Raw genomic sequence first — 253,858 nt, 5'->3', positions numbered from 1 at the left:
ACCCTCCATTCCTCCTTCTCCCTTAGCCTGTGTTGTCAAAGACTTAATACCTCTTCAAGTCACACCTGACCTAAAACCTAAACACCTTATTTTCTTCTGCAATGCCACTTGACCCCAATACAAACTCGACAGTGGTTCCAAATAGCCAGAACACGTTCGATTTTTCCATCCTACAAGATCTAAATAATTCTTGTCATAAAATGGGCAAACGGTCTGAGGTGCCTGATGTCCAGGCATTCTTTTACACATCAGTCCCTCCCTAGTCTCTGTTTCCAATGCAGCTCATCCCAAATCTTCCTTCTTTCCCTCCTGCCTGTCCCCTCGTCCCAACCCCAAGCATCACTGAGTCTTTCCTCTTTCCAATCTTCCTTTTCTACAGACCCATCTGACCGCTCCCCTCCTCCCCAGGCTGCTCCTTGCCAGGCCGAGCTAGGTCAGAGCCTCCGCTCCCCTACCCTATAATCCTTTTATCACAGCCCCTCCTCACACCTGGTCGGACTTACAGTTTTGTTCCACGACTAGTCCTCCCCCACCTGCCCAGCAGTTTCCTCTTAAAAAGGTGGCTAGAGTTAAAGGCGTAGTCAAGGTTAATGCTCCTTTATCTTAATCCCAAATCAGATAGCTTTTAGGCTCTTTTTCATCAGATAAAAAATGCAGCCCAGTTCATGGCTTGTTTGGCAGCAATGCTGAGACAGCCCTAGACCCTAAAAGGTCAAAAGGCCGTCTTATTCTCAATATACATTTTATTACCCAGTCCACTCCCGACATTAAATAAAACTCCAAAAATTAAATTCCAGCCCTCAAACCCCACAACAGGACTTAATTAACCTCGCCTTCAAGGTGTACAACAATAAACTAGAGGCAGCCAAGTAGCAATGTATTTCTGAGTTGCAATTCCTTGCCTCCACTGTGAGACAAACCCCAGCCACATCTCCAGCACAGAAAAACTACAAACGCCTGAACCGCAGCTGCCAGGGGTTCCTCCAGAACCTCCTCCCCCAAGAGCTTGCTACAAGTGCTGGAAATCTGGCCACTGAGCCAAGGAATGCCCACAGCCCAGGATTCCTCCGAAGCCATGTCCCATCTTTGCAGGACCCCACTGAAAATTGGACTGTTCAACTCACCCGGCAGCCACTCCCAGAGCCCCTGGAACTCTGGCCCAAGGCTCTCTGACTGACTCCTTCCCCAATCTTCTCAGCTTACCAACTGAAGATTGATGCTGCCTGATCGCCTCGGAAGCCCCCTAGACTATCACAGATGCCGATCTTTAGGTAACTCTCACAGTGGAGGGTAAGTCTGACCCCTTCTTAATCAACACGGAGGCTACCCACTCCATATTACCTTCTTTTCAAGGGCCTGTTTCCCTTGCCTCCATAACTGTTGTGGGTATTGACAGCCAGGCTTCTAAACCTCTTAAAACTCCCCAACTCTGGTGCCAACTTAGACAATACTCTTTTAAGCACTCCTTTTGGTTATCCCCACCTGCCCAGTTCCCTTATTAGGCCGAGATATTTTAACTAAATTATCTGCTTCCCTGACTATTCCTGGGCTACAGCCACACCTCATTGCCACCTTTTCCCCCAGTTCAAAGCCTCCTTCACATCCTCCCCTTGTATCTCCCCACCTTAGCCCACAAGTATAGGACACCTCTACTCCCTCCTTGGCGACCGATCATGCACCCCTTACCATCTCACTAAAACCTAATCACCCTTACCTCGCTCAACGCCAATATCCCATCCCACAGCACACTTTAAAAGGATTAAAGCCTGTTATCACTCACCTGCTACAGCATGGCCTTTTAAAGCCTATAAACTCTCCTTACAATTTCCCCATTTTACCTGTCCTAAAACCAGACAAGCCTTACAGGTTAGTTCAGGATCTGCGCCTTATCAACCAAATTGTTTTGCCTATCCACCCGATGGTGCCAAACCCATATACTCTCCTATCCTCAATAACTCCCTCTACAACCCACTATTTTGTTCTAGATCTCAAACATGCTTTCTTTACTATTCCTTTGCACCCTTCATCCCAGCCTCTCTTTGCTTTCACTTGGACTGACCCTGACACCCATTAGGCTCAGCAAATTACCTGGGCTGTACTGCCTCAAGACTTCACAGACAGCCCCCATTACTTCAGTCAGCCCAAATTTTTTCCTCATATTTTACCTATCTCGACATAATCTCATAAAAACACATGTGCTCTCCCTGCTGATCGTGTCCGACTCATCTCCCAAACCCCAATCCCTTCTACAAAACAACAACTCCTTTCCTTCCTAGGGATGGTTAGTGTGGTCAGAATTCTTACACAAGAGCCAGGACCACGCCCTGTAGCCTTTCTGTCCAAACAACTTGACCTTACTGTTTTAGCCTAGCCCTCGTGTCTGCGTGCAGTGGCTGCCGCTGCCTTAATACTTTTAGAGGCCCTTAAAATCACAAATTATGCTCAACTCACTCTCTACAGTTCTCATAACTTCCAAAATCTATTTTCTTCCTCACACCTGATGCATATACTTTCTGCTCCCCGCCTCCTTCAGCTGTACTCACTCTTTGTTGAGTCTCCCACAATTACCATTGTTTCTGGCCCGACTTCAATCCGGCCTCCCACATTATTCTGGATACCACACCTGACCCTCATGACTGTATCGCTCTGATCCACCTGACATTCACCCCATTTCCCCATATTTCCTTCTTCCCTATTCCTCACCCTGATCACATTTGGTTTATTGATAGTAGTTCCACCAGGCCTAATCACCACACACCAGCAAAGGCAGGCTATGCTATAATGCAAGCCACCAGCCCGCTTTTTAGAACCTCTCATTTCCTTTCCATTGTGGGAATCTATCCTCAAGGAAATAACTTCTCAGTGTTCCATCTGCTATTCTACTACTCCTCAGGGATTATTCAGGCCCCCTCCCTTCCCTACACATCAAGCTCGAGGATTTGCCCACCCACCCCCCTCCCAGGACTGGCAACTCTTAACTCCCTCTTAAAGTGGATAGATGATCTTTGCTGGCAGGGGACCCTCCAATACTTTCACCCTGATGAAGTTCTATTCCTTACTTTTATACTCACTCTTATTCTCATTCCGATTCTTATGCCACCCTCTACCTCTCCCCAGCTATCTCCACTACACTATCGACCTTACTATTCTCTCCTAGCCATTTCTAATCCTTCCTTAGCTAACAACCGCTGGCTTTGCATTTCCCTTTCTTCCAGCGCCTACACAGCTGTCCCCACTTACATGCAGACTAGGCAACATCTCCTGTCTCCCTACACCTCTGAACTTCCTTTAACAGCCCTCACCTTTACCCTCCTGAAGAACTCATTTACTTTCTAGACGGGTCCAGCAAGAGCTCCCCAGACATTTCACATCAGCAAGCTGCCGCCCTCCTCCGCACTTACTTAAAAAAACCTTTCTCCTCATATCAACTCTACTCCCCCCATATTTGGACCTCTCACAACACAAACTACTATTCCTGTGGCCACTGGAATTCCCCTGGGTAACCTTTCACCTTCTCGGTGTTCCTTTCCTCTTCATCTCCAAAGCCCTCTTCTTGTTTACTTATACCCAGCCCTGTAAATAACCGTGAAAGGTTGCTCGTAGATACTCAACGTTTTCTCATACACCATGAAAATCGAACCTCCTCCTCTGTGCAGTTACCTCATCAGTCCCCATTACAACCTCTGACGGCTGCCGCCCTAGCTGGATCCCTAGGAGTCTGGGTACAAGACACCCCTTTCAGCACTCCTTCTCATCTTTTTACTTTGCATCTCCAGTTTTGCCTCGCACAAGGTGTCTTCTTCCTCTGTGTATCCTCTACCTACATGTGTCTACCTGCTAATTGGACAGGCACATGCACACTAGTTTTCCTTACTCCCAAAATTCAATTTGCAAATAGGACCGAAGAGCTCCCTGTTCCCCTCATGACACTGACACGACAAAAAAGAGTTATTCCATTAATTCCCTTGCTTGTCAGTTTAAGACTTTCTGCCTTCACTATTGCTCTCGGTACTGGAATAGCAGGCATTTCAACCTCTGTCACGACCTTCCGTAGCCTGTCTCATGACTTCTCTGCTAGCATCACAGACATATCACAACTTTATCAGTCCTCCAGGCCCAAGTTGACTCTTCAGCTGCAGTTGTCCTCCAAAACCGCCAAGGCCTTGACTTACTACTGAAAAAGGAGGACTCTGTATATTCTTAAATGAAGAGTGTTCTTTTTACCTAAATCAATCTGGCCTGGTGTATGACAACATAAAAAACTCAAGGATAGAGCCCAAAAGCTTGCCAACCAAGCAAGTAATTACGCTGCACCCCCTTGGGCACTCTCTAATTAGATGTCCTAGGTCCTCCCAATTCTTAGTCCTTTAATACCTGTTTTTCTCCTTCTCTTATTCCATTTAGTTTTTCAATTCATACAAAACCGTATCCAGGCTATCACCAATAATTCTACACAACAAATGTTTCTTCTAACAACCCCACAGTATCACCCCTTACCACAAAATCTTCCTTCAGCTTAATCTCTCCCACTCTAGGTTCCCACGCCGCCCATAATCCCTCTCAAAGCAGCCCTGAGAAACATCGCCCATTATCTCTCCATACCACCCCCCAAAATTTTTGCTGCCCCAACACTTCAACACTATTTTGTTTTATTTTTCTTATTAATATAAGAAGACAGGAATGTCAGGCCTCTGAGCCCAAGCTAAGCCATCATATAGCCCCTGTGACCTGCACGTACACATCCAGATGGCCCGTTCCTTCCTTAACTGACGACATTCCACCACAAAAGACATGAAAATGGCATATTCCTGCCTTAACTGATGACATTACCTTGTGAAATTCCTTCTCCTGGCTCATCCTGGCTCAAAAGCTCCCTTACTAAGATCTTGTGACCCCCCCACCCCTGCCCGCCAGAGAACAACCCCCTTTTTTCCTTTACCTACCCAAATCTTATAAAACGGTCCCACCCCTATCTCCCTTCGCTGACTCTCTTTTCGGACTCAGCCCGCCTGCACCCAGGTGAAATAAACAGCCTTGTTGCTCACACAAAGCCTGTTTGGTGATCTCTTCACACGGATGCGCATGAAATACACAATATGTTAGATCAGGAATCTGAGTGAAAAATAACTGTTAAACGAGGCTTTATTTTATTTTATTTTAAAAAAATCTTAGGTTAGTGCAAACCTACTCTAAAAATAACTCCTAATTTTTCTGGAGCTATTTAATTTCTACTCTCTTTTATTCCACAGTCATTCACAAATGCTGACTTTGTATAATACCTATTTAAAAATGATTTTGTGGCCTTAGACTTAACAGTACAAGTCTGTTTTCTGGAATATCAAGCCATTATTGACTTCTGAGACCAAGCTAATGCATCATAAGAACCGTGAACCATGTTCTCTTACGTTCATTAATTCAGTTTACAATATTTAAGCTCAGCTTAGCTACAAAGTGCCAGATAGTGATGAATTTGCAATTATTTGTTTTCAAACACCATTGAGTATAAAAAACTACAATATATAACATAATCATTTGTGGCCATGGTTTTTAATTCATGCTGATCACACATTTCTTTGGGGATAATTTCTAAGATGAACCCAAAATATTATTTCACAGAATGTTAAGCATGGGTCTTTCTCAGTACTTATTCAAGCTTCACAAAGCAGTATTGAATTCAGGTGCCCTACATTTTCTGCTGCTGCACATCTGAAATTTTGTTGCACTATACCTTTGGTGTTATTCTTTGGTACTTCTTTTCTCTCGCTAGCCAATCACCAATTCTACCCCTAAATGTATCTTATATTTATCCACTTTTCTCAGTTTCTACTCCCATTACCCTAGTTCCAGCCATCATCATCTCGCTGGGATTACTGCAATAGCTTCCTAACCAGTCATCTGATTCTCTTCTGCCCTAATTCTACACATATCAGGCAAAGTGATCCTCGCTTGCTTTTATTAAAGTCTTGCCATAGCTTCACACTTAACTTAGTGTAAAATCCCATGTACTTACTGTGGTATTGCAGTTTGGGTTCCTCAAGAAGTCTTTGAGAGGTTGATTAGGGCCATGAAAGGCAAAGAGGACAGCTGAAGGAAGTCAGCAGGCAGCACCACTAGCAGCTGGGAGAATAAATGCTTCAGTTCTGTGGGGAAATCTGGGTGGTGCATCACAGGATCACATGTGGCCCAAAACAGTGGGCCCTGCCCACTTCTCAAGCACCTTCCCTCACTCACACTTCAGGCATACTGGCCTTCTGTATGTCAGTTCCTAGGAAACTCAAATCCTTTACTGCCACAGGATCTTTGCACTGTCTGTCCTGTGCCTGGAATGCTCTTCCCCAGCTCTTTATTTGGCTGGCACTCTGTCTCTGAGTCTTCAGGTCTCTGCTTAAATATTGCTTCCTCCAAAAATATGTCCTTGCTTCCTTAATTGTGGGTCAGCACTGTTATTTATTTATTGCAACACTGCATTTACTTCCTACATGTCAATCATCAGTCTTTATCTTTCAAATCATTATTATATGACTTCTTCACAAGGATATAAGGTCCATGAAAAAAGGGAAACCTGTTTTACTGACACTTGTCCTTCTGATGTCTAATATAGTTCTGGCACAGAGTAGATGCTTGATAAGTCTATATTGAATGAAGTAATAAAAATCTTCACTGTGCTTTTGCATTATGGGAGCTTCATGATCACCCAGTTCAGATAGATCAGGTTGATTATGCATTGGTCATACTGTGGCAATTACATAATTAATACTAATACATAACTAAGATGAATAATGTATCAAAGCAAGCTTAATGTAGTTATTAAAAGGACAGTAATTGTTACAGCAACTGTCTTACTGGAAAAGCACAACATTATTACCTTTAATATAATAATAATAAGTAAATCAAAAACAGGTACCAATGTGTTGCTCAGGGACAAGAATAGAAAAACAACAAAAAAAATGGATTACAAAGAAAGTCTAAGTGTGTGGTTATTGGAAAGGGTATCTGGTTGAAGTAAATTTAAATGATAATCACCTTAGAAGGTCACCTCACACAATTATACAAGGCCCATAACATAAATTTCATTAGCAAACTTCGCCAGAAGGTTATTGATGACACAAATCAACACTCCATTAAGACTAAATGTGTCCTGGCCAAGCTGGAAGTTAATTAATAAAGTAGATTATCATGAGATAAAACTGAGCAAGCAAAAAGCCTCAAGACCTTAAAATAAAAAAGTTTCCAAATGTTGTGCGATTATGTATTCCAATTAAACTACCATTGAACAAAGCTGCCTCTTGCTGACTAAGACCTGATATTATGGCAATTCCTTGCTGTATCTACACATAGCATATAAAAGAGAAAAATGAGTTAGCAATAATGCGTATGATTCATAACTAACCAATATAGGTCATTTTTACTTGTCATTGTAGTTCCAGGAATTCAAAGGCTACTCTTTGTCTTTTCATTTTTTTTACAAGTAATATTTGGGTTTTTTGCTTATCATTGGGAGAAGTGTGGGTAAAAACTTGAATATAATTTCCTTTCAGTATATGAGCCTTTTGAATTCCTTTTGTTTTAAGATGCAGGAATGTAAATCCTGTAAAGACAAAAACTGTGTTGCTTATCATTGTATTCTCAGTTAAGCATAGAAGGTCCTTAATGCATATTTTTTGACTGAATAGTGAATGTCACAGAGATTTGAGAATGGAATTAGATCAGAATTCTTCTATAACAGTAGAGGATAATTTCATTAAAGAATTTTATCTACTTTGTTTATTTTTAGTGCTACTAATCAACAGAAACTCAAGTGCAAGGAATTATTTTCTTCTTATGTATACTATAATTGTTTACTGAACTCTACCAGGAATGAATGCCTATTCTTCTAGTACATGTATTGAAAAAAAAATACTGCAAAGTTTTTAATCACCTTTCTTTTTATAAGATTTAGGCATAGCCATTTCAATAAGTATTGTTGGTTTATTGAGTATAAGACACAAAACTGTAGTTTCATTCATTCATTCTTCTGCTTGTAGAAGACACTTAAAATGTCAAAATGATGTTGAACATAATTCCTCTCCTATTCTGACCGTCGTTTGAGTGCCTCTAAATGTTCTTACCATTTAACATGGCCTCTTTTCAGAGGAATGCATCTTCTGAGCTGATGCTTTTCCTAGGCATAAAGACTCAATTGGTGTCTCTCTCCACTACTTTATTGACTTCCTCTCTTTCCTGACCCCAACATCAAGTGACTTTTGTGCCAGATTCCCATTGACTTCAATAGGGATAGCACTGTGTTTGAGAGGCTGAAAAAGAAACCCAGAGTCAGTGAATGAGATGTAGGGTTTATTGAAGGGATTTACACACAGGTTGGACCAGTGGGGGCAGGCTGGACAGGAGAAGTGCAGCCACTTGTGAAAAGCATGCGATTTTTACAGCATTTTCACCCATCACCCTCTCTTTAGCAGTCTCCTCCTGGCAACCTTCATTCAACACAAAACAAAAGGCCTCCATCTCCTGTACAGCCCGCACTCCATGGAATGGGCCAGGGATTCAAATGTTCTTCATAGATAAGACACAAGAGTTCTTACCTCAGACCATAGGGTCATTCTCAGGGTATGCTTAACTTATTGCTGTCAGATGCATCTGTCACACAGTGATTAATCTGATTGACAAGTCTTTGGAGAACAACATGGATATGCTCACCTCAGCTTCTCCATTTCATATTTTCTCTTGTAGGAGCTAGATTCTTATCAGGAAGGAGCATTCTCTGCTGTTTCTGCAGGAACAAACATTTCTGTGCCTTCCGGAGCAATCTGCTTCAGTCCAGCATTGCCTGCGACTGGGGGATACATGTCCCAACTTTTTTTTTCTTTTTTTGAGATGGAATTTCACTCTTGTTGCCCAGGCTGGAGTGCAGTGGCTTGATCTCGGCTCACTGCTACCTCTGCCTCCTGGGTTCAAGCAATTCTCTTGCCTCAGCCTCCCAAGTAGCTGGAATTACAGGTGCCTGCTACCACACCAGGCTAATTTTTTTGTATTTTTAGTAGACAGGGTTTCACCATGTTGGCCAGGCTGGTCTTGAACTACTGACTTCAGGTGATCCACCTGCCTTGGCCTCCCAAAGTGCTGGGATTACAGGCATAAGCCACTGTGCCTGGCCTTCCCAATTATATAATAAACGTAGGAGTCAAATGGATGGTATTCTTCACCCTAGCATATATTAGTAATAAAGGTGATATTTTGATTCTCATCTTATTTGCCTTCTTTCTGTGGGAGTGTCAAGGTGTTATTTATTCAGTTCCCTCAGAACATCACCATTTTGTTACATTGGCCAGGCTCACTGAGAAATACGTTATAAAGAACAAAACTCCATGTGGAGTGATTAATGCCTGGGCTTCAGGCTTAGACTTTCATGTGAGCAGGGCATGTTGACCTGGTGCTGGGGCTGACTTAATCTGTAGTCACAGTAGGCGTAATGCCGAAGGCCCATTACAAAGGACACTTTCAGGGGCCCACAAAAAGGTTTTCATGTCTTTAAACTCTGAAGAAAAGAAATACATATAATCCAGCTTGGGTGTGTTCTTTATACCAATGCAAATGTAAAACGTAACTTTTAATATTTTTAAATAGCTTCTTAGAATTTTTCATGAAAGGAGCTTTGAAAGGCAAAAGTGCACAGGGCCCACAAAAGTCATACTTGCATTCCTGCTTGATGCCCTGTGGAGGCTTTTATTAGTCTGGTCAGCCATTTACCGTGGTGCAGTCGGCTTTTAACTGCTCTGACCTTAGTAAAGTGGTTCACGTGGATGTTGGTCTGATGGGTGCATGCACCTTATGGGCACTCTGCTGTGTCCATGGGTGAGTGGCCGCTGCTAATGAAGGTTGAATTACAAGCGTGAGAAGCTCTAAGCGAACAGCACGTGTACAGCATCTCTCTGAAACAGAGCTGTAAGGATATCAGCAAGGTTGCTCAGGGCACAGGTTGCTACAGCTTCCCCTTAGGGTACACTTGGCAAACATTTCCAGAGCGAAGGGCCTCAATAGGTGCTAGTGTGACACAAGAGGGAACGAGGAATTCATTATAGGGGAAGGTCTTTCTGTATACAGACCTTTTAGATGTTAGGACACAGAATGTATCTGCTGCTTTTACAGGACAGGATAGCTGACAGCTTTGTTCCTACCAAACAATAGCAAAATAAGATTCCACACTTAAAATTGGGATGCCCCAGATTCTGCACTGAGGTGCAAGATGCACTGTGGAACAATAACCTTGAATTCATGTGGCTGATCTGTGGGATCAAATATAAAAATACTGGAAGAATCAATAGATAAACTGTGAAGTGACATAGAGGGAATGAACCAAGCTGCTGGTCAAACTTGCACCACCCAGATTGAAGGAACATCCTTCAGATGATTGTAGAATTCAAAAGTGGTGAAAAGATAGTAGCTGGAGAAATTTACACCGGCCTCCCCAGGGCTCTCAGGGAGCAGGCATTAAAATTCCCCAATGCAGCTTCAGTTCAGGAGTTTGTTGAGGGCAATTTTCTAGGTGAACCAAAGGCGGAGAACTTGGTGAACACTTCCTCTCAATACTAGTTTCTTAAACCTAAGCAGTTCCGTAAGAAAAGACAGTGGCAGGAACTTCTGAGGCACAAGACTAAAAATGATTGGTTACCAGATTCTCAGGAGGCCATATTACCTTCTAGAGCTCACACATAAAGCTTTAGTATCAGAAATAGAGGTTCAAAAGGGAAATAGAAATTATGATGTTTTACTGGTTGGGAAGTAAAATATTTAGAAGGGCATGGGGCTCATGCCTGTAATCCCAAGACAGGGAGGATCGCTTGAGCCCAGGAGTCCAAGACCAGCCTGGCCAACATAGGGAGGCCTCGTCTTTGCAAAAAATGCAAAGATTAGCCAGGCATGGTGGTGCATGCCTGTAGTCCTAGCTACTGAGGAGACTGAATTGGGAGGATTACTGGCACCCAGGAGGTCAAGACAGCAGTGAGCTGTGTTTGGGCCACTGCCACTCCAGCCTGGGTGACACAGCAAGACCTTATCAAGCAAGCAAGCAAGAAAGAAAGAAGAGAAAGAAAGGAAAGAAAGGAAGAGAAAAGAAAGAGGAAAGAAAAAGAAGGAAGGTAGGGGAAGGGGGAAGGGAAGGGGAAGGGAGGGAGGAAGGAAGGAAGGAACTTTAAACAAGACTGGTGACTGGAACTGTCTTCATTGCATTCAAATCTCTGCAAAAAGACTTTAGTCACAAACACCACTCTCTGAAAGGGAAAGATTATGTACAGGTGGGCTTTCTTTTCCAGATATGGTAAATTTATAGTACTCGAATTAAGCTCTTGCTGAGAAATTTCTTCCCTTTAAGTTCACAATTGTAGATGCTGTACAATTTGGCATCTTTTGACAGACAATCTGGTGAAGATACAACCCAGATTTTGTTTTTTGTGTATCCACCCTCCTACACTTGATACTACTGAGTTTCTGCCTTGGCTTTTGGCAACACTGATACTGGGTGGTAGGAATGTAATTTTTCCTGGGATAATTGCCATCAGCAGAGGATTGGCTTGTTTTCTGCATTTGTTGGGTATGGGGCCAGGGCTGCTGATAATCTTATATGTCCTGTATCTCTTTGGACACTTTGATAAATGAGGAACACAAGAGACCTGGCATTGAGTGAATGCAGCTTTTGATGCCCTAATGGTATTACAGTCATTCAAATGAGAACAAGGATGGGAAGGCTGCAGGAATTCCAACTCTTTCCATTTCCTGAGAATCCCTCAGATGGAACCTGAGCAGAAAAAGAAATTAGGAAAATCATATTTGGATCTTAATTTAGCTTAAGATTTATTTGACTCTGGTAACTCACAAGATCAAGTGAATTTCATTTTGGACTCTAACTCCTTTATATGTTAACATGCTAAGGGATTCATCCCCTTTAAGAAATTTTGAAAGTTAACAATATATTGAAATATGCACAAAACAAGTATATATCTTAGCAAATTATTATAAAGTGATCATTCAAGTTTAAGAAATAGGGCATGGCCCCCTCCCTGTCATACCTCCTGACCTCCAAAGATAATCACTAACCTGGTAAACACTAGAATGGTTTTTAGCACCAAAATATGTATCCCTAAACACAATGGTTCACTTTTACCTTTATTGAACTTTATAAATGAAATTCTATGGTATTCTTTTTTGGTATGAGGAAACCATTTTCTTAACATGATGTTTGTAAAAGTCATATTTGTGTAGCTATAGTTTATTTTCATAATCAACTAAGTGCCTGGGCCTGGTTCACTGACAGTTTGGCTAAACACAAACCATATGGCATCCGTTGGGCTGCCTGGGCTGTTCAGCCTCAGTGCCAATGGTGCAAAACAGAAAATGAACGTGGTTACTCCATTCGATGGGTATAATTCAGTTCCATTCTCATAACTCTGGCCAGGACAGGATGGCCCTCCCCTGGATGAAGCTATTTTTACTGATTCTTGAGCTGTTGCCAATAGCCTAGCTGTTTGGTCTGCCCCTTGGAAAACTGCATACTGGCAAATTAAAGATACTCATTTAGGGGCCACAAACTATGGAAACAAATCACAAATAACAAATGAACCATCTGGGTCACTCATGGGCCTGTAAGGGCCCATCCTGATGAGACCAGTAAGATGAAACCAACTCAAGCTGCTGACTGAATCTGCACCACTCAGTTTTCCTTGATTCATTATCACACTGAACATGGCAACATTAGACTGCTGCCATCAGAGAATGGGGACTGTGATGCAGAGGCTACCACTGCCTCATACGTGGGACTCCTATCAGAAGGTGTCTAATTTGTCTCCCATAAGTAAGGCTGCATGGTGTGGGGCATGGCCCTACATACTCTTGGCAGACTATGTCAGAGCTTTGACCCTCTCCTGGAGCTATCAGTGGTGCCTCACCACCATTAACATTTTCTATTTGTGAAATGTTTTTTCCAATCTATCTTAGTCCATTGCCCATTTTTGCTATTACAACAGAATACCACAAACTGGGTAATTTATAATGAACAGAAATGTATATCTCACAGTTCTAGGGGCTGGGCAGTTCAAGACCAAGGCATTGGCAAGTTTGGAGTCTGGTGAAGGCCCCATTTCTATTTCCAAGATTGTGTCTTGAACACTGTGTCCTCCAGAGGGGAGAAATGCTACTTCTCATGTGGCAGAAGGTAGAAGGACCAAGAGAGGGAGCCCACTCCTGAAAGCTTTTATATTAAGGTGTTAAACCCACCAATGACGGGGAGCTCTTGGAGCCTAATCACCTTTGAAAGGCCTCACCTCCCAACCTCATTACATTGGCAATTAAATTTCAACATGAGTTTTGGGAGGGACAAACATTCAAACCATAGCACAATCCAGTCAGCTAACCATTGTGGCCCTTGAAGCTAATCTATGCCCTGTGTTCAGCTTTCTGGATTATTTTCAGTCTGACAGTGGTGTGCTTTTTATCAAAGCTCCTCAGCAGTGCATGGATAGTCAAGGCACTTGACAGACCTTCCATGCTTCCACGCGTCGGATATTGTTGAGCTTTGGAACAGCTCCCTCAAAAAATAAAAATAAAAGTAAAAAAAGACTTCTGACTTTATCTCCCTCCTCTCCTCCTGATCCACTGTGGTATGGCAGATTGGTCACTGAATGTGGCTATTTCCAAAAAAGGGACATCCACATCTGCCTCCTGGGTAATGATCAGAATGAAAGGGGTGGGGAGTGACATAGATGTGTTTTGAAAGCTGGGGATTCTGCCCTGAGCATTTCTGGGCATAATGCACCTTTCTTTTCCCATAATAGCAATCCAGGCCAACCTGGTAAGTACACCTTTCTGCTGGCAGCCAAGTCAAAAAGGGCTCCTGGTGATTTAAATTTAAGCCACATGGGTTAATTTTGGGGAGGATTGGCATGTTCAAAAATCATGAGGAATCCTGTAATTTGGACTTTTGTCCCCTCCAAACCTCATGTGGAAACTGATCCCCAATGTTGGAGGTGGAGCCTAACGAGGTATTTGGGTCATAGGCTGGATTCCTTATGAATGGATTAATGCCTTCCCGGTTGCAGGGAGTGTGGGGAAAGGGGTGAGTGAGTTCTCAATCTAATAGTTCCCAGGAAAGCTCGTTGTTAAAAAGAGTCTGGCATCTCACACCCTTTCTTGCCTCCTCTCTTCTCTGCCATGAGTGGAAGCAGCCTGAGGCCCTCAGCAGAAGCAGATGCTCATGCCAGCTTCTTGCACAGTCTGTAGAACATGAACCAAATAAATCTCTTTTCTTTATAAATTACCTAGATATTCTATTATAGCAACACAATCAGACTATGACAAGAATAATGATGACTCTTTGTGAACACTGCTTGTCAAGTCCCACTACAATGGCCCACAGAGGCTAAACTTGAAGATATAATGGGTCTTCCTGTTTTATAAAAATCCCTTTCTATCTATTGCATCAGACCCTTCTGGACAAAAGGTCTGAGTGTATGTAGTGGATAATTGGAAAAAAGGTAAAGATTGAGCTATTGGAATAGCTGCAACCTGGAAACATGAAGAGTGAACACCTTAGACCCTGGGAGGTATAGGAAGAGAGAGACATTAATGATCTTTCCCCTTCAGATCTGCCCTGAGTGCCTTCCTTATGAAGGAAAGGCCTGTTGCAGAAGAAAAAGAAAAATGGCCTGTTGCAGACTTTTCAAACCGTAGTAGGCAGCTTTCAGTTTAATAGGTCTGGCATCTCCAGCCTAAGGGCTCTAACCACAATTTGACCACCATTCTCCTTAACCATATCATAAATTCTGTTGGAAACAGCAGGAGATGGCTCAGTTCCTGCCTCCTTGTCAATGTCTCCAGATGTCTTCTGCACTCCCCACACTGAGCCATCAAGCAGTTTTTCCATGGAGTGGGCAAATGTCACCAGCTATGGTATGGATAAACTGGACAAGTTGCACTGACTGCTCTCAGGCAGTCCCTTCCAAAATAAGGACTAGATTCAATTATAAAATTAAACTGGGAAGCCTAACGCCACTAGGAAGCCACATTAGAGGCACTGTCAACCTGTGTTCCTCCATCCCCATATAATGTACCTATCACTTAGAGTGGCCCAACAGTTCGAACAATACTTTCTGAGGACACCATGAGAATTCATGGGGTTGCACAGTTTGTGTGGAAGCCATTCATAACCTTGCCTTCCTCCTGAAAACTAAGAGGATTGTACCTAAAGAATGATTTAGAAAAATACCACCAATAGATCATGTATCCCTCAGATGACTGCAAAGATCTCTCCAAAATGAAGCTATTCTTGATTACCTGAAATTTCTCCCCAGAGCAATTTTGCATACTCCGAGGGTAATTTTTCTCATTATTTATGCATATCTGAGGGTAACTATTTCTACAATGAGAGTCCTCCAATTAGAAAGGGTGATGCAAAATTTGCCCCGAACTTTAGCTAAAGTGATCAATGAAACCTCAGCACTGGAAGGCAGGTTTGTGGGAATTTGTTTGTGGGAATTGTTCAGCTGATGGGGTCCAGAACTCTGGGAGGAATGGTTAAAATCAATACTCTAGGCTGTCCTCATCCTATTGCTTGGAGTCCTGTTAACAGTAGTCTTCATTATGTTCTGTAGAAAACAAATTGAATATATTTGATCTTAGCTTCTGTTGATCAGATTAGTCACAAAAGTTGATACATCAGTGGACATAATGGGAAAATTTATTACAAGCCAAGATGGTGTAAAAAGGAGTGAATAAGATTGGCAGACAGTTCTCCATGGGTCTCGTATGCCTGTGCTTTTTTTTTTTTTTTGTGAAAGGGGGCTTGCTGCCTTTTTTATATAGGCTTATCCTTTCAAGGATATTTGTATAGCATATAGCTTGGAAGATGGAGGTAAATGTCTTTGGATCAGAGGGTGGGCTTGTTTTGTTTACCATTCAGTATAATAAGCGTAGTGATCTTCCTCCAGGGTAAAGTGTAGGTAAGCTTACTGCCCACTATAAAAGATCTGGGTTCCTAAATCTTGGAGTTCCTGAACCATGACATGAAACTACTGCATGCATGGCACATACAATAGTTTCATCCCTTTGTTGTTGCCCTGTGGGCAAGAGGAACTGATGCAAACACTATACTCTTGCTGCTTGCTGTGCCATGAATAATAAAGTCCTGTGACTTGAAATAAAGTGGCTGACCTAGCAGGCTAATGTGTTTTGTTAACAGCCACAAAATTATGGCAGCCTAACTTACTAGATTACAAATAGTGTAAAGTCTCACATTCTTCACAGTTCTTGACAAGGAAGATTTTTATTGTTTATTTTTATTTTTTCTTTATTTCTTCTAAAAAAAAAAAAGGGATCCATGTGCAGAGCGTGCAGGTTTGTTACATAGGTATACGTGTGACATGGTGGTTTGCTGTACCCATTGACCTGTCCTCTGAGTTCCCTCCCCTCACCCCCCCACCCCCTAACAGGCCCTGGTGTGTGTTGTTTCCCACTCTGTGTTCATGTGTTCTCAATGTTCAACTCCCACTTGTGAGTGAGAACATGTGGTGTTTGGTTTTCTGTTCCTGTGTTACTTTGCTGAGGATGATCACTTCCAGCTTCATCCATGTCTCTGTAATGGACGTAATTTCATTCCTTTTTATGGCTGCATAGTATTCCATGGTGTATATGTACCACATTTTCTTTATCCAGGCTATCATTGATGGGTATTTGGGTTGGAGTGGATCACCTGTGGTCAGGAGTTCAAGAACAGCCTGACCAACATGGTGAAACCCCGTCTCTACAAATACAAAAAATTAGCTGGGTGTGGTGGCAGGCACCTGTAATCCCAGCTATTTGGGAGGATGGTGCAGGAGAATCACTTGAACCCTAACCTTCTCTCCATGGGTCATGCCAGCCTTCTAGTCAATTTTGATGAGAGAACCTGGATACCTTGGTTGCCAGGGAAGGCTTCACACACTTATTATGCCTTTTTTTTTTTTTTCTGTAGGAGCCCCCCACAGCCTCTGCTTCTAGTTGGCCATCTTGGCCCCGCCTCCTCAGCATATGTCAGATTTTTATTTTTTATTTATTTATTTATTTTTGAGACGGAGTCTTGCTCTGTCACCCAGGCTACAGTGCAGTGGCACTGTCTTGACTCACTGCAACCTCTGCCTCCCAGGTTCAAGCGATTCCCCTGACTCAGCCTCCCGGGTAGCTGGGATTACAGGCACCCACCACTGTGCCTGGCTAATTTTTGTATTTTTAGTAGAGATAGCATTTCACCATCTTGGCCAGGCTGGTTTCGAACTCCTGACCTCGTGATCCACCCGCCTCAGCCTCCCAAAGTGCTGGGATTACAGGCGTGAGCCACTGCCCCCAACCCAGATTTTTATTTTTATTTATTTTTATTTATTTATTTTTGAGATACAGTCTCGCTCTTTCACCAGGCTGGAGTGCAGTGGCACGATCTCAACTCGCTGCAACCTCTGCCTTCTGGATTCACGTGATTCTTCTGCCTCAAACTCCGGAGTAGCTCCAACTACAGGTAAGCACCACCATGCCCAGCTAATTTTTGTATTTTTTTTTTTTAGTAGAGAAGGGGTTTCACCATGTTGGCCAGAAAGGTCTCAATCTCTTGACCTCATGATCCACCCGCCTCGGCCTCCCAAAATGCTGGGATTACAGGCCTGAGCCACCACGCCTGGCCCAGATTTTTATTTTTAATTAGCTTGCTTGGGAGTCACTGGGCTTCTTCAATGTGTGGATTGATACCTTTCATTAGATTTGCAAAATTCTCAGCCATTACATTAGCAAATTTTGCTGTTGGCCATTTTTTAAATCTATGACCTCTATTAAATATAAGTTAGGTTTTCTAATTATATCCTCAATTCCTCCTGTTCTTGCTTCCGTCTCTTTCATCTTGGGTAGTTTCTCCTGACATCTTCAGAGGTGCTAACTATGAGTTACATCTATCTGCTGATGATACACCCAACCATTGAGTTACTAATTTTAGATACTATGTTTTCTAGTTCTAGGGTTTCTCTTTTTCTTTTCATTTTCATTTTTTTCTTTTGCTTTAAATCTGTGATGTTCTTTATAAAGATTCCACTTTTCTGCTGAAATGTTAAAATTTGACCTCTATCTTTGTCAGCTTAATAAAATACTCAATACATTTATCTTCACTATCTGAAATACCTATGGGTCTATATCTGTTTGTGCTAGTTCTCATTCATATTGATATGTCTTTCTGTGTGTTTCCTTATTATTTTTGAATGAATCCTAACCCTGTTTGAAAAATATGTATAGAAAAATTTAGGCCCTAGAACATTACCTTCCTCCAGAGAGCATTGTTTCTTTTTGTTAGGTGCCTATGGGCACTAGCAATCTTGAATCACCTTAATCCAATTTCAGGGATTAAAATTTTATTGCCCATGCAGACATTGAAGGGGCTCATGTACTTCTGGCTTACTCATTCTTACTGCTAGATTTCAGCTCTTCTGGATGTCAAGTCTAAGTGTTCAGCATTCCATTTGCTATGGTCCTCAATCTTGGTAGGCCTGTTTCTTCAACTTTTATTTCCGCTTTCCTGAAGAGACTGTATGAGGATTGCTTTATCTCCCTGCCATCTCTTCCTCATAGCAAATGTTCCTGGAGCAAAAGTGGTCTCAGCAAAAACAAGCAATGGGAAAAGGATTCCCTATTTAATAAACGGTGCTGGGAAAACTGGCTAGCCATATGCAGAAAACTGAAATTGGACCCCTTCCTTACACCTTATACAAAAATTAACTTGAGATGGATTAAAGACTTAAATGTAAAGCCCAAAACCATAAAAACCCTAGAAGAAAACCTAGGCAATACCATTCAGGACATGGGCATGGGCAAAGACTTCATGACAAAAATGCCAAAAGCAATTGCAACAAAAGCCAAAATTGACAAATGGGATCTAATTAGAATAAAGAGCTTCTGCACAGCAAAAGAAACTATCATCAAAGTGAACAGGCAACCTACAGAAAGGGGGAAAATTTTTGCAATCTACTCATCTGACAAAGGTCTAGTATCCAGAATTTACAAGGAACTTAAACATATTCACAGGAAAAAAACAACCCCATCAAAAAGGAGGCAAGGGATATGAACAGACATTTCTCAAAAGAAGACATTTATGCGGCCAACAAACATATGAAAAAAGTTCAACATCACTGATCATTAGAGAAATACAAATCAAAACCACAATGAGATACCATCTCACACTAGTCAGAATGGTGATTATTAAAAAGTCAAGAAATAATAGATGCTGGTGAGGCTGCGGAGAAATAGGAACACTTTTACACTTTTGGTGGAAATTTAAATTAGTTCAACCATTGTGGAAGACAGTGTGGTGATTCCTCAAGGATCTAGGACCAGAAATACCATTTGACCCAGCAATCCCATTACTGGGTATATACCCAAAGGAATATAAATCATTCTACTATAAAGAACATGCACATGGATGTTTATTGCAGCACTATTTACAATAGCAAAGACTTGGAACCAACCCAAATGCCCATCAATGATAGACTGGATAAGGAAAATGTGGTACATAAACACCATGGAATACTATACAGCCATAAAAAGGAATGAGATAATGTCCTTTGCAGGGCCATGGTTGAAGCTGGAAGCATCATCCTCAGCAAATGAACACAGGAACAGAAAACCAAACACCTCATGTTCTCACTCATAAGTGGGAGTTGAACAATGTGAACACATGGACACAGGGAGGGGAATATCACACACCGGGGCCAGTGGGGGGTTGGAGGGTGAGGGAACGAGAGCATTAGGACAAATAGCTAATGCATGTGGGACCTAAAACCTAGATGATGGGTTGATAGGTGCAGCAAACCACAATGGCACACGTATACTTATGTAAAAGAAACCTACACGTTCTACACTTGTATCCCAGAACTTAAAATAAAATAAATAATAATAATAAAAATAAAAAAGTAATATAAAAAGGCACCTGAAAAAAAAAAGTGGTCCCAGAGTCCATGCTCTCCTCTTCGGATTTTCTATTTGTCCTGGATTCTTGGTCTGACGCTTTCTCATTTTCTTTATAGCTTTTAGATGCAACTAGAAGCATGGTTTAATGTTTCATCTAGAAATCATTGTCTCCAATGGGAGGTTTGTTCTGAATTAACTAGCCTGCCATTACCAGAACTGAAGATTTATTTATCTTTGCAATATAGTTTTTATTTAATTGCAGTATAATTTACACAGTGTAGAATTGCACACATCTTAAATAAAAATTTGTTGAGGGTTTTTTCCCCCAAATGTGTATTCCCATGTTACCATCACTGAAAGACAGATGATGTTCCAATATTCCTGGAAAGTTACCACATTTCCTCTTCTAGTCAAATCTCCAACTCATCCTACCCCCTGCAGCAATGTCCTTTAATTTCAATAGTCATATATTTATGTTGTTGACTTTAAACTTCATATAAAATAAATCATATAACGTAGTCTTGCTCAAAGTAAGTTTTTGAGATTCATCTACATTTTGCACATATTCGTAGCTTATTCCTTTTATTGTTCTACTGTATTATGTTATGTAAATGTACCAGAGTTAGTTTGTTTCCTCTTGATGAAAATTTGAGTTGTTTTCAGTTTTGGTTAATATGAATATATCTTTTATAAACATGCTCAGGATTCCTTTGAATTTTAATTTCTTGTGGGTAATGAGAGGCCATTCATATTTAAACTTAGGATATAGCTATGTTATTGGAGTTTCTTACACCAAGCTACGTACCAGGCTTCATCTTCCAACTTGGTCTTCAACAGTTGGTTTTACTTGTCATATATTTTGTTATTTCAAAACTTATTTATTTAACAAATTTTTATAAAGCACTTAGTATGTGCTAGACATTATTCCAAATACTTTTAAGTACTGACATATTTAATATTTAATCATTCTGACAACCTATTGAGATAGTTATTATTAGTATTCGCATTTTACGAATTATGAAATGGAGGCATAGAAAGGTTAATTAACTTCCCGAGGTCACAGGAGGAAAAGTGGGAGAGTTAAGATTCAAACCAAGGTGCTCCTCCTCCAGAGGCAATGCTGCCTTTCTAGAGATGTTCATATGTGGCAAGGAATGCCTCCAACATAATATCATATAACCTTAGAATAAATGACCAGGCCCCTTTCATATGCTGCAAATGTTCTTTATAGTAAACCATTGCACAAAAATTAGGTACATATAAAATGTGCTCATTTGAGTAGCAAGGTTGGTAAACTGAAGAGACTCTCCACAAGTCAAATATGGGCAAAGCGTGCTTACCTGTTGACCCCATTCGGTTCCTCACGAATGTTTCCTCACTTGTTCGGGGAGCGAGTTTTCATTCTCTCCGTGTATGAGTTGCCAAATTCATGTGATAAATATGCAAGAGGCTGAAGAGTTCAGTCCCTTCAGTGTTCTTGTGCAGTCTGCCTTCCCTTGCCATTCACAAAAAAAATCTGATCTTGGTTTCATGGACCTCAGTGTAATGATGTTCATCTTTGTTGGTCTTTGCAAAACACTGCCAAAGCCCACTACTGCCTTTGGTGATATTACAGACAGAGGCCAGGCGGGGGAGCTCCCCAAAGGACTCTACATAGAAAGTGTGACCAAGCCAAGCTCGGAGGCAATTACCATTAAAAAAAAAAAAATGAAGCCAGAATGTAACTGGAAAGCAAAATAGAGGCTTGAGAATTGTCCAAGTGAGAAAGACAAGGAGAGAATATAAACATTAAACTAATGCTGAGGTCGGTGGACAAATAAAGGCTTCACTCGACTTTTTATTGATTTGACATTCTGGTACTAGATAAAGGAAAGAGCAAAACAAAGTGCAGGATCGAGAGAAAATCGATTGCTTGAAAGACTGGGTATTTTACTTGCTGCAAGTCCCGACTGTGTCAGCTGATGAGTTTAACACTATGAGAGCACAGTCCTCACCTGCCTGCTCGCTGCTGCAATCCCCACACTGCTGTGTGCCCTATAGCACCTGGCACACGGGAACCGCTCGAGAGATGTGTGTGAATGAAGGAGCCACATCTTGACTTGCGACGCAGAGCAGTAAGCTGCAGTTATTTGGTAGCGGTAAGCTGGAGTTTGAAAAATTACTCTGGGGCAGGTTTGTTTACTGTTTTTGAAAAGGATAAAATCAGGGGCTCACCAGTTGCGGGGCTGCCTTTAAAAGGAAATTAAAAACGCAGTGCATATTCTCATACACCCTTCCAATGGGCCTGTAATATAACTATTTTCCTGTTTTCATAGTTGAGAAAACAGGGTCAGAGGGATTAAGGAACTTGCCCGAGTTCACACGGCTCATAACTAGAGCAACTAGTTCTTCTGAAGACCTTGCCCTGCCTGCCTACCACTTTCTGCTGACTTATCCTGATTTTCCTGGGACATACAGCATGTCAGCTGCTAGATGCTCATCAGAGCAAATGTCGAGGCTTTAAGGTGGCCGTGTAGTTTTTGTTGTCTTCATTTCCCTACTGGTACAACTTCAGTTAATTCACGGGTTGCGTTAGGGTTACAGTAATATACAACAAGATGTATTTGCTGTTACTATTCTTATTATCATTGCCACGATCACATCTTCAGGTAAGAGTTCCCAGTTCCAGAGCCTTGATTTCTTAAATCAGGAGCCATGGATGCCAGTGTGGGATATGTTTTATTTCTAAAACCCAAAATATCTGCTGTCTTCCCAGGATATATCAAACCATTGAGTGACTTTGTTATGGAGCCTGGGAAGATGAAATTACTCAGAATATTTGTGATGTCTACATTTCTTAAGAAGTTACAGCTATCTTTCATACCATGGAGAAAAAATACATCATTTGTTTTATATATAATATTGGTTATGAATTCTGATTATAGAAATGGACATATTTCCTAACACCAGAGGGGGGCTGATTGATTTCCTTTATATAGCTACATGTCTACAGTAGGCAGTGAGTATAGTACTATTGGAAGTTGGACATTTCACTAGACAAGCACACAGTAAAATTTCAGTGCCTGGCATGCAACAGATTCTAATTTAACTTAAATAACAAAGTAATAGTAATAATTACAATGTAGCTAATATTTGTTGAGCTCTTACAGTGCAGGCGAGTGTGTGCTTCATATGAATTATTGCATTTAAACCTCCCAACATGTGAAGTAGATACTTTTATCATGGAACTCTTTACAGGTAAGGAAGTGGAGGTGCAGAGAGGGTTACCAGATCGTCCAAGATTACACATCTATGGTAGAGGCAATACTTGAACTTAGTTTATGTTTTACTACACTGGGTAAGATATTTGAAATTAGAGCAAGGTTGAATATGTAGTATCCTTTTCACATATTATTTTATCCCATTAAGCTTAACAAGGAAAAGATGAAGCCCAGCTCATTTTCTGTCTTCTGTACACAGGTGGAAGAATAAATTCTACCTCCTGCTTGCCTCGCTGCAGTGGGCATGAGGGAGAGGGGACTCAGCCAGATGCTGAATTCCCTGGAGAGCTGACAGGTTCCCAATTTCCAGGTTTGTATTATTGCCTGCAAGTATGAAGATGGGAATATTACCAGCTAGTGCATGACTAGTGCTTATCTTCCTTCCTCCAGGATAGAAGCACCAGAGGCTAGCAGGGACTAGCCCGAGGCTGAGTGGTGGTCACCAGAGTGACTCCTGCAGCCCCAGCAGACATGTGCTGAGGCTCCCCTTTGCTCATATTCTATGGGATCGTAGGGAGCTGGGAGATGGAAGCATGAAGAGTACTAAGTTGACTGTGTAAACTGCTGGAGAAAGGTGAACTATGTACTAGTATTGCTCATGTTATATAAAAAGTATTAAATTTATAAGTCTAATAAGAACATGTTTAAAATATAATTTTTTTCTCTAAAATTCATAACTGCAGTTAAAATAGATTTGAAATGCATGCACACAAGGCAGTACTTATGTTGTTAAAGAAACTGTAATCTTAGAATCCTAAACAGGGTCCTCCTAGACCCCAATTTTATTAGCCAATTGGCCATGTTCCAGGGTAAATGATATATTTTACCTCAAGAAATGATCATTATTAATTCATACACGTGTATAAGAATGCTGATGAAATTGCTATGCAGGGCCTGATGCGGAGGCTTATGCCTGTAATCCCAGCACTTTGGGAGGCCGAGACGGGCGGATCACCTGAGGTCAGGAGTTCGAGACCAGCCTGGCCAACATGGTGAAACCCTGTCTCTATTAAAAAATACAAAATTAGCCAGGCATGGTGGCATGCGCCTGTAATCCCAGCTACTCAGGAGGCTGAGGCAGGAGAATCGCTTGAACCTGGGAGGTGGAGACTGCAGTGAGCCCAGATAGTGCCACTGCACTCCAGCCTGGGCGACAGAGTAAGACTCCATCTCAAAAAAAAAAAAAAAAAAAAAAATTGCTATGCTGGAAGTACTGGAAAGATCACTGTGGCATCATTTCACTTCTAATGTGGTCCCACGCTTTGGATCTTCAAAATGATGTCATTGAAAGTTTTCCCTTTCAATAGTCTTTTAAATATGTGGTTAGTTAAAATGAGATGGTTAGAACAAATTCTTAATCATAGAAGATTTGGGTGAGGCACATCAGCTTTGGCCCAGTGACATACTCCACTATTTAGCCAAAGGCTATTTATAACCTACACAGGGCACAAATGTACACTGTAGATCACAGGGTGTGGCTACCTCAGAGGACAGTGGTTAAACCAGGCAATTATCCATGTTTCAACACTAACATCTGAATAATAACCTGAGAGGCACTGCAGGGCAAAAAACCTGGGTGGGAATCTCAGTACTTCCACTTCAAGATGTATAATCTTGTGCAAATTCCTTACCTTCCTTCAGTCTCTGTTTCTTCATCTGTTGTACAGAAGGGATAATGATACCCGCTTCATAATTTCTCTTTACAAGGACTCCAGAAAATATAAATATATCAGGGGTTTTTTTTTCCGTACAAGTGAGAGAAGCCCTCAATTCAAATTGATTTGATTAACAACAGCAAAAATGACTTTATTACTTCATATTACTGTCAAATCTATATTACTGTCAGATCAGCTACTTCAGGTGCAACTAACTAGATCCAGGTGCTCCAATGAAGGTACCGTGATGCTGCCTTTTCAAATCTCAGCTGTGCGTTTCTTTTTATTGGCTGAATTCCTAGGCGAGCTATTTCTTTACTGTCAGTTATACCTCCAGCATCTTTAAGCTTAGATCTTGCTATCTTAGCCTCCCCCTGCAGAGGAAGAGCACTTTTTCCAAAACTCCAGCAGAAGTCCCAGAAATATCTTTCTTGGTTAGTTTTGGTCAAGTAACCTTCTCGAGAGCCGGGAGATAAGTACATGGACTTAGGTTGGGCAAGATATGATCCATTAAAGAAATGCTGGGCTTATAAGAAAACAAAAAACCAATTTCCTAACATTTCATTCTAATAAACTGTGTAGAAAATTTCTTGGCATATAGTAAGAATTTTAATGATTTTAAGAAATCTATTTTTTAAACTCTTATATATGCAGAACTACCAGCTTTCAGCCAAGTTTTTCTGGACAACATATATATATGAATAGAGCTCATTTAACCTAAAGCAATTTCTAGTTAGGGCAGATCTCAATATGTGATGTTTGATGTAACTCAATTTTTAGGATAAAGGCTGTTCTGTGTTCTGGGGAAAGCTAGTGATCTTCTCCAAAGAACCTGGATGCAATCTAAGTTAATGACCCTTTTTGTGGCTAAATATCTTTTTGATGGATTATCACAATGCTAGCAGAAATTACTCTTTTGTTCCATCATACTAGTAGTATGGCAAGAGACCAAATGAACATCTAAGGACTTCATTTGCCTTTATTTTTTTTTCTCACGAGATTTCACAAAACAAAAAAAAATGAGGATTATGTTTTCAGTAGTGTTTTAAATGCAATAGTGAATATATTACCGTGACAACTTGCATACTTTTCTCTCTTTCCCTTTATCAGCCATCATTGGCCTTCAAATTTATGGGTATATGACTTTTCTTAGTTTGTATTCACTGTATACAAATTCCCCCCTAGTAGGATAGTCCAACAAAATAGCTCTCACCCAAACTTTCCCCAGCCAATACTATAAATAATAATTATGTGATAATTACAATCTCTAAGCGAGCTTATCCTTCATCAATAATTATGGATCTCTCATAGAAACCTGAGACATGAGTGCCTGTGATTCTGCTGTGAATATATTAATTGTCTATGACAGAAGCATTATGTCATAATATCTAAGTTTGCATCAGGAGTTATGAAAATGTGTTTTGCCTTTATAAAGTATCCATTTCCATTAGTGCAGCTTGGGGGTAAGTGAAGATAAACAGGATCTACTGAATGGAGATAAGGCTAAATTCGGTTTTTCTTTCCCTCTAAAGAATTTAACTTGAAGTGTAAACACTGCTGTTTTTATTTCAAATTCCCATGTATTCTGAACATCTAAGGGCTTCATTTGCCTTTATTTTTTTTCTCATGAGATTTCACAAAACAAAAAAAATGAGGATTATGTTTTCAGTAGTGTTTTAAATGCAATAGTGAATATATTACCTTGACAACTTGCATAATTTTTTCTCTTTCCTTTTATCAGCCATCATTGGCCTTCAAATTTCTGGGTAAATGACTTTTCTTAGTTTGTGTTCACTGTATACAAATAATCCTCAACAACCCTGTTCTAGGGCTAGGAACATGTCACCATTATGCTGAACATTGGCAACCTTGCTGTTTGAATGTATCCCTGTGGTTTTGTTTTTTGGAATATTAGGAATAAAAAAAGTCAATTAGAGCCTTTAGATGTCTACCAGACATTTTTTTAAAGGGCTGGGCACAGTGGCTCATGCCTGTAGTCCCAGCTACTACAGTGGCTGAGGTGGGAGGACTGCTTGAGCCTGGGAGGTCGAGGCTGCAGTGAGCTGTCATCATGACACTGCACTCTCCAGCCTGGGTGACAGAGCAAGACCCTGTCTCAAGAAAAAAAAAAAAAAAAGGTCATCGAAGGTGGGTCACTATATTTCCCTCCTGTTAAGATTTAGCAACTGGAAAGCACTAGAAACACGCAATTTTTATTATATCCCATTGATATTTTCAATCTAATAGCTTGGATCAATACTGTAGCTAAGTCAAAATAGTTTAGCCCCATAATCTCTAGATGCAAAATTCCCTCTTTTATGAGAATTTAAAGGCTAATCTGGTTATATTTGAAAGTCATTTTCCTATTCAACTTCTGAGTGACATGAAGCGAAGTCCCTAAAACACAGCAACAATTCGTGTAGTACTCTGGGACACTGAAGGAGAAGAGTGAGCAAGAGACTCGAAAGGAGGAAGGTGGGGAGTCCTAGGGGTCGGCTGTACAGTCTGTCCTCTGATACCTGCATGGAGGTGAGAAAAAGAGGCAGTTCCTAGAAAGGTGACAGCAGGAGGAAAGCCAGGGAGCCTTTCTTCTTCAGGAGCTGCTGTGAGGATCATCCCCTGAACACTGATGTCCTGATTCCCACTCCATTATTTTATTAAAATACTGAGTTGAAGGTCATCAGTGAACTTCTTCTGGCCAGACTCAACATCCTTTCCTTTATCCTCATCCTTTTGTTAGGTTGGTGAAAAAATAACTGCGATTTTTGCCATTAAAAGCAGTTGCAAAAACCGCAATTACTTTTACACCAACCTAATAGTTCTTAATCATTGGACCCTACCTTGAACGCTCAATGTTTTTTAATGTACTAACTCTCAAGTACCTTACTTGGCTTTCTGTTGTTTTAGTGGAAACCACTCACCAACACTTAGCTTTGAATAGTCCAACGGTATTAGCCCCTCTTTCTTTATTCCCACTTAGTAAGCGCACATAAAGTTCCATCTTATTTAATCATCGTAGCATGTATGCAGCTTACTGGAGTAATTTAGGTTCCTGATTACATATAATCTTGTATGATCTCTTCTGTGTGTGTCGTGGGTGGGGGCAGTATGTGTATGTGTCTGTGAATCTGTGTGACTCTGTCTCAATCTCTGTATGTATGAGTCGTATTTGCTCAATCAGATTGTAAGTGCTTAAAAATAGAAAATTTTAGAGGCAACTTGAGCATGTATTTTAGTTAGAACTATGTTCAAATAGTGTTGTTCTTTATAATTAACTTTTATAGGTCTCTAAAGCTCTCTGAGCCCAACTTTTCTCATTTTTAAAATGTGAATAATAATATTCACCCCCTAAGATGAAATAAATTCATAAATAAATAAATATATGCATGTAGCATCCAATGTACCCTCAATAAATGATTTTTCCTATGTTTTAACTTTTCTCACATCATTCATTCTAGTACTACAATGTTGAGTTCAGTTTCAACACTTTAGTTTGACTGATTGATCGAAGCTAACAAAATTAGGAAAGTTGAGATATACTGAGCTAATCAACTAGACCTTGCTACCACAGTCTCTCAACATGGTATATTATAAAAACATTTATCTCAGTAAGTCACTTCAATGACTAATCAATATTTTATTTTCCTGACGAAATGAACATGCCAGGAAAATAGATGCACAATACTTTTAATGTGGTTATGTGTCTTTTAAGTATTAACAGAGTTGTTCATAGTGTTATTTGGAAGCGTTTATAATATGAAAAATACAGCATCTAATTTCCACTTGAAGAATTCATATGCTATGAGTCATTTTATTTGGGCTTAATTTTTATTTAGTAATTAACAGACTCAGAGATGGTGAAATTTGCTGAGGGAAAGTATACCAACAGAACATACAAATGGGAATCAAGTAATTCATAAAAACAAAACCTGATATCTTGACATAAAATCCTAAATATTATACTGTAGTTTTTTGTATTAGTAAAACTAGAAGGATTTAAACTTAATGCACCGATGATTCCAGCCTTAGTGAAATGAAAATGTTTCTTAACCCCAAAGAATCCAGGCTCCTGATTAGCTCATGCGAAGACAATTATTTATGATAGCACTTACTGGTAAAGAGAAAGGACTGAAACCTTAGATGGGCACTTAGACGTGACTAAGGCGGGTTTTATTTCTGATCCCGAAGCACTGAAGGGGAAGTCTGCAGTGACTCAGAGCACTGTGATGGCCCAGCTGTCCACGGGCATACCTCTCTAGTGTGGAGTCAGGCATCATCATGCCAGAGGGAAGACTCACCATAGAAGAATCAGCATGTATTGACTCAACTGACACAGTCTTACCAGTAGTGAAAGAGAGGAACATTTTTTTAATCTTCTATTTGAAGTTAATTTTCACTGACTCCCAAAGCACATATGAAATGGCACACTGGGTCTAATTAATGTCTGCCTAGCCAGTATTCTGCCTCTGAAAATGATACCAGGGGCCATTTTCATAAGAAGCTTGGTAATTTCTTTCTAATATATAGATCTAACTATTATTATTATTATTTTCTGAGAGCCATTCATTCATTGGGGAAAGAAGCAGCCTGCTTTATTTGACATATTTATTTTACAGCCATTTCTCCTGTGTTGGAATGTGTCAGGTAAATCTGTCCAGTCAGTTAAGATACTCAGCATAAAATGGATACACCGAGGGAGAGAAGCACACAACACTTACTAGTATGACCAGTCATGGGTATGCTCCTTATTCCAAGAATGGCCACTTCTATTTTCTTATGTTTGTTTTTTGTTATTTTGGAACTTCTCAAATGAATTAGGAAGCAAGTACCACAATCAACAGGCCCCAAACCCAGTCATAGAAATATGTAACTAAGCTCCCTGTAAGAAATGATATTTTGTATTTTGGCATATCATTTTTGGCTTAAATGCCAAAATATTGCTGCTGTATGTCATTTTCTTAATAATTTATTCTATTTCTCTTTTAAAATATAAGTTGCCTAAGGATACCTATATACAGATGCATTTCATTAATGAATAAAACATATTTGGGTTAACAAAGATTATAGGCCTAAAATGTATATTGTTTTCCTTGGTTTTGGACAGTCTTGATGAAATGCATATGTTTACTTGATAATTCTTTTGGATATGTCTTTTCTGACACCTCCCTCCCAGGTTTACATGCTTCCTCTTTGTGCTCCCTTAATACCTGTTTTTACCTTCTTTATATTTACCTGATTTCTTTTCCATTTCCTCCACTAGACTCTAAGTTCCTTGTGGCAGGGACCATTCTACTTGTCTTTGTCACTTCAAAATCTAGCAAAGGGTTTGACACATACCAAGTTCTTAAAAAGTGTCCATTGGATGAAGGAACCATGTTAAGTTATTAATCTGTGATGTTCCAGTGTAACGACTTGTAAGAAAAATGTTTTTTTCTTAATCAGTAAAAATAACATAATTGGTTAATTTGATGGGTAGTCATTAAAATACAAGCCATGGACTGTGTACTGATTTAGCTCATGGTCTACAAATAGTACAGTGCCATTTTAAAGCCTTAAATGATAGACAACTTTACTTGATATGAATATCATTTACATTAACAATGGGAACCCCATACACTGTCTTCAAATTGTTCTTGATAACTAAATATATAAAATGGAAAGGATATGCATATATATTTCAATATCTGGATTTTGAAATTTGGAGCACAGAGGTGGAGTGTCATTTTATATTGAGAATGGAAAGTCAGGAGACTTGCGACACGTGATGCAATTGCTTCCATGGAATATTTTCAGACCAATAGGAGTTTGCGAAGAACTTTTATGGAGTGTATAAATATTTTGAGCTGTAGGCATCACTACCAGCTGATATTTTCTTTCCTCAGGACCAGCTGTTCAGGAGCATCCCGGACGAGAGCCAGGCACATTTGAGACTTGGATCCAACTAAAGACCGCCGCAGATTCTTCTGCAGCAATGTCGGTGTTAGAAGAAAATCGGCCGTTTGCTCAACAATTATCCAATGTCTACTTTACAATACTTTCGCTGTTCTGTTTTAAGCTTTTTGTGAAAATCAGCCTTGCCATCCTCAGTCATTTCTACATAGTGAAAGGCAACCGCAAGGAAGCGGCAAGGATAGCAGCTGAATTTTATGGAGTAACCCAAGGACAAGGTATGTTTATGATAATCCTCTCTTGTTTCAAGTGGAGTTTAACTTTCATCTGATCCACAATTACATGTTTTCTTTTTAGACTGCTTCAAGGTAAATATTTTATAAACTTTTGTTAAGGGAAATACTTGTAACTCACTTCGTGGCTTTATAAAAAGGAAAATTACTTTTTTAATGTAAATGTTTGGGTTAAAATCAAGGTATCACTGCAAAAGAGATTAAGGAAGGCATACTATATATATAATAGGAATATATATATGCAATAGAAATATATCTATTCCTATTGAGAAACATTTTAAAAAGTTAAACATTTGATCTGCCAAGTCATAGTATTAGAGATTAGTTTTAGAAGTAATTGACTGCACTTCAGTCATCCTCTAATGTGTACCTGGATTGTATAATTTTAAATTAAATCTTTAGTTATGTGTAAAATAATTGTTATTAAAAAGAGGGGATTTCAAGATTTGGTTTCTCACAACTTTAATAAGATAACCGTTTGACTCTAAAATAAAGCACACACACAAAGAAGATTGACGGCATGTGTTTTTCTGATGGAATTGTTACTGCTCAGCTCAGTTTGTAAAAAATTGGTTATAAAAGGATAGAAACATAATTAATACATTTTATATGTGTGCAGCCAAGTGCATCCATGTTCTTTAGAAGAAATTGTGGTATGAAACCAAATGAGAAACAATATTACCCATAGACTTCAGAAGGTTGTAAAACCATTTAGGTTCTATTGGGTCGGTACTCTAAAAAATAAAAATGACTCATATGGCAGGCTTTAAAGTGCCATTTTTAAATTCTCATAGTCTTCAGATTCATTTCTGATTTGAAAATCAACAGGCATGCATGAATATTTATAGCCCAAATACCTCCAAAACAACTTAAATTGTCAGCATTGAAATTTACTATCACACAATTTAAACATGTAAACTTGAAAGAAAAGTCTCTTAGAGTAGAAAGCTTGCCTTCTTAAAATCCATGTTCCTACATTTTTCAATGTGGGATGCGACTCATTTTAAAATCTAGGTTACTCTATTAGTACATGGAAAGTTGAGTGAAGGTGGAAAATCTTTTTTAGTGTGTGAGGTAGATAGTGAGTACATGTTTCCTGAGGAAGACTGCAATTTGCAACATGAGGAATTGATGTTCTTATTCAAAATGAGGAAAATTTAAATGTTCATAAGAATCTCTTTAGGGAAAGATAAAATCTCAAGTAAATAGGCTGTATTTAACCCTTTACCTACCACCTCTGCCTTAGAACAGAGAGAACTATATTTTATACATTTATGGAGACTGGGGCTAACATTATCGCCCAGGCTGGAGTGTAGTGGAGTGTAGTGGCTCAATTCTCACTGCATCCTTGAACTCCTAGGCTCAAGGGATCATCCTGCCTTAGCCTTCTAAGTAGCTAGGACACACAACCATGCCTGACTAATTTTATTCTTTGTAGAGACAGAGTCTCAACACTGTCCGCCTAAGGTGGTCTCAAACTCCTGGGCTCAAGGGATCCTCCTGCCTCAGCCTCTGAAAGCTCTGGAATTACAGGTGTGAGCCTCCGTGCCAGGCCTGAACTATATCAAAATGTGACATATACACTATGTGATTAATCTGTACATAAAAAATTTAGTTGGCAAATGGAATATTTGTGTACAAAACAGCAAACATAGAAAACTAAATTTTAAAACAAAAGCCATATTTGCAGATACACGAGTAAACAGCTTACATGATCATAAAGTGGTAAAATTTACCCTCATGGGCGGCCTGTAGCACATTACTTCATAATCAGATCTTGTCTATGTATTATGAGAATTTCTCTACATTAACACATGAAATATTGCCTAAACAGAAGAAACTTTTTTGTGGGTTGAAAAGAGTTTTAGAGGAGGCCATGGAAGCTCCTTTTTGTACATATTTTCAAATAAAAAGAAACACTCATCCCCTCATTAGACTGATCTTAGTGTGCTTATGCTGGGAAATCATGGGAATATATGCAATGGTTTCCACATTCCCATATACTTTTAGGATTCTGTTTTAAATTAAATTAGAATTCTAGGATTTTTTGTCTCAAGAAGGAAAGAAAAAAGGAAATCAATATCAATAGGAAACACTTTTCCTGGAAATATAAAATGGAAACAAAGTTTTTACAAATTTTGTTTTGTGTTATTTTTAATGTTAGATGTATTTAACAAAAATTTCCCCTCTAATATCATGCATTAATCTGTATATGAAACAATAGAATATAGTATTATAATTTTAATTCAATATAAGCATAATTTGTTTCTAATTTTATTTTAACATTAAGAGAGCAAATCAGGTACCTTATAAAACTCTTTCTTAATCTTCTAAGCATTCATTCTTTCTTGCCCAGGAAAATTATTACTTTCTACATTTTAACATAGCTTTTTCTTTTATTTACTATAAGTAAACTATTTTTTATTTTGTTTGTGTCTTTATAAGTCACTAATTAGGCTTAATTATCTCTGTTTAATCCAGCAATTTCCTCCTTCCTGGGAGAGATTATCACCTTCATTCCACTTTGAATTGGGTTTCTCATTCCTACTTTCAAGGCTTAGCCAGACTGCTCCCCAACATTTCTGATGTGGAGTTGCCAAATTCCATGAAATAAGAGATGGCGTGTATTATTTTCATGTCTTTCATAATCACCGAAGACCCTGTTGACAACATGCTGGATGCCCTCCCCATGAGCAGTAGTACTTTGGTGTGAAATAAAAGCAACTGTTAATTTTCTTAGATATTATTGCAAATCAGCTGATTGTATTAGACAAATATCTGGTGTTTTTTTTTTAAAGCTCTTTCCTATCAGACTTGAGACCAAGGTATGATTACCCATGAGAATGCTGAAAAGCTAAATGGTATCTAAAAATAGCTTAAGATATTTCCTTCTGGATCCTTTTGCTATTTCATTAAACTTTACAAATCTATCTTTTCATCTCTAAAGACTTTTATCACCCTCATCATCATACTGCAGGGGCCTATTCTTTGCTTTGCTTTTTTGTATAACTACCTCCTGTATCATCCTTCCTGCTAAGTGTCCTGATTACAATCTTTATGTATCAGAGGCCTAGTCTATTCTTGAAGCTAGCTCTTTACTTTGAAACCAACAGGGAGACTACCAGGCTTTCAAGACTACACTGAAATATTACACAGTATACAGAGAGAATGAGGATGTGGAGAAATGTGTTAATTTGGTGAAATCATACCAAAGGCCTAGAAGAAGCCATAAACTTCTTGACTCCCAAAGATACTTCAAGAGGCAGCTCTTCTCTTCTGTTAAGGGCAACACTTTTTAAGTTCTGTGTTAGACTCTGAAGAAGTTTAGCAGTTTTTGCTACAAATGGACAAGACAAGTTCTAAGCATTGATTTTTTTGAGCACCCATGATATCAAGACACTGAGGATATGGTATACATAAAAGACAAAATGTATTATTGTTCTCATCCTTAAGTTTACATTCTAATTGAGGAGATAGGCTATCTACAGATAATAGTCACTTTCCAGAACACTCACTGCCAAATGACTCTAAAGAATGAATGGGTCATTTTCTAATCTGTACTTTTAGAGATACCTTCAAAGAGGAAGCAGAGCTTGAGGTGACTCCAGGAATGAGCAAGGCATGGATTTATGGGCGCACATGGACTGTTGGGAGTCAGTAGATTTGGCTGGAGTGGAGAGTTCATGCAGTAGAAAAGTAACAATAAGTTGGGCCCAGATGTGAAGGAATTTGAATGCCATGCTAAACAATTCAGACTTAACTTTGAAGGCAGTAGGAGTCATTGAAAGTTTTTGGTATGAAAGAAGGTGGGAAAATAAAAAAGGGTATGTATTAAACCATAATTTAAAGTAGATTTATATAGTAATATTCTGTGGAGTTGGACGAGAGAGATTTGAAATAAGTTGACCAGTTACGACCTTGCCATGAGGAGATGAGGACCTAGACTAGTTTGGTAATAGTGGTACGGACAGAAAACATAGAATGACAACAAAAAATAAAGGCAAAGAAAAGAAAGAAAGAAAGAATCTGATGATGCCTGTAAATAGCATTCAAATAGCCTTTAAATTGGCAGAAAGAGAAAATGTTACCTTAGAGTAACATTTTCACATATTACTTTTTTCATTTTAACATAGCTTTTTCTCCCAGAGTTAGATACTAACATGTCAATCAGAAGACTGATAAGCCACACAGGTCAAGTCTGCAGGCAGCCTCCAGCCAAGGCCACCCCTTGAAAGTGGACCCTTAGAGCTTGGTGAGTCTGGTAGGTTACATACCTATCCCTACTGGGAAATATCAAAGTAAATCAGGAAGTAATGGAGTTAGAATCTGAATTCTAGTCTTGCATTTGATTTATTTAATGTATTCTTTTCATTCCAATTTATATTTTTAAACACCAAGGCTTCTGATTGTGACTTGGCTCCCATCTTGATCTTCCCACAGAAAGAAAATGTGCCAGCTTGCCCTCAGGACTGTTTTAGTCCATCTGGCATTTATAGGTCTTATTGCAAATTAATATATTTGCATCTTGATATCAATCAACAGTATTTTGTGTTCGTTGAGTTGTAAGTCCACTTCTGAGATGTAAATTTACTCCAGCTTTGCTGACAGATTTCTGAGCCTGCAAGGCCATGGACCAAATTTTGGATTGTGGAAAATTCATCAGGATAACGTGTCTCTGTGAGGCTGCTTGAGAAACAATCTGGTGACACTCAAGCTCTTCAGGCACTCCTTTCACGGTTGAGATTTTATGTAGAATACACAATGTATGTAGAATCATCATATAGAATATTTATGCTTGTGATTTCATAAGTTTTGTTTTAGGGTTGCCATTAATCATGCAATTTTTTTTTGTCAAGTCTGTGGTAGACACTTGGAAATACGACATAGTATAAATGTGTGACCTTAAGCTGAATGGCAGGTGAACTTGGCATTTTGGAGAATAGTGTAACCTGGATAGGAAAAGCGGTAAGAATTTGATGTAATATCTTTTTTTTCTCCATTAATAAACTCCATCCTAGGTTTAAAAGCAACTTTAGGAATTTAGCTTTACAGCAAATGCTAGCAATAGAAGCAGTAGTATTCTTTATACCTGTTTCTGAGGAGCAACTTGTTTCCTGTGACTTTTGGTGCTGCTGGTTACCTCTGCATGAGATTAGTTATCTTAGGGACATTCTGAGAATCTCAGCAAAGAATCTGTAGCAAATCTGTAGGATGACTTCTTAATAATATATTTATTATATAAAGGTAAATATTCTCAATATGTGGAAGTTTTTGGACCATTTTCTATACGTAGGTGGAACAACTCCACAGAAGAATAACTGGAATCGATAGAACTGCTCTTGTATGACAAAATACATGACATTATACTCAAAAGTGCTACTATTTTTTTTTCAAGGAGGTTTTAATTTTGTCCAAGCTCTACTTTTTCAGAAATGCCTAAACACTTTTGTGGAAGAAACCATTATAATCCTGCAAATCAAAAATGAAATCTGGGAACAAACTTACAAGTTTAGAAAAGACTCTGTCAAATTTTAATGTATTAATGCTTTTCCTCTCCTTCTGTTTCTTATTCATTTTGTGTTACTATAAAGGAATAGCTGAGGCTGGGGAAAGAAAACAGGTTTATTTAGCTCATGATTCTGGTGCCTGCTGAGGGCCTCAGGCTGTTTCCACTCATGACTAAAGGGAAGGGGAGCCAGCATGTGCAGAGATCACATGGTAAGACTCAAGAGAGTGGGGGCAGGTGTGTGTGCTTTTCAACAACCAGAACTCTCCGAAACTAATAGAGTGAGAACTCACTCAGCATCAAGGGAGGGAGGGCAAGCATTAATCTATCCATGAGAGATCCATCCCCATAACCCAAACATCTTCCATTAGACTATACACCTCCAACATTGAGCATCAAATTTCCACATGAGGTTTGGAGGGGACAAATATCAAAACCATAGCACTTAATAACTTTAGATTTGGAGAAATGCATAAATTTTTTAAGTTAAAAAATTGACATAGGTGGTGATAGTTTAGGAGGGATCAGTTTTCCTAGGAATATTCTTATATCTTTTGTTCATCTCTTCCTTCCTTTAATCATTCAGTTAGTTGCTCATTTATTACTTACAACATAATGTACTTGCCCAACACTTATTTATGTATCTACCAGGTCAAAGGCATTGTGCTAGGCCCTAAGGATAAACTATAGAAACTAACCACTGTCTTTCCCAACAGTGTACACAGTTTAGTGGAAGAAAGATGGATAGGCAAGTAATTTTAAAACATGGAAATTGCTATTTTACAAGATTAAAGAAGGTGCTATGGGAAGGTGCTATACAGAGAAATGTATGTAGAGCTAAGAATGGTTCTGCCTAGGATATGCCAGTTACACAGAAGCCATACTAACAATACACACATTCTCTCACACAACTAAGCATGCATCCTTATTCACAATGCTCAAAAACTTGCCAAGTCCCCACCTTCACTTCCTACCAACTTTTTCACTTCTCAATTTGTTATTTCTGACTCATATATATCTTACCTAAAGCTTTATCTTAGGCTCAGAGTTCTGTTGTTAAAAAAATTTATTTTTAGGAAGGACACAAGTATGCTTTGTGAAAAATGAAAAATATTTTGATGAAAAAATTTCAAAATGGATTTTGTGTACTTTGATAGGGGACGTTGATATTGTCAACGTTTTAAAATTTTTTACATAGTAAAGATAGAAAAGGAATGAAAACTAGGTCTTAACTTTCTGCTTCTCAATTTACTATCTCTTTTAGAAGACAGTGAATTATTAAAATAAGCTATTTTTCTTATTCATTGCCATAACTGCTATAGCTTTGAATGTAGCTTAGTTGAATAAATACTGGGATATCTACTCTCTTCCCGGCACAATGTTGTGTACTACATGCACATATACCAACATATCTATAATATATATAGTATTTAATAACTATAATATGTAATACATAACTAATATATAACATAAAATGCATACTATATCATGTATATAATTTCTGTATTATATATATGTATATGTTTGCCATGTGTGATATATGAGTAAAAGCAGAAGACTTGGATGAGCGGAGCCAAACATTGCAGAAGTAAGACAACCTAAACAGCAAGGAGGTAGAAAACCATATGGCGCTAAAAGGAAAACAGTCAAGTTTTGCAATTGATGTTCTCCTCTAAGTCAGAAAGGGAAGAGATTGAGGTCATCTGAGACTGTAAGCACTTCATAAATAAAGCAGAGCTTAAGGCAGAAATCCAAAGGCAGAACATATTTGGTTATGTAGATGTGGAGATGAAACCAAGCTAAATATAAAGAAAAAAAGAGGAAAAGTTTAGAATGTGGAGCCAAACAAGGCTGTCTCATCTGGAGCAAAGGTGGAAGTATAAATGTCAGGGATGAAGAAACGTAAGTTGAGTGGTTGATGCTAATGGGAAAAATAAACACACATTTCGAAGCATATATCTAAAAGTCAGAAGTTCTGTTAAGAACTTTCTAATACCTTTACAGGATTCAGCATATGAAAAAGGGTCGCTAGCTAATGACGGAAATAATTACCACCATAAATATTTTACAAAATACTTGGTATAATGATTTAATATGTCATTATGTGTGTTTCATGAAGTACATCTCAGAGAAGATGGAATACCTCCCCAACACTGACTCAGCACTGCGCATCCTCAGAGTGGTTCCATGGTAATTCTGTGGACTTGGGCAACAATTTTAGCAATTAAGCCCATTTTCTAAACTGCAGAGGAGAGAAGAACAATTATCCCCAGTGACAGATAAACCATGCCATTAAAAGCAGGTGAAGTATTTGGAACACCTCTTCCTCCAAAGCCACCCTCAAATAATTTTTAAAAATTAAAAAGACAGAAAGCATTTGCTTACTAGTGATGTAGAACTTTTCGCATTTCTTGCCGACGTGGTGGCTCACGCCTGTAACCCCAGCACTTTGGGAGGCTGAGGTAGGTGGATCACGAGGTCGGGAGATTGAGACCATCTTGGCCAGCAAGGTGAAACCCCATCTCTACTAAAAATACAAGAATTAGCTGGGTGTTGCAGCACGTGCCTGTAATCCCAGCTACTCGGGAGGCTGAGGAAGGAGAATCCTTGAACCTGGGAGGCGGAAGTTGCAGTGAGCCGAGATTGCGCCACTGAACTCTAGCCTGGCAACAGAGCTAGACTCCGTCTCAAAAAAACAAAACAAACAAACAAAAACAAACAACAGCAACAACAAAACAAAACATTATCAGCTGCATAGGGAACAAGTCATTTATTCTTTCCAGCCTTCCCTCAGCAATGCTACAAAGCAGACCACTGGCTTTTTAGACTGGAAATGCCCAAAGAATATCATGTCAGGGAGGGAGAGGCTTAAGGAGTATCATAAATTGTTAAATGAATACTGAAAGAATCTTCCAGGTAGTCTGTGATTAAACAAGTCCACTCTGTGAAATTTAGGTTAAAGGTGAACATATATTAGATGATTTTTTTCTCAATCCTCATTCTACAATTCCTCATTGGTTACCATGGAAAAGGATTTTAAAAATCTGTCTTATAGATTTAAGATAGATTAATATCCCATATTTAAGGTAGATTTAAGATTTTTCTAGAAGGCCGTCAGGGGCTCAGAAGCTAGGGTGGTGTGAGGGGGCAAGGTCCCCATGGGTCCCCTTCCCCCTTTTGAACAGAACAACTCTACTTTCATAAATCTTCATAAGTTGGGCTTTAAAATAGTAATAATTTTTTCTTCAAAGAAAGGGATAAAATAATATTTAAAACTAGACTGTCCCAGTTTATGGAAAATATTATTTGTTACACATATCTTTACAGAACCTAACCATCTGATAATATGAGTCATAGCTGAATATCCTTTGGAAATTCTTTCCTAGGGATTAGATGAGCAGCAAATATTTGAGGCCTGTCAGGCATGTACATAACTATGTGAAATGTCAGGAAGGCATCCTCTCTCTATCAGGGCAGCTAAAATTTCCATGCCACCAGTACCCACTGAGTAAAATAGAAACCTTCAGAAATACACATACTCTTTCCAGAAGGCTTATAGTCTTAAACTACGGGTAGAGTACAAACAAACTGAAATTTAACACCAAAATGCCATTCATGTTTTTAAATAGAAGCACTGGCTCACCTCAACTGTCAAGTGTGCAGTGTGATTTAAATGAAAGCTGACAATGATAAAATTTAAGTGAAGGCCCATCCATTGGAAATCTGCTCTTCACCATCATAATGCCGCAAAGTCCCTTGTGAATTGAATCAGGTAAGGCTGTCAAAGTGAGAAAGGAAGCAATCCTTCTTCTAAAGCAGTCTCAAGACTTCTTCTAAAGCAGACTCAATGCACTACAAGAGCTGTTAAATAATGACCATGGAAACAGCGGTGACTTTGGTAGTGACTCAACCCCTCACTAGCAACCAAATACATCTTTGATTAGCCACTGAGGAGATTTATGTGCACTTATGTTTTCCAAATTCTACTTCATTCACTAGAGAAATGGTGTTTCCATCATTCATCAAGTAAAAGTAATAGTTCATTTTTAGAATGAAATGATGCACCTAATGAATTCTTGAATTTGGAAGTTTTGTGTCTTACTTCTATCTTGACCTGTGATCTAGAATCATGAATTTGGAAAAGGAAAAAGTGCTAATTCTTTAGAGCTCAAATACACAGGTCGCAGATCTGTTGCATCCAGGAAAGAATAAATACTTCATTGTAACTCCAAGAACTAAAAGAAAAGGAGTAAAATGAAACTGTAAGCATCTCTCTCCTTCTCTCTCTCTCCTACCCACCATAGTTATGATGAAAATGCCCAAGTAGAATCTAGTATAGGGGCTAAGTTTTCTGGCTACTTACCATTACTCAGATAAACCAACAAAACAAGACTGGCTCTGGTTGGAGAAAAAAAACCTTTACTGAACATTAAGTCCCAAAACAATAGTTGCATATCTAATTGGTGTGACATTCCAAGAATGTGAAAAGAAATCTGTTTAAGTAAGCTTAGTATTTGGAGTCTACTGAAACTGATGATACTATTTTTTTGAAAAAGCATTTTTATTTTTATTTATGAAACTTAATTGAATTCAGTGATCGAGATTTTGTAGGTTTAAAGCTCCATTTTAGAAAGCATGTACAAAATGACTACAAACCTGGTTCTATAGCATTATAATGAATATTCCATTACTTTTGAAAGACAATGTTTTTAAGTAGAAGAAAAAAAACTATGTACTTTATAATTAACCTAAGGCTCATGAGACAAACCTGTGATTCTTGCCAAATACTTGACTAGAGACTGAATTTTAACGGGCTACAAGAAAAGTAGATCAGTCAAAACTGCTTTTATTATGGAGAAGAAAATTTCAATTTCCTAGACCAAAGTCACTTGGTCCTTGAAATAACTCTCAATGGCATGCAGGAAAAACACTGCTTTGGATATTGAAGAAAGTCAGCAAATGGTTGTAGAATGAATAAAAGACCTTAAAAAAAGAGAAAATGGAGGTTAAAAACCCCTTGCATATTGCACAATGTTTGACCCAGACATAAATTGTTCTGTCATGGTTGTAGCGTTTTCTAGCTGTGTGATCTCAGGAAAGTTGCTTAACATCTGTAGATCTCAGTTTAATGGAGGTATTGATACTACTTGAGCGGATTCATAGAAATCTTACATGAAATATAATTTATTACCTTAATCACTTGCCACAGTGTCTGGCGTAAAGTCAACACTCTATAGATGTTAGCTTTCTATATCATACTTTTTTTAAAAATTCAAAAACAGGATAGAATTGCCTATAATTTAGTAACACAGGAAAGCATCAGTAGGAAAAGATAGTAACATTAACATTCTAATAAATTAACTATGTTTGCCAAACGGTTACTACAAGCACATAATATAATACCAGGACCTGTCTACTAAGCAGGTGTTCTACCCCAGGATCATATTAGCTCTTTGGTTAGATCGTTTCAGAGGTCAGCTTGATTTATCTGCCAATGTAACAATTCACTGAAGCTCTATAGAGCATAGTAAGTTGTCAGTTTTTTCGGGTAGTAACTAACTAGAAGAAGCAGAATTCCAACCCAGATTCCTCTTCCACTCCACGGTCTTTCTCACCGAATAAACACGGGGTGAGTGGCAAAATCAAAGCCTCGTGTGCATGAGGTCTCTGTGCCATCCATGCGCCTTGTCGACTGGCCCTTTCTATATAAAAGGAAAGATATTGGAGAACTATAACTATTTTAAAAGACAGAAAATACAAAGCTTGCCAAAAATAAGCCATTTATTTTATGCCTTTAAGACTCAAGGTATGTTTTTGCAGGTACTCCCTCTGATACAAAGGAAAGTAAGACATTCTGAGCTGTTCCATAGGATTGGAGCAAAGTAATGCAGAGTTTGGCTAGTGTGACCAGGACCTAGGCAGAATGTTAAGGTTGGGAATGCTAGTTCAGAGTTGGGAGTTTTAAAATTACTTGCAGAAATTTCTTCTACAATCTTATTCTGTCCAAGAAACTTTTCTTGACAGAAATTCTTCAAACAGAAATGTTTTCCTGGGCGCATTTGGTCAAATACCTGGTCATGGTTGTGCTGTGGGAAAGCCTGGGTTGCTCTGAAAGAACTCTTTGATGAGTTACATAACAGCATGTAACAATGGCAAGTCTTGGCAAATTCTTGGCTCTCCATTATAGTCAGTGCCACAGAAAGAGTCAAAGCTGCTTAACCTCCAGCACACAACAAAGCACCAGATAGTAACGTCCTTTGCCAAACCATCCTTCTTAAAAGCCTCTTGTCCTTTTATTTTATTTTCTTATAATCTCTGGCAGCTGATAGCGAAAGACAAAATCTAATGACAACATTCACAACAAAGAACTGAGTCAGCTAGTTCAGGGATTTGGCTTTTTTCCTTTATTTTCTCTGCTCCTTTCTGCCAGCTGGTCTCTTCAGGAAGTGACCAAAACATAGTTTTTCTTTTCTTTTTTTCTTGGAGTGCAGTGGTGCGATATTGGCTCACTGCAACCTCTGCCTCAGGCTCAAGCAATCCTCCCGCCTCGGCCCCCCATGTAGCTGGGACTACAGGTGCAAGCAACCATGCCCAGCTACTTTTTGTAATTTTTGTAGAGACGGGGTTTCACCATGTTGCCCAGGCTGGTCTCAGACTCCCGAGGTCAAGCCTTCCACCTGCTTTGGCCTCCCTAAGAGCTAGGATTACAGGCATGAGCCACCATGCCTGGCAAAACATAGTTTTCCTTGTCATATCTTACAGAAAGTTTTTTTCCTTATGAGAAAAAAGAAAAACAAACCATTTAAAAATAAGCAGAGTATATTTGGAAATGAAGATATGGAATTATCTCATAGAATCATTGAAAGACCTCAAACTTGAATTCATATTTTGAATTATCTGGAGCCTTATGCACAGGTTTAGAAAGTATCGATCCTAAAACTGAGCTTTCCAGGAACCCTTGCCCCTTTACCAGGCCACTGCAAAGCCTGTCTGAAGGTGGCTAAGCCTCCAATGAGAAAATAATAAAACGCAAAGAATGATTTTTGTATTCTTTCTTTGCTATGAGACCATTATACCATAAATGTTAACAATAGGGAACAAAATTATAATAAAAACAGTGGGAAAATTAATGCTCTTAGTTGCAAGATCTGAGATGCTAGCTTTCTCCTATGTGATGTAGGCAGGTGTGAATCTCAGCCTCAAGTCAGAAATGAGTTTTTACTACTCAAAGCTTGGCAGGAATATGATGAAGGACAAAGAACTCTCTCAAAATGGAATATCTTATGGTGAACTGCAAACTTGAGAGTAACGTTTTTGAATAACACAGCCATATATGACAGCCCCTAAAAGTTTCAGGACATAGCTCAGTCTTGCTAGTCTCTAATAGACTTTTAAGGAATAATGCTAATAATACAATAATGACCTTTTGTTCTCTGAGATTATAGAAATCCAGTTCTGTGTGATAATACCAGAATAGTAGTATTGTAACATAATTGCTATTTTTCTTTCTTTTTAAAAATAATTTCAACCTTTATTTTAGATTCAGGGGATACAGGTTTGTTACCTGGGTATGTTGTATGATGCTGAGGTTTGGGTTACAATTGATCTCATCACCCAGGTACTGAGCATAATACCCAGTAGTTAGTTTTTCAACCCGTACCCCCATCTCTGCCTCCCTCTCTAGTAGTCCCCTGTGTCTACTGCTGCCATCTTTATGTCCATGAGTACACATTGTTTAGCTCCCACTTATAAGTGACAACACGCAGCATTTAGTTTTCTGTTCCTACATTAAGTTGCTTAGGATAATGGCTTCCAGCTGCATCCACGTTGCTGCAAAGGACATGATTTTGTTCTTTTATGGCTGTGTAGTATTCCATGGTGTGTATATACCATATACTCTTTATCCAATCCACTGTTGATGAGCATCTAGGTTGAATCCACATATTTACTCTTGTGAATAGTGCTGTGATGAATATACAAGTGCATGTGCCTTTTTGTTAGAACAGTTTCTTTTAGGTATATACCCAGTAATGGGATTGCTAGTTTGAATGGTAGTTCAACTCTTAGTTCCTTGAGAAATCTCCAAACTGCTTTCCACAGCAGTTGAATTAATTTACATTCCCACCAATGTTGTATGACCATTCCCATTTCTCCGCAGCTTCCCCAGCATCTGTTGTTTTTTCTTTTTAATAACAACTGTTCTGACCAATGTGAGATGGTATCTCATTGTGGTTTTTTGTTTGTTTGTTTGTTTGTTTGAAGACGGAGTCTTGCTCTGCCACCCAGGCTGGAGTGCAGTGGCATGATCTTGGCTCACTGCAACCTCCACCTTCCGGGTTCAAGTGATTCTCCTGCCTCAGCCTCCTGAGTAGCTGGGATTACAGGCACGCGCCACCATGCCTGGCTAATTTTTGTATTTTTAGTAGAGATGGGGTTTCACCATGTTGGTCAGGCTGGTCTCAAACGCCTGACCTCGTGATCCACTCGCCTCGGCCTCCCAAAGTGCTGGGATTACAGGCATGAGCCACCGCACCTGGCCCTCATTGTGGTTTTGATTTGCATTTCTCCAGTGATTAGTGATGTAGAGCATTTTTTCATATATTTGTTGGTCACTTGTATGTCTTCTTTTGAGAAGTGTCTTTTCATGTCTTTTGCCCATTTTCTAATGGGGTTGTTTTTTGCTTGTTGAATTAAGTTCCTTATAGATTCTGGACATTAGGCCTTTTTGTTAGATGCAAAGTTTGTGAATATCTTCTTCCATTCTGTAGGTCACTTGTTTACTCTGTTAATAGTTTCTTCTGCTGTGCAAAACTTTAATTAGGTTCCATTTGTCATTTTTTTTTTTTTTTTTTTTGCAATTGCTTTTGAGGGCTTAGTCATAAAGTCTTTCATAAGGCTGATGTCCAGAATGGTGTTTCCTAGGTTTTATTCTAGGATTCTTATAGTTTGAGGATCTACATTTAAATATTTAATCTATTTTGAATTAATTTTTGTATGTGGTGTAAGGAAGGGGTCCAGTTTCATTTTCTGCATATAGCTAGCCAGCTATTCCAGAATCATTTATTGAATGGGGAGTCCTTTCCCCACTGTTATTTTTGTCAACTTTGTTGAAGATCAGGGGGCCGTAGGTCTGCAGCATTTCTGCACTCTCTATTCTGTTCCATTGGTCTATGTATTTGTTTTTGCACCACTACCACGCTGTTCCAGTTACTGTAGCCTTAGAGTATAGTTTGGATTCTGGTAATGTGATGCCTCTGGCTTTGTTCTGTTTGCTTAGGATTGTTGTGGCTCTTCAGGCTCTTTTTTGGTTCCATAGTTCCATCTTACTTTTATAATAGGTTTTTCTAGTTCTGTGAAAAATGATGTTCCTGGTTTGGCAGAAGTAACACTGAATCTGTAAACTTCTATGGGCAGTATGGCCATTTTAACGATACTGATTTTTCGAATCCACGAGCATGGAATTTTTTTGTTTGGATCATCTATGATGACTTTTACACTGTTTTGTGGTTCTCCTCATAGAGATATTTCACCCTCTGGGTTAGATACATTCATAGGTATTTTGTTGTTGTTGTTGCAGCTATTGTAAATGTAAAATGCAAGCTATTGTAAATCAAGATTGTGTTCTTGATTGGGCTATCAGCTTCAGTGTTATTGGTGTATAGAAATGCTGATGATTTTTGTACATTAATTTTGTATCCTGAAACTTTACTGAAGGTGTTTATCAGTTCCAGGAGACCTTTGCTAGAGTTCTTAGAGTTTTCTAAGTAAAGAATCACATCATCAGCAAAAAGAGATAGTTCAATGATTTCTATTTGGATGCTTTTTATTTCTTTCTCTTGCCTGATTGCTCTGGCAAGGACTTTCAATATTATAGGAACAGGAGTAATGAGAGTGGGCATCATTGTCTTGTTCCAGTTCTCAGCAGGAATGCTTCCAGTTTTTGCCTGTTTAGTATGAACTATTTTTCAAAATAGCTAAATCCTAGGTTCTTTAAAAGCTATGTTTGAAACTTGGTAAAATACCAGTCAAAAAGTTTACCAGAATGTGTGCACTGTTGTGCTTTATAAATTGTGTATAAAAGAACTTTTAGTAAATCACTGAATTTTGTCCTTTGGAAATAAACAATCTGTTTTATAAATGTACATTTTTTAGACTACATTTTTAAAAATTGAGGTATATCTGTGAGTTGTTTTTCCAGTATATATTATGTGATTAATATTTGAAGACAGGAGACAATGAGAAATGGAAAAAAGTAAACATCCTCTTCAACATAAAGTAAGTCTCATGTTTCTCAAAGTTTTGTAATTGGACTTAGTACATGTGTATAGTCAGTCTCTTTTGACGTTTTCTTTTCCTAGGCTTTGACCTGAACATGCCCTACCTCACACTTTAATGTAATGATAATACATTATATTTTTGTTATAATTCACAAACTTTCACGCATGCCATAATCCTCATAACTGTGCCCTCATAAGGTAATGGTATTATGTTATGCTTCCTTTGTAGAGAAGAAAAAAGGCTTTAAACTGCAGAGGCATTTGCTCAAGGTTATTGATCTTAGAGGAAAGTAAAAATGTGAGCCCTAGTCTTCTGACATTGCTTCTGACATCATGCATTCTTACCATTTGTGAGATTTTGTTTCTTTATATTATGAAACAGGCAGTGTCCTTTGTCTAGAGCTAATATCTGTATTGGATTGCAATCTGTCTTTCAGAGTCTTTGTACCAACCCCAGCAAGACATGGATTATCTTAATATTTTCCGTGTGACTTTTTCCCCATCTTCATGACAGCCTAAACAAACTCAATACTGACCATCTCATCAAGTCAATATCATTACTAGCTTGTATGCCATATGAAGACAGATTCACTTCATCTTCGGAATTTAGACAAATGCCAGCACATGGCAGGTTCTTAATGAATATTCATGGAAGGAAGAAAGGGAAAGAGGAAGGGAGAAAGTGAGGGGACTCAAACTTAAGTGAATGGAATTTGTTACCCTTTTCAATGCAGGATGGTACCTGTTCTAACTGTCCCTAGCTGAATGTTGTGGGTGCATGTGCACTGAATACGTGTTAATGGATATTGATTCTGGAAGTTAATTTTCAAACAACAAGTGAAGACAGAAAATCAATACTGTCCGAAGTTGAATCTATAAGTAATGCCTTCCATTCCTTCTTCTTAATCAGACATATTGTCCCTTTTCCCGATTTCTTTTAACCTCAAAAAGTGGCATTAGAAAAGCACCCCTGCACACTCCGCCAAATAAAAATATTTTATATGCGTGTCTTTTTCTTTTCTTTTTTTTTTTTTTTTTGAGACAAGGTCTTGCTCTGTCACCCAGACTGGAGTACAGTGCTGTGATCATAGCTCACTGCAGCCTCAAGCTCCTGGACTCAATCCATCCTCCTGCCTCAACCTCCTGAGTAGCTGGGTCTACAGGTGTGTACCACCATGCCTGGCTAATTTTTGTATTTTTTGTGGAGATGGGGTCTAGCCATGTTGCTTGCCCAGGGTGGTCTCGAACTCCTGGGCTTAAGTGATCCTCCCGCCTCCGCCTAATGCTGGGTTTATAGGCGTGAGCAATCATGCTGGTCCTATGTGTTTCTCTTTAACTAGAATCAGTTAATGGCTGCTAATGTATTCAAGTATTTTTTCATGTCTTATTAACTCAAAGATCGTTTTCCTTTAAGTAAAGAACACTGCTTGTTCACCTTTTGATTCTCCATTTTTAATTGAATACATTTTTATTCTTAATCTTTTAAGCTTTCTGAGCCAATCTTGAAACAATTTTTTTTTTTTTTTTTAATGAGACAGAGTCTCACTGTGTTGCCCAGGCTGGAGTGCAGTGGCGCGATCCTGGTTCACTGCAACCTCTGCCTCCTGGGTTCAAGCGATTCTCCTGCCTCAACCTCCTGAGTAGCTGGGATTACAGGCACGCGCCACCGTGCCCGGCTAATTTTTTGTATTTTTAGTAGAGCTGGGGTTTCCCCATGTTGGCCAGGCTGGTTTCAAACTCCTGACCTCAAGTGATCTGTCTGCCTCAGCCTCCCAAAATGCTGGGATTACAGGCATGACCCACTGCAACCGGCCGGAACATTATTAAACATTGTTTGTGTATTTAAGATTGAATGCTCAATATGGTACTTCAAAGTGTGTGTGGCAAAGAGAAAACATCACAGACACCAGGTATGGGAACTATAACTGACAAGGAGATTACTCGCTTTTTTCTCTCAAGCAGACCAGAAAATTATCAAGTGTTAGATGGTGTCACAGGAAGGGCTACGGTTGATATAAAACTGAGAATCGGTACCTGCTAAAAACAGCCACTCTGGACTTTAGATCTTCACCCTTCCAGGTACTCTGCATTGATGCTTGTGTCCTAAATCCTTTTGTATCTGTTTTAGTTAACAAAGGTAAGAATGATTAAACAAACAAGAAATAGAAATCTTACTTTTGCGCATGCACACAACTGGCTTATTCATACATAGGCTGCTAGAAGATTCCGATGGGAGGGATGATCTGTCTCCAGCGATGGGAAATCTATTTTCCTGCAGTCACTGTAAAGCAAGGGAAAGAGAAGGAAGCAGCTCCCATAGTGAGCGAGGTCTCCTGTTTGGAGATAGTTGGACAAAGGCACAGTATCTGCAGGACACCCGCTGTCCTGCCAGCATGGACAGGATGCCACCTTGGCATGTAAAACTGGAGTTGAGACCAGCACATCTGCGACTCCTGACTTTCTGTGCTTTCTGCTCTTAAGATACACTTCTGCAAATACGTTTGATTTTCATTAAAAGTATCAACATAAAACGTCCCAACTGCTGTCAGAAGCTAAACCTCCCATGAGCCCATGGTTAAGCGGTGATAAAACTGTCTGTGGCTAGAGCCATGGGGAGGAGAAGGTTTATGTGTAAAATGGTTCTTACATGAAGTCCTTGTCCATGGTGCAGATCAGATTTTCTCCTCGGCAGCTGTTGAGCTCAGACTAGAGAACACAGATTGTTGATTTTATTCCTTGTATGGATTTGCGACCCTTTGAAAATTTCAAGCTGGCAGTTGGTAGATAAAACAGTGTGTGAACAAAGTGGGTAAAAAGAATGAAAGGACCAGAAAAGTGTCATTTTATAAGAATGGTAAATGCCCAGTTCTTATGTACATGCCAGGAACTGCTCTAAACAAGTACCATTATAAACGCGTTTAATCTTTATGAAAACCTTATGATGTAGGTGCTGGTGATGAGAGATCTGTTTCTGTCTTCCTTGTTTTATATTCACTGGTTTAGATTTGTTCGCACGTGGCGTTAACTAGCAATCTAGTACATTGGAAAGAGTCCAAGTCAGAAGCAGACGATCTCTGTTCCTGTCTTGTTTTGCTGACAGCCCTATGAGCCGCTTTGAGAATACCACCTCGCCTCTCTCGACCTGTTTCTTTATCTGCAAAATGAAGGAGTTAGACGGGATCACTGGTTTTTGAATCTTTTCTAAAGCCATTGGGCCTTTCTTTTGTGATCTGGAAGGTCATTTTGTAAAGCTGAGAGTGGAAGCTACCCTGATGGGAGACAGCCCACACTTTGCCAGCACACTCTGAGGTACTTTATTGAACTCCTCGGGCTCTTTGAAGCCATTTGTAAATGGCTAAAGAAAATGATTTCTACGTCCACTTTTAGCTCTGAATGCTAAATAATGCTATGCACATTTATTTTGACTTTTGGTGAATCAGTTTCCTGGCCAGAGAAACTTTTAGCACAAAGAACCCAAGCTACCTTTTGTGAATTTATCACGCCCGTGACCTCAGCCACCCTATTCCAGAACGTAAATGTACTTGACCGAACGCAGAACAGCTGCACTGAGTCACCAAATAATCTGTAATCATCATTATTTTAGGACACTCCCTGTGGCCTTGCAGGTGATATTTCACTTAACTCACTTTTTTTTTTTTTTTTTTGAGACGGAGTCTCGCTCTGTCGCCCAGGCTGGAGTGCAGTGGCGCGATCTCGGCTCACTGCAAGCTCCACCTCCCGGGTTCACGCCATTCTCCTGCCTCAGCCTCCCGAGTAGCTGGGACTACAGGTGCCCGCCACCACGCCCGGCTAATTTTTGTATTTTTAGTAGAGACGGGGTTTCACTGTGTTAGCCAGGATGGTCTCCATCTCCTGACCTCGTGATTCGCCCGCCTCGGCCTCCCAAAGTGCGGGGATTACAGGCGTGAGCCACCGCGCCCGGCCAACTCACTTTCTTTAAGGATCGCCTAAGGTCACTTAAAGAATGCTGTTGGAAATTTTGCTTCCCAGCCCTCTGGAGCACTCGTCTAACTCCATGTTTTCTCATCCTCTCCACCAAGCACAGTTTCATATGAGGAGAAATTTCCTAGGTCTTCTCGGATGCCCTGTTACTTCTCAGCACCAATGGGAGAAGAACTGAAGTCTCTTATTACCCTCAGTGGTAGAGCAGACATTCAGCAGATCTGCTCTCCCAATCAGGGAGAGCAGAGAGTCCCACTAAGACTGCAGGTTGGAATAAAGAACAGCAGGGTAAGAAGAGCCAAGTGTTTACTCTTCTCTTCTCATATTGGGAGTGTCGCATTTTCTGTTAACCTCTGCCTCTATTTTAAAATCTTTTTACCTGGGATCTTTTTGTTAATTAGTATTTTCTTGATCATAAAATATGCCGCAACTGGGAAAAATGGTCAGAACTTTGTTTACAGAGTTTAATACAAGATTTTGAAACACAAAACTGTATAGGCCAGATGCGGTGGCTCACGCCTGTAATCCCAACACTTTGGGAGGCTGCGGCGGGCAGATTACTTGAAGTCAGAAGTTCAAGACCAGCCTGGCCAAGATGGCGAAACCCTGTCTCTACTAAAAATACAAAAATTAGTCGGGTGTGGTGGCCCACGCCTGTCATCCCAGCTACTCGGTAGGCTGAGGCAGGAGAATCGTTGGAACCCGGGAAGCAGAGGTTTCAGGGAGCCAAGATCACACCACTGTACTCTAGCCTGGGCGACAGAACAAGACTCTGTCTCAAGAAAGCAAAACAAAACAAACAAAATGTAAATCTGTATAACCACCATTCAAGTCATGAAATAGAACCCCAGAAGCCTTCATGTATCTCTTTTCAAACACAATACCTTCTCCTTCTCCCATCAAGACCGAGTGACTAGTTTTTATAGTAATCATTTTCTTGCCTTTCTTTAGTTTCAGCTCCTATGCATACATCTCATATTGATATGGTTTAACCTATTTTTGAACCCTATATTAATTGAATCATTCTCTAAATATTCTTTTGTTATTTACTTTTACAATGAACAGTATGATATAATTGCCTACATATATCTAGGTTCATTCATTTTCAATAATGTAAATTCCATTACCAATTTGGGGCAATTATGAACAATATTTCTATAAACATCTAGTATAAATAAGTTTTTATAGCTCTAGAAGTGAAATTTCCAGGTCATAGGGCCTGTGTATCTCCAGTTTCTAAGACAGTATTGCCCTGTTTTCCAATGTGGCTGTATCTGTGGTGAAACCCCAGCAGGTTATGAGAATTCACATATTGTCAGTACTCTTAATATTTGCCAATGTGGGCTGGGTACAGTGGCTCACACCTGTAATCCTAGCTCTTTGGTAGGTCGAGGTGGGTGGATCACTTGAGCTCAGGAGACCAGCTTGGGCAATGTGGCAAAACCCCATCTGTACAAAAAATACAAAAGTTAGCCAGGCATGGTGGTGTGCACCTGTAGACCCAGTTACTTAAGAGGCTGAGGAGGGAGACCCACCAGAGCCTGGGGAGGGTGAGGCTGCAGTGAGCCATGATCGTGCTGCTGCACTCCAGCCTGCATGACAGAGTGACTCAATCTCAAAAAAATGAAAAGATAAAAAATAAAAAATTGCTAATATGGTGGGCATGTGGGAGTATATTATGGTTTAATTTTCATTTCCCTGACTAATAATGCCATTTTGATTTTTGTTGACCATTTGTACTTCTTCCTTTGCAATGTGCTTGCCAAATATTTTGCCTTCTATTCTATCAGGCCATCTGTCTTCCCCCTTTTTAAAATTGAGTTTTAGAAGTTATTTTGTATCCTAAAATTGTTAAGAAAATGAAAACATTTAGAAGAACTATTTACAAATATCTTCTGTGGCTTGACTTTTCACTTTTTATTGGTGTTTCTACTGGTGAACAGAAACTCTTAATTTAAAAATAGTCAAATTTACAAATCTTTTCCACTTTGATTAAGACTTTTTGTGGAATTCATCTTAAAAATCTTTTGGCACTTCAAGGTAATGGAAGTATTTCTTCCATATACTTAAAGCATTCCTTTGAAATTCATCCACTTGAATTTAATTTTTTGTATGGTGTAAGTCCATTTTTCACCAAATGCATGGTCAATTATATTCACACCATGTATTGGAAAGTGGGTTCTATATTTCATAATCTATAGTCACTACAGTGCCCAGTTTGTGTAAGTCTAGTGTTTATTCATGCATGAGTCTGCTTACGGGCTCTTATCAATTACATTGCTCTGGACCTATACTACACTAAACTGATTTCTGTAGCTTTAGAATAGGTCTTCATAGACAGAACAAGATCTCCCACATTCTTCTATTTTTTCATAGTTTTGGCTATTCTTGGTAATTTGAAATTCTATGTATCAATTTTAGAAGTAATTTCTGTGGTTCGCTCAATACTTGTTGCATTTTTGTTGGAATTCATTGAACCTATAAATCATTTATTTGAAGGAGAATCTACAACTTTGTAATACTTGGCTTTTCAATCATAAATGTAATATAGTTTCTCATTTATATAGGTTTTATTGAATATCTCCCAATAATGTTTTATTATCATCTCCTGGGGAGATCTTACATATATTTGTTGAATTTATTCATAGGTAACAAATTGTTTTATGCTACCATAAATAATATCTTAATAAATTTTTACATTTTCAACCTGTTTGTCAAGGGCAGAGAGAAATACATTAATTTTTGTATATTAATTTCATACCAAAGAACTTTTCTAAGCTCTCTTATTAATTCTAATAGGAATCTATGGGTTCTATAGGGATTTTTTATGTGAAAAGTTATATTATTTGTGAATAATGAGAGTTTTGTTTCCTTTCTAAATGTTGTACCATTTTTATTTCTTCTTCTTTCTTTATTCTATGGATTAAACCTCTTGTATGATGTTGAATAGATTGGTGGTAGGGAGTGTTCATTTTTGTTTTTCAATTGAGAGGGAAAGCCTTCAACATTCTGTCATTAACCATCACGTCTTCTGAAGGTTTTCTGTTTTGTTTTTGTAGCTACCCCTTACCATTCTTAAGGAAGTATCTCACTTTGAGCTGTGTACACATCTAGACATTCAGTATACTGAGGAGAGTTTGCTTCTGCAAATGCATTTTTAAAAAAGCATTCCCCATATCATTATTGGTGTAGTTCATGTTTCAGCTTTAATATCTGGAGAAACAGTTCACAGCACCTGAACTCACTAAATAAGCAACTGCACTGTGGTGTGGACTGTCTACACTCATACTCTGTGGTCATGGCTAGTGCTGTGATACTGGTTTAAGTGAAATTATCTTTCAGAGTCCATTCCTTATATCCTGAATACATGTACTGCATGTATCTGATAGATGGTCTGAAAGGTTCTTCTTTTTCTTAAGATAAGATTTTAAAAAAACTTTATAGAAGATTGCCTCAGAAAAATCTCATCGAATACCATCATTCTTCCTTTTTCCCTATTATCTCTTGACCCATAAATAGTCTTATAGTAGCTGTAAAAGCCTTCCTCCTTATGGTTAAAATTAAATACAGTAAAACATTTTCCCCCACTTCTTCCAATTCTGATATTTTAACAGCAACACAGCAAGTTCTAATTAGCCTAAGTTAAATAACCATTACTAATTTTACACCAAGATCAATATGGGGGATTTCTTTTTTTTTATCTGTGTAATTTTTTTTATATACTTTAAGTTCTAGGGTACATGTGCACAACATGTAGGTTTGTTACATATGTATACAAGTGCCATGTTGGTTTGCTGCACCCATTAACTCATCATTTACATTAGGTATTTCTCCTAATGTTATCCCTCCCCCAGTCCCCACCCCACGACAGGCCCCAGTGTGTGATGTTCCTCGCCCTGTATTCAAGTGTTCTCATTGTTCAATTCCCACCTAAGAATAAGAATATGCAGTGTTTGGTTTTTCTGTCTTTGTGATAGTTTGCTCAGAATGATGGTTTCCAGCTTCATCCATGTCGCTACAAAGGACATGAACTCATCCTTTTTTATGGCCGCATAGTATTCCATGGTGTATATGTGCCACATTTTCTTAATCCAGTCTATCATTGATGGACATTTGGGTTGGTTCCAAGTCTTTGCTATTGTGAATAGTGCCACAATAAACATACGTATGCATGTGTCTTTATAGTAGCATGATTTATAATCCTTTGGGTATATACCCAGTAATGAGATGGCTGCGTCAAACGGTATATCTAGTTCTAGATCCTTGAGGAATCGCCACACTGTCTTCCACAATGGTTGAACTAGTTTACACTCCCACCAACAGTGTAAAAACATTCCTATTTCTCCACATCCTCTCCAGCATCTGTTGTTTCCTGACTTTTTAATGATCGCCATTCTAACTGGTGTGAGATGATACCTCACTGTGGTTTTGATTTGCATTTCTCTGATGACCAGTGATGATGAACATTTTTTCATGTGTCTGTTGGCTGCATAAATGTCTTCTTTTGAAAAGTGTCTGTTCATATCCTCTCCCCACTTTTTGATGGGGTTGTTTGATTTTTTCTCATAAATTTGTTTAAGTTCTTTGTAGATTCTGGATATTAGCCCTTTGTCAATATGGGGGGATTTCTTTGTGTTTCATTATGTTTGCATAGCTTCATAACGTATCTCATCACTTCCTGGTAATGAATAATTAAGTTTATCTGGAAACTCCTGAAGAGCTGGCTTTAGGGGACAGCTTATAAAGAGGGTGGTGACTGAAGTGAGGCCTGGGTCATCTTTTTTGTTATTGTTGCTGTTGTTGTTGAGATAGGATCTCTGTTGCCCAGGTGAGAGCACAGTGGTGCAATCATAGCTCACTGCAGCCTTGAACTCCTGGGCTCAAGTGATCCTCCCCACTTGAACCTGTAGTGTGCCTGTAGTCCCAGCTACTCAGGATAAGCCCCGACATCCTGAGTATCTGGGGTTATAGGCACATGTCACCATGCCCAGCTAATTTTTAAACTATTTTTTTGTAGAGATGGGGGTCTTGCTATGTTGCCCAGGCTGATCTCAAACTACTGGCCCCAAGCAATTTTCCCACCTCCTCGGTCTCCAAAAGTGTTAGGATTATAGGTGTGAACCACCAGGCCCAACCCCTGGGTCAACTTAACTCAAGTGACTGTTTACAGTTTGGCTATTTTCACTTGGTCGTAGGATAAAATTGAGATTTATCAAAGAGATAGCCACTGTTAGAGGAAGAGTCAGTGCCTCCCTGTACTAGATGTGAGGTCGTGTTTTTAAACAGCTGTTCCAGATTTAAATCATACATAGCAATTGAAGTAGTAATTGGCCTATTAAAAACAGCAGTATTTTTATTCAGTGCTATAGGTGTATGTAGCTGTGGATGTAAATGCGGTTTATGTGGTATGCCCTGTACATCAATGAATTTGTGCTTTGGTGTATGAAGCATGTATCACCCCAAACTTATACTTGAAAGATGTCACTTCTGTAGACAAGATTATGGCTATAATTTTATTCTAGCTCTCCTTAATGCTTGAGTCTGAATAAAATTTTAGGCACAGTGTTTTAAAAATCATAAATATAATATATACCATTCAGAGTAGAAGCGAGAAATATGGGATTATAAAAAAATTTAAAAGAACAAAAGAAAGTGAGCAAAGAAACATAGAAATGGTGAGTCAAATACAAAGCACCAAACTAATGTGGGAAAAATAAATCCAAATACATCGGCGATTAAATAGCTATAAATTGAATGGTTTTTCCAGTTAAAAGATTACAATGTTCAGACTGAATTTTTGTAATATCCAGCAATATATTTTTAGAAATGTCCTGTCTAAAACATAAGGATTCAGAAAGGTTGAAAATAAAAGGATCAAGAAAGATGTGCCCAAGGGAAATACTAACTAAAAGTGCTGTTGCTATATTAATATGAGAAAAATAAGACTTTAAGGGAAAAAATTGCCTGCGTAGTGGCTCATGCCTGTAATACCAGCATTTTGGGAGGCCAAGGCAGGCAGATTGCTTGAGCTCAGCGGTTCGAGACCAGCCTGGGCAACATGGTGAAACCCCGTTTCTACCAAAAATACAAAAAATTAGCCAGGCATAGTGGCGCATGCCTGTAATCCCAGCTACTCAGGAGGCTGAGGTGGGAGGATCATTTGAACCTGGGAGACGGAGGTTGCAGTGAGCCAAGATTGTGCCATCACACTCCAGCCTGGGCAACAGAGTAAGACCTGTCTCCAAAAAAATAAAAAATAAAAATAAAGGAAAAAACCTACTAGATGCCACTATATAATAAGAGGTTGAATTTACTAAAAAGCTGTAATAATTCTTATTCACATAATAAAATTGCTTTACAATATAAAATTCAAAAATTTACCTAATTTTTAAGGAGAAAAATTTTAATCAAATTATCTTAGTAATTGATTAGTTATGCAGACAAACATCTTCATTATATAAACATGTAGAAGAATTTAAAAAGATAGACCTAATTGATATATGGAACTTCACATCCACATTCTTTTCATGGACATTTTGAACATTTATAAGAACTAAGTATACACAGGACTGTAAAGTATGTCTCAGTAAATTTTAAATGACTAATATTATAAAGTCCAGAGGTTGGCAAACTTTTCCTGTAAAAGATTAAAGAGTAAATATTTTAGTCTCCTGGGTCAATTTTGTTGGACTAGTTGAGTACAGTTTCAACTTTGATGTTATGTAAAAGAAAATATAGATAATATATAAACAATTGAGTTTAGTTCTGTTACAATAAAACTTTATTTACAAAAACAGATGATAGGCTAAATTTGGCCTATGAGCCATAGTTGGCTGACCTCTGATAGGGAACGTATAACTGGCCTCAGTAATTTTAATGTAGAAATCATTAACAAAATGTAATTAGAAAAAAAATTATTTGGAAGTTAAGAAAAAATATTTTAAAGTAACTCATAGGTCAAGAAATCAAAATTATGTAAAGAATAAAACACTCACTTTCCACAAATTGATGAAGAAAATAAGAAAGCTGCAAGCAGAAATTAATAAAGTGAAAAATGAAGACAGGAAGAATCAACAAAGCCAAAAGCTGGTTCTTTGGACAGACAACCTCTGTCCAAACTTGTCGTTGTTACAGAGGTGCAAATAAACAACAGCTGGATTGAGGAAGAGACTATAATAGCAGATACCGCTGACATTTTTACCATAAGTGGTTATTATATAACAACATAATGCCAATAATTTTGAATATTAAGACAAAATGGACAATTTTCTAAATAACACAACTGATCTAAGCTGAGTTTAGAAGAGAGAACTTAAATAGTTGTAAATTCAAATATGTATATGTATAAGTAGTTTTTAAAATTCCTCAGAAGAACTCCAATAGCAGATAATTTTACTAGTGACTTCTACCAAGCATTACAGGTGGAAATATTTCTAGTATGTGAACCACAATAATAGAGAAAACAAGAGACTAGTCCCAAACTCCTGTCATGAAGTCAAGTATAAGTAACCTTGTCATCTGTGGTGGCTCCGTGTTGTGTCAGCTTGGTTATGTTGGATCTGTTTCCCTTTTTTGTGTTGTTCCAAGTGAGATTGGAAGAAAAGATAATGTAAGAGTTGGATGGCAGTGTGAGGAAGCTGCAGCTGGGATTCTGAATTTTGCTGTAGGGTACCAGGTGCCGTGGGTGTTTGCACACGTCACTGGTCATTTAGCAACATGCGGAGGTAAAGCTTGTCCTCCTGTCACCGGATCTTCCCCTTTGACCCTTCCGCGTCCCAGGTGTATGTGCAGTTTGTGGTGAAGGCCACCCTTTTCTCCTTAGGTCATCTACGTCATTGAGGACAAAGATGGTGATAGACAGACACGTTCATGATTTTTTTCCCCATAGCTTCCAGATCACCACTCCATTCTCTCCTATAGGAGAGGAGATATCACTCACCACAAGATTGACGTCTGTAGTTTCCCAGCAACCTTTATACAATAAATGAATGACCTTTGGAACAAAGGTTAACTGTTGGATAACAACTACTCAATTTTTTTTCCAAGATGCTTATGTCAGGCTTACTCTCAGACCTCATCTGCCCTCACTCACTATCACTAGGCCAACAGATTTAGGTACTCATGTTTAAGTAAAGTAGAATAAAAAATAAAATGGAGCAAGAACTGGGCTCAGATATGACTCCTAAAGGTTGTATGAGGGCATGGCCTTGTAAAGAAACCCAAAGCAGCACAGCCTCTGAGAACTGAATAATGGCCCCTTCCAGATGCCTCTTTGCAATGGTGGAAATTTGGCAGTAACAGGTAAAAGAAAACCTTAGGATTTCTCTGTGATGATTTAAGGAGGTTTTATTTTTTTACTTAGTGAGCCCTTAATAGTAATTTTGGAGTAAACATTCATTTTGTTTCTAAGGATGGGAAACTTACACTTTTAAAAAGACGTTCAGAAATAAAAAGATTATCACAGACTTTTGTCCTGAGATAAAGGACTTAAAAGTTATATCAACTTAAGTATCATTATTGAAGGCAGTTTGTGAACTGAGCTGCTTTTCAGAAAATAAAAATTATCAACCTGTGTTTGTTAATATTATAGTATTGCTGTTTTTGCGATTATGATATTGCGGTTATAATTATAAAGAATACTCATCGTTTGGAGATAATACTAAAATATTTATGGATGAAATTATATACTGAGATTGGCTTCAAAATAATCCTAGGAGTTTTTGTGGGAAAGTGGGTGAGTTATAGTTGAAACAAGACTAACCGTAAGTTGATAATTGTTGACACTGTGCGTGGACGTGCATATATGTTTGAAATTTTTGTAGTAAAAAATGGGGAAAACTGCCAAGCCAGATCCAAGTAGGAATATATTTATCCTGATGTTCTTTTTCTGACAATGGAGGAACAATTACTTTGAAGTCCCCAAACTCAGGAATATACCCTCAAAAATCCATATCTGTGGATCACTCATTTGTTAATTTATCTAAATACCACTTCTTGGAAGCAGTGAGCTCTTTAAGTTTGTAATTGGTTGTGTAAGCCAAAAAAGCTAAATTTGTGTCCCCAAGTTTTTAGCTTTAAAAATTGTCAGAAGGTGATCTTGCTTTCTCATTTTTCAGAATTTCTTGAAAATGTTTACTCACTCTTAACTATGCCTTTCATAATTATGTAGCTCTCTGTCATAATGCCTCTTACATTTCAACCTTCCAGTTTGAAACATCTATAAGTATTAAGATTTCCCTGCTGCAGAAGTGTCTTCATGTCTTTGATGGTTTCCAGTGCCCTTCTTTGAAACTTTCCAGCTTTAACATCACTTTCCCACTGAGGATTAGTGACCAAACCAGACACAGGTCCCCATGTTTTCAGGGACATTAGCACTGGTTAAAATGGAAATACAATAGTTCCTGGAGATAGAATTGCCTTTGTTTCATATCCTATAAGGTTTAACATTTTATTTTAGTCCCTGTCGGTAGTAACGTTAGGCCATCATTCATCTATGGTATATCTTAGATGCTTTTTCTGAGCCATAATGATTCAGAGTCCATTATCTTCTATAGATTATAATTTTTATTATTTTCCTAGTGTTTTATCTGATACTGGCTCTCTTTAAAACTTCTGCCCACTCATATGGCTTAATGTTCTTCTAGATATCTCGAGATTTCACAGTGCTGTCTTACAGGTACAGTCACAGATATCTAGCATTTAAACAATTCTGTCCCTAACGCGTTCACTCACTGTGCATTTCTTTTTGTGAATCCATACAGCTGAGCACACAGAACGTACACTGAGCACACTCAATCTATTCACTCTTCTGTTCTTTATTTTCTAGTGAATTAACCGTATCATTTTCCTCCAATTCCATGGAGTCATTTTTAAAAATTATTTTTGCTTTTGATCCATTTTAAATTTTTAAAAGAATTAAGTATTGATAGGTTCTCCTTAGTTCACCTTCAGTGCAGCACATCTCCCAGTTCAGTAAGTGTGAGTTATACTCAAATCCAATGGCTTCTTTTTTCCCCACTGCCCTGGAAATTTGTTTACTACCATCGAGGACTACAGAAAGCCTTCTTAAAGCATTCTAGGAAATTCCATATTCAAATTACTCTTTAACAACTCTTTTAGTGCCCACGGCTTAAGAGGTCCAGTACTTAGACCTGTGCAATAACAGCTGTATAGACTCAGTCTCTGCGATCAGAGTGCACAACTAAGTAGGGGAGACACAGAGAAATAGATCATTATAATATACGGTGTCTAAAATTGTTTTCAGAACAAAAATTGTCACAGTACTTATGATAAAACAAAAATTGTCACAACACTTACGATAAAACTTCCTACATTTATTCTGTAGGAATATTATTGTGCATTATTATGCATTCTGTAGGAATATGCATTATTCAAAAGCATAAGCTTTTGTTGTTACAAAATAATAAATATAAGCTTAAAATTGAAATTTCTTTTAATTAATTTAATTTTAAACAAAAATTAAAATTTACTTTTGCTGTATGGTTTGTGTAGATTACCGTACTCCCCTTATGAGTACAAACCAGGCGACAAAGAGCCAGTGGTGAATGACAATTGCTTCATGTAAATATGCTGGACTGAATAGGCCCCTTCAGTCTTTTCTAACTTCACCTAGGAATGTGCCACCCATACAGATAGCCTGGGCCAAGCTGGCTCTGAGTTTCAGTTTCATTAGGAATATCTAGCCTCTTCTGTGCTAATATAATATGTCTACAGCTCACGCACTCTCTTACCCTTTGTGTGTTAGTCATAGAATCTGGTCTTATCCAAGCTCCTCATTTTATAGAGAAGGAAACTATGGTGTCATTAAGCTACTCGCTCCAGGTCACACAAACAGCTGGTAGGATTAGAATTTAATTCAAGATAAGGAAAAGATATGTGTGGTATTCATTAGTGATAACTTGAGGTAAACACTGGCAATGTAATATGGCAGCAAATGTCCACAGGGTAGTGCATAGGACAGAATTATAGTCATAATTTTTTTTTCCTCTTACTTGGCTTGTTACATGAAGACAATAACCCCAGTAATTTTTTTTTCCTTTTATATACTAGCAGAAGGTAGAGCCTTAAAAATACTGATGAAAAAAAGATAGATAACAGAATCTGTCACCATATTTCAGCAAGACAGATTTCAGTATGTTAATACTCTGTAACGTGATCACCAGCTCACTTAATCCTTGGAGTCCTATCATAGTTCGGTCGCTGCTCTTGATTCCATCATAGACTCTGTGCCTTTTTCAACTTTATAGGCCAGCAAAAAATACCAGGCACATGTTTGGTTTTTCCTCTCATCCTGCCAACTACCCTTTCCTCTGCCTTTTAGGGTGAAAAATCTCAGCTGTACTTAAATTGACTGCTGACGTCTTTTGATTTAGAGATGACCTCTAGAAAAATCACAATAGTGAGCTGTGCCTATATAAATAAGAGGACTGTGATTTTGTATTGAAGCCAATTCTAAACTTAGATCCTTGCAAAATGAAAACATGAGCTGGCTACCAGCTGACCGTAATGCACTTTTTTTTTTTGAGACGGAGTCTCCTTCTGTCGCCCAGGCTGGAGTGCAGTGGTACAATCTCTGCCTCCCGGGTTCAAGTGATTCTCCCGCCTCAGCCTTCTGAGTAGCTGGGACTACAGGCGCCCCGTCCCTATGTCCAGCTAATTTTTGTATTTTTAGTAGAGACGGGGTTTCACCACGTTGGCCAGGCTGGTCTCTAACCCCTGACCTCAGGTGATCTGCCTGCCTCGGCCTCCCAAGGTGCTGGGATTACAGGCGTGAGCCACCACGCCCAGTCCTAAGGCACATCTCATACTTACTCCTGAGGATGAAGGAGAAAGGCTAACCTAGTCTCTGATCACGACTGAGCTTTCTGGCTGCAATATTCTGTCTGCAGTCATTATCAACAGGCAATTTTACATTTGATTGATTTGTAGGTTCTTTAAATAGGCTTTTATCTTGTAACGATAGAGCTCATTTCTATTCGTTTCGACTAGGAAAAGCAATTATACCCACTTTTTACTTTCTATATCACACAAATAGTTAAAGACTTCCGGCTGCAGCATGTCTCTGCTTTAAAAATAGAAAATGCTCCAGCATTTCTGGCCCATCCTCCACATTGCACCTACCAGCCCTGATCCAAGTGTTTCTGAATAGAGTTCAATGTTGAAGACATTCTCAAGTTAGCACACAGGAACCTTTGTGAAAGTCTGAAGGGAAGGAAAAAATAGTTAGAAATCCAGACGCTGATATTTCTTCTTGCTAGAGAATTTGCACTTATGACACCTGGTTGTCACAGACAAAAAACGTCAACCAAACTATGTCCGCAGATATTGCTGTTGAAATGAACTGCATTAAGCAGGTCCTCACGAAAAGAGGGCTAGCAAGTATACAGGAATGTTCTTCTAAACAAAAAGCTAGCTGGGGTATTCTGACCAGTCAAGGTTAGTATAGCAGCCATTTCAAATATGTCGGTGTCCTGAAATAAACCATATTGGCCTGTTTTTGCAAATACTAACTTTAAACTGCGGGTGCTTTCCAGAATGCGGATTGAAATGTACATGTATGGCATGGCAAAGGACTGCTCTGTATTCTTGCCTTTTCGTGTATGGAAACTGCATCGGCTGACTCATTTTTGTGACTGTATATTAAACATGACTGCAAACTCTTAGACTCTGGTTTGTTTACCTTTCTGTTTCAGCAGGTGTTTCTAAGTTGGTATGGAAACAAGGAAAGATGCTATTAAGCAGGAAAAGACTGTTTACAGGCAATATGGAAATTTTAAATCATGTAAATTAGACATCAAGTAGGAGGATGATTTAGGCAAGAAAATGAGTAGAGCAACTTCCTAAAAGTGTTCTGACACGAAGTCATTAATTATAATGATAGAAAACTATGAAAGATAGAAAGGAGAATGAGCACAGTACCAAAGAGGAGGAATTATTTTTAAAAAGGAATATCCATACATTTGCATAAGTTTTAGTAGAACACCAGTATGATAGATGATAAATTTAAGTGTCGAAAATGCAGATTCAGAGATAAAACGTCTCTTGCCCCCCAAGATTGTAAGAGTTATATTTACTATGTAATAGCTGGAGCTTGAAGAATGTTATTATAAATGATTATGTTTTTCAAACATACAAAGCATATTTTCAAATAGGTTAAAACACTGTAATTTCTTTCAAAGTTTGAGAAAGCAACTGGATCCCTACTCCCCACCCCAATACACATTTCCTTTTTATTACTTTTTAACAACATAATTAACAACAAAATTGAGAAATATACCAGCAAGGAAAAAAGTGGTTGACTACAAAGAAGACAATTCAACAATTCAACAAATGCCTATCCAGTGTTAACTGTGTGCTAGACACTGTGCTAGAGGTGGGGAGCAGCAATAAGTAGTCTCATCATTTCATGGTCCTTAAAGTCCAGAAGGAATGCAATTATTAAAGAAATAAAGACAATCCTGTCATTTCTTAAATGAAGGGTAAGTTACCTAACTATGCACTAAACCGCAGGCATTAGCAACATAATAGAACTGTGTCAATGGCAAAAATTAAAAAAAAAATTAAGTAAACTAATTCACCTGGATGAGTCTCACATATCTTCAATGCAGATAGAGACTCTAAAGGAAGTTGAAAATAAGCTATCGTTTTATGTTAAAAATCTAATTTTCTATACAATTTTTTTTTCGACATGCCTTAAATATACTGAAAATATAGAGCCAGGCCCAGTGGCACATACCTGTTATTCCAGTGACTCAGAAGGCTGAGGCAGGAGGATTGCTTGAGCCTGATTTGAAGGCTGCAGTGAGCGATGCATCACTGCCCTCCAGTCTGGATGACAGAGCAAGATTCTGTCTCTGAAAAAAAAGGAGAAGAAAAAATATATAATAAAAAAAATGCCCCCATGCTATGATTTAAAATAAAAAAAAAAGACAAGTCTTAGCAAACTTTCACTAGATTTAGCTTTACATTTTCCCAGTGCTGTTAATGAGAATGTAAATAGGATCAGTCTTGCTGGAGGTAATTTGATGGTATGTGTCAAAATTTTAGGAATTTACCCTAAGCAGATAATTATTCACAAAGGTAAGTAATAATATTTGATTTCCCAAAACTAAAAGCCACCTAAACATCATTTGATAGATAATTAAATAAATAAATACACACATAATGCTCTAGCTATATGATTAAATACATATCAATATATCATAATCACTTGTGGTAGAACTATATTTTTTCACATAGAACAATGACCATGAGATATCTTAAATGAAAACAAATCAGTTAAAAACCTTACAAACACTATGATTGTATCTTGATTAAAAAATGTGTGTTTCTAGAAAAAAGTTGGAAAGATACACCCTAAAATGTTTATAATGGTTGTATTTAGAAATAAGCACTATGATTTCTTGTGTATGTCAAATTTCACTTATTTAATGTACAACTTTTATAATCAATAAGGTATTACAGTTAATAGTACTGTATTGCTGTGTTTTGCTACTATTTCAAATATACTATTATTATATGAAAATGTAGAAAACACAATTCCACAATTCTTCCTTTTATTGAAGTAACTCTTCACTTGTCTAGTCTGTTAGTTATATTTATTATGGACTCATTATGGAATAACAGTCCACCAAGTGCCCTATGAGTTCTAGGGTTGAAAAGAATATTGTACCCTAAAATTTCAACTGGACATTCAAAAGAACGGAGTTTGCTTCCTGGCTTTGTCAGTTATTGTTTATAACTTGAGGCAAGTTATTTAATTCCCCTAAGTCCTAATGCAATGGAAATCATAACATTGACTTTCTTAAGAACACACTTTGTGTTGGACACTTCTCATGTCCATGTAACCCTTAGAACAACTAGAATATGTAAGTATGATTGCCCCCATTTTATAGTGAGGAAACTGAAACTTAGCAATGTGAAAAACAGAGTGAGCCAATACGTGATAGAGTCAGGAGTCCAATTCGGATATGCCTCCTTTCACAGCCCTTGATTTTAACCCCATTACAAAGCTCCATACGGCCGCTCAGACAAGGTTCTAATGAAGCTGGGTGTGATCATGTGACTTTGAGCACTCATTCATGCAACAAACATTCACTGATGTGCTAGGTATTGAGGATATGGTAATGAATGAAATCAACTGAGTCTCGCTTTCTAAGGTCTAACATTCTAGTAATAAGTGCTGAGAAGAAAAGTAGAGCAGGGAAAGGAGACAAAGCATGAATGTTGGGGAAGGGACAGGGAGGATTTTTTAATAGAAGGTTGTCAAGAAGGCCTCTCTGATAAGGTGATATTTCAGAGAGCACTAAACTCAGAGAACAAGTGATGTGGGTCTCAGAAAGGAGTACTTCAGAAAGAGCAAACAGAAGGTTGTGTAAGGAAAAGTAAGGAGGCCAGTATGGCTGGATGAAGATGATGGGCCTAGGAAAAAGTGGGTAGAACCCGAGATCAGAGCCTGGAGAGTTCATAGGTCATGACAAAGACTTTGGATTTTATTCCAGGTGAGAAGGGAAGCCATGGGATTCTTTCTAACTTCCAAAGGATTGCTTTGGCTCCCATGTTTAGTACAGACTACTGGAAGGGCATGGGCAGAAACACACTGACTAGTTAGGAGACTTTTGCAATACATCAGATGAGAATAATGGTGGCTTGGACTAGGGTATAGTGGTGGAGGTTGAGATACAAAGTTTGGATACATTTAAATGATAGAGGCAAAATGACTTCCTGGTGTGGGCCTGGTGGGTGTGAGAAACAGAAACTAAGGATTATGCAGAGGGTTTTGGCCTTGAAGCACCTGAATGAGTGCAGTTGCCATTTGCGGATCGGGAGAAGTTAGGAGTAAGGAATCAAGGGTTCAGTTTGGGACATGTTAAGTTGTATTACCTATTTAGATATTCAAGTGGAGAAGTTGAATAGCCAAACCTAAAATTGGGGTAATCAATATGTGGATAATATTTATGTTCATGGCACTAGAAGGGAGCTCCTGAAGAGTTAATGTAGATAGAGGCAAAGACTGAGCTTGGATGATGAGGACTCAAGGTGGGAAAAGAAACTACAACAACAGTGGAAAAAAACACTGGGCCAAAAACAACTGACTCCTTTCAAAGAAGCACACGAAACACTCAATATATAAAGTTTCCTTGACAATTATTGCGGTTAAATTTGAGACCATATTATTATTACCAGGTGATGGAGGGAAATGGTAACACTGTTTAAACCAATAGAGAAATGAAAAAAGAATAGCTAATCTTAAGAGAAAGATGTTGGCTTTTAGAAATGTATTGAGATGCCAGGAAAATATCTAGGTGAATCCCCAGAAGTAAATTTTAACATGTGGCACTGAAATTTGTGGGAGAGATCAGCGTGGGAGCTATGTAGATTAGAGTAATCCATATGCATGTAATAATTGTTACTAAATTTTGACAATATCTATTTTTATCTCCTACAGATATATAGCCAAGAGGAATAAGATGAGATAAAGCATCTTTATCTTAAATAAGTTATCCTTCCTTCTGTTTAGAAGATGTAGTTAAAAGCTGATGGGGAAGATATATGAAAGTAATTGTTTAAAATGAAATTTGGGTTGTATTTGTGATGTTTCAAATGCATTTAGTACTGTGCTAAGTACTTTACATTCATTACAATTCAGTGAGGCAGGTAGACTCATCCTTGTTTTTACAGTTGAGAAAACTGGGTTTCAAGATGTTAACTTCCAAAGGTTACATAACTAGTAAATATCTATGCTGGAATTTGAACTCAGGTCTATCTTATAGTTAAATCCAGCATGCTCTATCCATGACCAGTGATCAGTAATAGTTAACTGAGATAGCTGATAGCTTGAAAATTATTGTGCTTAAATTTGAGACCATATGATTATTACCAGGTGATGGAGGGAAATGGTAACACTGTTTAAACCAATAGAGAAGTGAAAAAGGAATAGCTAGTCTTAAGAGAAAGATGTTGGCTTTTAGAAATGCATTGAGATGCCAGACATTATTTCCCTTGAAACCATGTTTCAAGGATTTCTGTGGCTCTGTGGTTGTCTGAAAGTATACAATAAAGGCTAGTAAATGCCTGGTGATTTTTAATTTGCTTATAAACTTGTGAGTAGAGATGGGATACATGTTGTCAAGTCTGAAGCTTATACTGTATACACTTTGGGGGCTCCTTTAAGAAAAGTAACATGAAATTAGGGACAGAGTCTTAGAAGGGGAGTCTGTGCAGGTTAAGGGTTTCACTGGCTTCATGGTAAATCCACCTCCATTGTGAAGACGATTGTTGGTTTAATATTTTACAGGGGCCAGGCTCGGTGGCTCACATCTATTCCAGCACTTTGGGAGGCCGAGGCGGGTGGATCATCTGAGGTCAGGAGTTTGAGACCAGCCTGACTAACATGGTGAAACCCCCATCTTTACTAAAAATACAAAAATCAGATGGGTGTGTTGGCACATGTCTGTAATCCTAGCTACTTGGGTGGCTGAGGCAGGGGAATCACTGGAACCTGGGAGGTGGAGGTTGCAGTGAGCCGAGATCGCACCATTGCACTCCAGCCTGGGTGACAAGAGCAAAACTCCAACTCAAAAAAAAAAAAAATATATATATATATATATATTATATATATATATATATATATATATAAAAAATAGGTAAGAGATCTGAAAAATGTATTGCCATTTTTTACTGAAATGAACATGTTATATGAAATGTCATTGCTTATTCCCTCTCCTTATAATTAATTCCCTAATTTTCCTATTTTGAGAACACTGAGGAAGAGCAGGTGTGGCTAAACTCTGCACCATTGCTAAGCTAGCTCTCTATTGAGTCCACATCCTGCTTCTGCTGATGGGATGTTCTAAGATTGGGAGCAGGTAAAGACTTTTTTGTTTATTTGTTTTGTTTTGTTTTGAGACAGAGTCTCACTCTGTTGCCCAAGCTGGAGTGCAGTATTGGGAACACAGCTCACTGCAGCCTCAAACTCGGGCTCTAGCAATCTTCTCATCTCAGGACTTCCCTAGTAGCTGGCATTTACAGGGACATGCCACCATGCCCAGATAATTTTTTTTAATTTACATTTTTTTTTTTTTTTTGCAGAGACAAGTTCTCACTATGTTGCCCAGGCTGATCTCAAACTCCTGGGCTCAAATGATCCTTCAGCCTCAGCCTCCAGAGCAGCTGGGGTTACAGGCATAAGCCACCCACCCCCAGCCACAAAGACATTTATAACAATAATATGGTTTTTCCATGGCCATGGACAGAGGTCTAATTGTAGTGCTTTTATTTCAATTCAGGGCACATACTGTAAGGAGAAAAAATAAGTTAGGACCAGCAGTTTCTCAAATAAAGAGGAGTGATCAATAAGAAAAAGCAATTTTGGAAATAAATCCCCTTTTCAAAAGCTGTTTTTCTTTTTGGAGGCCGACGGTCATATTACAAGGAGCTTGGAGCTCCTTAAAATGGCCGAACAGAACTGGCAAATGACAAGTGATTTTTTCTTTTCTTGCTGATTAAAAAAAAAAAAATTATGAGTCGGATTTACCTCGACAGTGGCTGGTGTGAAGTGCCGTGGGGAGATGGTGATTTAGGTATGGTATCAAACCTTACAAAATCGCATAGATATAAAAATGTGAGTGTTTTTCTCTAGCAATGTGGTGTTTACAAAACAGGGCAGGCTCTCTCCCTGTAAATTATATACCAGATGTCTGGGAACAAGAGTTGCTTCTAAATATAGGCAGAGCCACCTCCTGTGTAGCTACAGAGAGAGAATAACTAGGAATTTGATTAGCATGGTGAAAGTTACAGACACTTTGTAAAACAATTTCACACTGAATAATTTATCCTAAAGAGTTAAATTACACATTTTTTAAAGTAAGGGTTGCATTGCTTTTATCTTAGACACTCAATGAAAGTCTAACACAATTATAAAATTACTAAGTAGTTGCACATAAAGATATTTATATCTTGTTTGGTCTTGAGGTGGCTCATAAATCTCTCTGATATAAAGCATATTGATATTGTAAGATAAGATATTTATTATTAAATATGTTTGAATAGAAATACGTAGTGGCTAAATTTCGGATTTTGAAGGGGAAGAACAAGGTGTGAAAACTTAGTTCATACAGAAATTGGAATGTGATATACATTGTAGTATCCTTTGATTCTCATATGTTATTAGATTAATTACATAAATTCTTCTAAGGGATTACAAGAAAATAAATAACAGGGACATAAATACAGAGTTCAAAACAAATAAAAAGATTCTTTTTCATTGAGTGGTATACATGTTCTAGAAATTACTTCTTTAATAGATTGATATAGCTTCATTTCTTATTTCAGAAAGAAAAAATATAACAGCAGTTGTTGGTTGCTGGCTTATATATATTTATAAATCACACAATTGTTTTATGTCATTTAATTAAGGTGACAGCACACAAAAATATTTTAGTCAATAAATGATGTTGTTTATTACTTTAGTTTCCCTATCTTGGGGGAAAAGATTGTTCCCTAAAACTCATCTTAAAATCTCCCCCATTTACCAGCTTATGTTTAGCCAATAATGCTAGTTATTATTTATTGTGCATTTAGAGAGCAGGCACTTAACATTCTCATTTCTAATCCTCCCTCAATCCTGCTTCATGGATTGTGCTTTTCTCATTTGATGAGGAAACAAAACCTCAGGGAGGTTAGAGGACTTTATAAAGGCCACTGTCCTGAGCTGGGGTGCCAATCCAGGCCTTTCCAGCCCCTCAGCTTTTTTCCTACACCCAATCCCATTTCTCACTTCCTCCTGCTCTCTATTTTCTTCTCCTCCTTCTGCTCTCCACTCCCACCCCCTTCTTCAAGGAATAGTGAGAGATTGCAAGGCCCTTTGCAGGCAAGCAGAGCTCAGTTCATGAAATGATAGCATGTGCCTTGTTCCTGCAAGATGGGCCAAGGGCTCCCTCATCCAACATTCAAAACTCATTTCTGAGAATGACAATGACATTAAACTTTTTCATGCCAAAGTAGGTCCTATTAATAGAAATAATAGCAAGTGCACATACGTAATATCTGGCTTCAGTTTTTTTTTTCCTGTCCCCATCTTGATGGACTTAAGTTTGGATGATAAAGAAAATGGCAGTGGGGACAGAAAGCTAAGCGACAGCCTGGGAGGAAACAGGGGGATGGGATTTGGATACTTATGTTTCTTTGTTTTGTCCCTTATGTGGCCTGCTTTCTAAATAATCCTGTCCTTCTCTCTCTCTCTCAACCCTAGCAAGTAATGCTGAAATTGTTCAGAAGACTAATACAATCATTTTGATGAACAAACACATTAGTATGCAAGGGAGAAGAGCTGGCTGGAAGGAATATCAAGTACCCTTCAGCTACAAATATTGTTAGCTTTACTTCCCCTTAAAGGTCATCATAGTATACTAGAAAGGAATGAGTCCAGAATGAATCCCAAAGGCCACGTCTCTAGGCCTTTACCATTCCCAACAATATCTGGTTAATTGTCCTGTTAACTAGTGACAATGGAAAAATAGGCAGGGATAATGGGTCGGCATCATATAATTCAGCACCTGTGTTTAAGAGATAAATTAAGGATAATGAAATATACTATTATACAAGAGGGAAACTGATCATTATAAATATTATAAGTGGTTATTTAAATTTAAACACATTTAGGCATTGATTACTAAAATTTTTATTAATTTATTATTGCTTTGCTGATTGAACTGAACAAAGTGGCTTCACATATGCAATCTGTTTGCAAAGTTAGTATTATAATTTTCATATTTTCTTAAATATTTAAGTATTCACAAAAAATTGATATATGTTCTGAAGTTCTGCAGAATTTCATTCTGCAATCATGTTGTTTAATGATCATACAAACAGATGCCTGTGATTTTTAAAGCATCAGATTTCATCTTAGAAGCTGGAACTGGCAAAATGCTTTCCCCAAAAGAACATTATTTATGATGATAACATTTGCATATTACCTAATGATAACACAATGTTCCAATTTCCTATAAGTTATGACCTTGCCACCAATTTTTGTCCTACCAAAAAATATTTGTTGGTGTGCATTATTGCAATTCTGCCTTGAATATATAATAGAACTGTCTGTCACACACAGTAGAAAGAAGTAATACATAAAAGCTAATCACAGTAACTTGTTGCAAATGAAAACTCAAAAGAATTATGTGTCTGGCTTACTAATTTTTCTAGATAAGCAAGAAATAACACTAGATGGAAACTTATATCTGTTATTGAGAGAGAAAGCATACATTAGTCTTCTTTTGGGAGTTGTAATGTCTTTAATTGTAAACCTCAATTATCGTTATTCTGTAATTCAAGATAAACACCCATGCAAGAAACTGGCTGGGAGTTCTATCATTTCAGGGACGTATTCAAGGAATTGCTTTTCTTCTTATAACTATGTGATAAGACTTAATTGTCATTGTCTTTTTTTCTCTTGAAATCAGGGAGCAGAAGAAATTTGCTGAAAGGGAATCAGAATGAAACAGACTATATATTAAAATAGTAAGAGATGATTAATAAAGACTGTGTAGACAATAGAAATTCCCTGACTATCTAAGAAACAGAACCCAATATGAGAAAAGTACTTTTAATTTTCATCCCACTAAATTAAAAAGATCTTGCTAAAACTTAGAATCATAGTTAGCCTTTGCCTCCCTAATTTGTTTACTTACAATTTAGCATGGATTACAACATTCCTGCACTATTGCTATAGTATCTTGTTGCAGTAAACTTTATCTTGTCAAGCAACAGCCTACTTTTGCCGAGAATAAAATGAAATAAAACTTCTCTTTAGACTGAAGGGTTTTATTTTGGAGGGGGTGTTAGAAGGAAAAATATAGTAATGAAATCAATGACAGGAACAAAATGTCCCAGAGAGATGTATGCTGTTACCACTGGCTAAAATGTTTCACAGACTCTGTGCGTGAGAGAGAGTGTGTGTGTATTGAGAGATAGGATTGCTATCTCTCAACAAGTGAAAAGTGTTGTCACTGCAGGTAGGAGGCTGCAGTTTGAATTTTACATCCACCCCTTTCTAGCTGTGTGACCTTAGGCAAGTTATTTAACTTCTGCATGTCTCAGTTTCCTCACCTGGAAAACAGAGATAATAATAGCGCCAACCTCAAAGGATCAGGGTGAGGATAAAACAAGTAAATTTATGCCCAGCAACCAGGGCAGGACGTGGCATATGGTGAGGACTGTGTAAGCGTTCTCTGCTTTTATTTAGGCAATCAGGTTATCATTAAATAAGTTGGTTTTTCTCAATGTTAAGATTGTTGTTACTCCAGCCTGGTGCAGAGGGCAGAAGTCATTTACCAGTCATCAATCCCTTTGTATCTGGTAATATTACAGAATTTTCTCAGAAATACAAATCCTAAGGGAAAGCAGGCAGAGTCTCTCTTCTCTCTGTTGACTTACAAGTAATGGTAATAGCAGGTAATGTTGAATGGTGTTTACTATGTGTGTACACTAGTCTAAGCACAATGTATACTATCTGATTTAGTTTCTCATATCTCCTTGAGGTATATACAATTATTATTTCCATCCTCAACTAGAGGAAATGAAATCTAGATGAAATGTAATGATTTAGAGAGTCATATGGTCTAACTCCAGAGCTGATGCTCCTAGCCCTGACTGCCATGACCACTCATTGTCTTCTTTGTTTTGCCTTTTGGTTTATGCAGAGTGATTTTACTGCAGGGGAGATAACTAGCTGTCTTGGAAGTCTTTCCTTACCACAATGGTGATACCCGTTTTATAGCAACAGGCAATAGAATGCTTAAGCACTAGGACACTGTTGAGAGTCATTCAGGAGAGCTTGGGTGCAGAAGCAGGGCTCATGCTTCACTTCAGACGCGGGGCTCAGCTACTTGCCCTCCATGGCAACATGTTGCAGCCCCTACACCGCAGAGCCCAGGCAAGCTGGGGTGGGGGGACCACAGGAAATAGCAGAAGGAGCTGGGATTGTGGCGAGGTGGGCATTCAAGCTGCTATTCCTGCTAAAGGGACAAAACAAAATTGAGAGGAGGGGTTCAATGTGAAAAAACATGAAACATAACTTTTTTGTGGCTGATCTGGTGACCTTAATTCTCTTTTTCTCTGTCAGGTGTATTAGTCAGGGTTCTCCAGAGAGACAGAACCAACAGCTGATAGATGAGCTATATGAGAGGAGATTAGGGGAATTGGCTCACATGACTATGGAGGCTGAGAAGTCCCTCAACAGGCTGTCTGCAAGCTGGAGACCCTGGGATGAGGTAGCGTGGCTCAGTCCAACTACAAAAGCCTCAGAACCAGGAAAGCCAATATAATTCTCAGTCAGAGGTCAAAGGCCTGAGAATCCAGGGGGCCACTGAAGTCCTAGAGTCTCAAGGTCAGAGAAAGCCTGGAGTTCTGATGTCCAAGGGCAGGAGGTGGAGAGTGTCCCAACTCGAGGAGAGTGTTCCAACACCAGGAGAGGTTTTTTTGTTCTCTCCAGGCCCCCAGCCATATGGTGCCCATCCATACTGCAAGCAGCTCTCTCTACTCAGCCACCTACTCACAAGACAATCTCCTCTGGAAACACCCTCACAGACACACTCATAAGCAATGCTTTACCCGTTCTCTAGGTGTTCTTTAATTCAGTCAGGTTGACACCTGAAATTTACCATCACTAATCCACCCCTTGTCAACGTGGCACCTATATGCATCTTCTTAAGCTATACTTAATCTCCAAAATAAATGCAGCAACAAGGTAATGGTTGGAAGAAATATGTTGCTAGTGAGTCACTAGGGGTAATAGTGAGTGCAGATAATTCAAAAGGCATAGTAAGCCGGGGGCGGTGGCTCACGCCTGTAATCCCAGCACTTTGGGAGACCGAGGCAGGTGGATCACTTGAGGTCAGGACTTCAAGACCAGCCTGGCCAACATGGTGAAACCCTGTCTCTACTAAAAATACAAAAATGATCCGGGCGTGGTGGTGTGTGCCTGTAGTCCCTGCTACTCGAGAAACTGAGGTGGGATAATCTCTTGACATGGGAGACAGGTTGTACTGAGCTGAGATCACGCCACTGCACTCCAGCCTGGGCAACAGGGCGAGACTCCATCTATTAAATAAAATTAAAAAATTTAAAAAGGCACGGTAAGTCTGGGGTGGGTCAATTCCAGAGCATGCATCATGGCTCATGTTCGGAACTGCCTATCTGGTTCCTGCAATAAGAGTCAAATTTCCTAATATACAGTATAAGTATCTGGCTCACCCTGTTGAACACTGAGTGTGAATAATTTATGTGATCTTGGTATTGACTGTGTCTACTGGGATTCACTTTGACTCTTGGATTTTTGTTTTCTTTTCTTTCTTTTTTTCTTTTTTGACAGGTTCCTGGGCAGATCGATCACCACTACATGAAGCAGCAAGTCAAGGTCGCCTTCTTGCTCTGAGAACATTATTATCACAGGTAATATATTACATATAGTTTAAAATATACCCCCTTTCCATGTGCACAGAACATGGTCAAAACCAATCAATCCAAATATGATAAAACCACTTACATTTTACTTCTGCCCTTTTATTTTAACTCATGTCAGAGAAGTCAATAGTTTCTCACTTATCTTTGAAACTTCTTTTATAAATATTTTGATATAATTGTATGTCTTAGTATTTCAGATTTCTCAGACAGCATATTTGTTCATCGATAGACATTTAAAGAAGTAATGATTGGATTTATGTGTTATTGATTGAGCTTTCTAAATATGCTTAACTCTGCACAATATGTGCAGCTAATTACAGACTTACTTCAATAATAACATATCCAAAAAGAAGTCACCAGTTCAGATGCCAAAGCAATCTTTTTTAACATTGTGGTGATCTGTAATATGCTATGGGCAATTGCCTAACAAAGCTACAGGACAATCATTTCTATATTTGCCTGTTCATCAGACTCACCAGAGGAAAAATAAAAAACACAAATCCTTATTGAAACAGAAAACACTCTGGCTTGGGTATTTTTTTAAAAACTTCTGATATAATTCAAATGCACAGCTAGGCTGGCACAATGGCTCACGCCTGTGATTCCAGCACTTTGGGAGGCGGAGGCAGGTGGATCACCTGAGGTCAGGAGTTCGAGACCAGCCTGGCCAACATGGTGAAACTCCATCTCTACTACAAATTAAAACAAAATTAGCTGGGCACAGTGGCTCACGCCTGTAATTCCAACACTTTGGGAGGCGGAGGCATGTGGATCACCTGAGGTCAGGAGTTTGAGACCAGCCTGGCCAACGTGGTGAAACCCCATCTCTACTAAAACTACAAAAATGATCCGGGCATGGTGGCTTGCACCTGTAGTCCCAGCTACTTGGGAGGCTGAGGCAGGAGAATCAGTTGAACCTGGGAGGCAGAGGTTGCCGTGAGCCAAGTTCACGCCATTGCACTCCAGCCTAGGCGACAGAGCAAGTGAGACTCCGTCTCAAAAAAAAAAAAAAAAAAAAATCAAATGCACATCCAGATCTGGAAGTCATGCTCTAGTGTTTCCCAGTCTCAAGGAGAAAGAACATTCTCAGATGGCTACAGAGAAAGGAAAGGTCATGTTGCCCAATTTAAAAAGCATTGCCTGGGTCTCAAGACCTGGATCCTAGGCTGGCACTTGAGGTGAATCACAACCTACCTGAGCCTCCTTTTCTCATCTGTAGAGTGAGACACTTCCTTAGGGCCTTCCAGTTCTGTGATAACCATGTGACTGTTTTGTTTTGTTCATCACTTGATGGGAGGAAAATAAACACTAAAAAGGGGTCAACAATTTCTAAAGGGTAATTCCTCAGAAAGGGCCGTGTGGTTCTTTGAAGAAGAGCAGTCTTAGGACATTTTTCAGTGTGTGTCTCTAATCCACTGACAGTTCAGCCAAGAATCACGAGAGGCTGTCCCCAGAGCCCGATGTGAAAGGGAGTCTTGGCCTTCTCAGGTGCTTCTGACATCCGGTCCCTCTGGTGTGTGGCAGTGTGGGATTAGCTTCCCAGGTCTGACTGCTGGCTAGCCAACTCGAAGTCTTTGAAAGGATTATGTTTTCTTGCCTTCATTTAAAAATTCTTCATGTCTATATTGGTGTTACAGATTTTGGTGATCTGTAATATGTTATGAAGATTTGGCTTTGAGGTTCTTCCTGTTACAGTGCTTAGTATGATTGTCAATAGACAATGAAATACCAAAGATATCAAGAAGGCAAACAATCTCACATCCTAATAGTATTTAATTATTTTAGTGTGATATTTTGAGTTTGATTGGAATACAGTGAAAAAGTGTTTACTTAGTTTTGATTGAATAATTACAATAAAATGATGTCTTCATATGCTGGGCATTATAATGATAATTGCTTAACATGCATAATCTCATTTAATTGTCATGATAATCTTCAAATTTAGAGGTTAAGGTATTTGTCCAAATTAAAACTATTCGTGATGGAGCCACACTTCAAACCCAAGTCTAATTGATTTTATAGTCACAGTTCTTAATCACTAGCGCACAACTTCATCATACCTATTTAGGGACAAAAGTTCACAAAACTGTTTACTATAGTTTAGAGTATTTTTCTCCCATTCTTGGCTGACTTATAATTTTATAGCCTCAATCAAAACAAGTTGGCCGGGCGCAGTGGCTCACACCTGTAATTCCAGCACTTTGGGAGGCCGAGGTGGGTGGATCACGAGGTCAGGAGATCAAGACCATCCTGGCTAACACAGTGCAACCCCGTGTCTACTAAAAATACAAAAAAATTAGCCCGGCCTTGTGGTGGGCGCCTGTAGTCCCAGCTACTCGGGAGGCTGAGGCAGGAGAATGGCGTGAACCCGGGAGGTGGAGCTTGCAGTGAGCCGAGATTGCTCCACTGCACTCCAGCTTGGGTGACAGAGTGAGGCTCCATCTCAAAACAAAAACAAAAACAAAACAACAAGTCTTTAGTTCTACAAAACGAGTGTTTAGTTCTACAGAACAAAGTACAAAATAAGGACAAAAAAATATTAAGAAAGCAACATTTAAAGAAAATGTGCCAGAATCTATTGAACCAAATACTTAAGGCATTATTGGGTCCAGACATGAGGGTGCCACAGTAATAGGGCTAAGGAGTCTGGACAACGGACTGACCCTATGGAATTTGAACTGGCCTATCCTGCTAAACTGGAAACTCGTTTGCCTGAGATTCTTTGATCTCTAAAATATATCACTCTCTAGTGACATCCATATAGATGATTTTTTAAGTATATAACTCTTTGCTCACCTTTCAAAATTATGCCACATTTAGGGTTATAATGTAAATGCAGTAACCTTAGACCATGTCACCCCATTGCACGAAGCCTGCCTTGGAGATCACGTGGCATGTGCCAGAACTCTGCTGGAAGCAGGAGCTAATGTAAGTACCTTTCAAAACATTAATCATTTAACATCTACTGACGGAGAGAATCCAACAGAGTTCTCATTTTACTTTTCTTTCCTTCATTCTCGGTAGTTTTCAAAAATAGCAGAATAAAAATAAAGCTCTTGAATTCCTTAGTCTTCTTATTGCACTCTAAAAAGGATTTCCAATCATTGCATAAATGGGTAGCATGCTGCATCATAATATAGACTATTCTTTAGGTTATTTCCTGCGTTCATGACTGTAAATAGCAATCGATGAACATCTTTAGGTCTATAACGTTTGCCCATCTTTTGGATGATTTTCCTTAAATAAAGTCTCAGAAATAGAATTACCAATTTTACCACTTTAAACTAGCAATGTGGCTTCATTACAACTTCATCATCATTACACTTTTTTCTTCATTTTTACTCTTACTGAAAAGTATCTAATCATTGAATTAGATCTTATTTGCCATTTGAGCATGCATTTTTTTCATGATTTCCACTAGTTTTATGCCCATTCCAATGAATTATCTGCCATATCATATTTCTGTCTGTTTTACAGCTTTTCTTGTTAATGCATAAGAGCAAAGTATACTTTGTCATATTTACTGTGCACATTTTCCTACGTATTTCTGTTAGCAAATCACATACCTTTTGACAATGCCTAAGTCGGTTACTCGTGTATGACTTATGAATCTTATTTTTGGATATTTTGGTTTGGTTTAGGTAAATGCAATCACGATAGATGGCGTGACTCCGTTATTCAACGCATGCTCCCAAGGCAGTCCAAGCTGTGCAGAGCTGCTTCTGGAGTATGGTGCGAAAGCCCAGCTGGAGTCATGTCTTCCATCCCCAACGCATGAGGCCGCCAGTAAAGGTAACTTAGTTCTGGGATTAAGTGACAAGGGGAGAAAGTTTCTTTAGCAACCTGCAGTGCTCTGTTGATCTTTCAATGAATGACACCACAAGGGAAGCCTGGGGTGAGGTGTGTGGGATGGATGGGCATTAAGTTAAACTCCTCTACTTTGTGTTGGCAGGTCACCATGAATGTCTTGACATCCTGATATCCTGGGGCATAGATGTTGACCAAGAAATTCCTCATTTGGGAACTCCTCTCTATGTAGCTTGTATGTCACAGCAATTCCATTGCATCTGGAAGCTTCTTTATGCTGGTATTTTCCTTTAAAACATCTTCCATTCTGTCCATACACACAAGCAGTTATTTATTTCTCTAAATGAGCATCTTTAAAAATTAGATCTCATTGCTAAAAAATGTTCTTATTTTAAGCATTTTCACACATGAATAGAGAACCAATAAAAAAGAACCTCATTCTTGATAAGCAATAAAAAAGAACCTCGTTCTTGATAAGTCAGCTTCCTAGCTCACAGATAGATACATAATCTCTATATTTTGCATGCACTGCATTAGCAGACATTTGAGTATGTAATGGATTCTGAAAGCTCTACTTTTATCATAAAATTAGGATCCTCAAGATTGAATATGATGTTGCCAAGTATGTATATGTCTTGGAACAAATCCATCAAAAGAAATTTTCAGGATAGTAACTGCTTGGACAACCTCGTCTTCTGCTAACCTTAAAAACTCATGCACTTTTCTAGACTTTGTACTTTCTGTCCTGCTTACTTGAAAAGACTTACTGCCCTTTTCCACTTACTTGAAACAAATCAATTCCTCAAGGTTTGTTTCAAGTAAATTCAGCTTTAGTCCCCTGAAAAACATTCCTAACCCACTGAGACCATAGTGGTCCCACTTACCATAGGACTCAGAGTCTCCTTACGATTTGGATCATACCTTTTTTTCCCATCCCTCTTTTCTCTAGCATCGTTCCTCTCTCTCATCCTCTCATCTGATAGATGTTTAGAATATAAATAAAATGAGTAAATGGAGTTCTATGCTATTTATTGTTTATGACAATCATTTGATCCCTGATAAATGCTGACCTTTATTTTTAGTAGCCCTTTTATGCACTACTCACGTTATCTTAGCTAGCTGAGAAACTTCTTGCAAGCAGGGTCTACATCTACTATTTCATTCTCATTACACCTACTCAGTCTTAGACATGATTCTGTTAATAGTCATTGACAGATTGTTATTTTTTGGCTATGTTCTCCCTCCCATGAATTTTGTATGATCAATAGAGTTTATGCTTTCTAGCAAGCTTGTCCAACCTGCGGCCTGTGGGCCCCATGCGGCCCAGGATGGCTTTGAATGCAGCCCAATCAAAATTCATAAACTTTCTTAAAACATTATAAGTTGTTTTTTTTTTTTTTTAGCTCATCAGCTATCATTAGTGTTAGTGTATTATATGTGTGGCCCAAGACAATTCTTCTTCTTCCAGTGTGGCCAAGGGAAACCAAACGATTGGACACCCCTGCTTTAGAGCCTTTCATTCCTTTGCTAGGAATATTATTCTTTCCACCAAACATTTTATACTGGGTTTTTAAATATATGGGCCTGTAATCCCAGCACTTTGGAAGGCCTAGGCAAGTGGATCACTTGAGGTCAGGAGTTTGAGACCAGCCTGGCCAACATAGTGAAACCCTGTCTCTACTAAAAATACAAAAATTAGCTAGGCATGGTGGCAGGTGCCAGTAGTCCCAGCTACTCGAGAGGCTGAGGCAACTTGAACCCGGGAGGTGGAGGTAACAGTGAGCCAAGATCATGCCACTGTACTCCAGCCTATATATATATATATATATATATATATATATATTTATATATATATATTTATATATATATATTTATATATATATATTTATATATATATATTTATATATATACAAATATATATATTTATATATCATACAAATATATATATTTATATATCATACATATATTTATATATCATACAAATATATATATTTATATATCATATATAAATATATATATTTATATATCATACATAAATATATATATTTATATATCATATATAAATATATATATTTATGTATCATATATAAATATATATTTATATATCATATATAAATATATATATTTATATATGATACATAAATATATATATTTATATATGATACATAAATATATATATTTATATATCATACATAAATATATATATTTATATATCATACAAATATATATATTTATATATCATACAAATATATATATTTATATATCATACAAATATATATATTTATATATCATACAAATATATATATTTATATATCATACAAATATATATATTTATATATCATACAAATATATATATTTATATATCATACAAATATATATATTTATATATCATACAAATATATATATTTATATATCATACAAATATATATATTTATATATCATACAAATATATATATATATATATATAAAGTACTGTTAGTAATTGTTGATCGATTGTTATTTTCAGACCCTTTTCTTCCATAAAATTGACATAACCAACAAAGTTTATGCTTTCTCTATGGAAATTTTGTTATGGAATATAATTTTTTCACGAAACATTTTATATTTGTTTTAAGAATATTGAAAATGATTACATTTATTGAAATTTGAAAGGAGCAGAAGGGCCATAAAGGGACACTTAAACTGTACTGCTTCATTAAGACATCATTAGTTTTAAAGATAGTATCAGAAAACAGAGTTGAAAAGAACTTATGCATTTTTATTGGTAGACATTTCTGGTGTTGTAACCGTTTATGTACCAGAAAATGGGATGGTTATTTTTAACAGTACTAAACAGCATTTATTTATTGCAAATGCATTTAATGACCAGCATGTGCCAGGCTTTGCACTGGGATAAAGTAAGTATGCAGTAGGTAATTTAGCATGTACGCTGTATTTTAATGTAAGCATTTTTAAAAGCTTTCCTTTCATGCAGATATCATCAATGTGCCTTTTGATTTAAAAGGCTCAATATCTTTATATACTTACTGACTTAAACTACATAAGTGAGAAATGGCAGGAAAATCTATATACATTTTACCTAAATAGCTCACATATTCATGAGTTTCCCAAGAAAACCAAAGAGCTTCATTGCCTTAAATAGATGAAAAGAATAATAGAAATAAGCAGCTGAAAAATTCTAAAAGCTATCAACCATGATGAAAATAAAAATGAGTGAACTTAATTGTGCACTCTTTATAATAGTAGTTAATATGGTTACTTTTGGAATCATTTAAAAGTTAAAAAGAATTTTATTATGATAGTTCAAGCATACAGAAAAGTATCAGAGAGTCGCATAACAAATGTATGTACCCTCTGCTATTCAGATGTGCCCAGTTTATATATATGTATATGTACATATGAGACATATATGTGTATGTAGATACTGTATATATATAAAGAAATAACTCATAATAACAAATAGAGTTGAAGTCCCCTTCGTAACCTTCCTCTATTGCCTTTCCTTTTCTATCCCCACTGAGGCAGCTGGCTTATTTAACAATTTTTATTTATATTTATCTTCACTTTGTATTACATGTAGGTGCTGATGTACAGAAAGGCAAATATTGGGATACTCCATTACATGCTGCTGCTCAACAATCCAGCACAGAAATTGTAAACTTACTGCTAGAATTTGGAGCAGATATCAATGCCAAAAATACAGAGCTTCTGCGACCTATAGATGTAGCTACATCTAGCAGTATGGTGGAAAGAATATTGCTTCAACATGAAGGTAAGAAAAATACATGTGGAAACTTACAAAAACAAAATATATTTGCCTAAAATAGATGAAAGTGAGAGAGTTTTTGTTGGCATGGAAAGTAACAATGGCATAAAATGTGGAACATTATTTTTGAAAGTAGATGATTTTTAACTTAGGTTTTATCTATAAAGAAGATATCAGCCGAGTGTGGTGGCTCACACCTGTAATCCCAGCACTTTGGGAGGCCAAGGCGGGTGGATCACAAGGTCAAGAGATCAAGGCCATCCTGGCCAACATGGTGACACCCTGTCTCTACTAAAAACACAAAAATTAGCTGGGCGTGGTGGTGCGTGCCTGTAATCTCAGCTACTCAGGAGGCTGAGGAAGGAGAATCACTTGAACCCGGGAGGCGGAGGTTGCAGTGAGCCAGGATTACGCCACTGCACTCCAACCTGGCAACAGAGTGAGACTCCATCTAAAAAAAAGAAAAAAAATGATAATTTTAATTTTCTCTTTCATCTTACCTAAACCCTCATATATTTTTGGTTAAATATATTCAATTAGTTTCAGTAATGCATTATATGCACTTCTGGTATAATATCTGCTGATTTATATTTGGAGCATGCCCCATTTTATAAGGACATGAACCTTCTATAACATATTATAGAAATAAAATTAGTAAATATTTTTACATTTGAGACTTTTGTTCTAAAATAGGATTTCTTAATCCTAGTCCAGGGACTATAATATTTCTTTTAGGGTAAATATTAAACTTAATTTAAAAATTTCCCCTTTTAGTGCATAATACTTCTCAGGACTTTTGATTTATATCTCCTTCAAAAAGCAGACTTTGTTTCTGAGGCTTTAAATTCAACAATTATTTCCTAAGCCTGAGGATTATAATGTTTTAAGGAATGTATATGGAATATATCTCAATTATAATAAGATCTTATAAATAAAAGCAATATAACTGCTTACATAAATTTCCCTAGTATAGTGGTCATACTATCCTAGGTTTACTACAAAGCATTGTAGTTTTTATGGTTTTATGTTATGTACCTTACAACATAAAAAATTCATTTCTATTTTAATTAACAAATAGATTCATGTCTTCTTGTAGCTACCCCAAGCTCTCTTTACCAACTTTGCCGACTCTGTATCCGAAGCTACATAGGAAAACCAAGATTGCACCTTATCCCACAACTCCAGCTGCCAACGTTACTGAAGAATTTCTTACAGTATCGATAAAACAGTAAAGTAATTCTAAATACCTTTAAAATCAAAATTTCTATTTCTTTTGCTTAAGGAATAGTTCATATAAAAATATGCTAAAGATAGGGTAAAAGTGAGTGTGAGATCACCCAGGGAAGCAGTAAAATATCAATTTTCATTTTAAGTGTATTAGTACAATTGTTTTATCATTTATGCTGTCTTTGGATTATAGCATATTTATAATATCTATTTTTTGTTTTTTCAATATACCCTCTTGTTTATTCAGGAAAAAATAATAAAGTCACTATCTTATGTTTTCTTTTGGATTGGAAATAAATAAAGCTCTTAGTAAAGTTATTCATATTATATTTAAAAAGGTCTATGTTCTTCAACTAATGGGTTAACTTTTTAATTTTGGCTATTGTAATTGGCTAACTTGTTATTGATATTGACATTAAATATGAATATGCTTAGCAAAGAGCAACTAATATGCTTTCTGAAACCAAGATGATGCTCATTCAGGAAATCCACTATGTTGAACGTCCACTGGTCATTAGAATGACCACTTCATAAAGATAAATTGCCCCCCCGCTTACCCCTGGCAAAGGAATCACAAGTCACTTCTCTTCTCCATAATACATGGACTTGTTACAGAAAAGTGATAGGATGAAAGGTCAATACTGCCCTCTCACCCTGAGATATTTAGAACATTACACACCTTCTAAGGCTATTTTAAGACTGCCTCTTTCTCAGGAGTAGCCCCTGATGATCTCTTATCAAGGCGGTTATATGCATATTACTCCAGCCTTCTTCCATTTCAGAAATTGTCAATAGCTAGTGATACTTGGACTTAAGAAAATGAACTATATATCTAATTAACGAACAGACCCTGGATCATATTCCAGAGATCATCAAATCAGTCCAAGGATATAAAAAAAATGGAAGATTAAAAACTCAAATTGCAGAGTTTTTAAAGAGTGGGTGCCACTTAACACATTGGAGACCTTAAAAAATGTATATAGAGAACTTAATCGCACTGTTTCTAATTCTTTTTACACAAAACAAGGGCTTAGAGCATACTGTATTTGCAAGTAATAGCAAGAGAGTATTGTATAAAAGAAGATATTACTAAACTAGTCCTCTGCAAGGGTAAATACTGTGTTTATTCTCTTCAGCTTTAGCTATACTTGAGTGCAATAAAAAACTTAATAAAATTTTATGCCTGTTTTGTAATTCAGGGCCTATTATGATTTTAGAAATAAGATAATCAACATACAACTCTTTGTAAAACAAAAGCAACTTTGGGTGAGTTTTATAGATTTATTAAATTTTGATAAAGTAAATATTTTGACCACTATTTTCAACAACCCAGGGCTTATTTTCTTCTGACTTCTTGGCTAACTTCCAGACTATGGGAAAATAAATTATGATTGTATGTGACCCCCAGATCACTAAGCTTGCATTTTGGCAGAAAGAAAAAAAATCAGTTGTGATTTAAAACGTTTGTTGAGATTTTCAAACATAGAAATAAAGCTGTAGCATATTCACTAAACAATGTTTTATATGAGGATAGGGACCTTTAAATATGTGTTTTATAGAATATCTCACACATTTGTAATGGATAACGTGCATTAAAATGGAGTTCTTATTATAGAATAACCTGGTTAAACAGATATTAAAGCTGCTTTTGGGTAAAACAGGTTTCCACCAGTATTTTCCCTGAGCTAGAGGAGAAGTCTTAGATTTTAAGAGTAATACAACACATCTATCTTATTAGTCTTGTGCCAATAAGAGAAGTAAATATCAAACATTAAAATGGTCACTTTACAATTTTAGTATGTCTGTACCTTGTATCTTAGCTTGAGTATGATTGTCTTATCAAAGTAGTGTTCTAACTTTAATGTATTGTATGTTTGTTATTATATTAAAGTGTGATTATTATTCATTGGAATAAAACACTTTGTCTCATCATTTTATTTTATAATGAAAGGTCATGGAGTGACTCAGTTGCACTAATTTTTTTCACCACCAGTTTCCAAATCACTGAATCATGAGCATTAAGATAGAGTAGCACAGAATAAAAAATAGATACCTCAAAGACCTTCTAATCCAAGACATATTTTATATATATGTGACATATAATACATATAATATATGTGATATTTAATACATATAATATACATATATACATATATGTATACACACACATTAAAGTTCAAGGACAAAATTTCACAAAGTAAAAGAAACAAAATAGTTACTATGTGACATAAGATTTAAGAAATTTAGTAAAACAATAACTGTAGATAGACACTGTTGAAACAATTTTTTTGGATTAAAAAAGTAATTAAATTCTATTGTTTTAATAACCACAGCATATATTTGGTGTTTCTGAGAAAGTAAATAGATATGTAGTAGAAAAGAAAGGCCTCTTCAGAGTAGAAGGTTTTCTTTGTTCCATCATAGCACTGAGCTCAACTGACTAGTGATCCAGCTACAAAATAACTTAAAAATTATCCTTTCCCTTGGATTATTCCCACTTTTTTACTTCAGTTTCTCTATTATTCTTATTATCATTTAGAATTTACTTTATTTTAAGGTTAGCCCTTTCTCTTAAAAACCTAACTGAACTTTCTCACAGTTTCAAGATTGATGGAAGAAAATTTATTAAGAAAATTCAGTGCATTACTAGCTCTTCATCTGCCCCATGACCTTAAGCAAATCATTTCATTTCAGCTGTGTAGGTCTCTATAGGGGGAATCTGCCCCAATATTTCAATGTTGGTTCTATTTTCCATAAGTATCGGCCAGCTGAGGAATAAAGAGAGACACTACAAAGAGAGGAATTTCACAGCTGGGCCTCCAGGGGTGACATCACATATTGGTAGGACTGTGATGCTCGCCTGAGTCTCAGACCAGCAAGTTTTTATTAAGGGTTTCAAGAGGGGAGGGGGTGTAAGAACAGGGAGTAGATCACATGTTTCAAAGGGCAAAAAGGAGAACTACTGATAAGGGTCTAACAAAGATCACAAGGCAAAGGGCAAAAGCAGAACTACTGATAAGGGTCTGTGTTCAGTGGTGCACATATTGTCATGATAAACATCTTAAACAACAGAAAACAGAGTTCGAGAGCAGAGAACCAGTCTGACCACAAATTTACCATGGCAGAGCTTTTCCCCACCCTAGTAAGCTTAAGGGTACTGCAGGAGACCAGGGTGTATTTCAGTCCTTATCTCAACTGCATAAGACAGACATTCCCAGAGCGGCCATTTATAGACCTCCCCCCCCCAGGAATGCATTCCTTTCCCAGGGTATTAATATTAATACTCCTTTCTAGGAAAAGAATTTAGCGATATCTTCCCTACTTGCTCATCTGTTTATAGGCTCTCTGCAAGCAGAAAAATATGGCTCTTTTTGCCCGACCCCACAGGCAGTCAGACCTTATAGTTGTCTTCCCTTGTTCCCTAAAAATTGTTATTATTCTGTTCTTTTTCAAGGGGTACTGATCTCATTTTGTTCAAACACATGTTTTACAATCAATTTGTACAGTTAACACAATTATCACAGTGGTCCTGAGGTGACGTACATCCTCAGCTTATGAAGATAACAGGATTAAGAGATTAAAGTAAAGACAGGCAAAAGAAATTATAAAAGTATTATTTGGGAACTGATAAATATCCACGAAATCTTCACAATTTATGTTCTTCTGCTGCGGCTCCAGTCAGTCCCTCCATTTGGGGTCCCTGACTTCCCACAACGCGTCTCAGTTTTCTCTTTTTTTTTTTTTTTGAGACAGAGTCTCAAATCTCAGCTCACTGCAACCTCTGCCTCTTGGGTTCAAGTGATTGTCCTGTCTCAACCTCCTGAGTAGCTGGGATTACAGGTGTGTGTCACCACACTTGGCTACTTTTTGTATGTTTTGTAGAGACAGGGTTTCACTATGTTGGCCAGGCTGGTCTTGGACTCCTGACCTCAAGTAATCCACCTGCCTTGGCCTCCCAAAATGCTGGGATGGCAGGCATGAGCCACCGCATCCAGCCAGTTTTCACATTTTTTAAATGATAGGTTTCCTTCCCATTTTCAGTTCTGTGTTCAATTTCATTGAGTCTTTTAATAAGGGTGGGGGAGTTCAAATACATTTTAAAAATTATTTTTTGGTTTATGAAAAACATATTGCATGTACAAATTTTATAAATTACATGTTCAGGTTTGCAAAAAAGTTTGTTTCATTATTCTGAACAGAATTTAATTTTTACTCCAAGCTTCCTTTTCACCAAGTGAAATCAGGAAATTCCTGGATAAACTCAGTCAATTCAGTGTTTTCTCAGACTCTTCAAGTAAACTTTTCAGTCAATTCAAAGCTCTGCCCACCCCACCCCCCACCACCCCCAACCCCTGTGCCATTTCTTCCTGGAATGACATCTAAATTCCAGAAGACGTCTGTGAAATCCAATTTCTGGTGGGAGCATGCATATGCTCTTGTCCTCTGGGAGACTCGAGTGTGTCAGGAGAGTTAGGCGGGGGATATGGGGCAGTGATTAGGTGACAGATCACAGAGGGCTTTTGCACTGATTTAAGAAAGCTCCTGCTGGGCGTGGTGTGCACCTGTAGTCCCAGCTACACAGGAGGAATGAGGCAGGAGGATCACTTGAGCCCAGGAGTTGAGGCTGCAGTGAGCTATGACCACATCACTGCACTCCAGCGTAAGACCCTGTCTCAAATAGAAAGAAAGAAAGAACAAGAAAGAAGAAAGAACGAATGAATAAATAAATAAGAGAGAAAGAAAAGAAAGAGGAAAGAAAGAAGAAAGAAACGAAAGAGAAAGGAAAGAAGCAGGAGAGAAAGAAGAGAAAGAAAGAAGAGAAAGAAAGAAAGGGAAGGTAAGGGAAGAAAGGAAGAAAGAAAGAAGGAAAGTTCCTAATGTGAAAGTCAAAACACAGACTAGATCCTCCCAGAGCTCATTTTCCCTCCTTGCCACTGCAAATCCTATTCCCTCTGCCTGGAACACATCCTTCTCCATGGTCTGTCTTAATAACTGCTGCATTACCACCAACAATTAGCTAAAAAATCACTCTTCCAAGAAACCTTCCTCACCCTCCTCCCAGCCAAACCTTCCTCACCATCCCCCAGTCTGGGTTGCATATCCATCTATTCTCTTTGGGACCCTGTGCAGGCCTCTTCTAATCACATCCCTAGTACTATAGAACAAATTTTTATTTGCTTGTCTGCCTCCTGCGTAGGCTGTGAGTTTACTGTAGGTTGAACTGTGTCATGTTCACAACTCCCTCCTCATCAGTCAAAGATTCATCTACATTTCCTTCCCCTTAAAGGCCATCACATGCTTCTTCAATTAGCTTGAAACACAAAAGTTCTTTTCTTCTCTGCCCACAAGGAATGTGTGTGATTGTATGCGGAAAGATAGCACCCTTTCTCCTAGAGTGGGAACAAGAGAAAGGAGATGTTAAACTAATTCAGCGGCTTTGGCTTCCTTGATCAGTCTCCCTACTGCAAAGATTGAAGTTAAGTCTTCGTGGGTAAAGAGAGTGGCTCTATTATTTGGAGTGGAGACATCTGTGGAGTTAGGAACCCAGATCCAGGTCCTTTGGGACAGTTACCACTGAGCTCTCCCTCAATCCCCCTCCACTGGGCAATGTTAGATGACAATCCCTTCCACAATGGGTGGAATCTGGGACTTAGGGTTAGAATGCAACCCAAATTCTACAATCAGACAAGACCGGCTTTCTCAAACACACTAATAAAAAGAAATCCACCCAAAAGTTACTCATCTTTACTGAACAAAATATGTCTTAAAAATCTGTCACACCTACAGCCACTGCCAAGTCCAGCACATGCAATGTGAATCATGTACCACCCGCTTCATAGATGCTTGGGCATCTCCCCCAAGAGCAGACGACAGGCAGGCAGGTGGCTTGTGGTGTGTGGCAGGGGTTTGAAAGACAAGCTGGGACAAGGAGGTGCTCTGATGTAAAGTGCTGAAAAATTAAATATCCCATAAAGCACTTACCAGAGAGATATGAGACATAACAAATGATATGAAATGGAAATGCCATAACAATAAGATTGTGGAGGCATGAGAAAGAAAGAGACCCAGAGAGCCACAGATGTATGCCAAAGGCATAGAAAGTGGAACTGCTGTCTCTAAGGACAGATTTTTCAAAGACTTTTCTTGTTCACCTGCCTGACCCTCCACCCGTCTGAAGCAGCCCAACCTGAGGCCAATTGCCACAGCAGCAGAAGTAGGAGGATCACAGAACTTTCAGAATCATGGAGAATCATGGAACTTTCAGAGCTGGCAGGATATCCGAAGAGATGAGCACTAAACATGAACTCTTTGGCACTTCATTCAGATAACACACAATTCCCTCCAATTATGATAAAGAATATCAGCGAGTTTCTACTGGATGAAACAAAAAGAGATAATTAAAATATACAAGTAATTGGCCAGGCATGGTGGCTTATGCTTGTAATCCCAGCACTTTGAGAAGCCGAGGCGGGCAGATTACGAGGTCAAGAGATCGAGACCATCCTGGCTAACATGGTGAAACCCCATCTCTAGTACAAATACAAAAATTAGCCAGGCGTGGTGGCACGCACCTGTAGTCCCAGCTACTCAGGAGGCTGAGGCAGAAGAACTGCTTGAATTCGGGAGGTGGAGGTTGCAGTGAGTGGCATCAAACCAAATCATATTCCCTTAAGGCCTGAAGGAAACAGAGGAACAGGAGTAGATCGCTTGCAACATATTGACAATAATTCCTCCCGTGCAGTCTTTTGCAATGTCACTTGCCTTCTCCTCCCAACAAGAGGAGCGGGCACGTTACCCATGTCTTGCATTTGGATGGGTCCTGTCTCTTTCTGTGACTAAGACATGGAGTAGCGTGATGTTGGGTTAATTTCAAGCCTAGGCCTCAAGAGACCTTGAAGCTTCTAATTTTATCTTCGTGGAAGACTGAGGTACATCTGCTAAGATACACCTGCTTAACTGGTCTTAAGCCAGCAAAAAATTATCAACAGAGATAGAAAGGCTCAATCTCTCTATTGTCATTGTCCTTGTCAGACTGGACCCTAGACAACCAGGTCTAAGAACAGAGTGAGCCACCACGCCTGGGTAGATGGTCATTTTTAGCATGTCCAAAATATCTGTACTAAAGATGGGAGAAAGCAGGAATAAAAACATGATATAACCTATTACAGAAATATTTATCTTGGGAAGGAAATTAATGCTTTTCTCCTGTGCTAATCCCACATGGTCCCTCCTATAAAGGCAAATTCATGGATATCTAAAGGAATAGCCCAGAGGGAAGACATGCTCCCATTGTGCAAACACTATTTTGGGATTCATTACCTGCTTCACGAGCTCTGGCATGGAGGTTCCTTTTATGGGTTATATAGAACAATTTACAATAACTAATTAAAATATTTAAAAGGAATTTCATAAGTCCAAGCAGCCAAAGTGCGTCTTGATGGTGAATGTAAGCACTGAGGTGAATCGCGTGCCCTAGGAAGGGAGCTGGCAGCTATGCCTCTGCAGTTGATGCAAATAAGGGTAACCCAGCAACTCTTACTGCCAACACTCATTATCTTTATAGCTCCAGAGATAAGGCAATTAAAAGCTTGAATCTGGTGAGGTCAGAGCTCTAAAATCTCTGTCTCTTGCAGGCCAGTGATGTAACTTTTTTTTTTTTTTAAGACTGGGTCTTGATCTGTCTCCCAGGCTGGAGTGCAAAGGTGCAATCTCTGCTCACTGCAACCTTCACCTCCCAGGTTCAAGTGATTCTCCTGACTCAGCCTCCTGAGTAGCTGGGATTACAAGTGCCTGCCACGGTGTACAGCTAATTTTTGTATTTTTTAGAAGAGATGGGGTTTTGCCATGTTGGCCAGGCTGGTCTAGATCTCTTACTCTTAGGTGATCCACCCACCTTGGCCTCACAAAGTGCTGGGATTACCGGTGTGAGCCACCATGCCCAGCCCAGTAGTGTAACTTTTTAAAGCCAATATATCAGGATCTTTACTTTTGATATCCTCTCAAAGGAATTGCTCCAGAGAGAACTTTAGAGACTATAAATGCCCTACACAAACAGAAGAAAACATCCAGTGGAATTGCTGTCCTAAGTGGATTCATGCAGGCTGCATGATGAAGGGCTGTGACTGGCTGCTCATTCGTTCCAATCACAAGGTGGGTGAGATAGCAACTTTCTTCCATTTTTCTTCTTCCATATGGAGGGAGCTCCACAAGCACAGCATCCCCAGGCTCTGTCCTCACTCCCCCAGTCCTTGTCCTCCATCCCTGCCACCTGCAGCACCCCTCACCTCACAACAGAGGGGATGGATGAATGGAATTGGTTAACTGGAAGAAGGGAGCATGCATAGCCCCTTCTTCTCCCTACCTGATCTGAGCTACCCAAGGGGGGCAAGTAAAACTGATGCAGTCCAGTTCCTAAAAACCAGAGGTATTAGTGTTTTTGTGCCAGAACACTAACAGCATGCTAGAGAACTAACCAATGAAGATTCCCAAAGACTCAAGGAAGAAAAGGATGGGGGTTTTGGTGGGCATAAGACTTGACATCAAACAGGAGAGGATCGAGAGGATCAGAAAAGAGATCCCTTATTGATCCAGAGTAGAAGAAGTAGTCAGTCAGGATATTCGATATTAGGACAGGTTTCTACAGGGAGGACCCTGTAAAAATATTCAACATGAGTAGTGTAGGGAGAGAATATGTGAAATGAGAGGAATGAGGAACAAGGCTGCTTCCCTGCAGGAGTAGCCCAGGGTATATCATACGGCAGGAAAGACCTTCAAACTTGCTTTATCATGGCATAAGCATACCTGATAGAACAAAGGGAATAAAGACTTGGAGAAAATAGTGTTTTCCAAGCTTCCTTTACCGATATACAAGATGGAATTAACCACACCAGGCTTTTAAAAAGAAAGAATTAGGTTTTATGGAGGTGCTGGGGGATACTGTGGAAGGAAGCAGGGACTCCATCTCTCCCTCTCCCATACTTGTGCTTAGGCTGGATTCTTAGTCACTTCTTTCCCCTAAATGGATGAAGCTAGCCTTCTGGACATGATTCGTCACCTTTTGGGCCCCTAACTTCAGTTGGTCATTAAAGAGGAGTTTTGAAAATGAAGCCAGTGCCCCTTAGCAGTTCCATATATGGCAAAGATTTCTTCATCTTCTAGTTGCTCCTCCCTCAACCCCATTCTCCTCTGTTCTCATGATAATAAGGAGGAGCTTCATCATGCTGGGTCCCCTATCTCCAAAGGCAGTAGCTGACTGCACACTGATCCTGTCTGCAAGGCGGGCAGGATGGCATCTTTCTCCCGTTCCTATTTTACTCTCCCATGTGTAGGGAGCCCCACTAGCACACTACTCCAGGGCTCTGTCCTCACTCCCCCAGCCCCATCCTCCATAACTGCCACCTGCAGCAGTCCCCAACCCTACAAGAGAGGGAGCCACTGAATGGGATTGGTTAACTGGAAGGAGAACTGAGCGTGCATAGCCCCTTCCTCTCCCTAACTGGTCTGAGCTGCCACAGGGAGCAAATGCTCTGTTCTGCTTCTCTATAACCATGTATTTGACAGCAGCTGATTCTGCCTGCATCCAGGTCCCACAAGCCTGTGACTAGGAGAGGCTTCATTCTACACCTGGAGTTGAATATTAGGAAGATGCTTGCCCATGGACATAAGCACCTTCTCAAATAACAACTCCATCAGTGACAGATTTGAGGGTTTTTTTTTTCCAACTGCTTTGATCTTTTGTCTTACTGAGAATTGTTTCAGATCTCAGGAGGGAAGGGAGCATGTTTTTGAGACTCTTTATAGTTCAACAGAGTAGCTTACTCCTAAGACCTGTTCATGATAAGCGGGGCCAGCTTTGTATTAACTCTGTCATCTAGCTGCACTGATGGTTAGTAACAGCAGGAAGTAAAATATTCATAAGGTCTGCAACTATGTGTATAATTTCAACCTTTGCTTATCACAGTTCACACTGTCCATAAATGTACATGCTGTTTGTTCTCCTTTCTCCACCTCCCGAGGTGGGATAAGTGTCTGTGGAGCTCAGTTCTAACGTTGCCTGCCCATCCCCCACCTTCCATCCTTAGGTATGTGAGGGCCGCCCTCTTCCTTTCATTGTGTTCTCCTTGGAGACTTCACAGGAATCCACACCATCTGCTCACAGCCCCATCCTCACCTTGGAGTCCCCATCTCCCACTTAGCAGTACACTTTTGCAAGTTTGAGTTAATCCAAAACAGAATATCTCAACCTCCACATTGTGGACATTTGGAACCAGATACTTCTCATTGTGTGAGACTGTCCAGTGCACTGTCGGATGTCCAGCAGCGGCCCTGGCCTTCACCCACCAGATATCAGCAATCTGCTCCCTCCCCCAAGTTGTCAGCACCCCACCCTGTCCCCTCTCCCTCTAGTCGTGACAAACAAGGTGTCCCTAGACATTGTCAAATGTCCCTTGGGGCCAAATTTACCCCACTGAGAGCCACAAATGTAGAGTAATCTTTCAGTGACTTCATTAGAACAGACTTAATTCCTTTGATATGCAAACAACTGAGGACATATTTGCTGTGTGCAGACAGGTATTAAAGGAAGTGTGGATTTACAGTATCACTGAAGAATGGGGCCAACTATATAACTGGTTCCAAGCATGGACCCCCTCTAGGCAACGAGCTTCCCAGGCTGCACAGCTTGCACACCTCAGAGACCAGGCCTGCAAGCCTGGGTTGGACTTAGACATTCAGAAGCTGGTGGGGCTTGTGACCTCCCTGCCAGTGTGACAATAAGAAATATTTTCCTAACTACCTTATAATTTTTGAGGTATCTCTCTCAAAGTGAAGTCAGTACTTCTCATCATTATGTTTCAAATTATTCTGTAGAACCATATTCATTATGTACATAATGACACATTGGCTAAGGTAAAACATTACTCCTTGTAAGGAAGAACTCAATTTAATTGTCAGCCAAATGGTCCCTGTCTAGGGAAATGAAAGACAGTAATTTTACCCTTTGAGTCACATTCTCTCTGAAAAAAAACAACAACAACAACAAAAAAAAGGATTTTTTTTAAAATCTCACAAACTTTCTTCTTGAGTTGTATAGGACAAATTACATGATCAACATGCTTTTTTTCCATGCCTCTTTATTAACACTTGAGCTGGGGACTCAGCTGCAAGGCCCCACACTTAGAGAAGCCCCATGCTTGCTTTTACGGATCCGCTATCATCTTGAAATTCTTAATTTTTGATCAAGAAGCCCACATTTTTATTTTGCACTTTGCCTTACAAATTACATAGCTAGTCTTATTCTGTTGTGCATGCACCAGCTCATACACTGGTACGTGACATCCATCTGGAGGGAAGTTGTCCTCTTTGGTTAAATCAGATGGAAATGACTTAGGTAATTCCTTTACCCTATCCTGGGACTTAACACAGCTAGAGGGAAAAGGTCACACTTGGAAGGCAAAAAGCAGCAAGAAAAAAGCTAACTTTTCTCCTTGAGAATGTAACTTCTCCCTCTACTCTCTTGAATCCTTTGTGGGAAAATTACCTACATCAAACCAAATCATATTCCATTAAGACTTGAAGGAAACAGAGGAACAGGAGTAGATCGCTTGCAAAATATTGACAATAATTCCTCCTGTGCAGTCTTTTGCAATGTCACTTGCCTTCTCCTCCCAACAAGAGGAGTGGGCATGTTACCCATGTCTTGCATTTGGATGGGTCCTGTCTCTTTCTGTGACTAAGACATGGAGTAGCGTGATGTTGGGTTAATTTCGAGGCTAGCCCTCAAGAGACCTTGCAGCTTCTGATTTCATCCTTGTGGAAGCCTGAGACCACCACGTGAAAAAGGGATGAGAAACCATGTGGAGTGAGAAGCCCACCAACAGCCAGCACCATCTGCCAAGGATATGAGTGAGACCCTCCTAGACAGCGCAGTGCAGGTTGAGTCCCAGAGAAGTGAAGCCTCAGGAGGGACCTCAAGCACAACCAGCAGAACTGCCTGAGTTCAGCCCAAATGCTGTCCCACATCATTGTGAGAAACAAAATTTGTTGCTGAATGATTGATGCCACTATGTTTTTGAATGATTCAACAATGGATAACCAATAAGAAACAGATACTTTCTACTGCAGTGTTATGAATATTTTTCCAACTTATTTCTTCTTTTCACTCCTCAGTTCCTGCATTTCCTGGTCTTGTAAGGAAGTGAAAGGGACCCCCTACATTTCTGTGTGGGATATTCAACATCTGTGATTGGCGGCTATATTGACTGAAGGTAGGAGGACAGCCTTCCCATTAGCAAGAAGTGTTTTTAATGTAACCCCTTTATTCTTCCAGTTACATACGATCAAAATTCTGAGTTAACAAACCAGGCAAGAAAAGAGCAAAAGTATAAAGAAATGCAGTTACTGAAGATAAAATATTCCCTACCTAGAATCCCCCAAGTTGAGTGTATGGTTGAATTTTCAAGGAAAAGCTAAAGGAAGTTTTTCTTATCTCCTCACATGCTGCACATCCAAAAGGATGAGCCCCTTTTTAAAAAGAGGTTTCTAATCACAGCTGAGATGACTCACACCCACGCTTTCTAAATATCCCACATGCCCTCTGCTTTCCTAGGACTCTCACATAGGTAGGATGAGACTTCATGATGGAGAAGAGTGGAAGTGACATGTGTCCCCTGCAGCCTAGGAGACTTAAGAGCCAGTGTATATCCTCCATCTCCCTTCAAAACAGCAACTGCAGAGGCCACATGTTCTGGGCAGTGCTGTCTGCACCAGCCTAGATTCCTGCAGGTGGAAAACTCCCCTCCTCACTGCCCCAGAGTAGGCGGGCAATGTCAGGAATAGATAAACCCATGACGTGTTAAGCCACTGAGATTTCTGAGTTTGTTTGTTTTAGTTATGATTACATGCCTTGACTAATATATTAATTTTTTTATGTTTTAACTTTTTTGGGTTTTTTTTTTTTTTTGAGACTGAGTCTCACTCTTGTCACCCAGGCTGGCGTGCAATGGCACGATCTCAGCTTACTGTAACCTCTGCCTCCCTAGTTCAAGCAATTCTCCTGCCTCAGCCCCCTGAGTAGCTGAGATTACAGATGCCCGAACCACACCCAGCTGATTTTTGTATTTTTAGTAAAGACAGGGTTTCACTATGTTGGCCAGGCTGGTCTCGAACTCCTGACCTCAGGTGATCTGCTCTCCTTGGCCTCCCAAAGTGCTGGGATTTCAGGCATGAGCCACCGTGCCCGGCCTATGTTTTAATTTTCTATGGTCATTATACAAGATCCAGTGGCCTCACACATTGCCCATCACTTCGTCGCTTTGTAGCTCTTAGATTCATCCCTATACAAACTCACAGTATAATCAGAAAGGTTTAATTTTATCTCTGTGTATTTGTGGAGAGAGAAAGATATCTGTTCCTATCAGTTTTCATTTGTAAAGTGACATTATAGCTCACTATAGTTATTATTAATTGTAACCGACTTGACCTTTAGCTGAAGTTACAATTATATTAGTGAACATTATCAACAGTTTCATCTATACAGATAGAGACATGAAGTTGCCAAATACATTTTTAATACATTATTGAGGAAAATGCTTCTAATATGCACCTCGCTTGAATCTGATAGAGTAAATTACATTAAGTGGAGATAAACAACCAAGACTCTACATTACTTAGCTTCAAAATCAGTCAAATCAGAGTTTAAGGGCTGGGTGCCATGGCTCACACCTTTAATCCCAGTGCTTTGGGAGGCCAAGGCAGGAGGATGGCTTGAGGCTAGGAGTATAAGACCATCCTGGGCAACATAGTGAGACCCTGTCTTTACAGAAAATTTTCAAAATTTACCAGGCATGGTGGTATGCACCTGTAGTCCCAGCTACTCAGGAGGCTGAGGCAGGAGGATTGTTTGAATTCAGGAGTTCAAGGTTACAATGAACTATGATATGATTGTGCCACTGTACTCCAGCCTGGGTGACAGAACGAGACCCTGTCTCTAAAAAACAAAAATAAAAATGAAGTTTAACATCTGAGATATCAAGACATTTAAGTAAATGATTGAATCTTGTAGTCATTTTTTTTTTTTTTGAGACAGGGTCTCACTATGTTGCCCCAGCTGGAACATAGTGGCACAATTATGGTTCACTGCAGTCTCAACTTCCCAGGCTGTAGCGATCCTCCCTCCTTAGTCTCCCAAGTAGCTGAGACTACAGGTGTGCACCACCATGCCTGGTTAATTTTTTTTCAATTTTTTGTAGAGAGGGAGGTCTCACTATGTTGCCTAGGTTAGCCTCAAACTCCTGGGTTCAGGTGGTCCTCCTGCCTCGGCCTCCCAACATGCTGGGATTAAAGGTGTGAGCCATCGCACTTGGCCTTGTAGTCACTTTTTAAGAATTTGATACCAATATTGAGTATAAAATATTTAAATAGTAATTTAAGTAGATGTAGTCTTATTTAAGTTTATAGTTATGATTGCCTAAATATCGACCATATTTTCAATTCATATGTTTAGTGTACTGCATTCTTATTGCTATGCCTTTCAACTTAGAAAAACTGTTCAGAGGTGGTATGAGTGTTAAAATTATTTCCTCCATCAGGAGTGCCTTAGAATCTGGGCCAGAGCCTCTCAGTGTAGCCACTTCTGAAAAACCACAGTCTGATGATAATTATGAAATACTATTTTGCTCTATGATGAGACTCCTCAAGAAGTTAAGCTTAAATACAGATGAAGACAGAAGCAGTTCAATGCTGCAACCAAAACGGGGTGTAAAGATCAGGAAACAGAAATGGATTTGTAATGCTTCTTGGTATACCCATCCATTTTGAGTTGTTTGCATTTCTGCGCATCTTGCAAGCAGATGCCCTGGCAGCTTTTGTTTCAGAACATCTTTTTAAAGATGTTCATATAGTGAACAGTGTTAAAAAATATAGTATCTTCCTTCAGAGGAGACTGCAGGTTTGTTTACTGACCAGTATCGTAAGAACAATGTTTCCCTCCAGGGCAAAGATTTGGCAGTTTTCCTTGCAGCCCATTATAAAAGACTGGGCTTCCCTAAGGTTGGGATTCCTCAGCTGTGATATAAACCCATGGTGTGTGAGGCTTCCACCTCAGCCTCTTCACGTCATCCCGAGACACCTGTGGGCAAGAAGTACTAGCATGAACAGAGCTCATGCTGCTTCCTATGCTGTGAGCTGTAAAGTCTGTTTGGCTTATGCAGGTTAGAGGAATCCTAATGAATGAGTGTGGATTACTGTAGACTTAATTAACTCCAATTACAGCTGCTTTTCCATTGGAAGTGTCTTTTTTTAAATTTTTTATTTTTTATTTTTATTTTTTAGATGGAGTCTCACTCTATCATCCAGACTGGAGTGCAGTGGCATGATCTTGGCTCACTGCAACCTCCACCTTCCAGGTTCAAGCAATTCTCCTGCCTCAGCCTCCCGAGTAGCTGGGACCACAGGTGCATGCCACCACACTTGGATAATTTTTGTATTTTTAGTAGAGAAGGGGGTTTCACCATGTTGGCCAGGCTGGTCTCAAACTCCTCACCTCAAATGATCCACCCGCCTCGGCCTCCCAAAGGGCTAAATTATAGGTGTGAGCCACCTCACCTGGCCTGAAGTGTCTTTACTGGAATGGATTTCTACAGTCCCCAGCAAATGTTATTCTGCTGTTAATCTGGAAGGTACTTTTTCCTCTCCATAACAGTCTGCAAAAACCACCAAAAGCAGTTTGCTTTTATCTATCAGGATCTATAGCACACATTCAAGCTCTTGCCTTAGGTTCAGATCAATTTTCTTGCTCTTTGCCACAAGATTGGCAGAGATTTTTGAGTGTCTTAACATGTCATAGAACATCACACTAGTCCACTATATTGATGATATCCTGCTGAGTCGACCTCATGAACAGGAAGAAGCAAGTTCCTTAGATACTTTAGAAAGATGCAGGTGAGCTAGTGGTAGAGAAAAACCTCACTCCAGGTACCAAGCAATATGTCATTCAGCATCCAATCAGGAAAACAGAACTAATTCCATGTATTCAACAGCAAGAATTTTAACAGCTGATCCTTGAACAACATTAAGATTAGGGGGACCGACGTCCTGCATGGTAGAAAACCCAACTGTAGACTCCCCAAAGACATAACTATTAATAGCCTACTGTTGGAAGTCTTACCAATAACATAAACATCAATTAACACATATTTTGTGTGATATATATTATGTACTGTATTCTTACAATAAAGTAAGCTAGAGAAAAGAAAATGTTATTAAGAAAATCATAAAGAAGCGAAATATATTAACTATTCATTAAGTGGAAGTGGATCGTCAGAAAGATCTTCATCCTTGTCTTCACACTGAGTAGGCTAAGGAGAAGGAGGAAGAGGAGGGATTGGTCCTGCTGTCTTGGGGTTGGCAGAGGTGGAAGAAAATCCACATATTAGTGGACCCGTGCAGTTCCAAATCCTGTTGTTCAAACCTGCATCAGCTTTATAAGGAACTGGTGGTGTTGAAGAACCGAAAAACTAAAATGGGACCATCAAATTAACACAGAGCTAGACACTTCAGGAAGCAATTACCACCCCCAGGGAAGAAGTTGGGGTTATAAGAACGTAAGAGTTGGAGGCTTAAGAGCCTCAAGACTTAGACTTCTGAGGATGGGGCGTACACAGCTGGTGCTAATACTTCAGGAGCTCACATGAGCAGTCCAAGAGTAAAATTGGGTCTCAGACTTCCAAGGAGGGCCACTTCTTGGTGGTTGCTAAAACCTCGGAGAGAGTATGATGAAACTTGCTCCAGGAGTGCTAAACCAACCAACCAACCAACCATACTGGAGACTGGAACCCACTGCCCCGGCCAGGTGAAGCTTTGTTGCCATGGTGACACAGGGGCTTGAACAGCAAGCAGAGAAATAGCAAATCCCTGCTTCCCACCTCCTGGCCACTCTCTCACTCCCCATATTGGCAGAATTTACCATCCACCCAGCAAAGGAGAAAATGCCGCAGCGTTCCAACTCCGGCATCACAGAACTGAGAACAGAGAAGGGAGTGTTTCTAACAGGGATGTATTTGCTTAACAATTGGCACACTGATTACAGGAAGATTTCCAACTCTTTAGCAAAACTGTTTACAGTTAAGCCCCAATCTAGCTGGGCGTGGTGGCTCATGCCTGTAATTGCTGCACTTTGGAAGGCCAAGTCTGGAGGATTGATTCCTCAAGCCCACAAGTTCAAGACCCGTCTCTATAAAAAATGTAAAAACTGACCAATCATTGTGGTTTGCACCTGTAGTCCCAGCTACTTGGGAGGCTGAGATGAGAGGCTGGGGTGGGAGGTTCACTTGAGTCCAGGAGGTCAAGGCTGCAGTGAGCCCTGAGCATGCCACCACACTCCAGCCTGCGCAACAGCATGACTCTGTCTCAAAAACAAAAACAAATAAACCCTAACCTATAGATCTAACCTACCTCTCTAGCCATTATCATCTAAACCTTTGGTTGACAATGTCTCTTTGGTTGATAATGCCTAAACACTTTCTCTAACCCTAATGGGTTCTGTTCTTTCCTAAAACTCATTTAAAAAACCCCTCATATTTCTATGCAATTGCTCCCATTAGTCACTCTGTGTGAGATTGCCCCTTCATCATCCAAATAAATTTCCAAGATCACCTTTAAAGCAATCATCTATGCTTATTGAGCACTATGTGCTGCACATTGTTTTAGGCTCTTTATAGATTTCACTTATTTAATCTCTACAGCTCTGTGGTGTATCCTATTTATTTCCATATTTTACAAATACAAATGTTAAATAACTTGCCCAAAGTCATATAGCTAATAAAAGGTAGTGTGAACCCAGAAACTCTGAGACAGGTCTCAGTTAATTTAGAAAGTTTATTTTGCCAAGGTTGAGGATGAGCACCTGTGACACAGCCTTAGGAGGTCCTGACATGTGCCCAAGGTGGTCAGGGCAGTTTGGTTTTATACATTTTAGGGAGACATGAGACTTCAATCGACATGTGGAAGATGAACATTGATTTGGTCTGGAAAAGGTGGGACAACTAGAAGCAAAGGCAGGACAACTCAAGCAGGGAGGGGGCTTCCAGGTCATAGGTAGATGGGAGACAAATGGTTGCATTCTGTTGAGTTTCTGATGAGCCTTTCCAGAGTAGACAATCAGGTAAGCATTTAGCTCAGTGAGCTAAGCGGTGACTTTGAATAGAATAGGAGGCAGGTTTGCCCTAAGCAGTTCCCACTTTGACTTTTCCCTTTAGCTTAGTGATTTGGGGGAGGTGGCGGGGGGGGGGTCCCAAGATTTAATTTCCTTTCACAGTAGAAATGGCTATTCAAAGCTTTCATCTTAATCAGCTTAAAATACCACCTTCTAAGATCCAAATTAATGGTCATCTCTTTTGAGAGGACTTCTTACACTCTCCCAGGCCAAAGTATTTGCTTCCTTTCTGGTGCTAACATATTTTTACCATGGCAGAGCTTTTCAGTGTATGTAATCTTTTCACTGATATTTCTATCTCTGAATCTCTTATAAATGATCTGCCGCACAGAGCTGTCCAATCGAAATTCCTGTAGTGATGGAACAGTGCTGTGTCTGTCCTACCCAACATGGCAGCTACTAGCTACATATGGCTATTGAGCAGGTGAAATGTAGCCAGTGGAACTGAGTTTATTTAAATTTAAGTTTAAATAGCCACATGTGGCTAGTGGCTACCATACTGGATGGTAAAGATCTAGCACATACTCCAGGATACTTCCTCAGAAAAGGTTTACAGAATGAATGAATCATTCATTACAACTTTTTTAGCCTAACAGGAAACACTTACATAGCTTCAGTTTTGGTTTTCTTTTTTAACCACATACAGAACACATTGGTTTACTTTATTAATAAGCATGTATATGAATAAACATTAAAAATATTACATAGTATCATTATCAAGATCTATCCCATATTTTACCATGTGTATGTATCCACAGGGCCTGTCACCTGGCTCTCTGCAGCCTCAAGTTCCTGAGCTCAAGCAATCCTCCCACCTCAGCATCTGGAGTACTTGAGACTACAGGTGTGCACCACCACACCCAGCTATTTTTTTTGTTTGTTTGTTTGTTTTGTAGCGAAAGTCTCTCCACCTTGTGTTGCCCAGGCTGGTCTTGAACTCCTGAGCTCAAACGATCCTCCCGCCTCCACCACCCAAAGTGCTGGGATTACAGGCATGACCCATTGTGCCCTGCCAAGCAAAAAAAAAAAACCAAAAAACAAAAAAAACAAAAAAACAAAAAACTGTGGCTGTAAAAATTTTTAATGGATTTTAATAATTAAGCTTACATATTTATAATTGCCTATGCCAACTTTGCAGTTGTTTTCATTGTGTTCAGATAGATCCCAAGTGACTAGATGAATGTGTGGCACATAATATGGACTCAATACATATTTGTTGAATTAATGAAGGAATTATGCCTACTAGGAGATTTTAATTAAGTGTGAAAATCTAACCTACACATCGTTTTCAAATATTAATGTTTACAAATACTTAATGCAATAATTAAGGAAATAGTTATGTTAAATTTTGTGGACATTCATTTCCATTTCAAAGATTTTTTTCCCCCATCTCTTCCAATTCCCAAACAAAAACTGTCCTTGGCCTCTGGAGTCTTCTCACACCACTCCTCAAACTAGAGGACTGAAAATAGGCCTTTGGCTGGGCAGAAACCAACAATATTTAAAATACAAAACTTATGAACGATGACATAAGAAAAAAAAAGCTCTAAATAGGTTAACAGTGAGGCCAACTAAATCTGAGATTGAAAGCGCTCCCCAGACCGCAGCCACACCACTGGGACCACAGCTTTGCCTCCCTCAATATCCGACCCCGCGCTCCAAAATCTGAGTAAAGCGGAAGTACGGGCGGCTGCTGCAGCGCTTGCGCAGGCGCTGAGGTCTCGCCCCATAAGACTCCGCCCCGCCCCACGAGGCCGCCCCGCCAGCTTTAAGGCCCAGCCCCGCCTTCTGCTGTTGCCGCAGCAACCCAGAAAGCGCCATGGCTGCCGCCGGCCGGGAAAAAGGGTATGTGACACAGACTGCGGCAGCCCTAGACAAGTCACCGTCACTTTCGCCACAGCTAGCAGCTCCCATCCGAGGGAGGCCTAAGAAGTGTCTGGTCTATCCGCATGCGCCGAAGAGCTCCCGCTTGTCTCGTTCCGTTCTGCGTTGGCTTCAGGGTCTGGATCTCAGCTTCTTCCCCAGGAACATCAACAGGTGCTTGAGTAAGCCAGTCCTAGGCCCCCCCGGTGGGCGCCCCGCCTGCTTTCCGCCGCCTGCCAGGCCTCAGATTGCCTACCCTGGCCTGGCTTATGTTTCAAATCAAGACCCCCCCACCCACGCACACACATGAAAACACTATTAGGGAACAAGGCTTTAACAAAATACCACGAAACATCTTGTTTATTCAATTAATCAACCAATCATTAAATTGTAGACAATATAGAATGCTTTGGTGACTACAAAAATATTAAAATAGTCAAAGCTTTTTCTTTAGTGATATTGGGCATTAATACTGGTAAGGACGGCCGGGCACAGTTGCTCATGCCTGTAATCCCAGCATTTTGGGAGCCGAGGCAGGCGGATCACCTGAGGTCAGGAGTTGAGTAACAGCCTGACCAACACGGTGAAACCCCGTCTCTACTAAAAAATACAAAAAATTAGCCCAGTGTGGTGGCGGGTGCCTGTAATCCCAGCTACTGGGGAGGCTGCAGGCAGGAGAATGCTTGAACCCGGGAGGCGGAGGTTGCTGTGAGTCGAGATTATGCCGCTGCACTCCAGCCTAGGTGGCAGGGTAAGACTCTGTCTCAAAAAAAAAAAAAAAAAAAAAAAAAATACTGCTAAGGATCAGTTTACCCTTTGTCGGAGATGGCATCTAGTTTGAGAGTTACCAACAAGTTTTTAAAGTTGCTGCTTAATTGTAGGCACTTTGTATGTAACTGGCAGCTAATATTTGCTCTGGGAATGCAAACTAAATTCTATAAAAAGGCGATGAATCTTTTGCAGAACTCTGGTTTAAAGTAGTCTCTCCTTATCAGAGAGGTATAGGTTCCAAGATCCCCAGTGGATGCCTGGAACTGTGGATACTACAGAACCCTCTGTCAGAACACATTTCTGTTTATGTCTTCCATCCACAAATTTAATGCCTTTTTAAAAATCTTAACTAAGCACTTATCACACTGTGGCTGAAAGTTTTTCAATTTGAGGTGTGATGGCGAAACTATCAAGAATTTCTTTTTCTTCATATTTCAGGAATATGATTCATTCCTACCATTGTAACCATTCTTACAACTTTCTATTAAGTCAAGAACTTTCATCTTTTCACCTAAAGGAATAATTTTATGGTTTCTCTCTGGCATATCTGAATCACCAGCATCACTGCTCTTGCACTTTGCACACAAGCGCACCACACTGTACAGTTGATCTGATGACTAAAAGGTGACTGATGTCTACAACGTGGAGACTCTGGACAAAGGGAGGACTCACATCCTAGGCAACACAGAGCAGGCAGGGAGGTTTCATCAGACTGCCCAGAACAGAGTACAATTTAAAAGTTACAAATTATTTCTTGAATTTTCCATTTAATATTTTCCGACTGTGATTGACCCAAGGTAACTGAAACTGCAGAAAGCAAAACTGCAGATAAGCGGGGGACTAGTTTACTAATTTGTCTTCAGTATTCCTTACAACCATGCCTCTGAAATTTTAAAGTGCATATGAATCACCTGGGGATCTCGTTGAAATGCGGATTAAATACAAATTAACAGTTTGGGTTCATCAAAAGAACACCAAAACCTTTGAAACGTAGATAATCTTAGCAAAATTCCACAGTAGGTACTCCTTAGAGCAACGATCCAACAACACTCACTTTACAAGATACTTTTAGTATGGAATATTAGACTAGTATTAATTATAAAATAATACAAACTGCATAATTAACTACACTTTATTTCATTTCCTAATTGCCACGGATCAGAGACTTTTCAAATGGCTTCCTAATTGCAGAAATATTCTGTATATATTACCCCTGGGAACTTGAATTATCATCCTTTGAAAACGGGACCTCTTTAAAAGTCAAGTTGGGTAACTGGGCACAGTTGGAGAAGGTACGTTAGCAATCATTTACACTTTTAACTGTTAAGATGTTTGTTTTAAAGTGTGCCATGCTAATTTCCTGGATCTCTACGTGTATGTGTGTGACTGTGTGATACTGAGTTGGCAGCTTGTTCCTGTGTATTACAAAGTTTATTAAATTCCAACTGTTTATGTCATGAGTCACCTATGAAACTGAGCATAATTATTTCCATTAGCATGATATATACTGATTGGTTTTCCTGCTGAATATTATCTTTTAATAACTAACGTGTTAAACACAAAAATTACTTCAAAGGTAAATAAAAGGGAGATTAAAGTGAATTCATAGTACTTGGAGATTTTTATAAAATTTCTTATGATAAAAACATTTTCTTTCTACTATTAAAGTTCCTGGCAAGAAAAAAATTTAAATTACCTAAAGAACTAATCCATGGAACAATTCATTGTAAAGCTGGAGTGCCTGAAATATTGATAGAAGAGGTTTACACTTTATTAACACATCGAGAGTAAGTTCTTTGTAATTTCCTAGTAACACAATTTAATGTGAAACTTTTGATAATATAAAACTCATTGCTAAAATGTTGCTTATCAACAGTATTTTATTTTTTATTTCCAGAATTAAAAGTATCCAGGATGACTTTGTGAATTTCACGGACTATAGTTACCAGATGCGTTTACCCCTGGTTTCCAGGTCTACAGTTTCGAAGTCTATTAAAGATAACATTAGGTTATCAGAATTACTAAGCAATCCCAACATGCTGACCAATGAACTTAAAGCGGAGTTCCTCATCCTTTTACATATGTTGCAAAGAAAATTAGGCAGAAAATTGAATCCAGGTAAGTTTTCCTTGGAAACAGCTGAGTTCTTCCAAGCTCTATCAGGCTATTCTTGAGCACAGATGAAAGAAATGTCGGCACTGGCCCATTTTGCTATCTTCTGTAACTGGTTTAAAGGGAAATTACTTCTTTAATGCTAGCAGTGAAATGATTTATTAGCATTGGAGTGGTTTATAAATCAATCTTTTTGGTGAAGGCATAAGTTAACACAGTATACAGACACTTCTTTTTAGAAACGTATATGTGTATGAAAAATTCTTGTAACCTTTCACAAGAAACAAGTTCATATATCAAGTAACTAAGGAGTTTAAGAGTTAAGCAGGACACTCATCCCTTGGGAAAAGCCTGGATTACTATGATTCACTGTGGATGCTTTCTACAGTGTGGACAATGTTATCCTTTCCATAGTAGGCTTGTTCGGATGTAGATGGTAGAGCAGATTGGGGCAATCATGGCAACTTTCCAGACGTATCACTGAAATCATTCTCTAAGTACCCAAACAAAGCATTTGCCATCTGCATTTGCCAGAGTCACGGGCAGGTTGCAGAGTAATTGAACTTTCACTCTACATGTTTTTGTTTGTTTTTCTGGCAGTTTACTCAGGATACCACTCATGTATTGAAATTTTATTTCACTTGATTCCAGACATCTAGAGACCGCATCATTTCTGTGGCACCCAAACATTCGGGAAAAGAGGCAGATGTAGGTCATTAGGATTTCTCTCCCCTGTGAACTTTTTCTGAAGAAAACCATTTTCTCTCTGGTTTCTAGCCAGAGAGGAAAGCACCAATTTTAACATCTCCTAAAATTGTGAGATGGATATTTTAGGTTTTGTCCTTCCTTACTCTTGTCCATTCTTCCATCTCTTATATTTTGTTTTCTCTTCCTTGATTTTTCTCATCTCTGGCTTTACTCATAAATTCATGAATAAAGACATGATTCAGGTTATTAATGAGAAGAGTTTTATCTTGAAACATTTTGCATGTTTTTAAACATTAAAATTTTGCTGTGATATTTATCACACATGCACGTATATAATGTATATGTACAATTTAAAGAAGATGACTAACGATGAAAACACATTTTGTATATCCCTACACAGGTTAAGAAATAGAACATTACTAATCCCTTTACCTTCCCCTTTGTGTCCTCGGACTGCATTCTCCACATTCCCTTCCAAGAGTAACTATCATCCTGCTGCCTTTGTTTATAATTTCCTTGACTTAAAAATCTAGGCCGGGCGCGGTGGCTCACGCCTGTAATCCCAGCACTTTGGGAGGCCAAGGCAGGCGGATCACGAGGTCAAAAGTTTGAGACCAGCCTGACCAACATGGTGAAATCCCGTCTCTACTAAAAACACAAAAATTAGCTGGGCATGGTGGCATGTGCCTGTAATCCCAGCTACTGGGGAGGCTGAAGCAGGAGAATGGCTTGAACCCAGGAGGCTTAGGTTGCAGTGAGCCGAGATTGTGCCACTGCACTCCAGCCTGGGCGATAAAGTGAGACTCTGTCTCAAAAAAAAAAAATCTATACATACTATTTATATATTATTCTTTATTTCATTTACCTACACATACTATTTAAATATTATTTTTTATTTCATTCATATATATTTTTAAGTTTAGTTGATTTTATGAAACTCTGTAGTAGGCAGAATGAGCCCCCCTGCTATCCATGTCCTAATCCCTGAAACCTGTGAATATGATACTTTACATGGCAAAGAGACTTTGCAGATGTAAAGTTATGGACCCCAAGATAGGGTGTGTATGCTGGCTTATTCAGGCAGACCTGATCTAATCACACAAACCCTTAGAAGCAGAGATCTTTCTTCAACTGGAATCAAGACACATGTAGCAGAAGGAGAAGTAAGAGATCTGGAGTGTGATAGGCTCTCAACCTGCTATTGCTACAAGGGACAACATGGAAAGCATGAGAAGGTATGTGGTGCAGCTTCCAGGAGCAAAGAATTACCTTGGGCTGACAGCCAGGCAATAAACAGGGGCCTTAGTCCTGCAAACATAAGAAAGTGCATTCTGCCAAAGAGCTGAGTGAGCCTGGGAGAAGATTCATCCCCAGAACTTCCAGAAAGGAATGCAGCCCTGCCAATACCTTGCTTTCAGCCTCGTGAGACTCTAAATAGAGGACACAGACTTCTGTACCATGAGATAAAAATGGCTGTTTTAAGTCATGATATTTGTGGTAATTTGTTATGGCAGGAATGAAAATCAAATACAAGCTTCATAGTTAACACTGTTCCCATAATGAGATTATAAATATATCCTCCTATATTTAAATTGATTAAAGTGAAACCTTTTAAGGTTTAAATTGATTAAAGTGAAAACCTGTAATCTGTTAAGGGAGGAGACCACCCCCCATATCGTCTTATGCCCAATTTTGCCTCCAAAGAAAGAAGAAGTAAAAACTAAAAGGCAGAAATGAAATCCACAGGCAGACAGCCCAGTGCCGCGCCCTGGGCCTGGTAGTTAAAGGTCGACCCCTGACCTAATCGGTTGTGTTATCTGTAGATTATAGACATTGTAAAGAAAAGCACTGTGAAGATCCCTGTCCTGTTCTGTTCCATTCTAATTACCGGTGCATGCAGCCCCCAGTCACGTACCCGCTGCTTGCTCAATCCATCAGGACCCTCTCACGTGCACCCCCTTAGAGTTGTGAACCCTTAAAAGGGACAGGAATTGCTCACTCAGAGAGCTCAGCTCTTGAGACAGGGGTCTTGCTGAAGCTCCCGGACGAATAAACTGCTTCCTTCTTTAACTTGGTGTCTGAGGGGTTTTGTCTGCGGCTTGTCCTGCTACACTGTTACTTCATCTGCAATCCACATGAAGAACCAATTGCCTCAGCTGCATGTTTTGAGTAGTCTGTTCTTTTCCCACTTATTTGTAATGCCCTCTCATGTTTCAGTTTGCATGTATGTATGGGTCTGTTTCTGAACCTTCTGTTCCAGTTTGTCTACATGTGTGTCACTTCAGCATCTTGTCTTAATTATTATTGCTTTATAATTAGTGTTGATACTTTGTAAAGTCCTAAAATTTGTTCTTCTATGAAGTATTGTTTCTATTTCATTTACAGTGATTTATTGTTATGAATTTATTAATACTGCCCGTTGTTATATGTATTCATATCTAACATACTATTTTGAGTTTTTTTTTTCTCTTTTTCTGTTTCTTCTTTTCATCTTACCTATCTTTTCTTCTTTTGGACTAAGTTTTTTTCTGAAGATTTTTTTTTCCCACTAATTTTGAACATTTTAAATCTCTACTCTTTTTAGTGCTAATCTATACATTTTAGCATGCATATTTATCTTAGTCTAAAATTAATCTTTACTCTCTTCCTGAAACTGCAAGGACCTTAGAACACTATGACACTGATCCCTCGCTGCCACCCCTTCACCTCCTTTCAGTTCTTTTGTTGTCTAGCATTTCAGTTCTGTCCAGTTATATTTTAACACCACAAATCAGGCATCATTGACTTTTCTGTTTAAAAGTCTATCTTTGTAGAAAACTAACCTGTATCTCTGTTGTCTTTTGAACACATTTTTTCTTTAGCTACAGATCATCTAAACCCTTCCAATTCTTGAGCAGTGCTCTTTTTCCAGTCTTGATTCCTGAGACTGCTGATTTTAAACATTTCTCATTTGTGGCCAAAGTAATTAATTGTGATAACTATAGTTCTGGCAGTGTTACTGGCCAGAGTTGTGTTTAGTGTTGACAGAGCATGACTGGTGAGTAGGAATTAACTTAGCAACTTCTTCAAGCCTCAGTGAAGGATGAGTTGCAGAGGAGGAAGTGATCTTTAGAAGCACAAGGAAATTGCTCAAGTATTTCAGTTTACAGGATTAGTTAAAAAGAAATATGGGAAACATGGAAATAATTTTAATTCACAATTTTTATAGTACAAGATATGTGCAAAATGAAAGATACTGTATGATTTTATCAAATATAAAAATACATAAAACTAACCTATAATGATAGAAGTCAGGATAGCATTTTCCTTTTAGAATACTGTCTTGGAAAGACATGAGGGGGCTTTGGGGTACTGGTAACACATCATTTCTTGATCTGGATGATGGTACCCTAAGTGTATTCACTCACAAATTCATTGGAGTGAATTACACTTACTGTTTGTTTACCTTTTTGTATATACATTATAATTGAATAAAAACTTACCAAAGACTAACAGGAACATAAATATATTACCTTTAAAGTAACTATTTTGTGTATTAAATATATTGTGAGCAATGTGGGGAGGGACTATTAACCTAGGTATTCACACTACTCAGGAATATGATAAACAGAAATTTAAATAATTTACTTAATTTTTAAATTATGGCATCTTATTTTGACAATGGCCATTATGGCTTTTTAAGAAATAACTTTTGTGTTCATATTTTATAGAATGGTTTGATGTGAAACCAACAGTGGGAGAAGTTACTCTCAATCACCTTCCTGCCCAAGCCTCTGGGCGCAGATATAATTTAAAAGTTAAAAGAGGAAGAGTTGTCCCTGTTTTACGTAAGTTTTAACTCTTTGCTTCTTAAAATTGATTTTTTTTTTGCTTGACTTTCTTCAATTAAAGTTTTAAAAAACGGTTAAATAGTTAAAATGTTGGTGTAGGTCAACATTCAGTCCTACACTGTCAATTACACTGGTATGCAGTTCTTTATGATAAGTGAAGGGAACATGTCGTCTGCTAAGTCGCTGCCCCCTCCCTAGCCTGCTACAATCAGATCCACTGAGTTCTGATTTATGCTTAAATAGGTGAGTTGGAAACACGTCAGGCTCATTAGAGTTCAAAGCTCAGTTCTTCAGTAGTCAGAGGATGAGTCAGTCAGTCCTGAGACAGATATAGATACTTGCATACTAAGAATTCTCAATCAGTTGTATTACAAGAAGTCACTTGATTAAACCCTGTTAATTCAAAAAGCATTTATACTACAGGAAACTGTAGCCCATGGTCCAAATTCAGCCTGTTGCCTGTTTTTGTATAGTTCACAAGTTAAAAATAGTTTTTACTTTTTTTCTTTTTTGGAGACGGAGTCTCACTCTGTCACCCAGGCTGGAGTGCAGTGGTGCGATCTCGGCTCACTGCAACTTCCACCTCCTGGGTTCAAGCGATTCTCCTGACTCAGCCTCCTGAGTAGCTGGGACTACAACGCACGGTGCCACGCCTGGCTAATTTTTTGTATTTTAGTAGAGATGGGGTTTCACCGTGTTGCCCAGGCTGGTCTTGAACTCCTGAGCTCAGGCAGTCCACCCTCCTTGGCCTCCCAAACTGCTAGGATTTCATGGTTAAAAAAAAAAATCAAAAGAAAAATAGTAATTCCTGACACATAAAAATGCTATGAAATTCAAGTTCCCGTGCTCATAAATAACAGGGAACAGAGCCACTCCTGCTCATTTTATGCCTTGCTTACGGCTGCTTTGACCCTTCAACAGTTGGGTTGAGTAGTTGCCAAGGTGACTGTCTAGTCTAGAAAGTTGAGTTGCCAGATTTAGCAAACAAAAACACAGGGCAATGCAACAAATACCTCTGAGGACATATTTAGGACACACTTTTACTAAAAATTATTCATTATTTATCTGAAATTCAAATTTAACTAGGTGTCCTATATTTTATCTGGCAACCCTACCACAAAGCCTAAAATATTTACTCTCCAGCCCTTTACAGAAAATGTGTGTGGACTTCTGCTACAGATTATGTTTCCTGACGTGTTGAGGGATTTCGCCGGGGATAAAAGTTATTCGTATACATAGAGTCTTTGAGAGCAGTGCCAATGTTCCTTTTTTTAAAAAAACAAAAAAAAAACTTATGATTTCTCAGAACCTTTAATATGCTAATATGCATTGTAAATATTAAAGGGGAGAGAAGCAGAATGAAGTGTTTTCCAAACTCTATTTGATCACACATCACTATTTGGTTTTGCTTTGTTTGGTGGCCTTGTAGAACTAGTGTTCCTCATAGCACACTTTTTAATGTCCAAACATCAGGCCAGCCCATCAAAATCCCTTTAACTCTTCATCCACCTGAGGCATAGTAAACATAATAGAATCCAACGGAAGTGGATAACAATGTTTCCATGAATAAAATGCATCCATAGTTTCACCTTTAGATTCTAGGAATATATCCTCTCCTTCAGCCTGCCTCAACCTTCTTCTGTTGGTGACATTTGTGGTGAAAGTTCCAGCAGGGAGGGAGGTGAAGCCACAGTGGTAGGGTGAGCATAGGAGGAGGGGATCAGGAGGTATGGAAAGGAAACTGCAGGTAAGTTTTGTTTTTGTGTTTAACTTGCTTGCCTCGTTCCCCTTATGATTAACTGAATTTCACTGGGAAAGGGAAAGAGCAGGGTCACCTGCTTTGGGACCTGCAGTGAAAAGGTAGAAAAGAGTAGTAATGAGTCACAGCACGGCTTCCTTCCAGTATAAGAAAGAGATGCAAATAGGCCAGAGACAAAAACTGATGCCTGCTGATATTTGAATTGCTAAAGAGTATTTCTCATTTTTGTTATCTTTTTTGAAAATCTTCAAGGTTCACATATGAGTTTTTAGAAAAACTACATGGTATCGTTACTTCAGATCAGGATTCCAAGTAAAATGAATTTTTGCTTTTACAATTTTAATAATGTATAAGTGGCCATAAATAACTCCTCCCACTTTATTCTCTACTGCTCTTTTTTATGATTCTCTGGATGCTCTTTTATGATTCGCTTTCATCTCAATAGTCTTGCTCTCTTTGGAAAAAGAGATGGGTTTATGGAAGCCTTCATTGGAAAAGGTAGATCAGGATGGGAAGGTGAACATACATTTATTTTTTTTTACTTGTCTCAATCCTGTTCCAGATAATATACTTGGATTCTCTTAATCTAGGCACATAGTAAATTAATGAATGATGTGGATTCAGCTTTGGTAATTATATGGATGAGAACTATTAAGTGTTAAATAATTTTTTCTAAATTTGTTCAAAGGACTTCATTTCAGTTTCTGATAAGAGAGTAGAGTAAATAGTTCAGGTCTGCTACCATAGTTTGATAGTTAATGGAAGGAGGAGAAGCAAAAACACTAGACTGTAGGAACGTAACTCTGTTTTACCATCTAAGATTTCATATAATGGCACTGAAATCACAGGCTGTTCACCTGAAAATCTTCTAATTATCAAACAGGGGGGCCAAAATTAATTGTAAGTTAGGTTGTTACCTTTGCTTTATTCTTTTTATAACACTCAAGTTCCTCTACTTGTTTACCAAAATTTAGTATCTAGCAAAATTATGGGCCAATGGAATATAGATGTCTTAGTTGCCACTGGCCCCTCCCATTAGAACTGAGTGACCTACAGAGTCTGGGTGGCTAGCTGGAATGCCTCAGTGTAATCAGAGCTCCATAAACTGTATTATGAATCATGGACGTTTGTCAAATCTAAGTATAAAATTGTGCTACTGTTGCCTCAGCTGCTTTCTGAAGCAATATCTAAGAATAGTTGGGTCATATTCAGTATCAGATGCACCAAAATAAGCCCTGGAGATTTTTAGGCTGATGACTTTTGGAAGTGGCTGACATTCAGACTTTTTTTAATCCATGAGTACTATAATACGTGATTTAAATATTCTTGTTTACCAGGCATTTAGATTAACTGTGCTTGACCTCTTGCCAATCATTCTGCATATATTTGATACATTAGACATGTTGATGCTTGTATGAATATTTAGTAACCATGAATTGATTTTAATTTTGCTTATTTAAATGTCCCAGCAAATATAGGTAGTGGTGGCAGTTCACATAGAGAAATACATGTGAAGCAAGCTGGACAACATTCTTATTACTCTGCTATGAAACCTATCAGAAACATGGACAAGAAACCTTGAAAAGCACCTGTCAAATGGCTTTGAAGAAGTGATGCCACCATCTCTAGCCATAATAAAGAAACAGAATCACCTAGTATTGGATGTATTTCAATAATAAATAGAGTGGTGTCTTTTCCATAATTGTGTTAAAGAACATTTCTTTTCCATTCAATTTGTTTATTAAACTCCTATGCCAGGCATTGTTGAAAATACAAAATTAAATAAATTAGTACAGAATGAGCAAAAATAATTTTAAAGGTATAAACATAATTCACCATGATGAATAAAGAGTTCTTTCTCATAATTTTGTAGGAATGGTGAATCTACTTTTTCTTATGTTTTCCTTATTAGAAATTAAAGGTTACTGCTTTGCCTATTATATAGTTACACATCACATTCATTAATTAAATCGTGTTCTGAATGATTATTATACTTTGGCCCATAGAACATCTTGATCATCTCTAAGAACAGCCTGAACTTAAACCATTAAAAAAAAACAGGTGTCCCTTCTATTGAAAACAAGTTGTGGGGAAAGAAAATCATCCTTTTCTTGGAATTTGATTCGGTGTTTAGCAATACATTTAGTTCAATTTAAAAGTTCCCACTGGTTGCTGCTATGCCCCATATTTTAACTGAAGGGAAACAAAAGCAGACTGATGTCCTGAAAAATTAATAATCTTTTATATATACATGGTAATTTTATATTTTATATGTGGAAAATTTTCAACTGGTATTATTTATGTTTGATACTAGCTCATTAATAGTCTCATTTGACTCCCAAGATGAATATTACTAATGTCAATTTTCAGTTAAACTTACCAGATTTTCTGCATTTTTGAAAGTTCAGACTGTTTTATTAGCAATTCTACCTCCAGAGACTTCCTTGTTAAATTTTGCATTTTTAGAGAGATAATATTTAAGAAGACTAATAAAGCCCGGATAATACAGATAACTTACTGGGAATGTGTTCAAAATCCAGTTTTATCTGAGGTAAGAGATCTAGGTCAAATGCATATCTTAATCAGCTATAAGTAATGTATCTGTTGTCTTGCATTCTCATGGGGCAATCTAAAGTACAAAATTATGAGAATAACTTTTAACCTATATAGTTCCTTTGGAAAAGGTTTGAGAAACAAGTCTCTGAAGCTCAGCCATGAAAAAGATCCAGAGAAGAGGATTAATTTTGGGTAGAGTCAAATAGTAAGTTTCTTTGTCCTCTTGGTGCTGTGTTCAATCTCCTGAAAGAGCTCATCACTCATGGCCCGACTGTGGTAAGTTCCCAAGAATCCTGAGGGACCTATAGAGACTGGAAAATAGGAAATAGTCTGTAGGCTTCATTACATAGTGATTATGTAAATGAAGATACAGGATGGTCAAAGTGGGTAACCTCAAGAGTTTCTTGAGGATGAATTGTGCAACAGAAGCCAACACTACAGGCATATCTTAGACCATTTACTTCAAAAAGAATCTTTGACAGAAGGAAGCAGTGAAATTTTCTAGGAGCTATAGCAGCTGCTATAGGAATAAAACATTTTCTTTTCTGTTTTGTTTTGTTTTTATTTTTGGTTTTTGAGACCTAGTCTTGCTCTGTTGCCCAGGCTGGAGTGCAGTGGCGCAATCTCAGCTCACTGCAAGCTCCGCCTCCCGGGTTCACGCTATTCTCCTGCCTCAGCCTCCCGAGTAGCTTATGGGAATAGAAGCTACTATGACATAGCATTTGTATTAATGAGTAAGCACTTTCTCCATTTTTATAGTAATTTTGGGGTATACTGTAGTCAGTGTTTCTATAGTGAAGAATCAGCCTCTGGAACAATTCAATGAAGTGATTTTCGTAGGTTACTGAGTAGGGTAACAACTCAGTTGGACAGCTTAGCCCTTTCACACCTCTGATGACTCTGATCCAAGCATTTATGGAGAAACACTTGTCTTTCAAAGGTGTCTGGGGAAAGAAACAACTACTCAGCTTAGCCGGTAACTATGTCACATCAGGATTTAACTGTAATATTTATTAAAATTTAAAGGACCTGAAATACGTACATACATATAAATCTAGATAATGACATGCCAAATTATAGCACAGTCATGATATATTTTAGCATGAAAGTACATATTTCATTTATGTACAAATATCTCAAAGATTTGGTACAATAAGCATTAATTAAGAGTTGACTATAAAGATGTCTTCTATATTACTGATATACTAAATATGAACTACTAAATTTTACAAATAATTTGTGAGGCTTTTATTATATTTAGAATACCTTTTGACTTAAAACTGAAATAATATAAATGTTATAAGGACAACAAAATACAGTCATTGCTCTAATACAATCATGTTCCTGAACACATCTGGACAATTTCATAGAAATATATATATATATACACACACACGCACATATATATATTTCATATATACATGTATATATATACACATACATATATATTTCATTTGTCTTGATTGACATAAAAATCATATATTTTCACAAGATGTAACTATTTTGATGTTGTAATTTTGTGAACCACCTAGTTACTAACTTTTACAGGCAAAATATTTTTCCAATGCTTTAAAAATCATTGTCTAATGAGACTCTTCCTTTACAGAGGCATATTTAAACCTGCAAAGTAATTTGTCCACATTATTGGTAATATGAACATTTTCAAATAGTAAAATAAATTCATATAATTTGCTTGGGTTTCATGCATATGAAATCTAATAAAAATACTTTTATGAATTAAAAAATTTGTTTTTCATATTAAGGTACAATATATACAGATTGACATAGTCAAATGACATTTATAATTCTATGAAAAATTAATAGAGGTAATAAGATATAGACATTGTAGAAATCAAAGATAATAGAATGATGGTCAAATCCATCCAATTTAGATTTCAGACAGAAATTGGGTGGCTATTCTGTTGTATTTATGTGCTTAAAGACTTGCAAAATTTTTTCTTCATCTTTTATACATAAAAATATTATTTTCCTGCATTCATTAAAAATACAGAAGTAATGATTGTTTATATACTTAATGATATCCTTTTAAGTATGTAAGCACAAAAAGATAGGCTTATTTATTTATTTTAAAATAAAAAGAATGACAGTAGGATTGAGACTGCCATTTTCAAGTGAGGGGTTTTTAGTACATATGTGCCAGTTAATAATCCTCCTCACCTAAGAAAAATTTGAGTTACAGATATCTCTAAGAGTTTAAAAAAATACATCTCAGGTACTCTTTTTATATGATCCATTGCATCTCTGAGTTGTGTATATTCTCTTCCATAATATTAATTATTTTTATATATATAATTTTTGGAGATGGTGGTCTTGCTCTGTCGCCCAGGCTGGAGTGCAGTAGTGCGATCTCAGCCCACTGCAACCTCCGCCTCCTGGATTCAAGCGATTCTCCTGCCTTAGCTTCCTGGGTAGCTGGGACGACAGGTACACACCACCACACCCAGCTAATTTTTGTATTTTTAGTAGAGACGGGGTTTCACCATGTTGGCCAGGATGGTCTCCATCTACCGACCTCAAGATCTGCCCATCTCGGCCTCCCGAAGTGCTGGGATTACAGGCAATTTTTTTTTTTTTAAATAAAATGGAATTTAAGCCTGTAATGTCTTTTTAAGGAATCAAAAGTGGTCATGTGATAAATATGATACATAGATACATAATATATATTTTTTCCAGTTTTAAGAAGTTTTGTTAAGAAGGTTTTAAAAATATTTTAAATGCAACAAGTTTAAAGATAATAAAAGCCACAAGTATTCTAGTTATATGAGATTATTCTTTAGTCAAACAAAAACATCTATATTATAAATCTTGTGAAACAACTTGAGTATCAAAGTACTTCCAGTATGCATTAATTTAATAAGTTTCAAAGTCAGAATTCTAGTCCAACTGAAATATCTGTAGTCACATTATCAGGCTTTTCATAGCTTCACACTTTTAAAAAACATTTTAAAAGTTAAATCAACATAATATATCCAAAAATTCAACCAATATCTATTTACAAACATTTACTTAAAACTAATTTTCATCAAATCAATTGTGGTTTTTGTTTGTTTGTTTTTTGAGGCAGAGTTTCGCTCTTTGTTGCCCAGGCTGGAGTGCAGTGGTGCGATCTTGGCTCACTGGAACCTCTGCCTCCCAGGTTCAAGGGATTCTCCTGCCTCAGCTTCCCAAGTAACTGGGATTACAGGTGCCCGCCACCATGCCTGGCTAATTTTTGTATTTTTAGTGGAGACAGGGTTTTACCATGCTGGCCAGGCTGGTCATGAACTCCTGACCTCAGGTGATCCACCTGCCTTGGCCTCCCAAAGTGCTGGGATTACAGGTGTGAGCCACCGTGCCTGGCCAAATAAATTGTGTTTTAAATAAAGTTAACATAAATTGACTAGAGTATACTGTATAAATTATTATACACATTAATCAAAACTAATATCCATGCATGCTGAATCTCTTAAAATAGTCACTTTATCACCTAATGCAAGCTTTCATACATATTCGACTGCATTTTGTGATTTTTACCCGCCAATTTTTTTCATGCCTATATAACTTACACCTTTACAATGGGACAGTTAAACTTCAGATAAAAAAACTGGTAACATTTTCTTTTTTTTTAAAGTATTTTGAATGTGTATCCATTTATTAATATTTACTAAACTTATAACTGAAAACTTTTATTAAAACAGCTAACGTTAGTGGTTTACTATGCATTTTGTAAAGGAGAACGTGTTTGTTAAGTTGAAGATCACTGTGCACACCTTACATTTCAACATTTCAAGATATTCAATCATTCAAATATCCATTAAGTACTTACTGTATGTCTAGCACTATTCTAGGTGTTGCACAATTTAATATGTTTCAATATTTCAACCATATGATATTTTGGTATCTTTTATGCTGTGTGAAACTTTTATATGCTTTTTAGATTATTCAGTCCTTTATAATTTAAATGATTCCTCCTTCCCAAACGTAGCTATTACTGTTTATAAAGGAGGCACCTATTTTTCCTTTAAATTTTATATATATATACACACACATATTTTGAAGTTAATGAATAAATTTCACTGCTATTTCCCACCTCTCCCAATCTGCAATCCTTCTCCCAACCTCTGGCACTTGAGCAACAAAGATTAAGGTAATACTAACCCATGAAAGTTTTTCTTTAAAAAAAAAATCAAGCATGGACAAAAATCTTCTATCAGAATGGATTGAGTCGTATTCCAGTCCCTAAAGGTGAGAATGGATTCACCTTTGCCCACATCAAAGCATCATTCAAGGAGATAGCAGATTTCCCGTCTTCAAGGAAAAACACAGGGCCCTGCACAGTGAGAGTTGAGGAAAGAGAAGATGAGATTATAAATTTGCAAAGTATTTTTAAACTTTCAGAAAGAGAATCACTGCAATAAAAAAAACATGATATTTAGGCAAAGCTAATAAAAAAATGAAGACTATGAGAAAATTAGTTTTTTTGAGCTGGACCCAAATATAGAAACATTTTCAAATGTCTTAACATTACATCATTATACCCTAATATCTGTCAAAATAGAATTGTTTACAATTTAAATTCTTTAAATACAATAGTAATGCCAATGACAAATATGTTTTGTTAATCTGGTAACTGCCACAGTTTACTTATTCTATAAAAGCATATATGTCTAGTAATAGGCTTAAATATATTTCAGTATTTTACTCATGTAGCCTATGTCGATACAGCTGGGGAAATTATTTAAGCCAGAAACTTTATATGTGCTCTCCAGAAGATGATGAATATTGTTCTATATTGTATATATCGTTTAAAATATGTTTAGCCATGTGATTTTCTTGCTTATTTATAATTTAGTTGCATCAGTTATGATATATGCCAGGGTAGTTATAAAGAACTAAACGTGAAACGTTTTCAATCTATATTACCTAGCTCTGATAAGGAAAAGCATAATTTCAAAAACAGAAGATTCATACAAATTATGTTTTCTTAATTAGGTTCTAAAGCTGTTGAGTTTGGGGTCTGATTTCAAATGATACAACTTGTTGTTAGCAAATTATTTCTAGATAATGGAAAGCTCATCATAGGAGTATGTAAAGTAGACAGCTCCTATTAGTAGGCACTAGAAATTTCACAATTATAACCCAAACACGTCAACTTTCTGTTGAAACAGAAATATCCTGGCAGAACAGTACTCCATCTATACCAATCATGTGGGCCTCGGTGTATATGAGATAATTAGTAGCTCTTTTCCTGGATGCAGGTTTGGCTACAGAGAGGTTAGATAGTGTCTTTTAGGTCAAGGTCAGATGGAGAAAAGAAACCTTAAGAAAAGGAGGAAAGAAACCTGAAGGTACCACGTACTAGAAATGGTATACAAAGGGCAGAGAATGGCAATGATGGCATACTCCAAATATTTCATAATGTTTCTTGCTCTTTACTAAAAGTTATTTAATTTCCTGACTTGGTTCTCTATTTGTGAGCATAAATGGATAATAAAGGTGTATACAACTATATGTCCTGTCTTTTGGAAGATACTGGTTATGTTTTGAGACTAAACTAGCTTGCAGTGGCAAGCTAAGCTACAGTTAAGGTTTACATCAGTATCCAGCTACTTCATTTATTTTGGGTGGCTATGACAAAACCTGCCTTCTTCATTGGCCTAGCATGGAAGCATTAGAAATGTGACTTTTCACATTATATTAGAAATACATAAGAATCTGCTCAATAAGTTGTGTATATTATTGGGTAGTGGGATCTTTTTTTTTTTTTTTTTTTTTTTTTTTTTGAGACGGAGTTTCACTCTTGTTGCCCAGGCTGGAGTGCAATGGCTCGATCTCGGCTCACCAAAACCTCCCGGTTTAAACTTTCATGCAAGTATACATATTACATGAATTGCTTCTGTGGTAAGAGTCAGTACAATGATTGTATCTGAATTTATTTTAGGCAGAAAGAGGCCACTTGTACTAACTATGGAAGCACTAGAGGTAATATTTCCTTACTGGGCCCCAGTCCTAAATTACCTACTTTTATCCAAATTAGGCTTATTTTAAGATATCATTTCAAAAAGTAAACACGTAAAATGGTGAAATGCACATGTTATGTCTGATGTTAGGCTTTACCTGGATTTTTAATCCCGTAAGACAAGAAATGTGAATATCAGAATGACTTGGAAGATTTGATCCAGTCACATAATCTGGTCCAATAATTCCTTTCAGTGACTCTTCTTTTAGTCTCTTTAATAAAGTTGCATAAATCATTCTTTGTGAATCAGAAGGGGGTGTATACGGAGAGTCTTCTAATGATCTATGTTTTCAACAGATGTCAAAATTTCATTTTGTCGAATCACAGAATTTTTGATGTTTAGATTAGAAATTATCCCTGATGATTATTTAGTTCCCCTTTATTGATGGAGACAAATCCCTTTAGACTTAATTTATAGTAAAACAAAGGACTAAATGGCAGAAAAGTACGGTATTGTAAATTATTACTGCATATATGCCAAACAAATCAAGATTCATTATTCTGCTAAAATTAATGAGACCACACATACGTCCAACAAGTTTGTCTATAACATCAAATACCTTCTGCATTCCAATTTTTATATCATATTTGCTCACCTGTTGGTGGACTGTGTGCAAGCTCTCCATGCATCCAATTCCTCAGAAAGATATTCAATTTTTAAAGGTACTGACACCTCCCGACGTTTTAATAGCTGACTGAACGTGTGAAAAGGAAATTAACATCTGATACCAAAAACTAAGATATCAGAAAAAGCAAACAAACTTTAAATGTGATTTTAGATTTATATATTTCTGTATACAGACATTATACATTATATATAATATACATATAGAATATTTTCTAGTATATGCGTATATATGCTCACCTGTATATTTAGCACAGTCCCTGGCAAGTCAAAGTTATTCAATAAACATTGGGTGGATGAGTAAATGAGTGAGTGGATAAATAAATGAACTGCATAATGTATGAAGAATGGTTGGACAAGTTAAGTGATGTTAAATAATAGCCGCAGTGAGAGAGAACACTTAACCATGACCCTGATCATTTAATCTTGAATGACAGAAAGAGAACACAGGAGAAGGAGATTTGAGAAGAAAGATGATTTGAATTCTGAGCATACTGACTTTAGGCTGGAGTTTAGCAAGCTGCTGAATATACACATAGGAGTTTGAAGAGTAGGCTATGCCTGAATATAAGACACTGAGTTACCTCCATAGAGGTGATAGGTGAAGCTGAAAAGTGGTGAGGTTTCTGAAGGACACCGTATAGAAAGCAGACGGGAGGGAGTGGAGCCGTGGGAGGAGAGTGGGATGGAGAGGAGGAAAAAGGGAAGCAGAGGACGAGAGAATGAAACTTTGGGGACTCACATATTTAGTGGGTCAAGAAAATAATTATAAGCAGCAAGACAACAAAGATGGAATTGTCAGAGACGATACATTCTTTAATATTAGGAAATTATTAATTTCTCTTTCTAAGCTAACACATTCCCTAAACTTAGTCACATTCTCTCAAGTCTCTCCTGCCCTTGCAAATAAAAACCGTTCTTTTTCTTTTTGATATTAATTTAATGCTTAAGAATTTTTCTCTTTACTTTTATCATTATATATAGCTGAACATATTAAACATTATTTTACATCTATGTGATATATCCTACTGCTCCTATAATATCTTTTAATACTGTTAAATGTTGCTTTCCAATTTTGGTTATGCTACCTATGTAGAAAGAGATTTTTCCCTGAGCATGCTGATAGTATTAATTCCATATTATTCCTTATTTGTACTAGGTGACAGCTAGTGCTTCACCTACGCAATAGGGAGAAGTTAGGAATGAGAAAACCTGTTTCTCTTAGAATCCTCTGCCACATATGAACTCAGAAAAACTGCTTAACCGGCCGGGCATGGTGGCTCACGCCTGTAATCCCAGCACTTTGGGAGGCCGAGGCAGGCAGATCACGAGGTCAGGAGATCGAGACCATCCTGGCTAACATGGTGAAACCCCGTCTCTACTAAAAAAATACAAAAAATTAGCCGGGCGTGGTGGCGGGCACCTGTAGTCCCAGCTACTCGGGAGGCTGAGGCAGGAGAATGGTGTGAACTTGGGAGGCGGAGGTTGCAGTGGGCTGAGATTGTGCCACTGCACTCCAGCCTGGGAGACAGAGAGAGACTCCATCTCAAAAACAAACAAACAAACAAACAAACAAACAAAAGACTGCTTAACCACAGACCCTCTGCATTTGTTAAAATGGTCACCTACTAAGCCATTTAGCTAACTACTAGACTCGGAAGTAGGTTTTTATGGAAGGCACCGTGAATTTTATTTTATAGTATAAGAAGTTTTAAGTACAAGGGCTGAAGTTAAACAAGTTGTTATAAAATGTAGGAGTATGGCTAACAGGTTATGCCTGAATATAAAATATTAAAATAGTAACCTGCTACTTACAAACTCCCTTTACTCTGCCTTTTCTGCTGTAGAGATTGAAAAGCTAAAATATTCAGTTTCCTATTTTCTTTTAGTGAGATGTGGGCATAAAACCCTAAGGAGGACTTTCCTTCCTGAATAAAATGGTCTTGCCAGGAGAAAGTCCTTTGTGGTCTCTTTCACTCTTACCTCTTTCCTACTCAGAATGTAGTCGTAATTCATGGAGGGCTAGCATCTATCTTCTAACCATGGGATACTCAAGCAAGAGGAAATAATCCAAAAAATGTCATAGTGGAAAGAAGGGAGTATCAGGTCCTTGAGGAAATCACTGCACGGCAGTAAAAGCCTTAGAATGCCTGTCTCAAGTGTCTTGACATGAAAGATCAATAAACCCTAGGAGTTTAAGCTAGTATTCAAATTATTATTATTTACAGCCCAATGCATCCCTAATTTATGTGCTGCTTTATTATAAAGCACACGCTGAGTAAATAGATGGATACTTGTAATAATATATTTGATACTTTGTATAATCCACTTAGAGACTATCCATCTTAGCAAGAGAAATTGCTCTAATGTCATGATGGAGGAAAAAACCTTTTTTACCTTGTGTACTCATAAAGTGCTGGAACAATGCTTTGGTACTGTCTTCTGATAGCCAGTAATGCACCAATGTAACCACATAATATCAGCAACTCATTTCGAGCTCTAAAAGAGAATATATTTATTTTTATAAATTCCACAATTTGAGGCATAGAACATTACTCTGATACACAGTTCATGTACTTTATATCTTCTGAAAGGTGACATTTATAGCAATATATGTTTAGAAAATTTTCTAAACTTAAGGAAAATTGTTCACCAGTTCTTAATTCCTATTCAGATATTTATGCTATACCATCAATTAGACTATAAAATAAGCACATTTAAATAGTATTTCACTGTTGCCTACTTGCTGTTCTGTATTTCCTGGCTGTTTCTTCATGTAATATATCCCTAAATAGCTCCTTTGGTCAGGTGGAGGGAGTCCTGGAACACCGTGTAGACTCACAGTAAAGAACGCCTTCTGCATTCTTGCTGAGGGAGTTAGCCAGTCTCCCAGGCTGCTGCATCATTTTTTCCATTTAGGCTTTAAAACAAAAAGAGCCCAAAGCCTCTCTTGTAAATTATACAAGAGTCTCTGAGGGCTTTAGTTATATAGATAATAATGTCTTTTAATAGTACCTGAATCCAGGGATGATGTCTATTTTGTACTTTCCAGCAATTTTACTTCTTTCCCACAAGCTCAGTATGGTGCTTTGCATACAATGGATATTTAACAAATATGACCATGAGTTTCTTAAGGACTTGAGGTCCAAAAGCTTTGAACTTGCTTTCTTTAAACCAGGTGTGCATGTGTGTGTACATATATAAACATACACATACTAGATATTATTAAGTGGGACCACTAATATTTAATACTCTGTTTCAAGTTGACCTCTACATTTTTTTTCTTAAAAACATAACCAACGGCCAGGCGCAGTGGCTCATGCCTGTAATCCCAGCACTTTGGGAGGCCGAGGTGGGTGGATCACGAGGTCAGGAGATCGAGACCATCCTGGCCAACATGGTAAAACCCCGTCTCTACTAAAAATACAAAAATTAGCCAGGCATGGTGGCGGGCGCCTGTAGTACCAGCTACGCGGGAGGCTGAGGCAGGAGAATGGCGTGAACCCAGGAGGTGGAGCTTGCAGTGAGCTGAGATCACGCCACTGCACTCCAGCCTGGGTGACAGAGCAAGACCTCGTCTCAAAACAAGGAAAAAAAATATATAACAAACAAAAATATAATATCTCTACAAGTGTAGCTACCTGTCCAAGATAATCCTATTTCCCGATCTGAATACCAAAAACAATGGAGCCACTTTAAAATTATCAAACAGATTCACTTATATATTTTGCAGAAAAAATACTCACTCAGTACATGTATGCAAGAGTAATTTTTCAGTACGAATATAGCTCAGTAGGTCAAGAACAGGGTATATGGTATCCAAAGTCCAGTCTGAGCTACTGATGTATTCTGGAAAAATTAAACCAGATGGAAGATTCATTAAATAACAGTCTCAAAATTTATTCATCCATTTTTAACTTATATAATTAATTTTCTGTCAGTCAGTCCTACTTACCTCTTTATTTTCTAGATCACAAGTATTTTCCTATTTATCCTCTCTCAGGTCCCCATACCATAAAATCAGAAGAGATGCCATATTTCACATCAGCATCACTCTCCTTTTTAAATTTAGGATGACTAGTTCTTGATTTTAAGTTGATCATTGATATAGTTTGGATGTTCGTTCTCTCTAGAGCTCATGTTGAAATGCAATCCCCAATGTTGGAGTAGGGAGGTGTTTGGATTATGGAGGTGGATTCCTCATGAATGGCTTAGTGCAATCCCCTTGGTGATGAGTGAATTCTTGTTCTGAGTCCACACGAGATCTGAGTGTTTAAGAGCGTGGCACCTCCCTTCCTCTCTCTCTTCATCCCTTCTCTCTGCCCCTGCTCTCACCAAGTGATATGCCTGCTCCTGCACCACCTTCTGCCATGACTAAAAGTTTCCTGAGGCCTCACCTGAAGCTGAGCAGATACCAGTGCCATGCTTCCGGTACAGCCTGCAGAACCATGAGCCAATAAATCTACTTTCTTTATAAATTACCCAGCCTCAGGTATTTCTTTATAGCAATGCAAAAATGAATTAAAACAATCATCAATATGAAAACAAAGATCAAATAAATGAGTATATTTAAAATTCTACTACCAACTAATTACTTACCTTTAACAAAGCTAATACCAATAGGAAGGGCTTTTTCAGGTTCTTGACTTAACAAGTAATATTTTACAGTTTCAAATATATTGTCATCTGCATGGGCTGTCTCAGCTAACTGCATACATTCTTCCACTGTGGGTAGCTTACACTAGAAAATAATTGATTTGAAAACAATGTTACTAAAATTCAAACGGATAAAAGCAATAGTGTAAGTACAAAATACTTTCAGCTTTCCTAGTATGGTTTTCTTATTAAAGTTATCTAAAATAGATGTAAATGAAATTATTTGAATTAAGAGAATATATTTATGGAAATACCTTTAAGATCTAAAAACAGTAAGAGGGGATATTAGTTAATGAGTTAGTAGTTTTCCATCACACAAATACCTAATAAAAGAAATAGAAGTAAATTGTCCTGATTGTGATACTGGAATTAGTACCCACAAATGCCATTTAGCACCCAAATGATGAAATTAATTATGTTAGAAAAAATATACTGACCATAACGGCGCAAAAACGACATTAAATGCACCAAACATAAAGGGTGTGCATTATTACATGTCCTCTACGCTGTAATTTAACGTCACTTGGCTTTTGAAACAAAGCAACCTTATTTCAGAGACACAAAAAATGTAGAAGCTCTAAAAGTTTTTAGCTTTGACATTTTGAAATGCCATGAAATGGAGATTTTTTCATCCATGAAATTTCATTACTATAAAATAAAAAGCCACATTCCTCATTTAAAAAAAACTCTTTTTCTGTTAAAACTGAGAGTCTGATCCTCTCTCAAGTAAGTTGGTCTGCTTCCTTATAATGTAGGTAAGCATTAAGTTACCTTTTATATCAAATTCTGATGTGTTTATAATTGTTGAAGCTTAAATGTTCAAGTTTGTTGCTAAACAATGTGGATAAAATAGTTTCATGGTTTGTTTCAATTTATTTATTAATACATTCAATTAATCATTTCAAATTTCTTATTTAAAAATTAGGTAAAATGAACATTTTACATCTCAATCTCTCTCTCAAACAAATTACAACAAACTGAATTAACGGGGCTCTCATATATATAACGTTTGATATTGTTTCCCCATCCTTATTCATGAAATGCCAGTTATTTACAAAGCAGCTACTATAGGGTAGGTACTGTGCTTGGCTAGATAGAGACATAGGTTCTTCACCTTGATATATGCTCATGGCATAGAGGAAATAAGAAATCACTCCCATTTAAATATCATTTTAAAATAGACTATAAGAAGAAGAAAGAGTAAGATGATCATCCTTGTAATTTTTATCCTATTTTAAAATTCTAAAAGTTATATAAGTACCTCATATGTGAATATATAGTTTTTAGTGTTACAGACAGTCCCCAACTTATGTTTTGACTTTATGGTAGTGTAAAAGCAACATGCATTCAGTAGAAACTGTACTGTGAGTACACACACCACCATTCTGTTTTTCACTTTTTGTACGGTATTCATTAAATTACATGAGACATTATTATGAAATAGGCTTTGTGTTAGATGACTTTGTCCAACTGTAGCCTAATGTAAGTGCTCTGAGCACGTTTAAGGAAGGCTAGGTTAAGCTATGATGTTTGGTAGGTTAGGTGTGTTAAATGTATTTTTGACTTAGAATATTTTTGACTTATGATAGATTTACCCATTGTAACCCCATGGTAAGTCGAGGAGCATCTGTACTTGTGAAATTGTTCAGTTATTAACACTTTTACACATACTCACTAGTCTTTCTAAAAAGATATTAATGAAGTCTGAACAGAAAGTCTAATTATATCCTTTTAGAATGTGTGATGAAAAGACGAGGTGAATAATATTCTAGCCCTATCATTAAAAGCGGTCTTAGCTAACTGCCTATATTCTTCTACTGTGTGTAGCTTGCACTAGAAAATAATTGATTTGGCCGGGCGTGGTGGCTCATGTCTGTAATGCCAACACTTTGGGAGGCTGAGGCAGGTGGATCACCTGAGGTCAGGAGTTTGAGACTAGGCTGACCAACATGGTGAAACCCTGTCTCTACTAAAAATACAAAATTAGCTGGGTGTGATGGTGCATGCCTGTAATCCCAGCTACTTGGGAGGGTGGGGCAGGAGAATCGCTTGAACCCAGCAGGCAGAGGTTGCACTGATCCGAGCTCGTGCCATTGCACTCCAGCCTGGGCAACAAGAGTGAAATTCGATGTCAAAAAAAAAAAAAAAAGAAAAAATAATTGATTTGACAACAATGTTAGTAAAGTTTATAGGAATAAAAAAATAGTACATACACTAAATTTTTCCTATTACTAGTGTGGTTTTCTTATTAAAGTTGTCCTAAATGATATAAATAAAATTATTTGAATTAAGAGCATATATTTATGGAAACATCTTTAAAATCTGAAAATAATAAGTGAGGTCATTAGTTTAAGTCTTAAAGCTTAGACAAGCCATTTAGCCTCTCTGAGTCTTGATATTAACATCTGCACCTTCTGCCTCAGAGGATAGCTGTTAGTGTACATTCAAACACTACCAGTTAATGTATAATTAAAAAACTCCTACTTTCTTTCATATGCATTTTAATTTCAATGTAAAATAGCTTTTAGTTGTCATGTTAAAAAAACAAAGCACTGCTTTTAAAAAAAATAATTCACAGACTACAAAGTGTATAAAGTAGTTAAAATATCCCATCATCTCACAACCCACTGGTAATTTTGGACATTTATCCTTTCACAAGTATTTTCCGCGTCTCTACACAAACACATTCACATACACATATCCACCCACACGTTGTCATTCACACACACTTTTGGCCAGTCTGTATTAATACAATACTCAGAAAATATCTGTTGCTTAATGAATAGGGATACTCACCCACTAGGGATAAAAAAATCACGGTTCAAATAAGTGAAAAACTTCATTATTTTAGAAGTTCAAGATGAGAAAATATTGTACTTATATCTTATCATTTTCTTAAAAGAAACTGTATCCTCCTAAATATCTATAAACATAAATAAATACGTACATTCACATTTATTTTCAAACCAAAATCATATGGCATATGCATAGTTTTGTGATCTGCTTTCTATTTAACTGTTTCATAGCCATGTATCATGCCAATAAAAATAGAGCTTCATGATTTTTAATGGATTAATAGCACTGAAATATAGAAAAGTACTGTAATTTGATATAAATAATCTTCCTATTGAACATTTTGGTTGTTTTTGTATATAATATTGATGCATAGATTCCTATATTCTGCAGATGAGTATTTTTAAAGCACTTTGGAAAAATGCATGTAAATTTCATTATATTTCATTAATTCTTTTAAGGATTCTAAGTTGTCTATTTTAAAAATTTATCCTACAACATACTTCAATATGCAAAGTGTACAGTGGAAAACATTTGGGATTTGGAGTTAGACTTGCTGAAGTTGAAATTCTCACTCCACCGCTAACTAATTTGGGCAAATTCCTTACCTTCTCTGAGTTTTCTTTGTATAATTATCCCATGCTTTTCAAAGTTTTATGAGAATGAAGATACAAATACATGTAAAGATTTACAATAGTGCCAAGCACATAGCAGAAGTTCAGTAAATGTTACCTCCTATTGTACAACACTTTTGTTGTACTTGTAGGTACCCCAAAGGGACCACACATTTGTTTCTCTGCATGCATCTCTATTTGCTTGAACCTACAATTAATTAAATCATAGCACTGCATTCCAAACCAGAATATTTAACATCATCAGCATACCTTATCATGAAGGTCATTTATCTCTTCAGTACATCCTGGGTAGAAAGCACAGAGTTTTATTAAATGTAGTTCATTATCAGGAATCATCAGAAGAAGATCGGCTGCCAAATTCCTGTTAATGTAACAAAAGGGGACACTTCACTGAGGAGAAGATTTAAAAATAACATTCATAACTATCTCAAAGAAGGGCAATTCATATAATATACCACTCTTGCTTTTCAATTTACACAAACAGTATTAATAGCCTACTTAATTTTGAAACTACTGTAAATGCAGATTACCCAAACCAAAGGTCATGAACAACAAATGTATTTATAAATTCCTAAATATTAAAAACTAAACTTTACATACATAAGTCTTAACATACTTATAATTAATTTTATCATTACAGAATAATTCTCTAATCTAAGTAGTTTTGAATATGTTCTTTGGAGTGAATTATAAAGCAAACATTGTGAAAGTTAACTCTCGTCAACTTTTGTTATGCTTGTCAATATTGATAAATTGTATCAGCCAGATCAGTGAAACCAGTAGAATATTGAGTTAAGTTCATAATTTTGGGTATCCCACATATTTCTTAAATGATAAGTGGAAATTAAAGATAGTTTTCTTATTTCCCTTTTTTTTTCTTTTGAGGCATAGTCTCATTCCCTCTGTCGCCCAGGCTGGAGTGCAGTGGTGCAATCTCAGCTCACTGCAACCTTTGCCTCCTGGGTTCAAGCAATTTTTGTGCCTCAGCCTCCTGAGTAGCTGGGATTACAGGCGCGTGCCACCATGCCCGGGCAATTTTTGTATTTTTAGTAGAGACAGGGTTTCACCATGTTGGCCAGGCTGATCTCAAACTCCTGGCTTCCAGTGATCCACCCACCTTGGCCTCCCAAAGTGTTGGGATTACAGGCATGAGCCACCGAGACTGGCCTATTTACTTATTAAAGATCCAATCAGTGGACTAAAGCAACTGAGGGTTTTAAAAATATAAAATGGTATGTACTTAGAAGATTTATATTAAAATATTTTCTGTAAAATCCTCTTCAAATCACTAGGTGAGGAGTAAATGGATGCATACATCATAACTGAGAAAACACTTAACTTTCAATAATTCAAGATATTGTTTTTAAAAAATTGATATATAGCCATACAGAAGAGGTGACATTAGAATAGGAGATATTTCACATAAGAATTTATAAGGCTGTGTGCTGGGGCCTCTGGGAGTAAAACCCTACACTTCATCTTCTTTGTGAAAACGTCAGTAAAATCTACATTAGTCATTTAAGTAAATCAATTCTTTTTTAAAACTTAAGAGGTGCTTAATTAAGAATATAATGAATATAGAATAGGAATAAAGACAATTGGCAAGCTCTGGTGTGAAATCCAAAGTTTTACTAAAAGTAAAAAATACACACACGTCACAAACTATCAGGACAGTAACATTTTCAATTAGGCTTACTTTAATGTTTTTAGAATAAGAAAAACTTTAGTGAAGTTTTTTACATAAAATATTTTGATAAATCATCATTTTACTAATAAATAGTTTTCTAGATAATGTCAAAAGAGAATTGATAAAAGATTACAATAATTTTTCATATTATTTTCCTCTAGCCATTAAAAATTACACATAATATCTTTCCAAACTGCCACATTTTCTATTACATTGGGCAGGTTCCAAGTTAGAGTAGTTTAGCTGTTCATGCTAAAATGTATGAATGATGTCATATGTTTCCTCTTATCAAAATTTCATAGTTTTAAATAACGTCCATGAAAATATAGAAATTATCATTTGTTTTTACTGTGTATAAAATAGCTGTGCTAAAATTCTATTCAAACTTCATTGAACTATAGACAAAATTTGACTTTCTTAATGTAGAATTACACCTTCATACAGTGAAATTTTAGCAAGGCCAGCTAATTTCCTTCAATGTTAATCAAATTCACTCTTTTTTGAAAGTTCAGTACACAAATGGGGAAAAATGTACATATAAAAATGATATAGACTAATTGAATGATCTAAAATATAAAATTTCACTATCAGAAGAGATATTTCATTCTGCTTAGCTGAGTTAGCTATTATTTGGTATTGCAGGAAATCACAGTTCATTTATTGTACAACTTTTAAGTATAAAATCATCAGTGATTATAGGAACTTTTCTCATTACTTTGTAGTCAGGTTTCATGTGCTATAAATTACACGTGAATTGGCATACCATAAAACAATGTGAAAATAGTTGATAAATATTTCTTAATACAGAGATAGTATTCAAATAATAAAATAAAGGAGTATATACATTTTAAAGGAATATGTTCTTAAATAAAAGTAGATAATACCTGTATCCAACACATGGAAAGCTAAAGGAAAATATTAAATATGAATACCATGATTATACGATGAATACCACAAAGAAACAGACTTTTACAGTAAATGTAAAAAAAATGAGCTGTTTATAGCTTAAAAATTATGCACATCTTTGTAAATGATGTAGCTATCTTTTAAAAAATCTGTGCAGCTCTACTAATAGCCAGGAGGATTACAGCTTTCTCCTGAAAGTAAAGCTAATCAGCACCACATTTAAACTGTTTCCTAGTTTCTGTTACACTTATCTATGGATATATTAAAAAAGAATTGTTGGGGTGGGGGCGTTACAAGGAAGAAGTTTGTTTTATCTTAAAAGTAATTAAGACATATAGTTAATTGAAAAATGTTTAATCATATTATGTAACATACAATGTTATGAGTTTGAACTGCTCAGTAGGAAGCAGATGTAGATGAAGACCTTTATGATGACCCGCTTCCACTTAATGCATAGTAAATTGATTTCTCTTCCTTACGATTTTCTTAATAACATTTTCTATTCTCCAGTTTACTTTATTGTAAGAATACAGTATATAATACATAAAGGATACAAAATATCTGTTAATTGACTGTTAATGTTATCAGTAAGGCTTCCAGTCAAGAGTAGGCTATTAGTAGTTAAGTTTTGAGGGAGTTAGAAGATATAGATGGATTTTGGACTGCTTGGGGGGTTGGCACCCCTAACCCTCATATTGTTCAAGGGTCAACTGTATACTGTATTTCTCTTTTGCTGCCAAATTTTTTTTTTCCTTGAGACGAAGTTTCACTCTTGTTGCCCAGGCTGGAGTGCAGTGGCATGATCTTGGCTGACTGCAACCTCCATCGCCTGAGTTCAAGTGATTCTCCTGCCTCAGACTCCCAAGTAGATGGTATTACAGGTGCCTGCCACCATGCCTGGCTAATTTTTTTATTTTTTATTTTTGTATTTTTAGTAATGGGTTTTTTTTTTTTTTTGTATTTTAGAGATGGGGTTTCACCATGTTGGCCAGGCTGGTCTTGAACTCCTGACCTCAGGTGATCCACCCACCTTGGCCTCACAAAGTGCTGGGATTACAGGCGTGAGCCACTGTGCTTGGCCCTTTTACTGCTTTTTACCTTCACTTTTTAAAAACAAATCCCCTTTCATCTGATGATGACTTTTAGCATGAAATCAGCCACCTTCATGAATAAATAATTTGAATTAGGCTTCATGCTTTGAGACGAAGGCAAGTCCCTAGGTAATTGACTATTATAGCTCTTGATAGAGAGATAACTAGATACTCTCAGAGGAGAGTCACCATTAAGTACACTGAAGTCTGAAACTGATGGTAGGGTACTACTACATTTTAGTGGGGGAAGGGAGCTCTTACATTACTGTAAGATATATGTAAAAATTAAAACAACTTTGAAATTCCTGATTCACTATAAAACCTTCAGATTCAGACAAAAAAGAAGAATGTAAGTGTTGTTCTTTTCCCGAGTTGGCTGCAGATAAGAAAGTGGTACAGGTTGGGTATCCCTCATCTGAAACGCTTGGGACCAAAGGTGTTTCAGATTTCAGACTTTTTTGGATTTTAGAATATTTGCAAATACATAATAAGATATCTAAGGGATGGGACCCAAGTCTAAATACAAAATGTATTTATGTTTCATATACACCTTATCCACACAGCCTGAAGGTAATTTATAAAATATTTTTAATAATTTGTGCATTAAACAAATTTTTGTGTTAAGTACTTTCATGTGGAATTTTCCACTTATGATTGTCAGGTCAACACCTGAAAGGTTTTGGATATTGGACCATTTTGGATTTTGGATTTTTGGATTAGGGATGCTCACCCCAAGTAGTCTGACAGCTAAGAATGCAAACTTCAGAGCTGATTTATGTAGCTTTGAATCTTGGCTCTACCACTTACTGTGACCTCAGGAAAATTAAAACCTACCACATAGAACCTAGTGAATTTTTACATATAAAGTACTTAAAATCGTGCTTGGCACAGAGTAAACAGTATAGAAGTGTTAATTAGTATTTATTATTATCATTACCACCTGTGGTGTTCAATAGTTATAGTCATCTGTATAGCTCCACCTCCAGGGTGGTGTGTGTGTGCATGGGACTTGCAATGGGGAAAGGTCATAGTCGTGATAAACAAATTCATTTAGAAACTTCTTGAGATCCTAAGTATTTGAGAGAAAGAAAAGATAAAAATCTAAAATAATCTTTATTCAATAAACATCTAAGGAATGACGGAATCCCGTATTTCCTAATAGAGCCTCCGTAATAATGGATTGTTTGACTTAAGGCCAGGGCTCTGCAGATATGAGCTGGAATTGCTTTGCCCTGGATTTCCGGGCTACCCCAGGTAATTCCCAGGGTCTCTTTCTTTGGGTATTGCCAGAGTCTGGGGGAGGTGTCCTGTTTCAAGTGTCCAGCAAAACCATTTTTTGTTGTTGCTTTATATAAGTGACTTTATTGTACAAATTTAAAATAGGACACAAGATCTGACAAGAAAAAGTGTAGATATGTGGAATTTTAAGATGTGGGAATATGTGTTCTGATCATCTTAAGAAGAGCACATTTGTTGTCTCATGATACTTTAAGTGCTTGAAACACTACGGAATTACAACTGGGCTACTTCAGAATGGATCATGGCAGATTTCATTATACAACCATGATAGTTCTCATCATTATGACATCGTTATATCATTATTTCCTTCCACAATCTTATCCTTTATAAACAAGGTGATCCTATATCCTCCCAATGCATATCTTATCAAATGGAATTTATAATGTTTTAAAAATGTATTCCATCACTATGAAATTATTCTTTGAATTTCAAAATTCTTACCATACTGAAATCATCATGCACTTTCTCGCCAGTAATTCTAAGGCATAGTGGGTTGCTGGTGCTGCAGACTCTCCTAGTACTGTGCCCACACAGACTGCCAACTCCAGTTCATTTCCGCGAATCAGGTATGCCATAGCAAGCTTGCTCAATAAGAAAATAATTTCTTCAGTTGCACAGAAGCTGGGTAGGATCATCATTCCCCTCCAAGCTCATAAAGCAGATAAAGCAGTATTAACCTATAAATCAATTATTCTTATAAAATATTGACTGTAATATTCCTATAAAGTAGCTATGTAAGCGTAATTGCAATTTTCAGAGGGAAAAGTTATTAATGAGACATACAGAAATTTTTTTTAGGTCAGAATTGAAGAGTTTAGAACCCTTGGTTCTATTTTTGTAATTAATTAATAACACTCTATGATATTCTCAATATGTCCTTCAATCTCCATATCAGAAAAAAATGTAAATTTTTAAGAGCTTCTTTAAGATTATATAGTTATCTATCATTTCCTAAAGCAAATATATCTAAAGATAAATGCACAATAGAATCTGTATCTTTAATTAACATTTTCCTTATTAAATTAATGAGTCAAGTGGAAAGTACCTTAAAAATATAACTTGTGAATAATATACTGAAAAATAAGTGCTTTCATTTGTATTTTTTCTTATAATCCTAACAGATATATGTGAAATAGGTAAGGGAGGTATTCATATTTTCATTTTAGAATTGAAGACATTTGAGATTCTGAGGGTTAAATGACGTGCCCAAAGTCAGTATGTGTGAGAAAAGACTCAGATATTTTGTGTCTATGTCCAGTGATTCTTCCCTTTACTACACTGGCGCTTCTCATATATGTTGAAATGTTTAAAACAAGGTTGTTATAAATATGTGTCTTGTGGTAGAAATAAAAGAAAACAAGAGCTCATAGTCTATGTGTGCTTAAAACAAGAGCTCATAGTTTATGTGTGCTAATTAGGAATGTAATTACTTAATTACTCAGGCTTCGAAGACATGCAAAACCAGATCTCACACAGAAAGTCACCATATCTTTTCCTCTCAAACACCATGATATATCTAAAAAACTTTTCATTCACATAAACCAGTTTTAAATGTCGTACCTCAATATTATCTATGGCAAGATGGCAACATGCGGCTAGTACTGCTCGACCATCTTGAAAATACCATTCTGCCAGTTCTTTACTGACTTTGTGCAGGAGTCTAGAAAGAAAAAAATGTGTATTCTATATAAACACAAGTATTCCATTATAAAAGCAAACCAATACTTTTTAAAAGGTATGATAAAAAGACCAAATAAAATTTAATTTGACATGCTTGCTTTAAAGACTTGTTTTTGGAAAAAATAAATCAGGAAAGTGGTCTTTACAAGTATACGGTCTGATAAGCCTCTATCTCCCTCTATCCCCACAACTGTCAGAAAAGAAGCCTGATTTTAAAAGCTTACCATTCTGCATTGGACAATTTATGATTCAGCCACAGGGGAAGTTAAGCGTAGAAGAATTACAGGTCAAATTGAAATTTTGAGAAATTTAGGTGGTATCCAAAATACAGCTAGCATGTGTTAGCTTTTTAAAATGTCAAGTTTAGAAATGGCAGAGAATGGCAGTAAAGATCCAGGCAAGAATACATTATTCCCAACACATTATTTGCTTAACATTTCATGATCCTCTTCTACTTGATGAGTGTCTTAAAAGTTTAAATATCCTATTTTCTAGCTTAATAATAGGAGCAAATAGAAAGGATGGGGGAAGGCAGACTACTGGATTAAAAAAAGGTTAGAAGGCTGAAAAATTCTCATTTCCATTTCTTTTTTAAAATAACTATCAGGATTTCTTCTTTAAAAGAGGACCAAACATTATTCTAGATACCAATACTGGGGTCATGGGATTATAAACTACGTTACTGTGAACTTACATACACTAACTTTAGAGTAAAACATTAATAAGCAGTCTATCTTATTTTCATCATTGGTCCTCTCCAATAGGTTTGATTAGTTTCTAAGTGTTTAGGTGCCTTACTTTCAATCTCTCTAGTAAAACGCATTTTGCTTTTCTGAAAGCTATATAAAATGTATATAAACAGAGTCTCCATGCCTGAAATTTCCCTGTTCATCTAGGAGTAAATGCTGTATGGAACTGGATCATGGTGAGGAATGCGGTTGAGGCAGTCAACTCATCAGAATGATGAATTATAGAGACTTCAAAAATTCCTAAAGGGAAGACAACCATAAAACATATGGACCCAGAGCAAATAAATCACTCACTCATTATAGTCTTCCTTGTAGATATCATCAGAATATGAAGCTCCTTTAGGCACAGAAACATGTAAGGGCTGCATATTTCCTTCACAAGCAGCCTAGAATTTAATTAAATGTTGAATTATTCTTTAGCTAATTGTTGATAATTGACACATTTCAGAATATGATTTTGAGCAAAGTATACTTAAATAATGTTTGAAATTTATACTATAATTTGGAGATAATCTTAGAATTTGAGGAGAAATGAGATGTTAATTGTGTGTAGCAAAAAAAGCTTCAAGTGAATTATTACTAAAAATAAGTTGTTCAAATGCATGGTGTATAACATTCAGCAGCATGTGTAAAGTTTAGAGTTCAGAGATGCTTGTATGTTTAAAGATATAAAATAAGTTCAGCTGTGTGTGGTGGCTCATGCCTGTAATCCCAGAACTTTGGGAGGCTGAGGCGGGAGGATCACCTGAGGTCAGGAGTTTGAGACCAGCCTGGCCAACATGGTGAAACCCCATCTCCACTACAAATACAAATATTAGCTGGGCATGGTGGCGGGTGCCTGTAATCCCAGCTACTCGGGAGGCTGAGGCAGGAGAATCACTTAAACCTGGGAGGTGGAGGTTGTGGTGAGCTGAGATCGTGCCATTGCACTCCAGCCTGGGTGACAGAGCAAGACTCCATCTCAAAAAAATAAATAAATAATAAAATAAGTGCGCTGTGACCAGAAAATAGTATGTTCTCAAATGTTGAGAAAGAAGGCCAGGGAGGAGGGCAGAAGCCAAGCCCTTTATGACTTTGTCAATTATGTAAGGGTGAGCCAGTCAACACAACCTTTTCCCTTCTACATGCTCACCCATCCATGTATGTGACTGGGGTAGTTCTGTGGTTTTACCTGTGCAACAAGCAGAGCTTCTTTAAGCTGACCTCTTGACATGAAAAAATGGACTAGCTTTTTCACATCACCAATGGCTATGCAGTATGGAATGACATCATCCTTATCTTCCTGGATTAATTGGTCAGCTCTCCTAATAAAATAAGGACAGTTTTTCAAACAATATATTATTTTTAAGGTTTTTAGGTGAATTGAGATTTTCTGAAAGTATGGCTAAAATTTGTAGCAGATTTCATAAAGCCCTTTGGCATACCACTTTAAAAAAAGACATTTTATAATTAAATTACATGTGGGAGGCAGATAAAATTTATATGAAATAATAAATACTATAGGTACTTGTTTGTCTTTAGAACATGATATAAAATATGCCTAAACATTTTAGATCTTAAAATCAATGTAGTTTATCTATTAAAATGGGCAATTAATTTATTCAAAAATATGTTTTATACAAGATACGTGTGATAGGATATCAGGTGGATTAAGCAAATATGTGGGTATCTACATTGTTAAAGACAGATAATTTTAATTGTTTTAGGAAGCATAACAATGAATAGAGGGGCTTGAAACTCAAGTAGCTTAAAAATCACTAAGATGGAGAATATAGAAACATAAATATTAACAATAAAATGTAGAATGTCTTAAGTGCCCTAAGTGAGGAAGATTAAAGAAAAATAATGTTCCAGACATATGAAGGGAGACAGGGGATGGTAATCTTAGAGACTGTGAAGCGTGTACATGTGTCTGTTTCCGTAATCTGTCTCTGTCTCTCTGCACCCATCTCTCTCTCTCTCTCTCTCTCTCTCCATCTGTGTGTGTGTGTGTGTGTGTGTGCGTGTATCTTCCCATCTAAGTCTCAGGTATTTTCTCAATGACTAACCCCCTAGCTAATTCTGCCCTCAATGTTTAACCTCAGTTTTGTTTAAAAATAACCTGGTCTATTTAATATACGCTAGCATTTACATTAAACCAGAATTCAATTTTTAATCTTTGGGTAGGGGTAGCAGATATTTTTCATGCTGAAAATGGAAAATATTTTTCATGATATTTGCCAGTTCACTGTTAACAGTCTCCAATTTCATAGAGTCATCGAAGTATTCCTCAACAGCTATGTTTTTACTATGTGACTTTGATTTTCTTGTTATAGCTGTTTAGAAACAAGCTGGTTAGAAATAATAATCTACTTCCCTGGGCATTTGAAACTATGATTGAGAGACTGCCAATCTGGATGAATGGCTGGATCTATAAAGCATAAATGCAGGAGTTGTGGAGAGACCACTTTCTGGCAGCTACATGGGCTAAGAGGCACAGAAAATCAGGAGTTGGCTTTCAAAGATAAATGAAATAGAATTGGAAGAGTTTTGTGTATTCTCGTTTGCCTCCTCCTTTTCCTTCCCCACTAAATCTATTCTAATCTTGCTTCAGTCTCCTTCTTTCTACCAAAACAGCTCTTACTAAGATCAACAATAACCTCCATGTGATCCAGATTTCTTCTTTGGGCTACACAATCAAGACTGGCTATTGAACAATGCCACTAAAATCACAAGGAACTTCAAGCTCAACATGTCCAAAGAACTAATGATCTTCGTGCCATTTGATTCAAATCCTCTTCTAATGGTTTTGCTGTTGTTGTTGTTTTAGTTGTTTGTTTTTAAATCCCAGTGATTAGCAACAGCTTCTATCCAGTTTTTCAAACCTAAAACCTAAAAATTATATCTTCCTCATCTCTATTACCAAATCCAGTTACTTTTAACTCCTAGATATATCAAATTTGTCTACTTTTCTCAGTCCCCACATCACTACATGTGGCATCCAAGCTACTGCTGTCTCTTGACTCAGCTATTCTAATTGCCTTCTAACTGGCCTCCTCATATCTGCTATTGACCTTCTCTAATCTGTTCTTGATATTTTAGCTTGTGCAGATATTCTAAATGAAGAATTGATCACATCACTTTCTACCCTATTTAAAATTAAAACCCTTTAATGTCTTGTGTTCTTCTTAGGATAAAGAAACAATAAAAAAGCTTACTACGTTTACAAGGCCCTAAAACGTCCAGTTTGTGCCTACCTTTTCACTTTCCCTTGGCATCACTTCCCCCTGGCTCCTGCACTCCAGCTACAGCAGCCTCCTTTCACAGAGTTCCTGTACTCTGCTTCCTAAGCCTGGGATGCTTCCTCTAGCCTCTTCACTTGGTTATCTCCTATGTATTCTTTATAGCTCAGTTCATATACACCAATCTTGGTCAGGTTTCCTTTGTTCTAATTTATCTGAGGATACACCACATTTTAAACTCACAGATCCCTAACATAGAAAGCAACGTAGTAGCATATTAATATGACTAGATGCTAATAAAATATGTCAATAATCACATAGAATACAAAATATGTTTACTTTTATTCTGCAATATTAACACGGAGTGACTCCACTTTGGTCTTAAATGGAAATCCATTAAGTTTTTGCTGAGATTGAAATAATGTTTTGTGAAATAAATATCCTCTGCTAACTTGACTTTCTTAAGGATTCGGTGAGAGCAATAACATTCACAATTGTGCTGTGAGGGTACAGGGACTTACAGCACTGGGGATTCTTAAAGCTCAGGAGAGGGAGCCTAAAATCTGAGGGCTACAATCAGCCTGTTGCTTAACTTACTGTTGGGAGCAGGTGCTAGGGAACAGTTTACTTTCCCATGGCAAATGTGTTAATCCTTCTGAATTTTATGTTTAGCCTTTGATTGATTTCTACTTGTGTCTGTAGGAAGCAGTTGATTTTTTGCCACTAAACCTTGTTGCATAAAAGAAAAATCCAAATTTCTGTTTTTAATGTCAGAAGCAAGGTAATTACATAATAATATATAGTACTCTATAAGATTAGCACAGTGATTGGCATATACTAGGCATTAATAAATATTTGTTAAATGAATGAATAGCATAGAAGAGAGTACAATAAAATAGAACAGAGAATAATCATACGTTGTAGGTTGAAATGTGTCCCTCAAAACAATATGTTGAAGTCCTAACCCACGATACCTGTGAATGTAACCACATATGGAAATAGGGTCTTAGCCGATGTAATTAGTTGAAGTAATATGTGGTCATACTGGATTAGGGTAGGCCCTCAATCCAATATGACTCATGACTTATGAGAAGAGGAAATCTGGGCACAGAGACACACAAGGAATAATGCCATGTGCAGATAAGGGAGAGACTGGAGTGACGTGTCAAAAAGCCACAAGATGCCAAGGACTGCACGCAACCAGACACCAAGAGAGAAGCATGGAACTAATTCTTTCTCAGAGCCTCCAGTAGAAACCAACTTTGCTGACAACATGATTTAGACTTCTGGCCTCCAGAACTGAGAAAATAAATTTCTGTTGTTTTAGGCCACCCATTTTATGGTAATTTTTTTTTTTTTTTTTTTTTTTTTTTACGGCAACCCCAGGAAACTAGTCCACTTGAGAAAAAATCTTGTTGGTTTATTGCATTCTAAAACAAGAATGTTTAGTTAATTTCCTCAGTGGTCAGACCCTTCTTTATCATCAGTGCCTCCCTCATATCCATGGGAAGAAATGGCAGGAATTAGTGCCTGCAGAGAAAATTTTTGAGATAATTAGTAGAATAGTATTTTACGAACCTATGCTAACCTTCAGAAAATCTTGCCACTTATATTTCAATAGCAATTTATTAATCAGTGAGTATGTTTGCTTATCTGTCCTTCTCTCCATTGACATGGGGAAATTTGCCTTCTGCTATCTTCATCAGAGGTCAAGTCAAATCCAAGAACACCAAAATTACTTGTAACTGATTCATTTCATTTACTGTATCAGTAGATACAAAATTTAATTGTTATTTAAGACAACATAAGAATAAGAAATTTCAAGAGCTACTGCCATATTTATATACTGCTTCTATTCTAACATGATTTTAAAACATCTTTTTTAACATGGACTCTCTCTGCCTTACCTCTGCATTAACTTCTTCCAGTATTTCACAGAGACTCCTGGTGCAATTGACAGGGCTTTGTCCCACTACAATAGAAGGCAAAAAGGGCAGGAGCATATTAATTTTGGTTGCTCTGTGTAATTCTTAAGACACTTAAAAAATAGATTCGTATTTATAATATAGTATTTTTATATTTGAGTTCTTGAGTCCTGATTTGGTACTTTCTGACTTCTTTTTGTTCCGTAGTCTTAAAAAAATCTTTAAAGTGCACTAATTTTACCTCTGTCAATAATGTAAAAGAAGCTGGGCATGGTGGCTGATGCCTGTAAAGCCAGTGCTTTGGGAGGCTGAGGTGGGAGGATTGCTTGAGGCTAGGAGTTTGAGACCAGCCTGGGCAACACAGCAAGACCCTCAGATCTACCAAAACATATATATATATATTTTAATTAGTCAGGTGTGGTGGTGCACACTTGTAGTTCTAGCTACTTGGGAGGCTGAGTGGACAGGATCGTTTGAGCCCAGGGGTTCAAGGCTGCAGTGAGTTGTGATCACATCACTGCACTCCAGTCTGGGCCACAGAGCAAGACTTCATCTACAAAAAAAAAAAAAAAAAAAAACCAAAAAAAAAAAACAAACAAACAAAAAAGTAAAAAAGACTGTATTGACATGGTTAAATTCCAAGTACCCCTCGGTCCCTTAGGGAAGGATTAAATGGCTGCTGTCATCACTTACAAAAGTGTCTTGAACTTGATGGAACTTGAAGAAGTTGAGAAAAATATTTATTTTTTATTGCTATCTTTTAATTCCATTTTCCACAAATTTTTGAAGTCTCTACATATTAAAATATTTTAAAATAAAATATGTAAAATTCTATTATTTAGGGAAAATCCAGTCCTAAACCTAGAGAGAAAGAAAGAGAAAAATGGAAGGAGAGACTGAGGGAGAGAAAGGAAGGGAAGAAAAGAAATAGTAACTAAAATATGTACTTTGAAAAATATGTTGACTCATCTTCTAATACAACTCCAGAGTAATTTGTTCCATGGTGTTCAAAACATTAACATTTTTATTTCACTGCTACTTATATGAACAAATATACCATCTATTTCTATTTTATCCTTTTCTACTCATTTTAATAAATTTTATTTATTGTCATTTCTTCATTTAACTGATAATATAATACTTGTCTTCATATTTAAAAATTGGACTTCTATTGAAGAAGCTCATTGTTTAATAAAGGCTGATTGTTACTGTTATATGAAAATACAGATTTCATTGGATTCCAATCTAGAGTGGAACTGAGAGGAAAATTTTCTGAAATATCACTACATGAATCAAAATTTTATTTTAATTAAGGCTTTTCAAAACACTAGGGTTCTATTGCAATTATCACTAGAAAATCGGTAATTAACCAGAAGATAATACGTTAAATTTTAAACAGGCAATTTTTAATACTACATATTTAAAATCATGTTACCTAAACGGTATCTTAAAATATGTTTTCAGGGGAAATCTCTCTCTAACAGAAGAAAGAAGTTGCAATGTAGATTAAATTAACTTTGAATTCACCAAGATCTTTCAATAGAAACATGTCTAATAAATAAGCTTAAAAAAATAAACAACATTCCTAAGAAATGATTACAAACGATTCTATGGACACCCATATTTCTTTTTTCTTTTGAGATGGAGTTTCACTCTTGTCACCCAGGCTGGAGTGCAATGGTATGATCTTGGCTCACTGCAACCTCCGCCTGCCGGATACAAGTGATTCTCCTGCCTCAGCCTCCTGAGTAGCTGGGACTACAGGAACCCGCCACCACGCCCAGCTAATTTTTGTATTTTTGGTAGAGACAGGGTTTCACCATGTTGGCAGGGCTGTTCTCAAACTCTTGACCTCAGGTGATCCACCTGCCTCAGCCTCCCAAAGTGCTGGGATTACAGGCGTAAGCCACCGTGCCCGGCTTAGGACACCCATATTTCTAACAACTTGTACAGTTTCATGGATCATTAAGTACATCGATGAACCTGCACAACAATAAAATTATTAAGCTTCCCAAACAGATACCTGATTGAAATAGGCTTTGAGTTAAAGGCAGTTTAAATTATATTTAATCAAATATAAAACCCAGAAAGCTAAAGAATTACACTGTTGTACCAAAATTTATTAATTCCTTTTCTCCTTGACTTTTGATAGATCTTCTCTGCAGTAATGCTGTTTTAAAAAGCAACTTTTAGTTAAATATTTACTACTTTACAAGGAAAATTTTTACATTGCTCCTAAATTAAATACTTTTAAATTTATAATGCCTTTTTGATAACATTTTAAAATGGCACATTTTATTATTTGGGGTCAAGCAGTAATTCATCGTTTTTCTTGAAGTATACGGAAAGTAAAAAGGTGAGCTAAATTTAGTTTTGATTTATTTTAATGTAACCATATTGCTTAGTTTTACTTTATATAATTTACAAGTACTCTAAATATCATGCTTTGTAGCTACACAATTAACTAACTTAAACTTTTTAAAAGATGATAAGCTATGAGATAAGTCCATGCCATTCTAACGGTTGTTTTGGTGAGGCAGGGAAAGGAAGAATTTTCACTGAACTAAAATGCATATACAGAAAAGGGAAAGGTCCAATAAGTTTACACAAACTGAATATGCCCATGTAATCAACACCCAGGATCAAGAAACAGAAGCCCCATTCTCCCGTGTTCCATTGCAGTCACTACCCATCTACTAAAGGGTAGCAAAAGCATAAATTCATCCTAACCTTTTTGTAAAGATCAGTTTTGTTGATTTAGCCCTCCATTAAACAATCATCATCCTTTATCAGATGGTGTTCAGCAGAAACCCTTCTTCTGGCCAGTGTGGGATTTAGTTATGACAAGTAGTATTAGCAAGCGGATTCTACTGTGAACAAATTAGCCAACATAGTTTTTTGTTTGTTTGTAAGAAGTTAAGATTCCAGCCTAGGGCGGTAGTTCTCAAACTTCAGCATGCAAGAGAATAACATGGAGGGCTTATGAAAACACAAGATGGCTGGGCTCCAACCCCGCAGTTTCTGATTCTGTAGGTCTGAGGTGAGACATGCATAGGGATCCCAGTGATGCCAATGCTGCTGTCCTGGAACACTTTGATAACTACTCTCCTAACATCTACACTTAATATCAGATTGGTAGAGAATCAATTAGATCTGTAAAAAAATAAGCTTCCTTTTTTTTTTTGAGATGGAGTCTTGCTCTGTCGCCAGGCTGGAGTGCAATGGTGCGATCTCGGCTCCGTGCAACCTCCGCCTCCCAGGTTCAAGCAGTTCTCCTGCCTCAGCCTCCCAAGTAGCTGGGATTACAGGAATATGCCACCATGCTGGGCTAATTTTTATATTTTTAGAAGAGGGGGGGTTTCTCCATGTTGGCTAGGCTGATCTTGAACTCCTGTCCTCAAGTGATCCTTCCGCCTTGGCCTCCTAAAGTGGTAGGGTTACAGGTGTGAAAGTGTGAGCCAGCACGCAGGGTATTTACATTTCTTTCCCTTTTTTTTTTTTTTTTTTGAGATGGAGTTACCCAGGCTGGAGTACAGTGGCACGATCTCGGCTCACTGCAACCTCTGCCTCCCAGGTTCAGGCAATTCCCCTGCCTCAGCCTCCCAAGTAGCTGGGACTAGAGGTGCGTGCCACACGCCTGGCTAGTTTTGTTTTTGTTTTTCTGTATTTTAGCAGAGACAAGTTTTCCCCATGCTGGCCAGGATGATCTTAATCTCCTGACCTCGTGATCCACCCGACTTGGCCTCCCAAAGTGTTGGGATTACAGGCATGAGCCACCACGCTCAGGCTTTTTTTTTTTTTTTTTTTTTTGAGATAGGGTCTCTTTCTGTAGCCCAGGCTGGAGTGCAGTGGTACGATCACAGCTCACTGCAACCTCTGCCTCCTGGGCTCAACTGATCCTCTCATCTTAGCTTCCCAAGTGCACACCACCATGCCTGTCTAATTTTTTGTGTTTTTTGTAGAGGTGGGGTTTTACCGTGTTGCCCAGGCTAGTATCGAACTCCTGGGCTCAAGTGATCCACCCACCTTGGCCTCCAAAGTGCTGAGCTTTTTATTTTTAATACTTAAAATTGAGTATATTCTTAACGTTTAGGCTACTATGTTAAACTCATTAGTTTTACTTTCATAGCACATTACCTCTCCAAGTTCAACCATAAGTTCACAGTATCTCTGAATTTGTCCTAATCTCAAGTGGATTTCAGCAGCTTCCTTCAGTCTTTCCTCTTTAGTAGGTACACCAATACCACCACCAAATTTAGACATCTTGACTGTTGTTAGTTCTTGAGCTTCAGACTGGTTTTAAAAAGAAAATAGAATTTTAAAAAATTTGTCATATTTTGTTTTGTATGTGTCACAATAATTTGTTGCATATTTTGAAATAACTAATAGAGTGGAATTGAAATGTTCCTAACACACAAAAAAAGATAAATGCTTGAGGTGATGGACACCCCAATTACCCTGATTTGATCAATACTCATTGTATGCTTGTATGAAAATATCACATATACCCCATAAACTATTATGCATCCATAATAATTAAAAATTAAAAAAAATTGTTTTACAAGAGTTCATGATAACAGATGATCATATAAACTTTACATGAATACATACTTCAAAAGCATATAGCTCTGGAAAGTAAATATTTAAAAATATTTTTCTCTATAAAATGTGATATGTTTCTAAACATAATATTTTGGGGTGTGTGTGGGGGTGGGACACAGGAGGGGAGAGACTGAATCCCATTGTTCTTAACCCTCTCCAGGTGTTGTAGTTATACAGAACAGATAAAAGGTAATGATAAAGTAATATACAACAGTACAGACAGGCCTCTAGTAAAAACAAAAAGTTACTGGCTTACTTTAATTAGCTCTTCTCCTGTCAAATAGATTTTGTGGTTACAGTCATTAGGTGTTTAGCTTGCGATTAAAGAAAGTAACTTCCTCTTCATGGAAAAAACTGCTCTTTATGAGCATTAGATCCACATCTCTGGCACAACTGTCTCCATGCTCTAACGATTAACTATACATATTTCAGAAAATATACAAGCAATTTTTTCTTTCTGGTGCCAGAATGGGTTTTGTTGTTAGTGCTGTAGATTGCCCCAGGGATGAGGTAACTCGTAGTTTTTACTGAAATTCATTAAGAGCTATAATATGATCATTTTTTATAAAACATATCCCAGAACAGCCTATTAGGCCCTCTGAGACTAAAATTAGAATAGTCCACATGTCACAGTCATCTGCTAATAGGGGAAAGATAAAGCATTTCAAGGAGTTCTGAGTGACCTTGAAGGAATTTCATGAGACTCAACCTATGATAACCATGATTGACTTAATCTGTTCTCAAGTAATTCACTTTTATGATTCATTTTACCCAAGATGGATCTCCTCAGTGTTCATTTATTTAAATCTACCAATCTAATCATATATATTTTTAAAATCATTTTTATATTTTAATAGTGAAAAGGCAAAAAATTTGCTTGAGTACATCATATTTGCATATTTTACTCACTGTTCTAAATTTAATCAGATGTTTCAAGTGCATTATTCCTTTGCAGTAGTTCTGAGGAAGTAAGCTATCATCCTGTCCTTTTATCACAGCAACCAAGTTCCATAAATTGTCACTGCCACCTGGAGGCTAAAGAGTTGACAAAAAATAAATATGGAATAGTGAATTAAAAACCTCATAATATTTTGCATCTTCAAAAATATTATAATGCAGGCATATCTAAATTTAAAAATTAACAAAATAACTATATGTTATCTCATGTATTGTTTCTAGTTTTACATTTGCTTTCTTATAGTGCACAGATTATGGTAAGAGTTACCCAATGAATTAGAATGGTACATGTAAATATGTGAATAAAAATAGTTGTAATGATTCATGTTGGCTAAAGGGAAAATATTCGCATTTAATTCCTGTAATACTTACGGATAAACATTCTGAAAACCATCTTAGTTTTTTCACTTGAGAATTAGCAGTTAGTTTTTCTATTTCCTGTCTAATATCTCTTGACACTTTACCACACAGTAGAGGAGGAGTGCCTGGTTCTATAGCATAATCTGAAGAACAGACATAATTCAGTGAGAAAATATTTCTCATAAAACTTATTTAGAAATAAACTCTAATACATGTATATGTTCCATACCAGTGTTCCCAATAATTTCTTCCCAAGATCTGTCTGCCAGAATATTTATTTGTACGGGAGTGACTAAGGCTGTTAATGACCACAGTCTCACTGTAGAGTCACGGGAGCAAGAGGCCATAGTGAAGGGGCGACTGGGATGGCAGGTTAAACCTGATGAAAATAAAAACCTATTTTAAGTAAAGTGAACATTGAAAAATATTTTTTATTTATATGTGCTTCATAGAACTTCTACAGAATTGAAGCTATGAAGAAATATTGTGAGTAACTGAAAGGTTCTCAGTCAACCTATCTGCATTTAATATACTGGCTGAAAATAATATAAGAATGCAATAAATTATTTTATATATTCTATAAATATGAATATAAAATTGAATAACCATTAGAGGCTGGAAATGGTGGCTCACGCCTGTAATCCCAGCACTTTCCTGGGAGTCTGAGGCGGGTGGATCCCTTGAGCCCAGGAGTTTGAGATCGGCCTGGGCAACATGATGAAATACCATCTCTACCAAAAATACAGAAATTAGCTGGGTGTGGTGGCACGTGATTGTAGTCCCAGCTACTTGGAAGGCTAAGGTGGGAGGATCTCTTGAACCTGGGAGGTGAAGGTTGACGTGAGCTGTGTTTGCGCCACTGTACACCATCCTGGGCAACAGAGCCAGAGTGAGACTCTGTTTCAAAAAAACAAAATAATAATAAAAAAAAGAAAGAAAGAAAAAAGAAAAAAATTATTAGAAAGCAAATGGTCATGGATGAAAATGTTAAAAGTATATTTCGTGTGGTTAAGCAGCAACAAGTATACTATAAAACCAATAGCATACATAGTATCTGTGAGTTAGTGGATGGGCAGATGACGTTCTAGTTAAAAGACGAAGAGTTGGGGACCTTTCAATTCGAATATCAACAAATATGATTCTCTCCCACACTCAGTCCCGCATTGCCTTGGCTAAAAGGCCATTGTGATCAAGCATATGGATCTGAACCTGATCTAGATTGAGGTTACTTTTTCTAAGAAATCATTTTTGGATTCTTAATCTGCCCATTTACTCCCATCAAAGTTTAAGGATGAGAATAAATACAAACAAGAATGAGAGTGAAGAGATGTGCAAATGGTAAGTAATCTGATTTTCCATAACCAATTAATTATATTAAAAAAAGGGATTATATTAAAAAACAAAACATTGTACTAAACATCCAAGAATAGAGGAATGGTTAAATAAGTGGTATCTACTCTATTACTGATTTCCTGTTAAACAACTTACCTCTGGAGTGATGTCAATGGAAGGGAGAAAAACAAAAGCCATACATGTATATATGCCCATCACAATATGTGTGCATTGTGTGTGTGTTTGTGTGTACACAGAAACACAGACACACCTGCAGACGGTGAGGAGAAAGACAACACAGTGCTAACAATAGTCATCTTCTGATAATTTTTGTTGACTTTTTCTTCTGCACATTCTGGTATTATAATAATAAACATGTATATTTTCTAATGTGAAAAATGTTATTGTAAAATAAAACACTGTATAACTTCTTCAAAAATACTGTATTCCTCAGAAGTTATAAGCATCATTAGTATGTCAATATAACAAATACATGAAAGAATGAAAGACACTTTACCATATACATCTGCACCGTGATCATACACAGTATCCACACAAGTTCCTTCTCGAGTGTCCCATACTTTTATAGTATAGTCCCAGCTGCCAGATATGAGCAGATATGGAATCTCAGTATTCCACATTAATCCTCTCACAGGTGCAGTGTGTCCATTAAGAATATTGATGCAAGCATCCTGAGTATAATCCCAGATTCGAACGGTACTGAAAATAGAATATTATGGGTGTGATAACATTCAAGTTATAATGTATCTAGAGTATTAACATATTCTTAATAGAGTATAATAATTATTTGTTAGCTTATCTAGAAGCATTTTATGTCTCAAGATATAAGGTTCTATTCATTTCATTTTAATTTAAAAAATAATAATTGTATATATTTATGTGATATTTTGATGTATGCTTACAATGTGGAATAATTAAATCAAGCTAATTAACAAATTCATCCCCTCACATACTTTTCTTTATAGGAGGTGGAAATGAATATTTAACTAGGCTAGTGCTAGCTTATTTAAACATATTTTCTTTCTTGACTTTTACTCTTATTACTGGTAGTAAACATATCATTTCACAGTTTTTTTAAATTATTATTATACTTTAAGTTTTAGGGTACATGTGCACAATGTGCCGGTTAGTTACATGTGAATAAAATTGCTTTGTTAAAATGAAATACCAAAAACAGCTATAACCAAAGTGGAAAATATGACTAATAATACAGATACAATCATTTAATATATTAAGATTATTTGTAAATTATAAAAGTATAACATGTATGATGATGGGTATTATTTGAAATGTCACTTGATATTTATGCTTTAATCAATACAGCAAATAATTCCTTCATGTTTTTGTCAGTGATATAAGTTGCTTGGTCAGTGTAGAATAAATCTTAGATCAAGTTAAAAAATTTAAATATAACTGGATTCGCGAAGTTACTTGTATCTATTGACTGTACAAATGTTACTAAAATTAAAATTTAACTTAAAATCAATTTAAGACCTCCAACTGCTAATTTTGCTTAGACAATTCACAATAATTTTTTAGTCACAGATATATGCCAAACTGACAACAAAATAGTAGTACTTCAAAAGTATTACTGTTTTGCACTATATAGGAGATAAATGATATATTCTTATTTCTTAAGGCATATCCCTTTCTGCTTTATATAAAGTTTCATTTCGGCCAGGCGCAGGGGCTCATGTCTGTAATCCCAGCACTTTGGGAGGCTGAGGCGGGCGGATCATGAGGTCAAGAGATCGAGACCATCCTGGCCAACATGGTGAAACCCTGTCTCTACCAAAAATACAAAAATTAGCTGGGCGTGGTGGCGCACACCTGTAGTCCCAGCTACTAGGGAGGCTGAAGCAGGAGAATAGCTTGAACCCGGGAGGCAGAGATTGCAGTGAGCTGAGATCATGCCACTGCACTCCAGCCTGGCGACACAGCGAGACTGTCTCAAAAAAAAAATTTTTTTTTCATTTCTTCTTTGTCCTCTTAAGCTTGCACACGACAATATATCAAAGTATATTACAATCTAAAAATTTTGTTGCTAATTTCTTATATATGCTAACATTTAAATATTTTACATTTGATATACTTTCATAAATAAGAATACATTAAAGGGATTTGTATCAAAATAACTTAATGTTATTGTAGGGGCCACTAGAACAGGTGTCTTTCCTTTTATGACATGTTAGGTAGTTAGGCTTTGAAGTCCCAATGCATGTTTTTTGGTCAAACCCAAGAAAGGCTTTTATAGGCCCCACTGCAAATGAGTGTCTGAGGCTCTCCAGGCTGAAGCGCAGCATCTGTGAGTTCTGCCATGAGTACGGCAGTATAACTGATTTCCCTACCATTCTGACTTATTTCAAGTCATAACCTACAGAAATCTCCTCATTATTTATCTTATTAAATTTGGATTTATGCCAAAAATTCAATGAAAATGCTTAATCATTCAATACTAAATCTGTGGTTCCCAGCTACTCTGGAGGCTGAGGCAGGAGAATCACTTGAACCCGGGAGGTGGAGATTGCAGTAAACCACGATCACGCCACTGCATTCCAGCCTGGGTGACAGAGGGAGACTCTGTATATATCTATATATCTCCTATAAATATGTACATTTCTAGGAAAATATAAGCTTATGATTTTAAGGACTAGAAAATTAGAATCCAAAAATACATACCCATCATCAGAACCACTGCAAAGAATTCCCTCTCTCAGAGGAGACCATTTAACATGAAACACTTTTGCTGTATGCCCACTAAATACTTTCAATGGTTGATCTGAGCTGGTGGCTACATAATAAACACGAACATTTGTGTCTTCACAGCCAGTGGCTATCATGTCTCTGAAATATCATCAATGGAATATTGACATAGGATAAATATGATATATAACTAATAATTAAAGGTATACCATAGCTCTAATTTCTAAAAGTAGAATTTTTGCTTCCTTAGTGAAGTTAGACTAAAAACTTACATATGTAAAAAATCGTGTATAATCACGCTACTGCTCATTTACAGAAACTGCACCAGTATGGTGTGTTTCTTTCTGTGTTTTCTTTTAATTGGTTGAATTTTTATTTTATTTATTTTAGGTCAGAGGTAATGGTATTTCTATATAAGTTCTTTTTCAAGATGACCAGACTCATAATGTTCTGAATTTTTCTCAAACTTTACATTTTGCAACACTTAGGTCTTAAGAAGCATCCCAAATGGTGAGTGATGACATTTGCTTACTTGTTGGTGGGCAAATTATTATTACATGCCTTAGCCCATTTGTTAGATTGTTTTTGTGGCATGGGTACAAACAACAGTATTCTCACTGAAAGTTTTCTGGAAAAGCTCCCTGCAGACCAGGGTTGTCTGATTGGACAGGAAGTCACAGTCCAGTTTTCCATTCCTTTTTGATGGCTTCCCTTCTTTAAGATGCTTTAACTGTTTGATACAACTATGAAGCCCCTGGAAATAGAATATGATCTTTTAATGTTCTTTGCTCATTATTCTCACAATAGTGAGAATAAGCTAAGCAACTACTTGTACCTTCGTGATCAAACTTGGAATACTGCTAGGAAAGGAATTATGAGTACTAGGCAGACCTGTGGAAATCACGGACCTGCCAGAATAGTCTACTTGAGGAACATCTACTCTAACCATCATATAAACAGTCTCCACATGCTAAACCTAAAGAAAGGCAGTTACACACTGTGGATCACAACTGTCATCAAAACCCTTTCAAAACTTCAAACTGTTGATTTTGTCACATGGGTTATAATACTTATATTTATTTAAGCCCACATGTAGAAATACAGCAGTTTGCAAACTGGCAGCCAATCTGCAAATGTGCAGATTACATCTTCTCAAGATCCACTGATAAACAAGACAGTTTCTACATTTGGGAAAATATAATTTGCATATATATATTTACATGCATATATGAGTATATTTATATATATATGTATATACAGATACATAAAGTCAGAAATGATATCATAAACATTTAAAGAATGCACATAAAGATATCTAAATTATACGGTCAGAGATACCTTATAAATAAACTTTGGTATGTTCAAGGTTCACTTACCTACTAAGACACTAAGTGGAATATGAATACAGCAATTAAAACATTTTAAAAGGTTTCTAAAATTAAAAATGAAGTTTATTAGATATGCTTGGTAGTAAGCATAATAGTTAAATATAAAGGACTTCCAGTGTCATTTGAAAATATAGCTTTCTTAACTAACTAAACATATTATATTAATATCTAGCTTTTATTTCAACTGGCCAAATGGGTTATTAACTCTATAAAACAGAGAAATAGGAATATGGAACTGTTCTATTAGTCAGATACAAGGTAATTCTATTCATTTGCATATTTAACAAATATTTCTTGAACATCTCCTTTTTTCAAGGCACAGTGAGGGTCAGCAACTCAGTGTTTTGCTAAGAATATGCTGTTTAACACAGATAACATAGTTGGCAATCTCACAGGGCTTACATTTCAGAGGGTGAGACAGCCAATATGCAACCGGCCAACAAATAAAATTTAATTTTATTATATTAAGTGCTCCAAAGGCATATTATATGGGAAACTTACTTCATATGGGGGTCAAGGAATACTTTTCTGTGGTTTTTGAGCTGAAAGCTGGAGGATGGATAGCAGTTATCTATCTCCCACCCAGGTAGGGTGTGTGGTGTAAGGTGGGAAACAGAATCCTAGGTAAGGGGGCCAGTATAAGTGAACCTTGGGGTGAAAATCAGATGGCTAGTTCCATAAACTGAAAGTGAGTGTGGCTGGATGCAAGGAGTAAGGGAAAGCAAGCCTGGGAATGAGATTAATAAAATAGGAAAAAGATTATCCAGGGACCTTCTTGTAGTGCTTGCTAAAAGTTTTCATTTTATCCTGCAGTTAATGGGAAAGTATTGAAAGATTTAAGCAGTAGAATGGTGTGCTCAGCTCTGTGTCTTAAATGTTCATTCTGACTGCAACATGGAGAGGTGGGGTAGAGAGAGAGGAGGTGATGATAAAGGGTATAAACTGTAGAACTGACTTAGAAGGTTTCTGCAGGACTCTTAAAAAAACCCAAATGTTATTGGTTTAGTGGCAAGTTGATGGTTAGGAAAAAAAAGAGTATTATAATTTTTTTCTTTTAAATTTGAAACAGGGTCTGGCTCTATCACCCAGGCTGCAGTGCAGTGGCACAATCATGGCTTACTGAAGCCTCGACCTCCGGGGCTCAACCCATCCTCCCACCTCAGCCTCCCGAGGAGCTGTGACTACAAGTGTGCCCCACCAGTTTGACTAATTTTTTCATTTTTCTTTCTTTCTTTCTTTTTTTTTTTTTTTTTTAAGAGATGAAGTCTCACTATGTTGCCCAGGCTGGTATTGAACTCCTGAGCTTAAGTGACCCTCTGGCCTCAGCTTCCAAAGTGCTTGAATTAGAGGCATGAGCCACCATACCTGGCCAAGATGAATATTTAGACAGAGAAAATTACAGGAATTGGTGGCTGATTGAAAACAGAAAGTGAGATATAAAAAGGTATAAAAGAAAAGCCTAAGGATTCTGGCTTTAGCAGTTTTCCTTGTTAGCAATATTGGCCACTGAGATAGGAAATACTGGGGATGAGCTGATAGTGAGCTTATTTTGCATATAACCTTAACAGCATGTAAGGCCGGGTGTGGTGGCTCACGCCTGTAATCCCAGCACTTTGAGAGGCCAAAGCGGGTGGATCACCTGAGGTCGGGAATTCGAGACCAGCCTGACCAACATGGAGAAACCCCGTCTCTACTAAAAATACAAAATTAGCTGGGTGTGGTGGCACATGCCTGTAATCCCAGCTACTCAGGAGGCTGAGGCAGGAGAATGGCTTGAACCCGGGAGGCGGAGGTTGCCGTGAGCCGAGATCGTGCCATTGCACTCTAGCCTGGGCAGAAAGAGCGAAACTCCGTCCTCAAAAAACCCACAAAAAACAGTGTTTTTTACACATTCTTCTGCACTTAATGGAGGAAATACATAGGTCTATCATTTTGTAAAACATGTGATTTGACTCTGAACACAAGTATAATTAGGCTTTAGTACCTTACTCTATATTTCCCACATTTCATATGAAATAACATAATTCACATTGTTTTTGACAATATCTTAAATAACTTTGAATTTTTAGATATAATTTATATCCTATTAAAAGAGGCTTGAAACACAATATTCTAGGAAATGCAATGAGTTAAAGGTCTGATTTTAGTGGAGATTTGACTTGGATGTAATTTTAAATCTAAGCTGATTTTTACATGATAAATACTCGGCTGTCAAACAAGATTGACCTTTTAAAACCAGGCACTTAAGTTCCACATCGTGGAAAATTACCCAGTGCCAGAGGCATTAGCATCGGGTGGGGGACAATGCAAAGTCACAGTGGAACACTGGCATTGCACAGATTCCTAAGTGAGATTAAAAAAAGGGCCACATTTCTATGATAGAAGCCATACATGCAATGGACTCATTTCCATTTTTCATTAGTTAGCATTATTTTTTTTTCCTAAGTATTAGAAAGTTTTTTTGAGAGTAGGAAATCAATATTTGTAAATCATGTAAAAACTTCATGGAATAAAAATAACTAAACTAAATGAGCAATTTCAAGGCTGTTTCTCATTTGCTAGGCAAAGGGGATATTGTATAAATAGAGTGATAGATATTACCTTTGGAAATAGCACTAAACTTTATGGTTATTTAAAATTTCCAAAATGTAGTTATTATTTATTTCAGGAAAAAAAACACTTACTTATTGTTTTGGCTCCAATCACAACCAAACACTGCAGCTGGATGTTTATATTTGTGTAGCACTTTACCATCAATTGTTCGAATAATACTAGAATTAATTATAATACGTTAATAGAAAAACAACATTCTGAATACATTATTCAAGGAAACAAAGTCAGAATTTTAAATTTCAAATAGAAATATTCCAGGATAGAGATTTTGTCTACAAAGCACAAAGAACATCTGAAAGTACTGCATAAATGTTACCAATTATGAGTATATTTGCAACTCTTAATATTAATTATGGTAACCTACAATTAATATAAGGTAATAAATTTTGGTTTAAAAACCATTTTCTTGGCTGGGCACGGTGGCTCATGCTTATAATCCCAGCACTTGGGGAGGTCGAGGCGGGTGGATCACTTGAGGTCGGGAGTTCAAGACCAGCCTGGCCAACATGGTGAAACTCCATCTCTACCAAAAAATACAAAAAAAGTAGCCAGGCGTGGTGGTGCACACCTGTCGTCTCAGCTACTCAGGAGGCTGAGGCAGGAGAATCACTTGAATCCAGGAGGTGAAGGTTGCAGTGAGCTGGGATTGCGCCACTGCACTCCAGCTTGAGCGATGGAAAAACAACAAAAACCCTTTTTCTTATAGAATTTTTTTAAATTGAGGAAAACATAGTCTAATACATTTTAAAACAATCATATAACTAACATATACATTAGATTTTTAGCTTCAAAATGAGGTAGTTCAAAATTTATAGTGTTTAAAACAACTATTTATGAAGTTGGTTTTATGTACCATTGCACCAAAACCAAGACATTAAGTTATAACTTTTCATTGTATATTCTCAGTAATATAACTAAAATTCAGAGATGATCCCCCATGCCCTGCCATCACAAAAGGATTCTACATAATTTAACTGCAAAAATAAAAGCTCTACTACCCTAGTCTATTATTACCACAATGCAAAAGCTATTGATTCCATTAGAAAAAAAGCATGTACTAATTAATGTATTATGAAGTTTTAGAAGTGTATGGAAAAGACTGTCTTAAATGTTATTAGGCCCACCAACACTTTTGAGGTTACTGAGGAGTGATGGTGACTTATGCTTACAGGTGTTTAGTCACTGAATGTGATATCTGTCAAACAAATAATGCCCTGAAATACATGGTCAAACTAATTTTGTATCACTTAATCAAAAAACTCTTAGGCGCTTTTGTATTTTGGTATCTATCAATTAGCACATAGTTCCTTTCAAGGAAAAAAAAATCACTAATATTGTTGTTTCTGAAAATTTTAACTTCCCGGTAAGGATCTTTGGTTTCCATAACTATTGTCTTTTCTACTGAAATTAAAAAGTGAGTATGAGAAGACTGGAATGGCTTTAGCAAAACCTAACAACTTCTGTATTCTCAAGAACTATGAGTGTCTATACCACCTATCCACCTATCGAAGATGGCTATACCCATAGACAGCTACAGGGGAGGAGCATCTGATTTTAAAAAGTTTTTTAAACCAGGCATTTTTTCCTTACATATTTTTATTTGAAAACTTACTTATTTCTGGAACTTAACAGAATTAAGAAAGCACATACTTCTAAAACACAGGGTCAGTGAAGTTATTTCCTAACAAAAGGCATTTCCCACATGCATGACTTTATTTCTCCTTGCAAAGGCTTTTTATCCCTTTATAAATAAAAGCATCTACACAACTATAAACAAGTTTCTACGGCACTTAATATATGCTGAATCACCTGTGAAACTGAAATACTACTCTCCAAACAATGTGATGATAATTACTAAGACTGTGAAAAGTCCTTAAAGTTTCTTTGAGGCAAAGAAATGAGTCTTTTCATAATAATTCAAGTAGTATTTTCATTGAGAAAGCAACTGAATGCCTCATTAAACAAATTTTAAATACCCTTGCATTGTTATTTATTAATGATACATCATAGCAATATAGTATGTGCCTATATGGGCTTAAAAATAATGCCTCTGGGAGTTGGTAGAGCTGTACAAATGAAATCTCATGGATACACAGTTGGAATGATCAAATGAGTGCTTTATAAACAGTGTAATTTCATATCATGTATCATACATAGTACTTACCAGAAACCATCACTGCTGCAGGTTGCTATTCTTTTAGAATCTTTATGACTCCAGGCAACGCAGAATATTCCATTTGTTCCATGCTTCAAAAAATGTAAAATACCTATCAATAAGAAATAATTCACCCCTTTTTTCTCTTATATATTTACTTCTTCTAAGTATTACTTTTCTGTTAGGAATGTGCTTTAGATGACACTAACAGAGGCATTACTGTCAAGAGCAGAAACCTGAATATATACTTTAAACTAAAGCTGTCACAATTTAAAAGTGTTTTAAGATACCAATCTGTTGTTTTAAGACATAAATCAGGTGGCTCCATTTCTTTTTGTTGGATACAAGGTAAAGAGTCAAAATGTCCTTCTTAAGTCATCTGTAGAATTAAGCTCTGCTTAATGCCTTTTCCCATGAGTACCAGTATGGTGATGAAAACAGTTATCTGTCTGCTTCCAAACACAGTGCTACTTCAACCACAGTATAAGAAATGTTGCAAGTAGTTATTATTGGTTGTTTCTCTAAGTTTCAAAGTTCTATTTTATAAAGAAATCAGAATAGATTTCACGTTATTCCTATAATAAATCACTTTATATTTGCTTGATTCTCTGCTTTCTAGGACTGAGGAAGGGCCAGGGGATATAGTTAATAGATGGAATTATAAGAATTTTTAAAACTAGAAGGAACATATTACACATGAGAATGTCATTCATCAACAGTGTGATCAGTAAATAAAAGTTGTAATCAACCCATTTCTAAATTTTAATTAAAAACAGTTCTACTTTATATAGTACTTAAATTCCATTAAGGGGAAACTAAAGTGACTTTTTATCTTGTAGCTTAAGGTTGCTGTGTAAATATAGTTTTAACTTGTTAAAGCAATCTCCAGTTTGCTGTTTTACCTCTTTGGGGATCAAGGAGGGTAGGTTTATGCAGGCAGATTTAAAAATGGGACTAGTCCCTTTATTCATTCAGTTTATAGGGTGGAGGCCTTCTGTCAGCTTCATTTATTCCCATGAAAATTGCATTTATGACTCTCTACTATCCCATAATTCTTTCTGTGGAACACACGTAGCTTAGTTTATTAATGCTGGCATTGTTAATTTTTCCCTTATTTATGACATAGGATTTAAGCAATTTCGCTAGTGAATGTTGGGAAAGACATAAAGAAATACAAGACATGTCCTTGATACTAAAATGCTGGGTTTCCACAATCAGGCTGGAAGTGTTTAGGTACTAGTGGGCAGATCTGTGAGATTCCAAGTTGCCAAGATGCCATAAGAAGAAATCAACAGATCTAGTAAGTAAAGATATACAATTTTTGAATCTAGGCCATAAGTTTCATTTTTAGGCTCATCTCCTCTTATAATCCACTATTTATTATGGAATAAATTGTTGTTTTGGTGATGGGAGGGAAGATTGCAGGTTGTGGCATTGCTAAACTGAAAGGGTATTGTGTTACATGTAGAGAAAGGAAAGGATGTAACTGTTATAATCCTTTGTCAAAGTTTCCTTTTTTGAGTGCAAAATTGCTCACAGTGGTCCCTAAAGTTTTCCTAAAAGCTCTGCATTTGCTACACTACTACAAATAGTGGGGGAGCAGGACTACTAAGGAGCATCTTCAAAGGGATAATACTCTCTGTATAAATGTTTTTAAAACCCCAATTATATAAGCAGTTTTCAAAGAAATTATATATTTAATAAGCTTCAATAGTAATCATCTAAAATAAATGAAATTTCAAGACACAGACAATCTTAGATCATTTTCCCCTGATTCATACCTAATATTTTGTAATCAGATCATATGTATTTTTCAAATATTAATGGAACTCAGTAAAATATGGGATGACAATATAACTCCAAGACAAAGGAGAAATAAAATCTGTGATGCTACAAATACAAGAGAGCAGGTTCTAAGGCTCTTCACGGAATAATTGAATTTGAAAACTGGAAGAAAATCTAAGAAACTATATAATCCACCTTCATCATTTTTTAGGTGAAGAAACAGGTTTAGGGCAATAAAATGATTCTCCTTATGTCAAGAGCTAATTAATAACAGGACCAGGACTATAATTTGGGACTGGCTCTGAGTTTAGTCTTCTTCCTATTATTTTGTATTTGCCCAGATTTTGCGGAAGATGACTCAAAAATTCCTTTGACTCTTTAATGCAACTTCAGGTGACTCAGCTACAATTTTCAGAATTCATTTTAGTATGTGAGTATTCTCTAGGATTTTCTTCTAATTGAGAGAACACACATACCACCTGATTATTAAGTGATATTATATTAAGAAATAAAAATATTTACAAAATAAATACAAAATAGTATAAAACATTATATTATTCAGTAGCAATAAATAAATCTTACCTCATTAAATCGTTGTATAATTTTGCCCTTTTGAACATTCCAAATAAAAGCACCATTTCGGGAAGTTCCCCCAGCAATACAATTTAAACCACCTTAGGAAACAATTTGTTAGACATTATACTAAATGTTTCCCATAAATGTAATTCTTTAAAAAAATGTAACGTGAAAATGTAAGAACTGAGATTTGCAAACTAGTTCTTTAATTTTTTTATAATGGAAATTATTAACTGTATAAAAATATAGATAAAATAATAAAGTTAATGTATCCATTACACAGCTTCAACAATTATCAAAATATGGCCAATCTTGTTCTGTCTATAGCATCTGCTGAATTTATTTGGAGTAAATCTCTGACATCATATTCTTTCATCCGTAAAAACCTCAGTATGCATCTCTAAAAGACAGGGACTTCTTTATTGATCAAGACCAAACTATCATGAATATTAACAATAATTCCTCAATATTATCATATATTCAGTCAGTATTCATATTTCCATGATTATCTAGTAGATTTTAATGGTTATGAAAGTATTTCTATGAACAGATCACAGGAAAAATACAGTTTCTCCATAAAAACATAAACAATGCTTTCTGTTTTAAGAAATAAAAAATATTTGTGAAAATAAAACTACGCTAAGTGAGTAGATGGTCAAGGACTTAAATAAGTGCCTTTTGCAAGACAGTCAAAGAAGAGGTTTTCTCCATCAGAACAAAGGAGCAGCTGTCATCTGCTATCTAGGAATAAAAATATGGAGAAACTACTTAATGATAAATGATTATACACACTAAAAATGTTCTCATCATATTTCTAACATTTTTATACTGCTCTCCTTTTGGGGTTCTTAAATTATTGGGGATATGTTTCAAAATTTATTTGCATTTTTTTTCGTCTGGTATCTACGCTAAGATACAGAGGAAATTATGTAATTATCTATATCCTACTCTATTTCCATCCTTGTCAACCCTCGTTTATCTTTTAAATATCATCCCCACTTACCTCAAAGTCATGATTCCCCAGTAATCACATAACAGAAAATGACAGAATTTCCATTTTCTAAAATTTTTACTTTCTTGATGCAAATTCTCAATGTAGAGAGTGAAAGAATGCTATAAGTCAGATTAGATCTTCTGTGTTATGATTTGAAACAATAGTTTTTACAGTCATAAGTTTTATTCATGTTTTATGTTTCAGACAAATACTTTTGTAGGATGAAGAGTATTCAACTAATATGAGCTCTAGTGCAAGGTGACTGCACTGGCTGGTCCAATTCCCATATTGCTAGCCAAGGTAACCTACGGTGGAGGTGCATACTGCAATAATCAACAGAATAGGCTCAGTTATGTTCTGCTTAAAGGACAAACATTGTCATTAAGAGTTGTAAGTAAAACCTTTTTCTGTAATTCTCCTCATTGTAGGAGATGAAGGATACATAAAACAGTGGTCCTTAACCTTTTTCGTATCATGAAACTCTGAAAATCTGAGTACTAAGATACTCTTTGACAGATATAGGCGTATATACACACACACTAAAAATTATTCATAAATTTCTCAGAGATTCCCGAACTCTCTGATGAAATATAAAACCCTTGGAGGCCCAAATATTCAAAGTTAAGAATCCCTGTGTATGAAGAAATAATTTTAAAAATAAGGATGAGCTACATCCACATTACATGTAGTTATTGAATTAATATATTACTATTAAGCCAAATAAGTAAACCATTACATATACTTTAAAAGAGAAAAATTCATTTAGGTGTATGAAATTATTTGTTATGGGGAAATAATGTTTTGGGAGAAAATGTCAGAGGTTTCATAGGACATCTCTCCTTTATATGTACAGCAAGGTATAAGGTGGCATCTAAGATCAGAGATAAGATCTTATGATGGCATAAAAGTTCTTCAATACTTCAAAGGTGGAATTAATACAGAATTACATGGTTACAAGTGAACTGTTACTTGATATATAACCATAAACAGGATTTACATTAAAACTTTCCAGAAAACTTCTATCATGTAAATTGTATTATACTTCTAAAGGCATAGCTATAGAAATACAACTAATATTAGACAGGTAAAGATAATCCTGATTTACTGTGGTTTTTCTATATGACTTGTTATATAGAGGAAACCAGGAATCAAAGTGCCTCTGCAGATAGACTCTTCTTAAACCTCGCAAAAAGAGAATCAACAAATATGTTCACACTAATTTGCTCTACATTCATTTAGAACAAGATGAGATCAAGAGGAAGAAAGTAACTCAAATGAAAACAAAACTTTAAAAAGCCATTTCATTGTATTCCTAATTTCAATAAAATATCTTACCTGGAGCCCAAGAAAGGGAATAAATAACACCTTCATTACCCGGGGATGTGTACACTGCTGTTAATGTGTTTATATCCCAGACTTTTATAGTGCCATCAAATGAAGCTGTTGCTAAAAGATTAGGATCGTCAGGTTTGAATTTGCAGTCAAAGATAGTTTCCACATGTCCCTAGGAATATGGCATAAAAGAGTCATAATTATTGAGGAAAATTCACATTATTAATAGATGAACCACAATAATCGACACATGTATATGGTTTTCCAAATATTAATGCAAAAATATATAGGCAAGAAAAACAGAAAACTGGAATCACTACAGTGATTGAATGTTCTCTGTGCCATTACAGTATTATTTTGTACAGACCTAGATTTTAGTCAACCACGGTTCCTCAAATCAGCAACTAAACTCAAAGATGTTCAGAAGTCTCACTTTTCAGTTTCAATTCAGTGCAAAAGATATTTTCTATTTTTATTAAACTTACAGGATACTATGCTAGAAATCTATAAAGCAATTAACTCTTAATAGTTACCATATGTCATCTGGCACTATAATAGAAGACCAAGATGAAACTCAAACTAAAAGTCATTTAATGCAAATATTCCTTTTTTATACTAATAACGTACTCCAAAAGCACCTCATAATTTTGGCAGAAACAGAAGAATCAGGCATAACCCCAATTGTTAATGAGCCTTGTTCCAAAATTTTCTAGCAAGTCTATTCTTTGGAACCTGAATACTTGTTCCCATTACACAATGATTTGGATCCCAAACACCCACAAGACTATAAAGTGGTATATGCAGATACATATAAACATACACCAGTAAAGTAGTGCTTAACTACTGTGGGCCTTTGGGAAAATCCGTTAAGAGTCCAACATAAATAGCCGGAATTACAACTATTCTAAATGCTGGGGAATGGGAATCGAAATTTCTACTTTAAGCAAACGAAACTAACATTTGGGATCTAGAGATGGAGTTGAAGTACAAAGACAGGGTTTTCTAGTCCTCAACAAATAGAATAAGGGTAGAGAAGAAAGTCCTTAAAACTCTCTGTACTTCCATTAATACCAGAAATCACAACCCTTAGGAAACTACAAAAGTACTCGTAAAGTTTCTCCTTTAGGTGGAGGTAAAGGAAAGAAAAATCTCAAGGGGTAGCAAGAAGTAAAAATGTTGTTAGAGCCACTGGTTCACCTGGCTGAAGCTGTCCCATGTGGTCATTTCCAATGTTAGGAACATAATCAAGGCAGGGACTTACATGCAGTTTTAAATGTTATTTCACTGCTATGCCTTAAAATTTTATTTTTTGAAATATGAAAATTCACATAGCAAGAACGAAATTGTAAATGTTTCTTCTGTGTTTTCTTCTTACCAAGAGGAAGGTGGGTAAGACGAGGAAAATTTTGTGGCATTTTTCTTAATTTTAATGGAGCAAATATTCATATGGAAGTACACCTTTTAGAATGTTTATTAATAAGATTTTTAAAATTATGTAAGATTTTAAAAAATATTAATAATATTTTTCTCATCCTATGTAATCTGGAATCTTTGGAGATGCTTCATACATACAGCAGTTCAGAGTTGTTTCTTCTGGTAGCACTTCGAGAAATTTCAAATTTGGATCTGTGTTAAGAAAATTGAAACTATAAGGAAAAAATGACTGCCTCCTTCTGACTGGCAGACATTTTAAAGTGAGAAAAGCAACTGAAATAATTTATAATCAAGCGGCTTTTAGTATTTAGTATTCGGCATTTATTAGAATTATAAATTAACATAGATTTTAAGTAAAACATACTTTAATATGAAGTGTCATAGAAAATTTATTGAATTTAGATTGCATGCCTTCTCTTCTACTAATATAACTTTTTATAGATTTAAGTGAATTCTTATGTGTTTCTCCCTTCCCTTTCATAAATTTGTTTGAAAACAAATGGTAATTTGAAGTATACAAAAAGTTTACCACACTAGGAAAGAGTTTATATAAAAAGAAAAAGTGAGAAGAAAATTAAATCATCTTCAAATGAATATCTACAAAAGGAAAATTCAAAAATAATTAAGCTACAGATTATTTAAAAAATATTTTTGCTATAAATCATTTTTTCATTTGAGGATAAAATTAAATGAGCAGTCTTGAAAAGACACAATATTATTGATTCTTTCTCTCCCTTCAGTTACAAGGACAATTACATCTCTAGATTCTTTTTCTAAGATCAAAGGAAAATAATTAGCATTTAAAGGTTCCTTAAATGTCCAGATTAGTCTAATTCAAACTAGTGGAAAAAGACAGGGGCATTTTTAGAAACTTTAAAGTAGGGAAAATTAAAGAGGATTGTTTCCGACAAATATTAATTACAACACAGTATTTATTATTGCATGTCTTCATTCATTCATTCAACAAAATTTAATAGTCTTGCTATGTGGCAGATACTATATTAAGTAGTGGGGCTGTACCACAGAACACAACCAGACAAAAATGTGGGATCTCAAGGAGGTTGTATTCTATCTTATATAGGCGCTTAATTATCATAAAAACAGAATTCATAGAATCACTTAAGTATCATAGCAATTCAACAATAGAAACAAATCTTAGAAAACATAATCCAACCTTACTCAATTAACAAATGGGAACAATAAGGCTTTGAGTAACTGGCAGAGATCTACTTGTCCTTTCTCTTGAAAGGACATTCTATTCTCATTTTGCTTCCAAAATATACTACAGCTATGTAATTTTCCATTGTACATAAAATATAACTAGACATTAAGACTTCTAAAGTATAGTGGTTAAAAGTTATTTTAGTAGTTTTATCATCATTCTATGCATTTTCTAAAATGTTTCAACCAGCTACAATAAATTTCTAATATATTATTTCTTAGAAAAATAATTTCAAATAATATTCAGACAGGTAAAAGTAAAGATCATGGGTTTACACAAAAAAGTGTTACGTATAATAAAGGAATGACTACATACATACCAAGTCTCTAAGAAAATCCCACTTCTTAGCTCCCATATCATAAAGTCCAACTCCACCATCCAAGAAACAACACACTGCATGACCAGGAGGAAGAGAAAATGCTTGATTCTGTGTCAAAGTTGGGGGTGGAACTGCTTCGCTTGTTGAGGATGTATAATGATTTTTGGTTGGAGATTGGACTGAAACTAAAAATAGAAGAAAAAAAATCCTATTGGAATGCAACCACAGAGCTTAATTTAGAAAGATTCTTCATTAAAAAAAAAATCCAGAATCTGTACCAGTAAACCCTTTAGGCAATGATCATATTTTCTCCCACATAAGCAGTTCTTTGGGATTGCCAAAAAATGTAATATAAGCACAAAATTGGATATTATTTTAAAGTACAGATGGAGCAAATAGATGAAAATTAGTGTGTTGAGGAATCACAATCTGTTGTGAATATGTGGTTTCTTATCACCCCATAAATTAAAGCTCAGCATGATTATTTCTGAATTATAAACTTCCTTCAAAATACTGACATAATAGCTTATTCCCTCTTTCCACACACACAAACATATATGCATATAATTTTTTCTTTTAATATAAATAACTCTCTACCAACAATTTCCAAGCCAGTGAAAATAATTTTTTTGAGATTATGCATAATTCATTTTAATTTATCACAAATTAAGAATCACAACACTATCTGACCTGCACTGGCATCTCAATTTTCTTTCTTCTTCCTAGATGTTTTTTTGTTTGTTTTTTCTTTTTACTGTTTATAGACTTGTATTTCTCCTACTTTCAATTACATAAATATCACTGTGCTTATTTTTATATATTATTTATCCCATATTTTGTCTTCTTCCAAAAAGCTCTTCCTTAGAATGTGAATCCAGATATTTTCTTGCAAACATAATCCAAAATAATGACACTACAGTAAATTATAAGACCAATCGGTTATTAATTATACACTGGAATATGGAAAATATTTCTCAGTATTTTTTTTTTTTGAGACGGAGTCTCGCTCTGTTGCCCAGGCTGGAGTGCGGTGGTGCGATCTCGGCTCACTGCAAGCTCCGCCTCCCGGGTTCACGCCATTCTCTTGCCTCAGCCTCCCCAGTAGCTGGGACTACAGGCTCCCGCCACCACGCCCGGCTAATTTTTTTGTATTTTTAGTAGAGACAGGGTTTCACTGTGTTAGCCAGGATGGTCTCGATCTCCTGACCTTGTGATCTGCCCGCCTCGGCCTCCCGAAGTGCTGGGATTACAGGCATGAGCCACTGCGCCCAGCCATTTCTCAGTATTTTTAAAATTAAAATACAATTTTTCTTAGTTCATTTATTATGGATAATATTCATTTCTCAGAATCTGAGAATTACAGAAAGTCCAAACTAGAATGAACTACAAATGACAAAAGAGGCATTTGGTAGCAATGAATTTGGTTCACTAAAATTTCGTTGATATTTTGTTTAAAAATTAATATAATCCATCATTGGTTTTCTAACACTTTAATTGACATTATAGGTGGGTTAGACAACTTTTATGCACCAATCTATTTGTAAATCATGCTTTTCAGAATTCAGCGAGTATGTTTATTTTTTAAAATTTCATTTTCGCAATTGTTCTTTTTCCATACTTTCTGTTATATTAAATTGAGGGGAAAACCTAGAAGTCAAACAAGAGGTAATCTGAAAGGAATTGCTCGAAAATGACAAGACTGGTATGTTATTCTTTATATTTTCTGACTTTGTCTAATGGACATGGGCTACTTTTATAGTAAGAAAAAAAATGAAAGAAAAGAATCTGGTATTTCAGACATTCCATGACATGGTAGTTCAAAGCTTCTAAACAAATAAAGGAACTAACAATGACAAAAAAATTCCAAGATCCCTAAACAGTAAGCCAGCATCCAGCATATTACTTCTCTAGTCCTAATATTTCTAGACCCTCCAGTTTCCAGGTTCTACATTTATTAGGGACTTCACAATTTTGTACAAGGGGTATAGGTTCAAATATAGAGATTTTCTACTACTTGCCATTGTCTACCAATTAGACATCAAAATAACATTACTTTGAATAGCCATTGCTAATTACTTGGTATATTATAAAGATAGAGTAGGAAGGAAACAATCACTCTAAACTTTTCATCACTGAATTCCCTTCCCCATGTTTTTTATGATGTGTTATACAGAATGGGAACACTACCAACCATGCAGAGTAATCATGATAGACTTAACTGGAAGTCTATTACTTTTCCCTTATATTTGAAAAAATTTCTAATTCTAAACCTCCCCCAAATTTCCAGATTTTTCCTTTTTATAAATTAAGTGTATTTTATTTTTTCTTAATTACAGAGGCAATGAATGATACACAAAATATACACAGAAATAAAGAAGATACAGAAGATCCATAATACTAACTACTAACCCAGTGACAACTGGTATTCAAATATGTAATATGTATTCTAGATCCTATAATTTGAATATTTAGGTTGTTTTAACTTTGTTGTAAACTGTACAGATTTTAAATGAGCCATGTTTAAAACATAAATTCTCCCAGTTCAGATAATCTTATTTAATCCTATCACTCTTAATATTTCTAACTTATTTTCATCAATATCATTGATTCATCTTTTCCATGTAGATAATCTGAAATTATCTAAATATTCTTACTTAGTAGCATTAAAAAATGTAACTTGACTCTAAATATTTTCAATTTAGTAACAGTAGATCTTGTGTAGCTTTGATGGATCCTTGAGCACATATATTGTCAAAGCCTTTTTTAAAAATCGCTTTTCAGTGGCATATAGTATTTGATATCTCACTATACCATTTTATTTGATAGAAAATACAATATTTTTTAAAAATTAAAATTTTGATAACATTTTTACTTACACTTTTTTCTTGGAGGAGAATTAAGTACATGTAAGCAGTGAAATCCTGTTTTCTTTAATTTAAGATTATCAATAGGTGTTGTTCTTGAAACATTCCAAATGCGTAAAACACCCACTTGAGAATCTAGTCAGATCAGGGAAAAAGCATATTTTAACAAATTTTGTATGAAACTAAAATGCCTAGACATAAAAGTATAACAAAATTTCAACTGGAAATATTTTAGGACTAATTACTGACATCCTTTGAACAACAATACCATACAGTAATACAACCAAACAACTGAAATACTATTTAACCTTTAAATTTTTGGCATGTTTTACTATTTTTTTGCTCCAAAACCTTTTATAGGGTTAGAAATGGCCTGTTTTGGCAGCTTCCTCCAATAAAGACCATTATAATAACTCAACCACAAAAAAAGACCCTACTACACATGCTTGTTCTAGGAAATGGCCAGCCACAGAAAACTCTCCATTTCTAACCTTAAATAATCAATCTTTCCACCTTTGAAATGTTTATAAACTGCTCCACTGTCCACTTTTAGCCATTAAGGATTGTCAAATATACCTGAAGACCAATTACAGTCTCCTTTCTTCCAAAATTCCCACCTTAATTACTGCTTTGGAGAAGAGTCTGGCAGTTACACCAACGATTAAATATAGAATTACCATATGACTTGGCAATTCCTCTCCTTGAGAAACACTCAACAGAATTATAAGCAAAGGTCCATACCAAAACTTGTACATACATGTTCATAGCAGCATTATCTATAACAGCAAAAAGGTGGAAACAATATGTATGTCTATCAACAGAGGAATGGATAAACAAAACCTGCCATATCCATATAATGACATATTATTCAGCCATAAAAAGGAATGAAGTACTGATACATGCTATAACATGGATGAACCTTGAAAACTTTATGTTAAGTGAAAGAAGCCAGAAACAAAAGGCAACAGACTGAATGGTTCCATTTATATGAAATGTCCAGAAGAAGCAAGTCCACAGAGATAGAAAGTAATTAGCAGTTTATGCTTGCACATGTGTGTATCTGGGACTGTAGGGAGGCAATAATGGAGAGTAACTGCTGATGAGTACAGGGTTTGTTGGGGGAATAATGATATGTTAATTAGATAGTGGTAATAATTGTAGAGCTTTGTGAATATACTAGAAACCACTGAACTGCATGCTTTAAAAATGGTGAATTTTATATGTGAAGCATATTTCAGTAATAGTAATAAAATACAAAACAATTTCCATGCCTATTGGGCTGGGCATGATGGCTCATGCCTGTATTCCCAGCACTTTGGGAGGCTGAGGTGGGTGGATCACTTGAGGTTAGGAGTTTGAGACCAGCCTGGCCAACATGGTAAAACACCGTCTCTACTAAAAATAGAAAAATTAGCCAGGTATGGTGGCATGCACCACAGTGCAATCTCAGCTACTCGGGAGGCTGAGGCAGGATAATCACTTGAACCCAGAGGTGGAGGTTGCAGTGAGCCAAGATTGCACCACTGCACTCCAGCCTGGGTGACAGAGCGAGACACTGTCTCAAAAAAAAAAAAAAAATTCCATGCCTATTATTAATTATATCCTGAAAAGTTAAAGGCAATTAAGATATATAAATTAAGAATCCATGTACTTTCATGTGCAGTTGCCCCTTGTTATACATGGGAGATTGGTTCCAGGACCTCCCACGGATAACAAAATCCATGAATGCTCAAGTCTCTTACATAAAGTGGCATATTATTTGCATATAACCTATGCATATTTTCTCGTACACTTTAAATCATTTCCAGATTATTGTATTAGTCTGTTCTCACACTGCTATAAAGACATACCCAAGACTGGGTAATTTATAAAGAAAAGAGGTTTAATTGACTCACAGTTCTGCATGGCTGGGGAGGCCTCAGGAAACTTACAATCATGGTGGAAGGCAAAGTAGAAGCAGGCACCTTCTTCACAGGGCAGTGGAATGGAGTGAGGGCAAACAGGAGAAATGCCAGACACTTATAAAACCATGAGATCTCATGAGATCTCACTCATTATCACAAGAACAGCATAGGGTAAACTGTGGCCCCCATGATCCCATTAGCTCCAGCTAGGTCCGGCCTTGACAGTTGGGGATCATGGCAATGGCAATTCAAGATGAGATTTTTGGTGGAGACACAGTCAAGCCACATCACTTGTTATGCCTAATCCAAAGCCTACACATCACATCATTCACATGGGTTCAACGTAGTACTTGTCACACTGCAAAGTCAGGTTTTGCTTCTTGAAATTTTGTGGAATTTTTTTCCCCTAACATTTATCATTCATAGTTGGTTCAATCCACGGATGCAGAACCCACAGATACAGGGTGGTGTCACTATTATGTTAAGTATTAAAGAAGTGAATAATTTATTTTAAAATTTTGAGAGGATAAAGAGTCTTTGCCTATTATTTTACGCTAAGCAAATATGGGAAGTATTTATACAGTAGCCAAAAATATTCTGTTCTTTCAGAGGTCTCTCTCTCTGAACACAATTAAATGGTAAAAGTAGAGAGTCATTTAGTTTCTAATTATTCCTCAATTCCCCCATCTTCCCATCCCCATCACTACTTAGCTTTGCTAATTCTCTCATGACCTCTTGACTAGGAATGCATGAAAGAGTATCCATTCAACCCACGGATCAGTGAGTGCTATAGTTTGAATGCCTCCCACAAAATTCTTGTGTTATAAACTTAATCCCCAATGTAACATTGTTAGGAGATAGGGTCTAATCAGAGGCAGTTAGGTCATGTAGGCTCTACTCTTATGAATGGATTAATATAGACAGTGTAGGAGTGGGTTATTTATTGTGAGAGTGGCTTTGTTATAAAAGCGAGCTAGGTAGGTCTCCTCTTGCTTTCATGCTCTTGTCCTCTCCTGCTTTCAGCAGCACAGAGTTCCTCACCAGATGCCTGTGCCATGCTCCTGGGCATCCCAGCCTCCTTACATTAGCCTTAAACTAATCTAAACTAGTTTATAGTTTAGATTACTATAAACTATAAACCTTTTATGGTTTATAGATTACTCAGCTTGTGGTATTCTGTTATAGCAGAATATTCTGTGGTATTCAGTTACAGCAACACGAAATGGACTAAGACAGTGAGGCTAATAAAGCTCCCATCAGGTAATTGTTTTTCTGCTCAGTACCTTCACTGTCATCCTACTATGCCTGAAATGGAACTGTCTTTGTCTTTTGCACATACACAGACATGCTCACATGTGTGCACATATATAATATATTCCAAGGTATTTCCAGAAACCTGGCAGAGTGGACCTTATTTTTCATTCTTATTTGTCATTTCATTTTATCATTAATGACATACAATATAAATAAAAGTACACTAGTAATTTACTACAATAAATAATAATTGAGCTATTAATACATTTTACACAAAATCAACCTATAAAGGACAATTTCCTAAATTCAACGAAAGAATATATACACATATTTAAAACTCTGGGTTATGGGGATTAGCTTACCTCCAGTTATAAACATCCCAGGAGCACTGGGAACCCAGGCTAAGCACTGTACAGAAGCTGCTGCACTGGGAAGATTAAATGTTGTTATGCAAGAAAGTGATTCAGAATCTACCAGGCGAATTCCATAATGCAAATTAACCACTAGAAGATAATCAGTAGATAGTGGGTCCCATTCCAAGGCCGTAACTGGATCCTCTTCATCTGTCCCTTCAAGAGATTCTGGTCTCAAAACATGTTTCTGATTTTTATTACCTGTTAAAATACAGAGATAATTATTTCCAAAAAACTTGCAGAAAAGATCAATAATTTAGATGATGCTAACTTTTTCCTTGTACAATATCTATCTCTGAGGGTATTGAAAATAGAAATGTGGTGCTTATATGCAGAAGGCGTAACTGACATGTGAATGCAGAAAGATCTGTTTGTCCTAATGATGAAAGTCAGGCTCAATGCTCTGTTTTGGCAATTTCCAGTGCCTTGAATGTGTCTCCCATTTGTTACCGAAAAGCAGTAAGAAAATATACAGATAAATAATATACTCTGATCTTGTCAACAATTACAAATTTCACTGGGTTACAGCAGCATAGAAATAGGGAAAGTGCTTATTGAAATGAAGAATATCATATAGTGATTTAAAAGGATAAATGTTAGAGCTGGCTGACTGCCTGGTTCCGATCCTAGTTCTGCTTCTTACTAGCTTTGCTGCCTCAGACAAGATACTTAATCTCCCTGTGCCTCAGTCTTGTGGTTTTTTTCTTTTTTTAATAATGGAGAAGTTAACAATACTTATCTCACAGAGTTTTAAAACCGATTAAATGAATTTGATTAAAATGTTTAGAATAGTGGTGCACATTTTAAACAGCATCTTAATATTTACTGTTATTCCTTTCTCATTCGTCTTATCATTTGCCATAATTATAATTCACACCCGACCAATAGTATAAATAGGGAAGCCAGAAAGATAGGGAGTTAAAACAAGACTAATTAAATAAAGCAAAGGATCATCAAACAAACCTCTTGTTCTTTGTAATTTATGTACACAACTGGAAATATGGAAAAAAAATTCTGCTGAGATACCACATGGGAACTCCACTGGGCAAGTCCTCTCATTCTCAAGAGAGGCAGTGAAGCATCTAGTTAGAGAGACTGCGGCCTTAACAGAAAGTACCAATTAGTCGTAAGTATCATAAAGGAAATGTGTTTCTTCTTTAAAAAGCACAATTGAAAGATAATACAACTCTTGCTGCAATCCCATAATTACAGAATTGAGACCAGAAATAAATGTCTCTTGTGTGTTTTTAAAGGGGATACTATGATATCGTAAAATATATGTTTGGTTTTCATCCCTGTTTCCTGGCATTACAACTCCTAAAATCCTTGGAATCTCTACAGTGTCTTTTTGTATGCTAATGAGTTGACTAGGTAGCTGGTGGCCACTAGGTGGCTTCACAATGGGGACTGGTCACTGGAAAGACCAAGGCTTGATTAGAGAGTTGGGACCTTCAGCCTCATCCCCCAATGTCCAGGGAGGGAAGAGGGACTGAAGGTTAGGCTGATCGCCAAGGGCCAATGTTTTAATCAATATGCCTATATAATAAAGCTTCTATAAAAACCCAAAAGAAGCAGAATTTGGGAGTTTCCAGAGAGCTGAGCACACGGAGGCTCCTGGAGGGCGGCATGCCTGGAGACAGCACGGAAGCCCCATGTCCTTTTCCATATGCCTTGCCCTTTTCATCTTTTCATTTGTATCCTTGTAATATTCTTTATAATAAGGTAAGAAAGTGTTTCCCTGAGTTTTGTGAGCTACTCTAGCAAACTAATCAAATGCAAGGAGAGGGCCACGGGAACCTCGATTTATAGCCAGTCGTTCAGAAACACAGGCAAAATAAGCTGGGGCTTAACAACTGTCATCAGAAGAGAGGACAGTCACGGGGCCTGATCCCTCAGTGTGTGTGTTGTGACTCTATCTCCAGGTAGTGTCGGAATTGAATTGGAGGACGCTCAGCGAGTGTCTGCTGTAGAGGTGACCGCTTGCTTCATGTGTGGAGAAAGCCTCTCACACATCTAGTGTCAGAACTGTGCTGTGAGAGTACAGCAGGAGAAACTGAGTCTGTTTTTTCCACTAAGTAACAGTTATATAGAGACAGAGTCATCAACAACATTCCTAAAATAAAACAAGGCAAATTTTATTAAGGCACATTCATGGAGTAATACCAAAATCAATTCAATTTAAACATGATTATAATAAAGATTTTTAAAAAGGTTCTCCGATGAACTTGGCCTGAGAATACAATTTGAGATAGCTAAAGCAGTTTTCCAATTTTTTTTGCCCTGGAATCTTCTGTTCATATGAGAATGTTTACAAGAAAATCCAGTAAATAATACAGGATAACATGGTGCTTTTCAGGCTGAAAGGGAGAAGAAGGCTTAAAGCTCAGCTGGATCATCTATGAAGCCCTCCTACCCTCAATACACACACATAAGTATACAAACATAGAAAGCACAGTTTAAAAATTACTGATTTAAAATGATGAACTACATTATCGTGGCTAGTTCTCATGAATATTTATTTTTTCTTCTGAGAAGGACTAGACAACAGAGATATTGAGGTCATAGGTTCCTGCAAGAACCTGGAGGACAGAAATCCTATGTTGTAACATAGGGATAGAACCATCTGTGGTGCCAGTAAGTCATCAAGAAGATAAGGTTAACAACTCATGAAAAGTAAGAAGCCTAGCTATACTGGTATTAATGCTAACAGTTTCAAACTCACAATCCAGAACGTAGTGTTAGAATTAAAAGGTAGTGATTCCTTCATGATCCATTCCCTCATGTATATGCAAAAGGAAAATACTTATCAGGACTGTATCTTTTATAATGTTTTGTGCACATTAATTGCTAAATAAATCCTACAGAATAAATGAGGTTAACAAGTCTGTATTGGGTTGTTATGGGTTGAACTGTGCTCTCTCAAAAAAGGTGTTAAAGTCCTAAGCCCCAGTACCTGCAAATGTGATCTTATTTGGAATTAGGGCCTTCGCAGATGATCAAACTAAGATGAGGCCCTTAGGGTAGAGCTTAATCCAATATGACTATGTCTTTATAAAAGGGAAAATTTTGTCACAGAGACATGCGTACACACAGCAGGGATGCCACGTGCCATGTGAAGACTGCAGTTATACTGCCACAAGCCAAGGAACAGGAAGCCAGGGGACAGGCCTGGAACAGATCCTTTCTTTGGGCCTTCAGGGGGAGCATGGCCCTCTTGACACCTTATTTTATACTTCTGCCCTCAAGAATTGTGAGATAATAAAATTTATGTTGTTCTAAGCTATCCTGTTTGTGATAGTTTTCTTACATCAGCCCTAGTAAACTAATATATGGGTGGAACAGAAAAATAACACATGCTGACTTGGGTATAGATGGTTTCACTTGGTTTAACAACTGGAAGATTGGGTTATTGAAAAACAATGGTCTCTTCTGGAAGGCACATATCTCAGACTGTTCAAATATTAAACATTCTATCCTCTAAACCTAAGAGAGGGAAAACAAAGGTAGTCTTTTTTCTTTTCTGTTATTTCTATGTCAAAATAAGCATGCACTGTCTCAATGTTTTATATTTAGATACACAATAAAAAGTCTCAATGTCTTATGGCTTGAAACTTTCAAAGATGCCCAATAATAATAAAGCAAGAAAAAAGATAACCTCAGTCAATGATAAAGGAGAGGGTAAAAATGACATATCACAAAATATAAAAAATATCTAGAGTGCAATGTAGAATAAAATAAAAACACACTCCTCATATCTTCTTCAGATCTAGTTTGAAAAGAAAGTGTCACAATCCTGATGAAATCTTTGGGTGCAGGCCAGGGAAGAAGTGGAGGAATATCACTAATGACATTTGGTTACATAATGCAGAGAGGTAAGAGGAGGAACCACACAGCATACAGCCATATTTATTATAGATTGCATTCCTGAGACTAAGGAAGACTGCCGGAGACAAAGGTTACAGAGAAAGAGGTTGTATTCACCAGATCAAAACAAAGAAAGCTATGAATTCTATTGCCTAACTCTCAGCCTTAATGACCAACTATAAAACAGGATCTGCTTCCAATGCAAGGACAGAACAGATAAGTTGCAGTGCAGGTGCTTGGTACAACAAATCCAGAAAAAGCACCAGTCATTGATCCCTCCTCATACTAATCTTTGACAAATCAATGAAACTGTCCCACGTAAACCTGGTACAACCAGAAGGAACAACAGAGGACGTGTACAAAGAGCTGAGAGAGAAGCTGGGGAAGAAGCATATGAACATTTATTTTTATCTTTCTTTGAAAGGTAAATAATAGATCCTATTTAAAATGTATTTAGAATATAATGGCCCCAATGTTTCAATGTTTTACACAATCCTTTTTAACTTTAGAAACATTATTTCCTGAAGAAAGATTTGTTTAAATTTTCACAATTTCATTTGTTCAATTTCAATTTCTTTTTTCTATTAATTTCAGATAAATTAAATGTAATTTGTTTTGTGAAAGTAGTTATCGTGTTCCTGAGAAAGCACTTTCATTCATCCATCTAGCCAGCCAGAAGTCACATACATCAACAGAGATACTAGATAGCTAAAAGTATGTTTCCCAAATGTTAAAAATACTTATTTTTGAGGGGAAAGCAAGCAATTCAGGTAATTTTTGATGTTTTAATCATACTTTTGTAAGTGAACATTAATTTCTCAGACCCTTTCATTCAGCCAAATCAATTAACTAACGGGGGTTCAAAGGGTTATCATTTTTCTTTTATGCCAGTTTCAAAGCCTTTGCCAAGGAGCCGTGGCATCAGAATGGTATTTTTACAAGCAGATGGGAAAATATTTAGTATTAGTAAACCATCACATCCTCTAGCTGTATGTCCTTGTTAATTCAGGTTGTTTTTTAGTAAATGTACAGAAATAAAGAATTGATTAAAAATACAAATAAGGGAAAATGACTGATTTAGGTTAATTCCAAGTAAAATATTCACAGCTGTGTTGAATGCATTATATATATATATATATATAACTTCAAATGAATATTTAGACTCAGTACAATACTGGATAACATTTTAACAATAATAATATCAAAATTAAAATTTTGTCACTTTTGGTTTTATTCACAATGGGGACTGGTCACTAGAAAGACCAAGCCAAGTACAAAATTATATATAAGACAAATATACTATTTAAGATACCTTGCTAATTAAATTCTTACCTGGATGAAAAATTGATAGACTTCCATCAATATGACCAAACACAACTTTCCCCTTTTGGTGTGTATGCCATCTGAACATACAGATATCAGACAAGAAGCTATGAGCGTCTTTGTGTACAATCACTCCACTATCTGGTCCTGAGATGGTCCAAATGAACAGTGGGCCTCTGTGGGAAACAAATGCCACCACATCCTCTGCATTCCAGCACCAACTAAGAGAGGCAGGGATCCCTGGAATACATTAAATACAGATACATAATAAAGATACAGCATAAGATTACACCATTAAATATTACTTGCCCTGTTTACATTTCTAAAACAAATTATTATTTTTAAGATACATTACTTTCTTATTTGGGAATTGGATTTATAAAGAAATCCCAAAGACTGCAGGGAACATAGGCAGGGAAAGTCCATGATGAAAGAAAATGTATCTAGTTAGGTTTAAATACTACTTACATGATCATTTGCTTCATATAGTCAAATACATTTATAGACTTTTTTATTTTAGTAGACTATATATTAAAGATTAGAGCAATACATTCTTACTGTGTATTTGTATATAAGACCTCTAGGCATTCTAGGTATACAAGGTAGTGTGGGATAAGATTCCTGCTTTAGAGAATTTTAAATGTGTGTTAGGGAGACAGGGATTAGTGAATAAAAATATAAATGCTACTATAAGGATTTAAAAACAATGGACTTAATGTTATAATCTATGTCTTATCAGGAATTTAGATTCAAATCTAAGCCTTGCCTCAGATAAACAAGTCATTTTATTTCTCTAAATTTCTGTTTCCTCATCTATAAAATGGAGATAACAATAAAAATAGCTGACCACTTATTTCACATGAAAGTCAAGGAAATCAAATCATTTATGTAAAGGTACCTTTACATTCCATCAATAAGATGGAATATAAAAGTTAATTGTTAATATACCTGCTATTGTGATCAAATAAATCATATATAAAATAAGTGTTATGAGAAATTTATGAGAGAGAGATTGCACATCTTCCAACACTGATATATTAGCTGGCTGCATCAACATCATGAAATGGAATATAACATATCAGATCATGTGGAGTTTGAGCCAAGGAATTTATTTATTCATTTATTTTATAATTATTATTATTTTTTGAGACGGAGTCTTGCTCTGTTGCCCAGGCTGGAGTGCAGCGATGCAATCTCGGCTCATTGCAAGCTCCGCCTCCCGGGTTCATGCCATTCTCCTGCCTCAGCCTCCCGAGTAGCTGGGACTACAGGCGCCCGCCACCATGCCCGGTTGATTTTTTTTTTTTTGTATTTTTAGTAGAGACGAGGTTTCACAGGAATTTATTTTTAACAAGCTTCATCAAATGATTTTGATATGCAGAAAGGTTTAGAAACCACTGTGCTACTGTCCTGGAAAGAAATTAGATTTGAATTATACCTAGAAGGAGGGGTAGAGTTTAAATACATGGAATGAGTAGTATTTCCCAGGAAGAGAAAATGATATGAACAAAGACACAGAGTGGAAATTTGCTGATTGACAGTAAGTTTAGTTTGTGTTAACAGTCTATGTGCTCCAAGAGGCAAAAACAAAGCCTAATGCCTACTTCAGGGCCTGACCCATAATGAGGACTCCATAAATATTTGCTGAATGAATGAATGTATACATGAAAAACGCCAGTAAAATAGTTGATATGGTTTTAGGATACATTAACAGAAGTAGAATTTACCCGAAAAAGAGATGAGGTACTCTGTATGGATCAAACCACCACAGCACAGTAGAGGAAAGACAATAGAATACTGGTTCTCCGACTGTATATTTAGAGAAAGACAGCAAAGAAAGCGAAAGGACCAGAAACAGTGTCATATAATAATAATAGAAAACACTTTCATAGTGACTTATGTACAAGCACTTTCAAGGAGTGTTGCAATTTAATTCTTCCAACACTATTCTGAGATAGGTAGGTGGTATTATTATCCACTGTTACATAAAGTGACTTTTTCAAGTTGGTGACAATTTTTACATTTTACATTTGGAAAAACTAATATGCATTTTCGTTTAAATGGATTGTTAGATTATTAGAAACAAAAGGAAGAAGAAGTAAAAATACAGAGGCAAGATCAAATTCAACAACTGTATTTGGAAGTTGAAAAAAAAAGTTCACTTAATGCAAATTTCTACTTTGCTTAAGCTGGATTCTAAAAAGAAAAATAAGCCTAAAACATTTCAAAAGTGTTACTTAAGATGGAAATCACCAAAAATAGTCATAATTTTTTTGCAAATAAAATAGCAAAGCTTTCAATCTTCAAATTAAGAAGACATTTGGATGAGGGAGATATTGATAGCTGAAAATTTTCAAAGAAAGGAAAAACATGAAAAATTTGCCAAAAGCTTTCCACAATTATCTCATCATTCTGGGACTGTTAATTAGAAAGTATTATTTAATTGTATATCCAGTGACAAAAGAAACTATGGTGCATATAGCTGATGAATAAATAAAATCTTCCCCAATGAATGGATGTGATGTATATAGTGTCTGATGATAAATCCATGGATACACTAAGTGATAATAAAATTAATCATTACTTCTGCAAAACATTTAGAATTTATGTTTATTATATGCAGTTATAACCTAACGTTGACTTTGTGTTACATCTTTATGAGAACAATAATATCGTGCAACATTTTAGTTTATGGCACATACAATATGGAAAGAATTTCAAGAAAAATTTGTTGTGTTATTTAAAATTAATCTCACACAAAGCTGGATTTAAAGTACTTGGAAATGCATTATCAATCAATATAAACAGTAATGGAGTAACCTATAGAATTTGTGATTGCTGGACAAACAGATATGACCAGAAAACATGGGGAGATATGAAAAGTCTTAATTGAGGCCATCAATCACAATTGATATACCACAAAGCATTGTGCCAAAATAATTTGTTTTTTTCTCACGGAAAGCCTTAAGAAAAATTGCTAATTACATTAATGGAAGCTCACCGAATAGCTGACTTTTTACAATATTTTGTTCAGAGATTGGGGCAAACATTACTCACTGTCTAATACATTGGTTGTTCTAAGTAAAAATAAAAAACAGGGTACATAAACCTGGGAATGAGATCCATATACTTCTAGTTGAAAATTAACTTCATTTGACAAATATCTTTAACAGTTGAGTAATAAAATTAATGTATTACACTGATATTTTAAGCATTCTTAATGACCTAAATTTGAAAAGACAAACCAAAATACTAAAAATATCAAATATGTCTAAAAGTTACAAAAGATATTATTTTACTATTATTATGGAAACAAAATTTAAAGATAATTGCCTATAAATTCCCAGTATTTTTGCCTTAGAATATTACAAAGAAATTTGAACAAAATAAGGTTAGTGAGATTGTCATGTCCAGTTTTATATCTCAAATTTATAACAATTATTTTTAGAGAAGAAGCTGAATTGAAAAACATATCTAGCAGTAGCTTTCAAAACCATAATCAATTGAGCTAAATATGGTGCTCAAAAAGAGAGTTAATTATTGTGACACTGAACACAGAATAATTATTACTTAACTTTACCATTATGATGGGATAAGATTAAATGCGAGTTCCCAATTCTAAGTAGAAAGAGTATAATGTTATTATTCCAATTCATAAAGTCCAATTTATGTGAATGAGGATGTTCTACCTTGACCAAATTAAAAATAAAGGCATGAAACCAGCTTAACAATGCATCAAATATATGCATAATACTTCCTTTGTAATTTAAAGGTTGGAATAGAGTAATGAACAGCCAAGGCTTGTTACTTGTCTCAATAACAAAATCTTTCTGATTATTATTTTTATATTTATTTTGGAAATTCTTACATTATATTTAAACATTAATAAAATTATTTGGTATTGGCTATGTTTTTAGTCGATCATATGTTCTACGTATAATTATTTCATGAAATTTTGTTTCAGTTTTGTACCTATGGACATGAGTCATTATGTGAAATTTATTTCTTATACAGATTACCATTAAGAAGTTTGAAAACACCATTTTAAAAGCTGAACTAATAATACTGATAGTGCTTGTTGAAATAAAAATATTTTATTCCATAAAATAAATCCCAGTTGTAATTATACCTTTTGTACTGTCGAGTTTAGCAATGACTTTTTGTTCTGCAACATTCCAAATGATCACTAAATTATCAGTACTGCCACTTGCAAACAGATCAGGATTATGTGGACACCAAGAAATTGCTGTGATTGTTTTTTTATGTTCAGACATAATTGCGTGAAGTTTGAATTCATTATAACGGTGATCCAACTAAAACAAAATATATAAATAAAATATTTTAGTGCTCCTTTTTAAGATAATACACTGTTAATAGTCACATTACACAAAACTAAAGCTACATACAGGAAAATTATTTCACCTAATAATAAAGATATGAACATATTTCAAGCCTTGGTCTACATTCAAGTGTATTCAAGAATATTGAACCAGCTAAAAAAAAAACATTAAAAACTGAGAGAATAAAAACATATCCATTTTAAAAACAAGTAAAAATAAATGTTTCACATTTAAATATGCATAATAATTTAGAGCTTTATTATATTTTCCATAGCTATATCTTTTTATGAGAAGAAAAAACCCTTGGTTTTGGAATATTTTTTTCTGCAATTTTTCACTTATACTTGAAGCAAGAAAATTTGGGTTAAATACACCAACTGCTCATTATTACACTTTTAAGATGTCCAAAGCTTCCAGAGCAATGATGTCATTCACTCTTTTTATTTTATTGTTTTTTTTGGATGGGACATTATATTGTGTTTTTATATGTAAATAGAAAAAATAAACAGCCTAGTTTTTCTTATTTCTTTTGTAAGTGTGCCTCCATTAATTAGTGAATTAATCTCTATCATTTTTAGCATGTTTTGGAATATGTTATTTATGTCCTTTTGTTGTAGTTTCTTCCCCTTTAGCATATAATGAGCCTTTCACAGTGCTATTCTAAGTTTTAAAAATCATTATGATATTAAATATTTATTACATCAAACTTTTTAAAGCTATATGCTTGCAATAAAATCCTAACTGATAAACAGCCTTCAAATCTCTACACGATTGAATCTCTGCTATCTTGCCAAAGTAATTTGAAATCATGTTCCTCCCTGTTCACTCTGAACTTCTCGTTTCTCTATTACAGCCGATCACCTCCACTTGATGGCCTTCTGCTTGCTGCTTCCTTGGCTTCTAAATACTCTATCTACTGATTTGCTCATGGTTATTCATTCTCCTACTGAGGTCTGAGTTTAAATGCACCTCTTCTGAGAGATGTTTTCGGACCATGCTATCTTAATTCGTAACTCTCCCCAGAACCTATCCCATGACTCTATCTTATTATACCTGTTTTTTCAGCCTCTGTAGAGCACACTTCTTTCTGAAAATTTTACCTATTTGTTTACTTATTTATCTTATCACCTTTCCTTACACCTTACAGGAATATAAGTTCCACAAGAAGACTCTGCCTGTTTCTTCACAGTTGCAATCCTGGTACAGAGTAAGGCTTGGTCAATTGAAGAGATTCAGTTAATATTGAAAGAATAAACACTTAAGATCTGTTTAATATTTAAGTAACTTAATTTTTGCCATCGCAGATAATGCTGCAGTGAACATTGTATGTAAAATTTTTGACTAATCACGTAAGTATTTCCTAAGGCTTTTTCTTCTATAATTTCTCTCTCTTCCTATAACTTCAACTATTCTTGGACAACTTTGGATTACAACATTAGTAAAGATAACCCAAAACCAATGAAGTTTTCATTTGATTAGCACTGCAGCAATAGCAATTTTAAGTTGACTTATTTAAATACATAATTGTGTTTTCTATACATTTAGGAATAAATAGGTTTTTAAGTTTTAAATTATTCAGCAATTTAAGTCACCTATGGTAGATACAGTGAGTGTATCTAATGTATCCAAAAGAAAAAAACCTACATTATTTAGAAATTCAGTAAAAGAATCTATTAATATAGTAAATGTGTGAAGAAGCTATGCTGCATATCAGTGACCACTGACATTACCATACAAATTATTTACATAGTAACTGTAAGCACACTAGAGAACACTGAACTATTTGCAGGAATTAAACTACTGATGCATTCCTATGATGTTTACAATTCAGTAATATTGAACTGTACAATTACATTGAGATTGACCATAAATTACTCTACTTTTAGGGTACATTAACATATCAGTGCATTACAAAACAACAGTTAAAGAAAAATTCTAATACCATTTCCCATTATCATTTAATCATTCAGAAAAATATAATACAAGAGTATCATTATCCAGAGTGTGACCGATTATCAGACTTTGACTACAAATTGGCACTAAGTGTTATTTAATAAATATTTCCTCTGAAAATAATTGTATCATGTTACATTTATGTAGCATAATTTTCAAAGCACTGTAATTGAGATGATAATATTTAAAACAATACTTATTAACATAAATTTCATATTAATGTCACCATTTAATTATGTAATTTTCTATTGGCATACTTTGAAACAAGGTTTTATAGTGGACATTGTAATGAACTGTCCCCTAAGTTTATTTGCATCAGCTTCTAAATTAGGATAATTTTTAGTTTGTTTCAGTCCTTAATGACATGACAACTTTCATGTACATTGTTTATATTACTAATTTTACCTCAATATTTTTAAATATTCATCATAAAATGTCATCACAAAATTTAAGACATAGAAACTTGAAAAAATTAAGTTATGGCTTCATCCACTGAGTTTCTTTACCATCCTTACCTCAGAAGAATAGTTTGACTTGCTTGATAACTTTCTCTTCTTTAGGAGGAAATAAAAGACAAGATAAGGACTTAGGGTTAGGAGAGAAATTGTGTAGGTGGGATTTGGGAGGGACAAGCTTGGGAGTATATAAAGAGTGTAAAGGAGGTAGATGGGAGAAAAAGGCATTTAGAAGTCTTGCTGCTGTGTTGTGTATGAAGGGGGTGAAAATGAAGAAGTGTGAGTTATATTGAAGTTCCATTTTGGTAGCTAGATATTTCTACAGTCTTAAGAAATGGACTACATAAAATCTTACTCTATATCGTGGAAAATGGATTGTTTTATACATTAATGCTATATTTCTTAAATTTTGAATAAAGCATAATGCAATTAGTAATGTACTAATATGTAGTAATGAAAAGAATTTTTACTCTAGAATAAAACAAGATATTCTTAGCCTTAACTGAAATAAGTTGGAGTTTCAAGATTCTTTCCTTCATTCATTTAAGACATTTAATGAATGTCTTCTAAGTGCCAGAAAGTGTGCAAAAATTTGAGAATTAAAAGATGGGAAAGACTCCTAATAAATGAAAGCATGTAGAGAGGCAGTCCATTTTATGAGGTCCTTTACTGCTAAGAAAGAGGGGAAAATAGAATATGGAAAAGAGTTCATACAGGAGCTGAGATTCGAAAGATGAGAAAGTGTTCTCTAGACAGGCAATGTAAGCAAACTGAAAAATTAGTGTAAGCAAAGGCAAGATATGAAAGACTGAGATGTCTTAGAAAAATGTAATTGGTTTGGTATATCTGGAACACAGAGTAAGAGAGAGGCAGGAAGATCACAAAAGCATTTGAATGCCATTTTATGAAGTTTAGATGTTACTATTAGGGAATGAGTAGCAACTGAAAGCTTTAAAATTTAGATTTGCATTACAGATAACTGATTACACTGAACAATAAATTAGTGGGAGCCAAACTAAAAGTAGAGACTATTAAGAGATTATTATAATAGTTTAGGTGAGAAAGATATGAGGAACATATTAGAATCACTCTTGGCTACCAAGGGCACGGCATGTGAGTGGAAGAGGGAGTCAAAGATAACTATCACATTTCTGGTTTAGATGCATGGTTAGCTGGTGACACTGAGATACTGACTTTGAATTTAAGAGAATCACTGGACTTTGATTTTAACATGCTTATGGCACTTCTATATGAAGAAATTCAGGCAGTTTTTGGCTCTATAAATTGTGAACTGATAAGGGATATCTGAATGGAGCTAGGACAAGAAAAACATAGTTATACAAGTTTTTCTCCCAATAATATCTCACAATATATGTCTGTCCTAATTTTACTATAATGATCTCTAATGGACTACCCAAATTCTTCAACTGAAAAAAGAATTTTCTTATATCAAATTTACTAATCATTTAATAATGTAAGTGTTTTCTAAAGGTTTAACTTTTAAAACCTATACGGTATAAATCACAAAACTTTAAAAATATAAATATAAATGGAATTATAGCATTATGTTTTTCATGTAACAAGGACTTAAAATATGTATTAATCAAATATTAATTTTACCTGATATAATTAAAAATGGAAAAGAATTATTATTTTACCTGATAAATATAGATAGCCAGGGTCGCACAATATGCAAACCTGTCTCCACTGGCAGCACATACATCCTTGTTCCATGGCTGACATCCAGCAGCCAGCAATCCCACTTGCCTTACCTGGGACATGTTTGCCTTGAAAAACAAATTTGAAGAAATGTCAGTGATTTCCATTATTGATAAACTTTCTCATTGTTTTACATCTATCTTCCCCGACCTTTACCTGTGTGCCCTGAAAAACATTTTACTAGTACTATTAATTTTGACTTTTATTTTCAGAGAACAGCAGTTGAACTCCCTAAATGTCTGCAGACATCAAGGCAACTAATTTAAATGAGGAAAGCAGGAAATACGATAATGAAGGAACGACAGCTGACATTTGGCCAAGGACTGGGAAACACATACCCAGTGACAGGAACTCTAGTGAAATAGAAATTGCACATGCTATATTAATAGTATCACTGAAGAAGGCCATCCCATGTTGCAAGATTTATGGAACTTCCTAGAAAAACGGAAATACCCAGATTTTTATGTGAAATGTATCCATTTTTCAATACTGGCAATTCATTCAAGGCATCACGTTTTAAATTTAAAACACTGTGGACCAGTAATGGAAGGGTTATGACCTGTGTCATAGAACTTCAGTTTTTACATCGACTCTTCATCCTCACAAAATCTATTTGAGGTGCATAAGACAGGTATATAAGCTAGGTTAACAATACTGTTCACTGTTAGGATCGGGCAGAAAGAAGCTGAAAAGTATCTGAACGAAAATTGTCTATGTGGCAGGACAGAGGATGTTGGAATAGACAACCCCAGAGATGCAGACAACGTAGTGTCGCAGAAGCAGGCCTGGGCTGAGACTTCAGGAAATAAGGAATTAGACCAAGCTTTGCACCACACATAGAGTGTGACTTGGAGTCAAGCATTAAACCTTACGTCTCTATTTCTTGTATCTAAAATACAGCTTCTGAACTATATTATCTACCAGATTCCTCTCAGATCAAAAAAATGCTATGAATCTATATGTAAACTCTAAATTCCTCTAAGATACTGGAGAACAGACAGTAAACGGTGAGGCTGTAAGTCTATGATCATAATGAAAACTCATCATAACAAAATCATACTAAGACAAAAAACACATTTGTGCAGAGTATTAAACTATGTGGTTATCTAATAAATGACATTCAAAAAGAAATTATTGACAAAAAATGCTTTTTGAAGGTAGAATCCAAGCCATTATTAGCTATCTTTCCATTATGGTCTAAAATACTGGTCTAGGAATAAAGATAGGCTGGGCGCGGTGGCTCACGCCTGTAATCCCAGCTCTTTGGGAGGCCGAGGAGGGCGGATCACGACGTCAGGAGGCTAACACGGTGAAACCCCGTCTCTATTAAAAGTACAAAAAATGAGCCGGGTGTGGTGGCGGGCACCTGTGGTTCCAGGTACTCAGGAGGCTGAGGCAGGAGAATGGCGTGAACCCGGGAGGCAGAGCTTGCAGTGAGCAGAGATGGCACCACTGCACTCCAGCCTGGGCAACAGAGCGAGACTCTGTCTCAAAAAATATAAAAACAAATAAATAAAAAATAAAGATAGGAGCTCCTAATATGAGAGACAATCTTCCATTTACACTACTACAAAGTTACACCAGGTAAATTCAATTTTTCACTGTTGTCAATTTCATATCTGATTTTTAAATAAGGAAAAAATGTAAGTAGTGATTATAATCTTAAATATTTTAGCTTGGAAAATTAAGTAGAAAACTGAGAGCTATAATAAATTTGGTTTTACGTGACTAATATATTGGGTAGTCAATATTTAGTTTATGCTGCTCAAAAGCTTTGCATAATGTTAATGTCAAAACCACAACATGTAAAATATCACACATACAAAACCTACACACATAAATTTATACACATCTGATCTACATCTCAAGTCTTATAGAAGCTTGTTCAGTGTACACCCTGAACCTTCCAACTCTCAATCTAATTCTTTTAATGCTCAGCAATTAGTAAATTTTAAATGGTTACATTTTCTCCCATGGATCACTAACTCATATTTATTTATGAAACTACGTTCTTCATTTTATCTTTTCTATTTCATATTTCTACTTCTGAAAAGGATCTACTTTCTTCTCATCTCCTCTTCTCTTCTCCAATTCTTTCTGTCTTCATCTCATTAAATCCCCTTATCTGAGCAGAATTAGTGATAGATTTAGGAAAAAAAGTAAATAAATTACTTGAAGTACAAGCTGGCATGACAAACAAACAGGGCTACCAATCTTGAGTGCTTTTATGTATTCAGAAAATTTCCTCCTCCTCTAATGACACCTGTATTTCCTCAAACATTAGCATTCAGGATAAATAAAAAAGATATACACTTCTTTTTTTTTTACACTTAGTAATGTTACAGTATCTTTCGCTGAAAATGTACATTATTTCAGCCACAATGTGAGTCACATTGACTTTTGGAGATTATGTGGGGATCTATTAAATTACTATTTATAACATTTGCATCTAAGTAAAAATGTCTTTTGATTTCTGTTTAACCAAATATTGAGTTTATATTTGGAAAAGAAACATAATTAAAGAAAAATCTTTAAACACACATTTAAAATGAAGTCATTTGGCCAAGCACAGGGTCTCATGCCTGTAATCGCAGCACTTTGGGAGGCCAAGATGGGTGGATCGCTTGAACCCAGGAGTTCAAGATGAGTCTGGGCAACGTAGGGAGACCCTATCTCTACAAAAATTACAAAAATTAACCAGGGGTGGTGGTGCGTGCCTGTAGCCCCAGCTACTTGGGAAGCTGAGGTGGGAGGATTGCTTGAGCCTGGGAGGTGCATGTTGCAGTGAACTGTGATCATGCCACTGCACTCTAGCCTGGGAGACACAGCTAGTCTCAAATAAATAAATCAATAAAAGTCATTTTAAAATTTTCGCTTTCTGGTAATGTTTTTTACACATTTTTAATAATTAACAATTCCTAGAAAAACAGCAAAATTGAGCAATAAGTACAGAGATTTCCCATATACCCCTCATAGCCTCCCCCACCCCATAACACAAGTTTCCCCACTATTACCACTCAGCACCAGATGGCACATGTTAAAACTGATGAGCCTATGTGACACATCATTATCACTCAAAGTCCACAGTTTACATTAGGGCTCATTCTTGATGTTCTCCATCATACAGGTTTTGACAAATGTGTAATGATAGGTATCCACCATTACAGTATGGGCAAGAGTAGCTTCACGGCTCTAAAAAGTCCTTTGTGCTCTGCCTATTCATCCCTCCCTCTCCCCAATTCCTGGCAACAACTAATCTTTTGTTTCCATAGTTTTGCCTTCCCACAATGTCTTATAGTTGGAACTGTACAGTATGTAGCCTTTACAGACTGCCTTCTTTCAGTTAGTAATATACATTTAGTTTGGCTTCATGTCTTTTCATGGCTTGATAGCTAATTTCTTTTCTTTTTCTCCTTTTTTTATTGTGGTAAAATACACATAACATAAAATCTAACTTCTTAACCATTTTTAAGTGTACAATTCAAAGGTATTAAATACATTCATAATGTGCAACCAGGAGTGTAAGGTTGCAGTGCGCTATGACCGTGCTACCGCACTCCAGCCTGGGTGATAGAAAGAGACCCTGTCTTGGGGGATAGGGGAGAGGGAGGCAAGTGGGGAGGGCAGGAGGAAGGGAAGAAGGGTGGAAGGGAGGAAGGAAAGAAAGAAGGAAGGAAGGAAGGGACAAAAGGGAAAAAAACAAGGAAGGAAGGAAGGAAAAAAGGAAGAAAAAAAGGAAGGAGGGAGGGAAAAAAGGAAGGAAAGAAGGAAAAGGAAGGAAGGAAGAAAAAAAGGAAGGAAGGAAGGAAAGGAAGGAAGGAAGGGAAAAACACTATCAATAGTACCCAAAGAATGGGAAAAAATATTTGTAAACCACGTATCTGTTAAGGGATTAACATCCCAAATATAGGGAGAATTCCTAAAACTCAAGAGTGACAAAGAAACATGATTTATCTGATTCAAAAATGGGCAAAAGACTTGAATACATAATGTCCTTAAGTTTCATCCATGTTGTAGTGTATGTCAGAATTTCCTTCTGATTTAAAGCTGAATAATATTCCATTGTGCATATATGCCATATTTCCTTATCCACGTGTCTGTGAATTGTCACCTGGATTGCTTCCATGTTTTAGCTATTACAAAAAATGTTCCTATGAAAACGGATGTACAAATATCTCTTCCACACCCTGCTTTCAATTTTGGAGGGTTTATATGCAGAAGCGGGATACTAGATCAAATAATAATTCTATTTTTACTTTTTTGCAAAACTACCATACTGTTTTCCACAGCAGCAATTCCATTTTACATTACAACAGGGCACAAGTGTTTGGCTAACTCATCCTCACCAACACGTGCTATTTTCTGTTATTTGATAATAGCCGTTCTAATTGGTGTGAGATGGTGTCTTATTGTTCTTTTGATTTGCATTTCCCTAAAGATTAATAATGTTGAGCAACTTTTCATGTGCTTATCAGCCATTTCCGTAACTTCTTTGGTGAAACATCTATTAAAGTATCTCGTCCATTTTTCAATCAGGTAAATCACGTTTCTTTGTAATTGTTGAGTTTTAGGAGTTTTCCCTATATTTGCAGTATTAATCCCATATCAGATATGTGATTTACAAATATTTTCTTCATTCTGTGGGTTGCTGTCCATTTTACTGTTGATAGGGTTTTTCTTTCCTTCTTCTTCTTTTTTCTACAGACAGGTTTCCTTCCGGAGTGTAGTGGCATGATCATAGTTCACTGCAACCTCAAACTCCTAGGCTCACGTGATCCTGCTGCCTCAGACTCCCAAGTAGCTAGGCCTATAGGCATGCGCCATCATGCCTGGCTATTTTCTGTTGTTGTTGAAACAGAGTCTCACCACGCTGCACAGGTTGGTCTCGAACTCCTGGCCTCAAGTGATCATCCTGCCTCAGCCTCCCAAAGTGCCGGGATCACAGATGTGAGCCACCATGCCTGGCCAGTGTTTTTCTTTTGATGCACAAAATTTTTAATTTTCATGAAATCCAATTTGCATGTTTTTTGCTTTTGATGCCTGTGCCTTTGTTATCATATCCCAGATATTGCTGTCAAATCCAATGTTGTGAAGCTTTTGTCCTCTGTTTTCTGCTAAAAGCTTTATAGATATTGGTCTTAACATTTAGTGTCTTTGATCCATTTTAATTTTTTTTATATGGTGTTAGGTAAGAGTCCAATTTCATTCTTTTGCATGTGGATATTTCGTTTTCCCAGCACCATATGTTAAGACTGGCCTTTCTGCACTGAATGGTATTGCCACTCTTGGCAAAATATATTTGGCCATATATGTAAGGGGTTAGTTCTGAAGTCTCTATTTTATATTTATATATAAATTTATATACATTTGCAGGATAAAATATTATATTCCACTGGTCTATATAACTGCCTTTATGCTGGTATGACACTGTTTTGATTACTGTAGTATTGCAACAAGTTTTGAAATTAGAAAATGCGAGTCCCCCAGTTTTGTTATTCAGGGTCTCTTGAGTTTCTATATCAATTTTAGCATGGCTTTTTAAAATTGTTGCATTTGCCCATTTCATCTAGGTTATTGAATTAGTTGGTGTACAATTGTTCCTACTACTATCTTATAATGTTTTTAATTTCTTTATAATCTGTAGAGATGTTCCAACTTTTATTTGTGATTTTAATAATTTGAGTCTTCTCTCTTTTTCTTAGTCTATCCAGCTACAGGTTTGACAATTTCGTTGATCTTTTTTTCTATTTTTTTTTCTATTCTCTATTTCATTTATCTCTGCTTAGATATTATATCCTTCATTCTAGTTTTGGGTTTAGTTTATTCTTTTGCTAGTTCCTTAAGTTGTAAAAATAGGTTGCTAATTTGAGATCCTATAAATGCTTTAATGAAAGCATTTATAGCTACAAATTTGCCCCCTGGCATTGATTCCACTGCATCCCATAAGTTTTGGTATGTTGTGCTTTTGTTTTCACTCATCTCTAAGAGTTTTCTACTTTCCCTTGTGATTTCTTCTTTCATCCATTGGTTGTTGGAGAGTGTGTTAAGTTCCACAAATTTGCGAATTTTTCAGTTTTCTTTCTGTTATTGATTTCTAACTTTATCCCACAGTGTTCAGAGAAGACATAATGTATGACAACTACTTTTTAAAATCTATTGAGGCTTAATACTTGGCCAAACATATTGTCTATCCTAGAAAACATCTCATGTGCACTTAAGAAGAATGTGTATGCAGTTACTGAGTAGGGTGTTCTGTATATGTCTGTTAGATCTAATTGGATTAATATATTGTTTGAGTCCTCAGTTTCCTTGCTTATTTTCTGTCTGATGTATTCATTATTGAGAATGGGGTATTGAATTATCCAACTATTATTGTAGAACTATCTATCCCTTCAATCCAGTTAGTTTTTGCTTCATATATTTTGATGGTGTTTTTTAGGTGTATAAATGTTATAACTTATATTTTGCTGCATTGAAACTTTATTAATATATAGTGTCCTTCTTTGACATTTCTGAACTTTTTTGACTAAAAATCAATTTCATCTAATATTAATATAGGGCATGCCTGCTTTCTTTTTGCTACTCTGTGCATGGAAAAAAATTTTTTCATCCTTTTACTTTCAATCTATTTGTGTCTTTGGATCTCAAGTGAATCAACTGTAGATGGCATACAGATGGATCTTTTTTTAAATTAATTCTGCCAATCTCTTTTGTTTGAAGAGCTTAATATCCATTTACATTTACAATAATTCCTGATAAAGGACTTACTTCTGTCATTTTGCTATTCATTTCCAATATGCTTCATAGCTTTTTTGTCCTCATTTCCTGCAACGCTTTTGTCTTTTGTGTTTAGTTAATTTTTGCAGTGAAACTTTGAATTCCTTTCTCATTTTCTTCTGTGTATATCCTATAGCTATTTTATTTGTGGCTACCATGGGGATTAAACTTAACATGCTAAAGTTACAAGACTCTAATTTAACTTTATTCCAAATTAGCTTCAATTACATACAAAACCTCAGCTTCTTTAAAACTCCAACCCCACACCTTTAAGTTGTTGATGTCAAAAAATTACATCTTTATATATTGTGTGGCCTGAAACACAAACTAATTAATTATTTTAAATACATTAGTTTTTTAAATTAAGAGAAAACAATATGTGGAATCACCAACCAAAGTTACAATAATACTACTTGTATACTGAGAATTTTTAAAATATTTTATTCTCTTAAATGATGATGAAAACAAACAATAGCATTGTTTCCAAATACTAGCACTTATAATTGTCCATGTATTTGCCTTTATTGAGATCTTTATTTTTTCATATGGCTTTGAGTTACTGTCTAGTGTCATTTCATTTCACCCTGCAGAACTTCCTTGAGCATTTCTTCCAAAGCAGGTTTAAAGATAATGAACTCCCTCAGTTTTTGTTTACTGGGAAATGTATTAATTCCTCCCTCACTTCTGAAAGACAGTTTTGCAGGATAAAAGATACTTGGTTGACATTCTTTTTTTCTTTTAGCACTTTAAATATATTGGCCCATTTCCTTCCAGTCTCTAAAGTTTCATATCAGAAATCTGCTGTTTATACTATTGAGGATCCCTGTATGTATGTGTTAATCACTTCTTTCTTACTAATTTCAAGATTCACTCTGCTTTTCAAGATTTGATTATGATGTGTCTCCATGTGTGTCTATTTCAGTTCAAATTCTTGGAGCTTGCTGAAACTCTTGGAAATTTACTTCATGTTTTTCATCAAATTTGAGGAGTTTTCTGCCATTATTCCTTCAAATATTCTCTCTTCTCTTCCATCTCTCTCTCTTCTCTTCTGGTACTCCCACATGAGGGCATATTGGTGGGCTTCATAGTGTCCCTTATGTCCCTTCGGTTTTGCTTACTTCTCTTCAATCTCTTTCTGTTCCTCAGACTCAATATTTTCTATTGTCTTATCTTCATATTTGCTAATATTTTCTTCTTAAATATGTCTTTGAATTCTTCTATTTTACTTGTTATTATATTTTTCAGCCCTACAATTCTTTTTTTGGTTTTCTATCTCTATTATTTCCATTTTGTTCATACATTGTTTTCTTGACTTTCTCCATATCTCCTTTAGTTTTTAAGCATCCCAAGACAGTTGTTTTAAAGTCTTTGTCTAGTAGATCTTTCATCAGGTCTTTTTCAGAAAGCATCTGTTTATTTTTTTTTCCACTGAAAGAAACATAATTTTCTGTTTCTTTTTAGGCCTTGTGGCTTTTTGTTGAACCCTGGACACTTGAATCTAGTAATACGGTAACTCTGGAAATCAGAGTCTCCTCCTTCCTCAGGATTTGCTGTTTTTGTTTTTATTTATTGTTTTTGTTTTCAATTGTTGTGGGCTGTCTGTGTCAAGGATCATCCTCAGGTATAAACATAAGGACTACTCAGGGTTATTCTGAACCTGTGTCCTTCTCTGTTCATGCACAGTAACTTCCTAATTTTCTTTGTATAGGCAGTTGCTTTTGAATTGCATAGGCTTTAATGGATGGCTCCCAAAAGGGTAAAAAGAAAAAAATTAAGGGATTCAGCCCTTTAAGTCCCCTTGAAATTGCTTCAGCTGGAGGGGGAAGAGCTTGTAACATGGAGGTAGGTGCAATAACAATGGCTGCCTGCCTCTTTGTCTGCACTTCTGTGATCAGAAGCAGTAGATCACTGATACATAAAGGACAGAGTGCCTTTTTTCTACCCTGGTTCACATAAGCTGCTTGCAAGATACTTCTGGGATACATGCTCACTTGTCTGCCCTGGGGCTTGAGGTGAGGGATGAGTAGCTGCCACTGTGCTGAGAACTAAAGCTTACTAACTTCAACTTATCATCCAAGCCTTCCCCTGGAAGTTGCAAGCCTTCATAGATTCTGGTATTACAAAATAATTACATCAGACAGACTGTACCAGTGCAATTGTTGTCTAGGTGGGGAGAGAGATTTCTAGTGCCTTTCATGGCTTAATGGCTCATTGCTTTTTAGTGCAGAATAATACTATTTATCTAGATGTAGCACAGTTTATTTATCCACCAGTCTACTGAAGGACATACTTGTTGCTTCTGTGTTGTAGCAATTATGCTTAAAGCTGCTATAAACATCCATGTGCTGCTTTTTGTGTGGACACAGCTGTTTAATTCATTTAGATAAATACCAAGGAACACAACTGCTGGATCATATAGTAAGAATATGTTTAGCTTTGTAAGAACCCATCAAACTGTCTTCCATAAGATCTGTGTCATTTTGTATTCCCATCAGAAATGAGAGTTCCTGTTGCTCCACATCCTTGCCAGCATCTGGTGTTTGGATATTAGCCATTCTAATAGACGTGTAGTGGTATCTAATTGATTTAATTTGCAATTCCCAAAGACAAATGATGTTGAATATCTTTTCACATGCTCACTTGTCATGAATATACATTCTTTGGTGAGGTATCTGTTCAGCTCTTTTGCCCACTTTAAAACCAGGTTGTTCAATCTTCTAGTTACTGAGTTATATAAATTATTTGTATATTTTGGATAACAGATCTTTAGCAGATGTGCAAATATTTTCTTCCATTCTGTGGCTTGCCTTCTTATTCTGTTGATATTGTAAAAATTGAAGATTTTCATTTTAATAAAGTCCAGCTTATCAATTATTTTTCATAAAACATACCTTTTGTATCTAAAAAGTGCTAGCCAAACCCACAGTCATCCAGGTTTTCTCTTATGTTACCTTCTATGAGTTTTACAGTTTTGCATTTTACATGTAGTTCTATGATGCATTTTGGGTTAATTTTTGTAAAATATATAAGGCCTGTGTCTAGATTCTTTTTTTTTAACATTGTATATCCAGTTATTCCAGCCTCATTTGTTGAAAAGACTATCTTTGTTTCACTGTATCGCCTTTGCTCCTTTATCAAATATCAGTTGAGTATATTTATGTGGATCTATTTCTAAGCCCTCTATTCTGTTCCATTGATCTATCTGTCTATCCTTTTGCAGATACCATGGCTGTCTTTTTTATTGGAGCTATATAGTAAGTCTTTAAGTTGGGTAGTGTTAGTTATCCCACTTTGTTCTCCTTCAATCCATTCCTGCATGTTGTCTACTTTTACCATTCAAGCTATTAGCAAATTAATTGTAGTTTTTTAAATTCCTTGTCTGATAATACCAACATTTCTGTCGTATCTGACTCTGGTTCTGATGCTTTATCTGTCTCTTCAAACTGTATTTTTTTGCCTTTTGTTTATCATGTAAATGTTTGTGAGGAGCACATGATGAACTACATAAAAGAAAGTGCTGTAAATAGGCCTTTAGTAATGTAGTGGTAAGATATGGGGGTAGAGTGAGCATTCTAAAGTCCTATGATTAGGTCTCAGTCACGTGCCCATGACCAGTGCTTCTCAGTCCCCCCAGCCCTGCTTAGGTGGGACAGGATGGCTGAAGGGGGCTGATGTTGGGTATTTTCCTTCTCCCAGGTAGGTAAGGCTCTTCTAAAACCCTGGAGGGTTACGCTCTGGACAAATAGGTTCTCTTGAGGGTAGGTCTTAAGAACAGAATGCCACGATCCTAAAATTCATATAGAACCAAACAAGAGCAAAAATAGCCAATGCAATCCAAAACCAAAGGAATAAAGCTGGAGGCAATGCATTACTTGACTTCAAATTGTATTACAAGACTACGGTAACCAAAATAGCATGGTACTGGTATAAAAAAATAGACATATAGATCAATGGTAGAGAATAGAGATCCCAGAAATAAAGCCACATACCTACAGTGAATTGATCTTTAACAAAGCCAACAAGAACACAGAGTGAGGAAAGGATACCCTTTTCAATAAATAGTGCTGGAAAAATTAGACATCCATATACAGGAGAATAAAACTAGGCCCATAGCTATCACCATATTAAAAAAACAATTCAAGATGTACTAAACACTTAAATGCAAGATCAGAAACTATAAAAATACTAGAAGAAAACCTAGGGGAAACTCTTATGGACATTCATCTAGGCAAGGTATGTATACTATGACCTCAAAAGCACAGGCAACAAAAACAAAAATAGATAAATGGGACTTAATTAAACTAAAGAGCTCCTGCACAACCAAAGAAATAATCAACAGAGAGAACACACAACCTGCAGAATAGGAGAAATATCTGCAAACTATTCATCCAACAGGGGACTAATATCCAGAATATACAAAGAAACCAAACAACTCAATGACAACAAAAATACAAATAATCCCATTAAAAAGTGGGCAAAGGACATGAGTAGACATTTTTCTAAAGAAGACATACAAATGGCCAAGAGATATATGAAAAAATGCTCAACATCACTGATCATCAGAGAAATGCAAATTAAAACCACAATGAGATATAATCTTCCACCACTCAGAGTGCCTATTACTAAAAAGACAGAAATAATAGATGTTGGTGAGGATATGGGGAAAAGAGAATTCATACACTGTTGGTGGGAATGAAAATTAATACACCTTTTATGGAAAACAGTATGGAGATTTCACAAATAACTAAAATTAGAGCTATTATATGATCCAGTAATCCTACTACTGTGTATCTACCCAAAAGGAAATAGATCATTATAGCAAAAAGATACCTGCACTCCTATGTTTATTGCAGCACTATTTGCAATAGCAAAGCTATAGAATCAACTTAAGTGTCTATCAACAGATGATCAGATAATGAAAATGTGGTATATATACACAGTGGAATACTATTCAGCCATTAAAAATCATGTATTTTGCAGCAACATGCATGCAGCCGGAGGTCATTATCTTAAGTGAAACAAGCCATGCACAGAGAGTCACATATCACATGTTCCCATTCATAACTGGGTAGTAAAAAAAATGTGTACACATGGACGCAAAAGTGGAATGTTAGACAAGGGAGACTCCAAAGTGTGAAGGAGTGGGAGGGGGTGGATGATGAGAAATTACTGAATGGTACAATGTACATTACTCAGGTGATGGATACCCTAAAAGCCCTGATTTGATCACTATGCAATCTATGCATGTAACAAAATTGTACTTGTACTCCATAATTTTATACAAATTATTTTAAAAGTTGGTTAAAAATAAAGAACAGAATGCTCTAGTGTAATTTAAGTGGTTTCTTTTCCTCTCCCCCTGCTGGAAGCAAGAGGATATTCTTCTCTAATATTCACTGTGAGCACCAGTTTAGAGCTCCTGGAAGTAAAACTTACAAAAGCTCCCCCGCCACCCCCATTACTGGGTTCCCGTGAAGTTTTTAACTCTCAGACCTGACCATATTGTGCTTCCATCAATTTATCAGTTACAGTTCAGATTTTCTTACTCTGGCAGTGATGCCCAGGTTAGTTTCTGCTAATTCATTTCTGCTCTGGTAAGTTGCGATTCTCTGTAACTGCATTTCTATCTCAATAATTTTGAGGGCAGTGATTTGCCTTGTGCCCTTACTTCTCAGGTGGATCTAGGAAGAGTTGTTGAGTTTTCAATGCGTTCAATTTTTTATTGGCTAAAATGGAGTAGCAACTTCTAAGCAGCTTACATACTGAACTAGAAACCAGCAGTTTCTCTGCTTATTTATTAAAAACAAAAATAAACTTCTAAATTTATGCCAATACATTTTGACTTTAACTCAGAGTATATCTTGATTTATTATTTTTTAGTTTCCAAAATTAGATAATACAAGCATTTCTATGTTGACATAAAATTTGGTGTACCTTTGTTCTTAAATAGCTTTTACAGGTCTTACAAACCAACACTTAAATCCTTTTAAAATTCAGAGTCAAATAACTTGCTAAACCAGATATTAAAATAATAATTAGGACAAAACAAAATAGCTATTTCAAAACAAAATAGATATTTTTTAAAATCTATGATTCTAAATAAAAGATAAAAAGAATATCATACGTTATTGAACATATATTATTACATTTAAAATCTGAATTACATATTCAAGCAAAGTCTAATATGTGAATTTCTAAATTTTTTTTGCAAAAGGACTAAAAAAGATATGTAATAATTATGCAGTCTTCATTAAATTGTATCTGCAGTTGCCAAGGAGATGAAACAAAATGTCCAGAACCTTTTGTTATCTTTGTAGTCAGCATGAATTGTTACTCAATTCATGATTCTGCATTACTAAAAACAGAAAACGGTCCACTGAAGGTCCATTTCAAAATATATATCTATATTTTAAATATAAATCCTACAAAATATGTCACATATAAAGGTAAATAAACATATTTAATTATGACAGGTAATATATTGCAGATAAATGTTTTACAAAGCCTTTATTATCCTTACTTTAGAATGTTTCATTAATATGTGAACCACTCAAGAATTTTCATGTCTACTTCAAAGATTTGTTGCTTCAGAAAATACAGTCTTTTTGGCCCAGGAACAACACACTTCAGTTGGGCTGAAGTGCATATGGGGTAGGTTTATTCTACCTTCTCTTTCTATACAGTCAGTGTAAGAACACAGCCTGTGGTAAGCACCAGGAGGGCATAAGTTGGATTTTTGAAAGAAATTAAGGTCAATATTCATGTGCCAATTTTTTTTCATTCAGAATAGGATCTTTCATTTTCATCTACATATGTATGAGAGCTGGTCAATACTTAAGCCGGAAGCAGCTCAAACTCACAATAATATAGTAATTTTAGGGTCAATTTATTTCTATATTTTAACAACAGCTACACTTTTAATATGTTTCAAAACCAGGCATTCATTTATAAAGGCCCATAGTAGTATAAAGGGCAAGAAGAGGAAGATTTTGAATTCTCATAATCTCCATGAGCTGCTCCAAAGTCATTTTAAAGGAAACACATTTCATTAAAAAGCATTTTTCTTAAAATCAGTTCCCATTCCTGCACACAATACAAACAAGGATATTGGCATTGTGTGTGTGTGTGTGTGTGTGTGTGTAAGTGGGGCTTGAAGTATTACTATTAAACTCATAAGCTGAAGTATTTCCATCATTTATACCTGAAATTGAAACTCAGGATGGAAAACTGCTCATTAACTCTCAACTCCTTTTCTGAAGAATGCTTTAGGATTTACAATATTAGTATTATTCTTCAGAGTTAGATATTTACTGGCTCCAGAGATGTTTACCGGATTTTTTCACAGCTTACAAAAAAAGTATCTGAAAAAAAAGTCCAAAAGGCTTTAAACTGTTGAGGATTTATAATTAAAAAGAAGTAATACTGAGAAAATATCTGTAATTAATGTGCTTAGGATGAGAATCTCAAGAAAAAGAAAGAAAAATAAAGTACTGTATATCTTTGGCAGCCTATGAACAACAGTGGTGAAAAATCTAGTAAAACTGCACATAGTCTGGCTTTTTTGTCCCACTAATTAATGAAATAAAAATACACAAATTGTCTTCATTTAAATAATCAAGAAATTTAAAAAGTGAAAATAATCGAAGAGAAATCATATATTATTCTAGACTAAATCCATTTGACAAAGTACATTTTAAATAGCATTTTTTTCTATTATTGTAATAATAGGTTAGAATACTATTTTCAAAACACTATGCAAATGTTGCCACACTAACAATGCAGTTTGTTTTCAAACATAATCAACTGCCTAAAAATTTATCAGATGCAACATGGCACTCTTCTTCAGAATTGTTTTCATTTCCTTTTAAAATATTTGTTTAATAAGTAGTATCAGCATACATTTATCTTCTGTTTCATTAAATGATTTTCTTTATGGGAAAGACTTGCTTGAAATTGTTGCTATTTTCATATATTAATCTCAATATATAAAATGTTATTTTATATTTAAAGCCTAAGAGAATTTGAAAAGATTAAGAACTCATCTGAAATTAGGATAGAAAAAAATGCCCTTTCTTCACTATATAATTACCCTTATTATATTCTTACTTTTGCTTTAAAACTAGCAAATAAGTGTCTTATTCATGCTCAGAACTTTGCAATGCGAAAATGTCCACAATATAAATGACACAGAAATAAAACTATATGAGAAGCAAAGCAGAAAAAAAATCGCAGGAAATCATAATTACAAATAAATGTATCTTACTCTTTGTAGTCCTTCATACCAATCATCTTGCTCAAACCAATTTGAAATGTAAGTCATCCAAGCCATAGAATGTTTCTACTTTAATCAAGGCAATTGGAAACTCGGCATCAGAATAGTCAGCACCTAAAGTAACAACAATGTGTTTCAACCAAACAAGATTTACCAAAATCTCCCTTGTGAAATGATGTTCAGTACAAAAGGCTAGAACTGCACAAATATTTCAGCTGAAACAATTTTAATTATTTACAAGTAAATAAGAAAATAAGAAAGAAATCGACAATAATGTTGGATAGTACCAGAGAATGCTATTATCAAATATTTTATTAACCTTTCTGTTTACATTCTTAAAAAACAATCTTAGATTTAACTTTTATAAGAAACAGATCAATGATTTCTAAAAGTTACCAAGTTAAAAATAAGGTATCCATAAAAATCACAAAATGGGCAGCAGAAAATGATTTACATTTTCAACCTCAGGAACTGAAGCTTTCTAAGTTAAAAGGTATACAATGACAAAACCAATCCTATATTTCTGTTTGCTTCCAGCCCCATAGTTGACAGTTAAATCATTTTACATTTAAGTTAATTGCTAACCACCTAACCCGTCAAAAAGTTTAAAGACACCATTTAATACAGTGCTAATATGTTCAACAGAGTCAAAACCACATGAATGTAATTTAATTTTAGTTTTACTCATTTTTAGAAGGAAATATTTACTAGCCATGATGAGTAAGATATTTCTTCCTACACTGGAGAATATTTGGACTTCAAAATATCCTCTGTAATGTTTAGATGCTTAACTCAACATACAACAGGTTCTAAGCGATCTTTCCTTCAACAGAGACAAAATAAAGGAAGGAAGGACAAAGGGCTGAAGGATGGACGGTAGGAAGTGAGGAAAGAAGGAAGGGAAGAGAAAAAGAGAAAATAAGTAAAATAATGAAAAGGGTATTAAGCAACAAAGGAAACGAAGGAAGGAGGGGAGGGGAGGGGGGAAATTACAATTTTTGTAATTTGAGTGTTTCATTCTTCAATATCCAAAAAGTAAGATAGCTTTTGTTCTGGCATAGGAAGATACACAAGTATGAAATATAATTATCACTGCAGCTACTTGAGAACAGCCTTATCTATACTGTGATTCCTTACTCTTTAGAAGTATTTTCAATAATATCTGAGTGAAGCCTCAAGTCATAATGCTTCGGAATAGGTTCTTGCTTCTGCAACAAGCTCCAGGACTGGCAAAATCTCTTGCTTAATTTGTTAACATTTCGATAACTTCCTTGAATCTGTTACCTTGGCTATTCTGCCCTGCTCTTTTAGTTTCCACAAAGCCCCTTGTTCCTGCCTATCTGCTCAGGTTTTTAATCGCCTGCCTTATCCTATCCTCTGGATTTGTCCTCTCTTCATTGTTGTCTCTGGCTTATCGTATTTTGAGTTGCAATTCTTTATCTAAGTCCTGCCATCAGCTTTTTTTTACCCTACTTTGAACTTTTACCTAGTACTGGCCCAACAACTCTACCAACCTTGTCTCTGCTTCAGTGATTCCAGTGTGTCTCCCATAACACAACCTACAGGCCACACCAAGCTCCTAAACTCCATTTCGAGCTACCTGCTGAATCTAGATCTCTCAGCCCTTTACCCGATAATCTCAATATTAACATATTTAAAACCTAATGTATCTCTTTCAAGTAAGGTTTTCCTTTCTACCACCCCAAATATTCTTTCTCTTACATTCTCCATTTCAATGACTATCATTATATTCTAGATAGTAACCTGAGATGAAAATATCAAATCATCTTTGATTATTCCATCAACCTCATCTCCTCCTACTACCACATTTGATTGCCAAGTCTTATCAAATTACTTTGAAAAAGTCTATTCAGAAGGCCCTTATCTTCATTACTAATGCCACTACTTTTAATGAAACCCTTCATTGTGTCCTGTACAAACTAATGCAATAGTTTACTTACTGTTCTCTGCTTTCAATGTATTTCCGAAATATATGTTGTCCTTCTATGTTTTCAAGGCTTTTTGCCTGGAAGCTTTTAAATGTTTTGCCCAGGCTGCCACTTTCACCTTTTCCTGTGAGTAGTGAGCTCTTGCAAGTTTTTCAAGACTCAAATTAAATGTCTCTTTCTTTTGAAGACTTTCTCAAATCCTCAAATCTCTTGTCTGTGCTCCTTCATATCTATATTTGTAGGTATTAGATAGTGATTATTTATGTAGATATAAATTGTGAGTTCCCCAAAAGACCAAGCCTTAATCATCTTTGTATAGAAGATACAAAATGTATGTTGAGTGAATTGGCACATGCAGGACTATGAAAGTTGGTCACCTAGTGACAGTTCACATGAACTGAAGGCATATATTCCTGAAACTTGGAAAAGATCTAAGGAAATGTATCTAAGTAAAATGGGATTACTATCCAATTCCTTGTGGGGAAGCAGCTAAACAAAATCACTTAAGAAATTGTTTTTGGTGTTTTTTTAAGAGTAAAATAAAACTTGAATTAGTAAAAGTACTTTGTCATCATGCCATCACCAAGTTTGTCTTTATTATACTATTATAAGTCCAGTGTAAATAAAATACCGTATTCATAGAGTATATAATAGTTCTTATTTCTTATGTCCTGATACTTATCCATGAGCACTATTTATTATATTTGCAAGGAATAAGAAAAGCAGGATATTTCACATTATGTAATCTCAGATTAAATGTTATCTTGCATAAAAAGACTTTTTTTGTTGTACTCCAGGTATTTTGATTATATGAGAATAGATGGGATCTGGTTCATTTAGTATAAGAATGGTAAATGGGTTTTAACTCTCACCCCTCCCTGGGGTGCAGAGTTGAAACCTTTAGCTGACCTCAGAGGGGAAGCATGTCATGATCACTCAGCAGTAACAGAGGTAAGAAGAAACTTTTGAGGAAATTTAATACACATCTTCGCATCCCTGTATCTATGTCCATGAATCTAATTGATATTTCATTAAAATCACACATTTAACTTATTTTAGTCAGAAAATTCTTATTACCTATTAAAATTAGTGATAGAAATAAATAACAAAAATAAAATATTAAATATCAGTAATTAAAATAAAATAGAAAATGAAGTAAAGTAGTTTTCATTGTCGGAAAACTTATTGCAGGCATTGAATAGTCAAGCACACAAGTACTCTGTGATTTCTCCATTTTTTTCACAAGATGACTTTTGGCTACTCTGGGTCTTTTGTGGTTCCATATAAATTTCAAGACTATTATTTCTATTTCTGTGAAGAATGTCATTGGTATTTTGATGGGGATTGCACTGAATGTGTAGATTGTTTTGGGTAGTACAGACATTTTAACAATACTGATTCTTTCAATCCTTGAACATGGAAGATCTTTCCATTTTGTGTCCTCTTCAGTTTCATCAATGTTTTATAGTTTTCATTATAGACTCTTTCACTTCTTTGGTTAAGTTTATTCCCAAGTATTTTATTTTATTTGTAGCTGTTATTAATGGGACTACATTCTTGCTTTCTTTTCTTTTCTTTCTTTTTTATTTTGAGACACAGTTTCACTCTGTCACCCAGGCTGGAGTGTAGTGGCACAATCTGGGCTCACTGCTACCTCCGCCTCCCAGGTTCAAGCGATTCTCATGCCTCAACCACCAAAGTAGCTGGGACCACAGGCATGCGCCACCACACCCGGCTAATTTTTGTATTTTTAGTAGAGACAGCTTTTTGCCATGTTGGCCAGGCTGGTCTTGAACTCCTGACCGCTAGTGATCCACCCACTTCACCCTCCCAAAGTGCTGAGATTACAGACGTGAGCCACCACATCAAGCCTTGATTTCCTTTTCAGATTGTTCACTGTTGGCATATAGAAATGCTGCTTATTTTTGTATGTTGATTTTGCATTCTGTGACTTTACTGAATTTATCAGTTTTTTTTTTTGGTAGAGTCTTTAGGTTTTCCTAAATATAAGATCATATCCTCTGCAAACAAGGATAATTTGATTTCTTTTGTTCCAACTTGGATGCCGTTTATCCCTTTCTCCTGTCTGATTGCTCTAGCTAGGATTTCCAAAACTAAGTTGAATAACAATAGTAAAAATGGGCATCCTTGTATTGTTCCAGATCTTGAGGAAAGGCTTTCAGATTTTTCCCATTCAGTATGTATATGGCTTTTATTGTGTCATGTTATGTTCCTCCTACACCCAGTTTTTTGAAGGTTTTTATCATGAAGGAATGCTGAATTTTCTAAATGCTTTTTCAGCATCAATTGAAATGATCATATGGTTTTTGTCCTTCATCCTGTTGACATGATGTATAATTTGATTTGCATATGTTGAACCATCCTTGCATCCCTGGGATAAACCCCACTTGGTCTTGATGAATGGTCTTTTTTAATATGCTGTTGAATTCAGTCTGCTAGTATTTTGTTGAATATTTTTGCATCAATATTCATTGGAAACACTGGCCTCTAATTTTCTTTTTTTGTTGGGTCTTTTTCTGGTTTTGGTATTAGGGTAATACTGGCCTCAAAGAATGGGTTTGGAAGTATTCTTTCCTCCTCTATTTTATAGAATAATTTGAGGAAATTTGGTACTGGTTTTTCTTTAAATGTTTGGTAAAATTCAGCAGTAAAGCCATTGTGCCCTGAATTTTCCTTGATGGGAGACTTTTTATTATCGTTTTGATATCATTACTTGCTATTGGTCTATTCAGGTTTTGGATTTCTTCATGGTTCAGTCTTTGTAGGTTGTGTGTCCTTTTAGGTTTTCTAATTTATTGACATGTAATTGCTAATAGTATTTTTAATGAACCTTTGAATTTCTGTAGTATCAGTTGTAATATCTCTTTTTTCATCTCTGAATTCATTTAGGTCTTTTTTATTATTAGTCTGGCTTACAGTTTGTTGATTTTATTTATCTTTTCTGAAAACCAACTTTTCACTTCATTGATCTTTTGTATTTGTTTCAATTTCATTTATTTCTGCTCTGATATGTATTACTTCTACTAATTCTGGGTTTGGTTTGCTCTTGCTTTTATAGTTCTTTAAGATGCATCATTAGTTTGTTTATTTCACGTTTTTCCACTTTTTTGATGTAGGAATTTATTGCTGTAAATGTTTCTCTTAATACTGCTTTTGATATATCCCACAGGTTTTGGTATGTTGTGTTTCCATTTTCATTTGCCTCAAAAAATTTTCAATTTCTTTAATTTATCCATTAACCCACCAGTCATTCAGGAGCATATTGTTTAATATCCATGTGTTTGTATAGTTTCCAAAGTTTCTCTTGTTACTAATTTCTAGTTTTATTCCATTGTGACCAGAAAAGATATTTCATATGATTTCAACTTTTTTGAATTTTTTAAGACATTTTGTGACCTAACATATGGTCTCCTCTTATAAATGATGCATGTGTTGGGGAGAAAAATGTGTATTCTGCAGCTGTTGGATAAAATGTTCTGTAAATATCTATTAGGTTGCTGAGGATAGGCACCCAAATCTGGCCATAAACTAGCCCCAAAACTGGCCATAAACAACATCTCTGCAGCACCTTGACATGCTTGTGATGGCCATGATGCCCACGCTGGGAGGTTGTTGGTTTACCAGAATGAGGGCAAGGAACACCTGGCCCACCCAGGGCGGAAAACCACTTAAGGCATTCTTAAACCACAAACAACAGCATGAGCAATCTGTACCTTAAGGACATGCTCCTGCTGCAGATAACTAGCCAGAGCCCATCCGTTTATTTCGGCCCATCCCTTTGTTTCCTGTAAGGAATACTTTCAGTTAATCTATAATCTATAGAAACAATGCTTATCACGGGCTTGCTGTCAATAAATATGTGGGTAAATCTCTGTTCGAGGCTCTCAGCTCTGAAGGCTGTGAGACTCCTAATTTCCCACTCCACACTCTATATTTCTGTGTGTGTCTTTAATTCTTCTAGCACCACTAGGGTCTCCCTGACCAAGCTGGTCTTGGCATTGGGTGATAATGATGTCCTTTCAGTGAGGACCATATGGGCCTATATCTTAATAATAAGGAAGAAATGGAAATAGACCATTTCTCACAAAGCCCGAGGCTCAACTTAAGTAAATTCATTTAATGACTAGAATAACGTGACCTGCCTGTCTTCGTCTGTTTGTCTTGCTATAAGGCTGGGTAACTTATAAAGAAAAGAGGTTTATTTGGCTCATGGTTCTACAGGCTGTACAGGAAGCATGACACCAGAATTTGCATCTGGTTAGGGCCTCAGATTACTTCCACTGATTGCAGAGGGGAAGAGGAGCTGGTGTGCGCAGAGATGACATGGAAAGAGAGAGGGAGCAATAAAAGAGGAAGGAGATGCCAGCCTTTTTTTTTTTTTTTAAAAAACAACCAGCTCTAGTAGGAACTAATAGAGCAAGAATTTGCTCATTACTGCAAGGATGACACCAAACAATTCATGAGGGATCTGCCTCCATGATCCAAACACCTCACTATACCCTAACTGCAACATGGGGGATCAAATCTCAACATGGATTTTTCAGGGATAAATATCCAATCTATAGCACTGCCCTACTCTAATATCCTCCATAAGCAAAAGTATATTCTCTCTGGAGGAAGATAACATTAGATTATCAGCATTTAATAAAATAATGACCAGGCAGGCAAAAATACAGAAATTCCGAGTTATGCTTGTTGCCACTTATACATAAATGGAACACCTTCATTTCCAGGAACAATAGAGAAGGAGTAAAAGCAAACCTCATTTGTCTCTGAGGAGGGATAGAAAACTCTCCTTTCTGACCCTAGGAACCAGGGGAAAATCACCAGTTCTAGGAAAAGGGAAGAAGCAAAAGCTGTCATACCCTAGGGAGCAGGCTGGGAAAAATCTTAGTCCCCAGTTCTGTCCAAAAACAAGACATATATCTGCCACTGTTTGAGGAAATGCAAAAAAAGCTCTCTCACTCAACACTCATATATACAACACTCGGCACTCATACATGCAACACTCAGCACTCATATATACAGCACTCAGCACTCATACATACAACACTCGGCACTCATACATGCAACACTCAGCGCTCATACATACAACACTCGGCATTCATACATGCAAAGCAGAGACTGGCTGCCACAGAAAGGGGTTTAGGGGTATAGGAGAGACCCACAAATCTTTGCTAAGAACCAGACTCTCATAAACTGGGGATCAAAATTGTAGTATAATACTACATTAGGGTACTATAAAATAATTAGAATGAACTATGATAATCAAAAGTCAAACATAAAAGGATATATATTGCATGATTCCATTTATAGTAAGTTAAAATAAGCAAAATTAATTCTGTGTTATTAGAAGTTGTGAAAGTTTTGGGGCGGGGGAACAGAAACTGTAACTAAAAGAAGCCCTGAGGGAGTACAACATTTATTTTATGCTAATTATGCTAATGAGTACATTTTGCGGCTATAAAACATTAGATTACAATTTCTGCTTTCAGGTACGTAATCTAAATAAAAAGAAATTACATACTAAAAATCCACAGCAGTGCTTTCTAATATTAACAAAATTAAAAGGGGAAAATGCAGAAATTAACATGTCCACATAGAGATACAGTGTAATTAGATTATATTTTCTAACTTCACTTGGGCAATTTCATTTCTCCTTTTCACTTTTCCATTAGAGTTTTCTGTCCACCAACCCCAACCATCAATATTTCAGGACACAGCAACTTAAATCTATCTCTGGGATATAGTACAAATTCTTCTCTAATCCACAAGTATTGTTAGAAGCAATGTCAGGGACAAGCAGATGAAGAAGGCAGAAACCAAAAATAAATAATCCCCATCATGGGACAGGAATGAAAACAGAAGTCTTTCTAAATAAGCTGAAGATGGATTAGATCAAGGAAATGTGTTTGGGATCCAAAGAAATACCAACAGGAAATGTATTGACTTTGCCATAATCATCTCAACCTGCTCATGCCACATCTATAGCAGGTCCTCTACGTCCTTAATTCTTACCATTACCACAGAAAATGTGTACTTGAGCAGATCGCCACTATCATGTTCTGAAAGGCCTGAAGAAATCTACATAGAAAAATATTTCTGATTCAGTATTTCATACTTTGATCAGACATTCCAAGCTCACCCTTTAACAACAAGAAAAAACAGTGCAGCTGACAACACTCTCCAATTATTAGTGATTCCAGTTTGAAATTTTTTTAAAAGAGATAGGGTCTCACTATGTTGCCTAGACTGGCCTCAAAGTTTTGGGCTCAAGCAGTCCTCCCACTTCAGTCATTAAGTAGCTGGGATTACAAGCATGCATCACAGTACCCTCCTGGCTGAGTTTGAAGTTTTTAGTGACAAAGTATATACTGTGCTTCTCTTTAGCTTAGGTCATATACTATCTTTAATGTGCAGTAACAAATAAAGTAAAATAGTTGAAAAAGGAAGTATTTTTACCAGATAATTGGAATATATAAAAATATATAAAAATAAAGGCCAGGGATGGTGGCTCACGCCTGTAATCCCAGCACTTTGGGAAGCCAAGGAGGGCAGATCACTTGAGGCCAAGAGTTTGAGACCAGATTGGCCAACATGGTGAAACCCTGTCTCTACTAAAAATACAAAAATTAGCCGGGTATAGTGGTACACACCTGTAGTCCCAGCTACTCAGAGGGCCGAGGCACAAGAATTGCTTGAACCTGGGAGGGAAAGGTTGCAGTGAGCCGAGATCACGCCACTGCAATCCAGCCTGGGTGACACAGATTCTGTCTCAAAAAAAAAAATAATTGATTAAAATAAAAACAAAATGAATATTACACTCTAAAACTGAAAAACACAATGGCTGAAATTTATATGTCAATGGATTAGTTTATTAGTTGACTGGATATCCCAAAAGTCACTATTAGTGCAGTGGAACATAAATAAATGGTATAGGCCAAAATCAATGCATAGAGAAAAAGAGAAATAGAACAAAGCATAAGAGACAGATAAGGTATGCTGAAAAGTTAAACATGTATGTAAGAGTAGTATAAGAAGGAGAGGAAAGGGATAATATAGTGAAACCAAAGAGAGATAAAGAATGAGAAATTTCTGAAACTGATTTTAAAACTAAGATTTCTGAAGCTACCAAGCTCCAAGCAGGGTAAGTTAAAGCGATACCTTATCTATGCACATCACACTAAAATGCCAAAAACCACAAAAAGAAAATATTAAATCTTAAAAATGGTCATGTTACAGTCAAAGATCAACAGAAATAATGGAAGTGAGAATGCAAAGAAATTACATTTTAAAGTGCTGAGAAAAAGATAACTAAAAATTCAGTAAACATATTATTTAAAAATGGAAGAATATGAACGTTTTCATTGTAAGTTTTCATACAAACAAAACCTAGTAAATTCATTGCTAGTAGACCCATTCTAGAAAAACAAAAATGTAAGGGATTTCTTTAGGTAGAAGGATAAGAAACATGAAAATGTTAGAAATATTGAAGATCATCAGAAAGGGAAAATATGTAGGTAAATATAAATAAATATTAACTATACAAAATGATCATTGTAATGTCTTATGAAATTTAAAATATTTGTAGCACTAAATTATATGAAAACAGTAACACAAAAGACAGCAGGATAAATGGAGTTAGTATTAGTATTAAAGAAGAGGTAAAAGTAATCATTTGTATTAAACCATAATGAGTCAAATTTACATGCCGGAATCTCCAGGGTAATTATAAAAAGGAACAGTAAATAAACATACTATCAGCAAGTTAATTGAAGGAAAGTGTAATTAATTAAAAATTGTAAATCAGAAAACAAAAACTGTAAATAAGAAAAAGTTTGTATATATAAATAAAATTATAACAGTTACATATTGAATAAGAGAAAATAAAATTACAAATCAAAATAAAATTAGCATCTACATTAAAAAATTCAGCTCTTTACATGCGGCACACTTTAATAAAAGGTTACAGAATGGTTGAAGGTCAAAGATCAGAAAATGATAAACTATACAAATATTAACCAAAAGAAAGATCTTATGTAAATCAAAGATAAAATAGATTTTGAGGCAAGAAATATTACCAAAAAGAGAGGAACGTTGCTTAAAGATAAAGGTGACAATGAGACTGAAATGTATAATAATCCTAAAACTGGTTGCATCCAAATGACATACATAGTTTTCAATTATATAAAGCAAGAATGACAAAAAAAGAATGACACAATTAAAGGAAAACTATGTAAATCTACACTCATAATGGTAGATTTTAAGTAACAAATCTCAATAGCTGATAGAATAAACAGATAAAACCCCATAGGATCTGAACAACATACAGAAAAGGACTCAACTGACATATATATGATACTGTACCCAATAATGATAGAATTCACATTCTTTTCAAATAAACATGGGCCACTTACAAAAATTAACCATGTGCAGAGCTATAAAGAAAATTTAACCAAACTTTAAAACACTGAAATCATTCAGAGTATATTTTAAAATCAGGATAGAATTAAGTCTTAAATCAATAAATAAAACTACAAAATCCACAACTATCTAGAAATTAAAGAATGCAATTCTAAATAATCTTGGAATCAGAAAAGAAATAAAAATGGAAGTTAGAAAATATTTAGCACTAAATAGCAAAGTCTAAACATAGAAATTTGTGGGTTGCAGCTAGATTAATGCTTGAGTGGGGGAGGATTATAGCATCAATTATATTTCACTTTTTTCTAGTAGAAAAGGAAAAGGAAGAAAAGTCAAAGATTTAAGTTTCTATCTTTAAAAACTGGAAAAAGAAAAGCAAATCAAGCCCAAAAAATGTAGAAAAGGAAATCATTCCAAAAAGAGGTGAAAGCAATGAAATAGTTTACAAACATTCAGTAGAGGAAATCAACTAAACCAAACACTGCTTCCCTTATATCAACTCGCAGAAGGACTGATCAAGAAAAATACAGAAAAAACACAAATATCCATATCAGATCCTTATCAGGAATAAAAAAATACATCACTATAGAACTTACTGACATAAAAAAATAAGAATACTATATCCACCTTCACACCAATATATTGGATAACTTGGATGAATGGACACATTCTTCAAAAAGAAATACAAGTTACCAAAGTTGATAGAAGAATGAGAAAATCTATTTAGCCTGAATATGAATATAAGTCTACATGTAAAACTTTTCCCATACACAATCTTCCAGGCCCAGATCGTTTCACTGGCGAATTCTTTAAAATAGTTCAAAAAGAAATGTTACACAAACTCTTTGAGAATATAGTAAAAGGAATCACTTCTCACTTCTTTATATCTTCCCCAAACCTGAAAAAGACGTGTAAGAAGGGAACTACACAGCAATGTCTCTCATAAATTAAACATAAAAATCTTAAACAAAAAAGTAAAGATACATCGAGTTAATGAATTAGATTAAATGTGAAAATGTAAATTCTCTCAAAATTAATCTTCAGATTTAATTCAATCCTAATCAAAAATCCTAGCAGATTTTTTTTATGTATGAAAAGTGCCAAGCAAATTCTAAAATGCATATGAAAATGTAAATGCCCAGGAATAGCCAAGGGAGTCTTGAAAAAGACTGAGGTTTTATATGAACAAGCCTAATGTTATACTATCCATTATAAAGCTATTATAATTAAAACAGGGTGGTGGTGATGCAAAGATACACAAACTGACTAATGGAACAGCATGAGTCCAGGATAGATCTCTTCATATACCGTTAAGTGATTTATGGTGAAGGTGATAATTCAGTGGGGCACAGAACAGACCTTTCAGTAAATGATTCTGCATAATTGAATGCCCTTATGGAAATATAAGCATGTGTGTGTATATATATATATATATATAATCTCGACAGTAAGCTAACATAATTTTAAAAAGAGAGGATGATTATAAAAGTAAATACAAAAGTAAAGTATTAAAGCTTTAAAAGAAAACTAACGATAACATCTTATCTTAGGGATAGGAAAAGACTCATTAAATAGGACACAAAAAATGCCAATCTCAAGGGAAAACATTGACATATAGGACAATATTATGGTTACAAACTTATTGCTATAATTTGGATGTTTGTCCTCCCTCAAACCTCATGTTGAAATTTGATCACAATGTTGGAGGTGTGATGGATGTAATGGAAAGGTGTTTGTATTACAGAGGCAGCTCTCTTATAAATAGATTAATGCCTTCTCTCAGTAAAAGGGTGAGTTCTCACTCTAGTTCCCAGGAAAGCTGGTTGTTAAAAAGACCCTGGCACCCCCAGCTCCTTGCTGGCTTTCTTGCTGTGTGTTCTTTGCACACACCAGTTCCCTTTCACCTTCTACCATGAGTGGAGGCAGCCTGAGACCCGAACCAAATGCTCAATCTTGAACTTTTCCAGACATTAGAATCATGAGCTTAATAAATCTTTTTTCTTTATAGATTACTTAGCCTTGGGCATTCCTTTATAGCAACACAAAACAGACTAAAACACTTGCATTCATCAAGACATTGTTAAAAGTGTGAAAGGCAAGGGAGAAAATGTTTATAGCACCTATGTTCAACAAAGGACACTTACAACCAAAAACAAAAACAAAAACAAAACAAAACAGACTGGCAAACCAATAGAAAAATGGACAAAAGGGAAGATAAATTCAGATCATCCAAATAACTAAGTAGCATATAAACAGTTGCTCAATAACACTAGTCATAAAGGAAATACAAAGTAAAACTGCAAAGAGATACTGCTGCACTCCCAACAGAAGGACTAAAATGCACAATACCACAGATTGGCGACAATGCCGAATAACTGAAACTCATATACTGCTCAGGGGAACGTAAACTGGAGCAAATGCTTTGGACAACTCATTGGCCGAATCCTCTAATGCCGAACAAATACATACCCTATGACCAGCATTTCCACTCCTAAGTGTATAGCCAACAGCAATGGGTAATGTTCATCAAAAGACATGTATCAGAATATTCACAGTATTTCTATTTATAAAGTATAAACTGCTCAAGTATACTTTAATAGTACAATGATACAGTATATTCATACTGTGTGGAAAAGTTCATAATAATGAGAATAAGTAACAACTACATGCAACCCTACAGATGAAACTCACAAATAATGAAAGAAGCCAGATATAAAAATAATACTGTATTCCATGAATACAAAGCACAAAAATGTACAATATTTATCTATTCTGCTAGTGGTATCCTTGGTGGTGGTAGTGAGTGCTGATAATGTTCTATTTATGCTTAAAAACAAAAATAAAAACAACCTAAGGGAAGAATTGCCTCTGAATGATATGATTGTGTAGCATGAATCATAATCATCATAGTCAATGAGTTCTTTTTAATGAATTACTCAGCCCCCATCTCCTGAAAATTTAACCAAAATTCCTAGCCAGAATCCCTAATTGTTCTAGTCTAAACATTAAAAAATCACTTGCATTAGGGTAATATAAGAAGTCTAAAATGTCCCACGTATGCCACAGTGCCTCATGAATAAAATATTATTAATTTTTAGAGGAAAAAATAGACTTATAAGTTAATTGCTATTTAATATAATTTGGTTTTCTAAGAAAATCTATCAAACAGTTTAAGTACTCTTTATTTCTAAGAAATATAAATGTAGTCTTTATTAAAATTCAAAGAAAAACATTTTACTCTTTTATGAAAGTGGCTTGATGCAGCAGAAAAAGAATAATAAGCTTTTCAAAAGTATGTATATTTTTGGATGAGCCTATATTTCCCTGTCTAAAATTCATCTTCATCTTTGCTATTTCCTAAGACTTAAAGTAAATAAATTAAAAATATCCCATGAAAAGCATTTTGTAAAATGCAGATGAATCTAACATTGGAGAAAATAATTTTTAAAATGGAAAGTATCTTAGACACTATATTTCCACAAATTTTTGAAAATAAAAAGCATTGGGATTTATTGTTTGCATTAAGAGAAAAGGCATACCATTTTCAGCTCACTCTTTTTCTTCCATTTGGAACTTGGAAAGTAAGGCTGGCACATTAGCAAATATCTTGGATCATAAGGACAAGGGTTATACCAAAGAATAGTAGAACAGGAACTGGAAGATGTCTCAGTCCCGGAAAACCTGGACTTTTAAGCCACTGTAATGTTGCATTTCTCGGTTATGCAGCCAAATCTCAGGTCGACTTTTAGGTTGCCTATTTTCAAATCATATTTTACAAAGCGAAATTCTCAACTAGTCAATAATGTCAATTACTTACAGCCTTCTTCATTTCTTGTCTTTAAATATAATTACCATGTTTCATCACCCCGAGTATACATGGTTATTAAAATTCAGTCATTACTGTCTATAGTAATACAATAAGCAGAATTGGTGTCGTTTTGCCTTACCAAATGTATTATTTGCCTATGTTTCTATCTCATTAATGTGACATATTATTTAGTGAAAAAATTAATCCATATATATCTGTTGCATCATTTTATTTCATTCATTTTGGCAAATAGTATAAATCATGGCCAGGAACTAAAGCCAGTTATTAAAGATACAAAGATAAACAAGAAGTAAACAAAGCAGAAAAAAAAAAGCTGCTTCAAGAAACTTAGAGCAGAAGAGCTAGACACACAGCAGACACATGTTGTCTAATCTACCAACAACCATTCTCACTTGTCTCTTTCCCTGCCAACAGAGTCCCACATTCTTTTGGTACAGGTGGAATTACACTGATCTCAGGGAGGAAAGGCTGTTTATCTATCCTAGGAGGAGAATGATGTTTGGTCTATGTCAGTCATAGTAATTTCATCATCTGGACAATTAGAGGCCTAGGTGTGGGCATCTGATCCAGCTTCAGCTAAGGAGATACAAGTGGAAATCTATGGTGTTATTCTCCTGCCCTTCTGACCGGAACATTGATGTGATGCTGTCGCTGCAGCAGCTGTCTTGCATCCCCGAAGGAAAGGCCAAGAAAACTGCAGAGATGCTGCAATTCTAACACGATTGTTGCACCATCTTCAGGCATCTTGTTATAAGAAAAAAAAAGAAGTCTGTTTTAGTTACTGATTTTGTTATTTGCACTTGACTTCATTTCTAATAGACACAAATAAATGTATGAAACAATATGCAATAGCTGCTATAATAGAGAATGAACACATATTTGGAGGAACAGAAAGAAAAATGTGCCTATGATTTAGGTGGCCAAGAAGGCTGTATAAAAAAAAGGTGAGGTTGGAACTTTGAGAGGGAAATTATTTTTCTGTGCCTAAAGTATAATGGCACATAAAAAGGAGTAGTGGAACATGAGAATGAACAGACAGGCGAGACAGAATGATGGAAAGTCATGCAGATCATTGTAAGAACTGTGAATTTTACTTTATAGGGGATGGGGAGTCTCTGAAACATTTTCAACATGCTAACGATATTTTAAAATCACACAGAAATCCCATTTTGTGATTTACTAATATCATCCTGACACTATTTTGAAAAGGCCTCTGGGGGACAGGGTAGCAAAACATGTATAAGTAGATGAGAAAGACAAGGGGCTGAACTAATTAACTGGCAGCAAGGGAGAGGTAGAACTTAAGATTTGTAGACTTCTGCCTGACTGAATAACTTAGCCCCATTCATTGAGAGAGAGAATTCAGTAGGAGCTCCAGGTCTGGGATAAAGCGATAAAGCTCTATTAAAAGATATTGAATGCAAAATGTCAGTGCGACATGTAGGTGGAGATTCCTAAAATTAAAATACAGAGGTCTGGATAAGCATTTCATACACAATTTTGAGCAACACCAATGTCTGAGGGATAAGTACAGGAAAGAAAAAGGAGACTGAAAGACAACTAAGCACAGAGATACAATAAATAAAAATAATAGAGAAAATAATATGTTAAATGTCAAAGGAGAACGTTCTCAAGCAGGTTAAATATTTCAGACAGGCCAAGTAAAATTAAGACTGAAGTATCCATCCTGCATTTGAGGATTAAGAAGCAGGTTGTTAATTAGCAAAATTAGTAAAACCTCCACTAGTCAATGATCGGTCCTCATTTTACTTGCTACTTTAGCAGCAGTAGCTGCCACGTTGGATCACAGTTGAATCCACCCTCCTGAAACATCTCTTTCACTTACTTTTTAGAAAAGTGTTTTCTTTTGATTCCCCTACTACTTCAGTGCCTTCTCCTCATTGTTTTTTTTAAATCTTTTTGTTTTGATTCCTCATCATCTCCCTGAACTTCAAACTTTAGAACGTCCTAGGGATCAGTCCTTGGATTTCTTCTCCACACCTGTTCTCTCGGTGATCCCATCCAGTTTTAGAAATTTAAATACCATATACATTTACCCCCAAGTTTTTATCTTGAGTCTAATTCATATTTATAATTTCCTGCTTAACATCCCCACATGGATTTTAAATAGAATCTCAAATTTAAGTTATTAAAAAAAACTTATGATGTTCCCCACAAAATATGCTCCTACTTGTTTTTTTCTAATTCAGTAAAGGGCCACCAATCTGACTATAGTAAATAGCTACTGATGACTGCTGCTATGGTTTGACTGCATCCCCTACATTTCATGTGTTGGAAACTTAATCCCCAATGTGGCAGCATTGAAACGTGGGGCCTTTAAAATTGATTAGATCATGAGGGTTCTGCCCTTGTGAACAAATTAATCCATTCATGGATTAATGAATTAGTGGCTCAATGGATTAGCAGGTTATCATGGGAGGGGAAGTGGTGGCATTATAAGAGTAGGAAGAGACCTCAACAAGCATGCTAAGCATGTTAGCATGCTCACCCCCCTCGCCTTGTGATTACCTGTACTGCCTTTGGACTCTTCAGAGTCCCAACCAGCAGGAAGGCTCTTAGGCTTTTACCAGATGTGGCCTCTTGACCTTGGACTTCTTAGCCTCCGTAATGGTAAGAAATAAACTTATTTTCTTTACAAGTTACCCAGTTTCAGGTATTCTTTTGTAAGCACCAGAAAATGTATGAAGACAACATATGTATGTAGGTATAAAGAATAACTGATGTTTCCTTAATTTGATTCAATATGAATCACCTTCTGGTGATAGAGACATTCCATTTGAGATATGTATGAGTGTGTATGTGTATGTTGACATTTTAGTAAAGACTATGTGTAAATTTTTAAAAGCATTAAGAAATAGAGACTATTTGCAGTACTGCTAATAAAAACTGGGTTTTATTTTTTCAATTCTAATACATTTCTTATTAGTTTACATTTCATTACTTACTGATTAAACAGCCCCATGACGAAAGGAAATCAGAACGTCCAAAAGATATCTCCACTTCCATGTTTACTGCAGCACTGCAGCACTATAGCCAAAATGTAGGATCAAACTTAAAGTCCATCAGCAGATGAATGGATAAAGAAAATGTGGTATATATACACAATGAAATACCATTGAGCCATAAAAAAATAAAATGCTGCCATTCATGGCAACATAGATAAGCCTGGAAGACATGTTAAGTGAAATAAGCCAAGAACAGAAAGGTAAATACTGTATGTTCTCACTCTTATGCAGAAGCTAAAAAAGTTGGTATCATACAACTAAAGAGTAGAATGCTGCTTATGAGAAGCCACAAAGGGTACAGGGTAGGGGAGATAAGAAAAGATGGATTAAATAATACAAAATTACAGCTATATAGAAGGAATAAGTTCTAGTGTTCTAAGCACTATAGGAAGACTATAGTTAACGATAATTTATTATATATTTTCAAATAGCCAGAGAGAGGAGTTTGAATGCTCCCAATACAAGAAATGATAAATATTTGAGGTAACAGATATACTATCCTGATTTGATTACTCTATATTGCATGTATCATAAATATGTGCCCCATAAATACATATAACTGTATTTTAATGAACAAAATAAATTAATTTAAAAATGACAAAAAGCCCATGACAAAGATCAAAATATGAGTAGAATTGGAGAGATAAGCAGCAAAATATAATTTTAATTGAAAATTATTATAGTTTTATATTCCAGTTGAAGAATTTTGTTCCCACAAGTTTCAAGATTCAAAGTTCTATTTTGTTTGTAGGTTCAATATGCCTGAGTCATCTGTGCTATAGAGGCATACAAGTGTTTCAGGTTAAAATAGCATTTCTAGCAGATCCTGACAGAATCTCTTCCAACTTTCCACTTAAACACCATAATGAAGATTTGTTGTTTGCCTCCCCACCACCTCCATTCCCTTCTTTGTGCAATCATTACATTTGTATTTGATGATCCTCTCCTCTGCTTCAGTCCCGGTTTAGGTAAAATTCCAGTCCCTGAACTAGAGCAGGTGATTCCAGTTTATACTCATCACTTCCCTAGCCATTTTAATGGTTCAGTGATGGGAAAAAAATTCAAATGTGTTCATTTATTTATTTATTTATTATAAATGTTCAAACAGATTTATTTATAATAGTCAAAAACTAAAAACAACCCACTATCCATTAGTAGGCAAAGGTATTTAAAAAATGTGTCCATATAATGGAATATTCTGCAGCAATAAGAAGGAATGAACTAGTGATACATGCAACAAATGCATAAATATCAAGATAATTATACTGAGTAGAATAATATAGACAAAAAGAGTGCACAATGTATCATTCTATTTATACAAAGTTCTAGAAAATGCAAACTAATATTTAGTGACAGAAAGCAATCAGTGGTTGCCTGGGTCAAATGTGTTTAATCTTGAAATTTAGGACTTTTATGGGCACTACTAGAAAAAGAAGCTTTCTCTTCTGTGGACTAAACCACAGGTAGTGTGAAATCAGAGATAATATAAGTTATTTTACTATCATGAGGAGATATGTAGAATTGCTTGAGGCTACTACCTGTAGCTTGAAAAAAGCCAGCACAGTAGAGAGGGGCTGAGTCACAATGACATCAATTTAACACTGAAGCTAGTTATGAATGATACATACAATCATCCAACTCTATCCTTAGATTTTTTTTAAGTTACATGAGCTAGTAAAATGAGTGTATTTTCTGTTGCCTACAACTGAAAGAACCCTAATTGGCACTTATCACAGGAAAAATACACCAAAAAACTCATAGTCACATATAAAATAAGGTCTCAGCATCAACGACATTTTAATCTGGGAGGAATTTCCTCTAAACACTAAGGTACTATAATTGGTGTCATAGGTACTACGTGAAAGGAACTACAGAGTGCCATAGATGGACCATCCACAATGCTGCTAGAAATTTGAGAAGCCTTTCTCCCAGGACGTATGTATAAATGTACATTGTCATTGCCTTATTAAATGTCCCCAATTTAGAAAAACAAGATCAATGTCAACCAGAAAGTAACAGAGCTATTAAACCATGCATGGCCTGGGAGCTGTAGTACTGTCTTTCTCATTTCCATCATGTACCTTTTCTATCCTTCTTCACTCAGTCCATGACCCCCGCCCTTATATTTACTCAGTGACTACAGCTCTTAGTGAAAAAAAAAAAAAAATTGGGAGAAAAAGTGAGATAAGACAGTAGTACTATACTCTAAGGAAGTGTAGCTCTTTAGCAATATATTATAGGTGGAAGCAAAAAGGTATTTTTATTTTTTTCATGTATTTCCCCATTGATTGAGTCAATGCAGAGGGGAGAAAGTTCCATCTCAGGAAAAAAGAATCTAATACATATAGGTATATTATATTATATACCTATAATACATATAGGTATAGGTATTTTTATTTTTTTCATGTATTTCCCCATTGATTGAGTCAATGTAGAGGGGAGAAAGTTCCATCTCAGGAAAAAAGAATCTAATACATAATAGAAAGTCTGCTAGACAATGCCTATTAGATTAGGATATTGACATAGATTTCTATCCATGTTGATATAAGAAGGAGATTTGACATTGATCAAATAGTGATATAATTGATCCAGTATCCAAGAAGAAAGAGTTTGGGGCCTGCAGAAACCTACACATTCTGTGTTTTGGTAATCAATAGCCTATATGGGCCGCCTCTCATTCAGGAGTAGGAATGAACATACTATCAGCTAAGATAAAGAGGCTGCAGGATGAGATGGCTAAAATAATGATTATGAAAAAAACAAAAGACAACAGCAGAATAAAAATCCACATTAAAGAGCAATAAAGAGCCAAACTGAAATTGCAAAAAAAAAATCATATCAATGATTCAGAGAACAAAGTGAAAAAACTCTTCCAAAACACTGGAAAATAAGAGATTTTTTAAAATTTAGAGAAATTGAAAGATACAGTATACAAGGAATGAAACCTCAAACTAAAATATTAAAAATATTTTTAGAAAAAGCTAAAGCACAAGTAAAACTACAGAAACAAAAACAACAATCTGAGATGCAGCCAAAAAAAAAAAAAAAAACCAACAACAACAACTCATTTACTGGGTTTAAAAAAAGACTCTAAATAGGCAGATCAAAAGTGCTTTTGTTTTAAGCAATATACGTATTTTGCTTAAATATATACATACAGATACACATATTTTGCTTACATGTATATATGTGTGTGTGCATATATATATATATGTAAGCATACAGTTAACTATCCATACCTAGGTATATTAAGGCAAATTCAAGGCTAATTTATTTCTTTACACTCTAATGAGCAACTAAGAAGTATTTTGTAAAAATATTATGTACAAGTGGAAAAAAACAGATTGGCATCATTTTTCACCACTGCACAAAATTCCCAAATTCGGTGATATAATAACTTTATTAAACTGAAGAACTATTGTGATCTCATTTTTTTTTCCTTTTTTGAGCCAGGGTCTCGCTGCAACACTCAGGCTGGGGTGCAGTGTCCTGATCATAGCACACTCAAGCCTCAAACTCCTGAGCTCAAGTGATCTTCTTGCCTCAGCCTCCCAAACTGAGACTACAGCACACACTAACACTCCTGGCTAATTTCTTTTTCTTTTTCTTTTTTGTAGACATAGGGCATCACTATGTTGCCCAAGCTGATCTTGAACTATCCTCAAGTGACCCTCCTGCCTCAGCCTCCCAAAATGCTGATCTCACTCCTCTATAATTTGCCAAAGTATCATACATGTGTGAAGGGAAAACGAACAGAAAGACATTCTCATACTGGAAAGATTTAGAAGGCAATTTACACATGTATTCTTCTTAAAAAATTACTTGAATAAAATTACAGTCTTTTTAAAAATGAATCAAAACAAAGAGCTCAAATATGGAAGTTAATGTAATTTTTAAAATGTATTAAGCAAAGAAAATGGAATATGGTTATGAAAATGGAAATGACAAAGTAATGATTGAAAGAGAAGACAGATAACCTAAAATGTTCATTATCAAAACTTTAAAATCTTATATTGTTTTCCTAGGTACTAGAGCTTAGGAGAAGAATAGAAGAAAACAAAGATATGGTAAATTTCTCATTTAACAAAGGTAATCAGTAGAAACAATTTGTTTCCTGATATTTAGGGAAAAATCGACTCACAATATTAGAAATTGACTCAGTCATCTTATAATTAAAAAAGCATGAAATTACAAAAATTATGAAACAAAATCTTGAATTTTTTTTGTTAAAAGATATCATAAGATTGAAAGAAAAAACTGGAAAAAATATCAACATATACATAAAACATCTTAATATGAAAAGAGTAGTTATAAATTAATCATTTGATAAATATGTAGTTAATTTAAAAGGCATGTCAGACTTATGTTTCTGCATTTAAAAATTAATATATACCTATATACACATACACATTAAAAACTAAAAGGATATACAGCTCAAGGTAAATATTTAGCTATTTCTAGATGGTAAAATTTGGGGAAGTTTATTATTCCATTGACTTTTTAAACTTTCAGTAATCACTGCACAATTTACTCATCCACTCAATAAATATTTATTGAGCAATAACTATGTGCTAGGCAAGAAGAGCAAAAAAAAAAAAAAAAAAAGCATTAAAAAAAATCCCGCATGCTCAGAGCTTTTATTCTTGCAGCAGGGAATCACAAAATTAGCACACGGGCTCGTGTATTTAATCCCAGTGCTTGGGGAGGATAAGGTTGGAGAATCACTTGAGGCCAGGAGTTCAAGCCCAGCCTGGGCAACACAGCAAGACCCTATATCTACAAAAATACAAAAATTAGCCAGGTGTGGTGCATGCACCTCTAGTCGCAGCTACTCACGAGGCTGAGGTGTGAGGACCACGTGAACCCAGGAAATCGAGGCTGCAGTGAGCTATGATTATGCCACTGCACTCTAGCCTGGATGACAAAGTGAGACTCTGTCTTTTTTTAAAAAAAGGAAATTAGCAGAACAAATAAGTAAATTATATATATAAATATATATGTATATGTGTAGTATATATCACAATTATCTTGAGTTATATATATCTCTCAAGATAATCTGTGGAATAGAGAAAAATAAAAATAATGGAGGGAAAAGGGACAAGGAGTTCTGGTGACAGAGCTCACATTGTAATTTTTTTAAAAGATGGCACAGGATGGATTAAAGACTTACATGTTAGACCTAAAACCATAAAAACCCTAGAAGAAAACCTAGGCAATACCATTCAGGACATAGGCATGGGCAAGGACTTCATGTCTAAAATACCAAAAGCAATGGCAACAAAAGCCAAAATTTACAAATGGGATCTAATTAAATTCAAGAGCTTCTGCACAGCAAAAGAAACTACCATCAGAGTGAACAGGCAACCTACAAAATGGGAGAAAATTTTTGCAACCTACTCATCTGACAAAGGGCGAATATCCAGAATCTACAAAGAACTCAAACAAATTTACAAGAAAAAAAGAACCCCATCAAAAAGTGGGTGAAGGATATGAACAGACACTTCTCAAAAGAAGACATTTATGCAGCCAAAAAACACATGAAAAAATGCTCATCATCACTGGCCATCAGAGAAATGCAAATCAAAACCACAATGAGATACCATCTCACACCAGTTAGAATGACAATCATTAAAAAGTCAGGAAACAACAGGTGCTGGAGAGGATGTGGAGAAATAGGAACACTTTTACACTGTTGGTGGGACTGTAAACTAGTTCAACCATTGTGGAAGTCAGTGTGGCGATTCCTCAGGGATCTAGAACTAGAAATACCATTTGACCCAGCCATCCCATTACTGGGTATATACCCAAAGGATTATAAATCATGCTGCTATAAAGACACATGCACACGTATGTTTACTGCGGCACTATTCACAATAGCAAAGACTTGGAACCAATCCAAATGTCCAACAATGATAGACTGGATTAAGAAAATGTGGCACATATACACCATGGAATACTAGGCAGCCATAAAAAATGAAGAGTTCATGTCCTTTGTAGGGACATGGATGAAACTGGAAACGATCATTCTCAGCAAACTATCGCAAGGACAAAAAACCAAACACCGCATGTTCTCACTCATAGGTGGGAATTGAACAATGAGAACACATGGACACAGTAAGGGGAACATCACACTCTGGGGACTGTTGTAGGGTGGGAGAAGAGGGGAGGGAAAGCATTAGGAGATATACCTAATGCTAAATGACAAGTTAATGGGTGCAGCACACCAACATGGCACATGTATACATACGTAACAAACCTGCACATTGTGCACATGTACCCTAAAACTTAAAGTATAATAATAATAAAATAAAAAATAAAAAAAAGATGGCACAGGAAGTCCTCATAGGTGATACTGAACAGACATTTGAAGGAAAGCAAAATATAAGACATCTGGTGAAAAAATCTTGCTAAAAAGAGGGAGCACAAAAATAAAGACTCAGAGATGAGTTTCTGGGAATGTCTGAGAAATAGTAAGAAAAATCAATAAAAGTACCTTAAAATGTCTATTAAAAGGTCAGTGTTTTATACCAGGATGCAGAGATTCAAGATAGTTTTGTGAAACTCACTTTTATACTCTTCTGAATTGTGTAATTTTTCTGTAATGGAAATGTATTGCCTTTATTACTAAAAAATAAAACCCTAAAAACACGTTGTTGAAATGTCAGTGTTTAAAGTGTAAAACTATGCAAAAAATACGTCTTCTCATATAATCCATAGGTGCTTGCTCTCTGGAAAACATCTGGAAAATGCAGAAAACTGAAAGGAATTTTTAAAAAATCATCCATTGGCCCACTAACTTGAGCTCTTCTTGTATCCATAATTCTAAAAGAGCATTATTCTCATTGTGATAGATAGCATCACACATTATCAAGAATAAATAGGATTTCAAAAATCTCTTAATCAGTGTATCTCAAAGTGTGGTTCTCAAGTATTTCGCATCAGAATTAACTTAGATACTTGCTAAAAATGCAGACTTGTGAATCACATCCCAACTCCAACAAATGAGAACCTTGGAGTGGAGCTTTTCAATATCACTCTCAGACAATTTAAATGCACAGCAAGCCTTAAGAACTACTTGCCTAGTTCAATGTCTATAAAGATGAGTTGGAAGAAAAACTGCCTCTGGTATCTTCTGCTGTCTGAGATTAATCTCTGAAATGTCTAGTTTACCTTTCACATGCTTGAGTTTACCTGAGCATTTCTGAGTTTACCTTTTACATGCTTGGCAGGCAGTGTTATCTAAGCATTCCCAATATATGTCAAATCATGATGTTCTTAAAAGCTTAGAAGACAAAATAGGTCACAAGTACAGTATTAGCCTACATTAAAATCCTGGATTAGGTAGCAAGTAGAGAAGAATAAGGTCATTATGGCAGTTCTACTTTGGACTCACGAAATGATCACTTATACCAGTATGAATTCCATCTTGGTCAACAAAACACAGGAGTTATATCTAAGACCAAACACTGAACATCCAAAGAGCAAGACACCGATTCAAAGATACGGAAAGATGAATGGAGTTACCTTTATTATCTATTTACATATATTTTTATACTTTCCTCCATTTTAGCCATGAAAATGAAAATTATATGGATTTGAATCCTGGAACTAGACTTACCCAGATGCTTAGAGGATTACAGAACGTTTTGTGCTGCAACATGGAAATAATTTTTGATTTGATCAAAGAAGTAATCCACATCTACTTCAACAAGCTCATTCATATACTTTCAATGTGACCATTCTGAGAGAGGTATCCAAAGAATAACAGAAAAGGGAGAGGCCGGGTGTGGTGGCTCACGCCTATAATTCCAGCACTTTGAGAGGCCAAGGTGGGCCGAGGTCAGGAGTTTGAGACCAGCCTGACCAACATGGTGAAACCCCGTCTCTACTAAAAATAGAAAAGTTAGCTGGGCGTAATTGCCTGCGCCTGTAATCCCAGGTACTCAGGAGGCTGAGGCAGGAGAATTGCTTGAATCCGGGAGCTGGAGGTTGCAGTGAGCCTAGATCGTGTCACTGCACTCCAGCCTGGGCGACAGAGTGAGACTCTGTCTCAAAAAAAAAAAAAGAGAGAGAAAAGAAAAAAGGGATAAATCACATATTTTCAATTATAAACTAAGAATTTTTGAAGTAAATATTCCATTGCGAGAACACTATGAAAGGAAATAAGTAAATATTTGTCATAAAAAGATACAAGATTATTTCTTCAACAGGGTGTGGCAAAAAGTATACCCCTATTTTTATAAATAGAATCACTGCTCATTTAAAAAAAAAAAAAGACTTGAGGAACTCTGCCATAAATTGCTATGTAAACCCCAGGACCCTCGCTCCCCTTCTAATTAACCTGGTTTGTGAGTTGGGTTTTGTATGTGAGTTTTTGAAGCAGGATGAGCCTTCATGCTTATCTGTCTATCAAACTTAGGATTCCCCATTGGGCAGAAAGTCACTTAATGCTGGCATATTCATGTTCTGGGAAAACGTGTGAAAAATTATTTTGGCAAGTCAGTTTGGGAAAACCAGCAAAGAAAATCAAATGGATGCTTAGAAGCTTGAATATTAAAAAACAAAAACAAAAACAAAAACAGGGCCAGGCACAGAGGCTCATGCATCCCAGGACTTTGGCAGGCCAAGTTGGGTGGATCGCTTGAGCCCAGGAGTTCCAGATCAGCCTGGGCAACATAGTGAGCTGTCTTCTCTACGAAAAGTAAAAAAAAAAAAAAAAAAAAAATTAGCCAAGAGTGGTGGTGCGTGCCTGTAGTCCCAGCTACTCAGAAGGCTGATATGGGGGGATTGATTGAGCCTGGGAGTTCAAGGTTGCAGTGAGCCATGATCACACCAATGCACTCCAGCAGGAGACCCTGTCTCAGAAGAAAAAAAGAAAAGAAAAAAGAAGTGGAAAAAAAGGGAAAAAAGGATCTACATAAACTAACTAAACTCGAAACTTTCTTCAATATATGCATTCAATATATTGACAGAGGCCTGAAATAAGTCTGATTTTAATTTGCTAAGTAAAGGGCTATATTACCTAAGGTAGGGCCCAGGCACAGATCTGATAGGTTGGTAATCTACATATTAGTCTGCCTAAGTAAAATATTACGCTCTGAGCCAACATAAAATTCCCCCTAAACATGAGCTAATGAATTAATTTTGAAGGTGAGACATTATGCCCAAAAAGCTACTATTGATATATAAATGTTAATGAAATGTATCCACTATTATATTTTCAGGAATAAATTCATTTATATTTAGTAGTTCATGGTACTCCCAAGTAAAGCTTCAGAAGTAGAATAGTACACGAACATTACTAGCTCAAGAGGCGATCAAGTTGCCAAGAGACTTGGTCGCCTGTTGAGCTCATAATGTTCATGTCCCATTCACCTGCATGGCATAAAGTACTCAGTATCAGTACTTCTCAAACTCCACAATGCATAAGAATCACTTGAGGCTTGTTAAAACACAGATTCCTGAGCCCCTCCCTCAGAAATTCTGATTTGGTAGGCACCTGGCCTAAAAATATGCATATCTAACAAAGTCCCAAGAGATGCTGATGCTGCTAGTCTAAGGTACACTTTAAGTAACAGTGCTATAAGTAGCATCTAGTACCAAAGTGGGAGAAAGCCTAAGAAATAAACGTATTCAACCTTATAGTTGTACCTAAGGGTAACCATAATCTAGGCTTCAGATATAACTTCCAAAAGCATCTTATTTCTAATAATCTTAACATTTAATTTTAGGTGTGATGGCTACTTACGTACCACGGAGTGCATTGGGATAAGAAATTTCTAAGGTAACCAGATCTCAAATCAGAAATGACTTTGCAGTAAATCTTGTATTAATAAGCAAACCAATAAATTATATAAGTATTGGGAAAATAATTTTTACTAGTATTTTAAGTAAACTTTCTATATGATGAGACCAAAACACATGCATATTGTTTATTAACTACAACAATTATTTTAACAACACGAAAATGATTTAGACTTTAATTATTTAAACTTTTAACTTCGTCACTTGAAGAAATACAAGAGAAAACCATGTTGGTGATACATTCTGTAGCTCTTTAGAGAGGGAGCACAAGGCTGAGTGTCACAGCCCGAGGTTCTAAGCCAGCTTTTCCCTTATTAATTTTGAGAACATAATTTTTATGCATTTAGTGTCCTCATTAACAAAATAACAGTATTAGAGTAACTGGTCTTAAGGATCCTTCTATCATAAATTCCAAAATGACCCCTTCAAACCTGTTTACCTTAAAAATTAAATGTTGCATAACTCTTTTCATTAAAAGTCATCCATAATGTTTTATCTTAAAGAATCAAACTTAATTAAATGTTAGCTATTTCTTATTAACCAACTATTCATTTTTTTGAGACTCCATGTGGAGCTGTTTGTATTGTAATGAAGGGTTTTTTTAATAGCACATTAAACACGAGTGCTTTGTGTAATAAAAATTATTTTCTACTTTCCGATTTGAAAGTAAGTTTTCTGTGTGCGTGATATGAAATTGAAATTACTATACATCATTGTAAATGAGTCTGCCTGGGATACTGGTACGTGCTTACAACTAAAAAAAAAATGGGAAGAATCTGGAAGAAGAAAACAATAAACCTAAGCATAAGAAAAATTGTTTAAGGACCTCAATCTTGAGTTCTCCATCTCAGAACATTTGAATATACAAAACAAGTATTGACTGTTATAACATCTTCACTGACACATGGAAATTTATTTCTTACACTTTTGCTACAATTTATCTGAACATGACAATTATCAATCATCCTTATCATAGCAAATAACATTGTTAAATTACCTCCTGTATTATCTTAATTATAGATTTATATTACTGTCTATTTCTACAGTACATTTTTTAAATTAGAATGTAGAATTACAGAATTTTATAAGACAGCTTACTGAACAATACTTTGTAAGTACATTTAACATAATAAAAAGTAAGACTTTTATCAATATATATATAAATTATTTTCCTCAAGTAGCTGATAATGTGACATCTGGAAGGCAGGTGCCAGCTGTGGCTCCAATATCAAGTTCTTTTTTTTTCTTACAAAATCTAGCCTATTTGAAATGTTTGACTAGTCACTGAAATTATACCTGTCTAGTCACTGAAATCAGATGAAAACAACCTGAACTCTGTCTTCTAATGTGACAGCCCATGCTTTAAGCATGGGAACTTTTCAAATCTTTCTAATTAATCGTGATGGGAATTTTTCTTTTACTATACAAAGCTGATCATTTAATATTATTTCTACTAATTTTTATTACCAAAGTTGCAAGTCCTTCGTGAACATTTTAAGTAAACTCAAATAAGAAAAATGTTTTTCTCTAGGTTTTGTTTCCTTATAGAGTAGATCTTTGGGAGAATTTCTAAAATTCTCTTCAGGTATCCGTATCTAATTTCTTGCTCACAAATTTCAAGGAATAGTCTTATCAACAATGAAAGAATAATCACGATACTATTTTAACAGGATAAAGCACAGTCTTGGGTATCAAAAAGTACCAACCAAATCTTGAGTTTCATATGTTTCTGATACAAAAGAAAAGGAGCATGAATTAATAAAAAATTCCTTCCAATATCCTCCTTTTTTTCTTTTTCTTTTCTTTAAATTTTTTTGACGTTGTCTTGCTCTGTCGCCCAGGCTGGTGTGCAGTGGCGCAATCTCGGCTCACTGCAACCTCCGGGCCTCCTGGGTTCAAGAGATTCTCATGCCTCAGCCTCCCAAGTAGCTGGGATTACAGACATGCACCACCACGCCCAGCTAATTTTTGTATTTTTAGTACACATGGGGTTTCACCATGTTGGCCAGACTGGTCTCAAACTCCTGACCTCAGGTGATCCGCTTGCCTCAGCCTCCCAAAGTGCCGAGATTACAGGTATGAGCCACCGCATGCAGCCTATCCTCATATGATTTCTATAAATTAATATAATTTCGATGAAATCTCTGTTCCTTAAGACACACTAGAAGATACATGACTTCGCTTTAATATTTCCATCTGTTCAATGGAACAGGTATACAAAATGTAAAATGAGATAATTCAGCAGTTGTCACAAGTAGCAATGATGCTTCCATATACATAATTATCATGAATAGCTGGGTAAACTCTTAAGTATTCAGTATTACAATTCAGTAATCTGATAAAGTGTAACCTTTCTTGCATATGTTAGATTTCAAATAAATTCTGGAATATAGGATGAAAATATGAATCCTTCAAAACTGTTAGAATTACATTTTAGTCGTCATTAAAGTATGTAGGCAACAAAATCAGGTACTCTGGAGAATTTACACATTTCATTAATAGTGACAACCTAATCATTCATGTTGGACTTCTAGTATCCATCAGGGTAAAACCATAAAACAAACAAACAGAAACCTGTTCTTAAACTTCTCCAAGTAATTAAAAAACTGCCACTGGCCCTGTCCCTCCTTTCCCAGACTAAAGGATACAAGATAGAGTCTGTAGAAAACAGCAACAATAAAAGCAATCTAGCCCTAGTCTCCCCTCTACTGGGAGCATTGTTTTTCTGGCCTAAATTAATTCATGGCTTTCTAATCTATGGAATTATTATGTGACTAATGGGTAACTTAAAAATATTTAGAACACCACTATTTATCATTAGAAATAAGAAGAATAAAGAATGTTAAAACTTTCAAGTAAGCATATTTAACGTCTTCTTCAGATGTCCACAGTTTTTTAAGCAGTTCTATTAATATCAACACAAGAGAAAGTCAGAACAATGTAAACAATAACATTCAACTAGTTATTTTTACATAATTAAGTTTGTGGAACTCAAGAGCTTTACTTTCCGTATATGCCCTTTGAAATAAGTCATTGCTTTAAAACTTCCCAGGAACTCTAAAGCTACCATTTGTAACATTAATCTCCAAACAATCCCGTAAAGGATGTTTCCCAAAATATTAAAGAATTGGCAACTTTTCAAAAGCACTTAATAACTATATTTAATTTTAGATCATAGGAGGGGAAAGGTTCTCAGACCACCTATCTCAGATGTCTGCCTTCAAAACAGTTAGATATAACTATATCCATTTTCTTGAACACTTAGGCCAGTGAGGCAGAATCTCAAAAGGATGTAAGAGTGCTTTCTCCATAGAGTTTGTATCACCACCCGCCCAGCATCAGCTCCTGGCAAGCAGGATAATGATAAGGCATAAATCTACAAATAAATTAATGCTTAAACTCTTGTGGAGTTCAAATTTATAAATTCTCATAAATTCATTGTCATTTATTTTCTAATTTTTACAACGCGGAAATGTTATTAGAGTGCTAAGAACGGCAACTATAATCTCACATTGTTGGGCTTTGGCCGTTTCGTATCCTTTTATAACGAACTTGTGTTTTTTTGATAGTTTTCTCTAAAGGGTGTTTATGAAACATTCAGAAATGTAGTATCTCTCTTCAAACCCTTGTTAAATATATATAGTATATATATGTATATATTAATATGCAAAATAATTTATTTTTGATGCATGGTCGGACTTTTCATTACTTTTCATTCAAATCAATTGCTTTTAATTAATATATTTAAAAAGTCTCCTTAAATTGTTTGTTCCTTTCAATCTTTGCAAGCAAAACAAGTCTGATTTTGGAGAGGGGAGGACAGCAAAGATTCTATTTTACGATCTACTTAATACATAGTATACCTGTCTTACATCCAAAACAGTCTTTTTTCTGGAACGCATTTCCTTTTTACTCAAACCTTTCTTAGTACAACCCTACTAATAAGACCATCTTCAAAGGGGTAAATGATCTACACAGAAGTGTCTGGCCGGCGGAGGGATGAGAACAGCAACCTAGGCTCTAGACACATACTTAATAGCCATAAAAATAAAACAATGTCCCTCGAAATGTCCACAGTTTACACTGCAATGGTAGTTTAGATACATAAATATTCGCTGCTTGCTGTGCCTTGTAAGAATCAGGTGTGTGGCTCTAAAACTCAGGTGATTATCTCATCAGGCACCATGGTGTGCAAAGCCCTGCAGGACGTACATCACCCTGGTCCGCGATCACAGGGAGGTCAGAGCCCCTCTCGCATGACGCCGCGACAGTTCCAGCATCACCCACATCAATCCTGAGCTTGCCTTGGTATCTCTGCGGCCCCACCAGCTTCTTACCTGGAGGAGGAGGCGGCTGCAGCGGCGGACAGCGGAAGGTGCTGAAGCCGGCGGGCGCAGCTGCGATGCGAGCACCACCAACGCGCGGACCCGTCCCGCCCTCCCCGCCTGCTCGCCCAGGGCGCCCGGGGGCGGGGCGGCCGGGCCCGCGGGCTCCGAGGGGCGGGAAGCGGGCTCCGCAAGCCCCAGCGCGGAGCCACGATGGAAGGCGCCGCGAGCCCGCTCTCCAGGGTCTGCCCTGAGGCCCACGTGACAGCTACACAGGTCGCTGATTGGAGCGCCCGGGAGGGGGAGGCGGAAGTGGCTCGTGACCCCTGGAGACTAGGCTGAGGGAGAAGTGGTTACCTGGCAACAGAGAAAGTGTGCTGAAGGCGCAGCTCCTCCGTACTGGAGCGAGGCTTTGGGCAGAGGGTTTGCACTGAGGCTGAACGTGGAGGAAAACGGTGAACCACCAGCATTCTCACCACCTAACACATTTTATAGCGAGTCTGCACTTTCTAGGAAAATGAGTCAAATATACAGTAAGTCAGTCATCCTGTCTCTTTCTTGAGGGACCTGGAGGAGGGAGTTGAACCATTGCCTGGAATGTGAGTGCAGAATGCTGTCTCGCCTGCACTTCATTATTGTCTAATTGGGCCCAAGAAGGTCTGTGGGAGAGCTCAATGGATAAGATTATTTGTTTATATTAATCGAGTTGTATGTGGTTAATGTATCTGCCTTCACAAAACTGACATTTTCCCTGTGGGATCTGGTTGAATGGAAATGCTGGATGTTGTCATTCCTACTGGATTCTTCACATCTCTGAAATATCTTCACTACCTGTGGCCTTTATCCAACACACTAGAGAGAATAAGCCTCCATGTACACGAAACAAAGTGTATTTAATGACATCTATCGAGAATTAATTATATTCCACTCTAAATAGTTAATAAATGAATGGTCGACCTCAACCAGAGAAAGTCCCTGGGCCTAATTCTTACCCTCCTATGCAGTAGATTTTAATGCTCTTTTTTTCGAAAATATTCTCTGCAGAGACGAGCACCTACCACAGCACTCAATATTCTATATTGTAAATTAAAATTTACTTAAATGTTGGATTTCCATATAAAGAATAAACTTGTTAAAGCTAAAATCAGTTCTTACAACTCAGTCCCCTATATTCTAACAAAGTATCTGATGAATAGCAGGTCTTCAATAAATTCTTGATGGATAGATGGATAAAGAAAGAAAGAAATTAGCACATAATCTACCAGAGAAAGTATAAGGGCAATAACTAAATATAACTCAATGTGTTAAGTACTAAAATAGGGTTACATCAAAGTGCTATGAGATGATTTCAGATGAGGGAGGCAGAACTTTTTCTTCCAAGGTATTCAGGGAAGCTTTCAATATGATTAGTATTTGAGCAGGGACTTATAAATAGGGAGAATTTCACCTGATAAAAAGGGGAAAGTGTATACTATGCAGCAGGAGCAGCATTGCCAAAAGCATGAAGTGGGAAAAAATAAACAATTGATGTAAATAAATTTGATGTTTTTGCCTTCTCCGGAGTTGGGGATGTGAATCCGAAGATAAGAAGGAAGATGGAAATTGGCAAAAGACTGTACTAGAAAAATAAGAAAACTTGATTGGGAAAGATGCAGAATTCTATATATGGGTTAGGCTTTAACCTCTAAACCAAAGGAAGAGATTGAAGTTTATAAAATCAGTGCTTTTTCATCAAGAAAGACACCTTGGAAACATTGGAGATACATGGGATGCAGGAAGATGAAGAACATGGTCTGTTAGGAGAAAAATTCAGTAGTTCATGGGAAAAGATGCTGATGACCTGAGTTAAGACAATGAAAATAAGAATAGCGAAGAGGGAAAATCACAAGAAACATTTCTGTGAAAACAGACTATAGTTTTCGTTTATGACTGATATTTGCTAGGTATAGTGCTGAATAGTCAATGGTGTACATGAAGAGAAAATGTTGAAGATACAACGTCTAGCGTAGTCCATCGGTTGGACGGAAAAAATCTTTTATGTTTATTTTGCTCATAATGGCTCCAGCTCTCCAGTTAAGAAACATGAAACTGGCCGGGCGCGGTGTTTCACTCCTGTAATCCCAGCACTTTGGAAGGCCGAGGTGGGCGGATCACCTGAAGTCAGGAGTTTGAGGGCAGCGTGGTGGTGAAACCCCGTTCCTACTAAAATACAAAATGAGCTGGGCGTGGTGGCGGGCACCTGTAGTTCTAGGTCCTCGGCAGGCTGAGGCAGGAGAATGGCGTGAACCCGGAAGGCGGAGATTGCGCCACTGCACTATAGCCTGGGTGACAAGAGTGAGACTCCGGCTCAAAAAAAAAAAAAAAAAAAAAAGAAAGAAACATAAAATTGAATGAGACAACTGAAATTATCTAGTTGTGCACTCATAATTTAAAGATGAAGGTGTTTAAATCTCCGGTCATATTAGCAGCAGATTTTGATAGTGATCCCAGTCTCCCAGTTCAGTACTCTTATTCCTTTACCAGAATTTAGTTCATTCCTTTTGAACAGGAGATTTAAATAATCACAACTATAGTTAGATTAGATCTAGAGGAACAAAGTACCTAATTTATAAAACAAAGATCTCTTTACTCTGATTTTTTATTCTTTTATTCAACAAGTATTTAATGTCATACACTCACCTCACAAAGAAAAAATTGTCAGTCACTTAGGCTGACTGACATTTTCAGGGCAATCATTAGTTCTTAGCACTGAGTACCCGGAGTTCTTCATGATTAAATTTAAAAGCAGAGCGATTAGGGAAGCCAAATGACTCCAGTCAAATTCATCTTCAAGGATAGTTAGACATGTTCTATGAGTGCAATGGCTTTGAAAAGGAAGTTCAATGCAATTTAATGTGGCAAATGCCCTTTTAATATGTATTCTGGATGAGAAATCAACAAGAAAAAAACTTCTTAAACTAAAATTTTAGAAAAATTTAGCCAAAAAGACTTTAGATTCACCTAACTGAAAAGCCCTCTCACACTTTTTTAAATGTAAAAATGGTAAGAGAGCAGAAACAAGTATAACAGAAAAAAAAACTTAAACTAATGTGCAGTAAATAGTGAACTAAATACTTAAAAATGTACTTTATGTAAAAACACTTAAAAATTGAAATAGTTTTAAATAGATATATAATCTATTGCCACAATATTGATGATTAAGGTAGATATATTTAAATATATCAAAATATTATTATTTCTATTAAGAAATATATTAGAGGTTATTACTCTTTGGTCTTCTCAAGGTATAAAAATGGCTTAAATTAACCAATAATTTTTGCAGAAAATTGAGATTTTTTCTCTAGATCAATATTGATAGAATTCTTTTATTTTTTAATAATTGCAGAAAATTTGATATTTTTTCTCTAGATCAATATTGATAGAATTCTTTATTTATTATTATTATTATTATTTTGAGACAGAGTGTCACTCTGTTGCCCAGGCTAGAGTGTAGTGGCACGTTCTTGGCTTATCACAACCTCTGCCTCCAGGGTTCAAGTGATTCTCCTGTCTTAGCCTCCTGAGTAGCTAGGATTACAGGCGCGTGCCACCACGTCCAGCTAATTTTTTGTATTTTTAGTAGAGACAGGGTTTCGCTATGCTGGCCAGGCTGGTCTCGAAATCCTGACCTCAAGCAATCTGCCCGCCTCAGCCTCTGAAAGTGTTGGGATTACAGGCATGAGCCACTGTGCCCAGCAGGATCAATATTGATAGAATTCTTAAAATTGTTTTTAAATTGTAAAATATTTAAACAGGAAAGTACATACAATAATGCAATAAATATCTATAGTTAATAAATTTTGTTTTTGTCATATTTGTGTTGTCTTTGAAAAAAAAATTGGCTGGATGTGGTGGCTCACACCTGTAATCCCAGCAATTTGGGAGGCCAAGGTGGGCTGATCACGAGGTCAAGAGATCGAGACCATCCTGGCCAACATGGTGAAACCCCGTCTCTACTAAAAATACAAAAAAATTAGCTGGGCGTGGTGGCGAGCTCCTGTAGTCCCAGCTACTCGGGAGGCTGATGCAGGAGAATCATTTGAACCCGGGAGGTGGAGGTTGCAGGGAGCCGAGATTGTGCCACTGCACTCCAGCCTGGGCGACAGAGCAAAACTCTGTCTCAAAAAAAAAAAAAAAAAGTATAGGTAGTGAAGTTGTCCTTTTTTCTCTTGTCATTTGATTACTCTCTCATTTTAACCAGATGTAGCTAATCTAACAGATAAATATACTTTCTAAATTTGCTTTATTTTCTGTCATTTATTTTAAAATTTTATAATATTGGTACATATAAGTATATATATTTATACGATATATATCTTATATTAGGAATATAAAATATAGCATCATCATTATTTACCTATTGATGAACATATAAGTGTGTGAACTTTTCTCTATTGCAAAAAGTAGTGAAACTCTTTTCCTGCTCCATATCATCAACATCAGAGTTTTATACTTTTTTCAATCTAATGAATGTATAGTAATATCTCTACATTATTTAAATTTGTGCTTTCTGAAATTGTTGGAATGACACATCTTTTTAAGTTTATAAATTGTTCACTACCTTTTTTTCTATATTTAACTTTTCCATATTGATTTTTTAGGTTTTAAAATATTCAGGGTGTTTATGTGTTAGATATACCCATTGCAAATATCAGTCCAGATCTTCAGTTGTAAAAATTCTCCATCATTATTTGAATATTTATTCTATTTTTCACTTCTAAAATTTTAGTTGAACCTATATGAGAGTTGTTAATTCTACCCATAATATATTTATCACTTGTCTTTTCATAGTTTTAATCTCTTTGTCCCTTTGTGCTGAATTCTGTATGACTCACAGTACCATATTTCAATTTATGAATTTTTTTTCTTCAAATAGTTTCAAAGTGATGATCTTGGCTCCTGCCTAGCCTCATATGAGACATTTAGGTTCCATTTTTCAGCTTAGGCTAATTCTCATCTACTCTTACCTATTTCGGATTTGGGATCCAAAGATTTATGGTTTTAGCTTTACACTCATTATATTTAAGCCACAAATGTGCTTATTGAATTTTTGACTGAGACTCAACAACTTTAATATTCAAATTTTCAAAAGCAAAATTCCCCAACCTCCCTGAATGTTAATTTATTCCCGGGAAAATGTTTTTATATCTTTACATAAATTTTGCATATTAATTGAGAGGGATCCTCTTTGAAATTCCCTTAGAATCCACTGACTCTGTAACAAATCCCTACTCTGTTAGTTTCTGTGACACTGTTCTCTTTGTACAACTAAAAATGCCTTGCCTTTGACAGTATATCCATTTTCACAAACTGAGTTTCAGACTAATGCACCCTTTTGATTTTCTCTTTCACTTACCTTTTTTTTTAGTTCAATTGATTTTATGCATAGTAATAAAAAGCATGGTGTTTTCACTCAGTCATCTGCTGAAGCCAGATTGCACTGGTTTGAGAGAAAACTGTTAACATTTTTTAGGAATTTTGCTATTCATTATTAAACACACCTATTCTTAAAATTAAATTATATAAATGTATAATTAAATTAAAAATCAAAGTAATAAATACTCAAAATGTATCACTTCTTAATTATTTACTAGTGTTTTATCTATGCTTTTGAGGTTATATATGTTTATTGTAACTGTATGGTACAAATACTGTATAATAATGTACATTTCTTCCTAACTTGTTCAGTGATGTCACATTGATAGCTTGAAATTGGCCATAGTGGATGTATTTACTATCATGGGTAATCAATGACTATCTAGGCCAGTGGCATTAGGGTAAGAAGAAGTTACCAAGACAGTTGTAGATAAAAAGGCAGATTTATTGGAGAAGGTATGAAAATACTTCGCGAAGGTGCAATGAGCAGACCAGCAATAGAGGAGCTGACTTCAAGGAGTCAAAACTTGCCGGGGATTTTATAGAATGGTGCTTGTGCTGTGTACAGAGAAGGGTTTTGTGCAGTATTTATAATATCAAGGTTGCAGTGAGCTAACTTGCATTTTTCCAGCAGCTGAGGGTCTAGTGATAGCTGGGCACAGAAAGGTTGTGAGTTGTTTGTGCAGGAGGGCTATGCCTCCCGAATCATGAAGAAAGGTAGGCTTATAACTTATCTGCTTTCTCTTTCCTTTCCCTTGGTCCCACCAGCCCGACTCCTTTTCCCTTATTAGGACTCCATATTTACACCTTGAAATTCAGCAAATGTGAGAAATCAGGGCATGATTCGTGGTGTTGTTAACTGTCTCGACCTACCCTGCTTCATAAAGTAGCTACTAGAAAACATGGTTATTTAAATTTAAAGTGATTAAAATGAAATAACATTAAAAATTCAGCTCTTCAATGATAGTACTTAATAGTTCAAGTACTCAATAGTCTCATGTAGCTAAGTGGCTACTGTATCAAACAGAGCAGGTAAAGAACATTTTCATTATACCAGAAAGTTTTATTGGTAAATGCTGGTTTACTTCAGGAGTCAGAAAACTTTTTCTGTTAGGAGCCAGATACTCAATATTTTGGACTTTAGAGCTATATGGTCTCTGTCACAACTACTCAAATTTGTTATGACAGTGTGAAAGCTGTCATAGCCAATACATAAATGAATGGATGTGGCTGTGTTCCAAAAAAAACTTTATTTACAAAAACAGGAGGCAAGCTGTATTCAACTTAAGGCTATAATAGTTCGGCAGTCTCTGGTATAAACTTAAGAAAATGATGGAGAAACTATTAATAATGCAATTTAACTTTAAAGTTTGTTGTGTCTATTACTGTTACATTAGAAATCGCACAAAAACTGAGGAATTATTCTTTTAATATTCAAAAACTGTTATTCAATCCTGCTAATAAGTTGTTCAGGCCAATGGTGAATGAGTGAAGTTTCTATATATGCCTTCATTGTTTCTTTATTGTCTTACTCATTAACATAAAAAAATCAACATTAATGTCAATTGCAACCATAATTTCAATACGAATACAAGAGTTTGGCAAATATTAATGAAAGTATTCTGTGAAAATCACTTTGCTATATGGAATATAAAATAAAGAAGATAACGTATTATATTATCATACATAAATTGTGTGGGACATATTTTATATCATTAAAATTTATAATAAATTTGTTTACATACATATACGCATACATTGTTTTTTTTAGAGAGCAGGTTGTTAAACGTTTACTACCACATCATAAGAAAGCACCTGAATTTATCTAAAAGTGTGACACACGAATGCTTATGAATCTTGGTGTTTCAAAGCCATCTGTCTATGTATTCATCTACTCTCTCTCTCTCTCTCCCCCCAGTCTCTGTCATGGCCTTCGGAATGTACTACTCATTTCCAGCTGTGGGGATCATAAAGCATAGATGGTCTCAGCTGCTGTGATTTGAATCCACCATCATCACATTTATGCCAAAACCACACTTCACGTATACAAATTTTATCTCAATAGTTATTTTTTGACCTTCACAAAGAACTAATTTTCCCCAGTTAGTATTCAAATATCCCAATAGTATACAATTGGTGCATCAGACTGAAAAAAAATTATGAAACTACTTTTTTTAAAAACATGAAAAACGCTATTTGAACATATATTAGTATTAAATAATGGGAGTTAATAGAAATAATGGCAAAATTAATTACTCTTGTTTATTTGGACAGCCACCTGAGCTTATATCATTAATTTTATCAGACTGATATTAAATAATAATTTATTTTTAGCATGTATATCCCATATGGAAATATTTTTTGGTATAAGGAACATACAACTTTTATTTGAGATAGACATTCTGACTCCCTAACTCTAAAACTCTCCATTATGGGCATTCAATTCATATATGTGTGTGTATGTATATACTACTATCTGTGCATTTAAATAAAATTTATCAAAGCCTTATAAATAGAATGGAAGAAGTACATACAATAGACTGAAACCATGCAAAAGACTAAGCCAAACTAAAAATAAAGCAAAGTTCAGATACCTGGTTCTAGAAAATATGACTTAGGCTATTTTGCTATGAAACAAGGCAATATGTTGCTATGAACGGGAGTCCCACATGAGGCAATTTGCTGAAGATATTTCAGAAGACTTTGGGCCCCAAGACACTGGTTTTTATTTCTTTGTTTTAAGGATGCTTGCCAGCACTAATTCTTCATCCAAACTTTTAATGTTTTAGTGACACCAGGTTGAAGGGTAGTTTTCACCTATTTTAAAAAGTGTAAGATCATAAACAATGATAGGTAAAAACCTAGCCTTCATAAAATCCTGTACAAAGAGTGAGCAAATTTTCGTAGCTTTTTAGAAGCAGTTGTAAATCTCAGAGGATTTCCTTTGTGTTATTGTATTCCCAATTCATAGCCATCTTGCCAAAAAGAAAAAAAAAGAAAAACCCCTAAATATATATTTTATGAAATATTGAAGCAATAAGTGTTGCATGGTGTTTTTCTGGATGGCAAGCAATGGATTTTATAACCTAGAATTTTTTCAAGGAGCAGAACAGGTTAAATTAATAAAATTATATTTTCTTACATGTGACCTTCCACATTACCTTGTACCTATGCCATCCTGATCCCACCACTATATTTTACTTTTGTTTTTCTTAGGGGAATGAAAGAGAAATAAGAAAGCAGCTCACCCAAATTTTCTTCTGGAGAAATTAATATTGAAATGTAAAAAAAATTCTCAAAAGGACAGTGTGGCCTCAGTACCTAAGTAAATAAGCAAGTAATTCAATAAATGTCTAATATTTGCCACTCAGATAAATTGCTTTGTTAAATGAATGTTAAAAATGTTAACCTTCTGTTTGATAAATTAATGCTAAGGAGATGATTATATTTAGGTTTTCAAACCTCTACATTAAATAATAATTTATTTTAAAGTTGAAATATAGAGGGAGATCATGAGGAAAGATCCTTAGGGATTAATTTATAAGTATTCTCTAACTCTTTCATTGCTAGAGCATTTTAGTATAGTTGTTTTTGTTACATAAAGGGACTTGTCTCTCCAGTTCATGAAAACATGGTTAAATTTTGAGAGATTTCTTTTTCAATCAATATGTCATTTCCCCAGTTAGAAGCATTTTACACATATATGAGGGAATCAAGCAGATGTTATAAGCAGTTGAAATGAAAATTCCAAACCTCACAAATATGTATGTCATGTAAATGAATATTTGTTTTTATTTATTTATTTATTTATTGAGATGGAGTCTCACTCTGTCGCCCAGGCCGGAGTGCAGTGGCGCAATCTTGGCTCACTGCAACCTCCGCCTCTCGGGTTCAAGGGATTCTCCTGCCTCCGCCTCCCGCGTAGGTGGGACTACAGGCGCCCGCCACCACGCCCTGCCAATTTTTTTTGTATTTTGAGTGGAGAGGCGGTTTCACCGTGTTAGCCACGATGGTCTCGATCTCCTGACCTCATGATCCGCCTGCCTCGGCCTCCCAAAGTGCTGGGATTACAGGCGTGAACCACCGCGCCTGGCCATAAATGAATATTTAAATGAATTTCAAATGAAGGCAAAAACTGTTTTGGGAGGAGAAGGGGATAAGTCAGTTAAGTCTTTACCACACAGGAAAAATTTAATATATCTATCAGATCTACAATTTTAAAAAGGCAAAACAGCTAAAGATCATGTACAGGGCTAGAATCACACAGCAGAAGGGTACGCCATAGTCAGTGCATAGAATTCCATGTCTTTTCAACACGTTATGTTGGCGATGTTTGGGTAGCTAGCTCTGAATACAGAGCATACTCATTGAGTCGGCAAATATGTAGACTTTAAATTTAATTGACTTGATTTTTAACCAACATCACATATAGGTTTACTACATGTAGGGAAATAAAAAGATAATCTTAGGGTATAAGGAGACTGACATAGTTTTCAAGGCTTGGCTTAAAATAGCACATTGGCATGATAATAAACTACAATCATCTTACAGTCTCATAGTTATCAAGACATTAAAAGAGGATTTTAGGGCTGGCTGGCACTGTGGCTCACACCTGTAATCCCAGCACTTTGGGAGGCTGAGGAAGGCAGATAACGAGGTCAGGAGTTCGAGACCACCCTGGCCAACATGGTGAAACCTCGTCTCTACTAAAAATACAAAAAGTTAGCCGGGCATGGTGGCAGGTGCCTGTAATTCCAGCTACTCGGGAGGCTGAGGCAGGAGAACCACTTGAACTCTGGAGCTGGAGCTTGCAGTGAGATTGCATCACTGCACTCCAGCCTGGGTGACAGCAACACTCCATCTCAAAAAAAAAAAAGAGGATTTTAGAGACAGGTTCTTGCTCTGTCACACAGGTTGGAGTACAGTGATGCAATCATAGCTCACTGTAGCTTCAATCTCCTAGGCTCAAAGGATCCTCCTGCCTCAGTCTCTTGAGTAGCGAGGACTACGGGCACACAATACCACATCTGGCTGTTTTTTTTCTTTTGTTAGAGACAGGATCTTGCTATGCTGCCTAGGCTGGTCTGGAACTCTTGTCTACTAGCGGTTCTCCCACCTCAGCCTCCTGAGCTGGGATTACAGATATGAGGTACTGCACCTGGCCCTAAAATCTCTATTGTCAAATTTATAGTGGTACCTAGCTGAGAGTTTGTTGTTGTTGTTGTTGGAGAGAGGCAGGGAGCAGAGAGGACTATAATGTGATATTCTCTATATAATGGGAAAGATAATAACCTTAATATAAAATATTGGGATAATTACTTGCTTCGTTATGATATAAAAATAGAAGTTCAAAAATAAGGTTTCTGATATTATCTGAAATAGTGTATAGACTTCTTAGCATTACAATCCTAACTTTTCCAATGATTTTGAAGTAACAAACAAATTTCAACTGCCACTAGATGACACTATTTCATCCTTAGAGTAAATGTAGAAGTTGATTTCTCTTCTGTTGGTGGCCGTGAAGGAAATGCAAGTTCTGTCAGGCCAGGCTTGATTCGGAGCCCCTTGATTTGATCCATTTGCTCACTCATAAAGCTCCATTCATACCCACAGTTACAACCTGTTGCTTTTCCAAATCCCAAATGCTGTAGTGATTATGACAGCTATGATTCCATCTCGCTATTAGGAGACAAACCAATGAAACAAAAGCATTAGTCTTCCTCTCTTCCAGAGATCACCTTGCCTGGTGCTGCACCTGTTTGTAAACCAGTGGCTTGGACTTATGTCTCTGCTGGACTGTCTCCCCAGAAATTCTCCTACCATTACTTGCCATTCTACTGAGGCCACCGCCTAGAATGTATGGGCATGGTCTCCCTGGTGGAACATTGCTCCTTCTCTGAAAGCGGTAGTGGGAGAGTGAATATGAAGCAGTCATAGCTTTTTTGACCCTTTATACTTTACACCTGCACCATTCAATGCTGAAGGGAACATCAAACTTTCTGAAGGATTGGTGAAACAAAGGATCTATAAGGTAGGAGGGAAGCAACTTTGAACTGCATATTAAATATGCTTTCAGTTATCATCCCAAGGCAAACCACCCATGAACTTAAAAGTTTTAGAAGGTTGGGGATTTGCTTGATGGTTACCTAACTTTGATACTGTTTCCTTAGTAATAGCTACTTCATAAAATTGCTTCTTTTCAAATTCTGCCATTAGACTCTCCACCCACTATCCAGAGAGTCTACCCCTTATGCACAAAGGTTATTTTCATCCATCCTCCTGTTGCCTTAAATTAGAAATACCATTCTAAAATACCACTTCTTTTGGGTACAAATGCAGAGGTGGGAAGAAAGAGTAAAAGGAGAGGCTGGAATGGCAGAGTCAGTGTGTTAGAGTGGACTTCTGGCATTCTAAGTGTTCTATAATGATGTCAGCCAGAAATAAGTAATCGGGTCTGATCTCTCTAATGTTTCCCAGTACAGCCACTTGCAGGCGTACTCTTTTCCTCATATTGTCAAATGGATAACTGAGAAATTAAACATGGACTTACAACATACATCTGCGTATTTGGAAGATATATGCATACCTCTAACAATGGAGGACAGCAGAATGTAAATAGAGCTTGCAAACTGGTCAGGCCATTTCTGAACAACATTTATGTTATGTTTGGCTTAAAGCCTACACAATCTGTTTCACAATGAGCCAACATTTAAAAATCAGGAGATTTCGCCATAAAACTTCATTATTCCAGCTTTTCCATACTAAACCAGGAGCCCTGGAAATATGGGACCTTATCCCAATGCAAGTAATTAGCTAGAGGTGAGTAGTCATTGACTCTCTAGATGCGGCAGATGATCCTCTTTGACAGTCACTGTTTCTCTCTTTTTTTCTTCATTTTTTTTTTCTTATGAGACAGAGTCTCACTCTGTGGCCCAAGCTGGAGTGCAGTGGCACAGTCTCGGCTCACTGCAACTTTTGCCTCTGGGGCTCAAGCAACTCTCCTGCCTCAGCCTTCCAAGTAGCTGAGGCTACAGGTGCGCACCATCACGCCTGGTTATTTTATTTTATATTATTTTATTTTGTACTTTTAGTAGGGACGGGGTTTCACCATGTTGCTCTGGGTGGTCTCAAACTCCTGAGCTCAGGCAATCCACCTGCCTCGGCCTCCCAAAATGCTGGGATTACAGGTGTGAGGCACTGCGCCCAGCTTCTCTCTTGCTTTTTACGTTCTACTACCTTAGCCTGTTGACAATAGTTGCTTGACAACTGTAGATATTTAGGTTTGCAAACCCTGATCTAAACTGTTAAGGAGAAAAAAGGGACATTTTTCCAAATTGGAAGGCCTCTTCTGTCACAATCCCAATAGAGTTAGTACTTTACATTGTATATTTTGTAAAGCACTATTGGCTCTTTTCTTTTATTCCCCCCACCCCCACCCTTCTCATTCCTACAAACTGGACCTCTGTTTCAGTTTTTATGTGATGCTTTGCCAGAATGGGTTGATGTCATAGCACCGTTGCCATGTGACTATTCCAGACATTGTCAGGAGTGACCATTTCCTTAAGTCATTGACTTTGGACATCTTTTCCCTGCCACTTGTCACGTGACTATTACCAACGTCTTTTCACAATAAAATGAAACATAAGGCCACTGCTTAGCACTTCTGATGTATTTCTGAAGGTTATTCTCTTAGTTACATGCACATCCTGTGAATATCAAAGCAAAAGTGAAAAGGGGAAGTTTTATGGCTGTGTGGTTTTACAGGCATACATCTCTGTGATCTTCGATAAGTTAGCAAGCTTTCTAAATGATGTCTTCTCATCTACAAAGTGGTACATTACATCTTACTTATACTTGGATTCAGAAATAAATGGATTTTTAGAAAACTGGCCCACTGCAGGAAGAACTTCTTGAGAAACATTCTGAGGAAGGAAAGTTCAAGCCCACAGCCTTGGCCTAATTGTAAAGTTGTTTGTTAATCAGGAGAAATGACTGTAATTACGGGATTTGGAAGTAATTTGAGTGTCTGTTGCACTCATGGAAATAGAATTCAAGGAAGAGAGAGAAACAAGTAAAACCTATGATATGGCTAATTAATAGCCCTGTAAAACTTATGGGCCCTGCCTGCTTTGCAATCCATATACTTCGTAGAGCAAAGCAATATCCTCATTTCTGGTGAGAACGCAAGACAGCAATCCATATGGAAGATATTAACACACTCATAGTGTTAACATCCTTCAGCTCAGCATGATTGCTTTTGCACAAAGAGGCCAATTAATTTCAGCCAGGCTTTGGCACGATGTAGCTTCAGCCTTAGGTGTTACTAAGGAGAGCAACATCAGTGGGTTATCTTACTGTAGCATTGCTGGTGGCTCCAGCAGCAACCAACATTATTGGAGGCTGAAGCCAGAGAATGAGAAAAGGAAAAAAGTAAAAGCCAAGTGATAGCTGAGAAGAGTATATTTAATAGTTCCAACGAGACTATGCAAGACCATAGGTAGGCCTGTCCCCTCTTGGAACCTCTCAGGAAAGCCATTTCTTCATGCCAAGTGTGCAGAGTTGCAGGCAAGCTGTACTGAGTACCAGTATATTGTTGAGTAGAAAAGTAAACACAAAAGTAAAAGCTCAGGAATCTGCTCTTCTCTTTATTCGATTTCATCACCAACACCTTGATGGTTGTGCTGGTATTTATACAGTTTTCTTTGTTCCGTTAGACCACCGTTCTCATCCTTTGTAGTTTTATGACTCTCCTTCTGCAACATTAAGACTGACGTGCCTTTGGCTTTGTAAGGTATCGGAGATGATAACTACTGCCATTTGGCTTTCCATCCAACTTTAGAAAACTTCTCAAGTATCACAGAGTTTAGTCTTATCTCATATTTGGAAGAACAAAAAGATTGATAAAATTGTTTTGGCCTCAAGAAATTTGAAATGAATAGTAGTATTCAAAACTCATTCCTTTTTTGTGGGGAAGGTTGGTCTACGTTATAGAATATCAGAAGGAGATGCAACAGAAACTTCTATTCCCTTTGTTGACTGGCGAAATAGGGGCAAAATCAGAAGGATTTCAGGTAGACCCTTTAAGAAGGGGCTAGTAGAAAACGTCTCAGCTTTCTGTGATGTGCTTCGAGATGACTGGTTAACACATTAGCATTGCTGTTCTGCAATAGCTATAGCCATTGTCAGGAGTGACTGTCTCTTTAGTCACCAGCTATTTTTTTGGATTACACCAAATAAAAGAAAATCTATTTCCTGTATTGATTATTCCGAAAACCATCTCAAGGAACTGATATAGGAAGATATTCACGTTCTCCCACAATAATCGGTAGAAACTTTAAAGTAAAAGAGCTGGAAAACCTGGCTTTGTAAAATTATATAATAATAATGAAAAATATAGAGGAAAAAAACTCCAGAGTAACCTCTTGCTTATTTTAAATATGTCAAGCAAAATACATTGTTTCTAATCTATACTGACTTCATACTGTCATATTCATTCTTTCATTCTTCATTTCACGAAACTCTTTCGATGAGTGACTCTGTGATATAGGCCTATGCTTGGTTCTGGGATAATAATCGCAGAAAGGCTAATTTTCTGGGTTTAAGAATGTCACAGTCTAATGGAAACCCTGAAAAACAACTCTAATAAAATGTGATAAGTGTTATAATAGAGTGAGTTTGCAGAGTTTCAGAAATGGAGGGGGACTAGGGGAGTCAGGGATATCATCACAGAGAAAAGTTATTCAAGCTGTGGTTGGAAAAATTGTTAGGAATTCATCAAACAGGCAAGGGTACAAGAGTATTCCAAACCCAGGTAATAACATGGCTAAATTATGACCATGGTAGGGCATGATATGGTCAGGGTCCATGAGGGTAGCAAGGAAATAATCCTGTTTTTAAAAACCAATATCTACGTTTCTAACAAATAGTCCCAGAGTGATCTCCATCTTCATTTGATGCATCTTTTTTCCAGTTGAAATTATACATTTTTTTTTTTGAGACAGAGTCTCGCTTTGTCATCCAGGCTAGAGTGCAGTAGCTCGACTGTGGCTCTCTGCAAACTCCGCCCCCAGGTTCAAGCAACTCTCCTGCCTCAGCCTCCCACGTAGCTGGGATTGCAGGTGCCTGCCATCACTCCCGGCTAATTTTTGTATTTTTAGTAGAGATGGGGTTTCACCATGTAGGTCAGGCTGGTCTCAAACTCCTGACCTCAAGCAATCCACCTTCCTCAGCCTCCCAAAGTGTTGGGACTACAGCTATGAGCCACTGCATCCAGCTGAAATTATACGTTATAATGATTTGTAAATGATTACTACATGTCCAATTATTTCCTTTTAATTCTGTTTACAAATGAATATCACTATCTTTGTATCATTTGTCTAGTTTTCTTTTCTATTAATAAACTGAATTAAAACTTCTTATGTCATTTTGCATCACTGTAAATATTATATTCCTGCAAATCTTTGTGAACCTGTGTCTATAGGCACAAGTGCTTTAATGCAATCATTTTTTAAAATGGCATCCAAGTGGTTTTTAGTAGCTAAAGCAGCTTTGAAACCAGAGTGTACATTGTGGAAGTTTCAACTTTATAATAGAAATTCATGAGAATTTCACATTCTACACCATAAAATATATCCATAAGTTTAATACAAAATACATTTTCAATAAAAATGCGTATTATTAAGCAAATTTGATGTGTCCGGAAGATGCTTCTTGTTAATTTTTGGTCTTGAATACATACCTACGGTGACTCACCAGAATGGTTTGCCTAGAACTTCAGAGTTTTCTAAGATACAGAATTATCAGTACTAAAACCAGAACTGCTCTGGCCAAATTGGCTCAGTTAGTTGACTTTTATGTGACTTTGAGAAGCATAGACTAAGGACAGGGCTTAACCATGTCTCACAGTGGTGAGCTGATTCTTGCCTAGCATCCCTTCCTTCCTATTATGGAAATTGTGTCCTGCTTTTTTGTTTGTGATCCTCCTCTTTCACTTCAGTATGGATGCATGAGTTCATTTGTCCTACTAGAGCATCCTGACCTCTCCTCATACCATGAAGAATCACAGACCTTGTTAATAAGAGCTCCTTATTTCTTGAACACAGAGATTGCTACAAACAGGGTCAGAGTTTCCGGAAAAGACTTGCAGATATTTAGATACCATCAGACAGAGGCTTTTTAAAAATATGATTGCTGAATTAGGAGGACATTAATCCATGTTGAAAAGAATGATCTTGCCTTACATGAAAGAAAAAAAATCCTTCTGTGAAGAATGAAAACAAGATTCATCCATATCCAAGAAATCCAGAATCTGATGATGCTATTTGAGCTCCTGAATCACAATACACCTAAAGCTAAACCCCTTTATAGACTCTTAACCCTATAAGCCAACAAATTACTGTTTTGCTTACGCTAATATAATCAGATTTATATAACTAGCAATTAAAATAATCTGACGTGCTAAATATTTTTCTTCAATTTATTTTAAATGCTTATTTTACAGAAACAAATATTAAATATAGTTTCCTGAAGATTCAGACTTCACTAGCATAGCATACATATCATTCATCATTGAATCAAGGCAGTGTTCCTTCAAGGAGACAGGGATAGGCGGGAAAGGATCAAAGCATGTGAAGACTAACACGAACTGAGATTTGAGGGGGTGTACAGTGAGCAACACATGTCAGGGAGGGCTTGGAAATCTCCCTAATTCAGCAGGTGATTGGCATAAGTTGAATCAAACAAAAGTAGCCGAGTGTGCCAACTGTGGGAGCCAAATGGCTAAAAGGAAATGAAACATGTATTACCTGGAAGATGTGCTTACGGGGAAGAGGGCCCTAACTGAATTAGCACTTTCGCCCTTGAGAATAAACTTAGTCTTCAGGGAAGACTGAGAAATCTAGCCAGTCTACTGGGTTATGACCTTAGAATGTGGATGAAGATAGAAACTCAGCCTTGTGACCTGTGAACAAGTTGGTGAGGAATGGGTCCAGAAAATCTGTTGAAGAAGCTCCAGAAAATCTGTTGGAGAAACTCAAAGAGCAGAAGAGAATAATCCCAGGGAAGGCAAAGTAGGAATGTGAGACACTCTCTTTCCTCGAGGAAAGATTTTTTGGGAATTGAATGGGGTAAGCCCAGTGACTGGAGCTCTGAGAAGCTGGAGAAAGCAAAGATCTAGAGTTGCAAAATATGCAAAGGTTAGCTTTATTTATAGCTTCCTAAATTTTCAGTTTCCAGGGAAATTTTATTTTTACAATGGAATTCTCATTCTAATGATTTTCATAAAAATAACTTTTTGTCTATATCATGACCCCCAATCTGGACCATCTATTCAAGAACGTGTACATTTATTGGAAATTTATAATTTCATTTTCAAATTTATTTTTATAAATCTTGGGTTTCCAACTCAAAAAGTCCCTCTTCTCCTGTGTTTTCTTTAGCAAGAAAACACCCTCAGTTCACAGAGCAGTGAAACATGAAAGGAACAAGCTCAATTACTGTTGAATACACATAGCAACATAAACAACATAAACAAGTTATTTCAAGCATTCTTATCCCTTGAGTTTTTCATGCTATTCTAGAAGTCAGACTTGTATGTATATAATATTACTGTCATGTCAAAATTTAATTATTTTATAAATGTTTTAATAAAATGAAACGGTATCTAAGAATAAATGAAGCATAAAATGTTTTAGTTCCATCTTTCTGGCTTTTAAATAACAAATATGCAAGTCTAATTTATTTTATGTCATTAAAGTGAGAAGTTATCCATTGACCCTCTCCTCCCTGATTCTCGCATTGACAGCCACACAGGTAGCATCTTTACTAGCTACAACACTATGTGTCTTCCTTTTCTCTTTTCCTTTCCTCTCCCCACCCTCATCCTGATAGTCTTAGTGCTGTGGGAACAAAGATGAATATACTGGCATTCTTGACTTTCTGGACCACATATTCTCTTGGAGGAGAAAATGATGTGAACCAAAACATCTGCTTTTGGAAGCTTTTTGCCCTCTGTTTATATGGCCATCTAGCTTTCATACATCAGTATTCCTCTCAGTGCTTTCATTTGTTGAAGAGTTCAGCTTCTGGCACAAGGTCGTTCTCTGTAACCCTGCTTCTGCAACCAATGATGCTACATCATTATGGATAACCTGTCTAGCAGTCAGGACTCTCAGTTCATCTTCATCTTCAGTATTTTGCTCTACTACACTCAGCTTTTCATTCCACGAATCTTGTGATCATCTGTCTTAAACCTGGAAGTGTGAAGAGTCTAAGATGTTACCCCACCTACAAGCTAAAAAACTACCTGTCTGTGTGTGTGTGCACGCATGCACACACAAACAGAAACATGAAACCTCTGGATCAGGGAACAAAGCTTTTGTTTACTCACAGAATACCTTTTCTCCATGCCCCAGTTCCTCATGGAGAGACATGACAAGAGTTATATGTACCTGATGGGGTCAGCATCATAGGAGAGGAACTCTGAAATTATTAAAACCCAGAGCTTATGTTGGAACTGCTGGCATATCCTCAGAGAGAGGGAGAGAGATTGACTTGACTGTCTTTTACTCTGGAATGTAAACATATCCTCTTTTGGGGAAAGATGGGAAGTCCTTTTACCCTGGAATGTAAGCAATTTGTTCTGGGGAAGATTAGAAAGCTAAGTTTAGATTTTGCTATCAAAAATATGACAAATTAGGGGAGAGGAGACATTCTCTATCTTCATATTGTGTTAATTTCCATTGCTCTGAAGATACTCACCAGGTAGCAACAGGAAGAAACCCAGGGACCATTATCTTGCTGCAATCAATACCTACACAACCTCTAAAACAGCGGCATTCAATCTTTTGGCTTCTCTGGGCCACATTGGAAGAAGAAGAATTGTCTTGGGCCACACATAAAATACATTAACAGTAACAATAGCTGATGAGCTAAAAAAAAAATCACCCACAAAATCTCATAATGTTTTAAGAAAAGTTTACAAATTTGTGTTGGGCCACATTTGAAGCCAGCATGGGCTGCGGGTTGGACAACCCAATGGGCCATGGGTTGGACAAGCATGCTCTAAAATCTCTATTTTACGCATCCCACTTTCTAATCGCTTGCTCGTATATTTCTAACTCATTCATTCTAGTACCCAGACTCCAACAATTCTTACCTCCTTCAAGTTGTCTAATTCACTGGGATGCTTGTTTGTTTTTATCTTTCAAGTTTTTTTTTTTTTTAACTATCCAATCCATCATCTGCTACCTTCACTTCCCTTTTAACTCAACCCCAAAATAATGTCTCATCATTATAATTTCTCACTTATCAATGTCTCCAATTCCATTGTTTCTCTCTGCATGCCAGAAACACCTCAATCCCACCCTCTACTTGCTTATGCTCAAGTGTTGGAATGTTGTTTGGAGAAAAAAAAAATCACACAAAGGCACTAAGTGGTCTCACTTTAATTCATGACTGTAAACCTTTCATAGAAATAAATGTAGCATTCCTCCACAAAACTGTAGGCTTCTCTAGGATATAGATATTTAATATTTGTAATTATAGAGCTTGTTCCACAGAACTTGATAGCTTCCTGTCCATTTGCCAATGAGACCACAGTTATTCCAAGTGTGGTGCTTAATTTTTGGTGTCAACTTGACTGGATTAACTATACATAGATAACTGGTAAAGTATTACTTCTGTAAGGGTGTTTCCAGAGGACATTGGCATGTGAGTCAGTGGGCTGGGTAGGGCAGATCTGCCCTTAATGTGGGCAAGCATGATGCAAATGGCTGGGGGCTCAGATAGAACAAAAAGGCAGAGGAAGGCAAGTTCTCTGTCCCTCTCTCTTGTAGAGTTGGGCCTCCCTTCTTCTCCTGCCCTTGGGCATCATAACTCCAGGTTCTTCAAGAGTTATGATGAGCTTTGGATTCAGGACTTGCACTAGCAGGCTTCCAGGTTCTGTGGCCTTTGG

The 253,858-nt window shown here is 36.6% G+C and overlaps 3 protein-coding genes and 1 pseudogene across 21 annotated transcripts; 2 read left to right on the top strand and 2 right to left on the bottom strand.

The window, feature by feature from the left end:
• Positions 1 to 30,731: 30,731 nt before the first annotated feature.
• ASB5 (ankyrin repeat and SOCS box containing 5) lies at positions 30,732 to 103,314 on the top strand. 3 transcript variants are annotated; one of them, XR_010112076.1, is made up of 10 exons: positions 58,872 to 59,103; positions 75,194 to 75,273; positions 78,106 to 78,213; positions 78,927 to 79,077; positions 79,238 to 79,372; positions 82,673 to 82,864; positions 83,955 to 84,091; positions 92,092 to 92,236; positions 96,254 to 96,351; positions 103,055 to 103,314. XR_010112076.1 is itself a non-coding variant. In XM_055112028.2 (7 exons), the coding sequence occupies exons 1-7, from the start codon at positions 30,846 to 30,848 to the stop codon at positions 84,080 to 84,082; spliced, it is 990 nt and encodes a 329-aa protein (XP_054968003.1). In that variant the 5' UTR covers positions 30,732 to 30,845; the 3' UTR covers positions 84,083 to 86,002. The 3 variants fall into 3 exon arrangements, 2 of the variants coding, with proteins under 2 accessions (XP_054968003.1, XP_054968001.1); XM_055112028.2 differs by lacking the exons at positions 58,872 to 59,103; positions 92,092 to 92,236; positions 96,254 to 96,351; positions 103,055 to 103,314 and adding an exon at positions 30,732 to 31,041 and having other exon boundaries at positions 83,955 to 86,002; XM_055112026.2 differs by lacking the exons at positions 58,872 to 59,103; positions 92,092 to 92,236; positions 96,254 to 96,351; positions 103,055 to 103,314 and adding an exon at positions 68,592 to 69,404 and having other exon boundaries at positions 83,955 to 86,002.
• A 662-nt stretch (positions 103,315 to 103,976) lies between these two features.
• Positions 103,977 to 115,202, top strand: SPATA4 (spermatogenesis associated 4). The gene is made up of 6 exons (XM_034959450.2): positions 103,977 to 104,333; positions 106,093 to 106,222; positions 106,599 to 106,717; positions 106,828 to 107,048; positions 111,461 to 111,577; positions 114,809 to 115,202. The coding sequence occupies exons 1-6, from the start codon at positions 104,116 to 104,118 to the stop codon at positions 114,919 to 114,921; spliced, it is 918 nt and encodes a 305-aa protein (XP_034815341.1). The 5' UTR covers positions 103,977 to 104,115; the 3' UTR covers positions 114,922 to 115,202.
• An 867-nt stretch (positions 115,203 to 116,069) lies between these two features.
• On the bottom strand, positions 116,070 to 233,767 carry WDR17 (WD repeat domain 17). 17 transcript variants are annotated; one of them, XR_004671288.3, is made up of 32 exons: positions 233,503 to 233,762; positions 202,104 to 202,226; positions 187,003 to 187,131; positions 182,726 to 182,909; positions 178,606 to 178,836; positions 173,359 to 173,610; positions 169,851 to 169,973; positions 166,975 to 167,159; positions 164,003 to 164,171; positions 161,680 to 161,771; positions 159,322 to 159,404; positions 157,229 to 157,315; positions 153,133 to 153,297; positions 150,950 to 151,152; positions 149,330 to 149,479; positions 149,113 to 149,243; positions 148,693 to 148,818; positions 147,319 to 147,474; positions 143,164 to 143,228; positions 139,207 to 139,339; positions 138,330 to 138,421; positions 137,167 to 137,266; positions 136,048 to 136,187; positions 133,195 to 133,215; positions 130,873 to 130,984; positions 127,139 to 127,280; positions 126,286 to 126,388; positions 124,937 to 125,038; positions 122,511 to 122,609; positions 122,013 to 122,196; positions 120,054 to 120,225; positions 116,070 to 116,206 (listed from the first exon to the last, which is right to left on the bottom strand). XR_004671288.3 is itself a non-coding variant. In XM_034959439.3 (31 exons), the coding sequence occupies exons 2-31, from the start codon at positions 202,167 to 202,169 to the stop codon at positions 120,106 to 120,108; spliced, it is 3,945 nt and encodes a 1,314-aa protein (XP_034815330.3). In that variant the 5' UTR covers positions 202,170 to 202,226; positions 233,503 to 233,762; the 3' UTR covers positions 116,877 to 120,105. The 17 variants fall into 17 exon arrangements, 13 of the variants coding, with proteins under 13 accessions (XP_034815330.3, XP_034815334.3, XP_063460071.1 ...); XR_008625271.2 differs by lacking the exon at positions 116,070 to 116,206 and adding an exon at positions 116,877 to 119,251 and having other exon boundaries at positions 233,503 to 233,763; XR_010112074.1 differs by lacking the exon at positions 122,013 to 122,196 and having other exon boundaries at positions 233,503 to 233,767.
• Positions 200,441 to 200,563, bottom strand: LOC112439723 (small nucleolar RNA SNORA51; annotated as a pseudogene).
• Positions 233,768 to 253,858: the final 20,091 nt, after the last annotated feature.

Source organism: Pan paniscus, chromosome 3 (genome assembly GCF_029289425.2).
Source record: "Pan paniscus chromosome 3, NHGRI_mPanPan1-v2.0_pri, whole genome shotgun sequence".
Classification (NCBI taxonomy): Eukaryota; Metazoa; Chordata; class Mammalia; order Primates; family Hominidae; genus Pan; species Pan paniscus.
The sequence above is the reverse complement of the archived record's forward strand: the minus strand, read 5'-3'. Positions and strand labels throughout refer to the sequence as shown.

Bases quoted from the DNA above. Each gene is read 5' to 3' on its own strand.
- ASB5 (XM_055112028.2), top strand. From the start codon at position 30,846: ATGTCGGTGTTAGAAGAAAATCGGCCGTTTGCTCAACAATTATCCAAT. The intron at 79,078-79,237 runs GTAACTTAGTTC...TTGTGTTGGCAG, and splicing joins GCATGAGGCCGCCAGTAAAG to GTCACCATGAATGTCTTGAC. The intron at 79,373-82,672 runs GTATTTTCCTTT...TATTACATGTAG, and splicing joins CTGGAAGCTTCTTTATGCTG to GTGCTGATGTACAGAAAGGC.
- SPATA4 (XM_034959450.2), top strand. From the start codon at position 104,116: ATGGCTGCCGCCGGCCGGGAAAAAGGGTATGTGACACAGACTGCGGCA. The intron at 106,718-106,827 runs GTAAGTTCTTTG...TTTTATTTCCAG, and splicing joins ACTTTATTAACACATCGAGA to AATTAAAAGTATCCAGGATG. The intron at 111,578-114,808 runs GTAAGTTTTAAC...TAAATGTCCCAG, and splicing joins AAGAGTTGTCCCTGTTTTAC to CAAATATAGGTAGTGGTGGC.
- WDR17 (XM_034959439.3), bottom strand. From the start codon at position 202,169: ATGGCTTGGATGACTTACATTTCAAATTGGTTTGAGCAAGATGATTGG. The intron at 167,160-169,850 runs GTAAGTAAAAAT...TTCTATTTTTAG, and splicing joins TTCTCCTCCAAGAAAAAAGT to TTTCAGTCCAATCTCCAACC. The intron at 122,197-122,510 runs GTGAGCAAATAT...TTGAAAACATAG, and splicing joins TGCACACAGTCCACCAACAG to ATCATTAGAAGACTCTCCGT.